The sequence below is a fragment of the Prionailurus viverrinus genome, chromosome D4 (genome assembly GCF_022837055.1).
Source record: "Prionailurus viverrinus isolate Anna chromosome D4, UM_Priviv_1.0, whole genome shotgun sequence".
NCBI classification, from domain to species: domain Eukaryota; kingdom Metazoa; phylum Chordata; class Mammalia; order Carnivora; family Felidae; genus Prionailurus; species Prionailurus viverrinus.
The window spans coordinates 20,759,464-20,974,167 of record NC_062573.1 but is presented as its reverse complement, the minus strand read 5'-3'; the positions used below and the strand labels follow the sequence as shown (position 1 = coordinate 20,974,167).

General features: G+C 38.7%; 3 protein-coding genes and 1 long non-coding RNA gene across 10 annotated transcripts; 3 read left to right on the top strand and 1 right to left on the bottom strand.

Annotated features, from left to right (window-relative positions):
• The first annotated feature begins 29,185 nt into the window (after nt 1–29,185).
• On the top strand, nt 29,186–108,993 carry FSD1L (fibronectin type III and SPRY domain containing 1 like). 4 transcript variants are annotated; one of them, XR_007146356.1, is made up of 14 exons: nt 29,186–29,245; nt 49,049–49,144; nt 50,782–50,913; nt 56,907–57,008; nt 66,563–66,585; nt 71,123–71,244; nt 73,219–73,428; nt 75,391–75,489; nt 81,119–81,248; nt 84,984–85,084; nt 85,535–85,786; nt 89,088–89,176; nt 102,641–105,396; nt 108,709–108,993. XR_007146356.1 is itself a non-coding variant. In XM_047830455.1 (14 exons), exons 1-14 carry the CDS (start codon nt 29,192–29,194, stop codon nt 108,719–108,721), a joined length of 1,542 nt encoding a protein of 513 aa, XP_047686411.1. In that variant the 5' UTR covers nt 29,186–29,191; the 3' UTR covers nt 108,722–108,993. The 4 variants fall into 4 exon arrangements, 3 of the variants coding, with proteins under 3 accessions (XP_047686411.1, XP_047686413.1, XP_047686412.1); XM_047830455.1 differs by having other exon boundaries at nt 102,641–102,759; XM_047830457.1 differs by lacking the exon at nt 108,709–108,993 and adding an exon at nt 81,868–81,900 and having other exon boundaries at nt 102,641–103,815.
• A 4,837-nt stretch (nt 108,994–113,830) lies between these two features.
• Nucleotides 113,831–199,804, top strand: FKTN (fukutin). 3 transcript variants are annotated; one of them, XM_047830991.1, is made up of 12 exons: nt 113,831–113,862; nt 126,771–126,958; nt 137,841–137,900; nt 143,694–143,897; nt 150,503–150,780; nt 151,434–151,566; nt 158,533–158,662; nt 163,819–163,952; nt 165,470–165,597; nt 185,769–185,866; nt 195,473–195,693; nt 199,703–199,804. In XM_047830991.1, exons 2-12 carry the CDS (start codon nt 126,854–126,856, stop codon nt 199,724–199,726), a joined length of 1,515 nt encoding a protein of 504 aa, XP_047686947.1. In that variant the 5' UTR covers nt 113,831–113,862; nt 126,771–126,853; the 3' UTR covers nt 199,727–199,804. The 3 variants fall into 3 exon arrangements, 1 of the variants encoding a protein (XP_047686947.1); XR_007146451.1 differs by lacking the exon at nt 199,703–199,804 and having other exon boundaries at nt 185,769–186,065; nt 195,473–195,607; XR_007146450.1 differs by lacking the exon at nt 199,703–199,804 and having other exon boundaries at nt 185,769–186,252; nt 195,473–195,561.
• Nucleotides 145,892–187,133, bottom strand: LOC125150722 (uncharacterized). 2 transcript variants are annotated; one of them, XR_007146452.1, is made up of 5 exons: nt 187,045–187,133; nt 184,965–185,092; nt 164,490–164,628; nt 164,278–164,370; nt 145,892–146,049 (listed from the first exon to the last, which is right to left on the bottom strand). It is a non-coding gene; the product is annotated as an uncharacterized LOC125150722 (long non-coding RNA). The 2 variants fall into 2 exon arrangements; XR_007146453.1 differs by having other exon boundaries at nt 164,283–164,370.
• On the top strand, nt 199,728–212,478 carry TAL2 (TAL bHLH transcription factor 2). Its single transcript, XM_047830992.1, has 2 exons — nt 199,728–199,812; nt 212,070–212,478. Exon 2 carries the CDS (start codon nt 212,080–212,082, stop codon nt 212,395–212,397), a length of 318 nt encoding a protein of 105 aa, XP_047686948.1. The 5' UTR covers nt 199,728–199,812; nt 212,070–212,079; the 3' UTR covers nt 212,398–212,478.
• Nucleotides 212,479–214,704: the final 2,226 nt, after the last annotated feature.

The window sequence follows — 214,704 nt, the reverse complement described above, 5'->3', positions numbered from 1 at the left end:
CCCCCCTCTTCCCCACAAGCCTCAGAGTTCAAGGCAGGCTCTGTATAAATTGACAGTGGGATGTTTTAGTTCAAGGGATTTGGGGCTCTGTTAATAGCATGGTGTACAGCAGGAAGAAGGCAATGACTCTGCATTAATTTTTATAGGTCAATCCACACCTGGAATATGAACAAATGGGAATGTTTTTAAAGACAAACTGGAAAAGACAGCTACTTGGAAAAGAGACATCTTGGGGGTGGGGAAAGTGAAAAGAAATGATCACAGTGTTCAATTATCTGAAGGGATGTTACAGTGAAAGAAGAGTTTCTATAATCTCGTCCCAAGCCCCTGAAGGGTTCTAATGGTTAGAAAGACAGATTTTTATCAGCCAGTTAATATGTTAATCACCTTTTAACTATCAGGCTCTGGCAGTGACTGCTAATTGTCCTACCCAATATCTGTTCTGCCCTTCTCCTTCATGAGTTTAACCCAGATGTTGTTCTGGTCAACAAAGTGCCCAACTAAAATACCCACCTTCCTATACTGAAGTTTGAGGTGGTCATGTGACATAGTTCTTGCCAATGAGATGTAAGGTAAGATAAAAGGGGGAGTTCCAAGAAAGTTTTGCCCTTTCAATATAAGTGCCGTTCATCCTCCTGGTTTTCCCCTTCTTCTGCCTGTCTGGAATGCAGATGTAATGCCTGCAGAAGCAGCAGTAATCTTACAAGCCTGAGCTAGCATCACGTGGGAAAGAGGGTAGAGCAGAAAGATACAAGGGGCCTACTTCCTGGAGGACATCATTGCACAGCTTTTCACTTGGGCTTGTTGTCTTCTGGGCTTCCTGTTACATATGAAAAATGAATGCTTTCCTTGTTTAGGCCACAGTAATAGGTTTCTTTCCCATGCAGCCCTACCCCAGGCACCATGCTAACTTTGAGGGGTCAGGGAAGGCTTTCTTGTGGAGTCACTGGCTTTTCCTGCCTATCAGTCAGCATGTGAGGAAGACATTCCTAAAAACTGGAACAGTCACAGGATGGACTGAGCCCCAGGGAAGGAGGCGATCCCTCAGAGGAATGCATGCAGAGTCTGGGAGGCACTTTTGCAGCTGCAATGTGGTAAAGCAGTATTGAGGGTGGAGTGAAAAATTGGGTGCAATGACCTTTAAAGTCCATTCTAGAACAAAAACTTTTCTAAAGTCAGAAAGTTAGTTAAAAAAAAAATAGTAAGTGTTGGTCACTGAACAGATTGTGTGTTTCAGCTGTAGACTGCTTTGGAATACACAATTTTCATTAGTTTCTAAGAAAGCACTCTCCTTCAACCCTCCTGGGCAACCATATCATGCCAATGTTAAGTTTCTAATGGAATTTAGTTTATGGTTTATTTGTAGTATTGCAATTTATCCTACTCTTTTACTACCGGGTTTTTATTTATCTTGGATTTGCAAAGTGAATAGGACAGTGAAACGTATACTCAACAGCATTTGGATTTTCAGATACTAATGGATTTATTATTTTTGTCTTTGTTTTAAAATCATGAATATGTTATTGTCGTTGGTGTTTTAAAGAAAGGATCTTGGTAACAAGATTCCTTTTTTGACTATATGTTTATGTCCTGTAAACTAACCATTAGGGATCTATTTATTGGCAGAATTTCTGTAAACATGGGAGTGTTCTTTATGGGAAACGAGGACCTTTTTCCTCTCATGATGTCAACCAGGTTCTTTGATAGGGTGAATATAAGAAAGGGTAGTTTGAATCTTTGCTGGATTCTCTAAGTGATCCCTCAGTGGTGACCTCAGGCCTGAGCATGAGCAGCCTGGCTTTGTGAAGGTAGCCGGCGGTGACTGGCAAGCTGATGGGCTCAGTGGATGTCTGGTAAGTGAATGAACAAATGAATCTATTTCTAGCCTGACTGTCTCTGAGTCAAGGCTATGAAATGATGTCGTACAGTCTCTGTGGGTGCAAATTAGTATTTCTCAAAGTGCATCCCAGTGGAGGGTTTGGGGAGGATAATAAGGTTGTGCTTATTTTTGAAAGAGAGAGCACAATTGGGGGAGGAGCAGAGAGAGAGGGAGACAGAGGATCTGATGTGCAGATCCCAATGCGGGGCTCGAACTCATAAACCAGGATATCATAACCTGAGCCGAAGTTGGACACCTAACCAACTAAGCCACCCAGGTACTCAAACTGGAAATTTTTTATCCAAGGCCCTACTCCATACATACTGAATCAGAATCTCTGCAGCTCAGGCTCAGAAATCTGCATTTTAACAGTCCCTGCTCTCCACGTGACTTTCCTGTGTAATAAACTTTGGAACCGCGTGGATATTGGCTGACAGTTGAAGCTTCTACAGAAGGATGGGACCTTAGAAAGCATCAAGAATTCCAGCTGCAGCAGGATTTTGGGTGGTCATCTCTGAGAAGGCAGCCGCAGTAGATGTTCTTGTCTCTGACGACACCTGCTGGTTGACAGTAAAATTAGCAAACGCACAACCCCCTCAAACTATACAAGTGTTTTCTCATATAGGGCCTGCAATACTGTGGGTGCTGTGTTTTAGTGTTTGAATTCTAACAGCAACGAACAATATACCCAAAGCCCCAGTTATCAGGGAGGAGGGACACAGGCTTTTACATGTCTATCCCCTTTTCACTAGCTTGAGGTAGAATCAATAGATTCTTGAGGAATATTATCCTTCATTTATCTTACATGTATCTTAGAACTGATATTCTTATCTCATGCTCATCTGAAACATTGACAACTTTGGATTTCCTCTGGAAGGATTTACTGAGACTTTGACTAAGGAACTTATTCCTTGTTGTTGCTTTAGAGAAATAATGAGAAGCCAGCTTTGATCTCTCATTGAAGACTCCAAGCAAGATAAAGAAAAAGTGTTTCAAGAGATCTTAGAGAAACTGTTTCCTTTCCTTACTGAGCACTTACTCTGTGCCAGCCCTCTTCTCAGGGAGCTCATCGTTGAGGCATGGAGAGGGGGTAGGTGTGGTGAGTGCCATGGAAGTGTGCATAATGTATAGAATCAACGAGGGGATAGAGGTGGAATCAAGATGAAGATAAAGCCTGGGAAAAATTCATTCTCCCAAATCCTACACAGATATTACCAGGTCAGAAAGTTCCCAGAATAGAGACTGGTATGTACTAAAACACAGAGGTGTGAAACAGCATGTGGGGTGTCTTCACTGGGAGGGGGTAACCTCCAAATAATTTGCTCTTGTGGAGTGTAAGGATGCACGTGATGGGAGATGGGGCCAAGGGCAGGCCCACCTGCAAGAAGGTTAGATTTCATCCTATAGGTGTGAGTGACCACTGAAAAGTTTAAATTTAAGATTTACTTTTCATCAGGTTGTTTATTCCATTGGAATATCAGTACCCTAAGTACAGGACCTCCTTTTTATCTAACGGTGGTCAAATCTGAGTCCGAATTCCTGATTAAGATTGTACATAGTAGTTGAGCATTTTGAACAGGTTCAGCACAAAGAGTCCCAGTGCATTTGGAGAGTCTCTTCTGGTAACTAGATTTGGCTTGTGTGCTGTCCCAGGAGGTTCTTTTTACGTGGCTACGTGGCAGAGCTGGATTTCTGTGCAGAGCTTCTGCACTGACTCCTCTTCCTGTCCTAACAGGGCCTTCCATGCAGTATTGCCTGTCACACAAAACCCAGGAGAATCCCACAGGTGTCCTTAGGACCAAAATCTAGCACTGCTTCATCTTCAGAACCAGTGGCGTGAAATAAACCAATTCATTATTTTGTGCATTTTTCCCACCTCTTAAAAATAGTAAGTGAGAGGGCACCTGGGTGGCTCAGTCGGTTAAGTGTCTGACTTCGGCTCATGTCATGATCTCACAGTCCATGAGTTCGAGCCCCGCGTCGGGCTCTGTGATGACAGCTCAGAGCCTGGAGCCTGCTTCAGATTCTGTGTCTCCCTCTCTCTCTGACCCTCCCCTGTTCATGCTCTGTCTCTCTCTGTCTCAAAAATAAACATTTAAAAAAATAGTAAGAGAGAATGGATATATTTCCTCATGAGAGATGGACAAACGCAATCTCTTTGTTCTCCGCTCCTCTCTTCTCCTCTTCAGCTATACGATGCATATCCTTACACATATGGCCTGACCTAGCAGAAAAAGCATCAGACATGGAAATCGATGGACTTGAATTTGAATCTTGCCTCCTCCCTGCCATTGTGTTGGCAAGTCACTTAACTTTTCCTCTTTTTTTCTGTGCAAAAGGAGCTAATAATACCCTCTCTCGAGGATTCGGTGAGAAAAATATGTATAAAATGACGGAGACCAGTGCCCAATACACAGCAGGTCCTTAATAAATGTTAGCTCCTTTCCCTTTTTTCTTCTCTTCCCTTGATACCAATGAATCATCAAAAGACCAGGAAGCACACGGCCTTCAGACTGCAGCAGTGGTAAGTGGCTATTAGTTCATGCTGTTCTGTGCTGTTCTATGGGGTTTACCTCTGAAATAGGTTAATTAAATAAGAGACCTTTTCTTAGCTTACAGATTTTCTGTCCCAATCTCTCTGTAAAGAGTTTGAGCTCTTTCAAGTATGGAGTCTGACGGTCATTAACTAGCTGTTCTGAGAGGAATCCAGTTCTGTCAATATTTGTTCATGACTGGACATGCGCCATAACTCTGATGTGATACCCAAAGCCAGGCTCTCCTGACCCATGGGTGGGGCTGCTCTATCTGCACAGATAAGCAGCTCGTGCCTGACTGGCCCGACCCCAAATCAGGAGAGGGTCTCTTAGCCACTCGTGCTGAAGTGTGACTTTCTTATTAACAGGTATTACTTAACAGACTGAGGGTTCTTACTTATTAGCCAAGTCAACAGCCTAAAGGACATTACTCTCAAAGATTTGGTCCAAAGTTAATCTTTGACTTAAAGGGATAACATTTGCGGGGGACAGTTCCCCAAAATTGCATGTATTCTGTTCTGTTGTTGTACTCATCTACTCCCAATGCCCTGGAAATGCAGAGATATTGGAAAATTGTGATCGAACAAAGTTTGGCCGTAAACATGACAATCAAAAAAGCCAAGTGACAAAAGATCGAAAAGCCACAAAAGAAAAAGACTTAGAAGCCGAAGAACCCGTATGTTAGCAGAAAAACAGACGTATGGTAAAATGTGCTAGTTGGCACAGCTTCAGGACTTCGGAAAAGGACTAATGTAAACTGTCCAAACACCTGCCCGAGGATGGCTGCAGACAGAGCTGGTGACTGACATGGGGAGATAATGATGATACTCAAACATTACTCTGCTTTATTTTAGGATTTTAAAGTATGTTCAAAGCAATTTTTATTTTAGAGTTTAATAAGCTCAAAGGGCTGGAAAGGAGATTGTACCTTCCTTGTAGTTTTACAAAGGGAGTATCTTTCAGGAAAGACCCAAGTCAGGAGAAAAAGCCTTGGGACAGACCATAGGTCCCAATCTGGAATTTAAAAGGTTTGAATACACTATACTCCAGGAAGCGTCTTGTTTGCTCTGGAACTCCTAACTTACAGGTACACTCAACTGCTGATTATTAATAGAAATTAATTTGGTGATCCCTACCTTCTGACCAGTTCAGGAGTCCTTGTAAAAGGTGGCATGTTTCCACGCTGTCTGCTCTGACAGTTGGGGAGCAGAATCTGGTGCCATGTGTCTTCCACAGTATACTCTGCTGTGTTGTTTGGAACAGCTGGTGCCTGTGCTATTCGAAGCCCATCAATCATTCGCTCAGAAGTTTCTGTTGTCTGCCATTATTCAGACCAAATGCCACGGTCCCCAGAGCCCCTTCCAATCCAGGATCCCTTGGTCTAGATGGAAAGCATCCCACTGCCTACAGCACCCCAGTGTTGTGACTGAGAGGGGAGGGGAAGAGAGGGGAGGCACCAAATGTCCTGTTTAACCTCTTGTTAAATTCCAAGGAAGAAGGAGGCAGTCATAGAAACTTAATTAAATAAAAGTCATGGTTATCTATAACTTCTATTATTTATGAAGTGTTGGCCTCCTATTGGGAATGGAAAATTAAAATTATCACAGCATTCTTAATTTGTCCTGGAGACAGAAATGTGTGCATGGAGGTGTAAGAGTGGAGTTACAAAGACTCTTTCACTGGGGATCATACATCCCTTTTTTATACATCTGTTTCTTTTCTTCCAAAGTAAGGAAGACTAAGTGTCAGAAAGCTGAGCTAATTATAGTCAACGTAATATGTATTTAAATAGTATGGTCCAGATAGATCTGCAGTTCAGTTCCTTTGATATCCCACTAAGCAAAGAACTATAAAAGCCCATTCAAGGACACAGATAGATAGCATAGTCCTGGTATATAAAAAGTGTTCAGGGACGTCTGGGTGGCTCAGTCGGCTGAGCGTCTGACTCTTGATTTCAGCGCAGGTCAGTGATCTCAGGGTTGTGAGATCAAGCCCCTTGTAGGGCTCTGTGCTGAACGTGGAGCCTGCTTAGGATTCTCTCTCTCCCTCTCTCTCTTTCCCCCACTCTGCCCCTCTCCCACCTCATGCACATGTGCTGTCTCTCTCTCTCTAAAATTAAAAAAAAATGTGCAGCAGATGTTGAATAAACTAACAAATATCTAGAGTTCCAGAGGTTGAACCACATCATACATTTTAAGAAGACAGATGTTAAGTCTTTAACAAATAATTTTACGTTAATTTATTCTCATTGTAAAACAATACCTGGGAATGGTTCCTCTGGTTTTCAAAAACATGGTCCGATAAATAAGACGCATTAATATTTTATGAACCAGATGTGCTAGTATGATATACTTTGTTCCAGGAACAGCCACCACTTACCGAACACTTCCTAAGTGAAAGCTACTGCACTATGGGCTTTATGTGCATTATTTCTTTAAATACGTAAAAGAATCATGAGATGTTGCATTGTTCCCTATTTTAAAAATGAGAACACAATGACTCAGGTCAGAGAGGCTCTAGCATGTTCCCTAATTGTTAGAGCCACAGTCATTAACAGAGCTCTGAATTATGGAGGTTTATGTAATAGCCTATGTTCAGAGAAGAGAGCAACAACACTCATAATCCAGTTTTGGGTAAGGTTCACAACCTCCTTGTAATTCCTTTGGTGCATGGGCGTGTTCTTATTATTTTCCAGGTCTGTATAGGTCCTGAGCATCAACTGCAGTGTCGTGCATGCTGAAATCTTTTACTAGGTGCCAGCTGAGAGAAGAAAAGATAGCGTTGTTGTGTTGGGCTCTCCTATCTAGGTTACAACAATAAGGATGCCCGCTGGCACCTTTTTTAACTCAAGGTCAAAGTCAAATCTAGCCATTTAGGTGCTCAAGTCAAGTAGTATGAAATGTACTTCAAGTCAAGAAGGTGAGGGCTGGCCCTAGCGTGCACAGAGGGGGCCTCATGCCCTGACCCAGGGGCTCTTGCTCCATCCTTCTCTATCAGCTGCCGTGAGACAGACTCCTGGCTGGGACAATCTCGCCACAAGGCCTGGTGAGGTGATGTGGCCATTGGCTAAGAGTAAAATTTGCATCATATTTTAAAAGCTTGCTGTAAAATAATGCCTCCCAAATTATAGTTCCTTGGGGTAAAACCTGGTCTCCCTGTCCTATTTGTGGTCAGCACAGAGTTACACATTTTTTCCACCAAATTCTAAGAGTAGCATCACCCATCTAAAAGAAGAAGGGATTTTATTTAACTTATCTAGATTGCTACCCAGAGCTAAAGAAGAAGTTTGGGGCAGGACATCCGAGTCACCCAATTCAAAGCTGTATAGAGTCTTCCATAGCTTTTCCTTCTCCCCAGCCATCTCCCAGCCCCCAACAAGGAACAAAGCTAGATTTATCTCAGGCTCTGTGTGAGACATAGTAGGTATTCGACAAAATGTTCCTTACTGAATGGACAAAGGAGAAGTGAGAGGGAGAGTAAGAAAGAGGGAGGGAGACTTAGAATTTCAGCGTTCAAAATCTGCCCTAATGTTAACGGTATGAGGAAAGAGCTCTTTTAAAAGTTATTTGACAATGTGCATTAAAGGTCTAAAGAATGTGCACATCCCTTAATCAGGTAATTCTGTATTTAGAACTAAGGATGTTTGAAAAGATTTTGCCACAATCGGAGTGTTGTTCTTAGTTATAAAATACTGCCACCAACCTAAAAGTCCAACAAGAGGGAATCAGATCAGTGAATTACATGTATACCTGTCGTTCCCCTGGTCTTTCCCATCTCAGTAAACAGCACCACCGTTAAACCAGTTGCTCAGGCTGGAAACCTAGAATCATTCTTAAATTTCCCTCCCTCTATTTCAACCTGTCATTCCAAGTCCTATCATTTTCCAAAATATACAGGGAGTCATCTTATAGCCGTATTAACTTAAGCAGGCAATAGATGCCATCAAGCCTAAAAGCCCATGCATAAAATAGTTATGAATGCTTTCAAGGGTTTACTTGTCACGATACATGGGAAATACATTGTTCCAATAGCTAGGTAAGTGGGTGTTGATGACTCCATTAATGTCATGTGGATGAAATTAATTTGAGAGACCTAGAGGAACATGGACAAGGACAAATTAGAAAATAATGATACAGGGTCATACATGTAAAACAGATATACAGTATTGTACTTCATGGATGATTTATGAAATTTTTCAAAGTTAATTTTGACTAGATGCAATCAGTACTGCCATGAGTACCACTGAGCATCAGGTCCTCGCTCTTGCCCTCCTTGCCCTGGACCCCTTCATAGGGCAAAAAGGCCACAGAGCTGAAGGGACGTGAACACCCAAAGCCCACTTCCTTCCCCTGAGAGCACACTGAAGAAACTCGGGCCCCTAGAACTCCCTCCTCCAACAAGGCCTGAATGGTCTCTTCTCCAGGAACCTCCTCCTGAGGGTGGATCCTGGCTGTAGCAGGTGGTGTGGATGGAGCTCGGACCAGTGGGTTCGGGAGTCCACCGGGGAGCATCAGAAGCCTCTTGCAGCGTGGGCTGGAGCAAGGGATGGGGAAAGAATGGGAGCAGGATCTTCTAGTTGGCCTCTCGCCTCAGATCTCACAATCGCCAATAGCCATCCTGGATGTAATGTTTACTGCCACGCCTTCCTCCGTTATATCTCATATCCACCTGTTACTAACTCCACACTATGCTAAGCTCTGTCACCTCTTATTTGAATTGTTGCCATACTTCTCTCAATAGTCTCCCCGTCTTACACTCTTGTCCCCCAATCCATTCTCCTGCACAGGATAGGCAGAGCGAGCTTTCCAAAATATGAATCTGTGAGGGGTGCCTGGGTGGCTCAGTCAGTTGAGCGTCCGACTTCAATTCAGGTCATGATCTCACGTTTTGTGGGTTTGAGCCCCGCGTCAGGCTCTGTACTGACAGCTCGGAGCCTGGAGCCTGCTTCAGATTTTGTATCTCCTTCTCTCTCTCTGCCCCTCCCTCACTCACACTCTGTCTCTCTCAAAAATAAATAAATATTTAGAAAAAAATTTTTTTAAATAAAATATGAATCAGTGCCAGCCACGCACACCATCTTTCAGTTTCCAACACTTAAGAATGTTTCCACCTCAAGGCCTTCAAATATACTGCCTCCTCAGCCTGGAATGTACTTCCTCATCTCCCACATGCCATCCGCCTCCTTCAGGTCCAGGCTTACTCCCTCATTACTCCCTTATTCCCTCAGATGGACCTTCTGCAACGCTTGGTGTATCCCTCCTATTTTCTCTTAGTGTCCTCTTCTTTTCCTTGATGGCGTTTTATCACGATTCAGGCATCTACATTTATTTCTCCTGTTTGTTTAACATCTATTACCTCCATCAAATTGTAATCATCATGTTCAATAATATATATATCAGAGCTTAGTACTATATACTACGTGTGCAATTAATTAATCTGTAAATGAAGCACCATCTAGTCATAAAAATAATGCTTACTGGCTTAGATGGTTGCACATGATGTAAATTTAAATGAAAAAAGCAGGGTAGGGATGCCTGGCTGACTCTGACTCTTGACCTCCAGGTTGTGAGCTAGAGCCCCACATTGGATGTAGAGATTACTTAAAAATAAAATCTTTTTCAGGGAACCTGCATGGCTCAGTCGGTTGAGCGTCTGGCTCTTGATTTGAGCTCATAATCTCAAGGTTTGTGAGTTTGAGCCCCACATCAAGCTCAGCACTGACAGCGCAGGGCCTGCTTGAGATTCTCTCTTTCCCCCTCTCTCTCTCTCTCCCCCTTCCCTGTGTGCACTCTCTCTCAAAATAAATAAATAAACTTTAGGAGCAGCTGAGTGGCTCAGTCAGTTAAGCAACCAACTCTTGGTTTTGGCTCAGGTCATGATCTCATGGTTTGTGAGTTTGAACCCCATGTTGGGCTCTGTGCTGACAGTGCAGAGCTTGCTTGGGATTCTCTCTCTACTCTTTCTGTCCCTCCCCTGCTTGGACTGTCTCTCAAAATATTTAAAAATAAATGAATAAATACACTTTAAAATAAATAAAATCTTATTTTTCACTTTACAGACAAAAAGAGAGAGAGCACAAGCAGTGGAGAGAGGCAGAGGAAGAGAGAGAAAGAGAGAGAGAGAGAGAGAGAGACAGAGAATCCTAAGTGAACTCCACACTTAGAGCAGAACCCAATGCAGGGCTCGATCCCACAACCCTAGGATCATGACCTGAGCTGAAATTAAGAGTCAGATGCTTAACTGACTGAGCCACTCAGGCACCCCAAAAATAAAATCTTTAAAAAAAAAAAAAGCAGGTTGGAGCATCTGAGTGGCTCAATTAAGCATCTGACTCTTGGTGTCAGCTCAGGTCATGATCTCATGGTTTGTGGGTTCAAGCCCGAGAGGGACTCTGCCCTGGCAGTCCAGAGCCTGCTTGGGATTCTCTCTGCCCCTCCCCTGCTAGTGCACCTTCTCTCTCTCTTTCACAGTAAAGAAATCAACTTTTAAAAAAGCAGGTTATATAATAATATAATCCTATTTTGTTTTAAAAATTTTGAATATATGCTACATATATGTTTACGTATATATTACACATATATGTGTATGTTAAAAAGTCTGCAAGGCATTACGGTGGCTTTCTGGGTTGCAAGTGTCATTTATTTAATTTTTGCTTATCTTTAAAATACTGAGTGTGTATTATCTTCATTATAAGAGTATATTTTAATTTTTATAACTAAATAAATACAGTAATATTCACCTGTACAGAAACTATCCCAGTAAATTGACATTTTACTTGGAAGTCGATTACATGTCCAGCATTATGAGAATGTTGAGCCAAGGTATGGCACATAGATTCAATAAAATGGCAGGCAGCCATTAAAAACTCATTGTGAAAAATGCCACAGCATGGAAAATGCTAATGATAAGATGTTAGCTTAGAAATGTAAAAAGTGGGGGGTGTCTGGGTGGCACAGTTGATTAAGTGTCTGACTTCAGCTCAGGTCATGATCTCGCAGTTTGTGAGTTCAAGCCCCACATTGGGCTCTGGGCACACAGCTCAGAGCCTGGAGCCTGCTTTGGATTCTATGTCTCCCCCTCTCTCTCTCTCTCTCTCTGCCCCTTCTCTCTCTCTCTCTCTCTCTCTCAAAAATAAATAAACGTTAAAAAAAAGAAAAGTAAAAAGCAGGATGGAATTATAAAAATAATTTTAAAATGATGTTATCACTTTGCAGGGTTGGAATTATGGTGATTTTTTTGTTCACTAAACTCTCTGTAATATCACTTTGTACATTTCTACATGCTTGAACAATTTATGTCTGACCTCATCTTGTGACCTGTCAATTTTTTTGGTAAGAGAATTTGAGGAATTTAGCCTTTCTATATAAATAACTTCAAAATCAAATCTCAAATTCCCTGGGATGTGAAATGCATACTAATTCCACAAGGTGGCAATATCATAGTTATTAAGCCACATGAGAGACTGCTGGGGTTACTCCCTGCACTGCATCATTCCTAACATTATTTCTTCTTATTGTTTGGTCTTTGATTTACATTGACATTTACATTCCTTTTAAGTCCTAGAAATGTAATGTCTTTTATGGTTTTTATTTTTCAATTAGGAGGTAAAGAATTCCCCTGACTGGGAGAATGTGAAGGTCTCTGCCCACACATTTTTGGTTCCTCGCTACTTCTTTGCTTCCTGAATCTTTTTCATTTGTTAAAACAATTAAATAATATCAATTGATATTTTTTGAAAACTTCTTATGAGTAAGTCATTGTGCTGGGTCTTTATATACATTACCTCGTTTACTCTTGCACAATGGGTGGGAAGCTAAGGGCCGACGGGGAATTTGCCCCAAGTCACAGTTATTTTTTGCCAGAGCCTGGATTCAAGCCCAGTCTCTATAAAAAAATAAAAATAAAAATATATATATATATATAGTTAAATGGATACATTGAAAAATAAGCAAATAAATAAATGACTATCCATAAATAGAGAAAGTGTGTGTGTTTGTATCTATCTATCTACTATCTATCTAATTCAGGTCATAAAAATAAAAGGTTACAGTAAATAAGATACATATTAGATAGTTTCTTCTGTTTTTCCTTAGCATAATATATGAGAATTTCCTTGTGTTATTAAAAATCCCTTGCATCCATTCATCAGTTGATGGACATTTAGGCTCTTTCCATAATTTGGCTATTGTTGAAAGTGCTGCTATAAACATTGGGGTACAAGTGCCCCTATGCATCAGCACTCCTGTATCCCTTGGGTAAATTCCTAGCAGTGCTATTGCTGGGTCATAGGGTAGGTCTATTTTTAATTTTTTGAGGAAACTCCACACTGTTTTCCAGAGCAGCTGCACCAGTTTGCATTCCCACCAACAGTGTGAGAGGGTTCCTGTTTCTCCACATCCCCTCCAGCATCTATAGTCTCCTTATTTGTTCATTTTAGCCACTCTGGCGTGAGGTGGTATCTCAGAGTGGTTTTGATTTGTATTTCCCTGACGAGGAGCGACGTAGAGCATCTTTCATGTGCCTGTTGGCCATCTGGATGTCTTCGTTAGAGAAGTGTCTATCCATGGGGGAGGGGAAGACAAAAAAAAGAGGTTAGAGAGGGAGAGAGCCAAAGCGTAAGAGATTCTTAAAAACTGAGAACTGAGGGTTGATGGGGGGGTGGGAGGGAGGAGAGGGTGGCTGATGGGTATTGAGGAGGGCACATTTTGGGATGAGCACTGGGTGTTGTATGGAAACCAATTTGACAATAAATTTCATATTAAAAATAATAATAATAATAATAAATCCCTTGCAAATAGGACTAATAGATTGATAATGTTCTTTCATTTTTTGGTACTATATTTTATTCAGTCTTCTTCTATAATTGAAATTAGCAGTTGCCTCTCAAAATTAAAGGGTCATTAATAATGTTAAAATGGGGCGCCTGGGTGGCTCAGTCGGTTTAGCATCCGACTTCAGCTCAGGTCATGATCTCCCGGTTTGTGAGTTTGAGCCCCGCGTCAGGCTCTGTGCTGACAGCTCAGAGCCTGGAGCCTGCTTCGGATTCTGTGTCTCCCTCTCTCTCTGCCCCTCACCTGCTCACGCTCTCTCTCTGTCTCAAAACTAAATAAAACATTAAAAAAATTTTAAAGAATACATCTATAAAAAAATAATAATGTTAAAATGATCACCTTTGTATAGAAATCTTTATCTTTATCTCTGACCATTATTAAGGATACATTCCTGGAACTTGAATGACTTACTAGATGAAATGAGCTTTTAAAAGGCTCCTGTTAAAAGTTTTAACCTGATGATCAAAATAACATATTTTCCTTTTATTTTTTTATTTCTTTAATAATTTTTTTAAAGTTTTTATTCATTTATTTTGAGAGAGAGAGAGTACAAGCAGGGGAAAGGCAGAGAGAGAGGGAGAGAGAGAGAGAGAGAGAGAGAGAGAGAAAATCTCAAGCAGGTTCCACAAGGTCAGGTTCCACAGAGCCAGATGTGGGGCTCAAAATCATGAACCATGAGATCATGACCTAGCTGAAATCAAGAGTTGGATGCTTAATCGACTGAGCCACCCAGGTGCACCACACATTTTCCTTTTAATATATGTAGCAAATATTTCCAGGAAAGAGAAAAACTATGCTGTACCCCCTGACCAGAATAACTACATTTATGATTTTTGTATTTCCTGCTATATTTATATATCTATGTCTCTATAATATTTATCCACATATGTATCTCATTTTCAAAGTTGGTAATAAAACATATACACATAGAAGCTTTCAAATTTAATACTATATAACATTATATATATATATATATATACACAAACACATTTCAGATCATTATTCTTCAGCAACATGATTTATAATAGTTGATTTATATTTCCTTATATTAATGTTTTATTATTAAACTTTTAGATTACTTATAATCTTTTTATTGTAGAGATATATTTTTCATACTGCTGATTAGTTCTTTAAGATAGACTTCTAAAAATGGTATTACTAGATCAAAAGATAAAGGTACTTCTTTATGAATGTTGATACATATTGCCAAATTGCTCTCTAGAAAGTTTCTATCAATTTACTAAAGTAAATATTTGCTAAGGTCTATGAATATCCCCATTTTCCCACACCTGGCAGGTATCACCTCTGATAACCCTAAAGGCAGAAGATGAATGAGAGTGTCTTGTTTTTACTTGCATTTCTTTATTAGTGAATTAAGTATTTTGCATTCATTTATCAGCCCTTTATGTTTCCTCTTCTGTAAATTCTCTATTCATGTGCTTTGCCCACTTTGCTCTTGAGATATCACTGCTTTTCTTACTGTTGGATAAAAGATTTTTATATATTAAGAATATTAGCACTTTTTCGGTCATATATTCATTGCAGATATTTTTCTTTCTTTATAATTTGTCTTTAATTTTGTTACTGATGTTTTATCTATAAATGATTTAAATTTTTGTGATAGACAAATTGATTTATTTTGTGTTATTTTCCCAATTTTTTGTTTGAGTCTTTCCTTAACCCCCCAGTAAATCAGTAAAATACTTACATATATGTTCTTCTATTTTTTCATTTTTCTTAAATTAAGGTATAATTTATGTTCTTTTTTTTTTTTGTTTTTTTTGTTTGTTTTTTAAATTTTTTTTTTCAACGTTTATTTATTTTTGGGACAGAGAGAGACAGAGCATGAACGGGGGAGGGGCAGAGAGAGAGGGAGACACAGAATCGGAAACAGGGTCCAGGCTCTGAGCCATCAGCCCAGAGCCTGACGCGGGGCTCGAACTCACGGACCGCGAGATCATGACCTGGCTGAAGTCAGATGCTCAATCGACTGCGCCACCCAGGCGCCCCTTATGTTCTGTTTTTAATGGCTTTATCTCTTTCATTTTTCATATTTATTAGTAGCTACAAATAATTTTGTTGTATAATGTGAAACGAGGCCCATGTTGAATATTTAACGAATCTCCACCAAATCATTTATTGAATGCTTCATCCCTTCCCCTACTGGTTTGTAAAGATGTTTTATCATATGTAGTAGAACGCTTAACATTCCAAGAAGTATAGTAGCTAAGAGTTTGGACTTTGTGATCAATCACATCTGGGGTCAGATCCTGGCTCTGCTATTTTTTTGGTTTGGAGGAAGTTACTTAGCCCATCCAATCCTAAGTTTCCCCATCTATGAAAGAGGAAATGTAGAGAGGACTCTATCCTATGGTGCATGTAGAGCATTAAGCATGAAGTGTGTCACCTGGAAAACATACCATAGAGTACATATTAGCTACTACTGACTATGATATTGGTAAAGTTATTCCATATTTTAATACATCTCGATGTTCTTGAATGGGGTAGACGTAGAAAGCTTTAATGAGTTACTGGGAATCTGAAAAATGAAACAAAGCTACATTTGTTTTAACCTGTAATGAGTTACTGGGAATTTGATTAAAAAATAAAACAGAGCCGCATTCACAGCTCCACATTGGACATTAGCTAGGCTCACGCACAATTAAGTGATACACTTCCACATCCACAGGGCACACAAGTCATATTGCCTTAGGAGAAAGACCCGAAGGAAAAAAAAAACAAAAACAGACAACCTCAAAAGCTAGAGGGACTTGAGGGTACTGTTTTCTGTATTACTTAAATTTTTTGACAATAATTAACATATATAGAGGCAAGAATAATAAAGTTTCCATTGGAAAAACTGCATGCCTGAACAAAGTTAGATTAATCATCCCCCAAGATTTAGAGCTCACTGGAAATAGTAAAAACATCAATGCCTAAATCTGTAGATGCAGAGAAGCCTTGTAGGAACTGTTTTCAAGGTATATTTCTTGTTTCATCGATCTCTCTGACTTCCTGTGCCGGTTTTGTTTATTGTGGTTTTAGATTGCACTTTCATATCTGTGACGCCAATTCCCCACCTTAATCTTTATTTTGAAATTTTATTTAGCAACTCTTGCCCATTATTCTTCCAGATGAAATGTAGATTCATTTTTAAGCCTTTCCAATTGCCTATCTGCCTTCTCCACTTGGATTTCTAATCAGCACGTCAAAAGTGACATTCCCAGAACAAACTCTCTCCTCAGCAAATGGCAACTCTGCCCTTGCATTTGCTGAAAACAAATGCTGTGAATCATCCTTGACCATGCTTTTTCTCTCATGCCATACACCCAGTCCATCAGCAAATCCTGTCGACTCTCTTTTTCCATAGAGAGCCATAACATAATCATTCTCACCTTCTCCATTGCTGCCACCCCTATCTCTTGCCTGGAAAATTGCAGCAGGTTCCTCACTCATCTTCCTGCTGTCCTGCTGTCCTGCTTCCAGCCTTGTCTCGCTACATATTATTCTCAACACAGGAGCCTGAGTGATTCTTTTAAAATGTAAGTCAGATCCCATCAGTCCTCTGCTCACAACTCTCCAAAGGCTTGCCATAGCGCTCAGAATAAATTTCAAAGTCCCTACATGATTCACCCCCCACCCACTCACCCACCTGCTGCTGCTCTCAAATCATTTCCTACCACTCTCCTTTCATTCACTCTGCTCTAGCCACAAGACCTCCTCCTGCACCTTGCTGTTCTTTGTACAACCAGGTATAGCTCAGGCCTTTGTACTTCCACGTGTCTCATGCCCTCACTCGCTTCAGGTCTCCATACAAATGCTACCTTATCAGTAAGGCCTTCCTTGAACTACTTACAGAAAATAGTAACCCCACTACCACATTCCCTGTCTGGTTAATATCCTTTATTTTTCTATATGGCACTTATTATCCTTTGATATATAAAATCACTTAAGAACTATTTACTATCTGTCAAAAAAGTCTCTACAATTTTTTAAAAAGCCTCTGCAATTTTAATTAGAAGACTACTAGATTTATAAATTACTTTGGGGGTGCCTGGGTGGCTCAGTCGGTTAAGCGTCCGACTTTGACTCAGGTCATGATCTCACTGCTTGTGGGTTTGAGCCCCGTGTCAGGCTCTGTGCTGACAGCTCAGAGTCTGGAGCCTGCTCTGGATTCTGTGTCTCCCTCTCTCTCTGTCCCTCTCCTGCTTGCACTCTGTCTCTCAAAAGTAAATAAACATTAAAAAAATTCTTTTATAAATTACTTTGGAAAATATTATTTTTAAAATATTATTCTTCCCATTCAAAACTGTACCTGAAAAGAGAGTATATGTACCTCTGACCATTTCCAAGAGCCTCTTAGAGACAAATGGGCAAATGAGACCCAAATTCCAGTCCATACAATATGGCTAAAAGAATTGGAAACCTAGTCAGTTTTAGGCAGGCATATCATATGTGTATCCTAGTACCCTCAAATTCTTCTGATAAATACTTACTGAGCTCCTATTCTGTACTATGCACCATAAACCAGGTTTGATTGTGGACTTCTATTTCTGGCATACTTCCAATATTTTGCAAGGTTACCAAAAACAGTGAGTTGACTATATTAAATTATTATTTTTCATAGGTTAAAAATAGTTAAATGGTGACTCGGGTTTTTTGAACAGTTGCTTTAAAGACCTTCTCTTTGGCAATAATTATCTCGTAAGCCAACTATCTGTTCAGACCACTCCTTGTTAAAAGTAATAAAACCTTATCACTTGGTATAATAGAATGCTTGGCTTTCTGTTTCACTCTGTGGAAGGCACCTGCAGGATTGAAGAAAACTTATTCAAGGTGACATCACGTTCTTAATAAGCAAGGTATAAAGAGTGACAATGATTCTCTGGGTCTGGAATTTTGTCTTCCCTTTAGGGACCAAAGCTTTGTTGTAATGTGGTGTTCCAGAATAACCATGGGTGGATCTCCCTCTTCCTCTTTACTGGTGCCAGAGATCCTACAGTATCACAATATACAGTTTAGGTCTGATAATATTCAATCATGAGGACAGCTGAAAAAAGGGTCATAACCCTGAACTTTGGAACAAAGATGGCTTTCTGCTCAGCACAAGTTTTATTACACTGCATTACAGTGAACGCAGAAAGACAGCCCTGAGTTTTTGAACAAAATTTTTCCCTTTGAACTTGCTTAAAATTGAGCCCTACATTTGCCAAAATAAAATTAAGAGCTTCTGTTCATCAAAAGACACCATTAAAGAAGGGGCTCCTGGGTGGCTCAGTCAGTTAAGCATCCAACTCTTGATTTCAGTTCAGGTCATGATCTCACAGTTCATGAGTTTGAGCCTCACGTTGGGCTCTGTGCTGACAGCGCAGAGCCTGCTAGGGATTGTCTCTCTCTCTGACCCTACCCCAATCGCACAAGAGGTCTCTCTCTCTCAAAATAAATACATAAACTTCAAAAAATGAGATAGAGAAAAGACAAGCCATAGACTAGAAAAATTATATTTTCAAAACACATTTGATAAAGGGTTCCTATCCAAAATTTATAAAGAACTTCTGCAAATGAATAAGAAAAAGACAACCCAAATGGATAAAAGGCTTGAACAGGCACTTTCCAAAAGAGGACACTTAATTCCCAGTGAGCACATAAAATGGTGCTTAACATCGTCAGTTATCTGGGCATGCAAATTAAAATCACAGTGTGAAACTAGAACCCACCCACCAAAATGGCTACAATTTAAAGTGTTGGCTAGGTTGTGGAGCAACTGGAACTCTCATTCACAGCTAATGAGAAAATAAATTGGTGCAAGCACACTGGAAGCTTATTTGGTGATATTATTAAAAGCAAAATACAATGTCCTAAGATCCAGCAAGTTCACACCTGTGTATGTACCCAATGGAAGTGCATGCATATGATATGTTTAAATCTTCATGGATGGATTATTTGTAAGAGCCAAAACTGGAAAAAACTCTTTGTCAACTATACTTCAATTTAAAAAAATAATAAAAGCTAGAAATAATTCAAGTGTCCACAATAGTCGAATGGATTAGTAAATTGTGGTCTATTTAAACAATAGCATACTACACAACAATGAAAAAGAGTGAGCTGCAGCTAACTTAAAACAACATGAACAAATCACACAGATACAATGTTGATTAGAAAGCTATACACAAAAGAGTACGTACCATGTGATTTCATTGAAATCAAGCTTAAGAACAGGCAAAAGTCAGGGTGCCTGAATGGCTCAGTTAAGTGTCCAGCTTTGGTTCAGGTCATGAACACGTGGTTTGTGGGTTCAAGCCCTGCATCAGACTCTGTGCTGACAGCTTGGAGCCTGGAGCCTGCTTTGGATTCTGTGTCTCCCTCTCTCTTTGCCCCTCCCCTGCTCACACTCTGTCTCTCTCTGTGTCTCAAAAATGAACAAACATTATATATATATATATATATATATATATATATATATATAAGAACAAGCAAAAGTCATCTATGGTAAAAAAAAGAACAGGGGCGCCTGGGTGGCGCAGTCGGTTAAGCGTCCGACTTCAGCCAGGTCACGATCTCGCGGTCCGGGAGTTCGAGCCCCGCGTCAGGCTCTGGGCTGATGGCTCGGAGCCTGGAGCCTGTTTCCGATTCTGTGTCTCCCTCTCTCTCTGCCCCTCCCCCGTTCATGCTCTGTCTCTCTCTGTCCCAAAAATAAATAAACGTTGGGAAAAAAAAAATTAAAAAAAAAAAAAAAAAAAGAACAGAATAATGGTTATTTGGAGAGTGCTCTGACTGGGAGGGTGCATGAGGGAGTCTTCTTGGGTGCTGGAAATATTTTATATGTCAGTCTGGATGATGTTCTATGGATACAGACACATATAAAAATGTCATTATGCTGAAGATTTTTATATTAAAAGAACACTTGTGTACTTTACTATATTATGTTATAATTACAAAATTTTAATGTATATTGAAAGGGGCACCTGGATGGTTAAGCACCTGACTCTTGATTTTGGCTCACGTCATGATCTCAGGGTTGTAGGTTTGAGCTCTGCGTTGGGCTCTGCACTGACATGGCGGAGCCTGCTTGGGATTCTCTCTCTCCATCTCTCTCTGCCCCTTCCTCTCTCTCTCTCTCAAAGTAAATAAACTTCAAAAATGTATATTAAACAATAAAGTTTTCCAGGCGCTATTCTCTATTATGTGAAGTTAGACAGCTGCCCCTTCTTGTTCCTAGCAGACAGCTAGAGGGGTATTCTCTAAAGAGGGTAACATAGAATTTAGGGGGATATCACAAGTAGAGCTACCATACTTAAATCAGGGGGATTAAATGGAAGTCTGAATACTGAAAGCGAGGACCTGGGGCCTTCTCCCCCCTCATAGCTCCCAAAATTCAAGCAAATGGGCCTTCACCGACTAAGCAGGAAATTAGAAAATCATTCTCTGGGGAATCTGACTAGGCCAAGGGAAAATACCTAAATAAGCTAACATGACTTCTCCAACTCCAGGATTCCACCTGCGGCGCCTGCGTGGCTCAGTCAGGTAAGCACCTGACATCGGGTTTCTGCTCAGGCCATGATCTCATGGTTTGTGAGTTCAAGCACTGACAGTACAGAGCCTGCTTGGGATTCTGTCTCTCCCTCTCTCTCTGCTCTTCCCCTGGTCATGTGCCCATGCTCTTTTTTTCTCTCTCTCTTTCAAAATGAATAAGTAACCTAAATAAAATAAAATAAAATAAAAGACTCAGCCAGATCACCGTTAGTGAAGCACTTCAGTGACAAAATCTTTCCACAAATGAAAAACTGCAACTAGTTTTCGTTTTTCTTAAATATGAATTACCAGACCCTTGAGGCAAGTCTCTATGGTAAGAGAGAGACCAAGAACAAGACAAAACAACAAAATGATTTGCAGGAAACAGACTGTAAAGTAGAAGAATACATCTTAAAAAAGTACTAAATTCAGATAGAAATGGAAAAGAGTATATAGTGAAAATAGCTTGTTATTTAAAAGAGGAAGATCCAGGGGAAAAACAGCTCTTGAAAATTAACAACAGAACAAAAATGTAAAATTCAGTAGAAGAGTTAGAAGATGAATTTGAGGACATCTCTCAGAAAGTAGGGCAAAAACAAGGTGGAAAAGATAAAATTAGACATTCGTTCCAGGGGATTCAACATTCAAATTATAGGCACTCCAGAGAGGTTGGAGGGCAGGGGTCAGTGGGAGGAAGAGAAAGGGAGAAGGGGGAGGGGAGAAATGTTATACATAAAAAAAAGATCAGGAATCAGAATGGCAATGGCTTTCTCAACACAGCGCTGGGAACTACAAAAAAATGGAAGGATACTTTCACAGTTCTGAAGGAGAATGGTTTCCATTGTAGAATTCTCTACCTATACAAACTGAAATAAATGTGAGGGTAAAATAAAGACATTTCAGATATGCAAGGGATTTACATGGAATCATACCAATCATACCAGATCACAATCAAAGACTGTTAACCACTCTAAATGTTTTCTACATAAAAAGAGATAATAATCACGATCAACTGTTTTTATTTCAAGGAGATAGAGTGAGAAAAAACTAAGTCAGAAGAAAGTCGGATGATAAAAATGAAAATGAGAGTAAAATTTGAAACCATCTAAATTCCCTTTTTTTCAACAAGTATGTACCTAGTGCCTCCTTTTTGCCAGCACTGTTTTGAATGCTGAGGGTACAGTGGTGAAAACAGACAAAAGCCTTTGCCCTCATAAAGCACATTAGGGAAATGTTTATACACTATTACGTAACCTTTAAAAATATACATGAGTATCAGAGACATAGGAAATGTTTATAATATAATGTGAGGTGAAAAGAACACAGGGTTGGCGGAAGACAAAAGGGAAGTCATAAACCTGAAATAGGTATGCTACAATGGGGAAATTATGAGCGAATTTTTCTTTTTTAAAAATTCACTTTACTTTTATATTGGGTTCTCAAACAGATAAGGAAACATCAAAAATGTTTAAAAATAGAACTGGTAAAAATCCTATGTTGGCTGTTTAAAATTCTGTGCCAAGCATTTCATTTGGAAAGAGTTGCTGGTAAATATGTTTATTTTCTGAAGTCTTTGTAACTATTAACCCTTTGCTATAGGATACTATTTGATAGTAGGATTCTAAAGGATACTGTATGTAAGTTCAGTTGCCATCTAAGAAACTCTTCTACAAAGGGGTATTATTTCTCTTCCCTAAGAGAGAGAAATTCCCCACTCCTGGTGGGGAAAATATGAGTCAGAAGTCAAGAGTCAGATGCTTTAGCGACTGAGCCACCCAGGCACCCCAACCTGAAACTATTCTAAAATTAAAAAGTAAATTTAAATTTAAAAAATAGGAAGAAAGAACTCAATCTCAGACAAATTACGACTGGCCTGAGCCAAGTATTCAGACCACAAGACCGTAACTAAACATCAACCACTATCAAATGTCAGACTAATAGGCTCTGTTATTTTCAATCACAAGAAATAAAAATCATGAAAGTTGAAACTTCAAATGAAAATATGTAAAATCATAAAACATGGAACTGATGAGACAGCAAAGTTTAGAAAAGGTGTTGTGGAAAATAGGAAAGCATTGTAATTTCTTGAGTGAGGGACTTGAGGTAGTGAGAGGATTGACTTAAGGATTTATTCAGCCAACAGTGCAAAATGGGCTGCAGACGAGGAGGAATCTGCGACAGGGGATCAGCAAAAAGGCAGTAACTGGCGTGTGAGACAAAAGTCTCAAGACCAAAGCTCTAAAACGAAACACAGGGCAAGGAGGGCAAGGGTTTCAAGCAATGGTATTCTTCCAGCCCCCCCCCCCCCACCACTTTATTTTACTGTATTTATTTATTTATTTATTTAATATAATTTATTGTCAAGTTAGTTAACATACAGTGTATGCAGTGTGATCTTGGTTTTGGGGGGTAGATTCCCCCGACTCATCACTTACATACAACACCCAGTGCTCCTCCCAACAAGTGCCCTCCTCAGTGCCCATCTCCCATTCTCCCTTCTCCCCCGCCCTCCCTCTCTCTCTGTTGGAAACTATTTTTTCCCCTTCCCTTCCCCCATGGTCTTTTGTTAAGTTTCTCAAGTTCCACATATGAGTGAAAACATGGTATCTGTCTTTTTCTGAATGACTTGTTTCACTTAGGATAATACCCTCCAGTTCCATCTACATTGTTGCAAATGGCAGGATTTCATTCTTTCTCATTGACAAGTAGTATTTCATTGTATATATAAACCACATCTTCTTTATCCATTCATCAGTTGATGGACATTTGGGCTCTTTCCAGAATTTGGCTATTGTTGAAAGCACTGCTATAAACATTGGGGTACATGTGCCCCTATGAATCAACACCCCTGTATCCTTTGGATAAATTCCTAGTAGTGCTACTGCTGGGTCATAGGGCAATTCTATTTTTAATATTTTGAGGAACCTCCACACTGTTTTCCAGAGTGGCTGCACCAATTTTTATTCCCACCAACAGTGCAGGAGGGTTCCCGTTTCTCCAAATCCTCTCCAGCATCTGTTGTTTCCTGAGTTGTTAATTTTAGCCACTCTGACCAGTGTGAGGTGGTATCTCATTGTGGTTTTGATTTGTATTTCCCTGATGATGAGTGATGTTGAGCATCTTTTCATGTGTCTGTTGGCCATCAATGGTATTCTTAGTGCCACATACAACCTGTTTTAGGCACCTGGGGACAAGCAGAGCTTACTGGGGAGACATGTAACAGGGAGGTCCTAGCCTGACTTTCCTGAACATTTGAATCTTAGAACTACTTCATGTCCCCTTATTCAAGTCCAAGCTCTCCTGGTGTCTTGTCAGGACTGTATCTTATCACCTCTGCTTGTCCTTTCGGCAGACCTGTGCTTGTTTGATAGTAGAGCTGGAGTTAATGTTTCTTTTCTATTTTTAACCCATCCTAATGGGTTTTAAAAAGCTTTTTATTTGGAAAACATTTCAAGCTTATAGAAAAGCTGCAAGGATAAGAATAGTACATAGGACACTATAGACTCTTGTTACACCTATTGTTATATATCTCTATGTGTGTGTGTGTGTATCTATCTATAGATATACCCAATATTTTTGAGCCATGTGAGAATTATTCACATATATCATGGCCCCTTAGTCCTAATGACTTCCTTGTGTATTTCCTAAGAATAAGGATATCCTTTTATAAAACCACGGTATAGTTGTCAAGTTTGGTACATTTACTCAGTCATTGTTTCCTGAATTGAACTGAACTATGGGAACACCCATTATCCTGGTTTGACCTGTCCTACTGCTGAGTCATGGGAGTGAAAAATCTAAAGCCTCATTTGAATTTCAGGTTTGAGTCGTTGAGAAAACCACAGATTCAGATTTTTCAGATTACTTTTGAATTTGATTCATTATGTGGTTTGTTTGGGTTTTTTTTTTTTTTTTTTTTTTGATTCTGTGGTTCAGCTATTCTGAAAACATCCTTCTCAAAGAAAAATGCTGATACCTGCATTGGTGGATACTAACTGGACGTTCATTATTAGGTCAGGCACTGTTCTGAGCACTTTGTATTTATTAATGCATTTAAATCCTCACAACAGCCGTAAAGGAACATACCGTGACTGTCTTCATTTTGTACGTGGGGAAGTGTAGGCATGGGAATCAAATAGCTTGATCATAAATATATAGCTGATAAGGGTATAAAATCAAGATTTGAACCCAGGCTCTCAGACACCTTTCTTATTTGTTAATCTACATGCTTGTGCGTGTGTGTGTGTGCGTGTGTGTGTATTTAGCCTTCTTACATTTCACAGTGTCTTCTCTACAGATGATCCCATGCTATTTCTTGTTATTGATTGATTCTCATTGTGTCCTGTTCCCCTAGGAGAGAAGCATTCATTTTCTTGATGTGTTTATTTTGCAGCTGAAGCGAAGGTGACTGGTCCCATGAGCCCGGAAGAATGAACTCAGAAGAGGCTGTTTACACGAGGATCTCCCACTCACCAGCTGTTGAGACTCTGTGGATGAAGAGCAGGATCTTATTACCTCAATGGAAGTGTGCGACCATGTTCCCGAACCAACAGCAAAGTGGATTTGGTACAGTGGGGCTGCCTAATAAATGATTCATCAGAAGTATTTGATACAAATCCGTCTTGAAGCAATGTCTTCAAATTTAGTGTTGCCTTCTTATCTGGCCTCATGTATGTTTGTGTGACCTCTGCTGCTTCTCTCTCCAGTGCCACTGCTGGCCTGAAGGCTGGATCCACAATGGAATTCTCTTCATTCAGGCTATTTATAGAGCCAGCGTGGGTTCCTAACTATTTATTGAATGCCTGTTTCATGCCAATCATTAAGCTGGATGCTTTAAAACATTTAATCTTCACAAAAATTCTATAAGGTTACACCTACTGTCTCCGTTTTGCCCACGAGGAAGAAGAGGCTCAGAGAGGTTGTGCCTCGTTTTGCCCACGAGGAAGAAGAGGCTCAGAGAGGTTGTGCACTATGTGTAAGATCACACAGTTGGCAGAATCGGGGCTCAAATCTAGATCTAGATACAAAGGCTCTTCACTTTAACACATTGCTTTGCCTATCACTGCTGCAGGGATGATTAGCCCATCATATCATCACTGGTATTCCTCTTATAAATAGAGGTGTGGGGGGTGGGGACAACACCTGGGGGGTTCAGTAGTTTAAGCCTCCGACTCTTGATTTCGGCTCAGGTCGTGTCACAGTTGGTGACTTCGAGCTCTGCGTGGAGCTCTGTGCTGATAGCTTGGAGCCTGCTTGAGATTCTCTCCCTCTCTCTCTCTGCCTCTCTCTCTCTGCCCCTACACTGCTTTCTCTCTCTCTCTCTCTGTCTCAAAATAAATAAATAAACTTAAAAAAAATAGACGTGAGGATGGTAGCCTATGTGTATGGGAAGTGTCTGAGAGGGAGGGTCAGGGAGGCTTTAGAGACACTAAAAGAACACCATGTTCTTTTGGATTAAAGGTTGATAAACTGTGGCCTGTGTGTCAGATCCAGCTCCCAGCCTGTTTTTGTAAATAAAGTTTTATGGGAACACAGCCATCTCCAATCCTGTATGTATTGTCTATGACTGCTCTCTCTACGATGGCATAGTTGCATAGTTGTGGCAGAGATCGTATGGCCTGAAAAGCCTAAAATACTGATCCCTGTTTTAGGTGATTTAGGAAGAAAGCCAACAGTTTTCATTAAGGCCAATTTATTATTTTTCCCATTGGACTGAAAAACGACTTAAAGGTTTGTAATGCTGAGATAATCATTATATTCTAATGGTGGTGGTGGTGGTGGTGGTGGCAGAGTGGGGGATGGGAGCAGGGGTGGGGGTGGGGATTTGGGGGAATCTAACCTGGGAAGGTTAAGGGGCAGGGAGTAGAAGGCAGAGGTCTGGCCTGCGGGTCCCAGTCAACTCCTCACCCCAGACACATCCCACTCATGTCCTTCCTATTCCTCCTGCCAAATCAAGTTTCCTAAAATAACCCTTTGCTCATAAACTTGTAAGTGGCTTCCCACTTGCAACATGCTCAAATCCCAACACCCCAGCCTGGAATTTAGAGACCATAACAATCTGACCCCTACTAATCTCTCTTTCCACCCTCCTCTTTTGTTTTTTTTTTTTTTTTAATCATGAGGAAGTCATGCCAAATGTGAGTTTATATTTCAAAGCCAATTTATTTGCCTTTGATTCACCTGTTTTTAGTTTTTAATGTTAATTCCAGTATAATTAGCATACAGTGTTATATTAGTTTTAGGTATACAATATAGTGTTTCAACAATTCTATACATCATTCAGTGCTCATCATGATAAGTGTACTCCTTAATCCCCATCACCTATTTCACCCATCCCCCACCCTTTAATGAACTTTTATGTAAGCAGAAAAGTAAGCATGTGAAAGTATTTGATAATAGGAAACCAGGCTGAGCTTTCCTATATGATGGCACTGCACCTAAGCTAAAACTTATAAACAAAAGGAAAATTTATAAAGGTGTCTACTTTCTAACAGTAGACATTACCCACTTATATTTTGAAAAAATACTCTAGCTAAAACTTCTGTTTTGTTTTTAAGTTGTAATATAAGCTTTTCCCCAGGAGTGCCTGGGTGGCTCCATCAGTTGAGTGTCCGACTCTTGATTTTGGCTCAGGTCATGATCTCACGGTTTGTGAGTTCAAGCCTGATGTCCTACTCCACACTGACAGTGTGGGGCCTGCCGGGGATCCTCTCTCTCTGACCCTTCCCCCATCAAAAATAGATAAACAAGCCTTAAAAATAAAAAAAAGCTTTCTCCCATATTGCTGTGTATTTTTAATAAAGATAATTTTTCATGCTGCAGAATATTCCATGTCTTTAAAAATTTTTTTTTAATGTTTATTTATTTTTGAGAGACAGAGAGAAACAGAGTGCAAGCAGGGGAGGAGCAGAGAGAGAAGGAGACAGAATATGAAGCAGGCTCCAGGCTGTGAGCTGTCAGCACAGAGCCCGACATGGGGCTTGAACTCACGAACCTCGAGATCATGACCTGAGCCAAATTTGGACCCTTAATTGACTGAGCCACCTAGGCGCCCCAAGTGGAATATTCCATCTCTCATGTGCTCCAATGTTTTCCTAATACTTGGCTGGTATTAAGGCATTGGGGTTCCTATTTCCATTCATTTCATATCTTATCTCCTGGAGTTGTTCTCTTCATTTCCCACCTTCGCTTAGGCTGTTTCCTTGGCTTGGAAAGGGTCCTATCTTCCTTTCATGACTTGTCTTAAGTTCCTCATTCCAGCTTCAGTTGTGTCTCCTTCCCTTTTCAAACTCTGATTGCTAGGGAAAAGTTCGGATTGCCCTTCAGACCGAGAGATGGATTGGGGTGCCTGGGTGGCTCAGCCGGTTGAGCGTCTGACTTCAGCTCAGATCATGATCTCACAGTTCGTGAGCTCGAGCCCGGCATCGGGCTCTGTGCTGATGGCTCAGAGCCTGGAGCCTGCTTCAGATTCGGTGTCTCCCTCTCGCTCTGCCCCTCCCCCACTTGTGCTCTGTCTCTGTCTCTCAAAAATAAATAAATGTAAAAAAAAATTAAAAAAAAAGAATGAGAGATGGATTCAAAAGACTTATTTCCTAGGAACTGCTGATGTAGTACCATCTGATCTGGACAACGACAGCACCACAGTATCAAAGGACTCACAGACACCATTATTTCCCAGTGCTGTGGTCAGGAGAATGGTTTATTTTGGAAAATAATAAATTGATAACTACCATATATTTTGTACTTCCCAGTAATTAGACATTATTCTAAGTAAGCACTTTACACACATTGTCATTTATCTTCATGACAACACTTTCAAGTGGGTATTGTTAATACTCTCATTTTACAAATAAGAACGTTGAGGTAGAGAGAGGTTACCAAATCACCCAAGGCAACACAACTGGTAGACTTGGCCTTTGAATTCAGACAGTCTGGTATCAGCATCTGGGTGCTTGGTCGATGAAACAGAAGTGTGGTCAATTCACTGTGGGCCCTTTATCTCCCTAGTCTCATTCACTCATTCACTCAAACTGCCCCACATCGTTCTCAGAGTATATGCAGAGGAAGAAGGGCTGCTGAGTAATGTTCTCACTAGGAACAGGGAGTCCGTTACTCTGTGTTGGAGAGACCTGGGGGTGGGGGGTGGGGTGGGCAGCATCCTTTTACAATGAAGAGATCAACAGACGATAAATTTGCTTTGTCCTTGGTCATTCTCTGAACTAGATGAGTCCAGAGGCATTTTGAGAGCTAAGGCAGGAGGTGATGGAAACACCCATGTCTTCCAGTCCTCACTCATTTCAGTGTCTCCAGTGCCTAGTATAAAGCAAGCCATCATGCATAGAGAAGGTATTGTGACATAGAAACATCATAATGGCTACAGTTTAGTTAACTGCTCCTGGCATGCCCTATCCCAGGAAGGAGAGGGGCCTCTTGCAATGGAGCTTATGAGAGTGGGGGTGGGGAGAAGAGATTCAGAGTGCATTCCAGAGGTGAGTACAATTGCAAAGCTGAGTCAGAGAGGGAATGAATAGTTATTGGCCTCTAGTTTGCAGAATGACATAGCCTCAGGGTTCAGAAAGATGTTAAAAGTTATCTCTGCCATCTACCCTTTCACTGCCTGATCCCCCTAGGCAAATGCCTAGCCCCTGCTTGGATACTTCCACTGATGGGGACCTCACCACCAAAGTCCATTACAGCTCTGTATGGCTGTTAAAGTTGGACTTTTTGTTGATTGGAAATCTATCTTCCTGTAGCTTACACTAACTGGGTCTAATTCTGTCTGTGGGATGCTAGAGAATAAGTCAGCCCCCTCTTCCATACAACAGCTCTAGAGAGTTTTGAGGTAAAAGATCGTGTCCTCTCTGACACGAGAAATTTTCCTTTCCAGACGAAATCCTCGATTGTGTCCCTTCTTCTCACGTGGTTTCCAGGCCCTTTCTCATGTTTGTGTATACTGATTGCTTCCCACTTTGCTTAGAGCTCTCCAAATATGGAGCTAGACCACTTCATACAGTGCCAGCTCACATCAGAACGGAATCATCCTTTCGCTCCTATGAGAACGTAAATGTCTATAGTGAGTTCCTAGGATCAGAAATTTGCACTCTGGAGTTCAAGGGGGTCCAGGACTTTGGGTTGAGTTTGTTTTTAGTCAGAAGGAGGCAGAGGAAAAAAGAATTAGGTTTCTATGATTGGGAAGAGATGATAGCTAATATTTTTTGAATACTTACTACATGACAGATGCCGCTAAACATTGAACACGAATTATCTCAGTGAATCAACTCAAAAACCCTTGTAGGTGGTACTGTTATGATTCCTCTTTCATAATTGAAGAAACTGAGGCTTAGAGCAAACTCAGGGTTTTCCTGGGTTTGGTGGTGTATGCTAAGATGTAGGCCAGATATGAACAGGGAGAGAGACATGGTTAGAGATTTGGTGCTTCAACAAAGAGCAGCATGTGGACTGTGATTATGCTTCAGAAAAGCTAGGATAACAATGAAAATGAGAGTTAGGGGTGAAAATAGGGCTTCTAGGGCCCCAAAGACCGAGCGGGAAAAAGCCATCCAAGGGTGGCACAGAAGGATATGATGTACAAGGCAGTAATAATAGTAACAGCCACACATTTGTTAAATGTAGACTAAACCAGGCACTTTGCATATGTAATCTCCTTTGATTCCCCACAACAACCGTAACTGGGAATTACTACTATTATGATCATGATGTTACAGATGAGGAAATTGAGGCTTATCCTGGTTTAAAAGACTCACTGAAGGCTACACAGCTGGTAGGCAGCAGTGTCAGGATTTAAATTCAGATTTGCTGAGTCCAGGCTGGGCCCTATACTGACTCCCAAAGGGGAACACTGTTGGCACCACTTAAGGGAAGTAGCTTTCTCTCCCAAGAGATGGGGGAATCCCAGAACTCATGAGGGTACTCAGGGCTACAGGGGTAACGCCTGGCAAGAGGGGGTAGAGAACCTGTTCTGGAAGAGACAAGTTTGCCAGACACTTCACATCAGTAGGGCCAGTCCTGAGGTTATTCTAATTCAATGTTTCCTCAGAAAGGCATTCCTGGAGGCCCAGGGACCTCAGTAAATACCTACAACTAGATATGCTATCTCAGAATTGAAACATAAGGGTTAAAAAAAGTCATCTGTTTTATCCCTCTGTAGTTTTTCCTTTTTTTTTTTTTTTTTTTTAACAATTTGCTTTCTCTTAGTTCAATGGTTCTCAAGCGTTAGTATGCATCAATCACCTGGAGGACTTGTTAAAACACAGATCTCTGGACCCTCATGCCAGAGTTTCTGATTAAGTTAGTCTGGGGATGAAGGCTAAGAATTTGCCCTTCTGACAAGCTACCAGGTGGTGCTGATACAGCTGGTCTGGGGATTACACTTGAGAACAGCAGCTTTACTTTATTAGTAAAGCTACTTTTGAAAATTTCCCAGCTGACTTGGCTGTGAAAAGGTAAGTTCAGAAAAGGCAGAGGACTTGCCCATAGGCCAGAAGCAGTGGGGGTGCAGACTCAGTGCCCCACCAGGTGAGTACTGCTGCCAGAGAGCCTGCATAGGTTGGGGAAGATAGAAGTCACAGCCAGAAGGGACAGGAACAAGGGCGGGCAGAAGGCCCGGGTGAGCTGGGCAGGGAAGCCAGACTGCCTAAAGGAAACGAGATCTGGCAAGGGCAGGAGTCAAATGGGGCAGAACTCTTGACGAAAGCTGCAGGCTCCTCGCTGGGCTGCAGGGAAAGAACTCGGGGACTGAGGAGGCAAGGAGCCAGGAGTGAGCTCCTGGGATATGACCTGTGACAGAATTCTGGTGATCACATTTCAGCTGTGACTTGCTGTCTCCAAAGCCTCTTTCTGTCTCCTTCTGTGGTTATACCCATCAGTCATAAAGTGCCTAGGAGTTGCTCTCTGAAGTTAAGTCCTTACAGCAAGAGAACTGGGGACAGCGCTAAATGCTGTGTTTTTTTTCCCCCCTTAATGATGTGTCCCACAGTAGAAGGCAGGGTCACGGCTAGGGAGCTCACAGTGGGGCGGTTTGACCACTAATGTTGTCCCATCCCTAGGCTGCATTTCTCCCTCATGGGAAACTGACTCACTACACTGAGTCCGCAGTGCGGAGAATAGCCTTCATGCACTAGACGCTGGGTGCTTGGCTGCTCTCACTGATCCTCATGGAATTGGCCAACTTGGATAGGAGGCATCTTTCCCTTGATACCAAGAGAGGGAGCATCTCAGGATGCCTGGGTCGCTCAGTCGGTTGAGTGTCTGACTTCGGCTCAGGTCATGATCTCGTGGTCTGTGAGTTCGAGCCCCGCGTCGGGCTCTGTGCCGACAGCTCAGAGCCTGGAGCCTGCTTTGAATTCTGTCTCCCTCTCTCTCTGCCCCTCCCCCTGCTCATGCTCCGTCTCTCTCTCTCTCTCTCTGTCAAAAATAAATAAACATTAAAAAAAAAAAAGAGAGAGAGAGAGGGAGCATCTCTCTGCAAGTTTGCACACCATTTGTCCTTTTAGCTGCAGAAGCAAAATTGTTCACACAGGCCCTCCCTGGACCCTGGCCTTTAAGCACTACCCACCTAGCTTGAGCCAAGTCCCTGTTTTCCCTTTTGGGCCCTTCATCCCATTTCTTATACATGTCTGTCCAGTTTAAAAAAAAAAAAAAGGATTTATTGAGTGCATACTAGATGGCAAGACCTGCGCTGGGGATACAGATATGAGTAAAAGAAATTTCGACCTTCATGGAAGTCATAGTAACAGAGTATAATTGTATACAGGCAATTATAGCCTTGTAGGATAGATACTGTTTCTTATATAGAGCTCATGCCCTCTCAGGGCCTTTGTATTCGCTGTTCTATCTATAATGCTTTTTCCCAGACCTTTGTATGACTCATTCTCTCACTTTACACAATCACTTCTGAGAGAGGCCTTCCCTGAACTTCTTATGGAAAATGGAGCCCTCATAATTCTGAGTGCATATAAACATATATAATTACATATATATGTTAATAAACATATATATTAATAGTGCTTCTAAACGCTGTGTGTGTATATATATGTACACATATACACATATATATATATACACATTTATTTACTATATATACACATTAATTTTTTTTTGGCCTCCCTCCCATACTAGATTGTAAGCTCTGCAAGTGAGAGAAGGGCCTTGTCACTGCTGAATTCTCAGTTTAGAGAAATGGTACCTGATAGATACTCAATATGTATTTCCCTTCTGTTCATTCCTCATGAGTGATTGCCTAGTTGGAACTTTTCTGAGCCTCTCCAGAGTCATCAAAATGGAAGCTGAGGCCTTTCTGCTTGGAGAAGAACATTTTCAGGCCTACTTCCCCAAGCTTTCTACAGTCTGCACGGTCCTTTTCAGACCAGACTGAGCAGGTTCTAGCCCCCCACGGACAACTATAATTTACTGGCCATTAACTATGTCCTGGGCACTTCAAATACATTACTTAATCCTCACAATGCTCTACAAAGTCAGCATTATTGCTCTTATTTTATGGAAGATGAAATAGGCTCAGGGAGAGTGACTTGCTCAAAACACAGCAAGATGCCCAGGAGGGCTCTCTGGGAAAGGTCTACCAGGCCCCACCCTCTACCCATGTTTCTACCACGTTCCTTCAGGCCTTCTCCATGTTTCCACGATATCCCTTACCCCAGCCCTTTCCTTCTCACTGGACAGTGGGTTTGGTCTATCCTGGCTGCTCCTTGGCGGCGGTCAATGTCAGGGGTGCTTAGATGCGTGCAGGATGGAGCGGGGGCTGATCTCAAGGACCAGAGCTTTCCTTCCCCAGCCTTTCCCACGGGCCCGGCTGCTGGATGCTCAGTGGCCCATTCCAAGGCCTGCAGCGATCGGGAGCCCTGGAAGAAAAAGGATGCGGTAAGGAAGGAAAGGCTTGGTCACTGGACCCGCAGCACCACTAGTTTTTGCCCCTCCCACCCAGCATCGGACACCTTCCACTCCATCCCGTCCCGCTGCAGCGCGCATGCGCGGGGCGCTCCGGTCTCTCTCGCTCCCTCCCTCCTGCGGGCCGCCCTTTCACCCTGGCAACCGCGGCGCGACGACGGCGCGCGCGCGGGCTGGGCGCGGACCGGGCGGGGTCGGTTCTGGCTGAGGCTGAGGCTGAGGCGGCGGCGGAGGAGAGGGGGCGGCCGCGGGTAGCAGTGTTGGCTTGCCCGACTTCCCTCCGCCTCGCCGCAAGGTTCTTCGACGCGGTTTCGGGCCCAGTAGACATAGCCCCTGGCCATGGACTCCCAGAAAGTAAGTGGGAGAACGAGGCGCGGGGCGGCCGAGGTTGGGGAGAGGGTGGGCGGGGCGCCCGGGGCCGGGTGGGCGGTGGGCGCGCTGGGCCAGGCAGGGCTGCGGCCGCGGAGGGCTAGGCAGCTGCCCTCCCTCCCTCCCTCGTTCCCCGGTGGGAGCAAAGCGGCGCCCGCCAGGCTGCGGGGACCGCGCCCGGTGACCCGAGCTGGCCTTTGGCCCTGGGCCCTGGCTCCTGCGGGGAAGAAGGGAGCTGTCCCCATTCCACAATCATTTTCTGCAGCGCTCTAGGCCCCCTTTGATTCTGGAGCCTCCCCGCGTGCGAGCGCGGGTTTATCCCGCCTTAGCACCAATCGAGGTGCACGGGGTCTACCTGCTGACAGGGACCGTACACGCTGCTTTAGGTCAGGAACCAAATCTGCTTAGTACCGCGCCCTCCACTCCCTCCTTCCTCGTGACCAGTTCAGAAGCAGGTCTTGGTGTTTAGTATTAGTTGAACTGGGAGAAGAGACTTAACAGTTGGCAGCGGTCCCACCCTCTTCGACCAGTTTGTTGCTCGTCACGGTTATCTATGGCTGTTGTGGCCTGTTGTATATATACTTTCCGCACAAGTTAAGGAGCTAGTAATTTCGATTAAGAAAAAAAAAATGTTTTGAGAACATAGCCAATGTTTTGAATGCATTTAGAGTTATTAATATGCAGTCATAATCCCTGTATAGGTTAGTAACCACCCTTTTCTCTTTGTTAGATGATAGTAATTGAAGTATAGTACAGTAGAGGAGGGAACACAAGTGTTATTAATAATGTAGCAGGGAAAAAGAAGGGCATATCCAAGAGGCCATTCTTTTCTATTATTAGATAGAAAGCACTGGAAAGACTTATTAGAACAATGGTTTCTCTAATTTTGCCTGGATTTCACCTTTTCAAGGGAAAGAAGCACAGGGGACACGGGAGAATAGTGTAGTGATGTGTTAAGCATTGACTATTCTAGTATTTTACTAAAGTGCACACGATTTGATTGCAGACATCTTGAAACTCAATTGGGTAAACTCAGTTTTATTTCCGTGACTATTAGTAAGACATCTGTAAAAAATTACATTTCGTGTGTTTTGAATATGTATGTTTAAAACATCTCTGCCTAAATTCGTAAAACATGTCACGCCTTATTTAACTTTTTAGGTAAAAGTCACATGATAGCTGAATGGATGTTGGTTCAGGGCAAACGGAAGAGCAGAGACTTAGAGTCCTTGAGTTCCATATTGCTATTTACTAGCTCTGTGCTCTGGAGAAAATTACTTAACTGTGATTAATCTAGTTCTTCATTTATGCAGTGGATGTAAGAATATTTTATAGAGCTACTGTAAAAATCAGATAAAGTAATTCATTATGAAAAAGTGTTAAAAGTGTTTTAATGTTTACAAAGTACTAAGATACTCTGTGTGTTATAAAACAGAATTTGAGAAAGTATTTTAATATGGATCAAGGACTCAAGAGTTGGCAGTTGTGGCTTCTGCAAGGTCATACCACTAGCTAGAAGGCTAAAATTTGAACTTATTTGGTCTCATTCCATATGGTGTTTTTGAGCACCTACGAGTACCATGTGCACTTTTCCCCAGAGGTGGCAGAGAATTAGGTGTTCCTTGTGGTAACTTTGAAAATCAATTTCTTAATTTTAGAAAATGTGTTGATTTTCATTTCATTTATTGGTATCAAATAATATTCTTATAAAACTCTTTGTTTTATTGCTTATAACAAGTATCTGGTATTAATGCTTATAACCACTTTAGTGCTATGAATTTGAGCATTTTTCCCTCATGAACTATTGCAGAAACACTTACATACCTCAACTAATAATGAACCAAACTGTGTATTTCTTTTTAAGTAAGTAGTACACCCCTGGCATGATTTTTCTTCCCCATTATAAAATGTTACAATGCAAATAGTAACAGGGATGGTACTTCAGTCATTGTAAGGAAAATGGTGAGGATGTCTTGAATATATACCTGTTAGTAAGGCATTGGGATTTGGGCTTCGAATTATTGGAGGATGTCTTTGGAGCCAGGTCTCCAGTCCTACTACTATCTCTGAGCTGAATGAGCTTGGGAAATTTGCTGTGTGTCTCTATTTCCTCCTCTATAAAATAGAGATAACAATTGTATTTACCTCAAAGGGTTACTGTGAGGATCATGTTAATTTTTAAAAATCCTTGGTGCCTAGCATATGTAAGTACTGCTGGCTATTGTTATGAAATTCATAATCCCAACTTCGAAATAACTTTCTTTTGTTGATAATTTGTACAACTTTTTCTAATCCAATCTACCATTTTTAACCTTTGTCCTTAAGTTTTAAAATATGTTTTCTGTTTTTATGTCTGTAATAAGTGATTTCAAATGGTGGTGTCAAAGAAGAGTTGTTAAATCCTAATTGAAAGAGGACTGGGAGTTCTGACTCATGCAGTCTGACAATAGAGGTTAAGTTAACTGGACAGTCTTACAGAAGCTTGATGGTGGCTAGTCAGCAGATGGATTAGCTTGACCAGCTGCTTTTTTGTCTGTGAAAATAACTTGGACTTCAGTGTTGTGTTAGCAACAGATGCTCTGTTTGAGTAGAGGAAGAAAACATAATTGCCTTGGGTATGTAAGGCATACTGTTGGATACAGAAAACCACAGTATTATCTCCTAGAAATAAACAGAAGGATTTTGTTTACATCGAGTTTCTGGGACACTTTTGCGAACAGGATGTGTTATGGATAGGTGGCTTTGTTTGATACTCAAACCTTTTGATTATGTCCTTAAGTGGTTTTAAGATAAAATCCCAAAGGTTTCTATACTTGATTAAATGTGTATGTTCAAAGAAACCATTGAAACAAAAAGACATTTACACCTTTCTAGAATCTGGGTGCTTAGAATTTGATAGTTAAATTTTTGCACAAGAGATCTGTTTATATTCATAGGGATTGCTGTTTCTAGGAAAGGTACATGCTGTAGGAATAATAAAGGTGGAGAGGAAGGGGATCCCAGAGGAAGGATGTTGCCAAGAGTATACATTGTAAATTGTTTGGTTTTCCCCAGTTTTTCCTGCGTATTCTTTACTTTCCACTTGGAAAGTGGTAGTGACAGGTGAGGGGTTGAGTGTGCAAGATTGGACAAACCTAGATTGGGGAGATTGAGTAGGGGGAGTTTTAAAGCATGACATTTGGTAGCAAGTAGTATGTCTGTATATATGCTTCCTTATCCCAGTTTCCTCCTCTACCCTCGTATTTGCTATTTTTTTTCTTCATATTGTACCTTAGTGATTCAGAGACCTCCACCATATCCAGATAACCAACCATCTCATGTTCCAAAATTACTTCTTCTTGGTCAAAAAATAATATTTCCTGAAGAAAGGAAAGAGAAATGAAATTTGAATATTGTTCTGCATCCAGTATTGTGTTAGATTGCTTTAAATTCTCTCAATACCTCTTATTCCTGTTGCGCAGATAATGGAAAACCAAACTCAGAGGCTAAATGAGTTGTTCAGAGTCACGCAGCTAGCAAGTGATAGTCTGAATTCAAACTTGGTCTTTCTTCACAGCCCAAGCTTTGTTCATTACCACCCTTCTTGCCTGAATTTTTTGCCTTTAAATACTGATATGATTAATTAAAATTCAAGATGTTATTAGGAATGAATCCCTATAGTTTTTTTTTTTAAAGAAGCTAATTAAATCTAGTGAAAACAGTTGACAGAAAGTATAGAACACAATTTATATAAAAACCTGGAACTTGGTCTCGCTCAATGCCCCATATAAAATCATTATTTTTCTGTAGAGAGTGTGTGTGAATGTGTATAAAATCCCCTCTCTGCAGTTCTTTTTCTTTTTTGATGGAGGGTCTTAGCTTTCTAAAGTAGAGCTGTGAACAGGAAAGTATAAGTGGAGTTTTATACACCCTAGCCAAACAATCTCATTCATTTCCATGGAATGGATCAAAGTAATCTGGGATATATAAGGCATGAGGTACCCTCTTCAAAGGACCGTATTGACATACTCATGATCACTATATTTAAAAAGATAGATTCAGGGGCACCTGGTGGCTCAGTTGGTTGAGCATCCGACTTTGACTCAGGTCATGGTCTCACAGCTTGTGAGTTTTGAGCCCCGCGTGGGGCTCTGTGCTGACAGCTCAGAGCCTACTTTGGATTCTGTCTGTCTGTCTCTCTCTCTGTCTCTCTGCCTCTCCCCGGTTCATGCTCTGTCTTTTTCAAAAAAAATAAACATTAAAAAAAAATTAAGATATATATTCATTTTTTATTGAACTTGACAGTTCTAAAAAATTGGAAATACTGTAGATCCTTGAATAACACAGGAGTTAGGGGTACCAACATGCCCCCACAACAGTTGAAAATATGCATATAACTTTTGATTCCCTCAAAACATAACTACTAATAGCCTGCTGTCGATAGAAATAGTAAACCGGAAGCCTTATGGATAACATAAGCAATTGTTTGGCACCTATTTTGTATATGTATCATATACTGTATTCTTACAATAAAGTAAGCTAGAGAAAAGAAAATGATAAGAAAATTGTAAGAAAGGGAAAATATATTTACAGTACTGAGCTGTAAAAACTCTGTTTATAAGTGGACCTGTGCATTCCAACCCATGCAGTTCAAGGGTCAATAGTGAAGCAGATTTTTTCTTTTTTCTTTTTTTTTAAATTTCCACACAATGTTTCTTTGCAATGCCTGGCTGAATGTAAGCAGGATTATTCATGCAGTAAGCACATATTGAATGTTTACCATGGTGATAGATAATCCACTCCAACCTAGGGTGGGCAACATTTTCAAGTTGGTAGATTTTGTCTCCATCTTTCTTGTATGTATTATATCCTCAGTTGGCACTCTTCCCAGCCACAATGTTCTAACAGAATCTGGTCTTAGTTATTGACATGTGTTGATTGGTAGCTAATTTTGTACTAATTTATAATAAAGTGTTGGCACAGCCAATCTGTGCACTTTTATAAATATAAGTAACACAAGCTTATTGTAGGGAAATAGGAAACATAGATAAATGAAAATCACCCATAATCCTGCCACCCAGACATAACCTCTTTTAACATTTGTACGTATTATGTTCCAGTTTTTTTTAAACATATATAGAGGGGCGCCTGGGTGGCGCAGTCGGTTAAGCGTCCGACTTCAGCCAGGTCACGATCTCGCGGTCCGTGAGTTCGAGCCCCGCGTCAGGCTCTGGGCTGATGGCTCAGAGCCTGGAGCCTGCTTCCGATTCTGTGTCTCCCTCTCTCTCTGCCCCTCCCCCGTTCATGCTCTGTCTCTCTCTGTCCCAAAAATAAATAAATGTTGAAAAAAAAAATTTAAACATATATAGAACCTTAAAAAGACTACGTATCATGATGTGGTAATACTGCTTTGTAGTTTGCCTGTCCCTTAATATATTATGAATCTTTTACCATGTTAATATCATTCTACAACACTTAACAATTCAGAATTCTTTTGTATGGCTGTATTATTTGATTTTTAATCAGTGCTCTTTGTTGTATATTTATGTTAGTCCCAACCTTCTAGTGTTATAAGTAACGCTGAAATGAACATCCTTGTAGCCAAGTCTCTGCTTATACCTTTAATTATTTATTTAGAATAATTTTTTTAGAAATGGAAAAAAAAATTTGTAGAAATAGAATTATTGAGTCAATGTGTGTATACTTTTAAAAATCTTTGATATGTATTGCCAAATTGCTCTTTTTCAGAAGGGTTGTTAGTTTATACCACTACCAGCAGTACCCAGGTGTGCTCCTATCTTCATTCCCATTGCACCTCCCCTCAGTTAGGTGATGGAACCTCTGGTTTCCTTGGCTGAATATGAGCTTTGTAGACTTCATTGAATGGAACAGCCAATTCAGAGGTCACTGCACATGGATAAGGCTTCTTTAGCTTCTGACTCCACTATATTTCTTCAAATCCTTTGTAAGGGGGGGTACCTCTTCTGTCCTAGTCGGGCTTAGGGCAGAAAGACAGCATTCTCCACCAGGTCTTTTATTAGATTTTTCCCCCTTTGGATTACCTCAGTTGCCTCTGTAAGCAGGTAGTGTTCCTAACTGTTTTGCTGTTAAGAGAGGACATGGCTTTCTATCAGTTAGCTATTTGTGATGATCGATTCCTGAATTTCTCAACAATATATAATCTCCTTTTTCACCTCTTCACATCACCTCTGAGCACAATACTCTTGTTTGTGTTGGCAGAGCTATGGTCAGCTGATAAGATTCTGATTGTCTAGCTACCAGCTGGATAGAACTTTCTGGATTTCAACTCTTATTACCTAATTCAAAGGAGAAGTCTATGGTGTGGCATGATGCAAGTGCCATCATTCTTGGTGGCATCAGGATATGTTCCAGAAATGCTGTATCCTGACTTCATTGATCCCTTTTCTCTGATTGCAGGAATGCTATACTTGTTTTGTATCGTCCCCGGCAGTGTAAGCAGCCTAGGGTAGTGTAAAAGTATAGGATCGGGAGGCAGCTTCTAGGTTTGAATTGTGACTACCACTTGATAGCTATGTGATCTAAGAAAATTTCTTAACTCCTTTAACCTTCCTTCAACTATAAAATGCAAACACTGATACTTTTTAAAAACCTATTGTGATGATTAGAAAGATATGCCATGTTAACAGTTTAGCACAGGGCCTGGCACATAGAAAGTGCTTAGTAAATACTACTGAAATGGCCATAATACTAGTTTGACCCTCTTTTTTTTTTTTTTTTTTTTAATTTTTTTTTTTCTTTTCTTTTTTTTTTTTTAATTTTTTTTTTTTCAACGTTTATTTATTTTTGGGACAGAGAGAGACAGAGCATGAACGGGGGAGGGGCAGAGAGAGAGGGAGACACAGAATCGGAAACAGGCTCCAGGCTCTGAGCCATCAGCCCAGAGCCTGACACGGGGCTCGAACTCACGGACCGCGAGATCGTGACCTGGCTGAAGTCGGACGCTTAACCGACTGCGCCACCCAGGCGCCCCAGTTTGACCCTCTTAAATTGTAGATCGACTAGTGATATTTGCAGTGGTTCTAGGTTTGTGTATCTCAATGGTCTAGAAAACTAATGTAGAATTTGAATCAGAAATCTTCTCTTGGTGTGAGTAGATGCTGATAGAAAACTCTTACATCAAATTGTTCTCATGACTACTTGGTTATTGAGGTCCTCAGATTCAGACTAGCATATAAACCTGGGTATAATGATTTTCTGCCACTGGTTCTAAGAACAGGAAGGTTCTGAATCATAATTTCAGGAGCTTGTTACACTGAATAGTTTCCAAGCAAGTAGCCCAAGTTGGTAGTTTTTTTTTGGATGCAGCAAAATTAAGATTCAACATTTGAATTTGTCATCTTCACATATATTAGGCTAAAACCAGTGGAACCTTGCCACTTCAAATGTTGAAAGTCATCATGTTCTCAGACTTACAAGATGATATGTCTGTGTGTAAGAATAGCTGTTTTTGTTGCCCTTATATGTGGCAGGGTGGGACATGTTACAAGCTTTTGATCAGCTTCAGTTTTTTTCAGTGTTGAAGTAAAATCGTAGTGTGTTTGGTGCCCTTAGGTATTCTTTTCATGTCCCTCTGATCTTTACTTTCAGGCAGTACAGTGTGATAATTAAGAGTACCTACTCAAGAGTGAGACCGCCTTAATTTGAATCTGGGTTCTGCCACATATTAGCTCTGAGATCCCGGGCAAGCTATTACTTAACCTCTATACCTCAGCTTCTGAATTGGAAAATGGTGATAGTAATAGTGTCCTACTTCTTAGGGTTCTTGAGAGGATTAAATGAATTAATATATGTAAAGAGCTTAAAATGGTGCTAGGCACTTAAGAGTATAGAAGTGTTATTTATTATTTTGCTCAGAGACTATTGATTGTGCTTTTGCTTCACATGATTTTTTTTTTATTCTCACTAAAATATATTGTGTGTATGTATATATTTTTTTTCCATTGGAAGATTTATTTTTTTCAGTTTTCTTTTTTTTTCAATATATGAAATTTATTGTCAAATTGGTTTCCATACAACACCCAGTGCTCATCCCAAAAGGTGCCCTCCTCAATACCCATCACCCACCCTCCCCTCCCTCCCACCCCCCATCAACCTTCAGTTTGTTCTCAGTTTTTAAGAGTCTCTTATGCTTTGGCTCTCTCCCACTCTAACCTCTTTTTTTTTTTTTTTCTTCCCCTCCCCCATGGGTTTCTGTTAAGTTTCTCAGGATCCACATAAGAGGCTTCACATGATTTATAGTGATGATAAGCATAACTTTAAGTTATGCTCCTTTGAAGAGGGTACCTCATGCCTTGTACATCCCAGAGTTTTGATTCATTCCATGGAAATGATTGCAGTTGTACTTGGCTGGGTTGTATAAAACCCCCTTTTTTGTTGTTGTTAGCATAGCACTTACCTTAGTCTATTTCCCTAATCAAGTAATTGACAGGCTTAATCCTGATACAGTAGTTTTGGTGTCTGGTAATTGTGGTTCTTGACCAAAGAATAATGGCTAAGATTGCCTGTGCATACTTCCTTTGGAAATATACCTCCTATATATATATACTTTTTTAACATTCTTTTTTTTAGGTTTATTTATGTATTTTGAGAGAGAGAACGAGCATGAATGGGGAAGGACAGAGAGAGAGAAAGAGAGAGAGAGAGAGAGGGAGACAGTGCAGAGCCCGATGTGGGGCTTGATCTCATGACTGTGATATCTTCAGATCTATATCACCTAGAACTCTTAGTCATGGCCACCTGAAGTCTTGCAAAATGTAATTATTTTGGAAAGTAATGAGAGACTGGATAAGATCTGAGGTAAAATCTGAGACCCCTGTAGGCATCCTTTCAGATTGATAGAGTCCCACAGAGCAGGTGAAAGATGTCTTTGCTCTCCATCATCAGGGTGTGATAATAAAAGAAATGAGGCAATATATATCACAATAAGCTCATTCTATACCTTTTTGAAACTTGTTTTAACATAGAGATCACGTGTATGTTTTAGAACAGTGTTTATAGGCAGAGGGACTGATAGGTGTGAGGGCTCCCAGGTGGGAAACAAGGCATGTTAGAGAAACTCATAGCAGGCTACCGCAGCTGGTATATAGCAAGGAAGAGGAAGTCTGGTGTGAGTTGAAGCAGGAGAGGTAGGCAGTGGGAAGATCGTGCAGGGTTTTACAGATGATGTAAGGTCGTCTTAATAGGTCATATTAAAAGATTTTCAGTTTTATCCAAGGACCGGTGGGAAGCCATTGAAATCTGGGAAGAGTGATGCTATCCTATTATTCTACCTACAGTATATAGAACTGATTACTGGGGAGAAAGAATGGATCAGAAGCCAGTTAAGTTTTGTAAAAGTATAAGTTGGGGTATGATATTGACTTGTCCTAAGATAGTAGTGGTGATTACAGAACTATTTAGGAGGTAAAAATCCACATAACTTACTGACTACATGTAGAACACAAATGAGAGGAGAGGATGTTATGTTGGCCTAGGTTTCTGATTTTGTAGCTAGTACCACCATTTGCAAAGATAGAACACTAGAGAGGGCTCAGGTTTGTGGGGGACTTTATGACATATTGAGTGTTTTTTCAATGTTTACTTTGAGAGAGAAGGAGCATGCGCGTGTGTGTGGGAGGACCAGAGAAAGAATCCCAAACTGGCTCTGCGCTCAGCCCAGGAGCCTGTTGTGGGTCTCGATCTCACAATCTTGAGATCATGACCTGAACTGAAATCAAGAGTCCGACGGATGCTTAACTGACCAAGCCACCCAAGTACCCCATATATTGAATCTTGAAGTGCTTGGGTGACAGCCAAGTAGGAATTCTCAGTAAGCAGTTGGATGAAAATAGTCTGGAGCTCAGAGGGGAGGTTCTGTATCTAATGGTGCTCTGTGCACAATTCATTGAAGTTTGGAGCTTTGTGCTTCCTCCTCAACTTCTTTATCAATTGCTGTGTCTCCATTATAAAAGCTATTGATTAATTGTGGAGGCCCTAGAGGGATAAAGTGGGGTAGAAAATTCAAAGCATTATGGTATCTTTTAATTCTTTTCTCGTTCTGTTTCTGAATACAAAACACATAGATATTCTGCCCTAGCATGTTGCCTGCCAAATTTAGAAAACACTTAAATTTTTTTTTACTGGATTTGGTACCTATTTAGCCAGCCTCCTATTGCATACCTCTTATATTAGGCACACACTAACCCTGTATATAACCCCTCTTCTCTGATGCCTGCTACCTAGAGAAAACTTTAGCCTCATGTCAAATACACAAGCTAGGGTTAAGTTTCAGAACTCAGTTCATGTTATCCTATTCCTTTCATTTTTGTAAGTGTCGGTATTTGTGGTAGTACTTATCTTAAATAGTTTGGTTGCTTGTCATTTGTTTTCCAGTTCTCCTGAGCTCCAAGTTCCTTAGTTCTTTCTGTCTTCATGCCATCTTCACCCTTAGTCTAGCTAGTCATTGTTATTGTGGTGACCAGAATGGTCGAAGCCCTGGTCCCCTTGATAATTCATTTTTCAGCCCTTCCTGATGAACTTCCACTATAGGAGAATACTAAATGTGAGTTCTTGATTATAGTCTTTTGCATTTGCTCATCCTTTCCACATTAAAGGAAAGGTAGCTTTAGAGCTTCTGGAGCCCTTTAGCAGCCTATCCTTGAAGAACTTTCAGGTTACTGCTCTTTTTTTCTTCTAAGCTTAGGGTAGAGGCAGCACTTTATCTGTATTAGATTATTACCAAGGTCACATTGGTTGCTTTGGGTTATCTTATTCATCTGGATGATTGCTTCTTCTGCAGCCATGTTTACTAATGCATTTGGTAGTGTTTAAAGTACAGGTCACCTTAAATGCTGAGGCTCCAAAGCCTTCTACAGATGGCTTGTCTACTCTTACAGCATTTCGGTGGTGTATATTACAGCAAAGGCTCCAAAGCTCTCCCTATCTAGAGATTGGAGTTGCACCCCGCCCCCGAGAATCTCAGACTTCAGTCTTTGCTACTTTGGCAGTAAGGTAAGATGTCTTTCTCCGGATGTAGGCCCTTTTTTAGGAGTTCTGTGATAGACTCTCATTCTGTACTAGAACTCCCAGTGAAGTGCAAAATGTGAGCCATAAAGCATTCCCTCTTCAAAGAATGAGATGATGTTTCCCTGAAATACTTTATCAGCCCTTTTTAAAAATAATTTTTTAATGTTTATTTTTGAGAGAGAGAGAGAGAGAGAGAGAGTACAAGCAGGGGGAGGGGAAGAGAGAGGCGGAGACACTGAATCTGAAGCAGGCTCCAGGCACAGAGACTGATGTGGGGCTCGAACTCATGAACCGTGAGATCATGACCTGAGCCAAAGCCCGACACTTAACCCACTGAGCCACCCAAGCGCCCCTATATCAGCCTTTAAAGACTCTCCCTTCCCAACCACTTTCTGGGAGAATATTTCTAAAGCCTTAGGTAATTAATATATAATACCACTAATTAATATAGAATAGCTTTAACACACAGATCATAGGATTTCTTTCCAGAAATATTGCTATTAACACTTCATGGGCCAATACAGATTTAGAAAAGTCATTTTTCATTTTCTGATATTAGCTGAATTTTTAATAAATTAAAAGGGAATAGTCTTTACCATTAGATTTTTTTTTGGTCTTTACCATAAGATTAACTGGGTATTATCCTGGAGATATGGAGCAGTACCATACACAAAAAACCCGGCATTATCCTGATGATTCTTTGAGTTTGTATAACTTACATGTCAGGTATCTTCAGGTGCAGCTTTGTTTTTGTCAGATGCCAATATTGCCATGGATGTTTTTCTCCAGCCAACACCAATGAACAGTTTAAGTATTACAGAAGAGAAGGGTGTATTACTCTTGTTATGGTATTAGAAGGATCCCCAAAAAAGAGCTGCTTATGCCCCATTCTTTTTTGAGAGTGGTAATAGTATAATATTACTTTTCCATTTCTAAAGGTAATATTTACATAAATAAAAACTGAGAAATAGTGAAATTCTGGTACAGGTTGTAACATTTTAGCTTATATTCACGTACGGGTATTATATAATTCAAGAATTTGGCGTATGGTAAGCATATATAGAAATTGTAGTATTCCAAGAAAAAAACTCAGAAAGCTTTTAAGTTTTTTTATTATTGATTGCAAATTAGGCAGATCTGCCCTATCCCCACTCTTAGAAATATATGGGCTATTTGGATGGGTTAGGCCTCTAAAGCTGTGTTGTCTAGTGTGGTAGCTTCTAGCTCCATATGGTTGTCGAGCACTGGAAATGTGACTAATTTGAATTGAGATGTGCTGTAACTATAAAGTACACGTCGCATTTTGAAGATCTAGTACCGAAAAGGAAGGAAAAAAGGAATTCGGTAATTATTAAATTTTGATTACATGTTGAAATAATATTTTGGATCAGTTTGGTTAAGTAAAATATTAAAATTAATTTCACCTGTTTTACTTTTTTTGATGTGGCTACTATTTGGCCCTCACTATATTTCTAGTGAATATTACGGTTGGTAAAGGCTGTATTCTTCCTTCTAACATCACTGTGACAACAGAGTCTATTAACTTTTAGTAGTTGGTTAACTCTTAAAAGTATAAAGGATTTAGCTTGAAAACTTAACAAAAATTAGAACAATTTAGATGGCTTTGACTATATTCAGTAAGTAGCAGGGAGCTTTAGAAAGGTAGGGAGGCTTCTCATTAAAATCCTTGGAGCTTAGAGGTTACCTACCTGGGGCATTATGCTTCAGCTATCTCCCAAGAATTTTTCCTTCAAAATTCCCTAAATACAGACTTTACTACTATACTTAGACAAAAAATAAAAGTTGAAAAGCTGTTTTGTACTAGGGAGATTTCTTTTTTGGCTCTGAACTAGGTCTGCCTTTATATATACCAGTGTTTCACAGTTTTTTTGTGTGAAATTTCCTTCAGTTTTTATTGAACTCACATATATCCTGGTGATGAAAATTTGTTGTTGGGTTGAATTCATTGATCCTCGCTCCTCCCTTTCATGGGATAAGATCTCTTCTGGAAGACTCTTAATCTTTACCTCGAAGTTCATGAGTATGCTTAGCAGAGGGCAGAGCTATAAACCTCAAACAGCGATACTCTACTATGGAAATTCTAGCAGTTTTATATGTCATTGAAGAGTTTTAGCAAACCAAAATTTTAAAAGAATATATAATTTATTGTGTGGCTATTTCATATGATGGGCAAATTTGTTAGACTGAGAGATGGTGTTCTAGAGTGGTAAACAGCGTGGACTTTGGAGACAGACTGAGCATAATATTTACCTTACTAACAGTTACTTCCATTTTGTCATCTGTACAGTATGGATTTAGCCCTGCCATTAGGGGTGATAAAAGGGGAGGCAGGTACAGTCCATTTACCAGAAAGAGACCAGTCTTAATTGAAGCTTACTCTACACAGTCCAGTGATTGTGCAGAACCATTTTTACTCTTCCATTGTGTTGTTTTTAAATATATATGGAACCTATCTGGGATGAATAATTGGAACCCTTAAGTCCTCTGCACTCATTTTCTACATCTCTGTATTACCATTCTCACTCCTACACCTGTCCCCACCCCTCCTCCAAGTCCTGGCTTCATTCTGCCTCTCTGCTGATTGTCTTTGTATTCAAATCTTGGTGTATGTACCCATTTCTGGGAGGAACACCAACAGGATAAAAAGCTAACTCTTGGTGTTGATCTTCTTTCATAGCATAACTTCATTGTGTTATTATACTAAAATAACACCATCCGTGAGGATGGGAAGTAATAGTATAGGTAAGTGAATACAGCAGGGAGCCTTAGGCAGCCTCAGGGATGATTATAATACCTCCTTATTTCAGGGATTCTTGTGAGAATTAAGTGATAACTGTTGTGATTATTTTTAATTTTTCACTGTTATCATGCTTTATGAACATTTATATAAAATATCCCTTTATCAGTTTATTTCTTGAGCTCTTTATATATAGCCCTTTATCAATATCTGATTATATTTTGAGGAGAACCTTTATTACAAAGTTTCATAGGGCATTATTAAAATATTTACACTTGTAGGTGCTTACAGAAACAAGGCTTGTGCTTCTGGAAAGATTATGAAGTAAAAGTACTTGCATTTTATTTTTACTGAGAATACAAGTACCTTGTTTGGGTTTGCTGTTACTACCCATGAAGAGTTACTGAACACCTAGACCTGTGCTGTCCAGTGTGACAGTGCTTGTCACATGCAGCTATAAAAAGTGAAAATAATTAAAGTTAAAAAAGATAAACTTAGTTCCTCAGTTCTGTCTACATTTCAAGAGCTCATTAGCTTCATATGGCTATTGAGTACTATATGGGACAGCACGTGTATAGGACATATTTATCATAGCATAAGATTTTATTGTACAGCCCTGATCTAGAGAGTATGAAAGATTAAATAACCAAATGTTTTATTTAAGTAGGAAGCATTATCAAAAAGTCTGAGGTATTTGTTACTAAAATTACTTATTTATTATGGTTTTATGACATCTATAAACACTGCAATGAATGTTGCAATTTTAGCTGCAAATTTATTATCGCTTTCATATTTCTAAAATATGTTTTTTATTTTTATAAATTAAATGTCAAATTTTACTGCCTCTTTGCTTTTATTCCTCATATCCTAATATTGTATTAAAAAGTTCCATTTGTTTTTGCAGCATTTAAGGATTTGGTTCTATTCCTTGGCCATGACCCTACGACCTAAAATAATACCATTGATATTAAATAATATTGATCATTTTTAGTATGAAAGGTGTGGTAGTGATTAAGTTGTACACTAGAAATAAGAGGTTTTAAAACAGTATAAATACATATCTCATCTTTTGTAATTACAGGCCTTAGGAAATTTAACAATTTGAAGTTTTACATTGCTCCTCTTATATATGGTTTGTTTAGAGAATTGTTATGATTTATAATTCTTTCATTAAAATATCATGTTATGTGTTTTTGTTTGTTTATCTTAATCGTAGGAAGCTCTACAAAGGATCATTTCGACTCTGGCAAATAAAAATGATGAAATTCAGAACTTTATTGATACACTAAATCAAACACTAAAAGGAGTTCAGGTATGACTCTTTAAAAAATGTTTTGTTATATGTCACAGTGAATGATTGTTGGGCCAAATCAATATAAATAAATATACTCCATGAACTCTAGATTATAAACTAAAGGAGGTGAGAGCAGGGTTTTTAAATGGCATATAAATAAAAAAATGCTTTCCTTACTATTCCTACATTCTCCATGGAAAGGTCAAATAGTAAGGAAAAAAGAAAACTCTGGAATTGTAGCTGCTAAGGAATAGTATAGTGCTTACTTTTGACCCTTTCCATTATAGATTTGTCTTTTCTAATTCCAGTTAAGAGCAAATTATATTTCTTCAGAGTACTGGGATGCTAAACATTTCTTTTATGATAAATAGTAGAAGGAAAATGTAGATGGTAAAAGGTCTGCTTATAGAACTGGAAGAAAGTAAAACATAAAACTAAAAAGTAAAGTGCCTAATGAAAAAAATGAATACTTAAGGAAACAGTCCCAGGTTTGGGCAGATAATCCATACTGTACATACTCAAATGTTGATTACTGAGTGGTTAATGTGGGATTAGATTTAGGTCTTTTGCCTACCAGACTGCACATTTCTTTTCCACAACTTGTTCTTGTCACTGTAAATCAATTAGTAAAGTGATTAACACCACTTTTGATAAGACTCTAGTGAGATGATAACTTATTTTTATAAAAATTATAAGCAAAGTTTGGTTTATGGTATTGCAGTGGATTGTTACATATTAGGTCTCTTAAGTGGTGCCAATTCTCTTAATGGAATGATTCATCTAAGTTGAAAAATGCCTAAGATAATTTCTTCTGTCTCATAATTACTGCAAGTGTGGATATTGCTTATCTAGAGATTTCACAGATATTTTAAGTTATTGTTGAAATAGCGTCTTGCTTAATGAGAAGATGAGGAACTCTGGGAAGTTAATAGGCTTGAAATGCTTTATTGATTTTGCCACTGGTAACTACTTGTGTGGCTTTGGGCAAATCACTTTTCTGTACTTTAATTCCTAAAATTTAGGAGTTTGACTACAAATTCTAGTCAGAAGATGACTTCTGAGGTTGCTTCAAGCCCTAAAATTCAATGTTTGATAAATCTCTTAGGATCCAATAAGGAATTGCTTGGTCTTTTAAGTTCTGTATATCTTAATGTAAATGCACTGTTTTAGACAACCTGAAAGATTTTAAGATTTACACAAAATTAGTCCCATCCCTGTATGCTCAAACTTCTCCTCAGTTACGGAATCAAAATCTCTGGAATATTTCATTAAAATGCTTCATTGATGATTCTGATGCACGACAAAGAACCACTGGCTTATGGTCTGCCTTGGAACCTGACAAAGATCTGGACAAAGGTGGCAATCTTAAAACAAACTTTCACATTGTCCTGTGGAAACATTGCTTTAAAAGATGAAGAGGGTATAGGCTAGTTCATAAAAAGTTGCTTAACTCATAGCGTAACTGAGATAGTGCTCTCCGCATTAGCAACCATCTTCTAGGATTTACCTGTTTTTAAAGCCTATGTCAAGTATTAGATTTTGTTGTTTATATGATGTTAGGCTGAGATGGTTTATAATGTGAGTGTATTCTCTGATAAGTATTTTCAAATGTTTGACAGCTCTTCAGTAAAATCATTGTTTTGTTTATTAAACAGGAAAATTCTTCTAACATACTTTCAGAGTTAGATGAAGAATTTGATAGTTTATATTCTATTTTGGATGAGGTGAAAGAAAGTATGATTAACAGTATCAAGCAGGAACAAGCTCGTAAATCACAAGAGTTACAGGTGAGATCATACAGCATATTTAAATATGAATAATTTAAGTCTATTTAGTACTTGATTTCTTGACAGCAAAAATCAGTGAATTTCTGTGAATAACTACTTTTATGTTAGAGCCCACTTCTCTGAATCCTCTGTCTCTCTCTCTCTGCCCCTCCCCTGCTCACTGTCTTTCTCTCAAAAACAAAAAATAAACATTAAAAAAAAAGTCACTTAATTTTGAGAGAGAGGGAGACACAGAATCTGAAGCAGTCTCTGTGAGGTCAGCGCAGAGCCCTGATGTGGGGCTTGAACTCACAAACTGAGATCATGGCCTGAGTGAAATTAAGAATCAGATGCTTAATCAACTGAGCCACCCAGGCAGGCGTCCCTCTTGTTTTTTCTTAATTGTGGTTAAAAACCTAAGATTTACCTTCTTGACTGCTTTTATTTATTTTTGAAAGAGAGAGAGAAAAAGAAGGAGGGTGAGTGGGGGAGGGGCAGAGAGAGAGAATCCCAAGTAGACTTTGCTGTCAGAATGGAGCCCAATGCAGGACAAGATCCCACGAATCGTGAGATCATGACCATGACCTGAAATCAAGAGTCAGATGTTTTTTTTATTATTATTATTTTTTTTTTTTTTTAATTTTTTTGTTTTCAACGTTTATTTATTTTTGGGACAGAGAGAGACAGAGCATGAACGGGGGAGGGGCAGAGAGAGAGGGAGACACAGAATCAGAAACAGGCTCCAGGCTCTGAGCCATCAGCCCAAAGCCCGACGCGGGGCTCGAACTCGCGGACCGCGAGATCGTGACCTGGCTGAAGTCGGACGCTTAACCGACTGCGCCACCCAGGCGCCCCCAAGAGTCAGATGTTTAACTGACTGAACCATCCAGGCGCACCTCTATTTTATTGTTATTATTATTACTATCATTATTATTTAAATTGAGATGTGACCTATAACATTTTATTAGTTTTATGTGTACAATATAATAATTTGTTATTTATACATATTGCAAAATGACCACCACAGTAAGTCTAGCTGACAGCCATCACCACACATAGTTACAGACTTTTTTTTTCTTGTGATAAGAACTTTTAAGATCTACTCTCTTAGTAGTGTTTAAATATACAGTACAGTAGGGGTACCTGGCTGGCTCAGTTGGTAGAACCTGCAGCTCTTGATCTTGGGGTCATGAATTTGAGGCCTATGTTGCAAAATGTGCAATATGATATTATTAATTGTATTCACCGTGCTGTACATTACATTCCCAGGACTTATTTTATAACTGGAAATTTGTACCTTTTGACCACCATCACCTATTCATCCATATTTTAAATATTTTTTGGTAGTAGCCATCTTTATTTTTTTTTAATGTTTATTTTATTTTTTTTGAGAGAGACAGAGTGCAAGCAGGGGAGGGGTAGAGAAAGGGGGAAAACACAGACTCTGAAGCAAGGTCCAGGCTGTGAGCTGTCAGAACAGAGCCTTTTGCGGGACTTAAACTCATGAACTGCGAGATCATGACCTAAGCCGATGTTGGATAATTAGCCGTCTGAGTCACCCAGGCACTCCAGTAGTAACCATCTTAATGTATGTGAGATGATATCTCATCGTAGCTTTGATTTGCATCTCTAATGATTAATGATGTTGAGCATCTTTTCATATACTTGTTGCCCATTTGTATGTCTTCTTTGGAGAAATGTTTATTCAGGCCTCCTGCTCATTTTTTAATTGGGTTGTTTTTTGTTGTTGAATTGTAGGAGTTCTTTATATATTCTGGATATTAACCCTTTGTCAGATGTAGGATTTGTAATTATTTTCTACCATCCCGTAGGTTGTCTTTTCACTGTGTTATTTCCTTTATTATGGAGAAATTTTTAAATTTGGTATAGTCCCATTTGTCTCTTTTTGCTTTTGGTGTCATAGTCAAGAATTCATTGCAGACCCAGTATCATGAAGCTTTTCCTCTGTGTTTTCTCTTACAGTTTTATAATTTTGGGGCTTGTATTAATTAAGGTCTTTAATCCATTTCGAGTTAATTTTTGTATGTAGTGTTAGGTAAGGGTCTCAGTTCGTTCTTTTGCATGTGAGTATCCAGTTTTTCCAGCACCATTTGTCTAAAAAGATCCTGTGGTTTTCTCATTGTGTGGTTTGACACTCTTATCAAAGATCATTTAACTGCATATGTGTGGGATCCTTTCTGGGCTCTGTATGGGCTCTGGTCTATATGTCTGTCTCTATGCCAGTACCACACTGTCCTGATTACTGTAGCTTTGTAATAAATTTTAAAATCAGAAAGTGTGAGTGAGGTCTCCAGCTTGGTTCTTCTTTTTCAGGATTGTTTGGCACTTTGGAGTCCCTTGGGATTCCTTGTGAATTTTAACATGTTTTTTTTCTATTTCTTCAAAAAAGATGCCATGAAATTTTGATAGGGATTGAATTAAATTTGTAGATTGATTTGGGTGGTATAGACACTTTAATAATATTAAGTCTTCCAATTGAGATCATGGGATATCTTTCCATTTATTTGTATCAGCTTTAATTTCTTTCAGCAGTAGTTTTATAGCATTAAATGTATAGGTCTTTTGCCTCCTTAATTAAGTTTACTTCAGAGTACAGTATTTCATTTTTGGGGTGCCTGGGTGGCTCAGTCAGTTAAGCATTTGACTCCCATTTCAACTCAGGTCATGGTCTCATGGTTCCTGAGATTCTCCCTTCCTCTCTCTGCCCTTCCCCTGCTCACGCTGTCTCTCAAAATAAATAAATCAACTTAAAAAAGAAAAGAAACTGATTTGAAGTGCTTTGAGGGAGGAAAAGCTTAATTAATAAAGGTAAGAGGGGGTATTTCAGTTAAGAGGTTGGTCAGTTGTTAAGATCATCAAAGTTCAAAAGTTTGGAAGAGTCTTCGAATCTGTCTTGAAGCCAAGTCAGTGCCGATTTGGAGGATAGATCTGTATCATTTATGTCATGGCATGTGGGTTTTGATTTTTAGAAGTGTTATTCTTTGGGGTGCCTGGGTGGCTCAGTCGGTTAAGTGTCCAAGTCTTGATTTTGGTTCTGGTCATGATCTCATGGTTTCGTGAGATTGAGCTCCACATCAGACTCTGTGCTGACAGTGCAGAGCCTGCTTGGGATTCTCTCTCCCTCTCTCCCTCTCTCCCTCTCTGCCCCTCCCCCACTTGCTCTTTTTTCTCTCTCTCTAAACATAAATAAATAAACTTTAAAAAAAAAAAAAGAAGAGTTCTTTATTAACTCAAGATGTTTGAGATTTTCAGAATGGGGTAATTTCTATCCATTGTGGAGTTTGATTTAAAGTATGTCTTTAAGGGGCACCTGGGTGGCTTGGTCGGTTGAGCGTCCGACTTTGGCTCAGGTCATGATCTCGTGGTCCGTGAGTTCGAGCCCCGCGTCGGGCTCTGTGCTGACAGCTCAGAGCCTGGAGCCTGCTTCCGATTCTGTGTCTCCCTCTGTCTCTGCCCCTCCCCTGTTCATGCTCTGTCTCTCTCTGTCTCAAAAATAAATAAACGTAAAAAAATAAAAAAATAAATAAAGTATGTCTTTAAGACTTCCAAAAGAAGTGTGATATTTTAATTTCAGAACTTATTTTCTGACAGCCATATACAGAGCTGGATATATGTGTGTACACGTAAAATCTACAGTGCTGTTCTTAGAACGAGCTGCATTTATTGCTCTTGTAAACTATTAAGTTTCTGTTTCTAGTTGTTGACTAAATTGCCATTAATAGAAAATTGGGTTACATAAATTTATTTAAACTCTTTTTCTTATAGTCTCAGATGAACTTTGTTTACTTTGGATTTTGTGAATCTTAATTACATGATAATTTTTTTTTTTTTTTTTTTTTTTTTTTTTTTTTTTTTTTTTTTTTTTTGCAACTGAGCTGATGATTAATGGAAGTCTTCCATTAAATTTACATTTGGGCTCTTTTTAAAAGGGATGATTTTACTCTGATTTTTTTGCCAAGTATTCTATGAGATTCATCACTGGCTGTTGAATAACGATGGAGAATTCAGAACATTGCAGAAAATAGAAGCAGAATTCCAAGTACTGTTTCAAAGTGGTCACTACAAGGATGTTAGACAATTTTTCCCTTCCTGTATCATCACTTGAGATCTTCATTTTTTCCAGAGATTCCATTGTTTTCTTTTTTTCTTTTTTTTTAATCTTACACTTGATTATCCTTTGTAACTCTTAATACTTGCTGTTCCTCAATGCCACAAAAATTTTGGCAATTTTTTTTTCATAGGAATAGTGATCTAGGGGAGATCAAGAGATATTGAGGGGACAATACGCTATAAATAAGACTGTGAGTTGTTGAAATATAAGCTTAGTGGACAGAAGTTCATTCTTGAGGATGTTTTTGTATTATGATTCAAAGGAAAAGTTATGGTGATATCAGCCTAATGGTAATTCAAATATTAAAGGTTTATTGGGATAGTTTAAAAAACAAACATTAAAAAGAATCACAACTTGGCTACTGATGCCATTTCCTTCTTTAGTTGGAGACAGTAGAGTATCTCTGTTTTTCCTTTGGGTTCACAAACTCGGTAGTATGTTGTTTTCATTAAGATTTTATTAATTCCTCTAAATAACTGGCAAGTTATTATTGCTCTTTAAATTGAATTCCTTTGTACTCTTTTTAACTTTCCCTATTGACTTGAAAGCAAATTTATAGCGTTTTCTTAGAATAAGATATTTTATCTTAAACTTTGACCTCAGATTTGATTCTTTTAATGGTTCCTTGAGATATATTCCTTATTCTTTTTGTTATTTCTTACTTTAAAGCTATATTAACTTAGTTTGCCCTAGTGATCCTGTGTAGACCATTTATAGCTACCATTTTGTCCTGTGATTTTGCTTTCATAAAGCTCTCCAACAATTGACATATTTCAAATGGTGGTTTGTTAATTATTCTTTGGAACTCATAAGAGTTTGACTCCTAGAAGGAGTAGTATTTTTAGTAGATTGTGGTTGGGTTCTTAGAATAATACATGAAAACCTATTTTAACCCAAAATATGGTAAAACTATTCTATTTTTCCAAAGTTAAAATATAACACATCCAGAAACTAAGAAAATTAGCCATAGTTTATCTTTAGTGCTGATCTTAAGGGAAACCTAGTAGATTTGAATATGGAATAGATAGTAATAGATATTAATATTCTGAAGAAAAATCTTGAGTATGTTAAAAACTTAGAAATATATTTGTTTCTTTGTTTAAAGGTATCACTAACAATAGTTTTTCATGACTGGGCTTAGTTTTAGACCACAAATGATAGAATGGAAGAGAACTAAGAAAGACTGGTACTTGAAATTAATACATCACCATAACAGAGCACATCACTGTAACAGTTACCATCTTTTGTTCCTCTTTATTCTTTTTGAAATCTTGGCAATTCCATTTGTGATTCCTGTGTTACCCAATTTTGGAAACTATAAATTATCATTTATGGTAGTATGTATTATTTGAGTAATGTGATAAATGGAATATTAAAATTATGCTCAACTGAATGTACCTTTAACTTAATTAATAAACTTTAGTTTAAATTGTTAAATATTATCAAGAAATTTAGTCTTCATTTATAGAGGATGTTGTCTGCAGATGAATTATTTTGATATTTTAATTTAAATTGTTGATAGTTAACTAAATTGTTGATAGTTTTCTGATTACCTTGATTGAGAAGAATCTTTAAGTGAATTTGACCCCAACTTTTTATAACTGCTTTATTTTCTCTTGTGTTTTTAAATGATGGGTATATCTATATCTGTATGCAGTTAAGCTATTTTGAATAAATTTTGGAAAGATGTTAAGTACAATGTATTAAAATAATTAAAATTTCTTACATATATGACTAGTGATTATGTTGCTTTAACACTTCTCTAAAATATTTTTGTTCAATTTTTGCTATTCAAATTGTAAGTTCATTATAACAATATACAGTTAAGATCCTCATGGAAATAGGAAATTTGTTTTAAAGATTTATTTTTATTATTTTTTAGAGTCAGCTCAGTCAATGTAATAATGCCTTGGAGAACTCAGAAGAACTACTAGAATTTGCAACACGGTCATTAGATCTAAAGGAACCTGAAGAATTTTCAAAGGTACCAAAAAGCCAGCCAAAAAACTAAACCACTTAAATAGGAAAGTTTTGTTTAAAAAAAAATGGTGCTTTCCCTTTCAATTTTGGATTTATTCAGCTATTTCTAATTCTAAAAAAGTCTTTGTGGAGGGCGCCTGGGTGGCTCAATCAGTTGAACATCCAGCTCTTGATTTCAGCTCAGGTCATGATCCCAGGGTCATGGGACTGATCCCCACGTTGGGCTCTGTGCTGATCGTGGGACCTGCTTGGGATTCTCTCTCTCCCTCTGCCCCTCTCTTCCACTCACATGTTCTCTCTTGCTCAAAAATTAAAAATAAATAAATAAGTAAATAAATAGGTTTGGAATTTCTTAAGTAAATTGCTGTATATTTATGTATTCCAAAGCAGACACCCAGATGTGTCTGTGGAGTCAAGAACAAATTACTTAATTTCTCTTTAATGCTCTATTCAGATGAATCAAGTTATTTTCTTTTTCTTTTAAAAAAAATTTTTTTTTAATGTTTTTATTTATCTTTGAAGGAGAGAGACAGAGCATGAGCGGGGGAGGAGCAGAGAGAGAGGGAGACACAGAATTTGAATCAGGCTCCAGGATCTAAGCTGTCAGCACAGAGCCCTATGCGGGGCTCGAACTCATGAACTGTGAGATTGTTACCTGAGCTGAAGTCGGATGCTTAACCGACTGAGCCACCCAGGCGCCCCTATTTTCTTTTTCAGTTACATCCCTACTGGTTATTTATTTTAAGGGTACTTGTGTTTTTTACCTTTGTTATAAGTATTTTTTGACTTAGGAAAGAAGATTAATATTGCTATTAACATTGTTCAAAATCTAGTTTTGTATTCCTTCTATGAGCTGATTGGGAAAACATCACTTGATGCAGATGAGCACTGTAACCTAGTGAAATTTGTTATTAAATCTGTTATTAAATGTCCCACTGTTTAGTGTAATTGTTTGAATGTTTTGTTAAAATATGATGATGTAGGTTCTTTTTTTTTAAGTTTATTTATTTATTTAGAGAGAGAGCATGCACACAAGAGCAAGGGAGGGGCAGAGAGAGATGGAAAGAGAGAATCCCAAGCAGGCTCTGCACTGTCAGTGTGGGGCTTGATGTGGGGCTCGAACTCACGAACCTGTGAAATCATGGCCTGAGCTGAAATCAAGAGTAGGATGCTTAACCGACTGAGCCAGCCACAAAATGTAGGATCTTACTTGAAGGGTATGTTTGGTATGAAATATAAGCAGTAGAATAATAAGACTGTTAATGTTTTAACCTAGATCCTGGTATTTAGGAGATTCTGATTTCTAGATTATAATTTTTATTTTAAGTTGGGTCATTTTTAAATGATTACCAAGTTATCAAATCAAATACACTGTATTTGATGTAGAATAAGGATGTAGAATATACTAAAAAAAGGTGTGAGAAAAGTGGGAACTTGAGCTATATAATTAGTAAAATATATACTATGTAGGAATTTTATCAAGATAAGATATTTGAATTTGATATTTTCTTGGTCTTTGTGGAGTATGTAGTGAAAACTGCATTAGCACAGTTTTATAATCCATTTTTGTCCATCTAATATTTTAATTTCATGATTTTTCTCTGAACTTGAAGGTAGAAAAAACTTCCTTGAGAAGATAACATTTTAGTGGTTTACATCCCTTGCATTTTGAAAATGAATTTTAAAAATGGATTACTTCTAATAAAATGAATACAAACATTCTTTTGCTGTAAATCTGTGAATTACTTAATTCTTGAATTTGGAGGTAGATTGTAAGTAGGTTCATCTTTGCATTTGGTAGGACTTGCTATATAAAGGAATTATGAGGGAAATGTATCATACTTTAAAGTACTTTAAAAATATATATACATCACCTTTGCAGAGGATGTTTATGGGATAACCTCAAATATCTGGAACATAGCCAAAAAATTTACAGAAAGCAAAAAGTATCTGAGTTATCAAAGTTAGTGTCATAGAGTTCATGGGCAGGAATTAATATTCTTTTTTCATGATAGTTTCTTAGAATCTGGTGACTATTATATACATGGCGCTAGTAAATTTTTAGTTTTTTCTTCAGTTGCCTAGCTGTTAACAGAGTCCCCTTCTAATGGAGTGAGGTAGTTATAAATGACAAGCATAATCATAGCAGCAAGAACTAACAGCCTGAGAGTGAGGAAGAAGAAAGGAAAACAGTAAAATATAGACAAAAGTACTCAAAAACAACTTGAACCCAGTTGCATTTAAGTAGGGACGGACGCTTGGGAAAACTGTGATCAAGTTTGTTTCTTCCAAGTTTCTCTTTCCACTATTTTCTGAGTCCTTTCCCCTTGCTCTCAAAGGCTGCTGTTTCCTCCTTTTTTCCTTTGTCATAACTTTGTTAAAACTTATTCCCAGATGATTGTAAATTGGGAAGGTTCTGATAAATCCAATTGTGGTTTAAGCATATTTTTTTAATGTTCCATGTTGCTTCTTATTTTATTATTTTGGTTTTTCAGCATTGTGCAGTATTGCTTAATTGCTTAACCCAATTGGAAATGTGATGAAATAAATTATTTGTCATTGTTTTGTACCTAAAAATCTGAGTTTATTGTTCAAGAAAAATGCTTAACTGAGAGCTGTTTGTGATTATTTTCTTAGTACATCCAAATAGTATCCAAATAATAGTTTGATTCCAAGTCACAAACCAAGTTCACTTTTCTAATCAGCTGCGTGGACTATAGATAAGCTTGCCTCAAACACCTAATTGCTGACAGAATAGGGAAGATGACTTAAAAGATTAAGTATTGGGCTAGCAGTATATTGTTAGATATTTGGGAAAATAAATTCTTTTAAGGTATACTGTTTATGAATATCCCATATTAAAGTGATCAAATCAGATTAATTTGAATAGCTCGTGGGCACAAAAAATCATAGGCTGAAATCCAGCCCCTGAGTCTTTTTAGACTTCATTATTTTCAAAAAGAGTACTTTAAGTACTAACATTTAAATGATCATGTTGCAGTACCTCAGCAGTACCTGAATATGAAGCTATGCTATTTACCAGCATTAGAAAATCTGAAAATGAATGAGTAAAAATGGCACAAATGGAAAAGGATATTGGAACATACTTTCATTAATTTTTTAAAATTTGGCATTACAAATTTGTTTTATTTTCATTAACTGTTTTTAATTGTTAGAGGTTTGCTTGATATACTTGATATGAATATATGAAGAAGGCTCACAAGCAAATGAAATTTGGATCATTTCCTTTATTTCTGGATGGACAAGTAGCCAAAACCCCACCAAACCTGGCTTCTCTGCTAATAGCTGGTCTGCAGAGCATTGCTTGGATCCTTTGGCAAAATTAATATTTCTGTTCCCCCATCCCTAAATTTGGAACTTGAATTCTACTTATGAAAAGAGCTGAGTCTGTGGGGCAGTTTCCAAGTCACTAACCATCCAGTTCATTATCTTGCCACACATAACCCAATTTGTTAGACTATAAGGGAGGGAATGGGTACCTGTACATGGAACCTTCAGTGGAATAAAAACTACAGGGTGGGGTGAAAGGGGAACAGTATCTTCTGCATTTGATCTTAGACGAAAAGGGAGAATGGATTTTGTGTATTTCTCACTTCAGACTCATAGTAACTCGCCATTGGCATATTGTTCAGTCGGTGTCAGCCTTGACCACTGGGCGGAACAAATAAGGAGAAGGGTAGAAGCTGAGTGTGTTTTCAAGGGAACAGGAGTATTAGCAGAAGTGCTTTCTGTGGGTTGAAGTCAGGAATGCTGAGAGAGGAAAGAATCTTTACCAAAAGCGTGAATATTTCAGTTATGAAGGCAGTTTAAAAACAAATATAAATATTTGTTAAGAATGGCCAAACTGTGGGTGCCTGGATGGCTCAGTCAGTCAAGCATCTGACTCTTGATCTCAGCTCAGGTGTTGGTCTTAGGGGTTGTGAGTTCAAGCCCTACATTGGGCTTCACACTGGGTGTGAAGCCTACTTTAAAAAATTTTTCAATAGAATAGCCCAAACTGTAATTTTTCACCTTATTTCATTTCTGGGCATTTATGTCTTATGTGCTTAGTCATAGAACAGATGTATGCAGTACTGTATTCAAAATTTGTTTCAAGTTATTTACTGTAGCTTTGTGAAAAAGGCTTAAATGATCATATTTTAGTTCTTTTTATAAACAGATAAGGATATGTATCAAAAATATAAAACTTTTAATATATGGTTTCAACTGGTGTGCAGTAGTTTTGTTTTTTATTTTTTTTAAAGCTAGTATTTTTGCTTAGAGGCAAATAGCATCTCTTTTCATTTTCTCTTTCATTCTTTGGAGCCATCTCTTTTTCATTTTCTTGGAGTCCCTTTCATTTCCCAGGTTATTCCTTAATATGGTATTTTTGGGGTGAGGGTAGGAGTCTCAATTATATATTATAAACAGTATTGGGAAAGTATTAAATGTTTGCCCCTTAGTAATTTTCAGATTGTCTCAAGAAAACATTACAAAATTATGTTTCCCAAATCTAATGGGAAAATCTGTTTTATACTAAAACAATGTGAATGAACATATAGACAAGACTTGAAAAGTTTCTTAGTGTTGTGTGGCATTCAGAGTGTTACCAGGAACTCTATTGGACTCTACTGCAAATCAAAATAAAGATAAATCCTGTCAGGCAAATGCTAGTTTTGAAATCTAGCTTTTGCTAGATTCATCATTTTGATAGCATGAGTGTATTTTTCTCTATTGTTATTCAGAAACAGATATACAGTTGGCCCTTAAACAAGATAGGAGCTATGAGCACCAACCTCCACATAGTTTAAAATCCATGTATGACTTTTTTTTTTTTTAATGTTTTATTTATTTTTGAGACAGAGACAGACAGAGCATGAACGGGGGAGGGTCAGAGAGAGAGGGAGACACAGAATCTGAAGCAGGCTCCAGGCTCTGAGCTGTCAGCACAGAGCCCGACGCGGGGCTCAAACTCATGGACTGTGAGATCATGACCTGAGCCGAAGTCGGACACTTAACTGACTGAGCCACCCAGGAGCCCCTCCATGTGTGACTTTTGACTCACCCAAAACTTAACTACTCATAGCCTACTGTTGACCAGAACCCATACCTATAGCATAGTTGATTAATGTATATTTTGTGTGTTATGTGTATTATATGCTGAATTCTTAAAGTAAGCTAGAGAAAAGAAAATGTTACTAAGAAAATCATAAGGAAAAGAAAACACATTTACAGCACTATGCTGTAAACAACCTATATATAAGTGGGCCATGTAGTTCAAAGCCTGTGTTGTTCAAGGGTCAACTGTATTCTTATTTTTGTTGCTTTTTATTAATGTTCTGATTTTAACTAACTTTTCCCTAGTGGCCTCTTCATTTTAGTCTGTATTTCAGAGAATTCGATTGTTGAAGTGTTTAATTTGGATAATTTTTTAAAAGTTATGTGAAAATAAGATGGCTTAGGATGAACTTTTGGGGTTCGAAGATACTTTAGTGCTCATCACCTTATAGATGAGGTAACTGAATCCTAAACGAGTTAAGTAACTTGTTGGTTCATGTGGTGTGAAACTCAGATCTCTTAAACCTTGGTCTCAGACTGCATATTTTTTACTGATGAATTTCAAAACTGCTGAGTGGAAGAAATTTGAAAATCTCAAATTTTGTTCTTTTTGGGTAAATGATTCATTGAGTACAATAAGCAAGATCTAAAATTTTTATTTTATTTCCATTTTAACTGTTTAGAAAATATTATTCAATTAGCTGCTCCACACTTGAATTATTTTAGGGTACTTTGTATCTAACATCTTCCTATAAAAATAGAAAAATGAGGATATTAAAAAGAAATACAGAAACAATAAGATCTTAACTTTCAGAGTGCTTGATAAATTCATGGAAGAAAATAGTTTCTGTATGTACTTATAGCAGATTAAAACCAAGAGAGATTGAGAAAGATCTGGTTTAACTTCTTTATATCTAATTGGTAATTATGAAGAACATTTGCAATTACTCCTATTTATACTCTTACTACAGTTCTATTTAAAGAAGTTTGGTCTCAGGTGATAGATTCCTATAACTGATCAGGATTGTAAGATTTATTTTGAAAACAACTAATTGAGAGGTGGAGGAAGAGATTGGGAGAGAAAGGAGCCATATCTGAAGGCAATAAAGTTAAGTGAAGTGTTGGCAAGGATTTCAATAAAAGATTGAAAAAGAAATAGTTATTGAAATTGAAAACAGTGGTATTGAGCAAGGTAATATGACTAATACTTCTTGAAGTCTTTCTAAAAATATACAGTGCCATTACCCCAAAATCTGAAGATTCACTGAGGCCTGTTCATAATTCACTAAGTGGAATTCTGTAGATGCAAATAAATGTGTTAGAGATAGAGCAATGGTAAATTCTGAAATCGTTTGGTACTTGGTAAGCAGAGATGTTTAATTGACAGAATGCATCACTCTTGAAAGGAATCAAACAGCATGTAATGTGTGTCTTTTGGATAGATTTCTGCTTTGGGAGAAGAAATTCCAGAAAAAAATTAAGCAATTTTCCAATTTAAGATGTTTCTTGAAATTGGGCCCTTTAGAGAAGTATCTTCAGAATTTGAGACTTTGTCCCCTTTTTTATCACGCAGAGTAACTTTTTCAACCCCTTCTGCATTTACACAGTGTATGTACTGTTAAATTCGAACCTAAATGAAAGAGGAAATGCTGAGTCTTCAGTTTGATCACCTGGGTATGTTTATGTGTAAATACACAAGACAATTTTTCCAACATTATTTGGCTTTTCATGTATTCCTTTTCTGGTTTGCCACAAGTAATCTAGTACATTAAATGATAACAAGAAAGCTTTACATGCGTGTGCACATGCATGCACTTGCACAGACACACTAAAAAAACGGCACCGTTACTAAATTAAGTAACTCTAGACACAAAATTGAATCACTATGGTCAGTTTAAAAGACACAGTATTGAGGGCGCCTAGCTGGCTCCATCAGTAGAGCATGCGAATCTTAATCTCAGGCTCGTGAGTTTGAGCCCCACTTTGGGTATAGAGATTACTTTAAAGAAAATTGTTGTAGGGAAATTAAACATATATATTGCATAGTGTTCTTGAAAGATGAAACAAAATCTTAGTTTATTTTTTAAAAAAAGATAGTAATTGTCTTCAGATTGTTGGGTTCTTTGAGAGTAAGTAACATTTCTCTAACCAAGTTCTAAACCAGTTGGGAAATAAGAGAAGACAGTAAAGCTGATAAGCCAAATACCAACAAAATGATACTGGAGAATTTGGCTTATATCAACGAGTAAGCTTTCTAATACTGAATCCTAGAGTTAGACTTGCCCACCTAGGTATAGTCAATACAAGGCTATCTCAGTTCTGTGTGTGTGTGAGAGAGAGCCTATTTCTGTCAAACTTCCTGCATAGAGGCAAAGAACAGAATATATGTTCTCAGTAGGCAAGCAAGTTGCCAGAAAGAGGAAAAGTAACTGAGCTACTTATTTCTAGTTTCTCCTTTCAAACTCATCTCAGATTAAGTCCTTTCACCTCACCTGGAGGAAGAAATAAAGGGAGTCTAGGGGTAATGGTAGTGGCACTTATCCATATTTAAAGAAACAAGAAGATTCTCCTCTTTCTCTCCTCTGACATTTATATTAAAATCTTTGGTTTGTAATTCTAGCTGTAATGACAGTGTTTTTTAAAAATCATTGTAGGGGCGCCTGGGTGGCGCAGTCGGTTAAGCGTCTGACTTCAGCCAGGTCACGATCTCGCGGTCCGTGAGTTCGAGCCCCGCGTCAGGCTCTGGGCTGATGGCTCAGAGCCTGGAGCCTGTTTCCGATTCTGTGTCTCCCTCTCTCTGCCCCTCCCCCGTTCATGCTCTGTCTCTCTCTGTCCCAAAAATAAATAAAACGTTGAAAAAAAAAATTTTTTAAAAAAATAAAAATCATTGTAATTGACTTTCTTAACATTTCTTGTTCCTAATACCAAGGTAGTATCATGACTTGAGACACATATCAGTGCCACCTAATTGGGTTGTTTCCTGCAGAATGCAGGACTTGGAAAGTCTCTTTAGAAACTTATTAAGGACTAAAATGTCTTTTTGGTTTTAATTTTTTTAAATGTTTATTAATTTTTTAAAGAGAGACAGAACACAAGCAGGGGAGGGACAGAGAGGGAGGGAGACACAGAATCCAAAGCAGGCTCCAGGCTCCAGGCTGTCAGCACAGAGCCCGACGCAGGGCTCAAATCCATGATCTATGAGATCATGACCTGAGCCCAAGTTGGATGTTTAACTGAATAAGCCACCCAGGCACCCCAGGACTAAAATTTCTTGATAAAGGGAAGAGAATGATTAGTATACAGGTCTCACAGTTGATTCTGGTAGTGCTGGTAATGTGTCATATGCTGATGTCCTAAATGTCAGTTCTGGTTTTTTGTGTAGAAAGATATTCAGACCAGAATATTTTGGATGGGTATAAAAATGACCAATACCAAATAAGAACAGTATTAGAACTGAAGAGGAGAGGCAGCAGAAGCATTGCTATATACATCAAATTAGTGTTCAACTAAATTGAATAACTATTAGTATTGCCATGTGCCAGGCGTTATGCAAGGCCTAGGATTAGAGTGTAGAGCAAAACAGCTATAGTTTACATTGGATGTATTATTGTTAATTATGGTGGTCAGCGTGGGGGAAAAAAACTTTTGTTAAATATATTGCATTCTATGTAAATGTGAAGGGGACAGCAGTTTTTGTGTGTATTTTTCATTGTTTTTCTGTATACTCTATAGCACCAAGTGATAGCTCTTTCTTTCCTAAACTTGTGTTAGCATTCTCAAAAAAAAAAAAAACTAAAAAAACCCAAACATATCTCATGCATAGTAGGTTTAAGTTAGCAGCTTCTGTATCATCTCAGGGAAAGACCCTATTGCTACAAGTATTTCTCTGGTTTCTCCTTGTCTGAATTTTTGTCATTACAACTTTACTCTTTTGGATAAAGGATTGTAGAACTGCAGCCCAGTTTTATATGTTAGCAGGCAAGCTCTCAAAATACAAAGTCTTTGCCCAGGGAAGGCATATAGAGAAAACTTGGAACAACCATGATGAAATGGTGAAAGATCACTGAAGAAAAATTGGAGAACAGATTTGACATGTATAAGAAAACCATTAGATTGCATAGAAATGTGTGCCCCATGAAGGAGATTGATTGTTCTAGTTGAAGAGTGTCAGACTGAATGCAAGTGGAGGTGTGCTTTGATAATCTTAAGGTAAGGAAAAACATTTATAGTCATCTGGAATTAGTTTGAAGTGTTAAATTTTCCTCCTTTTAAGGTGACTTATATGGGGTCTGGATTTCTTTTTTTTTTTACTATAATTCTAACATCACGTTGTGCAAGCTGATATGAACTGTACAGATTTCCTGTAATACATGTTTTGATGACTGTGAAACTAATCTATTCCAGGGTTTATATCCTAACTTTTCTTGCATGTCACTGCCATTGAAACTTGCATGAAAAACACTAACTGCCTTCTTTCTCTTCTCCCTGATTTGCTTCAAGGCTGCCAGACAGATCAAGGATAGGTATGGTATACAACCTACATTTTTATATGTGTCAATATTGAAGTCAGAAATGAAATTCAAGAACAGTTTCTTACTAGACTTTCGTTGGTTAAAATAAAAATACCTAATATCCAAGTATAAAAAAAGAAAATGTCTTCTGCATATCTTCTGGAATAAACAATATATCAGCAAGATTAAAAAAAAATTAGTTGTGGGCAATTATGTACTTCCAAAAGAATTTCATTTCTGGTATAATATAGTTAGTTTTAGTACAGTTCTTTAATTAGCTATGAATGGTTGGGAACCCATTTTGGATAATTAAAAAATACATATTTCCTGGAATGTATTTTTTTGTTGTTCATAAATTTTATAATTATGTCTTATTTTCTGAGAAGTCATAGCATTTTTAATAGTCCTCAAGAGCTAAAGCTCTCCTACTTCACTGCTCTCCTGTTTAACACCTTTGTATTCTCATTCCATCCTGTTCCTGGTGCCATCTCTTTCTGTTTCTCATGCCACTCCTATTTAGTGTGTGGGAAGAGAAAATTAAAATGATGACTTTGTTTTAAGAGGTCTTTCTCATTGATAGAGACAGAATTAAGAAAGGTAATGTAGTACTGGCTGTAATGAATACACCAAAGGGCTAAAAGAGCTGCTAGCAGTTTTGGATTGGGTTACCACAGAAGGGATGGTTTTGCTCTTCCTGGCTAATCACTACACATTGAATAGTGAGATTATCACTTAAGGTTTACTCCTTTGAGGATTATGAAATTTGCTGAAAGGGGTAGCTCTTCAAAGCACGACTCTGAGTCCTAGATTAAATTATTTATTCTTCATCAGATAATTCACAAAATTATTCATCATGGGTTGTGTGAAAACCAGTGTGTCTATTGTTAATCTTGGTTGAAGTCTTCAATTCTGTTTTTCTGATGGCTTATTATTTGACTAGAGGCAAGAGTCACATGCCAGTCTTTAGCACTCTTAGCACAGATGTTAGTTTTTATATATTTTTGGTATATTTTATATCAGGGAGTGATTAAAGACGTGGGTCATTCTTATCAATCCTGCTTGTGGAAAGGTGATTATGAGAATTTGAAGGTGAGAAGTATTGACTGTACAAAGGAATGGGTGCTAGATAGGTCAGTTTTTTGGATAAGGTAGAATTGGGTTGTATCTGCTGGAATTCGGTACAAGTAATCCATCTTTCAGTGTGGCTAGATCATTCTCTTTAGCCACCTACTCCACTCTCCACTCTGTCTTTCCCTGGTCTCTGATTTTCTGGATTAGAAGTCATTTCCTAATCAAGCTTTTGGCTATCCAAAGACTTTTTATGAGAGCCCTTGCAAGATCTTCTTTTGTTCCTCTCCTAGGAATCTATATGGTTCTGTGCTTCCAAGAATCCTTTTCTTACCCCTTACCTCTTTCTCTGTCCAGATATGTTTGTCAGAATTTAATGCTCATTTTTCATGGCTGAATGCAAAGCTTTAGTGAAGCTTAACTTCTTTGCCCCTCGAAGCCTACTTCTTGGCTTGATTTCATCAGTTTCTGAGTGATATCAGCAGTCAGGGTTCCTTTTCTCTGTCAAAGCACTTTTTTTTTTTTTTTTGATCAAAGTCTATACATTATTTATTTTGGCTACCTACAAAATTTTTACTCACTGCCTGAGAACTTCTGGGTCTTGGGCTTAATGTTTTAAAACTTCATAATGTCCAGGTTTCTCTGATATAGATATTAGGTGCTCTCTCAGGAAACAAGCTTCTAGAATTCCATCATTGCCATTTATGATATAAAAATAATTTAAATATATAGTCAAAATAAAACAGTTTCTACTGAGGGAAGAAGTGGCATTTTAAGGAAAAGTGTGTACCATACCTGACCAGGGAATCAAGTATATACAATTGAAAGGGAATCAAGTATATACAATTGAAATTGAATATTTATCATTTGTTGTGATAGAGGTTATGCAGGAGAAACAGTGGGAGTGACAGTTAAAACTAGCAACTGAAATGAAAAGATAATACACATCAGATCTCTGTAACTTTACAGATCACTAGTATGTACTTCTGGGTGCTTTTAGTAATGTTGTAAGATGATTAGTTGAGGTTTGCTGTGGATTTCTGGTTCTTGAAAGAAAGGGATCTTGAAAGGGTAGGTCACGTTAATTAAGTAGATACTTTGAGGAAATGAAAGTGCTCATGCATATGTTTTGCAGTTATTTTGTCTTTGTAAAAATAAAACTAAGGGGAAAGGATCCTTATATTCAGCTTGTATTATAGGAAGTAAACCAAGAAAATCAAGGTGAATTAAAACAGTCCTGATCACAAGGATCTTGTAGAGAATTATCTAGGATTGTAGATTGTTGGTTTGGGCTTTCAGACACAATGGTCTAAATTTATTCAGTTTAAAAAATTTGTTCAGTCTTTTGAAAGATTATAGCATTGTTGTACATCTGTGTTGATTTAGGGAGACTGAAATCTTCACTGACTAGAAAATAAAGGTTATTCTTGTTTTTTAGGTTTTGATAGACCTTTCTAATGTACGTTTGGGGGACATTCTTTTTCTTTGAGGCCATAGTGATTAAAATCAAGTTTTATAGATAAAGTTTCAGATTTAAATTCCCTAAAATACTTTCGGATATTTTTTTTGAACAGTTCTCAAAAAACATTTAAATAGGTTTAGAAGCATCCAAGTAGGTTCAAACCCATTTATTGATTCAGTAGTCATTTACTAAGTACCTATCTGAATATAGCTCTTTCAGAAGTCTTCAAATCACAAAATACTTGGGTATTTTGTAAAAGAACAAACTAAGTGGGGCACCTGGGTGGCTCAGTTGATTAAGCATCCAATTCTTGATTTTGGCTCATGTCATGATCTCACAGTCACGAGATTGAGCCCCTCTCAGGCTCTTTGCTGGGCATGGATCCCACTTCAGATTCTCTCTCTCTCCCTCTGCCCTTCCCACTCACATGCACACTCTCTACAAAAATAAATAAATAAAAGAACAAAGTAAGACTGAGCCTTTGTTTCTAACTTTTTATTGATATCACCTGAAATTTAAGTATTGAGAACCAATAACTTAAAGTAATGTGTGTGAAATATTCAGCATTGTGCTTGGTATTCAGTGAGTTCCCTTTCCCGTAAATTGTATTTCACTATAGCACATTCTTCTTGATCAATAGATCAGCTGTCATTGTTATTAATAAAATAATTACTTTCCTAGTTAAAAAATTTTTCTTAACGTTTATTTATTTTTGAGACAGAGAGAGACAGAGCATGAACAGGGGAGGGTCAGAGGGAGACACAGACTCCGAAACAGGCTCCAGGCTCTGAGCGGTCAGCACAGAGCCCAACGCGGGGCTCGAACTCACAGACCGCGAGATCACGACCTGAGCCGAAGTCGGACACTTAACCAACTGAGCCACCCAGGCGCCCCTACTTTCCTAGTTTTAAAATGAAGTAAACTAACTGAATACAGCATCCGTTTGACATTTTTTATCCCAGAATAACTGAAGATAGCAAGTTTGATATTTTCCCATACCACGTATCTCTGGGTAGATTTGGCAGATTTGGCAGATTTGAATGACTAGGCCTAGTATTCCCTTTGTTCCTCAGCTCTATTTACTTCTCCCAAATTGGGTACTAGCAGGACATCATCCGTGAATAGTACTTTTGTATCATTCTTTGACCAAAGATGATAAGGGGTGTTACTTTGTTATACTTGTGGAAACTTATTGTAATATAAAAAATTGAAATTTGAGATAAAATGGCAAATTAATAGAATATAAGAATTTCTTTTAATCTCCAGTTTTAATTGACAGAACAGTTCCCCCATACTTTGCGTAAAATGAGGTCTGGTATGGCTTCTTTCTTTTTTTGTTTTGTTTTTAATACCATATTCATCTAATAAATGTGTATTGGACTGTTATTTCCATGGCATATGGTTTCACAGGGCTGTTTCTCCTTATATCCTTCCGTTTAGCTGATTTTGATGCATCACAGCGACACCTACTAACATGGTTTTCAAAATTGTGATTTCACTTCTCTCCTTTCTCATCTGTGGCCCATCTTTAGCAGCTGCCAGGTGCACAATATTTGGTCAGTGTACTTTTACTCTTATTTGAGGATACATGGAGTAGTTGTGACTACTAAAGAGAGCATGCAGTTCATGATCTGGCACGTGAGAAGGGGTGAGGTTGGCATCAGGAAGTCAGTGAGATTGAGCGTACAGAGGCTCAGATCCCTGTTGAGTCTGCTAATAATGATTTTATATGGGATATTTTCTCTTGAGATATTTTTATTTGTGTACAATTTTATAAAACTGGCTGGAGGAAAGTTGCGTTAAGTTATATTTGAATGTCTAAAATTAAAAACATTTTACAGTTTTTTATTTAGTTAATTTTCAAAAGACTCTGAGAACAAATTTATTTTTAGCTTTGTTACCTTTGTTATAGTTTCTGGTACTACTAAAGTGAAATAACTTCTGTCTTTTCATTTATAAATTAAATATGGTATACTCCCCATTCTTTTATTTTTAAAAGTATATTTTTGTTTACCATAGAGTAACAATGGCTTCAGCCTTTCGCCTTTCTTTGAAACCAAAGGTCAGTGACAACATGACTCATTTAATGGTGGATTTTTCTCAGGAAAGACAGATGCTGCAAACTTTGAAGTTTTTGCCAGGTAAGTATATATATATATATATATATATATATATATATATATATATATATATAATGTAAGGTGGCTTTTTTGGTAACGAACTTTGAAATGTATATATTAAAGAAGTGTAATGTGGAAATTTTTTTCTTCAATCAGCGAAGGAATAATTAAATTTCCTACTCTTTACTTTTAGAGAATTACTTCCCTGGTAGTAAAAATTCTGTTTTAAGAATCCGTCAAAGGGATATCTTTTATTGCTAGTTTGGCAGAGAGAAGCAATAATACCGTGATAGTTAACAGTGAGTTTTAGGGCCAGACTTAGATTTGAATCCTGGCTGCCATTTACTTGCTGTGAACCTTGAACAAATTATTTAACTTTGCTTCATTTTTTTCATCTATAAAATGTGATGGTATTCTTCTAGGGTTTGTGTAAGGATTAAATGAATTGAAATCTCTAAACCTCTTGAAAGGAGTACCTGGCACATAGTAAACACTCAGTGCATATTAGCTGTTGTAATTACCAGTATAGTTGTGGTTATTGGCTCAGATGACATTTTATTTCCAGTAATAACATGTTAACATTGGTTTATTAGAATATTAGTATGAGGATATTTCAGTAGCCAAAACCATTTGAAATTGAGTCTCAAATTATTTTCCACATATGTGAGAGAGCCAACTAGGGACCTTTTGGCTAGTATTCTCTTTTTAGCTCACATCAAGTGATGGTGTTAGGCTGGTAGCTAAAACAGTTTGGACATGGTGGATTGAAGGAGCAAGTGCTTTTTTACTTACTTACAGGTGCTTTTTACTTACAGGTTCTAGTTAGAACTGACCTTTAGTTTTTGGAGGTTAGCTGGAAAGACAGATTAGTAGTCATGAAACTATAATGGAACTAATAAAGGTAGCAGAAGTGAAGTACAGTAAAACCTTGGATTGTGAGTAGCTTGTTCTGCTAGTGTTCTGCAAATAAGCAATGAGTTCTAATAAATTTTAACTCGATAAATGAGTGATGTCTTGCAATACGAATAGTACGTGACCCCAAATGTCACATGATCACAACTGAGCCAATAATTCTTGAAATTCGCCTTGATCTACGGGTGCTATAGATTACAAGCATGTTCCTGGAACAAATTATGCTCACAAGCCAAGGTTTTACCGTATTAACTTGTGTGGGCCAGGTCAGAAGTTGTAAGTAAGTTTATAGAAGGAAAAGATGAGAGAAGGAGCCATAGATGTAGAAGAAGAAATGATACTTCAGGATACTACAGGATATCTACCTGTAAATTGGCCTTTCAGAATTATTATTGTCATTCATACTACTTTTTTTAATTAAAAAAAATTTTTTTTAGTGTTTATTTTTGAGAGAGAGAGAGAAACAGAGTGTGAGTTGGGGAGGGTCAGAGAGAGAGAGAGGGAGACACAGAATCCGAAGCAGGCTCCAGGCTCTGAGCTGTCAGCACAGAGCCCGATGAGGGGCTCAGACCCATGAACCATGATGAGATCGTGACCTGAACTGAAGTCAGATGCTTAACTGACTGAGCCACCCAGGTGCCCCTACAATTCTTTTATAAACAAGATTTTAAAAATACATAGAAAATATCTTAAATTATTATAATCATTGGATTCAAAGCAAGTTATTCTATTTTGTCAGTAGTGATTTCATCTATATTCTATAGCTGTTTGAAGTAACAGATTAAAAAATATGTGTTGAGAAGTAACAAGTCATTGTTGGTTCTTTATCCTTAGCATGTTCGAATTTCTTTTTGCCAAATAAGATTTTAACAAATCTTGAATACGTCTGTGAAAGAACTTTGAAACGAATTTTTAAATGGAACTTGGAAAAATAGTTACTTTGCATTTATAGGGTATCCTTTCTTGTAGCCTGATTCAGTGGAACCATTCAAAAGCAACTTGAAGAAAGCAGTTTGAATGACAAACGTGAATATTGGATTAGTACTGTAGTAAATGAGAAATGAGCCTGTATTTTTCTTTCAGTTCCTAAAGCTCCAGAGATAGATCCAGTAGAGTGTTTGGTGGCTGACAATTCTGTAACAGTGGCTTGGAGAATGCCAGAAGAAGATAATAAAATTGATCATTTTATACTGGAATATCGGAAAACTAATTTTGACGGACTTCCACGTGTAAAGGATGAGCGATGCTGGGAGATAATTGATAATATTAAGGGTACTGAATATACACTATCAGGTAAAATGACTGCATTTTGTGAATTTCTTTCTCAGAAAGTAAATGTAATTGTGAAGAATATTTTGAGTTACTTTAGATATTTTTTTTAAGTTTTATTTCTCTTTTTCAAAGAGAGCAAGAGAGCACGCATGAGCTCATGGGAGGGGTGGAGAGGGAATCCCAAGCAGGCCTGTGCCGTTAGCATGGAGTGTGATGTGATGCTCCGAGCTGGAATTGAGTCAGAGGCTTAACCAACTGAGCTACCCAGGCTCCGTTGAGTTACTTTAGAAGATGAAATTAAGTTTCTTTAGCCAGGTTTTTTCTATATTTGTTATAGAAGTGAATTTCTCTTATAATATCAGGAAAACTTTCATTTTAACTCCTTCCTGATATTTTCAGTTTGTTAAAACAATGTATGTAAAACAAACATGAAGGAGTGTTTTGGAAACAATATTTCAGAATAACATCAATTTTAACCTTGGTTTTTTTTTTCTTTTGTTTTTTATTTTTTTAAATGTTTTTATTTATTTTTGAGACAGAGACAGAGCATGAGCAGGGGAGGGGCAGAGACAGAGGGAGACACAGAATCCAGAGCAGGCTCCAGGCTCCGAACTGTCAGCACAGAGCCCGACGTGGGGCTCAAACTCACAGACTGTGAGATCATGACCTGAGCCGAAGTCAGACACTCAACCGACTGAGCCACCCAGGCACCCCTAACCTTGGTTTTTTAACAATAAAAAAGCTGTCAACTTTTTAGGTGAACGTACTACCCCTGCATTTCAGTGGTTCTATAAATACTGTTGCTTTTACCTTTTTATGATTATCTTCACAGTAATACTTACAGAGCTATGACTTGGTATTAGAAATTTGTGTGTTAGCCTTTTCTTTCAAAAGGTGTCTCTATGTATAGGGGACTTTGGCTATTTTAAGTAGCCATATATTTCCGGAGTAGTTCAACACTTGTTATGCATGAGCAGTAACATTACCATTGTTGAGCACTTACCACTTGTCAGCTGGGCTGAAGTGTATTACATAATACGTCTCATTTAATCAGTATAGTACATCTCATTTAATCTTTATAATTATGAGGTTGGTTTTATCATTTTTATTTTACAGATACAAAAACTCGTTCTGTCAAGTTGTTGATGGTCCCTTAGCTAGTATTTTTTGGACTGAAGTTTTAAAGATTTTATTATTTTTCTAAAGTAATCTCTACAACCAGTGTGGGACTCAAAGTTATAACTCCGAGAACCAGAGTCGCATGCTCCACTCATTGAGCCAGCCAGGCACCCGACGGACTAAGATTTTAATCTAGACGTGACTAACTTCAGAGTTTTACTGTTAATCCCTATGCTTTACTTTCTCTTTAAATTCATTTTTCACATAAAAATACAGTGTTTCATAAATATTAAAATTCTTTAGGGTGTCTTCTTTCCAGAAATTGAGTATGTTACTTTAAATTGTAGGAGCGCCTGGGTGCCTCAGTCGGTTAAGTGTCCGACTTCGGCTCAGGTCATGATCTCATGGTTCATGAGTTCGAGCTCCATGTCTGGCTCTGTGCTGACAGCTCAGAGCCTGGAGCCTGCTTCAGATTCTTTGTCTCCATCTCTCTTTGCCCCTCCCCCGCTTATGCTCTGTCTCTCTCAAAAATAAATAAAACATTAAAAAAATTTTTTTTTAAATATGTCATTTCTCCTTGAATGAGACATTACTTTTAACTTGAGAATACCTTTTTATCACTAGGTTAAAAAAGAAAAAAACATTGATTAAACTGTATTATTTATATTTATTTTGAAGAAAGTAAGAAATAAATCATGATTCCTCTTATTTTTGGCATTACCACTGTTTTAACATAAATTGATACTCCTGTGGAGTAAAGAGGGAGTTCTCAAGAGGGAATATGTCTGTTTGAAGGTTCATACTCCTACTTTGGGAGTAGATCCCTTTAATTTTCATATCTGAAAACCATTTTCATTTTTTCAGGCTTAAAGTTTGATTCAAAGTATATGAATTTCAGAGTTCGAGCTTGTAACAAAGCTGTAGCTGGAGAGTATTCTGATCCAGTGACTCTAGAGACCAAAGGTAAGATTGTAGATATTTATACAGCATAAAACAAAACTTAACATCCGAAGTTATTCAAGACTGGGACAGGAAGCATTTCATGTATGGTAGCATTTCTTCCCTATGGTGTATGCATGCACATACATACTTGGAATTCTCAGTAGTAGGAATTTAAGATGGGGAAATTAGGACTATACTATTGGTTTTCATTAGTTCTTTTTTTATGATGGTATTCAAATAGGTAAAATAGACTGAGGTGATGGCATTGGATCCTGTGGTGTGGGTGCTTTACAAATTGCAGTCTAGTATGAATACGTAGGCATCAGTGAGATTTGCCCACAGATGGATTGGATTGGATTATGGCTCAATAATGGGGAAGTATAGGGGCGCCTGGGTGGCGCAGTCGGTTAAGCGTCCGACTTCAGCCAGGTCACGATCTCGCGGTCCTTGAGTTCGAACCCGGCGTCAGGCTCTGGGCTGATGGCTCAGAGCCTGGAGCCTGTTTCCTATTCTGTGTCTCCCTCTCTCTCTGCCCCTCCCCCGTTCATGCTCTGTCTCTCTCTGTCCCAAAAATAAATAAACGTTGAAAAAAAAAATTAAAAAAAAAAAAAAATAATGGGAAGTACCATTTCAGTTTAGTTCACGTACTCTCTGTTTTCTTAAACCTTATTGTAGAAATTAACATTTGTATATTTTATTAATGTTTACAAAGCACTCTCACACTTTTCCATTTGATCATTAAAACCATCTTGAGGGATCAGTAGTTTAAATATTACTGATACCCATTTTGCAGATGAAGAAAGTTTACATATGTTAAATGACTTGCCCACAATCCCTAGAACTAACTTGAAAAGGTGTAAAGAATCTGTTTCCAAATTCTGTGCCAACCCTTACTGTGGGCCTGGAACCAATTCAGATTTAGTTAAAACTCTCTAGAATAACATATTTCAACATGGAACATTTTTGAGGTATTTACCATTTGGAAGGCCATAATGCTAGAGATCTTGTCATTTGTGAGATGGTAATTGACTGGATTTACCACAAGAATCAGATTCTACACACTGTTGAAGTACTTCGGCCTTTAGGGGTTCCACTGACCTTCAGTTCACATAGCATTTGAATAGGTTTGTGTGCCAGAGTTTGATATGATTTGGAAGTGATATAAAAATATTATATCAGAATAGGTGCACCTGGGTGGCTCCTTTGGTCAAGTGCTGACTTCGGCTCAGGTCATGATCTCGCGGTTCATGAGTTCAAGCCCCGCATCGCGCTCTGTGCTGACATCTCAGAGCTTGGAGCCTGCTTCAGATTCTGTGTCTCCCTCTGTCTCTGCTCCTAACCCACTCATGCTCTGTCTTTCTCTGTCTCTTAAAAATAAATGAACATTAAAAAAATTTTTGTTTAAAAATACTATATCAGAATAAAGCAAAATGTGAAGCCTGTAAATTATTGACAAATTCAAAAGAAAATGTTTGCATCATAAAGGTAAAAAAACTAAATTGAGTAATTTTTTGGGGTTAGCTAATGTTTTTATTGGAGAACTATAGATAACTTAGCCAAGAAATGGTTACTCTGAATTACTTGTTATTAAACTGATACATGACTGTGATTTCTTGAGAGATTTTAACCATTTCAAGGTATAGTTATAGATAATCTTTACACAGCTTGAACTGTTTTGAGCCCTGTCAGGTAAAACTGCATTGTTACTATTATTCTTCCTCAGAAGTATTGTATCTTTTTATTTCTTTTGTTTCTTCTCCTTTACCCTTTATATTTAGTCACCAAACTTGGACCTGTACATTTCTATGCAAATTCTACAGATTCAGGAGAATGAATAGCTGGCTTTAAATTTCCTTGGAGCTGGGCTGGCTGGTCCTGTTGGCAGGGTCTGGATCTTAGTAGTCAAATTCTTGATCTTGGTGTTCGTAGAGTTGCTTTTAGTCTTTTTAAGAGTTCTCACTGGGTAAACCCCCTGGGGTGGGGATAGACTGAAACTCAACCCTGAGGCCCACTAAACATTTAATTCTGAACTTCAGGGAGACCCAGAATAAAATTTGTCTCTTAAATAGCTATAGACCACAGCTTCTCTAAGGGCTATTCCATACCACTGGACTGGTAACTGGACTGGTAACTGGTAATGAGGGCAAGAGCTCCAAAGGAAAAGTGTAGATGTTAAAAAAATGACATGTTGAACAATTGCTTGCTAGTTTTTTTGGCTTGCTGTAGTGCTTTTTGACCAACCATTGAAATACAGGTATGGAGCAGAGAATTGGAGGAAAAGGGAGAGAGCTGGAAGTTAAATAGTTGAAGCCTACCAGAATTTGATATCCTGTCTTTTAATGGTGCTTGATGTGGGAAATAGTGAACATTATTAATTTCTGTCTCCAATGTATGTAGCACTGTTCCTGTCATTGGGATTGTCACATATGATGAATAATTGAAGTTCTAATTAACGGAATTTTTCTGTGGTTTATCCCTTCCTTTTAATGGTAAATGATATGATACTAATCACAAATTACTCTCAAGTTTCAAATGATAGTGGCTATGGTGTAATTTTAGAGTACCAAGAAAGCAGCTACCAATACAAATACATGAAACATAATGGTACTTTGATATTTTGGTACTTTGTTTTCACAGACTTTTAAAGATATGGGAACTAATTCCTAGTTCTATTACAGAGATGATATGAGAGGCAGGACTGATGTTTGAGACCTCACTTTTGAGGACTGATGTGTTTTTTTCTTTTAAACAACACAGTATCCCTGTTAGCTTAGAGAGGCTCCATGACTTCATTGAGGTCCCAGAAAGGGGATAGTGTCCAAAAAAAAAAGGGGGGGGGGCAAGGAGATAGATTAAAGATTATACCCCTGGGATGGAAGCCCATGCCTTTCTGTCTGCATGTTGTGGTATTTAGTAAGTCTAGTCTCGGGTAGCTTGGCAGGGACACCTTTTCTTGCCACTCATGACCCCATCCTTCTTCATCACATTAAACATTAGGGAACAGTCTTAGGATTTTTTTCTTACCTTTTTTTTTTAAACAGCCTTAGGATTGTAACAAGTGGCTGAGAATTGATAGCACCTTAGAGTTATAATTTACTTTTTCTTTCTGTCCAGAGTAGGTACCCTCACATGTATTACCTAATAGCTAATATAGAGGTTAATTAACGATGTTTTTAAAATTTATTTATTTATTTTTAATTTTTTTTAATGTTTATTTATTTTTGAGAGAGACAGAGACAGAATGCGAGTGGGTTAGGGGCAGAGAGAGAGGGAGACACAGAATCGGAATCTGAGCTGTCAGCACATAGCCCGACGCGGGGCTCGAACTCATGAGCTGTGAGATCATGACCGGAGCCGAAGTTGGATGCTCAACTGACTGGGCTACCCAGGCACCTTAACCCTGTTTTTTTAATTAATTAATTATTTTTTTCTTTTTTAGTATTCTCTACACCCAACATGGGGTTCAAACTCATGACCCCAAGATTGAGTCTCATGCTCTTCTCACTGAACCAGCCAGGTGCCCCAACCTTTTTTTTTTTTTTTTTTTTTTAGTTTATTTATTTATTTTGAGAGAGTGCATGAGCACACATAGGGGAGGGGCAGAGAGAGGGAGAGAGAGGGAGAGAGAGAGAGAGAGAGAGAGAGAGAGAGAGAGAGAGAATTCCAAGCAGGCTCAGCACTTTCAGCGTGGAGCCCAATGTGGGGCTCAAACTCATGAACCATGAGATCATGACCTGAGCTGAAATCAGGAGTCAGACGCTTAACTGACTGAGGCACCCAGACGCCACAGCCCAACCCGGTTTTCTTAAGGCATTTCGTTCTTGGTAGTATAGGATCTCAAGTTTGCTTAATCCTAACTTTTTAGTCACCTACCTATGAGGTAATTATTAAGTGCCTATTTAGTAACCTGCTTATTAAGGAGTTTTGTTTACATTTTTACTGAAAGACTGTATTTTTTTCTGTAAGTTCATTTTTGTTTACATGCAAATTTTGAAAAGCTAGTAACTTATATAGTATATTTATTAGAAGCAGTGTGGTCAGTAGATTTGTATTTACAATGTTATTTTATAATTAAAGACAATGAACAATGGGTCAGATGCATAGTTGAAATTAAAGTGTACTTTACAGAACAGTGAAGGAAAAAATTTTTAATCTACTAGGTAAACATTAGGCTTTTTATATGAATATTTTATTGTTTGATGATGCATACTTCATAGACAGAAACATTGAAGCTTTGGCTAAATCAAGTAATATCCTTAAGTGAAATGGGGTTGTAAAGGAAGTACCACTTCAATGAGTAATTACCAGAAATTTGAACTTTTGAAGGAAAGTAGAACTAAGAGAAGCAGATTAGTTGGTAACTATGTAGTATATGATACCTTGCTTAAGGCAGAGATTCTAGGAATTGTATTTTAGAATATGAGGAGTCTGCATTACTCAGCTTAATCAATATATTTTAATGATTTACCTTCAATTTCCAAAGAGAGAAGATAATACCTTGTTACACTGATTTCCTAAAGTAGGAATTCTGAGTAAGTTTTCTGAGTAGGATAGATAGTTCCCCCAAATACCAAATAATTTAAAAAACATAGTTTTGTTTCATTTTTTTTAAATTATTTTTAAAATTTGAGTACAGTTGGCACAATGTTACATTAGTTTTAGGGGTACAACATAGTGATTCAACTTCTCTGTAGTTCCCCCAAATGTAGCTACTATCTGTCACCATATAATGCTATTCCAGTCCCAGTTACTATATTCCTTAAGCTGTGCCTTTTTCCCCCATGACTTTGTTTTCGTGTATTTTGATTTGTTTTCATTTAAGTAGTCTTTTCCCCATCTCTTTGCCATGTAAGTCACCTCTAGCTCTATCAGCTGGGTCGGTTTCCTTGTTCCTGTGCTCATTTCTGTGTGCTTTTTTTTTTTTTTAATGTTTATTTTCAAGAGACAGAGAGACAGAGAGAGACAGAGTGTGAATGAGGGAGGGGCAGAGAGAGAGGAAGACACAGAATCTGAAGCAGGCTCCAGGCTCTGAGCTGTTAGCACAGAGCCCGATGCGGGGCGTGAACTCACAAACCGCGAGATCATGACCTAAGCTGAAGTTGGATGCTTAACTGACTGAGCCACTCAGGCACCCTCTCTGTGCTTTTTAACTCAAAACTACTGAGAGTTTAACTATGAAACTATTAAGTATTAGAGCATCAGAGAAAATGTGTATGTGCCAGGCTGTGTAATTTTTTATACCACATCACTTTTTCTTCATCCTCAATTCCACCGGCTCCTCTTCCTATTTAGTTATAACAGTCAACTGATAATCAACTGATATTCTAATAGCAGAAAGTTGAGATTATTATGTGCTGATGGAGATTCCAGCAGAAGGAATAGCAGAAACACCAGAGGCCATGCAAGTACATTGTATTTGGTTGGAGCTACAGGATATGTAGAGAACAATAATGGGAAATAAAATAGGAGTTAGTAAATTACAGCCTTAACTTTGGGGACTTTAAATGCCAGCTAGCATTAGGAGTTTGAACTTTGTTCTCTTATCTATGGTATTGAATAAACTAAGTAGGAAAATAATGTGGTGATAGTTGTGCTTCAGAATGTGGAGATGTTCTATATTTTTTAAAAATTGAAATCTTATTTTGGATAGCACTAAACTTCAATTTGGATAGCTCATCATCCCATTTGAACCTGAGAGTTGAAGATACCTGTGTAGAGTGGGATCCTACAGGAGGAAAAGGTCAAGAAAGTAAAATGAAAGGAAAAGAGAATAAGGGCAGGTAAGCTAGTTGATTAAATGTTAATCTGGACACACACTTGTACATTGATTCTTATTTGACAATAACTTATGATGAAATTCTTATTCTACATATCAGTATAATTTGTGATGTGTTAGTAACATTGAAGTGAAGAATATAATACTGTTTATGAGTACTTGAAGTTGTTATAACATTTTCATTACTCTTTTCCCTGATCTTCTTTTTACACATTTTATTTCATTATTCCATTTCCTTAAAGTTGTATCTACGTAACTTGAACTGCTTAAGAGAGAAGTTCCTGAATTTTAGACTTACAGATCTCCTGTCTTACCTGAAGGTCTGCATGAAATGACAACTTTTAGCAATACAACCCCATTGTCTTGCCCCTGATTAGCAACCTTATGAACCAAAGAGGAAGGCTTTGGACCTTTTGTTGTCAGTCTTACTTAGACAGTCTCAAAGTATGCCTTTTTTAACAGAGGAAAATTTTGCTCAAACTGGAATAAAGTAATAATCACCGTGAGTTACAACAGTGAATCAAAAAAAATTTCTCAGCAGGCTTTTGATCTAATTTAATTATAAGCTGTTACATTTAAGTTGTAAAGCATTCTCTTAACAGTTGCCTATTTTTATCTAACAGTGTCCATGTTACTTCACTGAAGAAACATACAAGGTGATGATCTATGTGTGTCTGGTTCTAGGACTTAGTATATCTAGCTTGGCTGAATAACTTTAATTTTTCTTTTAACCAATAAGCAGAAGCCATTGCATCAGCCTTCGTAGGCTAAAATATTGCTCTGTGTAGACTGTCTGTATTGGTAGCTTATGTTTTGAATTTACAGCACTGTAGTACGCTGCATACTATTTGGATTATATTGTATATGGTAACAAAACAATGAGCCCTGCTTTTGAAGTCTTTCTTGAGTTTTTTTCCCTCATCTGATTTTTTTCTGCATTTACTTATACCTGGCATCTTTCTTGTGCTATAGTCAGTATATCTAACATTACAGCTTTGCTTTTATTTGTATTTGACATGAGGGAGGTTTGACGTGTTCTATATTGTATAATAATTATACAGTTTCAAAAGCATTTAAGAAATAAAGTTACTCAAGTTAAGACAGTGCCCAGAAAGATGAATCGGTTCAAATTGCATGGTTAATAATGTGCTGATTTGAAGATACCACATATCTTTACCAGAAACCAGAATGTGTTACTTTTTCAAAATTACCTTCTTTTATTTTTTCTAGCTTATTTGCTCATTATTAGTGAAAGTGACTTCAGAGTTGGAATATTATAAATTGTAAAATGTTGCTGAATTTAATCGAGTGTATGAAGTTTCATTTGGTTCCTTGGAGATCTTTAGAGTGTTTGTATTTAGCAGTTCAGCTCATATTACTTCTCTTTCTCCTCTCCTTTTTTTTCTCCTCTCCTTTAAAGGGTATTTTATGTATGGAGTACTTCTGGAATGATATGCACATTTATTCTTCCCATTAATATTTATTCACTGTAGATGTTAGCTGGATGTGGTAGAGTTTATAGGAATAAACACTCTTCTTGTCTTTAAGAAATTTGCCCTAACTTACATGTATGAGATATATATCTATATATAAGTAACAACACAAGGTAGAGATTATGGGTAATGGTAAGTGTGACAAAAGGAGTTGAAGAAGAAAGATAGCCTGAGCTGCCAGATATTAAAGTGGTCAGTTAGACAGTGCCAGGTATTAAAGTGGTTCACTGTCTAACTTTCTACCTGATTTCTAACTTTCTACTTGATTGAAAGTAACAATCAAGCCTTTATTCACTTACTATGATAGTTTAAGCAAGAGGCCACAAAGGAAAGAGTGCTAGCTCTCCTCAGTGTTCCGTTTTTCCCAGCAGAATAGCATGGGTGAGGGTCAGGTAAATCAAAGCAGATTGCAGACGGTGGTTATCTGGAGGATCATCTCACTGCCAAGAGAGCCCCAAACAGAATGCTCTTCCTGTTGTTTTATGGACCTGTGGGCAAGAAGGAGGGAGAAGAGGCAAGGTTAGAGGTGGAAAACTATTGAGATTGAATGGAGAGAAGTATCTTCAGACCACATCAACTCACAACGCTTTTTTAAGGAGGTCTACTCAGAAGCAGCTGAAAAAGTCTTAGCTGAAGACCCCCTCTCCCATAAGGGGGTCTCTGAATAGAGGTGCCTAAGCTAGGAATGCAGATATGCATAGGATCTCTGGGTTGGGGTGGGGGAGGATTACATCTTCCTTAAGAAATTGTGGTGAGCTAACTATATACCAAGTCTGGTATGGGAAAGGCAGCCCTCTCAGGCCTGTCACTAAAAGCGTTTTATAATCATTTATGGTTCAGCCTGAAAGATTACATATAGGATTTTGGCCTGGAGGTGGATTCCTCAGCAGAGTTATTTAGCCTGGTAAGATCTGGAAGATCTTCATTAAAGGAATGGCATTTAGGCTGGTTCTCAAGGAAATGGAAAAACACGTGCCATTTGGCCTGACATAAACTAGAGGAAAAGCATTGAAGCAGGTTGCCTGAGTTTAAGGAACACTGCTGCATTTAGCTGAATAGTGCTCTCTAGGGTGAGAAGGCTAGAAAAGCAGACTAGGACCAAATCAAGAAGTGCCTTAAATCCAAAGCAAAGTTGTTTGTAGGCAGTAAGGAAGTGCTTGAAGATTTTAAGGTAGCAGTATCAAACTTAGGTTTATGTGGTAACAGTGAATAAGATGAATTAGGTGGCAAAGAGATCATTTCAGAAGCTAGTAAAACAATCTAGAGGGCAGGTAAACAAAGAGCCTTAATTTTACACAGTAGAGCTGCAAAGGTGTCTTAAAGGGGTGAGGTGGGAGGGGATTGTGTTTGACATCAGACAGTAATAGCTGTTGTACTTCTTGCAAAAATGGACTTTGGGTTGGAAGTCTAGAATGCTGCAATGGAAGAGTTCCCCTTATTTAACTTTTCTCTGAAATGTAAACTGCCACTCTTAATAGTTATGCCTGTTTGTCTTTTCTCCATGCTTTTCCCTTTGTTTCTTTACTACTGGTAAGTTACAATTTTTTTACTGTTTTTTAAATACAGGGATTCAATATAATTGAAATGTTATTTTTAAACATCTTTGGGTCTTGATTTATTTTGAGTTTTTGAGATTTAGTGAAAGGCCTAGTACTGTCCCGTTTATCCTATCATATAATTCGACATAAGGGGAGATCAGGTTGAATCTTGTAGGAGAAATGCTTTATAATATTTGATATTATCCTATGCATGGATTTGGGCATTGACTATTTCTCTTTTTTACGAAGAAAAGATTCAGAACAAAAATACTTACTGCTTATGAAAAGGTTATTTAGTTTTTATCATGATAAGATTATTTCTGCCATTTTAAAATTTAAATTTAACTGCAAGAAATGTAAGCTCTATAATCCATTATCTTTTTTGAATTCTTTTTTCCCTTCAGTTCTTTTGTTTTCCTTTTTAACTTGTCTCATTTTGGCATTGTTTCTTATTTCAACTGTGTGTTCTTTGTATAAGCTTTGTTCAGTCTGCATGATATTAGTGTTCAGCCTGCTTTGTGTTGATGACTTCTTACATTTCAGTGTTTTTAATTGACAACTCTGATAATAATTCAGATGAAATTAAATGCTGCTATTTGTGCAACGTAATTAAAACTTTTCAAAGTTGCCTTTCATGACTTGTAGTTTTAGTTTGTGAGGCATCTACAGCATAGAGTATTTGTTTCTCTTTTCTTCCTGTTTGTATAGAAGTGGCACGCCGTCCCCCAAACGGACATCTATAGGCTCCAGGCCACCAGCAGGAAGAGGCAGCAGAGATCGTTTTACTGGAGAATCATACACAGTGCTGGGTACGATAAACATAGTCTTCATCGTGTCAGGTTAAAGGCATCACAGTCACACCGCTGGGCTTTCTGCCCACTTAGAGCTGGAGTGGCCTGTTTCTAATGAATATTTGCCAAGGTTTCTCCCTCCTGAAGCCTAATTACTTTTGGCGGGTTTCAAATTGTCTAATTATTTATTTGTTTAAAACTTTATTTCATTTTATATAGTGCTCTACGTGTATGCATATCTTTTGAGGAGATAGGAAGAAAAGTTCTAAAGCTTTTTATATATCAGAAAAAATAATAGTAAATATACAAGTAAAGTTATAACAGATACTCTGCTTATAGTGTCTGTGTGTTAATATGGTTATTTTCCTGAATCAGATTTTTTTGCCATTTTGTGGGATGAGAGGTAAAAATCTATGTGACGTATAAGGAAGATCTTAGAGTCAAATTTACCTTTCTGATCTTTTGTAGGAGACACTGCTATTGAAAGTGGACAACATTATTGGGAGGTCAAGGCCCAGAAGGATTGTAAATCTTACAGTGTGGGGGTAGCATACAAGACTTTGGGGAAATTTGACCAATTAGGAAAGACAAACACTAGTTGGTGTATCCATGTCAACAACTGGCTGCAAAACACATTTGCAGCAAAGCATAATAATAAAGTCAAAGCCTTGGATGTTACTGTTCCTGAGAGAATAGGTGTATTTTGTGATTTTGATGGGGGTAAGTTTACTGATTTTCTCGTAAGTCATTTTGTCATAGTTGCTTACATTTCAGTACTTTTCATTGGTAATCATCTACACAGAATTTTTTAATATTGTGGTAAGGGTGTTTTGACCTACTAGGATTTGATCACAAACATAACTTCAGCTCTGGAATTGACTGGGAGGGTGTGTGATGTTTGCCTGAAGCCTTACAAAAGCACTCACGTATAATATGCTTAATAGGTCTGAAAGAATGATTTTGTTAATTTTAGTGTTAAGCATTAAAATTTTTTCTATCCATTTTTATTCCTTCCTGACCTGATTTTATTATCTGTGAAGAGTGGTGGAGTCAGATTTTTCAAGTTGGAGTGGACTTAGAAATTACCCAAATCTACACAGTATAAAATCCTTACTACAGTTATCTCTGCAGGTAGCTGTCACTCCTGTGCTTGAAGAACTTTTTAATGTGAAGTTTATTGTTGTAGAGGGTAGCTTACTTCATTGTTGGAGAGCACTTGGTAATGCAGAGTTTTTCTTAAATTGACTTGTTTTGTTTCCTGATACCTTATGAGACTGCTATCCTTAAATTTTGTCATCTGAAGAAACAGAATTATGTTCCCTAATTCACATTTACATGATAATCCTTATTTGCTTAAAACCTAACATTGCTTCTTGTGCTGGTTTTCCAGACTATACATTTTCTGTATCACTGGCTGTTCCTCTTACAGTTTAATTTTTCCAAAATTAAAGTATGTGGTTGTACACTATGTCAACATTATTTCTTAAAGATGGGTTCTCAAAGTAGAACATGAAACTGAGGACCATCATAGGACATGTGATTTGGCAGCACAGTTTCTAGTACTATGACTTATTATCATTGTTGGTGTATATTGAGCTTGTAGCCACCCAGTCCACTAGATCTTTTTTCATGGAGTTCTATTAAACTGTCTTTTTTTTTTTTTTTCATATATTAGGCAGTTTAGGGTTGTTTTTGTTGTTTAAACTCAAGAATATTACATTTGTCCTTAAGTTTCTTTTGTTGTTGTTGTTTCAAATTTTTATTTAAATAGTAGTTAACATGTAGTGTACTGTTGGTTTCGGGAGTAGAATTTAGTGATTCCTCACTGACATACAACACCTAGTGCTCATCCCAGCAAGTGCCCTCCTGAATGTCCATCACCCATTTAGCCCGTCTCCCGCCCACCTCCCTCCGTCAACCCTAAATGTGTTCTCTATAGTTAAGAGTCTCTAATGGTTTCATCTTAATAGATTTGACCAAGCTTTTTGAACACTTCTGTTAAAATCATCTAAAAAGTAACTTGATATTTATCTTTTGCAAAATTTGCTTGAACTTTTTGAATTAGGTATTTGATAAGTATCTTCTCTACTGTCATCAAAATATTTATAAAAATTTTAAAGATGACCCTATTGAACTAGGGAACAAAAGTAATTCCCTAGGTACTTCTTTTTAAATTGACACTGTAAACAAATAAAACTCTATTTTACCATTTTAAGTAACATGTTTCCAGATAATTTACTGAGCCTTCAACCTAGTTACTCAAAAGGAAAAAGTTAATTTTGGCTTGATTGAATTTTAGTGACAACACGTTAGTCTTGCTGCATTCTTTTTACTTACTCACTTTGACTCAGATAAATAATTTCCTCAGGATACATGTTAAATTTATTGGCACACATTTTTTTTTCTTTTTCAACTCTCAAGGTAGCTTTTGCTTATCTTCCGTTTTCTCGTGCTTTGTGCGGTTCCTCAAAGATGGTAGTGAGAAGTGTGTTGTTTAGCCTAGAGCATAGGGTAGGAAGGAGTTGTAATGTAAGATGGGATCAGATTCCGAGAGCCTTGAAAAATAATAATAGGCTCCTCTTTTTTGTTATTTGAGGGAAGGGGATTTCTCTGCATTTTAGGAAACTGTAGTCATATGATAATCTAGTTTTAGAAATATTGGAGAGTAAGTGGCTAAATGTGGAAGAGATTGCGAACATACTGTTAAGACTCTTCAGGAGTCAGTCTTTAAGCAGTGTGGCAGGGCCATGTTTATCTTGTTAAGTATTGTTTCCTTATTCCTGGTAAGGGCTTTTTACATTGTAAGCCCTTAATAAGTGTTTGTTGAGCCATTATTAGTAACAAGGGCCTGAGCAGTGGGGAATCAAGAGGAATGGATTTGATGGTATGAAAGTAGAATTCATAGGACTCAATAACTAAATGTGGATTGGAAAGTGAACAAACAAGAGTTGAAGATGACTGAGATTCCAGCCACTGTGGTCAAGAGGATGGCATGTCATCAGTAGCATGGGGAACATAGTCCTGGGTCAAGATGAGATGCCAGCAGGACAATCATGTGGCATAGCTGGCTAATATTGAGAAAATTTCAGGGCTAGAACTCAGAAAAGATGTAGAGCTGGAGCTAAATACTAGACGCACCATCACAGAGTGGCTACTGAAGATTGCATAGAACAATTAAATGTTACTGCTGTGTTGTTTACTAACTTTGCTTAATGTTAGTAAAGGTTGCTTAATGTTTTGAGGTAATATATATAAAGAGCTCAGTGCTTTAATGGTAGACATAAATGCTAGTTTCTCTTCTCTGTTTGGTGGCTGCTGAGTCATTAAGGAAACATTGTAGAGAGAAAAGAGAGCCTGGGCAAACATCTACATTCAGAATAGGAGAAAAGGAGATAGAAGATATTGTCAGAGTTAGATACAAACCAAGAGAAGTTATGGGACAAGAATTTCAAGAAGTGATAACAGATGTAAGGAGGCCATCAAGTTGTACAGTTAGGTGGTCAGAAAAACAATCATTTTAGTTGCATGATAACATTGAAAGACAGACCAGGACGGTATTTTAAAAATTAGCAAAACTGAAGCAGTGATAACTATGATTTCAGAGACTAAAATGAGTATTGCTTCAAGTATTTAGAAGACAAGGTTTAATAGAGTAAACCTTAAATGGTGATGGGAGTTGGGTAGAGAGGCTAGGTATAGTAAAAATGAAGAAGAAATAGCCTTGGTTTTTACTGAGTTAAGGAAGCCATTTGTTAAATAATGATAAAATAGTCTATAGTTGAATTAGATTATGGAAGCACTATAGAGATCTTGAAAATCAGGAAAGAAAACTAGATTTGGGCCTTTTCTTAAGCATGTATACTACTGATTTTCAAGTGAGAATTTCTAAGTCCAGTCCTTATAGTTTGTAACCAAAAAGAGTCCCAAATATGTATTCAGTTATTACTTTACCCATGATTATATGTTAGATTTAATTAAATGTGTATAATAAATTAGCCCCCCCCCCTTTTTTTTCTTTTAGGTCAACTTTCTTTCTATGATGCAAGCTCAAAACAGTTGTTGTATTCCTTTAAGACAAAATTTACTCAGCCAGTACTACCTGGTTTCATGGTTAGTACCAAATTTATATTTTATTTGGTTTGACAAATTTATTGAGAACAATCTATTCTGTATATTTGGGGAAGCCAAATATCTTATTTTTCCTTCATATTCTTTCCTCTTCCCCTAATCTACCTCTTCCAAATCTGTGATTGTGGGTATATTTTTGGTGTGTTTTATTGAAGTAAATATTATTACATGAAAGTATGCAAACCATAAGAATGCAGTTTGATGAATCTTCATATACTGCACACATTTTTGTAATCAGTATCTAGATCAAGAAGTGGAACCTTAATGGGGCGCCTGGGTGGCTCAGTCAGTTAAGTGTCCAACTTTGGCTCAGGTCATGATCTCACGGCTTGTGAGTTCGAGCCCCGTGTCGAGCTCTGTGCTGATGGCTCAGAGCCTGGAGCCTGCTTCAGATTCTGTGTCATCTTCTCTCTCGGCCCCTTACGCTGCTCATGCTGTCTCTCTCTGTTAAAAAATAAATAAATAAACATTTTAAAAAAAGGAAAAGAAGTGGAACATTAACAGAGCCTCCTGTGCCTTCTTGTGCCCATTTCTAGCCTCTACTGGCCTGCCTGCAAAGTGGTTACCATCTTGAGTTTTAATACCATAAATTAATTTTGCCTCCTTTTCACCTTTGTATACAATATCTTTTTGGTTTAGCATGTTTGTGAGATTTATCCATGTTGTTCTATGTGGTGGTAGTTTACTCATCTCATATAGTTTTACTTTATATTTGTATGTATAGTTTCCCATTATTTGACTATTTCATCATTTATATATCCATTCTAATTTAGTTGGATTCTTGTGTGGTTTCTCCTTGGGGACATTTACAGATGGAATAGTTATGAATATTCTTGTTCATGCCTTTCGGTAAATGTATGTTTCTGTTGGGTATATAACTAAGATTGGAGTTGCTAGATAGTATAGTGTGTGTGTAATCAACTCTAGCAGGGTTTTTCTAAGTTGATGGTTATACTAATTTATTGCTAGCAATATATCTTTATCAACACTTGGTAGTATCTTTTTTAAGTTTTAGTTCTTCTAATGGGTGAGATATATTGAATTGTGGTTTTTCATTTGCACTACCTCGATGACTAGTGCTGTCGAACACTTTTTTTAATCTTTATTATTTAGATACACTCTTTTGTGAAATGGTTGCTCAAGACTTTTGCCTGTATTTCTACTGAGTCCTCTTCCTATGTCTTATTGATCAATTTGGAGTTCTTTAAATAACTGGGTCTTTTATTTATTTTTTTTATTATATGAAATTTATTGTCAAATTAGTTTCCATACAACACCCAGTGGTCATCCCAAAAGATGCCCTCTTCAATGCCCATCACCTACCCTACCCTCCCTCCCACCCCCCATCAACCCTCAGTTTGTTCTCAGTTTTTAAGAGTCTCTTATGCTTTGGCTCTCTCTCCCACTCTAACCTATTTTTTTTCTTTTTTTTTCCTTCCCCTCCCCCATGGATTTCTGTTAGGTTTCTAGCCTGAGTCTTTTGCCAGATATATGTATTGCAAATTTCTTTTCCACTCTGGCTTTCCTTTTCCCTCTCTGGGTATCTTTTCATGAAAAAGGTCGTTAATTTTAATTTTGCTCTATTTATCAATTTAAAAATGTATGGTTAGCACTTTTTTCTTTAAGAAATATTTTTGCACCTCCAAGGTCATGAAAATATTCTTGTTTTCTTCTAAAAGCTTTTCCTTGTACCTTTAGATACAGACTGCATTTACAATGCAAGTACAATGTAGAATTGCTATGTTTGGTATGAGGTTGGGGTCAACTTAAATGTAAGGAATTCCTAAATTCCTTATGGCTATCTACTTATTCCATGATCATTTATTGAGAAGACCATCTTTTTTTCTGTTGTAGTGGAGTGTCATCTTTGTAAAATATTAGATTAACAGTCTATGTGTGGTAGGCAGAATATATGTGTCTGTACACACATAGATGATACCAGGACTACTCAATTTCAGGTTGATTTATTTTATTTTTTTACTTTTACTTAAATCCCACTTAACATAACAAACAATAATGGTTTCAGGAGTAGAATTTAATGATCCAGCACTTACATGTAACACCCAGTGCTCATCCTAACATGTGCCCTCCTTGATGCCCATCACTCATTTAGTCCATCCCCCCACCCAACACCCCTCCAGCAACCCTCAGTTTGTTCTTTGTAGTTAAGAGTCTCTTATGGTTTACCTCCCACTCTCTTTTTCATCTTATTTTTCTGTCCCTTCCCCTATGTTCATCTGGTTTATTTCTTAATTCCACATATGAGTGATGAAATATTGTATTTGTCTTTCTCTGACTTATTTTGCTTAGCATAATACATTCTAGTTCAATCCATGTTGTTGCAAATGGCAAATTTCATTCTTTTTGATCGTCAAGTAATATATCATTGTATATGTAAATACCACATCTTTTTTTTTTTAATATATGAATTTATTGTCAAATTGGTTTCCATACAACACCCAGTGCTCTTCCCAAAAGATGCCTTCTTCAATGCCCATCACTTACCCTCCCCTCCCTCCCACCCCCCGTCAAACCTCAGTTTGTTCTCAGTTTTTAAGAGTCTCTTATGCTTTGGCTCTCTCCCACTCTAACCTCTTTTTTTTTTTTTTTCCTTCCCCTCCCCCATGGGTTTCTGTTAAGTTTCTCAGGATCCACATAAGAGTGAAACCATATGGTATCTGTCTTTCTCTGTATGGCTTATTTCACATAGCATCACACTCAATTCCATCCACGTTGCTACAAAGGGCCATATTTCATTCTTTCTCATTGCCATGTAGTACTCCATTGTGTATATAAACTACATCTTCTTTATCCATTAGTCAGTTGATGGACATTTGGGCTCTTTCCATAATTTGGCTATTGTCCATAGTGCTGCTATAAACATTGGGGAGCATGTGCCCCTTTGAATCATCATTTTTGTATCCTTTGGGTAAATACCTAGTAGTGCAATTGCTGTGTCATAGGGTGGTTCTATTTTTAATTTTTTGAGGAACCTCCATACTGTTTTCCAGAGTGGCTGCCCCAGTTTGCATTCCCACCAGCAGTGCAAAAGTGTTCCACCTTTCTCTGCATCCTTACCAACATTGTGTTGTTTCTTGAATTGCTAATGTTAGCCATTCTGACAGGTGTGAGGTCATATCTCATTGTGGTTTTGATTTGTATTTCCCTCATGATGAGTAATGTTGAGCATTTTTTCATTTGTCGGTTGGCTACTGGATGTCTTCTTTGGAGAAGTGTCTATTCATGTCTTTGTCCATTTCTTCAGTGGATTTTTTGTTTTTTGGGTGTTGAGTTTGATAAGTTTTTTGGAGATTTTGGATACTAACCCTTTATATGATATGTCATTTACAAATATCTTTTCCCATTGCATCAGTTGCCTTTTATTTATTTATTTTTTTAAATTTGAATCCAAGTTAGTTAACATCTAGTGTAACAATAATTTCAGGAATAGGATTTAGTGATTCATCACTTACATATAACACTCAGTGCCCATCCCAACCTCCTTATTGCCCCTCATTCCTTTAGCCCTTCCCCTGACCCAACACCTCGTTGGCAACACTATTTGTTCTCTGTATTTAAGAGTCACTTATGGGGGCGCCTGGGTGGCTCAGTCGGTTAAGCATCCAACTTCGGCTCAGGTCATGATCTCGTGGTTCACGAGTTCCAGCCCCACATTGGGCTGTGTGCTGACAGCTCAGAGCCTGGAGCCTGCTTTGGAATCTGTGACTCCCTCTCTCTCTGTCCCCTCACCCACTCATGCTCTGTCTCTATCTCTCAAAAAATAAATAAACATTAAAAAAAATTTTTTAAGAGTCATTTATGGTTTGTCTCCCTCCCTGTTTTTATATTATTTTCGCTCCCCTTCCCTTATGTTCACCTGTTCTGTATCTTAAATTCTACATATGAGTGAAATCATATGATACTTGTCTTTCTCTGACTGATTTCGCTTAGCATAATACACTCCTAGTTTCATCCATGTTATTGCAAATGCAAGATTTCATTCTTTTTGATTGCTGAGTAATATTGCATCATATATATATATATACACATATATATGTGTGTATATATATATATATATATATATATATACCGCATCTTTGTCCATTCATCAGTGTGTATATATATATATACACATATATATGTGTGTGTGTATATATATATATATATATATATGTATATACCGCATCTTTGTCCATTCATCAGTTGTCACTGTACATTTGGGCTCTTTCCATAATTTGGCTATTGTCGATAGTACTGCCATAAACATTGGGGTGCACGTGCCACTTCCAGTCAGCATTTTTGTATCCTTTGGATAAATACCTAGTAGTGCAAATGCTTGGTCATAGAGTAATTGTATTTTTAATTTTTTGAGGAACCTCCATACTGTTTTCCAGAGTTGGCTGCCCAAGTTTGCATTCGCACCAGCAGTGCAAAAGGGTTCCTCTTTCTCTGCATCCTTGCCAACATCTGTTGTTTCCTGAGTTGTTAATTTAGCCATTCGGACAGGTGTGAGGTGGCATCTCATTGTGGTTTTGATTTGTATTTCCCTCATGATGAGTAATGTTGAGCATTTTTTCATGTGTCGGTTGGCCATCTGGATGTCTTCTTTGGAGAAGTGTCTATTCATGTCTTTGTCCATTTCTTCACTGGGTTATTTGTTTTTTTGGTGTTGAGTTTGATAAGTTTTTTAGAGATTTTGGATACTAACCCTTTATCTGATATGTCATTTGTATATATCTTTTCTCATTCTGTCAGTTGCTGTTTAGTTTTGCTGATTGTTTCTTTCACTGTGCAGAAGCTTTTTATCTTGATGAGGTCCCAGTAGTTCATTTTTGAACTGAGTCTTTTGCCAGATATATGCATTGCAAATGTCTTTTCCACTCTGGCTTTCCTTTTCCTTCTCTTGGTAGTTCATTTTTGCTTTTGTGTCCCTTGCCTCCGGAGACATATCAAGTAAGAAGTTGCCGCGGCCAAGGTCAAAAAGGTTGTTGCCAGTTTTCTGCTCTAGGATTTTAACGGTTTCCTGTCTTACGTTTAGGTCTTTCATCCATTTTGAGTTTATTTTTGTGTATGGTGTAAGAAAGTGGTCCAGGTTCATTCTTCTGTATGTTGCTGTCCAGTTTTCCAACACCTTTTGTTGAAGAGACTGTCTTTATTCCATTGGATATTCTTTCCTGCTTTGTCAAAGATTAGTTGGCCATACATTTATGGATCCATTTCTGGGTTCTCTCTTCTGTTCCATTGATCTATGTGTCTGTTTTTGTGCCAGTACCATACTATCTTGATGATTACAGCTTTGGAATATAGCTTGAAATCCAGAATTGTGATGCCTCCCACTTTGGTTTTCTTTTTCAGGATTGCTTTGGCTATTCGGGGTCCTTTCTGGTTCCACACAAATTTTAGGGTTGTTTGTTCTAGCTCTGTGAAGAATGCTGGTGTTATTTTGATAGGGATTGTATTGAATGTGTAATATTGGTGTTTTAACAATATTTGTTCTTCCAGTCCACAAGCATGAAATACTTTTCCATTTCTTTGTGTTTTCTTCAGTTTCTTTTTTTTTTTTTTCAACGTTTATTTATTTTTGGGACAGAGAGAGACAGAGCATGAATGGGGGAGGGGCAGAGAGAGAGGGAGACACAGAATCAGAAACAGGCTCCAGGCTCTGAGCCATCAGCCCAGAGCCTGACGCGGGGCTCAAACTCACGGACCGCGAGATCGTGACCTGGCTGAAGTCGGACGCTTAACCGACTGCGCCACCCAGGCACCCTAGTTCTTCAGTTTCTTTTATAAGCTCTCTATAGTTTCTAGTGTACAGATCTTTTACATCTTTGGTTAGGTTTATTCCTAGGTATTTTATGGTTTTCAGTGCATTTGTAAATGGAATCGATTCCTTGATTTCTCCTGCTGCTGCTTCATTATTGGTGTAAAGAAATGTATGGTGATATTATATTCTGCGGCTTTGCTGAATTTATGTGTCATTTCTAGCAGTTTTTTGGTGAATCTTTTGGGTTTTCCACATAGAGTATCATGTCAGTGAAGAATGAAAGTTTGACTTTTTCCTTGCCAATTTGGGTGCCTTTTATTTCTCTTTGTTTGATCGCTGAGGCTAGGACTTCCAACACTGTTGAAAAACAGTGGTGACAGTGGACATCCCTGTTGTGTTCCTGACCTTCAGAGGAAGGCTCTCAGTTTTTCCTCATTGAGGATCATGTTAGCTGTGGGTCTTTCATATATATGGCCTTTATGATCTTGAGGTATGTTCCTTCTATCCCTACTTTCTCAAGGGTTTTTATCAAGAAAGGATGCTGTATTTTGTCAAATGCCTTTTCTATATCTATTGAGGATCATGTGGTTCTTATCCTTTCTTTTATTAATGTGATGTGTCACATTAATTGATTTGCAGATATTGAACCAGCTCTGCATCTCAGGGAGAGGAATATATCCCACTTGATCATGGTGCATAATTCTTTTAATGTATTGTTGGATTTGGTTTGCTAGTATCTTCTTCAGAATTTTTGCATCCATGCTCATCAGTGAGATTGGTCGATAGTTCTCCTTTTTAGTGGTGTTTTTGTTTGCATTTGGAATCAAAGTAATGCTAGTCTCATAGAATGAGTTTGGAAGTTTTCTTTCCATTTCTATTTTTTGGTACATCTTCAAAGGAATAGGTATTAAGTCTATTTTTTTTATGTCTATTTATTTTTGAGGAGGGAGGAGAGGGAATGAGGGAAGGAAGGAGGGAGGGAGGAGGTGCAGAGAGAGAGCGAGACACACAATCTAAAACAGACTCCAGGCTCTGAACTGTCAGCACAGAGCCAACACAGGACTCGAACTCACAAACCGCGAGATCATGACCTGAGCTGAAGTTGGACACTTAACTGACTGAGCCACCCAAGCACCCCATCTCTTCTTTAAATGTTTGGTAGAATTCCTCTAGGAAGGCGTCCATCCCTGGACTCTTGTTTATTGGGAGATCTTTGATTACTGATCCAATTTATTTGCTGGTTGTGGGTCTGTTCAAATTTTCTACTTTTTCCTTTTCAGTTAGTTTCTAGGAATTTGTCCATTTCTTCCAGATTGCCCAATTTGTTTGCATATAATTGGTCGTAATAGTCTCTTATAATTGTTTGTATTTCTGTGATGTTGGTTGTGATCTCTCTCATCTGATTTTATTTATTTGGGTCCTTTCCTTTTTCCTTTTTGATCAATCTGAGTAGGGGTTTATCAATTTTGTTAATTCTTCCAAAGAACTAGCAAGCTCCTGGTTTTGTTTATATATTCTACTGTTGTTGTTGTTGTTTTTTAATTTCAATATCATTGACTTCTGCCCTAATCTTTATTATTTCCCTTCTTCTGCTGATTTTGGGCTTTACTTGCTGTTCTGTTTCCAGCGCATTTAGGTGTAAGGTTAGGTTGTGTATTTTAGACATTTCTTCCCTCTTTAGGAAGGCCTGCATTGCTACATACTTCCTTCTTATGACCACCTTTGCTGCATCCCAGAGGTTTTGGACTGTCATGTTTTCATTTTCATTGGCTTCCATGTACTTTTTAATTTCCTCTTTATTTCTTGATTAGTGCATTCATTCTTTAGTAGAATGTTCTTTAATCTCCAGTTATTTGTGGTCTTTCCACATTTTTTCTTGTGATTGATTTCAAGTTTCATGGCATTGTGGTCTGAAAATATGCATGGTATGATATCAATCTTTTTGTACTTATTGAGGGCTGATTTGTGACCCAGTGTGTGATCTGTTCTGGAGAATGTTCCATGTGCACTCAAGAAGAATGCGTATTCTGCTGCTTTAGGATGAAATGTTCTGAATATATCTGTTAAGTCCATCCGGTCCAGGGTCTCATTCAGAGCCATTGTTTCCATTGTTGAAAGTGGGGTGTTAAAATCTCCTACTATTATGGTATTATTATCAATGCGTTTCTTTATGCTTGTGATTAATTGATTTATATATTTGGGTGCTTTCAAATTGGAAGCATAAATATTTACAGTTGTTAGATCTTCTTGGTAGATCCCTTAATTATGATAGAACGCCCTTCTTCATCTCTTGTTATAGTCTTTGTTTTAAAATCTAGTTTGTCTGATATAAATACAGCTATTCTGGCTTTCTTTTGACGTCCATTAGCATGATAGATGGTTCTCCATCCCCTTGTTTCAATCTGCTGTGTCTTTAGGTCTAAAATGAGTCTCTGGTAGGCAGCATATAGATGGGTCTTGTTTTCTTATCCATTCTAATCCCCTGTGTGTTTTGATTGGAGCATTTAGTCCATTTACATTCAGAGTGAGTACCGAAAGATATGAATTTAGTGCCATTGTGTTTCCTATCGAGTTGATGTTTCTGATGATGTTCTCTGGTCCTTTCTAGTCTTTATTGCTTTTGGTCTGTTTTGTTTTGTTTTTTTCTTCACTCAAAGAGTCCCCCTTAAAATTTCTTGCAAGGCTGGTTTAGTGGTCACAATTTATATTAGAAAAAGTCATTATTCTCCATACAAAATGCAACTTGGTTTGAATTTATTTTTTTTTTAAGCAGATGTTACTGCTTCTTCCAACTCCTTTATCCTTTGGATTTCTCTGTAAGTTTGGGCTACTCTGGGGAGTTCTGCAGTACAATTAAGACAGATCCTCATTATTCTGGCTAGACCTTTTCTTAATTTGGGGGTTACTTCTACAATCAAGGGGGGTTATTTCCATTGCAGAGTTGGCAGAATGTTTTGTATGTGTGTTCTTCCATCATTACCCTGACTGTAGCTTCTCAAACTGTGAGGAGAAAGTATTCAGGGTATATGTGGGTTTAAAATATAGTACTTTTAACTCTCAAAATTGATAATGATCATTCACTTTGGATACCCCAAAATCTTAAATTTAAAACAATGCTAATAACTAAGACTCTTGGTTTTTCATTAAAAATTAAAAGTAATCAGTGAATGAAGTTATTGTTCATAGAAAAACACTTAAGGATTTAGAAGGGTTGTTATTATTATTATTATTATTATTATTATTACTTTGCCACAGACCTCTGCTGTATTATGTGTTTTTTGGCTGTTTTTCCAAATAGGTCATTCAGGGACAAATTTGTTTACCATATGAAACTCAAAAGTTATTTTTTTCCTTGTATCTAAAAGGGTTGGATTTCATGTTTAATTTGAGTTTATCTCAAGTAGATATGTAGTGAGTTTATTGCTTTTCATTCCAAATAATTAAACACTAACTACATTAGTAAGTGTTGTTAAGATGCTTTAGGAAAAGTATTTTCAAACTGGTTGAAATTATTTTTTTCCTTTCATTGAAGGGTTTATTAACTAGGTCAGTGATTATTAAACTTTTTGTGTACAAGATTAGTTTTCTTTTTAAAAAAAATTTTTATGTTTATTTTTGAGGGGGGGGGAGAGAGAGAGAGAGAGAGAGAGAGAGAGAGAAAACGTGAGTGGGGGAGGGGCAGAGAAAGAGAGAGAGGGAGGAGGACACAGAATTCGATGCAGGCTCCAGGCTCTGAGCTGTCAGCACAGAGCCCAACGTGGGGCTTGAACTCATGAACGATGAAATCATGACCTGTGCTGCAGTTGGACACTTAACCGACTGAGCCACCCAGGCACCCCTAGTTTTCTTTTTAAAAGCAGGTTTATTAAGGATAATTCATAGTAGTGTACAGTTCTGTGGGATTTGACAAATGCTTACAGTTGTGTAACATTACCATAATCAAGACATTGAACATTTCTATCACCCTACAAAAGTTCATCTTCCTTTGTAATGGACCTTTCTGATCACACACAGCCCTGGTAGTCACTAACAAGGTTTTAGTCTCCGTAGTTTTGCTTTTTCCAGAGTATTAGAGAAAAGGAATTGTATGGTATGTAGACTTTTGATTCTACAGCATAATGTATTTGAAATTCATCAGTGTTGTGTTTATCAGTCATAGTGTCTTTTTTTTTTTGCTGACGAGTGTCTGTTTTATTGCTGACTGTATGTAGCACACGTTATTCATCCACTCACCAGTTGAAGGACTTTGGGGTTCTTTCTAGTTTTTGGCAATTATAAGTAAAGGCACTGTAAATATTTGCAAATAGATTTTTTTCGTATTTGTTTCCATTTCTCTTGGGTTAATACCTAGAAGTGAGGGTATTAGATCACACTGAAAGTGTATGTTTAGGGTATCTGTGTGTCCCAGTAGGTTATGCATTTGTTTCGGCTCAGGTCATGATCTTACAGTTCATAGGTTTGGGCCCTGCATTGGGCTGTGCTGACAGCTCAGAGCCTGGAGCCTGCTTTGAATACGGTGTCTCCCTCTCTGTCTGGGCATCCCCACTGACACTGTTTCTCTCTCAAAAATAAACATTAAAAAAAAATTAAAGAAAAAAAAAGAAAGTGTATGTTTAACTTTATAAGAAGCTACCAAAATGTTTTCCAAAGTAGCTGTGTGACTTTTGTATTCCTTTTAATTTTTTTAAATTTTTATTTAAATTTTAGTTAACATACAGTGCAATATTGGTTTCAGGAGTAGAATTCAGTGATTCATCACTTAAAAACAATGCCCAGTGCTCAACACAATAAGCACTCATCACCCATCTAGCTCATCTCCTACCCATCTCCCTCCATCAACCCTCAGTTGATTCTCTGTCATTGAGTCTTTTGTGGTTTGTTTCCCTCTCTCCTCTTTTTCCCCCCTTCCTATGTGTTCATCTGTTTTGTTTCTTAATTCCACATATGAGTGGGGCACCTGGATGGCTTAGTCAGTTAAGCGCTGACTCTTGATTTCTGCTCAGGTCATGATCTCATTGTCATGGGGTCATGAGATCGAGTCCTGCGTCGGACTCCACACTGAACATGGAACCTACTTAAGACTCTGTCTCTCCCTCTTCCTCTGCTCAGCCCCTGCTCCTGCTGTCTCTAAATAAATAAATAAATAAATAAATTCCACATATGAGAGAAATCATATGGTATTTGTCTTTCTCCAACTTATTTCGCTTAGTGTAATACATTCTATCTCCTCCATGTCATTGTAAGTGGCAAGATTTCATTCTTTTTCTTTTTTTAAAAAAGGTTTATTTTGAGAGTGTGAGTGGGGGAGGGGCAGAGAGAGAAGGAGAGAGAGAATCCCAGTCTCTGTGCTAGTGCGGAGCCTGATGTGTGAGATTTCACCTGAGGTGAAATCAAGAGTGAGACGCTTAACTGACTGAGCCACCCAGGCCCAAGATTTCATTCTTTTTGTTTAATATCCCCTGTGTGTGTGTGCGTGTGTGTGTGTTACATACACACACATACCACATCTTTATCCATTCATCAGTAGATGGACATTTGGGCTCTTTCCATAGTTTAGCTATTGTTGATAATTCTCCTGTAAATATTGGTGTGCATGTAACCCTTTGAATCTGTATTTTTGTATCCTTTGTGTAAATACTTAGTAGTGCAATTGCTGGATGGTAGGGTAGTTATATTTTTAGTTTTTTGAGGAACTTCCATACCGTTCTCCAGAGTGGCTGCACCAGTTTGCATTCCCACCAACAGTGCAAGAGGGGATACCCCTTTCTCTACATCTGCATCAACACCTGTTGTTTCTTGTGTTGTGACTTTTGCATTCCTACTAGCAATATATGAGAGTTTACCACATCCTTGACATTAATATTGTCAGATTTTTTTGTTCAGCAGTTTTTTTTTTTAATTTTTTTTTTTTAACGTTTATTTTATTTTTGAGACAGAGAGAGACAGAGCATGAACGGGGGAGGGGCAGAGAGAGAGGGAGACACAGAATCGGAAGCAGGCTCCAGGCTCTGAGCCATCAGCCCAGAGCCCGACACGGGGCTCGAACTCACAGACCGTGAGATCGTGACCTGAGCTGAAGTCGGACGCCCAACCGACTGAGCCACCCAGGCGCCCCTGTTCAGCAGTTTTAATAGGTGTGTTAAGGTATTTCATTATGGTTTTAACTTGCATTTTCCTAAGGACAAATGATGTTGAGGATCTTTTCATGTGCTTATTTTTCATTTTTATAATGTCTTTGATGAAGTATCTATTATTTGTTCATTTTTTATTGGGGTACTTGTTTTCTCATTAATGAGTCTTAAGATTTCTTTATGTATGCTGGATATGGGTTCTTATCAAAAAACTGCTCTGCAAATATTTTTTCCTAGTTTGTGGCTTTTCTCATTTTGTAAACATTTTGAGGAGAAGTTTTTCATTTTAATGAAGTCCGTTTATCCATTTTTTTTTTCTTTTATGGATCTTGCTTTGCCTACCTCAAGGATACAAAGATAATCTCTTTTGTATTCTTCTTAAAGTTCTATGGCTTTAGGTTTTACATTTAGGTCTGTGATCCATTTTGAGTTATTTTTTATATTGTACCAGGTATGGTTTGAGATCTGTTTTTTGTATATGAATTCCAAGTGTTCAAAAAAGACTAACCTTTCTCTGTTGATTTGCCCTTGTACCTCTGTGCTAGATATTTTGAGTAAATATGTTTGTAAATCACTTAAATAACTTCAAAAAAAAGTAATATAGTAGTTTTATAATCACAGAGCTTTTGTATTTGGGGAGTTATCATTACTGAACCTACTAGTTTTAAAAATTTGGAATGTTCGTCATACAGCTATAAATTTCACAGGTCAGTGGATTCTTTGGTATACTATGTAATCACTTAGTAAATTTTAAACACTTTCGGATATAATTGAAGGTGGGAATACTCCCAACAGTTTCTAAGTGTCCCTTGTCTCAAGCTGTGTCTTCTACAAACCAGGCATCGATGATAATTAAAAGATCCATACTTTCATATTTTAATTCACTTGAGTCTGTTCTAAATAAGTTATTCACTTTATTCAATTAAAGCTGCTCTGTTTACAAGCAAAGCAATTTCATCTTTCAGAAACTTACATTTATAATTAATAGAATATGGCAATATGGTATATCTGGATATTATTACCATTTGCATTTTTCTCAGAAGTTCTTAAAGAATTAATAAAAGAGTTCTTATTGTTAACAAGTTAGGGAAAAAAATAATGGATTTTACTCTGTTAACACTGGGGTGTTGGATTCCTATAGTCTCAGGCCACACCTCATCACAATCTAAAGCAATAATAGGGGTAAGGAAATTGGCTCTCTGTGCACTTCTCTTGGTTGTGAAGGTTAGCATCAGTAGAAATAGCCAATATTTTTGGCCTATTAACCCTAAAAATTTAATATCTAAATTTTTGCAGCCCTTAGTTCCTTCTCTTGTGTGCAGTTCCAGTGGGTTCTGCTACCACAAAGACTTCCGCTGGCCTCTCTGGTTCTCAAAAACTCTTGAGTTAGCCTTCCTTTTCACTTCTCGGTTCAAATATAAAGGTTATCAGTTTGGAACTTGTTGACATTCACATACGTGGCATTTTGCCTTTCAAATGGAACTTTAAGAATCACCTCAGTTCTAGTTTGATTTGAAATCTGACTAAAGCTTTGGTTTTGTCTTTTTTTAGGTTTGGTGTGGTGGACTTTCTTTGAATACTGGGATGCAGGTTCCAAGTGCTGTGAGAACGCTTCAGAAAAGTGAAAATGGAATGACGGGTTCAGCTAGCAGCCTAAACAATATTACTCAGTAATGCTTACTCAGAATATGTTTCACCCCCTTTGGGTGGCCTTTTCTGTGCAGTTACTAATCACAGAAATTTACAAGTGGTGGAAATCAGGTTTGCTACCTTCTGCTTTAAGGCCTGGGATGTGTTAGCATTAAGCATCTAGTACCAAGTACTCACGGGAACCTACTGTGCAGTAGCATCAAGCAAGCAGATTCTGAGCAAGAAACTGATGTTTCGAAGAACAAATGGGAAGAAAGGCAGTGTTTAAATAGTTACATAGAAACTCATTTTTGTGTTTCTTGGATTACTTTGGCTCTCCTAAAATGTTTAGTTAGTATGTAGCCCTAGGATCTGAGAGGAAAGCATTTAAATCTTGTCTTCTTTCCCCTGTACTTTCTCTTTATCTCGTCACTACCTATTATTAGGTTCTTACACTGAAGCTTTAAAAAAAAATACAGTCTTCTAAGTTTGCCTAAAAATTGAAATCATTGGTTGGGGATGCTAGAAATGTTTTCTTAATTGTTGTCCTTTCGTAAAGAAGTTGAGTTTTGCTAAATTATCCTCTTTTGTTTTACTGACTAGATTGTTTATCATTTTCTCTTTTCCAAATATTGTGACATTTCTCTTATTTGAGTTAAAACTCAAAATAGAGTGGATAGGAAGACTTTAGCTTAAAATCACCCATACATTAGTTGTCGTCGTTGTTTTTAACCTGCTGCACTAACAGTGGCAAAGGGATATTCTTTATATGTTGCCTTGTTTAATTAGACTTCTTTTCATTCCATCATTTTGGATGATGGATAAGATTTTTTAAAGCTTTCTATTTTCTGATTTTGTTGTCACATTTAGTACTACCTTTAATAGTTGTCTTGGTAAAATTCTCACTTGAATTTGGTAGTAATTGATAATTATACTGATTTTTAATATTTCTAGTAGGAATGAAATTTTATTAAAGTTTAAAAAAAGGTAGAAAAACCTACATCATTTAAGTTTTATCTAAGAAGATAGGTTATAAAGGGAGGTGCCTAAAACTACTGAGGTCATTTATGTCTGCTTTTTAATAAGGTATGGAATGGTTTAAACAAGTGTTTTAAAAAATGTCTACATATCTCTGACTTATTTACCATATAAGTTTTTCAAACGTAACTATTCAGAGGTTATTTTTCACATTTGCCTTCCAAAGGGGTATAATTCTTCCAAAAATCGTCATAGAATAATCCTTCCCAACCTTAGGGAAAATATGTTAAACCGTGAATAAAACCCATGGTTATTGAGCAGAACATACCTATTTTTTAAAAGTTGGTTAAAATTTTTAATACAAGTTCTTTGAGCCAAACTGAAAGTTGCGATTTCAGTATTTAAGAACTCCTTGAACGTTTTAGGTGGTCTCTGGAATTTACTTTCTCATGTTGACCTTTTTTCATTCTTATTTTAAGGGTATTATGCTCTGACAACCTTCTCCCAAGAAGGGACTATTGCTGCTTACATCTGAGCTGCCTTTTACAGAAAAACCTGTGAAATAGGAATAGCTCATTCTCTCCTAAAGTTTACTGTTTACTGATATAGGGTGTTTTGTTTTTTGGTAAAACAGACCTAAATGAGGAATTTTGTTTGAATTAGGTATTATTTTTCCAGAGGGCATTTATATCTGCACCATTGTCTCATGACATAGTGGTAGTTTTTAAAGACTATAAGGCAGTTGAGAGAATGAAGTATGTCAATAGATATCCTTTTGATTCTCCAAACAACTATAATATTGGGTTTTGTTCTTCCTAAAGATTTTGAAAAAAATTTTTTGGATATTCTGTTCCCTACAGTGGTATTATTCCAGGACCTAAGAAACAGGAAGTTACAATTCTCTTTCATAGAGTCAAATCTGAAAGCAGTAATTTAGTGGTGGAGCTGCTTTATGTGAACAATTACACATGTATAGTTTAGCAAAATTGACACAGAAAAAGCCAGAAGTTCTCGTATAAAATTTTTTACTATTACGTCTTATGTAATTGTGTCTTCTCTTTAATTCAGTGCCTTCTTCCTCTAAGTGTGCTCTTACTTCATGCCCCCTGCAGCGTCAACTGATAATTTAAGCCAGAGACCATTATGTTATACTGGTGAGGGCCTTCTGTTGCAGGTGTATGGAGCAGAGGATTAATCGGGCTGGAGGAGTGCATATGCTTCTATTCTGTGCTCATGCCATCATTTGAAACCCTTCATTTAAATTTTCTAATATTCATTTGGAAAATTCATTTGAAGTAATAACAAGTATTACTTCAAAATAAAAATCTGAGGTTTTCCTGTTACTATGTATGCTTCTTAAAGGTCTCTATAAAGAACAAAAGTTTTAAGTTTATATGTGTTAAGTTAAACTGGAAAAGTCTGCCACCCTCCTTTTCAAACTAGAAAATAATCAACTGTAGTGCCTATTTAAATAGTATCAAATTAAGGTAACTCTTAACTTGACTATAATATATAACATTCTCATTGTCATTTGAATTAAAAACTATTGAGCCTTTTTGCTCAAATTTAATGCATTGTGGGAAGATGGTATACCCTTTCAGACTTTATTAGTTTGTTTACTCTTTGTTTTGACAGGTCAAACATGATTGCTTTCTGTAAAAGAAATGCATGAGAGGTTGACGGTAATAGATGTATTACAGGTATAAAAATTGTTTTATAAAAACGTGCATTTGATATTGCATTTCTCTTTTAGCAGTTGAATCCCAAACCAGTTTTAGTAAACTGGGTTAAAGAAATGAAGGAATTGCCTTAAGCACTTTAGAAAAAAAATTTTTTTACAATTCATTTTGACTCTTTGGGCTTACTCTGTCACCTATGTGTTTAACTTTTGGTAAATATGTATATATGAAGCATTTAATAACTGAGTGCACATAGAAATTTAATATACAGTGATTCTTTGAATGTCCCAGGTATAGGTAAACAAATTGAAAGTATTAGAGGCGTGCCTGTCTGTACATGGGTTTTATTGATGGCATCTGTACCATGTTGACAAACCGTTAACTGCCACTGTACAGCTAGACTTGGCCTACTTTGTTCTGCAAACAGTAACTTTTTCCTGTGTTACCATTTAAAGAAACATATTGGCTTAGTTTTATTTACTCACTTATTAAATTAAAGTATGAACAGTGTCATGTATAATTGGAATTTTTGGTGACCGATCCTTGGTGGTACAAATAATAAAAGTAAATAATTTGTAATGAAATATTATAATTAGGCTCACATACTCCATTTCATGACTTACCCAGAATGATTATTTTTTCTCAATACTTGTAAAATTATAGTTATTTTGTTTCTTTTGAAAACATGAAAAAATTGACAAAGGATATATATATATATGTATATATATATATATCATATGAGGATATATATATGTATATATATATATATTATATGATTTCAAAGAGTATTAATTCTGGAAGAGGACACTGTTGACTTCTTACTATAAAATATTATGATTCCAGGCTAAAAATACTAAGGACTATACTTTCAAATCATTGTAATTCTTTTAAAAACCCCATATTTATTAGATCAGTGTCCATTCATTGGCTAATTCATACAACAGATAAATTTAAGTGTCTGTGATATGGCAGCCGTACTTTGTATCTGGATTTCCACAATTAGTGAAGTTTGATTTACTGTACATATAGTTTTGCTACTTTTGAGTAATGTGACAAAGTTTGCATCTTAAAAACAATGTTTCTGCTAGTAAGTCAAATTTTAAAAAATAAATTAGAGTTTATAAAAAATTCAAATTAACTGCATTAATATGGTTCAGTTTTACGTAGTCACATAAAATGGATCTAGAACAGTTTCTTCTTTGATTTTATTTTATTTTATTTTATTTATTTTTTTTTTTTTTAAATTTTTTTTTTTTCAACGTTTATTTATTTTTGGGACAGAGAGAGACAGAGCATGAACGGGGGAGGGGCAGAGAGAGAGGGAGACACAGCATCAGAAACAGGCTCCAGGCTCTGAGCCATCAGCCCAGAGCCTGACGCGGGGCTCGAACTCACGGACCGCGAGATCGTGACCTGGCTGAAGTCGGACGCTTAACCGACTGCGCCACCCAGGCGCCCCTTCTTTGATTTTATTTTAAACTGGATATATTCTTTTAGGGAAGTGTATGGTCGGCATAAATTTACTGAACACCCAAGTAACCATAAAGTTATTTGCTATTTTTAAACAAAACATACATTTCATAATGTCAATACTAGAACATTATAATAGATCATGAATATTTCCTTAATCATTACAGAACGATTACCTCATGTTCAGTATGGTTTTCAAAACCTTTTATGTGTATCTTACAGTATTCACATTATACAAATATTTGTGACCTGACATGCTTTGTTACCTGGAATATTTGATTAATGTAAATACTTAAGCTTTTGGAGTAATCTGGAGTTTAAATGGATTGCATTTCCTATATGTTGTTTTTATTGAAAAGATATTGTCAGACTTGCCATATAAAGGTTAGTAGTGGCTTATAAATAACAGAGATTGCCATAGTACTTTTCTCCTCAGACTATCCAATTATTAAATTAAAACAGTATTTGTTATTTCTGGGTCAATATAAGGTACTCACTTTTGATTCATAATCATTTGAGCTTTGTTAGTTTAAACTGATACATATTCTTAATGATACCCATTCACTCTAAGTTGGTCCTTGGGAATGGGCATTTAGAGGATTTCACAGTATGTAGGGCAGAAGGTGGGTGAATGTGTTTGCTTTGGCTTGGAGCTTTGTAAGTTTGGACCAGTTTTAAAATAAGTCAAATTTTAAGTAATTGGCAAAAGGCATTTCTGTTAGTATTGGAAATTTTTTGAGAGCCTAAGGGCTATAAGAATGCATATATATATATATTTTAACATTTTCAATATCTCTAAGGTACCAAAGCACGGAGTCTGATTTACCATTTAAGGGAGACTCTTTAAAATAAAATTTATAACTAATTCATACTATAAGATATATAACAATTAAAGTTTGGGAACAACTTACATTAAAAACCACTAGTCTTTAAGATTTCTGGATATAAAAAGTATTTTGGTTTCACTTTTTAAAGTAATTAAATTCAAAATTAATCGCTTTCTACCATATACTGAGTAGATCTATGACCTCAGCATAGTAAATCATTTCTCATCTTTGGGCCTCCACTGCCTTACATAAAATAATTATAACTTGTTCAGCTTACCTCCCAGGGCTGTTGCGAGAAATAAAATGAAATGGAGTATGTGAAGTTGCTTCAACAACAGTAAAATGCTATGTAAATGTAAGGCGTTATTTTCAGTGAATAATGGATTTAAGTGTTGGGTACTTCTAGATGTTCTTTCTTTTAATAAAGCATGTGCTTAAAGTGGTATCACTAGGACTTCAAAGTGATTATTTAAAAAAAAAAAAAGGTAACAAAACACCACCTGATTATAATGCCCTTTAACATTCTTTTGTTTGTGCAATGCTTGTGGCGTTTTTGTATTTTCTCATCAAACTTGTTACTCTCTATCTAGACTTGGTACAACTGTAAACATCTCTCACAGCATTCATGTGTCAGTGTAGAATAGTAGCATAAATAAACATTTTAAGCTATGTTTCCATTCAGGCATTTGCACTTTCAATTTATGACTGCTTAGTACCACATGCAGAATGAACTTAGCCCAAATATTTTCCAAACAACCAAATGATTCAGCAGTTTGTTGACATGGGATAAATGATATCAGGTGTATGTGCCCACTTACCATTTGACAACTTTTTTTGCATTAAAAGATATGATGAAACATTTCAAAACTTTGCTAACCTGAATATCATTTAGTATCTCTCCTAACATTTGTTTTGCTTTAAATTGGATTTGTTAAATGGCTTACAGGTTATCTTAATCTGTAGATTATTTGGTATGTCTATCATTTGGACATGGTTTTGCTATGCAGTTCTGATAATTAAAATTCTAATTCCTCAGGTTTAACCTTTAAGTTACGGATGAAGAACATCAATGGACACTTTTAATATACTCAGTTCTGCAAACTAGTCTTTTAATAAGCATATTGCCTCATTATCCTTGGAAACAAGACAAAGCCTTTTAAACTTTAAACTTTTTAACTTCAAAATAAAGTATTCAAAGTGGAGTAACTTGAATGTTGAAATGATGGTATGCTCTGTGTAGAATGACCGAGCCTAAGTTCTTACAAAAGCACCTGGAATATCTCCTCTAAAAATTAAACTTTTTCTGCTTTCCTTTGCTTCAGTGCTTGCATTTTTATCAATTTTCATTAAATATCTACAGTGTACTGTTGGGGATGAGAAGATTAAAAAAAAAAGTCATAGTCCCTCTGCCCCAAAAGTTTATATTTTAGAGCAGTGCTGTTCAACAGAATTTTCTGCAGTGATGGGAAGTTCTATATTTGTGCTGTCCAACACAGTGGCCACTAGATCCAGGCAGCTGTTGAGCAATGTAAATATGGTGAGTTAAACGAAGAAACTAAAATTTTTATTGTGATTAATTTAAATGTAAAGAGCCACATCTTACTAGTAGCTATTTTACACAGTGCAGCTATAAATGGAAGGTGAAACATGCTATAACTATAAATCAAGCACTTAGTTTTTCTGTCTTTGGAGCTTGTCACATTGTGGGTTACATTTTGGCAGATTGTAGCCAAAAAGAGACCAGAATCTAAATCTTTTTAAAAGTATTTCCTAACTTGAAATAAGTTTAGGAGAAAAAAGAAAACCAATCAATGACTAGATGAGACTGGAGCTCCTGTAACTAAGCATTTTCACCAAAAGAATGAAGGGACACTGGATAGTCTTGAGTCCTAGGGAGAGGAGTGTGATGTAGATAGTAAGAAAACAGTACCTCATGTAGAAGATGGAGTGGAGAACAGTTCAGCAATATCAAGATTTTAAATACACATACCTTTGAAAAGTTAATTCCATTTCTAGGTATTTCTCTTACATCCCCACAAATAAGCCAGTACTCTTTGCAGCATTACAAGAGCAAAATACAAGCAACCCGACTGTTAATTGAAGAAAAGGATGGGCTACCACAATTCTGAAGTCTCCCTTTTTAACTTGCTGCACTGGCAAGCTACCATTGTTACATACTTGTCTACATATATTCTGCATGCCCTTTCCCCAGTAAATGCTATGTATATGTAGACCATTGTGGGAGTTGGTTTCCTCAATTAGAGTCCTTTCCGTGGAATATCAGTCCTTCTTTGCCTGTCCGAATCTCTGTGGGATGAGAACTTGGGAAATTGCACTCTACTTTTCTGTCCCAAGTATTTCCCTTACTAAATCCTATTTTACATTTACGCTGCATGGTACTAGTAGTATGTCTATGCCCCTTTTGCACAAGGTCACCAGAATAATTAGATTATGGTGCTAAAGTAACCCTATATACCTGTTACAGAATATGCTATCAGTGGAAGGGTATTCATGATATTATGAAATAGAAAAAGCAAGTCCAGCAGTGTATATAGTATGACACCATGAGGGCGTGTGTGCACTTAGCCTTGGGAATGAGGGGTCCCTGCACGGATCCTCACACTTGCTGTGCCTCTTCATGGAATGGAAAATTGAAGGAACCAAGGAACTGCACCCACTTGGATGGGTGCATGTTCTCTACCCATTGTGTACCAGATAGCCAGAGCCCTAGAATTCCCTGCCTGACCAGCCCAAAGCTTGATTCCAGAACAGATGCAGGCCTCTTCCCCAAATCATCCTGAAGACAGACTGTGCTACAGGTGTGTGTGTGTGCGCCTTTATATAAAGTATATGCCTTTATACTTAAGGAGTGGCAGTTTTATGAGTAGTGTGGATGGACCTTGGATGTGCAAACAGGTGTGTACATGATGCATATCAGGACTCTTGTGGCAAGCTGAAGCTAGAAGTAAAAGAAGACAGACCCAGGACCTTGTGGGAAAAACAGGCAGACCTAGTTCTCATGCTGACTCTACAGTATATGTCTGAGAATTCCAAATTTGATCCTAGATTACTGTTCCTTGAGAAGGAATATTTGCCAGGGTAGAAGGATATAATATGGTTAATTCTTTACTCAGACATTTAAAATATGTCAAACTCCATTTGTACTCTTGCCCCAGGACCCACAATATTAGGATGGGCCACGATGTGTGTAATCCCCCATCTGAGTGATTTTTAAAAGATGGATCTTTGCCTATAATAGAGGCTGTTTTACCCATTCTCGTAACCTTTGTCCAACTGGATTGGCTGACAAGTTAAAAGCATACTGACAGCTGAAGGCTTACAGCTGGGCTCCACTCTAGTACTGCTGGGAGAAGTACTGCTCCCACCAGTTTACCTGCAGTTAGCTATTTGTTCCCAAACCTGTTTGTACTGCTGGCAGCCATTGTAGTTATATAAATATGACATAAACCAAAATGAATATGAGTATGAAAAATTGTAAAGAATGTAGAGGGAAACTTATAAAGAGATTTTAAAAAGTCACAAGGTTTATGAGTTCCAGTCCTGCGTCAGGCTCTGTGCAGACAGCTCAGAGCCTGGAGCCTCCTTCGTATTCTGTGTCTCCCTCTCTCTCTGCCCCTTCCCCCCCCCCCTCAAAAATAAACAAACATTTAAAAAATAATGAACACCTTTATGCTCATCACAGATTTACCAGTTATTAATACTTTGCCATGTTTGTATCATCTTTTTTAAAGTTTTAAAACATTTCACCTTATAAGCACTGCAATATGCATCAATGATGACTTACTCTTCTAAACACAGCCACATTCCACTAACATTCTTAGCAAAATTAACAGCACTTCCTTAATATCATCTAATGGCTCAGTCCGTATTAAAATTTCAGTTGCTTCAAAAATGTCTTCTTATGGTTGCTTTCTTCATATCAGGATCCAGACAAGGTCTACACACTGCATTTGCTTATAGGTCTCTTAAGTCTCTGATGTTGTAGTAGTTCCTTCCCTCCCCCTCTTTAAATACCATATACCATTAATGAAGAGACTGGGGTATTTATCTTGTAGAATATGGCACATTCTGAATTTAGCTGATTGCTTCTCTACACACTTTGTTAAATCTAGAGTTTTATTAAATGCAGGTTCGGTTTTTAGGCAAGAATCCCTCACAGGTGGTGCTGTGTGTTGTCTGTTCCATCCTGTCATGAAATACACGATTTCTGGTTGTCCCAGACTCAATCATAAGATTGATCACTGGGGTGGGTTCAGGTGGTACCAGCCTAAACCACCTATTAATAAGTTCCCCATCAAAAAAATAATTCTAAAACGTCCCCAGCAACATTTCACCTTAGTTTTAACATCTATTGATGAATGTTAGTTGTATTATTTCATTAGGAATAGCAAAATGGTGATTGTTCTATCATTCATTTATTAGCTAGAATTCTCATTAGGATTTTGGTTACACTGACATACAGCTCATGCAAGAAAGGATAAATACTTTTTTTTAATGTTTATTTGTTCTTGAGAGAGAGACTGAGCATGAGTGGGGGCGGGGACAGAGAGAGAGAGAAAGAAAGAGACAGAATCTGAAGCAGGCTCCAGGCTCCAGCCTGTCAGCAAAGAGGGGACCTGCGGCTCGAACTCACGAACCATGAGATCACGATGTGGGCCGAAGTTGGACGCTTAACCGGCTCAGCCACCCAGGCGCCCCAAAAGGATAAATACTTGATATTTTTCCCTTTATCAAGTTTTGCAATAGTGATTGGCAACCAATCACCCTGGAAACCTTCAATTACGACTAATGTGTTTCATTTTTAAAGAATTACAAAGTGAATTTTTACATATTTGCAGTGTTTCAATCGATAGCTCAATTCATTAGCTCAATCGATAGTTATTCATTTTGATGCTCAAAATTTCCCGTGTTAGGTCCATTAAGTTAGCACTTGTGTCCAGTAATCCCTTTAATCCTCGATAACTTCCTTCCTTTGGGTGTTATCTACTTTTTCGATTAATTTACCAACTACTAGTTCCAAGTCTATAGAACTAGTTTTAAGTAATAAGAGGACTTTTACAGAATAAGCTTGTATATACACAGAAAAGTTCTAGAAGGAAAAACCAGAAACTTATAACTGGAAATGAGAAATTAAAACTTTTCAGGGCATTTGGGTGGCTCAGTGGGTTAAGCCTGGGACTCCTGACTTTGGCCATGATCTCACAGTTGGTGAGATTGAGCCCTGCACGTTGACGGCGCAGAGCCTGCTTAGGCTTCTCTCTCTCCCTCTCTCTTTCTGCCCCTTCCCTGCTTGCTCACACACGCTCTCTCTTTCAAAATAAATAAACATTAAAAAAAAAAAAACACCTTTACATGCTGTTTCAAACAACAAAGTTTAGAAAACTCAAATATACAAAAGGAGTATTTTCAGTTTTTAGTATGGACTGATAATTTTGTATAAAGAACCTAAAATTACAGTAATTTATTTAGTGCTGTATAGTTTTTAAAATTCATGTCAAAATTGACATTTCTGGCCCTTAACAATTCATTGTATTACACTGTGAAGTTAAGAACTAGGCCGGAACTGTATGCGTGTATATTTCCAGACCTAAACCCGAGTGTAATAGTCCTATGGAGATGGGATGCCGTGCACCTCAACCTCACGAGCAATATTAATCACAGCTGCTATTTCCCACTACATCCCCATCTCATCTAATGGTACCCAAACCAGAATTCAGGGAGTTATTCTGAATCCCTCTGTTTAGCTCACACGCAGTAAAAAACAAAAAACAAAAACACTGTTGTTTATCTGAAATTCACATCTAACTGGCATTCTATATTTTATCTGCCAAACTCACACGCTTCAAGAAGCACAGCTCAGCTGGTGCCTCCAATTCTTGCTCCACTTCCTAAATTTTATGTCGCCTCGTTGCGCTACTGTAGTTGTTAGGAAGGCAAGCGCCGAAAGGGCTTTGGCTAAGTGGCCTGATATCAAAAGCTAAGAATCGTCAGGGATCAGTAAACTTCGGGCGGTGAAGTCGCAGGCGCAGCGGATACGTTGAGGTCCAGGACAGTACAGCAGGAGCGTCTCCCACAGCAACCAGAGAGCCACGGCTTTGCACTTGACGGCACCTTTTGCAGCGGTTGCTGTGAATGCCGTAAAGCGGAGTTGCCGCTGCTGTTGGGTAAGGTAAGGTACCGGAGACGCCGCTTGGTCGCGGTGGGGATGGGTGTGCGCTTTCGGGCTGGTATCGCCGGTGGCTCGGGGGCCGCCACCGGGCATTCCTCAGCATTCTGGGCACCTGTGTCCCCAGCCCCCCAGTGGTCGGGGCCGGCCACGGGCTGAGCGTGCTCCTGGTGGAGGGCGGAGGGCGGGGGACGGGGGATGATACCCAGTTCACAGCCAGGGCGGTCCTTCCCACGTTCCTAGGCTTATCAGCAAGTAGAAATCCGCATCTGGGGACAGGTTCAGTTTTGGAGGCCGATCGAAACCTTCGTAGACTCCGGTCGGGGTAGTGACGTTTGAGCAGGGTGGTGAGAGCCATCTCAGGATTTGGGAGACGATAGGCATTGGGGGTGAGGGGTAGGGCGGAGCACTGCAGGTTGTGGGACCGATGTGTGCAAGGGTGCAGAAGCATGAAGGAAACTGCCAGGTTTTGGCAGTACCGCATGCTTACTGGGGTAGTGGCCGGAGGAATGGGTACAGGAAAGGAAAGGCCAGGAATGTGGCAGCAGCTAACGTTGGGTCTCAGAGGGGAAGTATTTTGATGCTCTGTGAGTGTGGTGTTCTCCCATGGACAGTGGAGAACTACAACAGCCTTACAGAGAGGGATGATTTAATTAACCAACTCTCTTTTGATGCCTTCCCCGTGGGTTCAACTTTTAGTTCATTTGGAGAAATATTTACTGAAGCGCCCGGTTTTGTGCTTCATGAGTGAGCGCAGCTAGCCATGCCTAATAAAGTTTCATTTGGCTTTGATGTCTGCCTTTTGTTTGCACTGTCAGTTGGGGGATGTCGGGAAAGACCGGATATATATAGAAGGGGCTGTTACAAGCTTTGAATTGAAATGAGGAAAACTGAGTTTAGATTTCATCATCATCACCAGTTTCTCAAATAACATGAGGCAAGTCACTTCTCTCAGGGCCTTGGTTTTCTCAAGCATAAAGAGAGGACCTACATGATGTCAGGTTCTATTTTTGAAGATAGGTTTCTGTAGAATAAACGTCAGCCTATGAACAGATACCAAAATGAGCGATGGAGCAGCACATTAGGAATTGGGAAAGAGGAAAGCCCAATAGAAAAGGCTGGTATACTCTGAGGATAGGTAGGGTTTGACCCTACCAGGAACCACCTCTGTTAAGCACCATGGATAAAGATAGAAAAGGCAGGAAGAGGCATTCCTATTTTAGAGTCTCTTAGGTTTCCAGGGCATAGAGGACTTGGGAAGGATGGCACTGGGTACCGAAGGAACCCCAAGTGGAAGGAAAGTGCAGTGTGCTCTGAAAAGGAAGAAAAAGGAATGAGAGAAATGTCAGCAATATACAGGACTTGGTTTCTTGGATTTAGGCGATCGATAATTTAGAACCTGGGTTTCTAAAAAGTGTGTTTAAATGCGATTGACAAGACTGAAGAGTTCTGTCAGAATTCCAGCATGCAATAATGTATTGGAAGTAAGGTGGTTCAGATTGTAGCTCTGGTGTTGCCAGTAATTAGCCTCTTGGGCTGTCATTTAATTCTTGAACCTGCCCTCTGTAAAATATTGTTGGATGAGGTGGTCTCTTTCCTCTAAAACCTACAAAACATGAGTCTAAGAATGAAGAGCTACCTTCTTCTGAAATGGGGGTGGGAGATAGTTGATGGCAAATAAAATTGTTAATTTTGAACATAACTAAATTTGAGGTGCAGGAAATCGACTTTAAAATGTAGGCAGATGGAGTTCATAGATTGGAACTTAAATAGTAAGTTTTCTCTCAGAGGTGGTAGTTAAAATCTTAAAATAAATTTGCTTTGAGGAATGTAATAGAGTAGAGGATGTGCCCATGAATAGGAGGCTAGAAAAATGATTGAAGGAGACGTGTGGCTCTCAGAGCAATGAGCAAGGAGTTCTTTTATAAAAGATTACATGTAGTAATGGTAGATCATTGGGGCCGACATTATTGTTGAAGTAATTTAACAGCATTTGCAGCAAATATTAAGCACCCATTTCTGGGGACTCTGGCAGAAGACAAGTAACTCAAATAAATATAATCTCCACTGTCTTTCTAATGGTCCACTCAGAAGTAATATCACTAACATATTTATTCAACAAATAGCGTTTCAGCTACTGTTGGGTGCTAAGGATATACTAATGAACAAGGCAGATGTTCCTCTTATTCCCGCATGTAAAGGCCTTAGCTTTGTAGGTCACTGTTTTTCAAATTTTAATGGACATATGAGTCACCTGAGGATCTTGTTAAAATGTAGATTCGAAGTCTGTGGTAGGGCTTCTCTTTCTGTATTTTTGACCAACTCCAACATGATGTTGATGTTGCAGGTCAGAGGACCAAGCTTTTAAGTAGCAAAGATCTAGATCCTGTCTAGCAAATATGGCAATTATTAAACCACTACTACTCCTGCTCCTCATCTGTTTTTGTTAGTTCATTGCTTTTATGAAAATAACGTATGATCATTATAACAACATTGGGACAGTATAGAAAAGCATAAGGAACAATGTAAAAATCACCCAATTCCCCCCACCCCATTATTGATTTTTGGCGAATGTCCATTCAGATTAATATGTGTGCATATGTTTACACTTTATATGTTATCCCAAGTACTTGATACATTCTGAGCCCTGTGTTTGATTCTATTAGCTCTATAGTTTTACTGAGCTCAGTACCCAAATGTCCTCAACCAAGCAATTAAGTACGTGAATTTCTGAGGGGAAGACTTTGCTCAGTTAAAAGTAACTGGGTTTAACACCATTCTGTCACTCAAAAAATGGGTAGATATTAATATAATTGAAGCTTATAATGTGTGAGCTGTAGTAAATGAGTACTTGTTAATTGACTCATAGAATGAAAGACTTTTTAATTTTTTTTAAACTTACTCTTTTTTTTTTTTTTGTATTTGAAAATCAATTGATACTCCCATAGGATATCCAATTGATATCCCATAGGATAAATAGAAAAACAAAATGCCTACACTCCACCCAACCCAAAAACAACCACTGTTCTTAACTCTGATGTGTACGCTAACTAAGGGAGGTCTTAAATGAATCCATAGAATAGCTTATGTAAGTGTTTGGGTCAGAAGAAATCCTTGGTTCTTCCACGTTTCCACTGCCTTTGAAGTAACCATAATCTTTTGTCTATACTCTGTAGTCTTGTAACAGAGAACTGCTAGCAGCTTGCCCTGTGTCTAGTACCTAGGGCTCAGCAATTTTTGTGAAGTTAGTGGAAGAATGAATGAATGAGATAGCAAACCAAACGGACCTGTGTGACATAAACTCTGGCTGTTACTCTTCATGTGCCGCAGCTTGCATTCGTCACTCATCTCAAATGCCTTTGTACTCTTCCAGCCACACACAACTCTTCTGGGGCAACAGAGGTCCATCATATGTATAAAGTTGCTTTTTAACTCTAAATTTGTGCTTAAATTCTACTGTGGAAAAATTTGGAATGTGGAATACTGGGGGATACAGAAACATGAATGATAGCCTCCTGTCTCTGGGAACTATAATTTAAGACTGACTGCAGAAATAGTACAAATATACAGTGCTGTGGGAACATAAGGGAGGGGGACTTTAATTGTCCGAGAGCAGAGGGAATTATTAATAGACCTTTAAGATGACTTATTAATGCTTGCTAGCATTACTGTGTACTCTGTGATGTTCTTAGATGCTATTCAGTGCTTTACATGTATTAATTTGTTGAATCCTCAGAACAACCTTGTGAGTTAAGTACAATTTATAGATCCTTTTTAAAGATGGGGACATAGAGACATAAAGTAACTTGCCCAAAGCCATACAGGCTGCAAGTGGCAGAGCTGGATTTGAAGAGCCTATACTCTTAACTACTCAGTAGGCAGTGAGAGGGACCGGGAGGTAGGGGGAGAAAGCATTATAGATAGAAGGAGTAGCATAGGTGAAGGCACGTAGATGAGATGGTACTGTACCAGTGGATTCATATAAAAGAATAGTACGAAATGAGCCATAGAAGGTCTTAAAGCAAAGGAAGTGACACCAAGAGGTATGTTAGAAGTAATTTGACGTTTACCCCTAAGATGGATATTTTGAGGAAAGCCTGGTAGTAGGACATTCATTCATGTAGGCAGAGGTAATAAGGCCGTTAAATTAGGCTAACTATACTGCAGATGGAAAATGGAAAAGAAATGATAGCTTTTAGAAGCACTGAGAAGGGTATACAGTTTGTTGACTCATTAGATAGAGAGAACCACAGAAACTGTTTTGAACATAAATCATTGAGAAATAGGGATACTATTAACAAGAATAGATGGTCAAGTCATGGAAGAGATCTGGTGTGAAGGTGGACAGTTACTTGTTTTAGGTGCTAGTGGAATGTTCAAGAAGACCTGGCAGCAGTCAGCTGGAATATTTATAACTAATCCAGCATATTATGGGAAGTATAACTAATAAAATGATTAAGAGCAGGGTTGCCTGGGTGGCTCAGTCAACTGAGCATCTGACTCTTGATTTTGGCTGTCATGATCCCAGGGTCATAGGGTTGAGTCCCATGTCGGACTCTATGCTGAGCAGGGAGCCTGCTTAAGATTCTCTTTTTACCTCTGCCCTTCTCCCTTGCTCACTCACTCACTCTCTCACTCTCTAAAAAAATGATTGGTGCACCTGGGTGGCTCAGTTGGTTGAGCGGCTGACTTCAGCTCAGGTCATGATTTCACGGCTCATGAGTTCGAGCCCCACCGTCAGGCTTGCTGCTGTCAGCGCCGAGCCCACTTCGGATCCTTTGTCCCCTTCTTTCTCTGCCCCTCCATCTCATTCTCTGTCTCAAAAAAATGATTAAGAGCAAGAGAATGTAAATGGAACTAACATCTGGATTTTATATCCAGCAGAGAATCATAGGCATCTGAGACAACACCACTTCCTTCACCCTCTTCCTTTGCCCTTGTAATATCAGTCCCCTCCTATCTTTACTTCCTTTCTTGGCTAGCCTTTCTTATCTAGGTTACCAGACACTCTTTCCCAACACCTCATCACTCCATAGTCATTCTGTAAGGAGTCACTCACTATATATTTGCAACTTTCTGGAGCATCAAATGGAGAAAAAAAAATTTTATATCAGGTGTCAACATGTTGAGGTAGAGGTTATATTGCAAAGGGTTAAGAAGTGAATGAGTGATAAGCAGATAAAGAGAATTCTTAACACCTTGCAGTCGAATTTTAACTTCCAGGCTACTGATAACTCTCCAGAAGTTAGCTGTAAAAGGAAAGGAAATGAACAACATGAAGGATGGGCAGTATTTAGGGAAGATGGATAGCATCTACCAGGCCTTTTTTTTTGCTTCTAGCAGCTGGATGTTGATTTTTTCATGCCTTCGTCTTGAATACATTTACAGAAGCATTTTCTCTTTATGCTTTCTAAAATGCTGCCTCATCTCTCTAATCATGCCTTTGCCTAATTACACTACCCTCTTCTCTGTCGGTTAGCCTCCTGTTTTATTTTGCAGTGCAAGCCACATTTGAATCTCAGTTCTGTCTAATTCATACCACCCATGCCTCTCTCTTTCTCTCTAATGTCCCTGAATAAGTTGGGACATTGAGGGCATTGTCCCTAGCAGCAGCATTGACAGGCTACATCTTATGAACCTAAATTAGTCTTAGGGCTGGTCATTTCTTGTTGGAGGGCCTCTGATGTCAAGAGAGGTGATCCAGAAGGCAGGAGTAGGGGAAAGTGGAATAAAAAAGTTAGGCGGTTAGACATCCTTCAAACATCCCTAACCCAGATGATTCTCAAAAAGAGTGGTGGTGTTGTCATGGGATGTCAGGTAAGCCCAGGTGCCAAAGTCTTTCATTGCCGTTACCTTCAAAGAACGAATGATGTGAAAGGGGCAAATGGGAAGCCAAAAGAGTATGAAATACTGCTCTTGGCTTGTAGAGAGAGCCTTAGAACTGTCTTGAACTTCCCATTTTTCTGTCACCTTTGTGTATGGCTTTGATCTACCACCAGTTTTTTCCAACCTTTTTCATATCTTGACACATAGTGGAATTGATAATAAAGGATACAAATGTGTTTATTGTTGGCTGGAGGTGACCAGTCTTGGGCTCTGGCTATCCCAGGCCCAAAGACCGAGAGGATTGATGGCTCTGACACCCATAAGCCATTAAGGCTCATTTGGGAAGCAGATCTACCCAATCCTTTCTTCTTCATTGCCAAATCTTAGTTTATGGCACTAGTTACGGCAGGCTTCCATGTCATCTGAGACGAATTCTGTGCTGCAATATACCACACTTATATTAACTTCATGTTTTCATTAGAACTTAAAGATACTTGGTTTACTGAAACCTCATAACTCCCTTAGTGTCTGCATTATGTATTTTCTGAAAACATTTGCTGCCTTTTTTTCCTTTATTCCCCCTGCCCCATTTTATTTATTTATTTATTTATTTATTTATTTATTTATTTATTTATTTTAATGTAAGTAAACTCTACCACCAACATGGGGCTTGAACTCACAACTCTGAGATCAAGACCCTCAGCTCTACCGACTAAGCCAGCCAGGCACCTCTCCCCTCATTTTAACTTATTATCTGTGCAATACTCCTTCTCTTTTCCATTAGAAATGATATACTGCCTTCTTTAGAAAGCTTTACCTAAGTAAGAAAATACATTACCTGTCCTCCCCAGAACTTTTATTATGATAGCTAAAATGTCCCATGTAAAAAGAAATGTATACAGGGGCGCCTGGGTGGCGCAGTCGGTTAAGCGTCCGACTTCAGCCAGGTCATGATCTCGCGGTCCGTGAGTTTGAGCCCCGCGTCAGGCTCTGGGCTGATGGCTCAGAGCCTGGAGCCTGTTTCCGATTCTGTGTCTCCCTCTTTCTCTGCCCCTCCCCCATTCATGCTCTGTCTCTCTCTGTCCCAAAAATAAATAAAAAACGTTGAAAAAAAAATTAAAAAAAAAAAAAAAAGAAATGTATACACAAAAAATATTTTTATTTTGGTTCTATGCCATATTCCTCTCTATGTTATTTTTAAATGTTTATTGTTCAGGAGGTGGAAAAAGTATGAGTTTTCAATTCTGAAAAAAATCACTTTTTCATATTTCAGATTTTGCTTTATCATAAAAGTTCCTGCAGGACAGAGAACTTTTTAAAATAAAAACTTTAAAAAATGATTTGTGTGCTCTTGAGCACTGTGCCATGTATTTGAGTATACTTAGCACACAGGTTACTTCTTGATATTAATTCAGTCAGTTTTAGGCTGCTAGGGAAGTGATTCATATGTACTAATAGGTATAATTCAAAATGCAAAGTAGTAAAAGTGTTAGTGTTACTTGCCTCTCCTTGTGCTCCCATAGTCACTTGTGCTTATTCCTTCATGGCAGTTACACTATATACATTTCCTCCATGTTTGTCTCTGAGAAAGTCTATCACAAACTGGAGCAGTGGGTTTTTTTGTTTTTTTATTTTTTAATGTATTTTTATTTATTTTTGAGAGAGAGAGAGACAGAGAGAGAGAGACAGAGTGTGAGCAGGGGAGGGGCAGAGAGAGATGGAGACACAGAATCCAAAGCAGGCTCCAGGCTCTGAGCCGGCAGCACAGACCCTGATGCGGGGCTTGAACTCACGAACCATGAGATCATGACCTGAGCCGAGGTCAGACGCTTAACCACCTGAGCCACCCAGGTGCCCCTTGAGCGGTGGTTTTTAATTGATGTGGGGTTGGTAAGGAATGGGGCCTGTGCATTTTGGAAAACATTCCCCATGCTGTTCTTTAGGCATATCACACCTTCCATCCCCATCAACCCCACCATTCTTCTTTGGGAAACTTATACTCATCTCTAAAGTCTTAGAAAGTAGGAAACTGTACCTTATTTATCATTGTATCCCAGTGCTTAGCATTTTTGCAGCATCTATGCTGTTAAGACAGGCAATAAACGTTCCTTGCAGGAAGGTAAAACTAGGAGTTTGGAGGTAGGAGAAACTAATTGTGACTCAGAAGAGCATGATAGACTTTGTACAATGGTTACTTGAGAGGAGTTATGAAAAGAGGTGTAGGGCTGGTTTTATAGAAATGGGGGAAAACATTTCACACGAGGGAATGAGCAAAAGCAGACACAGGAAAGTGTGGTATGTATTCCAGGAATTCTTGGGCAAAAATCATAGAGTGTGTGAAGTGGAAGAAGCCTATGGAATTTGCCTCTAGAAGGCCATTGCATGGAATTTGAACTTTGTTTGTAGGTGGTGGGGAACCATTGAAGAAATTTTATCATGGCATAACTTGAATCATATCTCAGCAACTTGATATATCTGTCACTGTAAAGGTGAGATTATGGCTAGGTAGAAAGTAGAGATGGGGGCTCCAGGTAAAATGAGGACAATTAGAGTCTAAATTAGATTGATGGTGAAGAAAGAAGAGGGAGTTGGTGCCAGACATATTTGAGAGGTAAAAATCAGTAAGCCACTCTTTTTTTAAGTACCACATTTTTCATTTTAAAGTCTTTTTTTTTTTTTTTTTTTAAGAGAGAATGTGCATGCACATGTGCAGGAGCCAAGGAGGGGCAGAGAGGGAGGAAGAGAGAGAATCCCAAGCAGGCTCCATGCTGAGCCATGAACCATGAGGTCATGAACTGAGCTGAAATCAAGAGTTGGATGCTCAACCGACTGAGCCATGCAGGCCGCTCCTGCATTTTTCATTTTAAAGATCGTGCTAGCAAAGAAGAATGTTTTGACAGGCTAACGCTCCTCCTTTGCAATTGAATTGCCTCGGCATTTATAGAAAATAATGAAATAAAGTTAATTAGATGTCATCCTGATAATAACAGTAGAGTTAAGTGATTGATGATATGTTGTGGAGGTTTATTTCATGTAAAAATTAATTGTAGATTATAGACATGTCCAAAGAGAGAACAAGATATTAATTTGGTCTTTATGTTTCTGTCGTGGTTTACATAGGCCTTTTATGCTTTCTTTCTCTTTATGAATTCAGGCACAGAAGAGGCTAAGTGATGGTGCACTCTCAGTGCCACTTTAGAAAATTACATAGGAATCAGTAGACAATATGCTGATGTACTATTTACTAGAACCACAAGAAACTGAGCTGAAATATTGAAAACGAAGGACATTCTTCTTCTTATCTTGTTAGCTGCCCTTATCAGAGTATTTGTTTTAGCAGCTTTTAGCTGACAGCAAAAACTAATACCATCATCAATGTTATTTTATTTATGTTGCTAGTTTTCATTGTTTTAGGAGACAACATGATTATGACTTATTCAGTTATTTTTGCTGTATACATCATCTGTAAATCAAGTGAATTATTCATATTACTGTTAGTATCATTTCTCTTAAGTAGTTTGTTGACTTTATATAATATAGTGCTTGCTTCATGTAGTCTTCAGCTCTGGAAGCTCATTTGTGTTGTTTTAAAACTCGAAACCAAAACTTCTAGTTTTTAAGATAGCAGAGTATAGGCATTTGTACCCCCTTCTGTCTGAAATTACCCTGAAACAACAAGGAGATTGAGAGACAGAGATTACATCTTTGGTGAGACCAGGAATCCTATAACCCAAATCAAAATATTTGAGAAAGGTTCCCGTAAGCAGGAAGAGATTGAAAGAGGATACTGTTGGGAAGAGATCTCAGATAGAGCTGGCAGTGCAGTCAGGGAGAGATCTTCTGTTTCCAGTAGCAACAGGATGCATAGGAAGGCAGTAAGAGCTTCCTTGGATTGTTTGGCAGCATGAACTAGCAGGAAAGGAAGAGGACATAAGAAAACATACAGAGAGACCCCATCTTTGCAGGAATCACTTTCTTGGTGAGGCAAGGAGTAACGGCTAAATGACTTTCTCTCACTTGTTCTCAGACACATTGTCTTTGTCTTTCTCACACACACACATGCACAAAACACTGTGTCATAAAATGCTTTCTTGTATATTAGAGACTATCTTCTAGTCCAGAACACAGCTTGTTTCTTCCTTCCACAGGCCTCTTGCAAATAACTGATCTGAGTAGAGTTCACATCATTCACAGGTAAATAAGAAAAAGGAAATGAGCACAGTTATCTCCCCAAAAATGCTACCAGAGAAAAGGAAAAAAGAAACAGGGAAAAACAAGTGACAAAGAACCCATGAGAAAACTGTTGGCCTAACAAATTTAATGAAACAGTCACTTCTTTAAATTTTTTTAAATGTTTATTTATTTTTGAGAGAGAGTACGAGTCAGGGAGGGGCAGAGAGAGAGAGAGAGAGAGAGAGACAGAATCTGAAGCAGGCTCCAGGGTCTGAGCTGTTAGCACAGAGCCTGATGCGGGGCTCGAACTCATGAACAGTGAGATCATGACCTGAGCTGAAGTCAGATGCTTAACTGACTGAGCCACCCATGTGCCCTGAAATAATCACTTATTTAAAATAATAGACAAAGTTAATTAGCTAAGAAGAAATAATAAGACAACAGTATATGATAAACCATATACTGGCAGAGCTCAAGAAAGAAAGAAAAATAAAATCGGAGAAATAAAAGGCCATATGGGAAGCAAAAAGGAGAATTAACATTGTTGAAAAGTCAGTAAAGGGCATGACAACAAGCTTTTGGAAGTTGAATGAAGTGAAATGGGAATGAGGAGATGAAACATGCTCAGGTGTGTGTTCTGGAAATAAGAGAATTCAACATTAGAACAGAAGAATATTCAAACATATAACTTAAACTTCCCACTAAAAAAAGAAATCTTGGTTCTACAGATTGGAAGGACACATGATGAAGAAAAGCTAGTATACATTAACCCTTGAACAGTGTGCGGATTAGGGACACCAGCCTCCTCATGAAGTTGAAAATCAGTATGTTATAGACGCCTCAGAAACTTAACTACAAATAGCCTACTGCTGACCTTACTGATAACATAAACAGTCAATTAACACATATTTTGTATATTATATGTATTATATACTATATTTTTACAATAAGGTAACCTAGAGAAAAGAAAATATTAAGAAAATTGTAAGAAAAAAATCCTAAGGAAGAGAAAATACATTTACAGTACATTCTGTAAAGAATCCACGTATAAGTGGACCCAGGCAATTCAAACCTATGTTCACAGGTCAGCTGTACATTCATCAACATCATTACATAACCTAGTTTTGAAAAAAATTGGCTTTCATAGGTAAGGAATGCATTCTCTGCTCATCACATTAAAAGGGTCAACTTAGGGGCGCCTGGGTGGCTCAGTCGGTTGAGCGTCCGACTTCAGCTCAGGTCACGATCTTGCGGTCCGTGGGTTCGAGCCCCGCGTCAGGCTCTGGGCTGATGGCTCAGAGCCTGGAGCCTGCTTCCGATTCTGTGTCTCCCTCTCTCTCTGCCCCTCCCCCGTTCATGCTGTCTCAAAAATAAATAAATGTTAAAAAAACAAAAACAAAAAAACAAATAAAAGGGTCAACTTAAAAAAAAAATTTTTTTAATGTTTATTTATTTTTGAGAGAGAGAGACAGAGACCAAGCACGAGCTGGAGAGGGCAGAGAGAAAGGGAGACACAGAATCCAAAGCAGGCTCCAGGCTCTGAGATGTCAGCACAGATCCCGATGCGGGGCTCGAACCCATGGACTGCGAGATCATGACCTGAGTTGAAGTCGACACTCAACCGACTGAGCCACCCAGGGGCCCCAAAAAGGGTCAACTTTTTAATTGAAAAAATTTAAAGGGGAGTGCTAGGGGAAGGATCAGATATTGTCAGGGGATATTTAGTATTATAGCATTATTGTATAAAATCTACAAGTTGTCAGGGGGAAAGAAATTGTGACCTCAGCACAACTATGAGTTGACAAGTGTTTTTGAACAATGCGAGAACTCAAGGTAAATAGTGTTTATAAGTTCTTTTTGATAAACTGTAACAAGATGAATATCAGCTATCCAGTGGATGAATAGAGAAAGCAGGAGGGTAGGTATAAATTTGCTGATTTCCCTTTATTTTTCAGCTGGAGAACAAAATCGTAGAAAGTTGAGACATCAAGGGGCACTCAGGTGGTTCAAGTCATGATCTCACAGTTCGTGAGTTCAAGTCCCACGTCGGGCTCTGTGCTGACAGCTCAGAACCTGGAGCCTGCTTTGGATTTTGTGTCTCCCTCTCTCTGCCCCTCTTCTCTCTCTCTCTCTCTCTCTCTCTCTCTCTCTCTCTCTCTCTCCAAAAATAAATAAACATTAAAAATTTTTTAAAGAAGTTTAGACATCAAGTAATAGAGGTGTTAGTCTATGTACAGGAATAAAGATAAACACTTGAAAAATTAAATGTAATATGTTTAATCAAAATCAGTGCAGAGGAGATACAAAGAAGTAGAACTGTATTAAATTTCTTATCCTAAAGAAATAATCAGATGCAACCAAAGATGAAAGAACAAAACTTCTTGTCTTTACACTTTCTTTTTATTTGCAAAGAACTGAAAACATGTATGGCATATTTATAAAAACTGGCCACATCCTAGATCACACAAAAACAACAAAAAGCTATCATACAGATGACGTTTCGTGACCAAACCTTTTCTCAGTTTCCTCTGTGGAAGTGGTTCTTAGTAAGGTCAGTAGCATCAGCAGAGCCTGCCAACTTGTCAGAAATGCAAATTCATAAGCCCATCCCAGATCTACTGAATCAGAAACTCTGTAGGAGAAGCCCCCAACCCTGTATACGTCAGGTTTTTTACATATCCCATTTATGTTTGTTATTTGCAGTTGTTATTTGTAGAATTCCATGGTAAATATTTTTGTTTTTGTCATGTTTGGTCTCATATCTGATTATTTCTTCAGGAGAGAAAGTTAGCAATTCAAAGAATGTGCTCTGGAACTTTAGGTAACTTTTTCTTTGTTCTGTTGCTAGTTATTAAAGGTGAAAAAGTAAAAATAAGTTTTTGTCTCTTTAGAAATATCTTTTTTGTTTACAGAAAACAAGATTATCTTCTTATCCAAAAAAGATGACACCAACTGGGTTACTCTCAAAGGACAACCAAGTGAGCACCACAGACTAATGAGTAGAATCAACAAGAACGTGATTTTGGCGCTTTTAACTTTGACAAGTTCTGCATTTCTGCTGTTTCAATTATACTACTACAAGCACTATATATCAGCAAAGGTAATTTTTTTTGTGTTCCTATCTACATATTTTTCTCATGGTGTTGTCTTTCTTTAGATGCTGTGCATAGTTTTAAGGATGTTACACCTTTATCATATATATTTCAAATATTTTTCCTGGTTTATTAATTTGTCTTTTAACTTTATGTTCATAGTATAACCCCCCACCCCCCACCCCCAGTACATTTGTATTTAATTTCTAGGTAGAAAAGATTTCTAAGTAGAAAACCTGTCAAGATCTTTCTTCCTTAGGGCATCTAGTTTTGTGTCATAAGTAGCCAAAGATTGTGGAAGTATTCACCTGTATTTTCATCAAGTACTATTTATGTTTAATTTTTTTTAACTAAATAGAATTTATTTTAGTATGAGGTATGAATTAGATCTCTAACTTTAAAGTTTTTCCCAAATGGTTGACCATTTGTCCCAATATCACTTATTGAATTCCTCCATTAACTTAAAATCTCATCTTAATTATATGTGACCTTTCCACAAATAACTACTATTTTGACCCTTTCCCCTGGAATGCATTGTAGCTCTTTGTATGTTTTTAAGTAGGCTCCACACCCAGAGTGGAGCCCAATGCTGGGCTTGAACTCATGACCCTGGGATCAAGACCTGAGCTGAGATCACGAGCTAGACACTTAACCACCTGAGCCACTCAGATGCCCCAAATGCCATGTAGCTTTAGTTGTAAAAAGCAGGAACACTACTTTAGGATTAAACCTCATTTATGCTGCTTATTAACTGTGGGATCTTGGGTAAATTACTTCTAAATGCTCTGTTTTCTCATCTACAAAATAGGGACGATAAAGATACCAGCTCGTAGACTTGTGAGGCTTAAATGAATTAATACACATAAAGCATTTGAAACAGTGCATGTCATAAAGAGATCAATAAATATGAGCTATTATTATTATTTTCATATAGTGTCATCCTGGTTTCAGGAGTAGAATTTAGTGATTGATCACTTACATGTAATACCCAGTACTCATTCAAAAAATTTATTTAAAAGTCACTGTTTGCTAAGCATTTTGACAAGGTGACAGAAACAATGAGAAATGTTTTTTTTCTTCCATATTTTTATAATTTGCTGGGGACAGATGCTAGTGGAAGTATAGATGCTTCCGGGGGGCGCCTCGGTGGCGCAGTCGGTTAAGCGTCCGACTTCAGCCAGGTCACGATCTCGCGGTCTGTGAGTTCGAGCCCCGCGTCAGGCTCTGGGCTGATGGCTCAGAGCCTGGAGCCTGTTTCCGATTCTGTGTCTCTCTCTCTCTCTGCCCCTCCCCCGTTCATGCTCTGTCTCTCTCTGTCCCCCAAAAAATAAATAAACGTTGAAAAAAAAAATTAAAAAAAAAAAAAAGTTGCTTCCGGTATGTTATTAGTGTGAAGATAAAATGCTGTCTATAAGGAATACAATTAGTTTCTCTATCCCAGCCGGAAAAAAATGCCTTATTTAAAAATAGTAAGTATAGTTAGAATAATAGACGTTATTATTTAAAAGCTCCCAACTTTTAAAATTTTTTCGATTTTGTTGAGGAAAATGTTTAAACTTTCAGCTTTTTATTAAACTTCAAGATCTCACTTAAACTTCAGGGAAATACGGATGGATCTCGAGTATTCTAGTATAGTTTCTAATAACATAGGAAGAGAATTCAGAATTCTGTAAACTTTGCTTACTGATTATATCTGAATTGCATTTCTCATTTGTTCAGTGTTCTCAATTGTGGGATATCCTTAGACAGAAAATTCACACAAAATGGTTTCTAGTTCAATTAAAGTTGTTTGATTTATTAGCAGAAGAGTGGAGAATGGTAACCTTGATCAGCACTAACTTACACATCAGCAGCATCAGCATAAAAACCATGATTTTAAGGACGCCTGGGGGGCTCAGTAGGTTAAGCATCCGACTTCAGCTCAGGTCATGATCTGACAGTTTGTGGGTTCAAGCCCAGCATCAGGCTGTCTGCTGTTAGTACAGAGCCTGCTTCGGATCCTCTGTCTCCCCCTCTCTCTGCCCCTTCCTGCATGTGTGGGATAAATAAAATAAATAAAACATTAAAAAAAACAAACAAACATGATTTAGGTCAGGTTTGAACTTTCAGGCAATTCAGAAAGACACTGAGATTGTGTGTTAAAAGCTAGGGCAAGAATGAAAAGTTGGTTTTATCTGTGATCACAGCCTACTTCTAGTAGTAAATGCCTGCAGTAGTAAATGTTGAGGACTACAAATCTTTTCAGGCTCTTCAGGAGAGTACTCTAATATTTATAGGTTAGGGAAGAAAGGTTATTAATATCTTGGAGTTAAGGAGGCATATTTTTTTCCTAGTTATAGTATAGTATTGGTTTTAGGAGTAGAATTTAGTGATTCATCAGTTACATAGAATGCCTAGAGCTCATCTCAAGTGCCCTCCTTTTTTTTTTTTTAATTAAAAAAAATTTTTTTTTAACGTTTATTGATTTTTGAGACAGAGAGAGACAAAGCATGAACAGGGGAGGGTCAGAGAGAGAGAGGGAGACACAGAATCTGAAACAGGCTCCAGGCTCTGAGCTGTCAGCACAGAGCCTGATGCGGGGCTCAAACCCACAAACCGCGAGATCATGACCTGAGCCAAAGTCGGATGCTTAACCGATGAGCCACCCAGGCGCCTCCCAAGTGCCCTCCTTAATGCCCATCACCCATTTAGCCCATCCCTCTTCCCACCTCCCCTCCAGAAGCTCTCAGTTTGTTTTCTATAGTTAAGAGTTTCTTATGGTTTGCATCCCTGTTTTTATCTTATTTTATTTTTCCTTCCTTTCCCCATGTTCATCTGTTTTGTTTCTTAAATTCCACATATGAGTGAAATCATATGGTATTTGTCTTTCTCTGATGGGCTTATTTCATTTAGCATAGTTCCATCTACATTGTTGCAAATGGCAAGATTTCATTCTTTTTGATATTATATTCCATTGTGTATATATGTGTGTGTGTGTGTGTGTGTGTGTATGTATATATATGTATATATATACATACACACATACCACATCTTCATTCATCAATCAGTGGGTATTTGGGCTCTTTCCATAATTTGGCTGTTGTTGATAGTGCTGCTATAAACATTGGGGTGCATGTGCCCCTTTGAATCAGTATTTTTGTATCCTTTGGATAAATGCCTAGTAGTGTAATTGCTGGGTTATAGGGTAGCTCTATTTTTAACTTTTTGAGAAACCTCCACACTGTTTTCCAGAGTGGCTATACCAGTTTTCATTCCCACCCACAGTGAAGGAGGCCTACTTTTGACCATTTCTAGGGCCTCCCCACAGAATTCCTTTTGGCCCTAGCTGGTTAGACAAGTTTAGCCTTTCTATGATCTCCCAAATGAGGTCTGAATAATCCAGTTATTTGATAGCATTGAAGGTAAGGAATTTGTATATCTATTGGGTCAGCTAAAACTCCATAGGTGGGTGGAGTTGACTCTTCAGATTCTAGAACAACCCTCTAGATCTTTGAAATACAAACTCTTACAGGCCTTTGAAATACAAACTCTTGTGTGATGACCTTGTGAGCAATTTCTGTGAGCTCCACCTTTCAAGCAATTGGCTGGCAGTTTACATCACAAAAGTTATCTCTAGGACCCCCTATAGAATGTCAGTTGTTCATTGTTTTTTGTTTTGTTTTTTTACTGCACCAACCTAGACAATCTGATTATAATTATGTGTGCTCATTCAATCTGTATTTATTGATTACGTGTTATATACAGGGCACTTTGCAGGAATACAGAGATAAATGGAACACAGGTCCTACTCTCAAGGAACTCATAATTTGGTAGAAGTGGCAACAGCATTAATTCTTAAGTTTGGGGCCTAGATAATCCTGAGTTTGACTCCTTATTTGGTTGTTTGTCTTAACAGCAAGTCACTTAACTTCTTTAAGCCTCAGTTTCTTTAAATGGGGCTACTGGCAGCTTTACTGGTTGAGATAATGTATGTAACGCATCTCAGTGTTTGATATATGGTAGGTGCTCAGCAGATGGTAGCTATGAATAGTGCACACATTCTAGTCCTTTCAAGGTTTACGTTGCTGCCTGATAAATAAAATTGGATTTAATTATTACAGGTTTCTCATTGATCATTTTTTTCATAAATGAGTTATCTGGAGCCCAGATATGTTAAGCTTCTTGCTGAAGATTGCCAAATTCAGGTCCCAAAACTTGTGTCCTCACTCATTGAGCTAGTCGCACATGTAAATACAAGTATGTTCAAACAAAATACCGTAACATTGATAAGATACGAGATAGATAAGATGGCTCATTTTGAATCACAATAGAAAATTATAAAGTATTGCTGCCTCAGTGGAAGGAAGACAAAGCCCATGAACTGTGTTTGTATAAAGCACTGGGTGAGCCAAACCTTAATAATGTCCTTGACTTAGAACTATAAGCAGCACTCAGTGCCTGCAGTATTCGGCTACTCTTACTACCTAGAAAGCCCCTTACAGGGTTCTGTGCTAGGATATCTTACTTTGCCTTGTATGTACTTTTTTGCCCCTTATGACTATATTTATGTGTACACACATGCACACACACACTCGGCACTGAATGGGGAAGGAGTCAAAACAGAAAAGACAAGAAGCCTCCAAGTGGCACTGGCACAGAGGAGGAGGAGGGACAAAGGAAGGTTTATCCCTACTCTGGCTCTCACCAGCAACCTCCTAATAGGAGGTGAACCTGAAGTTGGAAGAACAGGAAGTGCTTACTCTTTTAAAGGAAAGTGTCAAAAGACAGTCATTTCTCTTTAAAAAAGCCTCTTCCCTATACTCTCTGCCCACTGCCAAAAGCCTGATCCCCTGAGCTGGCTGTCCTTAAGGCTGGGGCAGGACAAGATGGTGGGGAGTGGCCTAAGACCAAAGATCTGAAGTACCCAGGCCCAGAAGGGCTTATACGAAGTGGCTGCCGGGCTCAGGGGGTGATCCCCTCTGTGGTCCAACTGGTCCTGCCCGCGGGCAAACTTAGCCAGCTTGTTGAGCTCCTGGAACTGTCTGTCTATGGCTGAGCAGTGAGCTGCAAAGTGTGTTTGGTTAGAAGGTCAGGAGGGAGTTGGAAGGGGAGTTTGGATTTCAAGTGTGGCAATAGTTATTCACAGTGAACAATTTCATATGCCATTATTAGAAATGGAAATTAATCTTGCAGCCATTTAGATCATGGCAACAAAGGTTTTTGAAATTTTTGAGTTGGTCAGTTGCTTGCTAAAATCATCTAAGAATCATGATTTTTAAAAACTCTCCTTTTGGGCGCCTGGGTGGCGCAGTCGGTTAAGCGTCCGACTTCAGCCAGGTCACGATCTCGCGGTCCGTGAGTTCGAGCCCCGCATCAGGCTCTGGGCTGATGGCTCAGAGCCTGGAGCCTGTTTCCGATTCTGTGTCTCCCTCTCTCTCTGCCCCTCCCCCGTTCATGCTCTGTCTCTCTCTGTCCCAAAAATAAATAAAAAACGTTGAAAAAAAAATTAAAAAAAAAAAACTCTCCTTTGACTACTGGCTAGTTCCCTTATATTATGAATGATAATGTGCGGATCATTGCTGGAAGAAGAATATTCTATCTGATAATCTGATCTAGTGTGTAAACTTTGGTAAATGCTATTGTTCCCCTCTTCCGATCCTTTCCCCCACATCCCCTGCCCCCATGACCACCATTGTTCAGGAGAATATGAAAGAATTCTTCCATTAGAATTGAGGGATATTTTTTTTTTTAATTTTTTTTTTCAACATTTATTTATTTTTTGGGACAGAGAGAGACAGAGCATGAACGGGGGAGGGGCAGAGAGAGAGGGAGACACAGAATCGGAAACAGGCTCCAGGCTCCGAGCAATCAGCCCAGAGCCTGACGCGGGGCTCGAACTCACGGACCACGAGATCGTGACCTGGCTGAAGTCGGAGGCTTAACCGACTGCGCCACCCAGGCGCCCCAAGAATTGAGGGATATTTAAAAAATACTTCTATGTATCCCCAGACTTTACACTCTATAGGTTTTCTGGCCAAGCAGTTTGGCTAATTAATAAGCAAAGTTTTCCCACTGTGTCAGAGCATATTTATGAGTCCTATGCACTAAGAACTTCAGTGACTTGGGAAAAAGTTAGAGAGCAGTGCATCTACTATAAGGAAAGGCACTGAGATGCAAAAGGGGAATCTGCCTGGAGTGTTGGTGAATTTACCATGGTTAGTGTTTCTGATCCTTAGGATTACAAATTTATAAACAATTGAAAAAGATCAATTATTGAAAACTCAAACAGTTTTTGTAAGTATTACTGTTTGATTCTCTGTAGGCATGATTAATGATCATGCTGGATTAAGAATTCTGTTTTTGGGGGCACCTGGGTGGCTCAGTTAGGTGTCCAACTTCGGCTCAGGTCATGGTCTCATGTTTCGTGATTTTGAGCCCCACATCGGGCTCCATGCTGACAGTGCAGAGCCTGCTTGGGATTCTCTCTCTCCGTCTCTCTCTGCCCCTCTCCCACTCACTCTTTCTGTCACTCTCAAAATGAATAAACTTAAAAAAAAATAAAGAATTGTTCTTTGGTTTCTGTAAGAAATGGATTGTTGGATATTCTTTCAAAAAATGAAAGGATTTTTCCTTAAATCTTCACCTCCTATATCCTAAATACTTTCTTTTTAATGACATATCCCTTATTTTAACTCATTTATCAGTGGCGTTCAATAGCCACAAGACTTTTTCTACCCCATCTTTTTGGCATCTGATTCCATCTTTCCATTTATTTATTCATTTCATTTACATTTTTACTAAATCGTACAGGAATAGCTTTAGCTTTTAAAAAGAAAAACCGCTTGATTTGATATAGCATTTCTTTTAGAACATTTGGTCATCTATTTGTCAAGTGTTTGTCGAGTACTTACTATGTGCCCAAGTACAGTACTAGGCTATGAGATGAAATGATGGGTCAAGTGTAATCCTTGCTGTCTAGAAAGTCAGAAACTGGGGAAATTTGGGGTTGAAGAGAAGTTAAGAAACATATAAAGAGACATATAAGCAAATGACAATATGTTACTTCTTTAAAGCACATCTCATAAACCTTGTTCTGCCTGCTTTACTAGTTATAGTTTAAGAACTCTTCTTTAGTCTCTAGCTTTTGTAATCCTCTCTGTACAGCTGTCCCAGTTATTTTTTTTAAATATCTGATCAAGTTATTCTCTGCATAGCATACCTATGAAGTAAGATCCAGATTTCTTACCATGGTATGGTAGATAGTCTCTGTTTGCCCTTCCAGATCTTGTCTTTAATAGTCTGCGTCTCAGGGAGCTGACCTCAATGGACTGCATTAGGTGAGCTCTCTTCCCTTTTCTAGTTGGAGGTCAGCCAAGGGGAAACATCTGGAGATTGAAGACCTGGAGGAAAGAGAGGTCATGTTATTTATTCTTTGGGTTCTCTATTTGTAGGATCATTGCTTGATAGGGACTACATTCCTCCTTTACAGCTATGGTTGTAGCCACTGGTTGCCAGTAACTGTACCTCACCAGAGGTAGATTAACCATTAAGATAAATGAAATTTATTTGTTTTTTTTTTTAATGTTTTCTTTATTTTTGAGAGAGAGAGTGAGTGTGCACATGAGAGGAGGGTGAGGGGCAGAGAGAGAGGGGGAGAGAGAATCCTGAGCACGGAGCCTGATGCAGGGCTTGATTTCATGAAGGGTGAGATAGATCATGACCTGAGCTGAAATCAAGAGTCGGATGCTTAACTGACTGAGCCACCCAGGTGCCCCAGATAGATGAGATTTAAACCACAGGGCCCCTCACTTCCAAAGGCCCTTGAAGGAGGCTTAGGACTATGTTATAAAGCTATATATTTTGGTAAAGTTTGCAAAATATATTTTTGCATTCTGTTTATTAAAAAGGACCACCAAAATTGTATAATTGTCAGCCCCTATAAAACTGTATCCTCCTATGTCCTTATCCTTGACCCTTCAAGCTTAGGTAAGTGCAGAGTTTGTAGGGAATGAAAATCTGCTGAATAACCCACTTAGGAAGGTTATGATTGAATATTTAATGAATGAAATAATATTTTGAGTTGGTTTTATAAAATGAGTGTAAATCCTCCAGGTATAGAAAGATGGGAAGGCCATTATAATAGAGAAAACAGGAGTGCCTGGGTTGCTCAGTTGGTTAAGCGTCTGACCCTTGATTTTGGCTCAGGTCATGATCTCACAGTTTCATGAATTAGAGCCCTACATCGGGCTCTGCACTGATCCTGCAGAGCCTGCTTGGGACTTCCTCCCTCCCTCTCTCTTGCTCTCTCTCTGTCTACCCCTCCCCTACTTGTGCTCTCTCTCAAAATAAATAAACCTTAAAAATTATTTAAAAAATAGAGGAAAGAGCATATTTGAAAAGAATGAGCTCTGTGGATATCTAGAAGAGGAGCATACTACCTAGAGACCAAAGGAAGCACGAAAGTCCCAAGTCCCAAGGCAGGAACATGTCTGGAAGTTTTAAGAACAGCAAAAAGATCAATGTGGCTATAGAGGAGTGAGAGAGGGGAAGAATAGTAAGTAAAGTCAGAGAGTTTATATTGTTTAGGGCCTTGTAAACCATAAGGACTTTTGCTTTTGTTCTGAGTGAGATTGTGAACCATCGGAAAGTTTGAGCTGATATGTGACATGATCTGATTTTTTTAAAAAGGTAGTAGAATGGATGCTCTGTTGAGAATAGATTGTAGTGTCAAGGGCTAAAACAAACTAGGTAGAAGTCTATTCTAATAATTTATACAGGATGGTGATGGCTTGGACAAGGGAACTAGTGGTAGAAAGTAGAGCTACCAGATTTTGTTCATGGGCTAGATGTGGGGTATAAGAGACATAAAAGAGTCAGGGATAACATTAGTATTTGGGGCCTAGATAATTGGAAAGGGGAAGTTGCTGTTTACTGAGATGAGAAGCAAGCTTGAGGGATGGTTAGAGATCTGGAGCTTTTTCCAGACATGTTAAGTTTCAGATGACTATTTGACATCCAAATGAAGAAGGTGAAGTAGATAGTTGAATCTATGTTTGGAGTTCAAAGGACTGGTGTGGTTGAGAATATAAATTGAGAGTGGTAAGCATACAGATGGTATTTAAAGCCATTAGAATAGATGAGGTACCAAGAAAGTGACCTAGAGTAAAAAGGGAGAAAAAAGAGAGTAAAAAGAGGGAGAAAAGTCTCATGATCTGAGTTTTGGGGGTCCCTCATACATCAGGGAGGTGGAAGAACTAGCAAAGAACAAGAAGGAGCAGCCAGAGAGAAATAGGAAAACCAGAAGTATGGGATTCAGAGAGCCATGCAACTAAAGTGTTTGAGACACAAGTGGTCAACAATTCTTGATAGATCAAATAAGGAGTAAAAATAATTGACCATTGGATTTAGCAACATGGAGGTCATTGGTGATCTCGATGAATAGTTGGCAGAGTGAATTTAAGCTCAAGAGCTTATAAGAGGAGAGGAATCGGATGCAATAAGAACAGACAGCCCATTAGGGGTTTTGCTTAAGGGGGGAAAATTGTTAGTTGGGAAAATTGTTAATTGTTAGTTAGGGGGGAAAATTGTTAGTTGCATACAGTGGGTATGCAAGAGAGTTATTGCTTGTTTGTTTTAAGATAGAAATAATATCGTGTTTGTATACTGATGGGAATGATCCAGCAGAGAAAACAAACAGCTCAGAAATTTAGTCTAATTAACTCATGGAGGGCTATGAGTAACAAGGGCTATGTTATAGAGTTTGCAGTCTCTTTTCAAGGATGAAGTTTACAGAGCTGTCTCTTTGTAGTTTGTTCTCAAATATCTCTTGCTATTAAAATGTTATTGTCTAAGTTGCAGAGCTTATGAGGAGAGACCACTTCTGGCTTTACCTTGATTACTCAGTATCTCTCTTCCTCTTTTCTGTTCTCCTTCCCTCCATTTAGCAAACCACAATTAAGTATTTAGTCATTACCAACCACTGTGCTAGGCACTGGCAATATAAAGAAGGATTGGACTTGGTCCCTGCCCTTGAGTTTGCAGTTTAGTGGGGAGATGAGTCTCCTTTTAATTTTTTTGAGTGTGATGAGTTTTGTTTTTTGTTTTGTTTTGTTTTGTTTTTTGAGAGAGAGTGTGTGTGTTGCGGGGGTGGGGAGGGGTAGAGAGAGAGGGAGACAGAGAATCCCAAGTGGTCTCTGTGCTGACAGCATCGAGCCCGATGCAGGGCTCAAACTCTCGCACCATGAGATCATGACCTGAGCTGAAGTTGGACACTCAACCCACTGAGCCCCCGGTGCCGCAAGTCTCCTTTTTAGAAACTTGGGGCATATTTCATTTGTTGGGTAAGGCTATTCTTCTTGTTCTTTAGTATCCTCCCATCTGTCTTCTATGTAAAGAACACATTCAAGGCATAAGAAACTTCTTTGGATCTTCTTTGAGCTCGAAACATTCTTCCCATTGTCTCTAGACCATCAGACATTCTTTTTTCCTGTTACTTTCAAAGTATTTGGGGGCTTATCAGATGAAAACTGATAATGCTTTCTTCCTTCTGATTCTCTAGACCTGACTTTTTTTTTTAATTGGAGTATAGTTCACACACAATGTTACATTCTTTTCAGATATACAACATAGTGATTCAACAGTTATGCTGTGGTTACCACAAGTGTAGCTACCACCTCTCATACAACAGTATTACAATACCATTGACTGTATTCTCTATGTATATTTTATCCCCATGGCTTACCCATTCCATAGCTAGGAGCCTATATCTCCCACTCCCTTTAACTCATCTTGCCCATCCCCCTCACTCTCTCCCCTCTGGCAACCACCAGTTTGTTCCCTGTATGCCAAGTAAAATACGACAGAGAAAGATAGCTTTGAATTTATTAAAATGTTTTTTTGTTATCTTCTTAGAATGGAGCTGGTGTATCAAAATCTAAGGGAAACCGAATTGGATTTGATAGCACACAGTGGGTATGTAAGATAAGTATGAAATTCCTCATTTACAATGTTCTTTTAGTTCATTTGTGTATGTACTCAGTAAGGATTTGTTGAATGATGACAATGATAATAACTACCTTGGTGGACAGTAGGAGTAGGTGTTGGAGGGGAAGAGGTAGGCCCTGTGTCAAGTACTTTACATGCAGTATCTCATGTAGTCCTTATGGAAACTCCATGAAGTCAGTACATATTGTTATCCTCAGTTCACTTAGAGGGTTTAAGGTTAGTTGGCTAATAAGTGGCTGGCTGAGTGCAGATTCTAACTGTTTGCCTTCAAAATCCTCACTGAACTATGGTGCATCCCCAAATGAAAAAATATATGAATCAGAATTGAACTATGAATAAGGGAAGACAATGATTAGGAATTAAAATCTATTCAACATGTTTCCTTTTCTTTTTTTTTTTAATATGAAATTTATTGTCAAATTGGTTTCCATACAGTACCCAGTGCTCATCCCAACAGGTGCCCTCCTCAATGCCCATCACCCACTTTCCCCTCCCTCCCACCCCCCATCAATCTTCAGTTTATTCTCACTTTTTAAGAGTCTCTTATGGTTTGGCTTCCTCCCTCTTTAACTTTTTTTTTCCTTCCCCTCCCCCATGGTCTTAAGTTTCTCAGGATCCACATGAGAGTGAAAACATATGATATCTGTCTTTCTCTGTATGACTTACTTTACTTAGCATAACACTCTCCAGTCCCATCCACATTGCTCTAAAAGGCCATATTTCATTCTTTCTCATTGCCAAGTAGTATTCCATTGTGTATATAAACCACAATTTCTTTATCCATTCATCAGTTGATGGACATTTAGGCTTTTTCCATAATTTGGCTATTGTTGAAAGAGCTGCTGTAAACATTGGGGTACAAGTGCCCTTATGCATCAGCCCTCCTGTATCCCTTGGGTAAATTCCTGGCAGTGCTATTGCTGGGTCATAGGGTAGTTGTATTTTTAATTTTTTGAGGAACCTGCACACTGTTTTCCAGAGTGGCTGCACCAGTTTGCATTCCCACCAACAGTGCAAGAGGGTTCCCATTTCTCCACATCCTTTACAGCATCTATAGTCTCCTGATTTGTTCATTTTAGCCACTCTGACTGGCATGAGGTGATATCTCCATGTGGTTTTGATTTGTATTTCCCTGATGAAGAGTGACGTTGAGCATCTTTTCATGTGTGTGTTGGCCATCCGGATGTCTTCTTTGGAGAATTGTCTATTCATGTTTAACATGTTTTCTCTTGAAGATAAGGAAAACTAGCAATATGTACAGTATGTCCCTGTTTGGGTTTATAAATTTCAGAGCCAAACATTTACAAAATATGTTTTCTTACCTTTTTGTTAACCAAATTTAGAATGAAAAACAATGTTAGGTTACTTGTTACTAATAAAAAATTACATTTATCCTATTAGTATACATTTTGGATATGACCAGTTATTTCTTGTGGATGCACTTCAGTCTTTGGTTTCTCCTTTTTTTTTCTTTAGAAGTATGCATTTCTCTTCTTGCCACATTTTAAGTTTATTTATTTATTTTTGAGAGAGAAAGAGAGAGTGTGGGGCATGGGGCCAGAGAGAAGAGACAGAGAATCCCAAGCAGACTCTGCGTCATCAGCACAGAGCCTGATGTGGGGCTCAAACCCACAAACTATGACATCATGACCTGAGCCGAAGTCAAGAGTCAGACGCTTAACCAACTAAGCCACCCAGGCTCAGCACCCTTCGTCTTTGGCTTCTCTTTAACCAGAGACATGAAGCTTCAGATTGGAAGTGGGTTTTCAAAATTATGAAGCAGCAATAAAGGTGATAATTTTAGGTCATTGCTGGCACCAGTTGGCTTTGAACTACTGTGTAACAGGTAAGTCTGGGATATCCTATACCAGGCTCCTCAACTGTGAAGTATTAGGGTGAACTTTTAATTTATATAAAATAGCAGATGTTTTGCTCTATGAACTTACGGTAGTCTGAAGGCAATGGAAAGACCCAACTTTTTCATTCAGGGAAGGATCCTTGAGGTGGGAGAAAAGAATGGATTTTTTTTTTTAAAGGGTTTACTTTCAGGGTGCCTGGGTGGCTCAGTTGGTTAAGTGTCTGACTCTTGATTTTGGCTCAGGTCATGGTCTCATGATTGTGTGATCGAGCCTCCATGTCAGGCTCAGCAGTGGGGATTCTCTCTCTCCCTCACTCTCTGCTCCTTCCCCATTCACACTCTCTTTCTGTCTCTCAAAATAAATAAATGAACTTAAAAAAAAATAAATGGGTTTACTTTCAAGATCAGTGAGCAAAAATTAAAGAGCAGCTCACTACATCCAATGGGTTGTCTGTTAATTACATTGCATGGTACTAAGAATCACTCTTAGACATTTGCAGCATCACGTTAAAGGGGAGAAATAATAAAATACTTTCGTTCTAGTATTTTAGAAGGAAGGTATAATGCCCTGATTTCGAATCCGAGAGACCACCAAGGAGCAGGGAGGAATCCTCCCTGCAATTGGCGCGCAAGTTGGGCAGGCAGAAGATGGGGTTTACATTCTTTGGCGGTTAGGGGTTCGCATTCCTGTATGAGCCGGTTTCCAGTAAGGGTGTGCTCACCGGCTTGACTAGGGTGGGGGTTATACTTGAGATGGTGGGTGTAGCACAAAATGGAGTTAGTCTTGCTCTGCTTGTCCAGGGGTAGGGGATTTTTGTTAAATTCCTTGGGTCCCACAGAAGGAAAGGCAAAATCTGATCAATAATGTGATACCGAGCCCTGACAAAATTTTAGAATGAGTTATTAAACAGATGCCTTGAGAGCACTTAGGAAATGAAATGATGATTATAAGGAGCTAGCCTTTCACTAAGAACGGGTCCCATCAAGCCCTTCTAGATGAACAGGCTATTAGAGTGTCAGTGTACCCTGTTTTCAACAAGACATTTTTCTTTCTTGTAAACAAAATGAATTACTGAGGGCCAGATGATAATAGTCATGTTGATTTAAAATTAATTGGCTTTAGAGTCAGTTGGACATCTGTTTCCAGGGATTACATTGATAACAATCTGGAAGGCATATTTAGAAGGTGAATTACAGAATTTCTCCTAGACCCTGCCCTAATCTATATTTACATCAATAATTATAATGAAGCCATTAACGTGTTCATCATGTTTGCATTTAACACTAAGCTGAATGAGATTTATTCAACAAACATTTAATAAGCACCTTATGTATGCCAGTGTCGGTCATTTCATCGTCTTTCTTCCAGAATCATTTCTTTTATTCTCCTGGTATAAAGCACAGAAAGCAACAACCATTAAAGAAAAATAAATTGATAAGTTAACATATCAAAATTTAAGACTTCTACTCCTCAAAAGACACATTAAGAAAATGAATAGAAATGCCACAGAGTAGGAAATATTTGCAAAACATGTATCTGACACAAGATGGGTATCAAGAATTAATGAAGAACTCCTAAACTCAAAAACAGATACTTTTGTTCATACTCTTTATCAAATTGAGAAAGTATCCTAGTCCTAGTTCACTGACAGGTTTTTTTTTTTTTGTTTTTTTTTTTTTTTTTTTTAAATTTTTTTTTTTTTTTTAAGTTTTTTATTCATTTTTGAGACAGGGAGAAACAGAGCATGAACGGGGGAGGGTCAGAGAGAGGGAGACACAGAATCTGAAACAGGCTCCAGGGTCTGAGCTGTCAGCACAGGGCCCGACGCGGGGCTCGAACTCACGGACCGCGAGATCATGACCTGAGCCCAAGTCGGCCGCTTAACCGACTGAGCCACCCAGGCGCCCCTCACTGACAGGTTTTAATCACTGATTAAAATAGGTATTGAATTTTGTTAAATACTTTTTCTGTATGGAAATTCTCATAGGGTTTTCCCCCTTTGTTGTGTTGATGTAGTAAATTTCATTGATTGATTTTCAAATGCTAAACTGACCTTTCATTTCTGGGATAAACTCTACTTGGTCAGGATATTTACTCTTTTTTTTTTTTTTGGCCTTTTTTTAATAAAACTACTGGAATTGATTTTGTAGTATGTTGTTAAGTATAATTGCATCTATGTTCATGTGGGATGGTGGTCTGTAATTTTTTTTGTAATGTTTTTGTCAGGTTTTGTTATCAGGATTACACTGGCCTCATACAATGAGTTAGGAAGGATTCCTCCCTGCTTAGTTTTCTGAAAGAGTTTTTGTAGAATTGGTATTATTCCTTAAATCTTTGAGAGAATTCACCTGTGAACCATCTGAGTCTGGAGTTTTTACTTCTTGGTGCTATTGTTTGATGGCAGTGTAAATAAATACATAAATAAATAAATAAATAAATAAATAAATAAAATATATACGAATATATAACAAATATATGTCAATACGTAACAAATATATATAAAAATTCAATTTTGTTCAAAGGTATGGGCAATTCAGATTTCCTGTTTCATCTTGTGGTAATTTGTTAATTGTGTTTTTAAAGACATTTGTTAATTTCATCTAAGTTATTGAATCTTCTGGCATAAAGTTGTTTTTCTAACTAGCTTTTTACTTATAGATGTTTCTCCCACTAAGAGATAATAAACTCTAGAGCAAAGATTATTGTAGTCTTGGTATTTGCATACTCTGCCTTAAAAACAAATGGTAAGAGACTTATTCCTAGCTTTATCTCATTTTTTTCCTATCCTTAAAAGTCTTAATATCCTTATTTATTTATTATCTTATTTATGTTTTTACATATTTCTTCAGATTTGGGGAATAAGAGTTTACCCTTAATTCTATGAGGCACCTTTCTGATGGGCATACATCCCTTTGAAATCCTTGTTACTTCCATTAAAGTATGCTTTTAAGCAATGCTGTTATTCTATCGATCTTTGGTGCCCTTGGTGCTACTTACTCTTGAATGTGATTATTGTGTTTCCCTTGTAATTTTGAAATTTGTTTTTTCAGTAGGGGACTCTACTCATTGCCCAAAAGAATTCTATTTTAAAATATTACAATATTGGGGCACCTGGGTGGCTCAGTTGGTTAAGCGTCCGACTTTGGCTCAGGTCATGATCTCATGATTTGTGAGTTCAAGCCCCGCTTTGGGCTCTGTGCTGACAGCTCAGAGCCTAGAGCCTGCTTTGGATTCTGTGTCTCATTCTCTCTCTGCCCCTCCCTACTTGTGCCTCTCTCTGTCTCTCAAAAATAAATAAATGTAAATTAAAAAAATTTTTTTAAATAAAATATTATTAGAAAATCAAACTATATATGGGAATAGTCAAGCAGGCAAGATATTTTAGTTTGAATCTTTTGCTTATAAGCATTATTAAACAGTAACAAATATGAAGAAAAATGGTACATACGATTGATTTTGAATTTGAGAAGGTTGACATGACTGATTTTTAAAATCTGACGGATCTGGTATTTCCTCTTCCACTTTGGCTCAAGAAGTTGTAGCTAATACCAAGGGAATAATTTGTAAGCCCAAAGTTTCCATCTCAGATAGACTTCCTCTAATGAAGATTTTGTTATTCTTTTGATGTACAGTTACTTAGTAGCTGTTGCATGTATTTTTATTAGAGAGTATTTTACCTTGCATTATACATATTTGTTCATGTTCCTCAGTCAATTGTGTATACCTTAAGAGCAGGGACCATGTATTATTTATTTGCTTATTTGTTGAATACAGTAATAAGCATGGTATCTATTGAGTAAACCTTCTATATATTCTTATAAAATTAATGAATAAAAATTTAATAAGGTAAATTGTTGTATTGGTTGAGAAGAATAAAGGGGATTCTTTTCTTCTCAAACAGCGTGCAGTTAAAAAATTTGTTATGCTAACATCCAGCCAAAATGTACCAGTGTTCCTTATCGATCCTTTGATTCTGGAATTGATTAATAAAGACTTTGAACAAGTCAAAAATATTTCTCATGGCTCCACTTCAGAATGCAAGTTTTTCTGTGTTCCAAGAGACTTTACTGCATTTGCACTGCGGTATCACCTATGGAAGAATGAGGTAAGATGATTTGCTTTCAGATAACAGACTGTGTCTTTTACAAAATAGTATGGGATTAAACCAGTTAAAATGTAAAACATTTCAAAAAAATCTTTAAAACTTTTCATAAATTGTATTGGGAGTATTTTCAGCTATAAGTAACAGGAGACAATAATGTCCTAAGCAAATAGGGGGCTTATTTTTCTTGTGTAACAAGACTTTGAAAGATTGGTGCTGTTGACATTAGTTCAGCTGCCCATCATGTCAGGGCTGGCATTATTGAAGTTCTTTCTTCATTTTTCTCATCATTGCAAGACAGCTGTCCTGGTTCTGAGGCATCATATCCATGTTCAAGGCAGTAAGATGAGAGGAAAGGATGATGATGCAATGTGTCCTTTGAAGCAAAAATTTTCTCAGAAGCATCTGGTAAACAGCTTCCAGCTCATTGTTCAGAACTAGACTCATATGTCTTCTTGTTGTGAAGGAGGCTAAAAAGAGCTATTTAGCACTTCCATCAGTGTAGGCAGGCAAGTAGAAAGGGATTTGGTGAAGAACTTTCAGTATCTGCTAAATAAGGTATACATGAAGGCGATATCACTAGTCTTCAGCACTGTCCTTTCCTCTTTGTAAGTGTGCAGTATGGTTTGATACTCAAATGGAGTGTGCTTCTTAAGCGTATCCAAAAAATTCAAGCGTCTGTTTTCATCCTGCTTAGTGGTTACAAGGCAAAAGTCAACCAAACATGCCAAAAATCTGCTTCCTTCTTTATCTGCAATACCTCTAACCACCCAAGTTCACTATTTTTCATTCTGAGGAATTATCCAAGTAAGAGTAAGAAAATTAGCACCAGATTAAATGAACTTAACTAGCTAGTCAGCCACCCATGGTAAGTGTGCACTAACTCTGCCGTGGGATCTGTTTACTCGCCTTCAACCCGGATAGGTAGGCTTATGTCCCAGGACGATGGTGGGAAAGCAGTGTAAGCTGCACGGTCTCTTGATTGCCCTGGGCTTTCCCACAGGGCCGCCGAGACTGAGCTCCGACTTTTTTCTGACCTGTGGTTCTTTCCAGGCAATGATGCCAGTGATGAGACAGATGAAGTGTCCACATAAGTACCTGATTTTTGCTGGCATGGTTTTTTTTTTCTTTCTTCCCAGTTTTATAGTTTGAAAATACTTAAACTTATGGAAAAGTTAGGATGTGGTATTTTCAATTTAATATTTATTTTTAATTAGACTACTGTGTTAAAAGTCAGATGGTGATGCAGAACTCATAAGGAAGAAGAGCAGTGTGCTCTTCTCTCTTCACCCCTTACTTCCCCTTGTAGAGTCGACCACTTTCACCTCTTTCTACCTGCTTTATCTTCTCATTTACAGATGAAATTTTCTGCTTCTGCTTTTTAAAATATTTCCTACTTACGTTATGAATAACAAGAACTTAACTGATCATCTCTTCTGCCTCCATTTACACGCACATACACACTCTCTTCTCCCATCATCATTAATCACATTTTGTAGTTAAATTAGTAGTCAGTGTTGACCTTTTGAGTGTATAATCACCTGGATGCTACCTAGTTTAATCTCGTCATATTCCTTATACAACTTTCTTCTCCTGTTTTGTTGGCTGGTTTTCTGTGTATCAATAACCTGTGTATAAACTCTGTAACAGAAACATAAAACTATGTTTTATAATCCAACACATCAGGTAATCTCTCAGTTCCATTTCTTTTCCCTTAGAGACATCCCTTCCAGAGCTTTTGCTCATTTTGCCTTACTGCAGACTGATGTGCTGCGCATATATTGTTCCGTAAACCCCTTCACAACATTTTAGGAATTCCTTTCTGAGAACGGATGAATGGGAGGCTGAAACCTTGCATATCTGAAAATGTTTCTTTTTTACTTGCACGTTTGATTTCTAATTTGACTTATACAGCAGTTAGCTTCTGCTGTGTAACCAATCACACACTAAAGTTACTGGCTTAAACAACAATCATTTGTGTCGTTTCATGATTCTGTGACAGTGATTTGGGTAGCATTTAGCTGGGCAGCTCTTCTGGTCTCAGCTAAGCTCAACTTCCAGTCAGCTCGGCAGCTCTGCTTCTTCAGGACGGCTGGCCGGCAGATGGGGCAGTGGAGTCCCTGGACCGCGTGTCTCTTTCATCATCCAGGCTAGTCTGAGAAAGCAAAAGCATGAAAGGTTTCTAGATATTGTTAAAATATTAAGATTTCTTATCCATGAACATAAATATACCTCCTTTAATTCAAGTGTCCTTTGATGAGCTTTGTTAGAATATCGTAATTTTTCTTACAGATTTTGCACATTAAAAAAATTTTTTTTTAATGTTTATTTGTTTTTGAGAGAGAGACAGAGACAGAGGCTGAGTGGGTAGGGGCAGAGAGAGAGGGAGATACAGAATCTGAAGCAGGTTCCAGGCTCTGAGCTGTCAGCACAGAGCCTGGCCCGGGGCTCAAACTCACGAACTGGGAGATCATGACCTAAGTCGAAGTCAGATGCTTAACTGACTGAGCCATCCAGGCGCCCCGGATTTTGCACATTTCTGATAAGATTTACTCCTTGCTATCTCATGTTTTGTGTGGGGTGGGGACGGCATGTGGGTAATGTGGATATTTTTCCTCTTCCTTTTCCAATTCATTACTATAGGTAGATGGAAATGCTGCATCCTGTTTCCCAGCTACTGTTCTGAACTCTGCACTCTACAGATAAAGTCCAAAGTCTCTTCCTCCCATTCTCCCTTTCTCACCCCCTTTCCCACCTTCTCTTTCCTTTTCTCTCTTTGAATGCGATTGGTTGTATTTTCTGCATAAAAAGGCAATTTAGTCTCTTCCTTTGTAACCCTTACACCTAATTTCTTTTTCTTGTATTATTGATTTAGGTAGTTATTGATTTAGATAGGAACCTCTCCAGGAGAGTATTGAATAAAAGTGTTCTTTCTTTCTGAAAGAATTTTTTATTTCTTGGCTGTTGGACCTCTAGAATTGACTCTCTCATTTTCTTATCTTTGCTGTATGATTTTTCATCTTTTTCTAACTGTTCTACTTTTAAACAAAATCTTTAACAATGCCATTGATTTTTATCATATTCTTGCTCAAAATTTTTATATTTTTAAAAAAGTTTTGTGTATTCTTGTTTCTTATAATAGCGTTCTTGTTTCTTGGGTGCAGTTTTGTCTTTTTCGCTCTGTAGATTGTCATGTTTTTTGTTTTCTATTTAGTTTTTTTGCCCCCTGCTACATTTTGTTTTTCTAAATCCCTTGTGGGTGTTTATTTTTTGTTATGGTTATTTGTTTTATTTGGTTTTCGTGACACAGGCTTTCTGCAAGGTTAATTGCTCTTTGTTCAGTTCCAACTGAAAACCAGTTGGAAGCTTTTTGTTGTGGCTGTGTTTCATAAACTGGTGACTTTCAGCATAAGGTTGGTAAGGCTATGCCAACCTTCTCACTGACTGATTCCTAAACGTCAGTATTTGTTAGCCATTCCTACTGGACTAGGAATCGACATAGAAAAAGACTACAAAGCTTATAAACCTTTTCTACAAAGAGTATTTTATAGTGTTCCTTTATTTTCCCCAAATGAGGTTTATAGAAATTATACCCTGCCTATATACATAATCCCCTAAATCAATATGATGTCTTAACTATAATATAAATTAGAAATAAAAGGAAAATGTGTATTTCAGCATATAACTGCTCAGTCATGACTACACTGGAAAACATAATGAAGTAATTCAGATGGTTGCACTTTTTGGTTAGATCATTGAATGCGAGTAGCTTCAAATATACAGTCATATTATGAATGATATTGTTAGTAATGTGGTTTTTTAAAATAGTGAGCAAGTTTCCAACAACAAAAAAGTAAAATTTTCTCCCCTTTAACATGGCTATTGTATTCCTGGGAAGTAGAGGTCTCAGATGATTACGAATAAGGTTTTCACTACGGGACTCTCTGATAGAACATTTGAAATTACTCAGGACACAAGGCAGATTTTCATATTTTGGATTTTAGGGTGTCTAGTATTCTTGGCCTATGCCTCTAAATGCCAGTTGTGTCTTCCTCAATCATTATGGTAGTCAAAAATATGCCCACAATTTTTTTAAATGACTCTTAGATACAGTAACACTGGCTTTGAGGACCAGTACTTTAGAAGAAAGGAAATAAGCTACAATTGGCAACACTAATATGACCACAGTCAGTGGAAGAAGCAGAAGGTCAGCAGTACTCAGAATAAGCACACAGGTTCACGTTTGTCCTTTTATACATATGACATCACATAGAGCCTTCCCAAACCCTAAACCTCCCTCAACCTTCTCCCTGTCCTCCCTAAACCTTCTCCCAAAGGTTAGATCTAGAACACTAGATCTAATTATTGTAGACATAAGTTGCATGTAATTATTCCTTATTATTACCATGACAATAAAGTGAACAAACGACTGCCAAAGGCAACTGGAAGTAGATTTGTGCAGTACAGCCTTGACCTAGGCCTTTGCTCTGTTTGATCAGAGCAACTACTTTGTTCTGACTTTTCTCTCACGATTATAAGATAAGCCGTTTCAGAGTTCCTCCTATTTTGTCTGTCAGTCTTTCTTCCCACAACCCAGGGTCTGATTCCCCTTCAAGGTCTGGCTGGCCTTTTAAATTTTTCCTGGATTTACCAACTTATCATGCATTTCTTTCATCCTGCACCGTGGATTCCGTCTCTGAATTGGCTACTCTCACTCTCAGCCAGTACTTTCCACCTCTTAGCAGACCAAATGAGAAAAGGAAAAAGAGGAGTGCCATAGTTGATCAATCTAATATAGGGAGAATTAAGGTGAAATTGCATTAACGAGGGTAAGTTGCATTAGATGCTATTAAAAAACATCCCTAAAATCTCATTGATTTAGTACAAGAAAGGAGTAATTGTCTTTACCTAAGTACAGTGTGGATATTCTTGGTCAGAGATATTTCTGGATGACTTTTCTCTAGAGATTTAGGGATATAGGCTGTTTCATTTGTGTAAACGGTTTTTCCACCTTGGAGTTCTTTGCTTCCCTAGATGCAGACGTAAGAGGGAACGCATGAAAGATTTTATGAAGATTGTAAAGCCAGGCCTGGAACTGGCTATAGGATATTTCCTATATTTATATTCCTAAATATAGGATTTATATTTATTTATATTGCTAAATATAGGATTCCTATATCCTATATTTCCTATAGGATATTTCCTAGTCAAATTCCTTTGACTAGGGCACAGTTTAGTTCTTTATCCATAAAGGAGAGGACAGTTGTCATTGCTGTTAGCATTCTCTACCGAATTAACACTTCCTTTCATATAAGAGTATAAACACTAGTAACAACAAATATCTATTGAGCACCTGCTGGGCACTAGTCACTCTGTTGATTCCTATGGTTGAGGAACTTGCAGTTTATTGATGGAGTTTAAACAATTAAAAAGCAGTATAATCAATACTACGATAGGGGTCTATGTCTGCTATAAGAGCATGGGTGAGGATACAGCTAATCCAGATAACGTTCAACAGTAGTAAGTGATGTGAATAAAGTACTCTTGAAGAATGTTTCTGAATGCTGTGGCTTTTAAGACAAACTTATAGACACAGCTCCTTAATTTAATAATGTTGAAATCTGATATTACCACCTAGAAGTTTGTTTTCCTTAACTGTAGACTAGGTATAATAATATCTTCCTTGATGACCTCAAGTAGATTCTGGGGGCATCAGATGAGATAATGAATGCGAATGAGCTTCATACACATTATATAAATAGAGACTAGAGAGGTAGTATTAAGAATGGAAAGAACCTTGGATTTGGTTGCATAAGACCTAAGTACTGGCAGTGGCTCTGCCTGTTACTGTTTTTTTTTTTTAAGGCTTCTATGAGTCTGTTTTTTAATCTATCATATCTATGCTACTTATTTTACATGATAGATGTCATGTAAATGCAATAATGTTTATTAAAGTTCCTTGGAAATTACAAAGCCTACTATTAAAATCTCAGGTGTTCTCAATAATTTATGCTGCTTAATCATCCATAGCACTGGTTGTTGATTTTAGGACTAAAAATCTACCATATAGATTAATTTTACTACATGAGATTTATACTATAACTAATGATATTGGAAAATGCCTTCGTCTGTTTTCTGATGGTTTGCATCGTGATGGACTTCTATTATAGTAGCAGTTTAAGGCGTTGGGATACAAAGTATGAGAAGAAAGTACCACCCTTTTGAAGCACATTTGAAGGTAGAAATTAATAGAAGTTAAATTGAAAATTACAAGTTTTATTTTAAGTGCTATCCTTACATTAACATTTGCCTTATAGATGCTAACCACAGAACACTAAAATGAGCATTCTCTCCAAGGAAGAAACTGATATGCATGTTCATAAAGGGTGTCTTTGAACATGTGTGCTGAGCTACGTAGTTTCCCTTTTTGATATTCTCCTTATGCTCCCACCACCACCTTCCCCGCTTGCCACCCTTAGTTTGAAATCTTTGGGCAAAGAGGAGATTAGCAAAATATGTGTATGGCTTGACTCAATGTAAGAATCCATTTAGTTTTGCTACCAGTGTTTGGTTTTAAATATTTAAGCTTGATGTTTCTTTGGTTTTAGGAGGGCTGGTTTCGGACGGCTGAAAATATGGGCTTTCAGTGCCTAAAGGTTGAGAGCAAAGACCCCCGGCTGGATGGAATAGACTCACTTTCTGGAACCGAAATTCCCCTGCACTACATCTGCAGATTGGCTAATCATGCCATCCACTTGGTGGTCTTTCATGAGAGGAGTGGCAACTACCTCTGGCACGGCCATTTACGACTCAAAGGACGCGTGGACCGGAAATTTGTTCCTTTTCGAAAGTTACAGTTTGGCCGTTATCCTGGAGCTTTTGACAGGTAAATTCAGGATGTAAAGGGGAGTTCTGAAACCTGTATTGTCCAGTCATGAATTCTTACTCTTTTCCTACATTTTGTAATTAAATCTAACATGTAATTCACACAAATCAGTTTTGAAATGTAAATACCCAACAGCAAGAAACTCATGCACATGCGTGCTAGGAAATACGCATACGAAATACTAGAAACATTGTTTTTAATGCCCCCAGACTTTGTGTGTTCATACCGTGAAGTATTGTAGAGCAGGGACATGAATGGATTAGTGCTCTGTGTAGCAACATAGATGAATCCCACAATGTTGAGTGACAGAAGCAATGCGTAAAATAATGCAACTCTTGATTGTATTCATAAAATGTGCAAACACAGGAGAAAGTATGTTCATGGATATATGCTTACATAGTAAAAATTGTCAAAAGGTACAAACTTCCAGTTAGAAGATAAGTAAGTTCTGGGGATGTAATGGACATTGTGGTGACTATAGCTAACAGTGCTGCATTGTATATTTGACAGGTGCTGAGAGAGTAGATCTTAAAAAGTGGTAACTGAGGAAAATATGCTTGACGTTTAGCTTTTTTGCTTATGTCGTGTGTTTTGAAGAGGCTGCCAGCTTTCTGGGTTAAGTCCTAATGAGAAATCCTCACTTTTGTTTTCAGGCCAGAGTTACAACAAATTACTGTTGATGGACTCGAAGTTCTCATCCCGAAAGATCCAGTGCACTTTCTAGAAGAAATACCACACTCTCGGTTTATTGAGTGTAGGTATAAGGAAGCTCGAGCATTTTTTCAGGTTAGAAGTAATCAAATATTGTACTTTTTAAATTAAAAGAGGTGTGTTTATTTTTAATGTTTCCAGGGAGGGGTAGGAAATGAAGGGACCTATAGAAAATAGGTAAGAAAACATCTTTTTTGATTCATTGTTTTTCTTCTAGATTGCTTTATTTGAATTTTTTTTTTTAAAGGAGAGTAAACATTAACCTTAAGAAACGATTTCTCTCCTAGTTGAATGGTGTGATGTTTATGGAGACCTTGTTTTATTGGGGTAGGCTCTGGTAGGTTTAGCACTGGCCTCTGCTTTCAGTTAGGATACCCCATAAACACTATCAAAGGTGGCGCATTCTTAAAGCCCCCCCCCCGTAGGACGAAGCCACTGTAGAAGATGGACCATGTAGATTTGGGAAAGGTTTCACGGAAAATGCAGTTTTTCTCAGAGGGCTGGCAATGCATATGAATGTTCTGTGTTTATGAGGGTTTTGAAGGTAAATGCTATGCAGAGACCAGTGCTTTTTGAACTTTACTTTATTCTGCTGCTCTCGCTTTCAATTCAATAAACACTTATTGAAAGCCGTTTTCCCAGGAACTCTGCTGACCCTGGGGATGTAAAGATGATTTTGAGAGGCATGAAGTTTCAGCTCTGAGAGATGACTTAAAACAGAAATACAGTGAAACCAGTCAGAATTTATGGTGGGGTTTTGGTACCCCGATCCTTCCACTTGCCCTTTATTTTCTGGGGTTCCCTTCTAAGAAAGGTGTAGACACATGGACAGGAGTAGAATGAGGAGACGAAGTACCAGCTGTATAACCGCTGGCTAAGTGCCCCGCATCTGCAAATGCAAGATTTTTCTGGTAGGCGGTGCTGGTCCCTGGGACCAAGGCCTGACAGCCTTCCTGGTGGGTCTTCCCAGCCCAGTCTCCTTAGATCTGTAATTGTGTGCTGTGAAACATACCCAGTCAGCCTCATGGATGACAAGCTGGAAAACTATGTGGACGAATCTACTGTAGTCGACAAGTGCTGAGCATCATACCCCTACCACGAAGGAAGTAACAGGAAGCAGAGGAGATGCAGTCTGCTGCCTGAGCTTGACCACTCGCTCTTCTTGCCTTAAGGGAGTTTGCTCTGGTTGCCACCTCTGTCAGAGCACTTCCCACAGTGAATTGCGAGTGTATGTCTTGTCCCCCTACTAGATTATGTGAACTTATTGATGGCAGGCTTGTTGTTCACTTCTGTAGCCCCAGTATCTAGAGCAGCATCTGGCACAAAGAAAAGATCCTATAATTTGGAAAAATGTTTGGAGAATAAGGTGCTCATCTGAATCAAATGAATTTTCTAAGGACACTTATTAGGACTTGTCCATTCCCTAGCAAGCATTTGCCCAGGCTGATTTTGTCGATCTTTGTGAGAAGGCAATGTAAAATGTAAAATGCTTCAAAATATTGGTACATCATTAGGATGGCATCAGGTTTTTTAATTGCGTGTTTTCATTCTTGCTTTTGAAATTTTCAGCACAAGCCCTCAATCAGCTTTTGAGTAAAGAATATGGATGGCAGATGCTCAGAAGGCTTATCAGCTTATCATATATAGCCTCGTAGTTTTGGTGTTTAAAGCATCATCACATAGCAAGACTACCATCCCGTCGGAGGTTTATATTTATAGTAAAATCAGGTGGAACTTTGTATTCATTCTTAATTACATTACCCTTCACTTGCAACAAGATATACTTGTGATTTCGAATCTGCTTTTCTCTTTTGTTATTGTATTGGTATTGCTGATTTAGGGTGCCTAATTAAGTTGATAACTCTTTTATTCTTATTCTCTTAAATGTTTCATTCTTCATTATTTCTTACTATTAGAACCAAGGTCCCGTTTTCAAATTAAAGTGGACATATATAACTTTGAACACTTGATGGCGCCAAACAATCTTAAATACAATGCCTGGTGTAAAGTAAGCAGTGAACTAATCTCACAGAACTCATAAAACAACCTTCTAACTTTCTATTTTTAATTTTTTTTTTTCTGGAAACATACTTAAACTTTCAGAAAAGTGGTAAATAAATACAAATAAATATTTTTCCTGAACCATTTGGGAGTAAGTTGTCGACCATATACCCCACAACCCCGAATAATTTAGTATTTTCCCCAAACAAAAACATTGTCCTACATTGTCTTAATACAGAAATAAGGATGTTAGATCACCATTTTAATCCCCATTCAAGTTTTGCTAATTGCCCCAGAAATAGCTTTTGTGATAAAAGAATTCAGTTCAGAATAAATTATAATAAAAGGATTCAGAATCACATGTTGTATTTAATTTTTTCATCTCTTCAGTCTCCTTCAGTCTGAAATGGTTTGATAGTCCTTTTTAAAGTTTTATGATTGATGCTTTTGAAGATTACAGGCAGATGTTTTGTAAATTGTCCCTCATCTAGAGGTTTGTCTGTTTCTCCTCATGTTAGATTCAGGTTATACACCTGTAGTAGGAACACCACAAGTGATTCTGTGCTCTTCTCATTACATCCTATCAGGTGCTGTGTGGTTGTGATTTGTCCCATTACTGCTATGTTACATTGATCACTTGATTAAAGTGCTGTCTGCTAGCTTCAACCCTGTGAAGTTTCTGTTTTTCCCTTTGTCATTAATAGAAATTTGGCATGAAGGTACTTTAAAACTATGAAAATATTGTCAGTGTCATCATCAATCTTTTTTTTCAATTTTATTTTAGAGAGAGAGCGTGCAAGTGGGGAAGAGGGAAAGAGGTAGAGAGACAGAATCTTAAGCGGGCTCCATGCTTAGCGTGGAGACCAAGGCAGGGCCCTGATCGTATGACACTGGGATCATGACCTGAGCCAAAATCAAGAGTCAAACGCTCAACTGACTTAACCACCCAGGTGCCCCTCATCATCAATCTTTTAATTTATTTGTCTATATCAGTATGAACTCATGGTTTCCTATTTTATTTACTGCATTGTATTCACTACATTCATTATTTTCATTATCTTCAAATTGATTCATATTTGGCCAGTGGGAACCCCTTCATGATGACTTCTGTCATTTTGACATGTCTTCATCAGTTTTTGAGCACTTGTTTGCTCTTTGCCACAGGTGCTCTAGGTTCATCTTGTAATTTCCCTGTCACACACATGGAATCAGCCATTTCTTTAAGTCCTGGTTCCTTTTAGAAGTGAAGGTTTGGGGGTACCTGGGTGGCTCAGTTGATTAAGTGTCCATCTCTTAATCTCAGCCCAGGCCATGATCTCAGCATTCATGTGATCAAACCCCACGTAGGGCTCTGCACTGACAGTGCAGAGCCTGCTTGGGATTCTATCTCTCCCTCTCTCTGCCCCTCCCCTGCTCACGTTCTTCCTCTCTAAATAAATAAATAATTAAATAAATAAATAAGTGAAGGTTTGGATGCCAGGTGTGCTCATTGCTACTTGGGTTTTGTTGCACACAGACCCTCTGAGTGATTGTGTGTGTGTGTGTGTGTGTGTGTGTGTGTGTGTGTGTGTATTTATTTCTATTTATTTCTATATCCATCTATCAAGATCCATGAATTCACACTGATACCACCAGCCAACTACTTTATGTTTCAGTTAAACATCATAGGGTTTATTTTCTTTTATTTGTGACTCCCTTCTCAAATAGTAAGAAACATAACTCCTGTTATTCTTAATATATTTACTTACTTGTTTAGTCTCCTGTCATTGCTTCTGTCCTGTCTCCCACATGGATGCTGTCCTCACCCTGCTTGAGTGTTAATAATCTCCTACTGGGCTGCCCCCATCTACAGACATACTTCTCAAACTGCTCAGGCTCTGACTCCCAGCACTGGACACCTCCCTCCATGTGGTTCTCTTATCACTTGCTCAGGCTCTGACACCGGCCACTCATATGCATTTTCTTGCTCTGCCTTACCTAATGGTTCTAATAGTGAATAGTTCAGGATGGGAGGGGGAAGAGAATGGGAAGTGTTCTCTTGACTTACTTACTTTTAATTATTTTCTCAAATCTACCAAGAAGTTTAGAAATAGGATAATTTACATTTTCCTCAACTTGATTTGTTTCAGCAGTAACCATCAAAAGTAATTAATGAGTTCCAGTCTAGTCTGTTGAATTCCAGTGAAAAACCAGAGGGAAACATGGAAATATCTGGACACCTGGCCTAGAAATATCTAGAAAACTGTATTATCCTCCTCCAACTACTAATTTTTTTTATGAGACTTTGGGCAAATTTCTGAGCCTTAATTTCCTCATCTATAAAACGAGTGGATAGCTTCTGTCCTGTTACTTTCAGTCTATACTTGGGGGGAAGGTTTGTGGAAAGGTTGCCTGAATGGCAAAGATCAAATGGACATGATATTTAAATTGGGATTTTGTCTTTTTCCAGAGGCGTGGTAAGCCCAAGATTGATATAAGATATTTTTTTAAGTGGAAAAGATTATGCATACTCTAACTTTTAAAATCCATAACAGATGCAAAAGGTTGATAAGTGTATACACTTTAATACATATGAGAGTCAATTCTAAGAAATGGAGTTTCTGGGAATGTCATGTTAGGAAAGGTACGTCAGAGGTGGGAGTATGTCCATGCAGGAGGCAGCCTCAGTAGGACATAACTATCAGGGTAACCTTTTTTATCAATCACAGAGTTTTCATGTCTGTTATTTAGTTTGACCCTTACAGTCACTCTGTGAAATAAGGCAAGTATTTGCCTTTAACAGATGAAAAAAAAAATGAGGTTTCAGTTTTGTGTCATTACTTTGTGTCAGTTTTCAGTCATTACTGGCTGAGCATTCACTAAAACCTGGGTCTCCAGTCTTTCCCACCACACCAAGGGTTAAGAACATGTGCCCCTCATTCCAGTCATTTTTAAAAAAATTTTTAAATGTTTATTTCTTTTTGAGAGAGAGAGAACATGTGTGAGCAGGGGAGGGGCAGAGAGAGAAGGAGACACAGAAGCAGGTTCCAGGCTCTGAGCTGTCAGCACAGAGTCCAACACAGGGCTCGAACTCATGAGCCATGAGATCATGACCTGAGCCGAAGTTGGACGCCCAAAACTGAGCTACCCAGGTACTCCTCCAGTTATATGTTCTAAGGAAGCTATGACTCTGAAGATATTTTCATCTTGAAGGGATCCTGTATAATTTGTATGTTCTGGAGAAGGCAATTTATCTTCTGGGAGCCCACTCTCTTCGGGACACTTTTTTCTTAAGATCCCTAGAGTCCCAGGGCGCCTGGGTGGCTCAGTTGGTTTAGCAGCCAACTCTTGATACCGGCTCGGGTCATGATCTCACGATGGTGAGGTCAAGCCCTGTGTCAGGCTCCCTACAGAGCGTGAAGCCTGCTTAAGATCCTCTCTCTGTCTCTCTCTCTCTCCCTCCCTTCGTCTTTCCCTCTCTCTCTCTCTCTCTCCTTCTCCTCCACCTCTCCCCACTCTCGCTCGCTGTCTCTCAAAATAAATAAATAAAGTTTAAAAAAAAATCCCAAGAGTCCCTCCAGGAACCATATTTTCTCCTGTTATATTATGAAAGAATGACAGGATATTACAGGATATTATATAGGCAGGGTTAGTGTAGGAGGGTCGTATTCATTTATTCATTTACCCATTTTCCACTATATGATGTTCACATATTATGTGCCAGGCACTATTCTAAATTTGTATCTACAGTGGTGGGGAGATTTAGTATGTGCCCTCCAGGAACCATCTTTATAGCCTAGCGGAGGAAACATAAATAAAATAAAAAATGTGAATTAAATATGATAAGAATTATAGTCAAAGTATTTACACATGGTAACTATTATAACTCATTGAACAGATTCATTTGTCTTTGTATCTAGGACAAATACATTTTTTCCCCTCAAATGTTGAACAAAAGGGCAGTACTGGTAGAATAAATACATACATCTTCCTGGGAAAATTAGGGAATGTTTCTCAAAGGGTGGAACACAGACCTAAAAGATTTTGTTGGTCTGGAGCATTTCAGATAAAAGAAATAGTTTGTGTAAAGACACGGTGGCTCAAAAAGTTGTGGTATATTGGGGGAGTTAGAAGTTACTGCTGTATTATGAAGTGTGAGGAGGGTAGAGATGAGGCTGGACCAGTAGACAGGAACCAGAACACAAATGTCCTTTTCTGCTATGCCAAGAAGTTTCCATTTTGACCCATAGATAGTGAAGCATCACTGAAGAATTTATAGTGTTTTCCTCAGTCTAGAATAGTCTAAAAATGAAGAAACTTAGAAAAGCATGGCCAAGTAAATGATCATGATGATATTTGTATAGAACTTCATAGTTTATGAGACATTTTTCTGTCATCCATTGTCTTATCAAATCTTCACAGCAGTCCTGCGAAGTATAATTATTATCCTTCAAGTTACTGGTGAGGAAACTATATATAAGAGAGGTTTGTTCTCTCATTCCCTTGCTCATCAGGCACTGGAGATAAAGTGATGAAATGAAGTCACTTTCCTCATAGAGCTTGTGTTCTCTTCTGAGGTGAGATGCCCAGCATCACAGCTGAGAAGAAGAGGGGCTAGACCTAAACACAGATAATCTGATTCAAAATCCCAGGCTCTTTCTACTACACTCCGCAGTCTCAAAAGACCAATTGAATCCATGAATCATGAAAACGTCACTGAATGCATTTTGTTCAGATATGCTTTTAGCTCTCAGAATTAGTCTTCTTTTCTCCTAACTGCCTAGTCTGCTAAATTGTGATGTGGAGGAGGGAGTGGATGAAGGTTTAAGTCTCATCCTTTGGGAATCCTGGTTATACTTCTTCCCCTTTTACTTGTCTTTCGAAGAATCTGCTCCTGTGGTCTTATAAAATAAATGTGCAAGTAACAAGGAACTCGGAAACTGGATTTTTTATAACAGAAAATGTATAATATGGGGTTAATTTTCAAATTTAATTTGGATGTCACTGAAATATTTCTAGCAATTTAGAAATGGCTGTAATAGTTGACTGTTCTATCTGTAGCAGTACCTTGATGATAACACTGTGGAAGCCATGGCCTTTCGGAAGAGTGCAAAGGAATTGTTGCAGCTAGCAGCCAGAACGTTAAAGAAATTGGGAGTCCGGTTCTGGCTGAGCAGTGGAACTTGTCTAGGTAAAATTCTTTGTTGCTTTACATTTGTCTTTTTGTCATTTCATCCTCTTTGCCTTTAGGGATGATTGCTTGAGATGACACAACATCAGTGATATTTGAACTGTCATATTTATAGACAGAATAAGCGTAGTGCATGGAACAGGAATTTATTGATTTCTTTAAAGACATTAATTTCAGAAACATAAAAGAGTTAGGAAGGCCATGTTGTGTTTACCAAAAACTGTAAGCCATGTATAAAATTTATATCAGAATGGGTAGACTATGTTTGATCTCCAGGTAATCCTTAGGTTAGCATTTTATTATTTCTATCCTGAAGATTGTTCTGCCTTTAAAAAAAAAAAACCCTCTGGGGCGCCTGGGTGGCGCAGTCGGTTAAGCGTCCGACTTCAGCCAGGTCACGATCTCGCGGTCCGTGAGTTCGAGCCCCGCGTCGGGCTCTGGGCTGATGGCTCAGAGCCTGGAACCTGTTTCCGATTCTGTGTCTCCCTCTCTCTCTGCCCCTCCCCCGTTCATGCTCTGTCTCTCTCTGTCCCAAAAATAAATAAACGTTGAAAAAAAAAATTAAAAAAAAAAAACAACCCTCTATTCTGTTTCTTTACCAAAAAAAAAAAACCTTTTTTTAATGTTTATTTATTTTTGAGAGAGAAAGAACATGAGCAGGGGAGGGATAGAGAGAGAGAGGGAGACACAGAATCTGAAGTAGGCTCCAGGCTCTGAGCTGTCAGCACAGAGCCCGAAGCAGGGCTCGAACTCATGAACTGTGAGATTATGACCTGAGCTGAAGTTGGACGCTTAACTGTTCTGTTTCTTTACCTACACCACACAAATGAGAGGAGGGCTAAAGGACATAGCATAAGGTATTCCCACAAATCTTTCCAAGTCACTGATAGTATTACTGGTTGGGCATCACTGCCTTCCCACATTCTGTTTATTCTCAGATGGGAAATGTAGACTTTTCTAGAGTCCTCAGGCAAGTTGCTGTTAGAACCTAAGAAACATTTATGGGTCTCTTTCCACGATACATTGGATCAAACTCCTTTGCAATTTAGAATTATTTAAAACCTTAAGTTTTAATTCTTTTATTTACTTGTTTATAACTGTAGTTGGTTGTAACTGTATTCTTTGATTATAACTTTATTTGTACAGAAATTAATTCAGCTCCTATTTTTAATTATTAAAAAAAATTTTTTTAATGTTTATTTTTGAGAGAGAGACAGAGCATGAGTGGGGGAGGGTCAGAGAGAGAGGGAGATACAGAATCTGAAGTAGGCTCCAGGCTCCGAGCTGTCAGCACAGAGCCTGACACGGGGCTTGAACTCATGAGCTGTCAGATCATGACCTGAGCCAAAGTCGGACACTTAGCTAACTGAGCTGCCCAGGCGCCCCAATTCTGCTCCCATTTTTATAGTGTTACTATATAATTTATTGTCCAAGAGACTCTTGAGAGTGAAAAGGAGTGCCATTAGTAATCATGTTGGTATGATAGACAGAAACTGGGATATATGATTAGGCTATCTGTTAGGCTCTATGGAAATTCACATGGTTCTTTCTGTCAAGGAGCTTGCACTAAGAGTAGCCAAGAAAAAGAGAGTACATCTCACACATTTATGTGATATATGCTTTAAGGTTTAACTTTTTGAAGCAAGATTGTGTTATAGATGATGTCATCAGAAATACCTCTTAATCACTTGTCATGATTTGTTTTGCATTTTTAGCCCCATGATTTTCTTCATTTAGGAGCAAAATGAGGGAGTTGGATTAGATGATATTTAAGGAGCCTTGCATTTTTAAGAGTTTATGTTTCTTTGATAGATGAGTATAGATTTTTCTCAAGCTAGAGATAGACCCCATCCTAGATATTTAGATCTATGGTACAATGAAATTAAAGTTTAGAATTCCAAATAGTATTGCCCAATAGCAGTGCCTGTAAAGACAGTTGTAGACATTTATTTACTTTCTGAATAATTTGGATGAAAGAATTAGAAGGATACTAGGGGAGATCCAAGAGCGCTTAGTAGTAGTAAGGTTTTGGTTTTTTAGAACAGTATTATAGCACCTAATTAAGAAGTAGATACATAGTAAATATACCTAGAAATATGTTTTTTATTTATTTTTTATTTATTTTTCAATATATGAAATTTATTGTCAAATTGGTTTCCGTACAACACCCAGTGCTCATCCCAAAAGGTGCCCTCCTCAATACCCATCACCCACCCTCCCCTCCCTCCCACCCCCCATCAACCCTCAGTTTGTTCTCAGTTTTTAACAGTCTCTTATGCTTTGGCTCTCTCCCACTCTAACCTCTTTTTTTTTTTTTTTCCTTCCCCTCCCCCATGGGTTTCTGTTAAGTTTCTCAGGATCCATATAAGAGTGAAACCATATGGTATCTGTCTTTCTCTGTATGGCTTGTTTCACTTAGCATCACACTCTCCAGTTCTATCCACGTTGCTACAAAGGGCCATATTTCATTCTTTCTCATTGCCACGTAGTACTCCATTGTGTATATGAACCACAATTTCTTTATCCATTCATCAGTTGATGGACATTTAGGCTCTTTCCATAATTTGGCTATTGTTGAGAGTGCTGCTATAAACATTGGGGTACAAGTGCCCCTATGCATCAGTACTCCTGTATCCCTTGGGTAAATTCCTAGCAGTGCTATTGCTGGGTCATAGGGTAGGTCTATTTTTAATTTTCTGAGGAACCTCCACACTGTTTTCCAGAGCGGCTGCACCCATTTGCATTCCCACCAACAGTGCAAGAGGGTTCCCGTTTCTCCACATCCTCTCCAGCATCTATAGTCTCCTGATTTGTTCATTTTGGCCACTCTGACTGGCGTGAGGTGATATCTGAGTGTAGTTTTGATTTGTATTTCCCTGATGAGGAGCGACGTTGAGCATCTTTTCATGTGCCTGTTGGCCATCCGGATGTCTTCTTTAGAGAAGTGTCTATTCATGTTTTCTGCCCATTTCTTCACTGGGTTATTTGTTTTTCGGGTGTGGAGTTTGGTGAGCTCTTTATAGATTTTGGATACTAGCCCTTTGTCCGATATGTCATTTGCAAATATCTTTTCCCATTCCGTTGGTTGCCTTTTAGTTGTGTTGGTTGTTTCCTTTGCTGTGCAGAAGCCTTTTCTCTTCATAAGGTCCCAGTAGTTCATTTTTGTTTTTAATTCCCTTGCCTTTGGGGATGTGTCAAGTAAGAGATTGCTATGGCTGAGGTCAGAGAAGTCTTTTCCTGCTTTCTCCTCTAGGGTTTTGATGGTTTCCTGTCTCACATTCAGGTCCTTTATCCATTTGGAGTTTATTTTTGTGAATAGTGTGAGAAAGTGGTCTAGTTTCAACCTTCTGCATGTTGCTGTCCAGTTCTCCCAGCACCATTTGTTAAAGAGACTGTCTTTTCCATTGGATGTTCTTTCCTGCTTTGTCAAAGATTAGTTGGCCATACGTTTGTGGGTCTAGTTCTGGGGTTTCTATTCTATTCCATTGATCTATGTGTCTGTTTTTGTGCCAATACCAGGCTGTCTTGATGATGACAAGCCTTGTAGTAGAGGCTAAAGTCTGGGATTGTGATGCCTCCTGCTTTGGTCTTCTTCTTCAAAATTACTTTGGCTATTCAGGGCCTTTGGTGGTTCCATATGAATTTTAGGATTGCTTGTTCTAGTTTCGAGAAGAATGCTGGTGCAATTTTGATTGGGATTGCATTGAATGTGTAGATAGCTTTGGGTAGTATTGATATTTTGACAATATTTATTCTTCCAATCCATGAGCAGGGAATGTCTTTCCATTTCTTTATATCTTCTTCAATTACCTTCATAAGCTTTCTATAATTTTCAGCATACAGATCCTTTACATCTTTGGTTAGATTTATTCCTAGGTATTTTATGCTTCTTGGTGCAATTGTGAATGGGATCAGTTTCTTTATTTGTCTTTCTGTTGCTTCATTGTTAGTGTATAAGAATGCAACTGATTTCTGTACATTGATTTTGTATCCTGCAACTTTGCTGAATTTGTGTATCAGTTCTAGCAGACTTTTGGTGGAGTCTGTCGGATTTTCCATGTATAGTATCATGTCATCTGCAAAAAGTGAAAACTTGACTTCATCTTTGCCAATTTTGATGCCTTTGATTTCCTTTTGTTGTCTGATTGCTGATGCTAGAACTTCCAACACTATGTTAAACAACAGCGGTGAGAGTGGGCATCCCTGTCGTGTTCCTGATCTCAGGGGAAAAGCTCTCAGTTTTTACCTAGAAATATTTTTGATATTGTCAGTGTGCTGAAAATTGAGGATGATGCTGCTCTGTTTTTTTTTTTTTTAGTTTATTTATTTATTTTGAGAGACAGAGACAGTGTGAGTCAGGGAGGGGCGGAGAGACAGAGAGAATCCCAAGCAGGCTCTGTACCATCAGTGCCCATGAAACCCATGAAACTGCGAGATCATGACTTGAGCCGAAACCAAGAGTTGGATGCTCAACTGACTGAGCCACCCAGGCGCCCCTGATACTGCTGTTTTTTATATGACCCATCAAACACAAGCTGTTCAGAGCTGTTAAGTTCTACAAATTACAGCTCAGAGAAGGGATACTGGTTAAGCAAAAGAATTAAATTATATTTTTTAGCATACCTTAAAGGCAGCCTTCATCATTAGGGGTTTCTGATCAAAATTCTCAAAAGTAACTTAATTTTTTTAATGGATGGCCCAGGTAACATTATTAAAGCCAATAGCTTATTTAGAAGTTAAAATACATCATGAAAGTTTCTGAGGATGATGAGTGCTCAGGCCAGTAAAAATGAATGAAGAAGGAAGGAAGGAAGGAAGGAAGGAAGGAAGGAAGGAAGGAAGGAAAGAAAGAAGGAAGGAATGAAAGAAGGAAAGAAAGAAGGAAGGAAAGAAAGAAGGAAGGAAGGAAAGAAGGAAGGAAGGAAAGAAGGAAGGAAGGAAAGGAAGGAAGGAAGGAAGGAAGGAAAGAAAAAGGTTCTTCAACAAGTGGCTTCTATAACCACAGATTTAATTTTTTAAAATAATTTTGGTAAAGCACTCTAAGTCTAATCTTATGAAATAAAATCCATTCTTAAAAACATCATACAGTTGTGACTAATTTTTTCTTAATTTAAGTTTTTAAAAAATATTCTTGTTTCTCTTCTTTTTATTTTTAGGATGGTATCGGCAATGCAACATTATTCCTTATAGTAAAGATGTTGACCTAGGAATTTTTATACAAGATTATAAATCTGATATTATTTCAGCATTTCAGGATGTAGGACTTCCACTCAAACACAAATTTGGGAAGGTCAGTAATAAAAATCTTCTTTACTTCATAAGTAATATGTCTTTTCAAAAGTAGAATTTATATTAAACAGCTCAGAGACAACCAGTTAAGAATGTTGCATATATCATTTGATCATTCAGTATTAGCCAGGATGACTTCAGCAGAAGCTTGTTATGTGACTTTCCACACTATTTAAGGAAAACTAGAAAATCTGTCTTTCTACTGACATTGAGAAGGAGAAAAGGATCTTGAACTCTTGCAGATTATTTTATTGCCATTGTAATATAACATATAATTAATGTACCAGATAATATAAAATTAATACAAAATTAAGAATCCCACCTACCTTACCTGATGTTATGTTGTTTCTCATGAATCCTTTAATTTCATGTTCCCTTAGGCATTCTATTATTACCAACATGAAATGGTCCTTTGGTGGCTAAGGGTTAGAAATATAGAATCATTTCAAATAGTTCTTGAATTTCATATTTACTTCATAGGTTCTGGGTCATAGCAATTTTCTCAGAGTTCAACTAGGAATAGGTCATCATGACTTACATTAAATCTCCTTTTGATTTCTCCAATTTGATTTCTATGCTGTAAGCCCATGATTCCTTGCAAATGTCTTACTTCTTTTTTTTTTTTTTTTCTTCAAACATCTTACTCTTAATTTGCTTGTTCCGAGGGAGGTGTTGTCCTGGGAAGCAAGTAGAAGTATGGTTAGTCACTGAAAAATTACTTTTTCCATCATAATTATTCTAGTTTATTAAAAAACTTAGTAAAATATTTTTCCAGAGGTCACAGTCAAAGCAGGAGAACTCTAGGCGTACAGAGAATGTTTACTCAACACTCACTTTATGCCTGGCCCTGCGCTCTGCACCTGGGACCCAAAGATGCATACGTTATGGTACTTACCTTCAGGAGTTCACTGTCTAATTGGGGGAAAAACACATAATAATTATGTGATTAGTGCCATAACAGACAGATGCACCAAGTCTAATGGGAACATAATTATTTGTAGATTAAGTTTCTTTAGGGAAATGCTCCCAGAATTCTTTGTATCTTTAACTTTTATTTCTTCCTCTTTTCATGTACATAGTGTAATGAGTTATGGGCTGTATATGAATTTCTATGATGTCATGTTTACTTAAGTACTCATTATTGATTCTGATGAGAGACTTATTTCCTAATAGTTTTACTTGGTTATTAAAGGGAATCATTTTTCTTTGGTTCCTTTCCTTCTTTAGTCAGAAAAGGGCTCAGGAACAGGATGTTGTGCAGAATGGTAATTGGCTACTGTAAGTCATTTACTTTGAGTTGTCTTTAATTGTAAGAAGCAACATTATTTTGTATGCATTTAAGAAAGAAATCAAATGATGGTACGTTACCAATAAATCCCAATTTCAGAGGTGTTTGGCTTGAAGAAACATGTTCTCTTACAATCAATATTCTCCCTCTATAAAACACAATCTTTTTTTTTTTTAAAGAAAATATATTTCCTTCGTTACAGTCTATGAAGGTTTTCATCTTCCCCTTAGGTAGAGGACAGCTTGGAACTATCTTTCCAGGGAAAAGATGATGTAAAACTCGACATTTTTTTCTTCTATGAAGAGACTGACCATATGTGGAATGGAGGCACTCAGGCCAAAACGGGAAAAAAATTTAAGTATGAACCAGATAAGTACTTATAAAAGGGGCTCTTAGAGATAACTTCAGAAGGTAGAAATAAGGAAGTAACTGAAAATGAAAAACAAGAGAATGTCAAGGCTTCGCTATTAGCTAATACTTTCTCAGTTTACCCATAAAGCCCAGTTATGTTTGGAAAAGTATGAACTACTTATAAGGACAGTGTAAGAGGAGGAAGTGTCCATGGGATGGGACCTCAGTCCAAATAGTCATTATGATTAGAAGTCCTTGAGTCATCAGAAAGGGAAAGCCAAAACAAGGAACACAAAAACTAAGCCCAGAGCCTTAGCCAAAACACTGATTGGCTTTTAGAGTTATAGGAGCTTGTTAATTTGATGGAAATTGGTTAACAGTCAGTAAGAAGGAGATCGTCAAGGTGAAGTTTAAGTGAGAAAATTGGGACTGAGCTGCGCTGAGGCCACCATGCTGGGCAAGCTCTGGAATGTGCCTTCATTATAAACTGAGGGCTAATCCTTCAAGGATACTCCTTGAGCTTAACAGCTGCCATATTTTGTCAAATGTAAGATGATATAGATTGTAAGATGCACTATTATTTTATGCGCTACTAAGAAAGGAAAAATACTGCCAATTATAATTCTAAAACACATGACTCACAGATGGAAAAATTTGGGTGGGGGGAAATGTCTCAGAATTGATGGAGTACAGTATGTTAGATTGACATTTTTAACTTTTTTTTTTAATGCTGCCATAGTAAAACTTTGATGAGAAAAGACAAAAATGACAGTAGAGTAACTATGCTCTCCTTTGTGATCCAATCGACCTATTCTCAATTCTGAAAGAGAGAGAGAGAAGTGCAAATGAGGGGGAACGAGCTCCCAAAGAGTTGGTCTTTGGAGTCAGGCCAACCTGGGAGACCTTAGCTGCACCCTAACCCATGTGTGGCCTTTAGCTTTTCTGGACATTAATCTCCTAGTCTCTTAAGTTTGGGTAGTACTCCTGTGTGTTTGACTGTTATGAACATTGCACCTGTGTTAACACATCTAATCATCAAAATAATCTTAGGAGGTAGGTATTCTGTGAGTCGCTGAAAATGTGAGTTCCTTGTTCAAGACCACACGGTCCATCCATCTCTTTAACCACTACTCCCCACTGTCTCCCTAATACACCTGACATATGAGGCACTTGGCATAATGCTTAGCACTTACTAAGTTATCAGCAAATGGTGGTTATGACTGCTACTGTTTATTAGTAATATTATGATTACTAATGTGATTATTATCATTGCCGTCATTACTATGGTAGTTATATGAGCAGAAGCATAAATTTGCCTCACTTACCACTCAGATTGGAGCTTCTAACCTGGAATAAATTTGATCTATTGGGTAGAGTGGGGAATGTTCTGTAGCACAGAAGAGAAATGCCGTATTCAGACTGCTTTCTCCTGGGTGTGTTGACACACCCTCTCAGGAGTGCTGAATCTTTATTTGAAGGCCAGGAGTCTTCACATAAGCTTAAATTCTGGAGGTTTGAGAGTAATCCAAACCTTTTTCTCAAAGTTGTAAAGTCTCCCCAAATTGACATTGACCCTGGAGCATATTCTTGAAACTTGTACTTAATATAAAAAATTATTTTGCTTTATGATAACAACACATTCATTCTGGGTTAAAGCTCTGATTATAAGACAAATTAATAAGTTAACATATAACTGACATTCTCACTTGTGGTCAGGTGAATGGGGGTGTTTATGACATTCAGCTATAGTTTGTTTATTCAAAATATGAAGCTGAATTTAATGTATAATTTGGAGGCTTCTTTAAAAACTGTAAAATAGTATAGCCTAGAAATTGAGGAGATGGAACCAGTCTGGTTGCTTTTGAATCCCAGCTTTATACTTTACCAGCTTTATGACCTTGGGCAAGTTAGTTAACCTCTCTGTGCGTAAGTTTCCTCAAGTGTAAAATGGGAATAATAACAGAAATTGCTACATAGAATGGCGTTAAGGATTAGCTGCGTTAATACACAAAAAAGGGGGGTTTGAAGAGAATTAAGGATGTCCCGAGTGCCAAGTAATTATTATTGCCATTATTAATAGCTATTATTAATTATTATTAATAACTACTATTATTAATACTACTAGGAGTAGCAGTTGTAGTGGTGGTAAAGAAAACTATTTCTCTTCTTAGTCTTATGAGAAATTGACAGATTAGAAGAAACCTATATAATTAAGTCAATATTAAACTGCCAAATCTATTCATAGAGAACTCATATGAGAATGTCACCTTTTTTCAAAGAAAGGTAATTTCTAGAGCCAGTAGTATAATTCTGTTATTCTTAGATTTCCTTCGGGGGCCTAAACTTCTTTCTTCTCACTAACATGGTCTGAAACCCACAAACTTCAAAAGAACTCTTCATTTCTAACCGCTACATTTCTGCATAGAAAGAGCTTCTTTCATTCTGCTTTAGCTGCTCTTTATGGTAGCAGTGTTTGGGAAGTGTGAAATGTTCTGATTATTTAACAAGAGAAATGAGCAGTGATGGAACTGTCTGGACAGATGGTGTGAGTCCCAGATTTTCTATCCTGTTACTGTGACCTTAAAAGGCAGAGAAAAGAACAGGGATGGCTGTGTAGAGTAGTTTCTTTGGAAGATTCCCCCAGCCATATGCCATTTTCATTCTTTTCAGCACTATTTACTTGAAGGAACTATAGTATTTTCACCAGCACTATTCCTAGAGGAAAAAAAACTCTTAAAGCGAATCTAAAGGTCTTTTTATCTGTATATTTCACTTTGTATTCATGTTATCATTCATTCTGAGGAAAACTTAATATCATAGAATGCTTACGATTTTTTTAAGTGTTTATTTATTTTTGAGAGAGAGAGAGCATGAGGAGGGGAGGGGCAGAGAGAGAGGAAGACACAGAATGTGAAGCAGGCTTCAGGCTCTGAGCTGTCAGCACAGAACCTGACACGGGGTTCGAACCCACGAACCCCCGAGGTCATGACCTGAGCTGAAGTCAGGTGCTTAACCGCCTGAGTCACCCAGGCGCCCTGAATGCTTACAATTTTAAAAAAGGCTAAAGAGGAACTCAGGAAGGAAGAAAAAAGTTCCCCTTTTGAAACTTTACTCTGCATGCCTGCAGAATGATGTTTTTGGTCGTCAGATATAATAATATTAACAGCAATGATAAAGGTATAGCTCCTAGGGCATCTTCTGGTTATCTGGCACATGATAGGTACTTTATGTTTATAATCTCAGACAGTCCTCACATTATCCCTGTGGGTTAGGTGTTCTCACTCCCAGGTAGATATGAGGAAACGGCCAGTTAGAGAAGTGAAGTAACTTGCTCATTAATGGCTGGGCCGAGATTTAACCCCAGTGCTGTTGGACTCTTAATCCTAAATGCTTATTTCTAAGACTTAATAGGTTAAATGAACTAATACACGTAACGCATTTGAAATAGTACCTCGCACACAGTAAGTGCTATATAAATATCAGCTACTGCTGCTACTATTGTTACTATGTTATTATTTCCACTATTGCTATTGTGTTGCTCTGGCACAAAGCATAGTATCTTCAGCACAGTGGTAACTTGGATTAGTTATTCCAGTGGGTCTGGATTGTTTTATACTTATTTTTCTTCGTCAGAGTCTCAATCACTAGCAATAAAAGGTGATGCATATAATAACTATGCCGCCAGGATGTGAAGTTTTTATTCTGTAACTTCACGGTCCTGTAGATGCTGCCTGGGTTTCTTGGGGTTGTTTTTTTTCCTTCCCATCTGAATCAGCTGTTAGTAGAGGCCAGAAGTTTGAGAGGTAATAATCATGGTAATAATAAAAATTAACTTTTATGGAATATTTACTACATGCCAGGCACTATGCCAAACTTTGATATGCATCATCTCATTTAATCCTCACAAGTTTATAAGGGAGATTTTTTAAATTGTCACCTTCATTTTATAGACGTGGGAATATGGCAGAGCTGAGACTCAGATGTGGGACCATATCACTTCAGAACCTGTATTCTTATATATACATGATGCTAGTGTCAGCATGATCTATTATACTGTTAATACTCCCTCCATGAAAATAGCCCTTCTCCTCAATGTTATATTGTCAGGGTAATACAGCTACCTCTCTAACCTCTACTAGGAAATCTACTACCCAGTGAGCTAGTGGTGGGATCCTTATACCTTCTGATATTTGCAGTTGCTGCTTACTGTACAGATCTTCAGAAAATTTGGATTTGTTCTCTGTGGGACTAGACTCCCATCCGGGTGTGGCTCCTATATAACATTTCATTTCTTCAGACTTTATTTACTAACTGTTATGTGCAATGGATTCTAATGTAAACATACTTAGTTTCCTCTATCAGGGATCTCATAATCTGGACCATGAGATGAATTATTAAAGTACTTGATCAGCAGAACAGTAATTGAAGTCTATGTCATATATAGTTCAGATACCAAATCAGAGTCTGTCTAGCAGCAACAACAAGAAAGCATGGCTTAAAAATAGAGAAGTTTGTTAGGTAGACTTGGTAGGATTGTGGAGAAAGGACTAATAGGTTTGCTTAACTATTGTTCTATTTAGACTATTCCTATTTTTTCTTCTTTTTATTTATTTTTAATTTTTTAATTTAAATCCAACTTAGCTGACATATAGTGTAATAATGGTTTCAGGAGTAGAATTTAGTGATTCATCACTTACATATAACACCCAGCTTATTTTTTCTTCTTATTAAAAAAATCCTATGTGCATATTTTTACATAAAGTAAAAGCTTTATTAGAGATTGTTCCCTTGACTAGATTCCCAGAATTGAATCATTATTATTGTTTGTGCTGTTTGAGAAATAGAAAGGGTAAGTGAGCAATGTTCTGATACAGTAAAGTACAAGATTTTATTCTTCAGTCTCTTGTTTTTCCTTTGACTCTTTAGGACTCTTAGAAGTTATATGGACTTCCTTGTCAGCATGCTTTATCCTATCTTCCTTTTTTCCCCCTATTTTTAAAATAAACTTTTTATTTTATGATAATTTTATTTTTCATTTATTTTTTAAAAATTATTTATTTATTTATTTATTTATTTATTATTTTTTTTCAACGTTTATTTATTTTTGGGACAGAGAGAGACAGAGCATGAACGGGGGAGGGGCAGAGAGAGAGGGAGACACAGAATCGGAAACAGGTTCCAGCCTCTGAGCCATCAGCCCAGAGCCTGACGCGGGGCTCGAACTCCCGGACCGCGGGATCGTGACCTGGCTGAAGTCGGACGCTTAACCGACTGTGCCACCCAGGCGCCCCTTTTAAAATTTTTTTAATGTTTAATTTTGAGAGAGAGAGAGAGAGAGAAAGAGAGAGAGAGAGATCACAAATGGGGGAGGAGCAGAGAGAGGGAGACACAGAATCCGAAGCAGGCTCCAGGCTCCGCGCTGTCAGCACAGAGCCTGACATGGGACTCGAACTCACGAACCACGAGATCATAACCTGAACCGAAGTTGGTCACTTAACCAACTGAGCCACCCAGGCTCCCCTATGATAATTTTAGATTTATGGGAAAGTTGCAAAGATAATACAGAGAGTTCCTGTATACCAATTACCCAGTTTCCCCTAATGTTAACATTGTTACCATAGTACCTGGCTCAAAGCTAAGAAACTAAGGTTGGTGCATTATAATGAACTACATTCCAGTTGTTATCTGGATTTCACCAGTTTTTCTACTAATGTCCTTTTTCTATTCTAGGATCTAACCTAAGATACCACATTGTATTTAGATACCCAGCCTTTTGCAACCTGATTTTAGACCAAGATTTAAGCATGACACTGAGATGTACCAGCTACGTCATCACATGTCCCAGTTCTGCCCATTCAAGGGCATTGAGTTGCCTGTTATTTTGATGTTGCTCCTCACTACCTCTAACTGGAAATAATCTCCCTTGACTCTGATTTTCCATAGATTTTGTTTTTGCTTTATTTTTCTCATGCCTTATTTGGGAACTTCTGCTGATTTGTCTGTCCTTTCTGAGTTCTAGATAGAATCAGGCCTGGTAAATCTGTCGGCCTGAAACCTGAGCCCCACTTGAAACTAAAATCAGTTCTTAAGTGCATTTGTTTTGTTAAGATGATAGGGTGATGATGCCACATTGATGTCTTGATCAAGATACCTTTGGAGAATCAGAGCCGTAAGGTCAAGTCACCCAGTTTTTAGTCACTCCATTTTACCAGAAGTTAAAGACCAGAGATAGTTGTTGGATCAGAGGTTCTCTCAGCTTCATAGACTGAAGATTGAAAACCAGGTTCCCATGGTTTTAGCTCTCAAAAAATATATTTGCCTTTTTAGTACTTACAGCTGTGAAGCTAAAAAAGCAAATTTGAATAATTTCTTTAAATTAGTGTATTTAAGACATTGGCTTTTTAAAAAATGATCTCATATTTCCTATTCTGTTTATATCTTCATATTTTACAACAGGTAGATTGTCTTAGGGTTCCTTAATTGTACTTCCAAACCTCTAGTGAGTAGCAGGCACTAATTGAATCATTGGGGGAAGAACTTTGAATGCATTTTATATGGTAATTATATACATATACAGTATACAGAAGTGGGAGTTGTTTATGTAGTTAGCTTTGTTTGTGTGTTTTGAGAGAAGATTACCTCAGGGGTGCCTGGCTGGTGCCATCGGTACAGCGTGCAACTCTTGATGCCCCATGATGGATGTAGAGGTTACTAAAATAAAAATAAAATCTTTAGAAAGAAGATGATTACCTCAGAATGAATAAGTGGCAGACCTTTCATTTATGTGAAGTAAATTATATTTCTTAAGACTGCCATGTGTCTTCTTGTTTGAATGTAATTCTTTGAAGTATTGTGTAAGGTAGTAGTCCAAGAGATATAAAAACACTTTCACTAAACGAGTTGACATGAATGTGCATAGCATTCTTTTTTTTTTTTTTAAGCTTACTTATTTTGAGAGAGACAGAGACAGCAAGAGTAGAGGGAGGGGAAGAGAGAGAGAATCCCAAGGAGGCTCCAGGGCAGCGCACAGCCTAGTGAAGGGCTCAAACCCATGAAGTCGTGAGATCATGACCTGAGCTGAGACCAAGAGTTGGATGCTTAACTGAGTGAGCCATCCCACCGCCCCTGCATGGCATTATTTGTGGTAGCCAAAAACAAAAAACAAAAAACAAAAACCCAACACAGAAACCACCCAACTGCATCTTCTGGTGACCAGATAAACAAGTTATAGTATGTTCAGACAATGGAATACTCAGCAATAAAGAGAAATGAGGTACTGATACATGCAATAACATAAATGAATCTCCAAAATATGCTCAGTGGAAGAAATCAGATAGGAAGAGTTATACTGTATAACTGCACGTATGTGAAGTTATAGAACACCAAAACCAGTCAAGGAAGTAGTAAGATCATTGATTGCCGGGGGCCAGGCTGGATCGATGGCCCGACTGCCCAAGAGCATAGGGAACTTTAAGAAGCAGGGAGGACGAAGCGTTCTGTGTCCTGCTTGTTGTGGTGGTTACACAGGTATATGTGTTCATCAAAACTTAAAGTGGCTGCATTTCATAATGTGTAAATTACTTCCCAGGAAAGTTTATTTAAGAAAAAAAAAGTTTATTTACAAGGTTAAAAGAAAAATGACAACTTAGAAAACTGATGTGAAGAGAAAAGAGCTCAAGATTACAAATGTTGAAATAGAGAACTGGGACCAGAAGCGATGAATTTGATCAAGGCAGGCCCAATTGCCGTGATAAACTCTGAGCTTTTTGCACCTGATTGGACAGACTAGGTAATCTGAATTCAAAATAAAAGAAGACTTTTTTATTTAGTATAAAAGTTGAAATTACAGTGTAATCTCTTTTTTAAAATTACCTGTTCTATCCAAAGAGAAATACTATTAAAATTGTCTGAGAGAAAGCAAGCACAACTGAATCTAATTGGTTGTTGATGAGCTATAGATCAAATTTTGGGAAGTTATGCAGTAGAAATAAACGTGTCCTGAGGCTCTGTTTCTGGCATTAAAGAAAAGTTCTGCGCATGCTTTACACGGATGGTTTTTGATATAGTCATTATGCAGGTGCATTCAGGTGTTAAATGATAACAACTACCCATATAAGCTTTAATTTGTCTGCTCACTGATGATATCAATTTGTTCTTGTTTCTCCTGTAGTACAGATAATCACTAGTTATGTCCTCTGGAGATTGCATAGCAGAGATTAATAGTTGGTAGGATAGGTGAAATCACTCAATTTATACTGGAAGTCAGTGGGAAAATGAGGTTCAGTGGGTAGAATTTTACTTTATACAACATGTGTATGCTGCATATATTGATTATATGTTAGAAGTTTGGAATAGCAGTGGAGTGTTGGATCAATAAAGACCTCAGAGATTATATTCTCGTTTAGGCTCTGAAAAGTATATTACCATTCCACTATTACCCTTTTTACTTCTGTATTATCTATAGTGGGATTGTGAGAAGTTTAGTGGAAGAGATAGTTTTAAAAAATGCTAGTAACCATACTGTAACCTTGGCTTCTTTCTTTCTTTCCTTCTTTTCTTTTTCTTTCTCTTTCTTTTTTCTTTCTTTCTTTCTTTCTTTCTTTCTTTCTTTCTTTCTTTCGAGAGGGCACAAGTGACTATGAGGCGGAGAGAGAGAGAGAGAGAGAGAGAGAGAGAGAGAGAGAGAGAATCTCACAAGGGGCAGAGAGAGAGAGAGAGAGAGAAGCTGGGCTCACCCGAACCAGGGCTCACGTTTTACCCGAAGCGGGTCTGGAGCTCTCCTGATTGGGGCTTGACCTCACCCGATATGGGACTTGAACTCAAAAACAGTGAGATCATGACCTGAGCCAAAGTCAGACGCTTAAAGACTGAGCCACCCAGGCGCCCTGTAACCTTGGTTTTCAAGAGTAGAGTGTATTTCTTAGAAAATTGGGCAAAATTGGTGGTGATAACTTAATGTGGCACAGTAATTCCTCACTTTGCCACATTCCCTTTGGTCCAAACACAAATCACTGATGAATATGTCTACAAGACATCGCTGGGGGCATCTGAGTGATTCAGTCAGTTAAGCAATCTCAACTCAGGTCATGATCTTGCAGTTCCTGGGATCGAGCCCCACATCAGGCTCTGTGTTGACAGTATGGAGCCTGCTTGGGATTCTCTCTCTCCTCTCTCTGCCCCTCCTTTGCTGACTTGATCTCTCTCTCCCGAAATAAGTAAATTGACACTAAAAAAAAAAAAAAATTAAAGACATCAACATCACTCATCATCAGAGAAATGCAAATCAAAACCACAATGAGATATCACCTTACACCTGTCAGAATGGCTAAAATAAAAAACACAAGAAATAACAAGTGTTGGCAAGGATGTGGGGGAAGAAAGAACCCTCCTACACTGTTGGTGGGAATGTAAATTGGTATAGCCACCGTTGAAAGCAGTATGGAGGTTTCTTAAAAAGTTAAAAATCAAAATATCATATAATCCAATAATTCCACTATTGGGTACTTACCCAAAGAAAACAAAAACACTAATTTGAAAAGATATTTTTGCACCCTTGTTTATTACAACATTATTTACAATAGCCAAGGGGTGTCTGGATGGCTCAGTCTGTTGGGCATCTGACTTCAGCTCAGGTCATGGTCTCACAGTCCGTGAGTTCAAGCCCCACATCGGGCTCATTGCTGACAGCTCAGAGCTTGGAGCCTGCTTCGAATTCTCTGTCTCCCTGTTTCTCTGCCCCTCCCTGACTCACGTTCTGTCTGTCTCTCTCTCTCTCCCTCTCTCTCAAAAATGAATAAACATTAAAAAAAAAAACAATTACAATAGCCAAGATATGGAAACAACCCAAGTGTGTCCATCAATAAACAAGTGCATAAGGAAGATGTAATGTGTACACACACACACACACACACATATACACACACAGGAATATCACACAGCCATAAAAAAGGATGAGATCATGCCATTTGAAAAAAACATAGATGGACCTAGAGAGTATTCTACTAAGTGAAATAAGTCAGACTGAGAAAGACAAATACCATATGATTTCACGAATAAATGGAATCTAAAACAATCAAAACCAAATGAATGAACAAGCAGAAAGCAGAATCAGACCCATCAAGAGGGAACAAACTGATGGTTGCCAGAGAGGAGGGGGTAGGGAGTTCGGTAAAATGAGTGAAGGACAATGGGAGATATAAGCTTCCAGTTATGGAATAAATAAGTCATGGGAATAAAAGGCACAGCATAAAGAATATAGTCATTGACAATGTAGTAGCAGTGTATGGTGATAGATGGCAACTACACTTAGGATGAATATAGCATGATGTATAAACTTGTCAGATCACTATGTTGTACACCTGAAACTTATGTAACATAGTGTGTCACCTATACTCAAATACAAAAAAAAAAAAAAAGAATGAAAATAAAAATAAATAAATAAATAAAAGACCTAGTGGAACTAAAACAGAATGGAATAAGTGATGAAAAGCAGTATTTAAACAAAATTCCCAAATTAAAGACAGACAAGTGGGATAAATAATAAACCTACATCTAGATACTTCTTAAGGAAACTGTAATGTCAAAAACAAAAAAATTTGCAGGCTACCAGACAAAATAGATTGCTTACAAAGGAACAGCAAATATACCTCTGAAACAGTAGAGGCCAGAAGATAATGGAGGTTATAGCATCTTTCAAAAGCTGAGGAGAAATAACTAAGAAAGTTATATGTAGTTAAAACTAACATTCAAGGGGAGCCTGGGTGGCTCAGTTGGTTGAGCGTCCGACTTCAGCTCAGGTCACAATCTCACGGTTCGTGAGTTCAAGCCCCGCGTCGGGCTCTGGGCTGATGGCTCAGAGCCTGGAGCCTGCTTCCGATCCTGTGTCTCCCTCTCTCTCTGCCCCTCCCCCATTCATGCTCTGTCTCTCTCTGTCTCAAAAATAAATAAACATTAAAAAAAAAAACTAACATTCAAGAGGGAAGTCAAAATAAAGACATTTACACATATAAAAAGACTAAGAAAGTTTATGTCTCAGAGACCCATGCTTAAAGATCTATTAAAGGACCCAGAAGGAAGACATAATATATATGAAATAATGGTGAACACAGAAATGGGTAAAATATGTCAGTAAATTAATGAGCCATTGCCTGTAAAAAATAAAATGACAATGTGTTAAAAAGAAAAGTCAAAAAAGGAGAACTGTTGGGGCACCTGAGTGGCATAGTCAGTTGAGCAACCGACTCTTGATTTCAGCTCAGGTCATAATGTTACGAGTTCGTGAGATCAAGCCCTGCTTCAGCCTCAGCGCTGGCAGCATGGAGCCTGCTTGGGATTTTCTCTTCCTCTCTCTCTGCCCCTCCCATGCTTGTGCTCTCTTGCTCTGTCTCTGTCTCAAAAATAAATAAATAAACATTTTTTAAAAAAAGGAAAACTTTTTTTGTTTTTTATTTTTTTATTTTTATTTATTTATTTATTTTTTTAATATATGAAATTTATTGTCAAATTGGTTTCCATACAACACCCAGTGCTCATCCCAAAAGGTGCCCTCCTCAATACCCATCACCCACCCTCCCCTCCCTCCCACCCCCCATCAACCCTCAGTTTGTTCTCAGTTTTTAACAGTCTCTTATGCTTTGGCTCTCTCCCACTCTAACCTCTTTTTTTTTTTCTCCTTCCCCTCCCCCATGGGTTTCTGTTAAGTTTCTCAGGATCCACATAAGAGTGAAACCATATGGTATCTGTCTTTCTCTGCATGGCTTATTTCACTTAGCATCACACTCTCTAGTTCCATCCACGTTGCTACAAAAGACCATATTTCATTTTTTCTCATTGCCACGTAGTATTCCATTGTGTATATGAACCACAATTTCTTTATCCATTCATCAGTTGATGGACATTTAGGCTCTTTCCATAATTTGGCTATTGTTGAGAGTGCTGCTGTAAACATTGGGGTACAAGTGTCCCTATGCATCAGTACTCCTGTATCCCTTGGATAAATTCCTAGCAGTGCTATTGCTGGGTCATAGGGTAGGTCTATTTTTAATTTTCTGAGGAACCTCCACACTGTTTTCCAGAGTGGCTGCACCCATTTGCATTCCCACCAACAGTGCAAGAGGGTTCCCGTTTCTCCACATCCTCTCCAGCATCTATAGTCTCCTGATTTGTTCATTTTGGCCACTCTGACTGGCGTGAGGTGATATCTGAGTGTGGTTTTGATTTGTATTTCTCTGATAAGGAGCGACGTTGAACATCTTTTCATGTGCCTGTTGGCCATCCGGATGTCTTCTTTAGAGAAGTGTCTATTTATGTTTTCTGCCCATTTCTTCACTGGGTTATTTGTTTTTTGGGTGTGGAGTTTGGTGAGCTCTTTATAGATTTTGGATACTAGCCCTTTGTCCGATATGTCATTTGCAAATATCTTTTCCCATTCCGTTGGTTGCCTTTTAGTTTTGTTGGTTGTTTCCTTTGCTGTGCAGAAGCTTTTTATCTTCATAAGGTCCCAGTAATTCACTTTTGCTTTTAATTCCCTTGCCTTTGGGGATGTGTTGAGTAAGAGATTGCTACGGCTGAGGTCAGAGAGGTCTTTTCCTGCTTTCTCCTCTAAGGTTTTGATGGTTTCCTGTCTCACATTCAGGTCCTTTATCCATTTTGAGTTTATTTTTGTGAATTGTGAAGTTTATTGTCAAATTGGTTTCCATACAACACCCCAGTGCTCATCCCAAAAGATGCCCTCTTCAATACCCATCACCCACCTTCCCCTCCCTCCCACCCCCCATCAACCCTCAGAAAGGAAAACTCTTGATGATAAGTTGAGGAGGAGTTGATTTGTCAGTGTTCAAGGAGTAAAGTATATTTAAGTTCTGTGTGTAAGAAACGGGTAGAGATTCTGCATACAATCTGTTTTTATTAGCAAATCTTATAGTGGCATATATATGTTAAAAGTAAACGGTAACTATTACAAACAGTATCTACTGCTAGTTAGAAATAGTATTTAAAACTTCCAGATAGGGGCATCTGGCTGGCTCAGTTGGTAGAGTATGGGACTCTCGATCTTGGGGTTGTAAGTTTGAGCCCCACATTGGGTGTAGAGATTACTTTAAAAAATATTTTTTAAAAACTTCCAAATAAACAGAACAAAAGGGAATTTATAAACATTTATCAATTAAAGGAAATTAGGAAAGGTGGGTCAAAGAAAAGGTATGGTAAGCTGAAAACATGTGAAGATAATCACAATAACAGCATTATAATAGCACTTACTGTGTATGTGCTAGATACTGTTCTAAGTGAGTACTTTACATTTATTTATTCATTGTATGCTGACATCTCTGTTAGGTACTGTTAGTACCCATATTTTATAAATGAGGAAGTTAAGGTACAAAGAAATTGACCAAGGTATTACAACTGATAACAGACAGAGCCAGGATTTGAGCCCAGGCAGCCTGGCTCTAGAATTCAAAAAATGTCCAAATATATAATTAACCACAGGAAATAATAGCAGATTAAGCTAATTCATATAAAGATTAAAATGCGATAGAAAAAAAAAAAACAAAACATACCTATATAATGCTTGGTAAAAGGCATACCTAAAGCAAAATCATACAGAAAGGTTGAAAAAATTATAGAGATAGAAAAAAGATATTCCCCGATACTATTAACCAAAGGAAACTGGTGCTAAATTAAAAGGCCCACAACACAATTTTACAGAGATATGGTACACCAAGAAGTGTTAGAGGACTTTAATAATGTGGTCTTTAAGTATATAAATCAAAGCCGATGAAATTCTAATGAATATTGACATGTCCACAATTATGGTGGGAGATTCCGAAATACTTTTATTTTAAAAACTGCTGACTCGGGGCGCCTGGGTGGCGCAGTCGGTTGAGCGTCCGACTTCAGCCGGGTCACGATCTCGCGGTCCGGGAGTTCGAGCCCCGCGTTGGGCTCTGGGCTGATGGCTCAGAGCCTGGAGCCTCTTTCCGATTCTGTGTCTCCCTCTCTCTCTGCCCCTCCCCCGTTCATGCTCTGTCTCTCTCTGTCCCAAAAATAAATAAACGTTTAAAAAAAAAAACAAACAAACAAAAAAACAAAAACAAAACAAAAAAAACCTGCTGACTCAAGCAAAAAAGGAATTAATAAAACTATTGAAAATATGAGCAAAATCAAGCTTGATTTATCATATATATGTATATATATATGTAAATATATATGTATGTATATATATATATATATACACATATATATATATATATATATGTAAAAGTCTTTACCCAACAAATGGTGGATATACTTTCTTCTCGGCTATAAATGGGACATTTACAAAAGTTGGTCATGTACTATATCATAAAGACAATCTTAATAAATTTCACATCATTAATAGAAATCTTCCTCTGTGTGTGTGTGTGTGTGTGTGTGTGTGAGAGAGAGAGGGAGAGAGAGAGAGAGAGAGAGAAATTCTGTTAACAGGTTAAAGGGAGAAAATATACATGTTTATTTCAATAGGTGGCATTGTTTGACCACAATGGAATTAAATTATAAATAAACAATTAAAGACCTCTTTAAGATATATGGAAACTTTAAAATGCCTTCATTAATAACTAATGAGTTTAAAATGGAGGGTTGATGGGGGTTGGGGGAGAGGGGAAAATGGGTGATGGGCAGTGAGGAGGGCACCTGTTGGGATGAACACTGGGTCTTGTGTGGAAAAAAAATAAAAAATAAAAGCCAAAAAAATAATAATAATAGTGGTAATTATAAAATTTTTAGGACTCAAAGATAATGTACTATACATATCAAAACTTGTAGGATGCAGTTAAAAGGATAGTGGTAAACCTGTAGCCTTAAAAACATTTAAATATTAAAAAATAGATTAAAAAAGCAAATTAAGGGGCACCTGGGTGGCTCAGTCGGTTAAGGGTCCAACTTCAGCTCAGGTCATGATTTCAGGGCTCGTGGGTTCAAGCCCTGTGTCAAGCTCTGTGCTGACAACTTACAGCCTGGTTCTGTGTCTCCCTCTCTCTCTGCTGCTCCCCTGCTCACATTCTGTCTCTCTTTCTCTCAGATGTAAACAAACATTAAAAAAATTATTAAAAAAAACAAATTAAACATTTAATTGAAGAAAGTAAAAGAATAATGCTGTCAGCCTAAGCAAAGTGAAGGAAGAAAGCCAAGAGAAAAAAATAATAATAATGAAATAGAAAACAGTGTCAAAGATCAACCAATCCAAATGCTCGTTCTTAAAAAAAAATAAAAACTAGCAAATTAAACTAGACATCTAACAAGATTGATCAAGAAAAAAAGAAAAAGGGCGCTTGGATGGCTCAGTCTGTTAAGCATCTGACTTTGGCTCAGGTTGTGATCTCACAGTTCATGGGTTCAAGTCCCATTGTCGGGCTCTGTGCTGACAGCTCAGAGCCTCGAGCTGGCTTCAGATTCTTTGTCTCTCTGTGTCTCTCCCCTGCTCACGCTTTGTCTCTCTCTCTCAAAAATAAACATTTAAAAAATTTTTTAAAAAGAGTAAAATTAAATATTGACTACTCTAACCCAAGAGCTTTAGAGTTTATGCTCTTAACTATGTTACACTGACTTCCAAAGGGAAATGTTAGGGACGTTAAGTCATTAAATTTGATAATAAGGTGTAATACGAAAATAATAAAATTTTCTGGGCAAAAATAAATGTCAAAACTCAAGAAGATCTAGGAAACTTATACTCATGAAAGAAATTGAATTAATAATCAGAAATTCTTCTTTCCAGGGTGCCCGGGTGGCTCAGTAGGCTAGGCGTCCAGCTTTGTCTCAGGTCATGATCTCACGGTTCATGGGTTTGAGCCCCGCATCAGGCTCTGTGCTGACAGCTCAGAGCCTGGAGCCTGCTTCAGATTCTGTGTCTTCTTCTCTCTCTACCCCTCCCCTGCTCACGTTCTGTCTCTCTTCTCTCTCAAAAATAAATAAACATTTAAAAAAAGAAAAAGAAAAATTCTCCTTTCCCCCTCTTGTCCCAAATGAAAGGCCAAGAAAGTTTACAGGAAAGTTTTACCATGCCTTCACAAAGTAGATTATTCCCTATATTATATCTCCTATTTCAGAAAATTTAAAAAGGAAAAATATGAAAAATATGCTTTAAGCAACTCATTGTCTGAGATTGATAGCAAAATTAGACTTGGACAATGCCAACAAAAATTTTAAAGGGAAATTACAATATTGTCGAACAGATGAAAATATCTTAAATGAAATACAACAAATCAAATTTTATAGTATCTATATATTTGTGTAATTCTCAACATTAAAGGATTAAAAGATTAAAGGAGAAAAACCTTTGATGATTGTTTCAATAGATAACATTAAAAACTTTTGATAAATTTCATAATTAACCAGAAGGGAGGGGAAAGATCTTTTAGCAAGTTTGAAATAAAAGGGATCTGGAATTTCCTTAACCAGATAAAGGGAATATACCAAAAACCTAGAGTGAGCAATCATATTTGATGTTAAACTTTTTAGAAGCTTTTCTATTAAAATCAGAAACAAACAAAAACTATGTGCTATCCTTGCTTCCATTAAGCCAAATGCTAGAGGGCTTAGGCATTGTAATAACACAAGAAAAAGAAATTAAGAATTAAAGAAGAGACCAAACTGATAATGAGAATAAACCATTTGTGGTGTTTTACAGGAAATTCTTGTTTAAGACCATGGCTCTGCTGTTTTAACTTCAGAGTCTAATGCAAATTATGTTTAAAAAGGTCAGATTCAGTTACAATTGATGGTGTCTCTGTCTCACTTAGCCTAGCTACCTAGGAATAATAACAGCAATGTTTTTCACTTAGCAATAATGTCTATAGGTTGTACAATTAAACTGGTGAGATTACTTCATCCCACCACCAGTAAGTGGTTTTACAGATTGTAAGGATGTCTGTGAGGAGAAAAAAATGGAAACGGTCTACTCCAACTAACTCTCTCTCTCTGTCTTTTTTTTTTTTTTAACTCCCAACTAACTCTTAATTCTAATTACTATTTTATGCAAAGATAAAATGAATGTGGTATGAAATAGAAATGTGAATGGAAGGATTTTTGTTTATGTGAAAAGATCCCTTGAACTTACTAGGTTCGAATTGAAATCTGTTCCCATTTTAGATCCTGTCTCAGAGCTTTCAAGTACAAACTGCTTAGCCAAACAGAATCTTAGCTTTCAAAGCTAAGGTAAGGTCGCAGACCCATGGTGTGGTCCAGTCGTAGTGTTTACTGGTAACCTGGACAGAGCACATGGCATGTGCTGTTCTCTGTCACCCACCCCCCCCTTCCTCTCCGCAATCCCATTTCACAATCTGTTTTCACATTTTATGGTTTGTTTACCTTTCCTCTTCTCCTAGGAAGCTGGAATTTTCTTTTTGCTGATCGAATTGAAAATTATTTAAGTGAAGAGAAAACCACAAAGATTTAGGGGTATTTCCATTCAGGAACAAAAATGAACGTTTCGGTTAAATTGTCTTTGAATTACTTTTAACATTGCATATGTAGTTTTAATGTTTTGGTTTTGTTCATTCGAACATTTCATTGTTTAAAATATTGCTGTTGTAAAATTTGTGGTATTCTCATCCCAGACCTGTGATTTTTCTTATGTTCACTTCTTTGATAGACTGTAGAGGCTAATATTTACGAGAGGAATTTCCTGGACTAGGTTACAAAATAGACCGTAATTTCTGCCTCATTTCAACTTCAGTGTGTCAACTTGATAGGAGAGGACAGGTGGACATTCTGGTGACCAGAATCTGATAGGGGAGGGTGGAGGCCAGTGATGGATGGCTGTGTCTGATGACAAAATAAGCATTTCCATGAATATGAGTGTGCAGAATAAAATTGGGACCAGCAGATGGTAGAGCTATGCTGTATCTTATTTCTTCCTCAGCTCTGAGATTTTCTGTGGCCGTTTTTTCACAGAAGCCAGCTGGGATTGTCTATTAACTGCCAGCACCCATTGGTTTGGGTAGAAGGAACTTGTTGCTTTCTTTAGAATTTGTTCAGCCTCTCCTTTTCATGTGTGGCTTTACGTTCATCTGGTGGTAAAACATGATATTTAACCGCAGAATACGTGAGAACTGACCTTTCCTTGGAGAACATCCCAGCTAGATCCCATTTCTACAAAATGATTATGCTTTGACATCTGGCTTTTTTCCTGTTCCTTTTTTCTTTAATCCTCTGATATTTTAAATTTCTGTGATCTCTGCGATTGCCACTTCATATCTCATTACTGAAAGTTCTTTTCATGTTGTGAAGAGAAGAAACATTCCTCAGAAAACGTCAACACAGAATATAGGCTGTAATATAAACTTAAACCTAATGAACCTGCTCATTTTAGCTTTCCTTTGTAATATATTGAATTTAATTTACTGATCCAGAGTTCATTTAAGAAACGTGTTTTGGTTTGATTTCTCAGACTTACCTGCTAGTTAAAATAGTTCTGCTATAGACAGAGTAAGATTCATTATAACTAACATTGCCTGGGCTGGTGTCGAGATGTTCTTTAGCATTTGAGATGAAAGAAAGGCAGAAACTACAGATAGGTTTAAGGGACAGAAGCCTGGGAATGCATCTTGGAGTCATGCTTGCTGTATATCCTCGGGAAATCCAGGCTCTAAGAGAAAAGAAGATTCACCTCACACATGTGTTGCTTATTTTAGTGTTGTGTAGTCGGCTTCTTTCAGTAGTAGTTTGAATTGGATGGGGATTTAATGATGTGTGAACTATTAAAAATAAGAAAGTAAGTTTGTGGCTGAGAACAGAGATTTAAAAAAAAAGGAGGGGGGCAAGTGGTAAAATAAAAGCAGGGCAGGAAGAATGGGTCTGTATAGCTGTCGTTAAGAGAGATATTGTTGAAGTGCAGACAGCCAAGCATTAGACCTCGATTCCTGGATTCCTGCGTTTGAGGAGGGGGCTGGTGCGTGAACCTTTACTCAGAAAGCTGTCTTAAGTGTGGCTTGATTCAGGTTGTCTGGCTGACTAGAAAGTTTTGTTTCCATTCTCACTTCTGTACACGCCTCCCCTCCATGTATGAAGAATTGCAAGTATTGGGGTGCCTGGTGGCTCAGTCGGTTAAGTGTCCAACTCTTGATTTCAGCTCAGGTCATGATCATACAGTTTGTGGGATCAAGCCCCTTCTCGGGCTCTGCTCTGACAGCACAGAGCCTACCTGGGATTCTCTCTCTCCCTCTCTCTGCCCCTCCCCACTGATATACACTCTTTCTCTCAAATAAATAAATAAACTTTAAGAAAAAATGAAGAAGTGCAAGTATTAGAAATGTAAAAAAAAAAAAGGAATAGTTAACTAGAATTTAAATAAAACTTGGAGGAAACAAAGAATATCTATATATTCATGGATTTATTTACCTGAGATGTTTAAGGAATGGCCACAGCTAAATCCAAGTCCTTCCCTGGGGTTTTCTGAGCTCTATCATTTTTCCTCCACTTTTTGGCAGCTTTTTGCTTTGACTTCATTCTCAGACAGACTCTCTCTGCTAAGAGATAAAAAAGATGCTCAGCTTCCATCTCACCAGCTTAGAAACCTCAGCAAAAAAGAATGCCTCTTTCCTCCAGTAGTCCCAACGGAAATCCCAGAGCTGACTTTTATTTGCCTAATTTGTGTATATTCCCATCCCTGATCCAGTCACTATAATGTACTGGTTACGCCTGGGTCTTTGTATCTCAGGGGCCTGGGGGTTGGGTTAGCCCCTCCTAAACCATAGAGAATAAGGAGAGGGAAATGGAGGTGCTGTCACATTAGAAGAGGAATGGGAGGGGCACCTGGGTGGCTCAGTCGGTTAAGCATCTGACTCAATACCAGCTCAGGTCATGATTTCACGAGTCGATTCGTGAGTTCCAGCCCCTCGTCTGACTCTGTGCTGACAGTATAAAGCCTGCTTGGGTTCTCTCTCTCTCTGCCCTTCCCCTGCCCACGCACAGGTGCTCTCTCTCCCTCTCTCTCTCTCTAAATAAATAAACTTAAAAAAAAATAGAAGAGGAAGGGGATGCTGGACAGTCAGAAACAACAAAATACCCACCATGTCTGTCCCCAAAGCTATTGAGTGGGAGAGGCCTTTCCTTCAGCCCAAAGTTCACTAGCAACTGGGTTCCTGAGATAAACTTTTACTCTTGAGCCTAACCCCTCTCTACATTGCCTCTGTTTTGCTGCAGGTACCTATTTCCCAAGTTTACACTGTGCTGGACTGAGTTTGTAGACATGAAGATTCATGTGCCCTGTGAAACCATTGACTACATTGAAGCCAACTATGGTAAGACCTGGAAGATTCCCGTGAAGACATGGGACTGGAAGCGCTCTCCCCCCAATGTACGGCCCAATGGAGTCTGGCCTATTTCTGAGTGGGATGAGGTTATCCAGTTATACTGAGACAGTAACTTGAAATGGTAGAATTCCTCGTCTGAAACAAAGGTGGATAACTGTTTAAGAAGATACATCTCTATGTGTCAAACGTAAGTAGGAGCCAAAGATGTATGTCAAGTTTGAAGACGCAGAGAGTCTTAACCTCTGAGCCATCTGATTTAATCCTCTCATTTTACATTTGTTAAGGAGCCCCCATGTGCCAGGTGCAGTGCTAGGTTACAGTGGAGGAGCAGAAGTGAGTGAGGCACGTGCCTGTCTCTCTTTCCCTTCCCTTTGGTAAGCACCTCAATTTTCCTTGGAGGGAAACACCCTCACTCTTTGAAGAGTTCATACAGAATATGATGTTCTTTAAAGATTTTAGATAATGCCTGGACTGGAACACAGGTTTATCGGGCAAAGCTAAGGAGGGATATACTCGTAGAAAAGAATAGCCCGTTGCTGTTATCAGCAGTGAAGCTTGTATGTTAGTGCTGCTTTTAAGGTTGTAGAGTCTGAGTTAATATTTAAGTGATCACACTTTAGATGGCCTCAAGAAAAGATGCTAGCAGATTCATTTTACAAGCAACCTGATATGGAGTTCATCTAGAGCACAGGGCATCATTCTATAAGAAAACAAGAGCTTCTTTTTAACTTTGTCAAAGATATGCAAATTTCCATACATTTTCTATTTTTATGTTTGAAATGAAAAGAAAGCTTATGCTTGTGTGAAGCTTAAATTTCCAGCCATTGTGAGAATATTTTCACTGACCTCTATAGCACTTGTTAACAAATCATTCAAGTGAGATCATGCTACCAGACAGGATTTTGAAAGGGTTGTCATTTCATGAAACTTACTTTCCTTATTTCTTTCCCAACCATCTGTTAGGTGGAAATATGAGCTATTCGTGGACTTTAATATTTTCTGAACTTATAATCCTTGTACTCCCAATTTTAATGTTAACACTAAAATATTAATAGAAATACCTCTAATTTTTCTAATTGTACTCTTCATTGTACTCATTGATCAGTTACAGTTCCATATCTTTCATTCATGGCCTATAAACAAATTTAAATGATATGTAAACCTACCTGTTCCCTTTCCTCTTCCAGTACTCTCTCGCATCTCCAAAAGGAAGATAAATGGCAAACCTGAGAAATGCTTTCTCCCCTGCCCCACCCCCACATCATAGTGTCTGTAAAGTCTGTGTCCATTCTAATTTTATCTCAGTGTTCTATCTGTTGCTTATTGATGGGACAAGAGCGCAGACTTCCCTGCTTTATCAAGTACCACCCATTCTGAGACCCTTCAGGTTCCTTTTGCGCCCTCAGGATATGTTTCAGAGTGGGCTAGGATGACTCAGTCTCCCTCATCTCTTCATGGGTCACTTTAATTACATATTCCAAGTGAGAGGTAAAGGTATACATAGTCACAATAAGCACTGCTCGCTTTTTCTTTGTCCAGGAAGGAGGCTGAGTCTTACATTTTGTCTAGGCTGCTTAGGACAACTTTCTGGGCAAGATCACAGATTTTCCTCTAAAGCCAGAGAATAATAGGAGTGTCAGAAATGGAAACCAGAGGTCTGAGGGAATGGGCTTGACTGAGTTTTCCTAAAACAAAGTTGGGAATAGTGACCAGCAACCACCCCACTCTGTACTTTCAAAACATCAAAACCTTTTTTAAATAAATGGTAACCACTGACCTTCCTCTCTTGGGATGAGATTTCCATGCATCATCATTGGATCTTTTCATAACTAACATCATTAGGTTTTCAGGGACACGTATAGATTACCAGTAAACTTGTCCCCAGATGACAGGCCATTGTAATCAACTTTCCCTTTGCTGGAAAACCAGTCCATAGAAATCATACCCAAATTCTAAATAGCTGAACCTAATTTAATTTTTCATGGTTGAAAAAATATCAGATAATAATAATAACGTTCCTGGCCAGAATCCACCCTGCTTAGTGAGGACCATTTGCTTGTGCTTAGCATCTAGAAGTGCATACAAAAGTGCATACTCATTTCTGCCCATTTCAAATTGGGGCTTCCACTGTTTGCCAAGGGCTCTTACCCGCTCCTATTTAGGTTATTTTTCTTTTATCTGTCCCTGGAGTCCAAGGTCTTAAAGTATCCAAAATCTAAGATGTCTTGGCCTCATTGACAGAGGTTCTATATCCTTCCCTCCATAGATCACTGGCAGCTAACGTACCTTTCTTGGCTACCTTCTGGTTTCACAGGCTTCAGCTCTTGGGTCCTACCCTAGTTTGAGGGAATGAGAGCTTTTCCCCATACTCTGAACGCCAGGCTTGCTTCTGATACAGATTCAGCCATACTTCATCCTGTGTTTCTTGACAGTTCTTAACTGTGCTGAGTGTCCAGAGACCTTGGTTTGGGTGAATCTACCATCACACCTCATCAAATCACTTTTTTTCCTTCACCTTAGTATTCCAACAATAGTTCTCCTAATATGACCACTTTGAGGTTCACTTTGGCTTACCAGGAGAAAACCTCTTATAGTAACTTGGAGGTTAGGCACCCATGGATGTCTCCAGAGAGATCCTGAGAGGCAAGATTGATAACCTCCCACTTGACAACAGGTGGCCACTCTTCCTTCTCAAGGCAGGGAGTACTTGGCCTTCTCCCCTCTGCTGCAGCTACTGACACCTGGCCCCTGGAATAAAACTGCAGTTCTCAAAGTCAGGCATCCCTAAGAAGCTGGGCAGTGGGATGGCCGGTTTCTTTGATTCCCTGGCTACAAACCCTGAAATATGACCACTAGCTGGCAGAATGTCTACCATCCTCCCCAAACAAGTTAACTCTTGAGGGAAAATCATCTTGCTCTTGAGTCTTAAAGACTAGAGGGTCACATTCATTTTCTCCTTATTTTATAGCTAAATCAGTAAGCTATAGGAGTGATTTGATAAACAACAGAGGCTAAAACTCAGGAGTGCCATGACTTTGGGCCCTGTCCCTGTTTCAGTGCATCATGGCACAGCATCTTAACTCTGATTGAGATATTTGGCAGAGAAGTCATCCCGTGCCTAGGGACTCGGTTTCAGGGTGTTTCTGCCATTCCTCACTTAGTATCTTTCTGCCCAGATTGAGAACCCGAAGTGACAAAGAGATCAAGAAGGAGTGTTTCTTTCTTGTCCAAAATACTTACACTGTTTTCATACCTTTATCTGCAAAATGCCATATCTCCAAAAGGTAAAATAGTTCATGTTTGGAGACATCAGCCTTTGGTCCTGATATTCTTAACATCCAGGAGTACCTGATTCTCTTAAGTTCAAGATGCATCCCATTGCTGCTTCACCCCATCCACCTCCCCAGGAAACAACACCAATCTGCTAAGCACCCACTTCCCAAGAGTCCTTCCTCCTTCCCTTATTGATACCCTCTTATGGATACAAGTAGTTGAGAATAATTCGACTGTGCTCATTCCTCTCCTTCTTTGTGACCCCAAACCATTGTATCCAGTCTTACCATGGCTGCAAAGCTTCTGATGGCACATGGGACAGCAGGGTGTTACATAGAAAAGCGGGGGTTTGTAGATTGGGGACCAGAGCTGCATCTGAGAAGCACACTTGGAACGAATTTCCACACTCCAGCCTAACACCTCACCCAGTATCACAAGCCTAAGAAAGTCTCCCCCAAATTTCACCTCCTGGAAAATGAACGATTCTTTCATCCTCAGTATTATAAATCGCCATGGGAAATGTTCCCTCAAAATCTAGTCAGAGAAAGTGCCACATTCCCAACTCCTGATACTTAATTATCATGGGAAAACTCTACTTCCTGACCAGACAAAAGGATATCTTTGAAAAAAATGTCCCAGCAGGGGTTTCTCTTTCCTCCTCTTCTTCCTCTGTCATTAAGACCTGGGCTAGGACACCTCTAACATTTCACTTAGGGGAGTCAGCATGTTGGTTTATAAAGACCACAAACTTCTGAATTAGGTCCAAGTTTGAATCCTAGCTTCATCGTGTGGGATTTCTGGCAGAGAACCTCTCAGCCTCATTTTCCACAAAGTGAATTGGGGAGATGAGGTGTATTTCTTAGGATTTTCACTTAGGATAAAATGAAATAAAGTGCTTAGCACTGGGCCTAGTATTACTCAGGAGATGTTCCATTTCCTACTTCCAAGTCTCTTTTCTAATTATTTTTCAAATGGGATTGAAGTAACTATGGTTCAGAACATGAACCTTACTCAGGAGGTTGGGTGACTGAATTTGCTTAGGAAAAAAAAATGTTTCATTGTATCAAGGCATTAAAGGACAAATTATATGGTTCATGAATTCAGAGACATTACCGAGTTGTCTCCTCTAAATAGAACTTGTATTTTCATTTTATTGGTCAAACATTTTTCTCCTAAAGACTCCTTATATGATCCCTTCTGTTATCTAGTTCCTTCGTCCCAAGCAATTTACTCTCTCTACCTCTGTACGTTTGGTACGTGCTCTCCCCCGGGCTTCTTCTTTAATATTCTAGTATATTCTAGAGATAAATTCTCATCTCCTCGTTAGTAAATCTCTACCCAGCCAAAATCAGATGTAAGTCATGATTTACAGAGGGAAAGAATTTGGAATACTTAGTTTCATATAACTATCAGTGCTGATGAATGTCTCTATCGGTGTTTTAATAAAGGAGAGATGAAAAATACTCATTTCCACCTTTTTCCATCACATTTGTATTTCTGTCCCAGGCAAGAATCAACAGGGTATGTGATGCTTTTGTAAGCTTCTCTGCACAGGCTAAAATCTAATGATAGTTTATAAGTCATACAGGCCAGTTCAATAGTGATACCTCTTCACAGGACCAGTACTAAAGTAGGCAAGTCTACATTTTCCTAATGACAAATCTCTGCTTCTGTATTTACAGAACTTCTAGGTTAGGATACCCCCCCTTGGCCTCCCCCAACCCAACCCAATGTAGAGATTATGTGGAAACCCATTAGCCAACCAAGCTGTTGTATACTTACAAGCAGCTCTCACAGTGGGTTTGAAAGGGAGCATGAGGAGAATTAGAAGTACTGTATTTTGTTACATAAAACAATGTACTGTCTCCTGCACCATTAAGAAGAATTACAAGATTTTGTCGTCTTTTGATGACTCATTGAGAGCATGGGGAATAGTTCATGTGTTTGTTAAATGAAAATCGTATGTAGCTATTTGTGTGTCCGTTCCACTTTATAACCAGAAAAACATGATTGTGAATTTTTTAAACAAAGTGATATTTTAAACATGGGTAAATTTCAGTGTATGCTTACCAGTTTACTATTTGGTTTTATCTTCAGGTACAGGTAGTTTGTGGTACTACTGAAAATACCTTTAATATTATTATTTTGATCAGAATTTGTAATATATAATCGGTATGGGATGATGAATAAAGTCTTTTTAATCACATGAGATATTTGTGTTTATTCTTGAAGTTTGCAGTAGATATTGTTACAGCCACTAACATTCATAAGCAACCTGGCAAAATAGTCCATCTTGCCACCGGTATAGTATTTCTAAAATTAAGGTAAAATGAAGTCATTTGGGTGGACCCTAATCGAATATGACCAAGTCCCATAAGAAGAGATTGGAATACAGACAGGCACAGTGGGAACACTATGTGAAGATTAGAGAGAAGGTGGCCATCTACAAGCCAAGGAGAGAGGCCCGCAGAAGAAACCAACCCTACCAACACCTTGATCTTGGACTTCTAGCCTACGGAACTGTGAGAAAATCAATGTCTGTTTTAAGCCACCCAGTCTTCATTAGGCAGCCCTTGATTAATGCAGTAATCAAGACAGTGTGGTATTGGTAAAGAGATAGACACATAGATCACCTGAAGAGAATAAAGAACCCAGAAATTGATACACAAATGTGCTCACCAGGATTGTTGATCAAAGAGCAAAAGCAATTCAGGGGAGGCAAGGATAGCCGTCTCAACAACAATAACAAAAATAACCTCAACTTGAAATTCATACTTTATACAAAAATGAACTCAGGTATAATGTACTAAAATGTAAAACTATGAAACTTTCAGGAAAAAAAAATAAAATCTTAATGATCTAGGACTAGGCAGAGCTCTTTCTTAAGACTTGATACCAAAAGCACAATTCATAAAAGGAAAAATTGATAAGTTGGACTTCATCAAGATTAAAATTTGCAGCTCTGCAAAAGCCTACCAGAAAAGGATGGAAAGTCAAGCTGCAGACTAGGAGAAAACATTTGCAAACAACATGTCTGACAAAAGACTAGCATCTAGGATATATAAAGAACCTGAACCCTCAACAGCTTAGAAAAATCCAATTAGAAAATGGGCAAAAGACATGAATAGACATTTCCCTGGAAAAGACCTACAGGTGACACGCACGCTAAAAAGATGTTCAACATCATTAACCAAGCAGTCAAAAGCAGTAGCCAAAGCAATCCTGAGAAAGAAGAACAAAGCTGGAGGCATTACACTTGCTGGTTTTACAGTAAATTATAGTGCTATATTAATCAATACAGTACTAGCATAAAAACAGACACATAGACCAATGGAACAGAATTGAAAGCCTAGAAATAAACCCCTGCATAAACAGTCAACTAATATTTGACAAAGGAGCCAAGAATACTGAACAGAGGAAATATAGTCTCTTTAATGGGCTGGATGGAGTGCCTGGGTGACTCAGTCAGTTAAGCGTCCGACTTCCGCTCAGGTCATGATCTCCCAGTCCGTGAGTTTGAGCCCTGTGTGGAGCTCTGTGCTGATAGCTCAGAGCCTGAAGCCTGCTTCAGATTCTGTGTCTGCCTCTCTCTGCCCCTTCCCCGCTCACACTCTGTCTCCCTCTCTCAAAAATAAACATTAAAAAAATTAAAAAATAAAAATAAATAAGTGGGGCTGGGAAAATTTGGATGTTCACATGCAAAAGAATGAAACTAGACTTCTATCTTACACCACTCACAAAAATTAACTCAAAATGTATTTGCATAAATGTGAGGCTTGAAACCATAAAACACCTAGAAGAAAGTGGGAAAAAAACTTCCTTGACATTGCTCTTGTCAATGATTTTTTGGATATGTCACGAGAAGCACCAAATGCAACAAAAGTGAAAGTAAACAAGTGGGACTACCTCAAGGTTAGAAGCCTCCACAAAGGAAAGGAAACAACAATGAAAAATAACCTATAGAGTGGGAATAAATATTTGCAAACAATATATCTGATAAGAGGTTAATAGGCAAAATATGTAAGGAACTCCTACAACTCAATAGCAAAAAGTAGCATAATCCAGTTAAAAGTAGGCAAGGAAACCGAATAGACATTTTTCCAAAAGAGATACTCAAGTGGCCAAAAGGTACATGAAAAGGTGGTCAACATCACTAATCATCAGGAAAATGCAAATCAAAACCTCACATCTGTTAGAATGGCTGTTACCAAAAAGAAAAGAGCCAAAAAGTGCTGATGAGAATGTGCAGAAAAGGGAACACATACACACTGCTGGTGGGAATGTAAATTGGTGCAGCTACTAAGAAAATGGGATGAAGCTTCCTCAGAATATTAGAAATAGAGCTACCATACGATCCAGCAGTTCCACTTCTGGATGTTTATCTGAAGGAAATGAAATCATTATGGCAAAAAGATTTCTGCATCCTCTGTACATTGTAGCTTTACTTACAATGGCCAAGATATGGAAACAACCTAAGTATCCATCAAGGTATGAATGGATAAGAGGATGTGGTATATGTAGAGAGACAATGGAATATTATTCAGCCACCAGAAAGAAGGAAATCCTGCCATTTGTGGCAACATAAGTGAACCTTGAAGGCATTATGTTAAGCGAAGTATCAGAGAAAGACAACTACTGTATGATCTTGTTTGTATGTGGAATCTAGAAAAACAAAACTCATAAACAGAGAAGAGATTGGTGGTTGCCAGAGAAAGAGGGTAGGGACAGGGATAATTGGGTGAAGGTGGACAAAAGGTACAAACTCCTAGTTATGAGATAAGTTCTTGGGATATAATGTACAGCATAATGAGTCCAGTTAACAATACTATATTGTATATTTGAAAGTTGCTAAGAGAACCGATGTTAAAAGTTCTCATCATGAGAAAACAAAACCTTGAGCCATGTGAGGTGATGGATGTTAACTAAACTTGTCATCATTTCACAATACATATCATCTATCATATATTATGTTGTACACCTTAAACTCAAACAGTGTTATAGGTCAATTACATCTCAATAAACCTGGGACAGATGTTGCCATTTCTGTTTGTCATAATTTCTTCCATGAACACCTCATGAGCTATTACTGAAGCAAATATTAACAAACGAGTCCTTGCTCTGCTGATAATTAGAAACCATCATCTGTGCTGTCACTGGTACGAGAAGTGACTTCGGTCAGAGCTTGCAGGTATTTCAGCCTGTGCCCCAGCTCTGCTTCATCACACTTTGTGTCTGGGGCTCTTATCTTTTTCTTTCTACACAAAAATGCAAAGTCTGCTGAATTTCAGCGTTTTCCTCTTCCGAAATGTATACTTTTCCAGAAATCTTGTGGAAATGCCCATCTTTACTAAAAGTTACTACTGCTTCTATTTCTAACCTAAATTTACACCTTTGCTGTTTAAGAAAGTTTCCCTATGACTGTTCTTCTCCCCTCCATGTAACGTACCCAACCTTCATATAAACTGCTGACCCAAGGTGCTAAGTGTACCAGCATTTTCTGAAGGGAGTAAAAGTTATCATTGTTAATAGAGGAGTAAAGACAGAGAGCTATAATACTGATTATTAATATAACTTTTTAAAAAGATGTTCAGCATCATTAACCATGCAAATTACAACCACAATGAGGTATCCACTGCACACCTGTTAGAATGGCTAAAATTTTAAATCATGGTAACACCAAATCCTATAGTTGTCTCTAATATGGTTTTCTTTTTGGATGTGTACTGTACCTCATTGTTTGTACTATGATTTTCCTAGAGAATGTCCTTCCACGTTTTACAAAAATTAATAATATATAAATAACATTCTTTGTTAAAGATTTAAAGGAATAATCTTGTCACAGTTTTTAGAAGACAGATTTTTAGATTTTTTGCTTTTTCTCCTTCCTTTCCTCCAATTCTTCTTTGATTTGCTCTGTAAATTTAGTAATCCTCTTTAAAACTTATTTTCTCACTTATTACTCATTTGTGTCCTTTATAGTTGACCATTCCCAAATTTGATTTAGCAGCAAGAGCCCTTTAGCAGCTGGTATCATTATTCTTAGGCTTCTGTAAGTTTAATTAATTTCATATTTATCACCAGTTTTTTTTTCCTCATCTAAAACTCCTAGATTCAATCTTTCCCTCTAGTTTCAATAATTTGGAGAAAATTTTCTAGTGAATGAATATTGCAGGAAGGGTAATTGGGTGACTAATTTTCTGAACCTATATTACCACCATAGTCTGTCAGCTCTCTTAGAAGAATGATAGTTGGAGGGTGTACGAGTTTGTTTTGGAGCTTAAACTGTGCAAACCTCTAATCCAACCACATCCTGTTTAACAGAAAAACCAAAGGGTGACTTCACAGACCAAGGGAAAGCCTTTGCTTTTAGGAAGCTGTCCTCGCCTCGTGTCATGCCGGTTATCATTCACCATGAGCTGTCTTTCCTCCATATCCTGTTGGAAGACGAGAACATGTGTAGCAGTACTGTCCAAATAGAGTATCCGGTGATGCTGGGAATGATCTCTGTCTGCACTGTCCAGTGCAGTAGCCACGAGCCACATGTGAGTATTGAGCACTTGAAATGTGGCAAATATAACCAAGAAACGGAATGTTTAATTTTAATTAAATTAAATAGCATCATGTAGCCAGTAGCTAGCAATATTGGATAATGCACATTGAGAGCGTTTGATGAGACCAACAAGGGCTTAGGAGTTGTACAAATTGAGACTCAAATCCAGGAGCACCACTTTCTAGTTTTGTGATCTTGGGCTAGTTATTTAACTTCTGAGTTCCAATTTTTTTCCAACTAATGGGGCTGAAGTTAATACCTAACCTCTAAGGGTTATTATAAGAAATACAGGCGGGCACCTGGGTGGTTCAGACTTCGGTACAGTTCTGCTGTCAGCACAAAGCCCACTTCAGATCCTCTGTCCCCCCCTCTCTCTGCCCTCTCCCCTACTTGGCGCTCTCTCTCTGTCTCTTTCAAAATAAATAAATAAGTAAATGTAAAAAAAAAAAAAGAAATATAGGAAATCTACAGCTTCTGGTAGATGTTCAATAATGATAGATATTGGTAATATTATTATCTTGCTTTTATTTCTACTTTTGCAATAAATCCTATGAACATATTTTCCTAATAAACCCAAGGAATAATTTTTCTGTGAGATTAGATATTTAAGAGTTCTCCTGGTAGAGGGCCCTCTCCTGAGATCTGGTGATAACAAATGACCCTGATCTCAAAGGCACAGGTACATGCTTTGTCTTCTAGGGAGACAGGACATGGGATTAAAACAATACTTAACAGAATTGAGTCTGAAAGACCAAGCTTAGAAAAAGGGACCAAAGGTCCCAGACTTTGTGGAAGGCAGCCTGAGCATCCAAAGCTAGATAAAGCTCTAGGAAGGAGGGCAGGGGAGGGACAGTGAGGTGCAGCTGGATCTTAAGACTTAATGAACAGAAAATTTGCATGAAGAAAGGAAAGAAAGCATTTCTGAAGAAAGGAAGTCAATAAAATCACAGAATGGGCTTTATAGGACACTACATAACACTGCCTGGCTGTAGTCTATGGCCATACTACCCTGAAAGCTCCCAGTCTCATCTGGTCTCAGAAGACCACCTGGCTATGTATGGATAAATAGTTTAAAGAAATACAACTAGAAAAGTGGGCAAGGAGCAGACTGGGGTGGGAGGGGGCCCTGAATATCCTGCTGTGAAGTTTGGATAAGAGAAAGTGTAGAAACGATATTTGAATAAGAACATGATGTCTTTAATAAACACTCCTGGCTAAATTACTACTCACAGGTACTGTGCTGAGAACTGAGGTTCATTTTTGTCTCAACAAATATTCATGAAGCACCTCCAAGGCCAGGTGGGGATTGGGGAGAATTTAGGTTCACTGAGACTGATCCCAGAAACCCTGGGATCCCTACAGTTGCAGGGACAGAGGACAGAGGCTTACCCAGGTGGACATAAGATGCCAAGTGTCTCAGGTAAGGTCACTACTAGAATTCCCAGCCATTGCCAGACACAGACACAGGGCATCCAGGGACAGGAAGTGTTTGAGGCTGAGGGGCACTTGGTATTGGTCTGGGAAATGGGGCTGCAGGCCACAGAGAAGAAGTATTATGGGACCAATGTAGGGTCTTATCCAGAGGGTTCAGGGAATTAGAGAGCCAAGACAAAAGTGTAGATAAATTGGGGCAGGAGAGTTGGTAGTGAGGTCCTGGGTTCTGGAGAAGATTTGAAAGCAATTTCTGGAAAGGGGTAAAGGAGTGAGGACACACTGGTCAGTGTTAGACCTGAGGCAGCACAATCCAGCAATGTGTGAGAAGTGGGGAAGAGGCTGGAGCCATTTCTACACCTGTTGCTTCAGCTGGAAACCAGGACCGGTTGCACTCTCCATGTGGAGACAAGTCTTAGCTATGGGAACTGGGGAAAGCAGAAGTCAGGAAAGGAGATGTGCCCAGGAGAGATGTTAAATTCTAGGTCTTAACTTGGTCCTCATTTCCCTGTTGTCTGTCTGCCTCTGGAGACTCTGGTCTCCAAAGTGGAAAGAGGAACTGTTCTAGTTGTATGACTGGGCAACTTGTGCTAACAACTGACTTTACTCTCCTTAGTTCAGGCAACCTGCAAGGAAGCCAGATCTCCACCAGCTAGGGAAGATAGACGTGCTCTTGGGTAGTGCAGAAGTATGTTTGTGCCAAGAAATCAAGGTTTCCTCTGTACGTTTTTTATTGGTTACATTTAAAATAACATCCTCTAATTGTCCTAAGAAGCCCCAGTGGAACCTCCTGAAAACATCTGCTCAATTTGAGGGTGAGGGGTGCATCCCTCATCCCCTCAGTGTATGTGTTTGGTTCGGGATTTGTCAGCCTGGGAAGCTGAGGACTCTGGGCAGCTCAGGCCTGGCAGATTTCCCCCACCTGCCTAAAATATGACCCAGGGGGGCAGAGGCCCCTTCCCAGCCCAGTCCTGCGCCTCCACTCTCCAGCCCCTGGAGCTGTGGCCTTTATTTCAAGTCTGGTCCCCAGGGGGCTGAGTGAGGAATGAGGACAGCTGATAAGCCTGGCATTATTGACTTTATGGGGAGTATTCAATGAATTTACTTTCTGCGAGAAGGCTGCACTCTTATCTGCTGCCCACAGAGCGTCCAAATCCTCATCTAGGGGACCCATTTGATGAGTCATGTCTTTTATACAAAGACCAGAGAATATAAAGAGGAGAAGGAGAGTCCCACCCCACCTCTTTCTTTTCTCCAGTACTTGGTTCTGCTCCCCCCACCCCCACCCCCACCCCCACCCTTGCTTTCCCACTGTCCTTGGGGTTGGCCGGAATTAGCACTCTCTGCTCCAGCCCTCAGAGTGAAGGCCAAGCCAGCCTGATCTTGAAAGTGTCAGCAGCTGGGCACACCCAGGGCTGCGCGTCCCTCTAATTGTCACTATGGGAAGAAAAGCCCACTTGCCTGAGGCAGTTATGTGCCCTGCTTTCTGCTGCAATGGTCAACATTTGCTCTGGACAGGCCTCAACACCAGGTGTCCTGATGGAGATATGTGTGTGCATGTGTGTACTGGGTGTTACTAAGAGGTCCTCGGTCTGGGGAACTGGAGAGTGGAAATTAATTCTAAGAGGGATCCTGACGCTGAAGAGAGACTCTTCTTTCCCCTCCTTGATATCTCCTTCATCCAGCTCTGGGCTCTGTTTGATTCAAATAGTGGAAGGAAATGAATGCTTCTTAGCAGCACAGGACCCAAAGCAATTGGAAGGAGGGAGGTGGGAGCCAGGATGGCTGGGTTGGGCAAATGAAAGAAAAACAGGAAAATGCCCCGTGGAGGATATTAGAGGCATGTGTTCAGACTCTCGATCTAGTTTTAGAATAGAGTTTTTCCTGGTAATAAAAATGAAAACATTTATTGAGCAACTATGATTTTATTAGTTGCCTGTTATCACTGTTTTTAAGAAGCATTTACTCCAAATCACTCACTGAATTTTCACAGTAAGCCATGAAGCCTCGGCTTCATGAGAATGTTTCCAATTCGTAGCTGAGAAAATTGAAGCTGGGAGACTTTGAGTAACTTGCTCAGGTTGGCAACGAGTGTCAGAGCAAGGATTCAAACACCAGTCAGTCTGCCTCTGCAGCTGATCAAAGGCCTTCTCTTAGCTATTACCCACTTGGTATTTCTTAGTACTATATCCCACTTAATTCCCAGCAAATCGGTGAGTATTTGTGATTCCTATTTGTTTAGAAAATAGCCTCAGAAGGGTGAAAAAAAATTTATTTTGCAATTATTTCAGGTTTTTGTTTCTTCAATAAGTAGCCAGTTTAATTGAGAAAGTGACACAGCAGTATGGGCCTCTAAAGCAATTAATAAATTCCTCTACTTGCAATCCAGATGAGTAATCTTATCGTTGTACTTATCCCAGACAAGACACAGGAGATTAGACAGCAAACAGAGAAAACAGAGGAAATGAGAAAAGGCATCCAAAAGATAGTGTTACAAGAGTGCAGGAAACTTTGCAAATCTGATTGTGGATGGATCATTCAACACCCCCTCTCCTTCTTTATTCAAACAGGGCTTCACATTTGGATCCAGTTGAGGACCATCCCTGAGATTCAATGTTTGATGCTTCTTCAATGCAGGATGTCTGCTAACTCAACGAGGCAGGCTGTGGCCACCTTCCAAGTAAGGATAACTTTGTTTACAGAGTAATATTGTTTCCTTCCTTGGTCAGCTAAAGTCGCTGTATGCTGCAGGGGGAAAAAAAAAACCCAATGTAAGAGGGTTTTTTCCCTCCTAAATCAATTTTTTCCTTTATTGTTCCTGTCTGTGAGTATGTCCAGGGCCACAAAGCCAGTATACATCCGAGATTCTGGTCTGCAGATTCTAGCATCTTTCCTTTTCTGTCATGACTAGGGAATGACTCAGGAGAGTCCAGAAATGACGATAAAGCAGCCAGATCTCTCTTTCCTTGTGAGAGAAGACCAAAGTTCTCACCCATCCAGCATCCTTCCCAGTGCTCCAGTAGAGATGTGGGCCGTGTCAGCTTATTTCTCCTTCCAGATGCCCTGGCTTTCTCTGTAGCCACTTGCTTTATTCCTTTTTCATTTGGAGGAGGTTAGAGGAGAGGAGGCAGGAAAAGCCTCAGAGGAGATAAGCTAACCTCTAAGTGACTCTATGGGTCCTGTGAATGCAGTGACATTAACATCCATGAGAATTTACAGCCTCTGCTGGCTCTGGAGTGATGTTTGTCTGAGAACCACTAGTAAAACAGCTGCATGGGAAGTCTTGCTTCTTTGGGCATACTTTTTCATATTTAACTTCTTTGGGAGCAATATTTTGTTTTGTCAAGGATGATAACTCATTATGTAACTTTATAATCAAAATATATAATTTCTCACAATAAATGAAAAAAATTGGGTGTAATACCTTGCATGACACCTAGTACTTCGTGCTAAATAATGGGGTAGACGATTTGGCGTCTGGCTCCCCTAACTGGTGTTCAGTATTACCCCCAGGTCAACCCAGAACCCTCTCTCTTGTCACAGCCTGCTAGGTAGTCTCCCCACATCTCTTCTCACCCTCTGCATACAGCAGCCAGAATACTCTTCTCTTCTTAAAAAATAAACAACCACCAAAACCTCTCCCGTGGCCTGGGAAGCATTCATTTCACAGCAACAAGCTATGTGTCTTCTGACAGAAAGCAGGGGAGGCTGGAGGCAGGTGTCTTTATATTTTGGAGAAGTGAGTCTGAATGAATGCTGTCTTGCATTCATTCAACAAATGTCTTATCAAGCAGCTTTCATGGGCAGTGAACACAGCATGTGGGGTTTAGCGAGTGACAGAGTTAAGTCCTTGCCCTCTTGACACTTAGTGTACAGCAGGCAAGCCAATAAGCAAGTAAACTAGAATGAGATTTGCCGTGGAGAATTCATCATGGCGAGGGTGCCCCTTTAACAGGGTGGCAAAGGAATTTCAATTTGCCAAATAAAGTTTCACGGAAAGATAAAACCTGTGGCCGAGAGTCACACCCACACAGTGACAAATTCACTGTAAAAGAATGGGCACCTGTTTTATTTTGAGAATGCAGGGTAGGATGTAATAATATAAAATTCATGACGAAAAGCAAGGCAAAGAGGGCCGTTTCACGTCGATATGGGGTACAGTTCTCTAAATCAATAAAACCTTCATGAGTCTTCATGTGTCAAATGCACTGCATCTTAAAATATAAAGATCTAAAGCAAATACTCCTGGACAAACCGAAAGGGAGGAACAAACATGAAATAGCAGAGGGAGATTTTCATATAACCCTGTCAAATAGATTAAAATAGACCAAAACTCCCCAGAAGAATGCAAAGGACTGATTTAGTGGATGTGTATAAAGACATTTTATTTTCCAAACAGAGCTATACCTCTACAGCTTATGGATTATTTGTAACAGTTGATCATCTATTTTACCAAAGAGAAGCTATCAATAAATATCCCAAAGCAAAAAATGTATGGAGCATATCTTTGACTACACCACAATAACATTTGAAAATTAATAGGAAATGGCTAACCAAAAGTACAACAACAAAGAAAATTTTAAAGATTTTCTTTAAAAAAGAAAAATTAAAATAAACAACAGATGTTAGAAACTAGTGACAGCGATAGCATAAATGGAAACACAGGATGACACAAAAGGTATATCAGAAGAAAAGTCATAGCCTGAAAATTAATAAAATAAGCACTCAATCTAAGAATGGGAGGTGGAGAGAGAACAAAATAAATGTAAGCAAATGAGAAAAGCAGATTTAATAAAGATAGAGTGGACATTAATTGTATCACAGAGGTAGTTATCAAAAAGAACAATAAAATGCATAAGCTTCTGCAAAGCTAATCAAGTAGAGAAAGAAGTCATGAGCACATAACATGAGGAATGAGAAAGGCAACACAAATACAGATATTTTTTTAAATCATTGAATATATAACACTTTATTAATGATTTTGAAAATGTCAAAGTTTATATGTCAAAGTACCAAAATTGATTTAAGAGATACAACACTTGAAGGAACAAAACCCACCTAAAGGGATTTACTAGTGAATTCTATTAACTTCATTCTATTAACTTCATTAACTATGAAGAACCAGCTAATTCATGTGATGAGTAAATTGATGGGTGCATACATAATAGGTGGATGGAAGCAGGGATGGATGGATGGATGGATGCATGGATGCATGGATGGGTGGATGGGTGGATGGGTGGGTGGATAGGTGGATGGATCAATGGAGAGATGGATGGTTGGATTGGGGCCTAGACATGCAGAATTGGGGATTGGGAAGGGAGCTAAGAATGAGGAGAGAGGAAAGTAGGTTTAAGACTGGATAAAGCTGATGCTTGACCTCCAGCCAAAATGACCTTGGCCCCCCAACAACCTGGGCTGACAGAAATCCCTTCTGAAAACCCCAGGTTTGGTCTTTCCTGAAGCTGACACCCCCTGCATATAGGACTAGAGGTCCAGTATTCACAGGCTAATCCAGACAGATCAATTAAGCCAGCAGAAGCAGAGAGCCTGACAATGCCCAGGCTCTCCTAGCGACCTGCCCTTCCCTCGCCAGGAGCCCGCAGGTGCAGTCTCTCCAGGGGGCAGTGAGAGCCATGAATAGTAAGGGTTTTAGCTTGAGCACACAGAGACGTTTAGCTGCCCAAACTTAATCCTTCAATAATCGGATTATGCAAATTTCTCCTCCAACCCCTTCCCCTGGGGGACCAGGACCTAGCCCCTAACTTTCCACATTGGGAGACTGGAATGGGAGAGGGCCCATCATCTGAAGAATCACCGCTAAGTGGAACGGTGCACCAAAATTGTTTTCCAGTTTTAAAAATGTTAAAAGCAACAATAACATGTAAGACATTTTGGAGAAGAGAACAGATGTCAACCCTGGTCCCCATGTGCCAGCACAGCTATGCCCCTTTCTCTGTAATCTTCGCCTTTCTGTCAGCCCTTGTCCAGTTGTACACAGATCCCACTCTATAGCTGATTGTTTCATTTTGTATCACACATTTCTGATCATGCTACCCAGTTGCCACAATTCTTTTTTTTACAACCACAGAACACGCCATTAAGCAAATACATTACCTCACAGGTTTTTGGCTAAGAGGAAAGGTAATGTAGGTTCATGCTTTAAAATACAACATGTGGTCTATGAGAATTGTGACCTAACAAGGCGTGGCAGAAAAGCACGGGCCCTGGGAGGCCTCAATTCCCCTTCCACGTACATAAGACAGAAGGTCAGAAAGAAGACAAATTGGGAATGTTTGTTGGAAATATTAGGTTGTGTTTTTAGAGGTGCTTTTTGTGCACAAATTGACCAATTAATTCTCCCCAACTCACCCTCCAATGCACCCTTTGTGCTGCCACCAGCATGAGCTTTGTAACCTGTAAATCTAAACATATCGCTCCCAGTTGGCATCACAGGGACTGTCCTGTCCACCACTCCTACTGTGTAATTCCTATAGCTTTTCCCACCTTTCCAGCCAAGCAACTGGGACCCCTGCCTTGGGTCTGTGCTTTAGATGGCCCTCTACTGGCCCTCCAGTCCCCATCTGGTGCCCATTTCCCACATTCTGTGAGACTGACGCACTGCCTGCTGTGCTAAGGAGGCACCTCCATTTCCCACATTCTAGATCACACTCTGGGTATTCAGGACCCCTGGATTTCTGCTCAAATGGCCCTGAGCCCATTTCAGAGCCTGCACAGGGCTCTTTCTTGGGTCCGTGTGCACTGGGAATCCACATCATATACACAAGGCCCTTCACATAGCAGGACAGAGCTGGGCAGTGGGAAAAAAAATGAGTCAGGAGTCTCCATCTGTACCCTTGTCCTGGATCCCACAAATGTCAGAGGCAGCCTATGCCTCAGGGCTGGTTTAGATGCCATCCCTCCCACAAGCTGTCTCTGATCCTCCAGCTAGAATCTTTTGCCTCCCAGCTCCAAGTTCGCACCCTCTGGCACTCAGGAATGTCTTGTATTTAGTCATTTTTGTCATGCCTCTCCCTCCCAAGGGCTGTGAACCCCTTGAAGCCAGATGTAGAGTTTTCTTTACCTTGTTGCCTCCTGAGAAACTAGCAATTCATGCAACAGATTTTTAAATTTATAATAATAACTGATTTTTTTTTTTAAGGAGGGGGACAAACAACCACAAATTCTCAGTGGCTTACAACAGCAAAGATTTACTCTTCACTCATGTTACATGGGGGCTGTTGTGGTTGGTTATGGGTTTGCTCCATGGCTTCCAGGCTGAAAGAGCAACCCCAAACATAACCTTCTCATGACTGAGCCCAACCAGGAATGGCTCTTAAAGCTCCCATTCCACAAACTGAGGGTAGATGGGGAGTGGGAGGGAGGGGTGGGTGGGTGATGGGTATTGAGGAGGGCACCTTTTGGGATGAGCACTGGGTGTCTATGGAAACCAATTTGACAAAAATTTCAAAAAAAAAAAAAAAAGCTCCCATTCCATCACCGTGGCTGTCAGGTCTGCTCACATTCCATTGGCCCATGCAAATCACGTGGCCAAGCCTGGACATGCAGTCCTCTCCCACCACCTACAGGGAAGCACTGCCAGTCACATGGCAGTGGGTGGGGCTATATAATTCTCTCCTAGGAAAGGGAGCCAGTAGTTGCCCTCACAATCCTATCACTGACCATATTTCACAGATAAGGAAACTGAGGCAGGGAGAAATAATACAATTTGCCAAGGTCACGTAAGTGGGGTGGACCAGGGATTTCAATCTGAGTAATACAACTCCAAAGTCATTTACTCTTATCCACTAAGCTGAATTGCACTGTGAATTTATTGTACCAAATCCTATGCTGGGTCCTTCAGAGAATGTGATGTGTATAAATTCATTACTTACCCATTCATTAATCAACCGATGTTTGGTGAAAGCCTATTCACTGGGGTTGGGAGGAGACAGAATAAATAAATAAAGCATTACTAAATGGAGATGAGCACTAAAGAGGAGAATAAATGGGGCAGGAGGGTGAAGAGTCCCTGTGTGTGAGAAGGTGCAATTTTAGATATTGGGCCCAGAGGATCTTCAGGAGAAGGTGACATGTGACCAAAGACCTGAAGAATGTCAGTTCCTTGAGGACAGGGATTTGTGTCTGTTTTGTTTGAGGTTGTCTCCCTGCACCTGAACAGGTGCCGGACCTTAGTAGGTGCTCAGTGACAACTGTCGAGTGAATGAAAGGAGGTATGTGTGAGGGGGAACTATGTGGATAACTTGGAGGCAGAGTGTTTCTGGCAGAGAAAACAATGCAAAGGTCCTGAGGCAGGAGGGTGTTTGGTGTGTTCCTGAAACAACAAAGGTCAGAGGGATTACAGTTGACTAAGCCACAGGGAGAGAAGGGACAGACAGGTCAGGTAAAGGGTATCCTAGGGGCCATTGTGAAGACTTCAGGTTAGTTCTGAGTGAAATGGAGAGCCACCTAAGAGTTTTCATAGGATCATTCTGAGTGATGTTGGATAGTAGATGGAAAGAGAAAGCGTAGAAACAGAAGACCGGTTAGAAGGCCACTGAAATAGCGGAGCTCTGTGCTGGGCACCGTGGAACCTGAGATGCATAAATCCAGGCGTCTGCCCAGTGCAGTGACTGCTGTACTTCGCAGTGCGTCCTCATCTCCTGGAATACTTAGTTAAAACGCGGGTTTCGGACCCCCACCCCCAGAAAACCCGATCTAGCGGGTCTGGATCGTGGGCCTGGGAAGCGGGAGCGCGGGGACCCGGGAGGGACGGGCGGGAAACCCGGGCAGGAGGGGGCCCCGTGGGGCCTGGAGACAAAGGCCCGGGTCCTATAAAGGCAGCAGCGGAGGCGCGGCGTCCAGGCGAGGGCGCACACGGCCAGCGACCGCGACAACGACGGCGCGGTCTCCCGGCTCTTGGAGAGCAGGTGCGTCGATCCTTGCGGTACGTGGGTGCCGCCGGGGCCGGACTCATGGGTCAGCGGGTCTCTCGCGCAGCGCCGGGTCTGAGCCGTGGTCGCCCTGGAGGACAGGGATGTGGAGGCGACTTGGCCGCGGCTACCAAGTCGACTCAGTGAGACCTGGGGGCTTTCCGAGCGGTAGGGGTGGTGGCGGGGCTCCGGGGGAGCAAAGCGGTCCCCTAGTGCGTGTTGGCCCGGCCGCTTCACCTTGATACGGATGCTGGAGACACCCCGGAGCACCTCCTGGGGCCGTTTGGGTAGCTTCTGCGTACCGGTGAGCTTACTCCCCCGAACCTGGCAGGTGTGAAACTTGAGCACCAGATGCTTTCCGGGACGCCTTGTTCACACGGCCGGCCGGGCTCCGCAGGCCAGGGGGAGCGAAGGTTAAGAAGAGAAAAAGGGGGAAAGCCGGGAAGTGAAGTGGGCGAGGGCAGCAGGTCGGGCGGGGTGGGCAGGGGATGCAGGTGCATGGGGCAGTGAGGCGCGGGTGGAACTCTCCCAGAGCGCGGGGTGCCCACCCAAAGACTGTGATTCATGGTAAATGTATGTATTTAGACATCAACATTTGGGGTTATCTAATGAGAAAAGTAACTTGCATAATAGCGTGTGTTCTGATTTTTAAACGACATATGCTTGGTATATAAAGGATATATATCATTTATACACACACCAAACTGGCTACTGCTGGGAGAAAAAATTCAATAGATAGATAGAGAGCCTTGTATTTGTTTACCGTATGCACTTGTGTACCTCTTCGTTTTCGTTTTCGTTTTTTTTTCTTGGATGAGCATGTGTTACTTCTATAATAATTTCAAAAGGCAAAACCATATCCAGTGTTGGAGGTTAGGTACCTTACCCTAACCCAACTCTATAAACTACCTTTCATCTCTCTCTTTCTGGAGACTATTTTCACTTGTTTTCAAGAAAAAGATGAATGAAGAAACCAAATGACAGGAAGAGAAATTTAAAGTCTTATGAACAAAGAGCCATATGAGTCTGAATGTCTGGGACAGGCCACCGCAGGAATGTTAGCTGTGACCCTTTGCTGCTTGCTGCACCCCTTCCTGTGGCAGGGGTGCTCTGTGTCCAGAGCACCATTGGCACACAAAAAAAGCAGCAACCCCTATTGGGGGCATAGGTCACTTCCTGCGGGGGCATAATTATCATTCTTTTCCCTGGTAACCTGTGACCTTCAGTGGTGGCACCATAATAGAAGTTTGTGCCCACCTATGTTCCTGTTATATTTACCATCACACTTCTCCTGCCCGGGCATTTTTAACCCCAGGTTCATGACACCCACTCACCCAGAGATATATGAATAGAAATCAGGGTTCTATATATCTGGACGGGGAAAAAAATTACATCTTTATTTCCAGTCACCTTTAATCTAAATTTTGCATTTCCTTTACTTATGGGTGATAAAAATTAGTACTGGTGACAACGTCACCAACAAAAATCATAAATCCCTTCATCTCACAGATGTTGCAGATCTTTTGAAAAAATCGTTTACGTATCACCGTGTAGAAATTATGGTAGTAAATCATTTAATGTGTTTAAAAAAAGAAAGTGCATTATTATTGCGTTGCATTTTTAAATTATTTTAATAAGTATTAATTATAATTGGTCATTTTTATGTGTCCATGTATTTCAATTCATGCATTTAAAATAATTATTTTGAGAAGGGAACCAAAAGCTTTTTATCTTATGTATTTAAAATTATTGTTCTGGGGTAGAGTCCTTCCCTAGACTTCCCCAGACTGCCAAAAGAGTCCATGGCACAAAAAAGGTTATGGACCCTGATGCATCAGGAGTCAGTGGTGACAAGATGCATAAATACAGAGGCATGGGACACAGGCTGTGCCACTGATTCCCTGCGTGACCTTGGGACAACATGCTTTACCTCTGTTTTGACATCTATCAGATGTCTTCTGCTTCTGTGGCATCTGGTGTATTTTTCAAGCTCTTAAATTATTCTGAAATCAAGCTTAGCAGTAATCAGTCCTTACAACTGGGAAAACACTAAATGCAATTTTCCTTTGATTTAATAAGTACTTTAGTAATTTTCCAGTGACCGCTGCTTTGAATTTTTCCAGCTTGTTAAATCGCTGATTTCAATTTCCCCCTGTGGAGAAGAGTAACACCCTTGAGGATAAATCAACAAGGAATTATTAAGCGCCTTCCAGGAGGGCAGGCTACATTTGTGAAGCCTATCTTTTCCTCTCCTTATTTCCTCTGTCTGCTTCTAGCACAATAGGATTGAGCCCTCTTAGAAGAGAACACCAGTTAGTTTATCCTGCCTAATCTTTTTCTTCCCAGCTTGAAAAAGATGGCCCCTGCCCCCCCACTCCCACCCCCGCTCCCCCAAGGGACTAGAGTTGACTTAGTGAGTGAGCTAAACCCTCTTTTGACAAGAGAAGCTTGAAAGTAACTTTGCTCCCACAGTCCTGGCTGCAGAGCAGCCGGCCTCGGTGTGAGCAAAACTGGATAGTTTTCTATCTTAAAATCCCGTGATTTAAGCTCAGACTGTCATATTTCAGTTTTAGTTGGTTACAGTTCTGACAACACTCCTATTTTCATTGTAGGTGAAAGACTAGGTTATTTAGAAATGAGGTAAGTTAGATAATAAAAAGCAATAGGCAGGTCATTGTGGCATTTCAGAGCAGAAAGAGGCCTTCGGTATCACCTTGTGCACCCCCTTGGTCGGTCGGGAATCCCCCTGGAATGCCTGGGGTAGGTGCTGTTTCTCTGCCCCTACAGCCCCTGTGCTTCTCTCTCCATTCACAAGGCATTGGTTTCCTCGGTATCCAGCAGCCAGCAAAGCGTCCGGCACATGGGGTCAATAAGTGTTGATACCTAAGCTCGGAGCGCATATGATTGTAATTGGATCATGGGTCCTACTAAGAGTGTCTCCACAGAGAAAGGAAGTAGACCTGAGTGGCTGCTGGAGGGAGCCTGAAGTCAGCCAGTCAGCTTGGGCCGCCATGCTTCCCCTTACCACTGGTTCTCAGCACAGCAATCTGTCTCCAACCTAGGCAGAAACAGGAAAGGCAACAAAAACAGGGTTGGGGAAATGTCCTGGGAGCATGCAGGTAATTGAAAAATGCTATTCTTTGGAGTAGTGACACTTCCCATCTGCATAGGGAAGAGAATCCTTGTATTTATTAGGCACCTATGTAGCAGGCACATACTGTCTCATTTATGTATTCGTATGCATCACATAATGTATTATTTAATCCTCACAAGAACCCTGATGATGGCTTTATTTCCATTTTCCAGAGAAGAAATCAGTTAAAGAAGTTAACTGATTTTCACAGACTCATATATCTAAGAAATGGAGAGCTGAGATTTAAAGCCAGGTCTTTCTACATTAAAGCCCATAAGCTTTCTTAGTTTTTTCCTATTATGAAGCAAATAATATATGAATCTTTTCTTATTATAAAAATGTAAAATGTTACCCAACTGCATCAAATAATACACACCCATCTCCTTTTTCTATCTTTTTTTTTCTAAAGTTTATTTATTTATTTTGAGATGGGGGAGGGGGTAGCGGGGGAGGGAGGGAAGTGCAGAGGGAGAGGGAGAGAGACTCCCAAGCAGGCTCTACGCTCAGTGCAGAGCCAGACTCGGGGCTCTACGCAGGGCTGGATATGGGGATTGAACTCAACAACTGTGAGATCATGACCTGAGCTGAAATTAAGAGTTGGACACTTAACCAACTGAGCTACTCATGCGCCCCACTCATCTCCTTTTTCTGTCTTCCCCCAACCCCCTGCCCTCCCCCAAGGAACCATGTCAACAGTTTGGCCTGAATCCTTCTAAGTATTATGTTCTACATCCACACACACACCTGTATGTCCATATACTCTTACAGAGCACAACAAACAAATACGTAAATCAGGCTCAGACCTTTTCTATTACACTGTAGCTTCTTTATTAGGAAAAAAAATCGCTAAATTACAATGAACATTTACCTTCCCCTGTTTTATTTGTCGAGATAATAACTGTAATCACTTAACATTTATTGAGCACTTCCTGTGTGCCATTTTGCTAAAGTGGTTTACGTGGATCATTTTATTTGTCCTCACGGGTAGTACCTGGAGTCACCCTTTACTTATGAGGCATTTGATGGACAGAGAGTTGAAGTAGATTGCTCAGGGTCACACAGCTAGGAGCAGAACCTAAAGCCAAACCGGGGTTCTGGCTCCAAAGCCTATGTTTCTAACCACCATGCAGATGCTTCCATTGGCGACTGACCCCTATAGAGTCAGGGCTCGATGGTAACAGCGTGGCTTGTTCTAATAAACTGAGACCATCATTTGGTCCCTACAGAAGGGCAGACGTGCCAGCACACGTGTAGTGAAATGACACCTGGGACATGTTGGCCTCCCTCAGCCAATCCCAGCAGTGTCTATAGTACTGTCACTACAACCAACACTGCTTGCGTATGTATGTAGCGTGAGTGCCTGGCACAAAACAAATGCTCTGTTTGCTCTTGTTTCCCTTAGTTTATAGTTCACAGAATGCTGTCACATGCAACATTCCCCTCAATCCTTACAGCAAGCTATGAGGAGAGGATGGTATAATTATACCCATTGTAGATAGCTAAGGAACTGAGGCTCAGGTTGGTGAAGTGACTTAGGCAGTGCCTCACAGCTGGTTGGTGTTTGGTGCTGTGATGAGAACACACACGCTCTGAAGGGAAGGGTGGCTCTTCCCCTGTGCTAAACTCCTGCTCTACCTTCCCCCAGGATTGCAGGGATCTGGGAGCGTTCTGCTTCTTTATCATGCAGAGTTTAGATAGGGATGAGGGTGTTCCTACTTGGAGAGTAGAGCAGTGGTGTTCAAAGTCCGCCACATGCCAAGATCACGGAGAGGTTTGTTCGTTGATGCGCCATCCGTGTTCCCATTCACACATGTTAATCCAAGCTGTCTGCAAAAAGGGGACCATGCCTCTAAGAGTTAAAAATGGCAAAGTAAGATTTGGAAGTAGATGGTGATAATCAACTGTCCTGGAGTTGGAAATGTCACCTGAGTGCCGGCTCGTGGAGGCCCGAACATCTTCTACGGCATCCATGGTAAATCGTCACCCTCACTTTCTCTTTGTCCTTTCTTCTTGTCATGCAGAATATCCCCGCTGTGTTTTTCATAAAAGAGGGTCTGAAGACTCTTCACCACTCTGTTCATACTCCCCTAAATGTGGTCCAGTCTGGATATTTTAGCTTTTGCACAGTGAGGTCCAACCCTCCAGGTGAGGTCTGCCAGCTAAGAGGAGAGCTGTGCTATCATCTCCATTCCCACAATTATCTTATTAGTGGAATCTAGAATCACGGCTTTTACTTTTTGAGAATCCATATTTGACTCCCTGTTGGCTAAATATAGATTTTATTTGCACAAGTACTTAAACCTATACTGTGCCTGGTTCTGGACAATTAGGAAGAGTTGGTTATAAAAGCAGTAGTGAGGGTTCTGGGGTAAAACGACCTTGTAACAGGGGGCTTTGAAACAGCTAGGGAGAAAAAGGCTGAAAGGTATTGTTCTTACCCTGTCCTTTCTTCTGCCACATTTTCTTCCCTTACCCAAAGGAAGACTCAGAAAAACCTAAAAATGAGGAAGTGAATTTCCTAAAACCCGGGTCAAGAAGAACTGACATCCAGGGGCGCCTGGGTGGCGCAGTCGGTTAAGCTTCCGACTTCAGCCAGGTCACGATCTCGCGGTCCGGGAGTTCGAGCCCCGTGTCGGGCTCTGGGCTGATGGCTCGGAGCCTGGAGCCTGTTTCTGATTCTGTGTCTCCCTCTCTCTCTGCCCCTCCCCCGTTCATGCTCTGTCTCTCTCTGTCCCAAAAATAAATAAAAACGTTAAAAAAAAATTTTTTAAAAAAAGAAGAACTGACATCCCAAATTCTTGGCAGGACATGTGATGCCCAATAGCCCTCTTATCAGGTATTGGCCCTTAGGTCCCTTTCTCTTTCCTGTCTCAGGAACTCGAACATGACCAGGAAGATCTTCACAAATAGCAGGGAGCGGTGGAGACAGCAGAATGTCAACAGCGCCTTTGCCAAGCTGAGGAAGCTCATTCCCACTCACCCTCCGGACAAAAAGCTGAGCAAAAATGAAACCCTTCGCCTGGCAATGAGGTATATCAACTTCTTGGTCAAGGTCTTGGGGGAGCAAACCCTGCAGCAAACGGGAGTGACCGCTCAGGGAAACATTCTGGGACTCTTTCCCCAAGGATCCCACCTGCCGGACAGGACTCTGCTCGGTGACTACCAGGTTCCTTCACTTGACCCAAGCCACCACATTGCATAGTGGGGCTCTGGCTGTCATCACCCAGCGGGGCACTTGCTCAGAAGCCACTGGCTGAGTGACCGCCTTTTGCATGTTCCAGAGTCAACTTGATGAATAAATTTGGGAGGCATGAATTTAAGCCTCATAGGAGGTAGCTTGGGGCTAGCTGCAGGGAGCCCAAAAGAGGCCATGAGGAATGTGGCTTTGGAGTCTGTCACCCCCAGGGCGGGGGCAGGGGGGGGGGGGTTGGTGGGACACTTCAGGTGAAGCAGCCTGCCTCTATTTCATTTATCCAGGATCTGCATAATGTTTGGAAAAGAAAAGCATCGGTTAAAAACAGGTTGGAAAATCACTGTTTTACTCAATATGTTTTCAATTACAAGGAAGAAGTTTTTCCATAACAGATCTCAGGCCGATGAATAAAAAATGCTTCCCTCAGAACATATTTTAAAGTTAGTTTTGAGAAATGAAGTCTGTTTGATGGAGGGTGAACAAAATAAGGTTGATGAATGTGAAGACCGCCCTCACAGAAACGAACTTGGAGACTTGTGGGAAACTCTGGAGAAGAGATCCTCCTGACATGTGAGGCTTATAGGAACACAGCAGATACATGTGGAAGAGCTCTGCACCCTTTATCTCTATGGAAATGTGAGATGTTGCTCGCATTGAGCCATTTATATATGTGTTATCTCTAAAGCCAAATGGTGGATTATATCTGTGAGTGGAAAGGACTGGATAATTTGTGATTTAGAGTTCATAGTTTTCTTATGAAAAATAGTTAGCTGAAATAGGTTACCTGCCCCCTTAGTTTTGCATGTCAGGCGTTAAAACTTTTAATGTAGCCTGAGTTCCTGCTGATTTAAGACCTGTGAAATTCAAACATAATTATGAAAATCCAAACATTGCCGTTTAACAACTCATTTAACAGAGAGCTTAGTTTAAACAAAAGATCTAGGGTAGACAATAGGAATGTAATACCAGATTTTAGTGAATTAATGAATTTGTAATTTGTCTTCCTTGCTGTGGAGCATTAGCTCAATCTTATGCTGGGAGGGGTGGGACCCCCTAGTCAATGAAACGGCATGGATCTGACATAAGCATGTGCCACCCTGATGATTGGATTCAAAGGCGGATTCAAAAATGAATCCCATAGCTGAGCCCAGAATACAAATAATGTCATTTGATTGTCTCTGGGACATTTTATTCCCCTAAAGTTCTTGACGGTACGTTCGTTTTAAAACATTCTGAACCACAGGTAGGAAATTGCTGGATTTGCGATTACAGATTTCCAGTGTACACACAATAGGGGGATTTAAATTTCCTCTTACTCTAGAAAGAAGATATTTGATTTATGGGAGGTTGAAAAGGTTTAGTTTGGTGATCAGAAGAAAGCTAGATGAGGCTCCCCCCAAATCTCATTCCCCACAAATAGCAAGGTCATAATATTATTAACCTCTACCCAGCACTCACGCTCATAGTCCAGTGCATTTATCAGAAGCAATATGTTTTCCTTCTAGGTTCTTTCTTTCAACTGCATTCCATAAACTTCCCTATGGATCCAGAATAGTACAGGGAAACACATATGCACAGAGACTAGGCTATTTCCCCTGAATGTGCATTTTTCTCTCATGAGGTTATGTGGGCTTAAATGTGTCAAATTACCAACTGATAGTATATCTCAAAGCTGCGATGACAGTTGTCAACTGAACAACATTACTTATTCTCTCATCTGGCATTAAATCAAAATAACAATTTTGACAATATTTTTTTATTAGCTTCATTGTGACATGTTGCCGAGGAAAGTACAGAAGACTTCTTTGCCTGAATGCAGGATTTTATTGCTCTTCTCAGAATGAGTGCACTTTTCTGCTGTTGGGGCCATGTCTGTGTGTACAGAAGGCCTTCTCACTGAAATGTAAGAGAGTGCTCCTGAAAAGTCATGAGGAGATTGAGTTATCATTAAACTATATGAGGGGGGTAATGATTTAAAGAAACTCTGCAGGAAGTTCCATTGAAAAATGAATAAACACTTAAAATATTACTTGGTGTAATTCACCTCTTAAATTATGTTGCAAGCTTAGATTTTGGTCTATCAGGTTATGCTGGATTAAAGTGACTGTCAAAAGGAATTGTAGGTACACATGGATCAAAATGTTTGGCAAGGTATCCATGAGGCCAGATGCTAATTGAAAAACTACTCTGTGGTCTTCCTTGCTGTCTTAGGCTCAAGGCTTGGTGATTGCAGTAGTAAGAATTTATGGTTAAAACACATTACAGTTCACTGATGGTACATCTCTTTATGGATCATTTGAACGCAACAGAAAAAGT

Bases quoted from the DNA above. Each gene is read 5' to 3' on its own strand.
- FKTN (XM_047830991.1), top strand. From the start codon at position 126,854: ATGAGTAGAATCAACAAGAACGTGATTTTGGCGCTTTTAACTTTGACA. The intron at 137,901-143,693 runs GTATGTAAGATA...CTTCTCAAACAG, and splicing joins GATTTGATAGCACACAGTGG to CGTGCAGTTAAAAAATTTGT. The intron at 150,781-151,433 runs GTAAATTCAGGA...TTTTGTTTTCAG, and splicing joins TATCCTGGAGCTTTTGACAG to GCCAGAGTTACAACAAATTA.
- TAL2 (XM_047830992.1), top strand. From the start codon at position 212,080: ATGACCAGGAAGATCTTCACAAATAGCAGGGAGCGGTGGAGACAGCAG.
- FSD1L (XM_047830457.1), top strand. From the start codon at position 29,192: ATGGAGCTTATGAGAGTGGGGGTGGGGAGAAGAGATTCAGAGTGCATT. The intron at 29,246-49,048 runs GTGAGTACAATT...TCTTAATCGTAG, and splicing joins ATTCAGAGTGCATTCCAGAG to GAAGCTCTACAAAGGATCAT. The intron at 71,245-73,218 runs GTAAGTATATAT...TTTTTCTTTCAG, and splicing joins AACTTTGAAGTTTTTGCCAG to TTCCTAAAGCTCCAGAGATA.